The sequence below is a fragment of the Apodemus sylvaticus genome, chromosome 2, assembly GCF_947179515.1.
Source record: "Apodemus sylvaticus chromosome 2, mApoSyl1.1, whole genome shotgun sequence".
In the NCBI taxonomy this organism is placed as follows: domain Eukaryota; kingdom Metazoa; phylum Chordata; class Mammalia; order Rodentia; family Muridae; genus Apodemus; species Apodemus sylvaticus.
This window is the reverse complement of record NC_067473.1, coordinates 115,962,857-116,176,057: the sequence shown is the minus strand read 5'-3', so window position 1 is coordinate 116,176,057 and position 213,201 is coordinate 115,962,857. Positions and strand designations below refer to the sequence as shown.

Here is a 213,201-nt window from a genome sequence, read left to right as displayed (position 1 = left end):
CAGCAGGATTTTAGTTGCTCTGCCATAGGCGTGTGCTTGGGGTGCCCATCCCCACCTGAATTGTGTCAAGACTACTGTCACCTTGGCTCCAAAATGTATGTCCACATGGTGGAGGTGCAGAGGTCTTGATGGCTTCACTCAGGTTTAAGCTACCCTGTGTCTCTTGGTTCTCTCCCAATCTAAACAATTCATTTGTCAACTCAGACCAGACTCTTCTTCAGACCATACAAGCATGAGATGCCAGACAGACCATGGAGTGCAAGGTGGTGGCAAATCACACCTCTGAGTGAATTCACCATGAGTCATGTCTTTTGTTTCAGCCAAACTCTCTTCAGAGCCTGACCTCAAGTGTTGATTGTAGGCAGGCAGCCTGGTTTCTTTGAAGCAAGGTTGCTGTCCTTGCCCAGCTGCTTTGTGAACAGTTTGTACCATGGCCCCTGGGCCTTCTCTAGCTCAGAGGCTACACCTGCCTTTGGTGAAGTCTGCTGCCTTCTTTCTCTCTGTCCTGATTGATTCTCATGTATGGATGAAGTCATATAAACATACACACAGTACATGCATCCCACTAATTAAAAGGATATCTCGCCGGGCGGGGGTAGCGCACGCCTGTAATCCCAGCACTCTGGGAGGCAGAGGCAGGTGGATTTCTGAGTTGGAGGCCAGCCTGGTCTACAAAGTGAGTTCCAGGACAACCAGGGCTATACAGAGAAATGCTGTCTTGAAAAAACCAAATCCAAAAAACCAAAAAACCAAAAAAAAAAAAAAAAAAAAAAAAAAAAAAAAAAAAAAGGATATCTCCCTATTTCTTTTTTTTTTAATTCGGTATATTTTTTTATTTACATTTCAAATGATTTCCCCTTTTCTAGACCCCCACTCCCCGAAAGTCCCATCAGTCCCCTTCCCTCCCCCTGTTCTCCCACCCACCCCTTCCCACTTCCCTGTTCTGGTTTTGCCCTATACTGCTTCACTGAATCTTTCCAGAACAAAGGGCCACTCCTCCGTTCTTCTTGTACCTCATTTGATGTGTGGATTATGTTTTGGGTATTCCAGTTTTCTAGGTTAATATCCACTTACTAGTGAGTGCATACCATGATTGATCTTTTGAGACTGGGTTACCTCACTTAGTATGATGTTCTCCAGCTCCATCCATTTGCCTAAGAATTTCATGAATTCATTGTTTCTAATGGCTGAATAGTACTCCATTGTGTATATATACCACATTTTTTGCATCCATTCTTCTGTTAAGGGATACCTGGGTTCTTTCCAGCTTCTGGCTATTATAAATAGGGCTGCTATGAACATAGTGGAGCATGTATCCTTAGTACATGCTGGGGAATCCTCTGGGTATATGCCCAGGAGTAGTATAGCAGGATCTTCTGGAAGTGAGGTGCCCAGTTTTCTGTGGAACTGCCAGACTGATTTCCAGAGTGGTTGTACCAATTTGCAACCCACCAGCAGTGGAGGAGTGTTCCTCTTTCTTCACATCCTCACCAACACCTGCTGTCTCCTGAATTTTTAATCTTAGCCATTCTGACTAGTGTAAGGTGAAATCTCAGGGTTGTTTTGCTTTGCATTTCCCTAATGACTAATGAAGTTGAGCATTTTTTAAGATGTTTCTCCGACATCCAAAGTTCTTCAGGTGTAAATTCTCTGTTTAACTCTCTACCCCATTTTTAATAGGGTTATTTGGTTTTTCTGGAGTCTAACTTCTTGAGTTCTTTATATTTATTGGATATTAGCCCTCTATCTGATGTAGGGTTGGTGAAGATCTTTTCCCAATTTGTTGGTTGCCGATTTGTCCTTTTGATGGTGTCCTTTGCCTTAGAGAAACTTTGTAATTTTATGAGCATTTGTCAATTCTTGATCTTAGAGCATACGCTATTAGTGATCTGTTCAGAAACTTTCCCCCTGTACCGATGTCCTCAATGGTCTTCCCCAGTTTCTTTTCTATTAGCTTCAGAGTGTCTGGCTTTATGTAGAGGTCCTTGATCCATTTGGAGTTGAGCTTAGTACAAGGAGACAAGGATGGATCAATTCGAATTCTTCTGCATGCTGACCTCCAGTTGAACCAGCACCATTTGTTGAAAAGGCTATCTTTTTTCCATTGGATGTTTTCAGCCCCTTTGTTGAGGATCAAGTGGCCATAGATGTGTGGGTTCATTTCTGGATCTTCAATCCTGTTCCATTGATCTGCCTGCCTGTCACTGTACCAATACCATGCCGTTTTTAACACTATTGCTCTGTAGTATTGCTTGAGGTCAGGGATACTGATTCCCCCAGAATTTCTTTTGTTGTTGAGAATAGTTTTAGCTATCCTGGGTTTTTTGTTATTCCAGATGAATTTGAGAATTGCTCTTTCTAAATCTATGAAGAATTGAGTTGGGATTTTGATGGGTATTGCATTGAATCTGTATATTGCTTTTGGCAAAATGGCCATTTTAACTATATTAATCCTGCCGATCCATGAGCATAGGAGGGTTTTCCATTTTTGGGGGGTGTTCTTCCATTTCCTTCTTCAGAGTCTTGAAGTTCTTGTCATACAGATCTTTCACATGTTTGGTAAGAGTCACCCCAAGGTACTTTATACTGTTTGTGGCTATTGTGAAGGGGGTCATTTCCCTCATTTCTTTCTCAGCCTGCTTATCCTTTGAGTATAGGAAGGCTACTGATTTGCTTGAGTTGATTTTATAACCTGCCACTGTGCTGAAGTTGTTTATCAGCTGTAGGAGTTCTCTAGTGGAGTTTTTTGGGGTCACTTAGGTAGACTATCATATCATCTACAAATAATGATAGTTTGAATTCTTCCTTTCCAATTTGTATCCCTTTGACCTCCTTATGTTGTTTAATTGCCCGAGCTGGTACCTCAAGTACAATATTGAAAAGATAGGGAGAAAGGGGGCAGCCCTGTCTAGTTCCTGATTTTAGTGGGATTGCTTCAAGTTTCTCTCCATTTAGTTTGATGCTGGCTACCAGTTTGTTGTATATTGCTTTTACTATGTTTAAGTATGGGCCTTGAATTGCTGTTCTTTCCAAGAGTTTAAGCATGAAAGGATGCTGAATTTTGTCACATGCTTTTTCAGCATCCAATGAAATGACCATGTGGTTTTTTTCTTTGAGTTTGTATATGTAGTGGGTTGCATTGATGGATTTCCGTATATTGAACCAACCCTGCATCCCTGGGATAAAGCCTACTTGATCATGGTGGAACACATTTTTATGTGTTCTTGGATTCAGTTGGCAAGAATTTTATTGAGTATTTTTGCATCGATGTTCATAAGGGAAATTGGTCTGAAGTTCTCTTTCTTTGTTGGATCTTTGTGTGGTTTTGGTATCAGCGTAATATGGTGATATTGTGGCTTCGAAGAAGGAATTGGCTAGTGTTCCTTCTGTTTCTATTTTGTGGAATAGTTTGAAGAGTATTGGTGTTAGGTCTTCTTTGAAGGTCTGATAGAATTCTGCACTGAAACCATCTGGTCCTGTGCTTTTTTTGGTTGGAAGACTTTCTATGACCCCTTCTATTTCTTTAGGGGTTATGGGACTGTTTAGATGATCTATTTGGTCCTGATTTAATTTTGGTATTTGGTATCTGTCTAGGAAATTGTCCATTTCCTCCAGATTCTCCAGTTGTGTTGAATATAGGCTTTTGTAGTAGGATCTGATGATTTTTTTGGATTTCCTCAGTTTCTGTAGTTATATCCCCCCCTTTCATTTCTAATTTTGTTAATCTGGATACTTTCTCTGTGCCCTTTGGTCAGTCTGGCTAAGGGTTTATCTAGCTTGTTGATTTTCTCAAAGAACCAGCTCCTGGATTCGTTGATTCTTTGTATGGTTCTCTTTGTTTCCACTTGATTGATTTCAGCCCTGAGTTTGATGATTTCCTGTCTTCCACTCCTCCTGGGCGAATTGGCTTCTTTTTTTCCCAGGGCTTTCAGGTGTGTCGTTAAGCTGCTAGTGTATGCTCTCTCCATTTTCTTTTTGGAGACACACAGGGCTATGAGTTTTCCTCTTAGCACTGCTTTCATTGTGTCCCAAAGATTTGGGTATGTTGTGCCTTCATTTTCATTAAATTCTAAAAAGTCTCTGATTTCTTTCTTTATTTCTTCTTTGGCCAAGGTGTCATTGAGTAGAGTATTGTTCAGCCTCCATGTGTATGTGAGCGTTCTTTTTGTTGCTATTGAAAACCACTCTTACTCCATAGTGATCTGATAGGAGGGATTAGTTCGATATTCTTATATTTGTTGAGGTCTGTCTTGTGACCAATTATATGGTCGATTTTGGAGAAGGTACCATGAGGTGCCGAGAAAAAGGTATATTCTTTTGCTTTAGGGTGAAATGGTCTATAAATATCAGTCAAATCCAATTGGTCCAAAGCTTCAATTAGTTTTACTGTGTCCCTGTTTATTTTCTGTTTTCCTGATCGGTCCATTGAGGAGAGTGGAGTGTTGAAGTCCCCCACAATTATTGTGTTAGGTGCAATGTGTGCTTTGAGCTTAATAAAGTTTCTTTTACGAATGAGGGTGTCCTTGCATTTGGCACATAGATGTTCAGAATTGAAAGTTCTTCTTGGTGGATTTTTCCTTTGACCAGCAAGAAGTGTCCTTCTGTGTCTCTTTTGATGACTTGAGGTTGAAAGTCAATTTTATCTGATGTTAGAATGGCTACTCTGGCTCATTTCCCGAGACCATTGGCTTGTAAAATTGTCTTCCAACCTTTTACTCTAGGTAGTTTTTGTCTTTGACACTGAGGTGTGTCTCCTGTATGCAGCAAAATGTAGGGTCCTGTTTCCTTATCCAGTGTGTTAGTCTGTCTTTTTATTGCGGAGTTGAGTCGATTAATGTTAAGAGATATTAAGGAATAGTGATTATTACTTTCTGTCATTTTTGATGTTATTTTTATATTCGAGTGGTTATCTTCTTTTGGGTTTGATGAAGGAAGGTAACAATCTTGCTTTTTCCAGGGTGTAGTTTCCCTCCTTGTATTGGAGTTTTCCTCTTCTTATTCTTTGCAGAGCTGGGTTTCTGGAAAGATATTATATAAATTTGGTTTTGTCATGGAATATCTTTGTTTCTCCATCTATGGTGAATGAGAGTTTTGCTGGGTATAGTAGTCTTGGCTGACATTTGTGTTCTCTTAGAGTCTGCATGAGATCTGCCCAGGATCTTCTAGCTTTCATGGTCTCTGGTGAGAAGTCTGGTGTGATTCTGATAGGTCTTCCTTTATATGTTACTTGGCCTTTTTCTCTTACTGCCTTTAATATTCTTTCTTTGTTTAGTTCATTTGGGGTTTTGATTATTATATGATGGGAAGTATTTCGGCACAGGTTCAGTCTGTTTGGAGTTCTGTGGGCTTCTTGTATATTCATGGGCATCTCTCTCTTTAAGTTGGGAAAGTTTTCTTCCATAATTTTGTTGAAGATATTTGCTGGCCCTTTCAGATGTAAATCTTCACTCTCATCTATACTTATAATCCTTAGGTTTGGTCTTCTCATTGTATCCTGGATTTCCTGAATGTTCTGGGATACAAGCTTTTTGCATTTTGCATTTTCTTTGACTGTTGAGTCCATGGTTTCTATGGTATCTTCGGCATCTGAGATTTTTTCTTCCATCTCTTGTATTCTGTTGTTGATATTTTCATCTATGGCCCCTGATTTATTCTCAAAGTTTTCTATCTCCAAAGATGTCTCCCTTTGTGATTTCTTAGTTGTTTCTACTTCTGTTTTTAGATCCAGGATGGTTTTGCTCAGTTCCATCATTTGTTTGTTTGTGTTTTCCTTTAATTCTTTAAGAGATTTTTGTGTTTCCTCTTTCATGACTTCTGCCTGTTGACTCAAGTTCTCCTGCATTTCTTTAAGGTTTTTTTTTTTTTGCGTTTCTTCTTTATTGGCTTCTATCTCTTGAGCCTTATTCTCCTGAATTTCTTTAAGTGATTTTTGTGTTTCCATTATATGGGTTTCTAGCTTATTCATGTTCCCCTGTATTTCTTTAAGAGATTCATTTATGTCCTTTTTGTGTTCTTCTAGCAGCATCATGACCAGTGATTTTAAATCCAAATCTTGTTTCTCTGGTGTATTGGCATAACCAGGACTTGCTGATGTTGGAGAGTTTGGTTCAGACGCTGCCAAATTACCTAGATTTCTGTTAGTAGCATTCCTGTGTTTGCCCTTTGCCATTGTGTTCTCTGGCGTTAGTTGATCTTGTCTCTGGCTGGTCTTTGAGCCTCCTGTGAGGCTCTAGGGCTATTTCTGCAACACTGGATGGCTGGGTTTCCCTGTTACAGATTGCTGATGTGCTGTCCTCCTCTTGGGTGCCCTTGCAGTCCTAGTGTGCTTTGCCCCAGATTGTCTGTGAACCAGATGCTGCCAGTTTGCTCCTTCAGGGAGTGCTGATGGTGTATGCTGCCGGGACCTTTTCCGAGTGCTGATCACTCTGCTGGGCAGCCAAATTCCCAACCGGGTTGGTGCACACAAGGCTAGCCTAGCTGCTGAGACCCCGAGTCTAGGCAAAAGCCTGGCAGTCCAAGTTCCGAGCAAAGTTCCCCTCGGGCTATGACTGTTAATTGGGTCTGTCAGGTGGCCAGGATGGCAGTGTGCACACGCTCCCTGAAAGTGCCTGGAGAGTCTGCAGGGCTAACAACCTCCTGGCCGGGTTGGCACACAGATGGCCCACCGAGCAGCCCAGGTCTTGGGGGCAGTCCAAGGCCTGTCCGGCTTAGACAACTCCCTTCCCCACCCCATGTTAGCCTCGGGCTATGCCTGTTAGCCTGCTTTGCCTGCTAGAACTCCCTGGCTTCCTGTAGTCAAAATGGCGGCGTGCATGCCTGACTGACAACCTCCTGGCTGGGTTGGCACCCGGATGCACTCCCCCCCCCCAAACAGCCCTGGGCCTGGGTGCAGGCCAACGCCCGTCGGGCTTAGAACCCCTCGATGTTGGCCTCAGGTTATGTTTGTGTACCTCAGGCTGTTTGATCTCTCTGGTGTCCAAGAACCAAGATGGAGGCGAGACTCTCGTAACTGACTGGTGGGAGGCAGAGTTCTGAAGTGGCTTCTGTGCAGTGAAAGGCGCCGTAAATCCGACACTGCTTGCAGCCGGGCTGGCCAGCGATGGCCAGTGGTCATGGGCACAGGGCCTGCCTGGAACCTGTCACCTTGGTTCCACTGCTGATGGCCCTTCCTCTGGACCAGCCACTGCTGCTGTTGCAGCTGCTGCTGCCGCCCGATAATCCCTCTCTCTGTTTCTTTTAAGGGTCCATGCTTCATGCACTTGAAGCTCTCTCTTCCCTCCCTCCCACAGTTCTCCCCCATCCTCATGTTCCCTGCTCTATGTAGGACGTCATTCTTCTTAAATTATGAGCATATTATTCAAGCTGCTCCTTAGTCCTGCTCAGGGGAATCTCTGGTTCTTTCCTTTTGACTAGAGAAGAGGCATCACTGATGGCAAGAGGCTAACTAAGCTCTCTTAGAGCCTTGATCTAAAGTCCTCCCCAGAAACCATCACTGCATCTCATCTGCTCCAACATTCTCTGCTTTTATTATTATTTTTTTTCAAGTGTTGAAGGCTTCTCCCTGTCCTTCAAGTCACAAAACTCCTGAGAATCTTCTTCACTATGAGACTCCACCAAGGCTGCCTTCTCATGGTCCATCTCTTCCATGATGTAGCAGCATATATCATGATCCTGTGCTGCACCTGCCAATCCTGTCTCTGCGGGCCTATGTCTACTCCCTGGACCATGCCCAAAAGCTCCCCAACGTTGCCATGTGATGACTCCTGAGGAGCTTCTGTGACAGAAGCTTCTGCCCTCCTTGTGTGTCTCCTGAGAGGCCACTGACCCAGCCTACAGTATGCCCAAGTTAAGAGCAGCAAACAAGTGCTAGGTTACACATGTCATGACCCTGTGCAGGGCACCATGAGTAGAGACAGAGGGTCCTCACTGATGTGTAGGTCAGTACTGGGGGCAAAGAATGTCCATCTCCTCCATCTTACAAAGAAAGGTGCTCCTCTGCCACTCTTGCCTGGTTTGTTGGAGAACTTCCTCTGATAATGTGTGTGAAGAGTATGATGTCTTGGTTCTGAACGGCTGCCAAGTTCACTCCACTGCTCACTGTACAGCCTGTTGTCTACACCAAAGCACTGCAGGAGGTGAAAAGTATACATTCAGCAAAGCAGTTGCATCACCATGGTCACAGAGTGATATCATGAATGATGGTTCAGAGGGGAGAAAGGAAGTCAGGTTGGACCATCAGAATCCATTGGCCCAGGGCCAACCACAGCTTAGAGAGGAGGAGAAGCCCTGCTTGTCCAGAGCACAGGCCTCTGCCAAGAGGTATGTGACAATGTCAGTGACTAGGCTGGAAAGCAGAGGTGGCAAAGCACCCTGGGAGTGAGAGGTTATGATATGAAAGGGATGGAAAGGAAGGAGCAGCTTCTGTAGAGATGAGGCACCAAGGGCCAGCCAGAACCAGCTTCCCTCCAGGCTAATCCTGTGGTGATCCAGAGATAAATAAGGCTTCCCTCCCATGGCACATGTCAGCTCTTGACTCTTGGTTTATGATTGCCCAGGAGTCAGCCAATGAAGTGCCAGGCCAGGTCTGTGACCTAGAGATTCACCAGGCACTGGTAGGTTTTCCTGGATGTCATCAGAGACAAAGGCCATCCTGGACACTTGGATTTGTGGTACTAGGTGAGAGGACGGAGAGGTGAGACTTGGTTGTCTATAGGTCTGGAGTCCCACAACCTTCTTGAAGACCTGTGGGTGGAGAGTTTTTGCATTGGTCCTTTGCTTTAATGTAGACTGAATCTGTCCAGTTGCTGGAAAGAGGATTTGCTGACACTGCACCTGGAACACAGAAGTTTTCAGTGTCTGGACCCTGAAGAGGAAGCAGAAGATCTCAGAAGAGCACAACTTCCCACAGTGTGCCACCTCAGTGCCCAAAGGTCAGAGAACTTGTAACTGGGGAAGGAGGATCACAGGGAGGGCTCTACACACAGGTGCCTTTATTAAATCTACAAAGCCACCTAGAAATCAGGTGTTGTTGTGCCATGGGCTACAGGGGATGACACACAGGCTCAGAGAAGTCATAGGACATGTCCGGGGAACACACGGCTAGAAGAGGGAGGAAATGGGGTCATTAGGTGAGGATGACCTGACACTTCTCCCAGCACTACGGTCCTGCTTCCTCATGGGTGTCAACAGAGGCACACCTGTGAGTGCCCTCTCCTTGGCTTCTGAGAGTCTGGGAGGGAATTGGGGGCTGACCTGGCTTCCTCTATTTCCTGCAGGGCTCAGGGAAGCTGTGCAGGAAGGTCTGGATGTCCCTTGTGATCACTGATATTTGAGAGCTCAAAGTCTCCTCATGGCTCCTTATCACATTCGACAGTACCAGGAGAGGGACCACAAAAGGGTCCTGGAATTGTTCTCCAGGGGCATGAAGGAGCTTGTCCCTGCCGCCTTCTACCATATGCTGACACTGCCTCATTCTCTCCTGCTCTTACCCGGGGTGCCTGTGACCATGGTGCTGGTGTCTGGCTCCTGGCTCCTGGCTACAGTAAGCAGCTTGCTTCTTCTCCTTTGCCTGTGGCTCATTTTCTGGGTTTCCTGCAGAAATTTTGTGGCTAGAAATTTGCAGGCAGACCTGGCTGACATCACCAAGTCTTACCTAGATGTCCATGGCTCCTTCTGGGTGGCTGAGTCTGGAGAACAGGTAGTGGGCATGGTGGGTGCTTGTCCAGTCAAGGACCCTCCATTAGGGAGGAAGCAGCTGCAGCTCTTTCGCCTGTCTGTGTCATCACAGCACCGAGGACAGGGGATAGCGAAGGCACTGGTCAGAACTGTCCTCCAGTTTGCACAGGACCAGGGCTACAGTGATGTTGTCCTTGAGACTGGCAGTGTGCAGTATAGCGCTCTTGCTCTCTACCAGGCCATGGGCTTCCAGAAGACAGGCCAGTACTTCGTCAGCATAACCAAGAGGTTAATGGGTCTCTCTATCCTTCATTTCACCTACTCTCTCCCTTTTGCTTGGGGACCAGGGTATAGCGGGAAATATTTTTTAAAAAAAGGCCCCACCCCACAGTAGTGCTGGCTACAGTCTGACCCCAGATGTCTCACTTTCTCCATGTCTATACCCCTGTAGTGACCGCCGATCTCGAGGTTCTCTTGCTGGGGATTGTAACCTGGTAAAATCAAAATTCTAGAGGCTTGTGATTTATCAGTCAGATTTATATTATAAATGCTCAACCCACAACACGACCCCATGATGAACTCAAAACTCAGTTGAAGGAAATACAAGCTACACACCTAGATGGACAAATACACCCTGTTTATTATTTAATCATCTATCTAAAGAAATCTCCAAGATTTATGGCTCCCGTGAGGGTTTGGTTCGAACTCTGCTTCCTCTCTGATAGTTTTTTTCTTGTCTCCTCCTCTCAATCTCTTCTTTCCTCTGATATTTCCTGCTACACTAGGGATGTGATTTGTTTTTCTCTGTCTGGGAGGCTGCAGTTCACTGTGCTGTAGGAACAAGCCCTCCCTGGCAGTTTCCTGCTGCCAATCCTAAGGGCTCCCTTTCCATTCCTTTCAGGCAGCCATGCTGGTGGTCACCTGTGGGTGTTGGCTCCCTTCTGCCTTGTTAAGTGTCTCTCTTTCATCTTTCTAGTGCCATGATAAGATAGCACAAAACCCAACTGAGTCCACCCTGCACACCTGTCACTTAGAAGTCTGTTAGTTAGCAGTTTCTGCTAGGTGGTCTCAAGACCTCAAGGCATAGGATTTAGGATCTATGCAGAGAAGCTAAAGTGAATTCAGAACAAAGACTTTTCTGACACACTTAACTTGTTGATTACTGAAAAACCTAAGACTTGTGGCGAAGTGGAGCCTCCACTGGTGGAGACAGAGCAGTCATAGGTCAGGGTGGGCGCCCCACGAGAGCTGGAGCAAGGACGCTTAGGACTTACTCCTAAGTCAGCTTTGTGCACAGGGAGGAAGGAGACCTCTGTGATGCAGTGAGAGCAATTGTGAATGGCCTCTCCTGGGGGGAGTGACTCCCTGGCCTTGCTTTGGTCCCAGTCTTATGGAAAAGCAGAATTAAATGGATGCCAAAGATGAGACATTCTTGGGGATGCAAGAAGAAGATATAGGACCAGGAATTGTCATGAATATGTCTCTTTGGAAAAAAAACCCAGAACCAACTGGCACTTCCTTGGGTTGGACACCAGTGGACTTCCAGGGCTCCTTGTTTTCACCTGTAAAACATTAAAATGGCAATTCAGGAGTTGGAACGCGCACTGTAGAGTGGAAAAGCAGTCTCAGAACTAACGAGGTTGTTGGGTGTAGATTACCATGAGGCACACGCAGCCTTCCTGAATAGTTAAGCAAAGGCCCTGAGGGCGAACTAATCACAAATGTGGTTTCCACTCCTTTTGGTTCATGCTGAAACTGAAGAACTCCTCGCTGAGCACTTTACAGGCTTTGGTTTGAAAGCATGGAAGAATCAAGCAGAGACTGAGCCTGAAGAGCCTTGTGTGCTGGCTGAGTTTCTACTGCCAAGAGGCTCCATTCAGGATGCTGAGGGACAGTTGTTGACACAGTCCTGCTCCCTGCGCTGTGTTGTTACATGCTGGGAAGATGTACATCGTACTGCTATAGTGGCATTCTTCTGTTTGTACACACATACTTTCTGATCAAGACCTCCACAGGTGGGCATTCGCACTGATTATTCTAAGCCAGGACAAAGTTCTGTGACATGGAGGCCATAGGCCACAGTAAGGGAAAAATATTCTTGTTTTAGTTTTTATTAAACCAGTATAGTATGTCACCTCACCTTCAAAGCATTTGTGTTTATGCCCAATGACTGCTGTGCCAGCATCACTTGTAAAGGTAGCCTTTGCACAGTGGGAGGTGGCCACCCAGGAGACTCAGAACTTGTCCAGTTGCTGAGAACAGGTGACTGATCCTTTGAGATGTCCTGATATTGGGTTGTAAATGGAAGAAAATAGATGTACATGCCCCCTGCCCCAAGGCTTAGAAGAGTTATGGAAGAGGACACATGGAGATGTAAGCTCTAGAGTGGTGGACTCTCCTGTATCTGTTTCGTCTGAGTTGAAACATCCTCTGAGGGAGCTGACAGAGTCTTAGAACACTCAGGAGAGGGCACCTCTCTGAAGTCACTCAGGCAGTAAACATCTATCAGCAGGGAGAATCCTCTTAGGAAGCCAGTGTTGTAGATTTGGTGATTCATTAGCAATGCAGTGATATTGCTGCCTGGGTGACCTTGCTCCTAGAACTGATCCCTCACCTGTGTTCCTGTAGCTCCAATAAACTGTTTCATCAAACTTGACTTGAGTGGATTTGTGTTTAGTTGTTTGGTTGCTTGTTTGCTTGGGTCTGTCATAGTGCCTGGATGCTGTGAACAGATGTTCATGCACGTCTCCAGGAGAATTCAGACACAAAACACGGACACAGGCACAAAACCAATGGTCTTGCTCATTTCGTCCCTGGGAGGGAAGCCAAGTGACAGGAACAAAGAGGCCAAGCAAGGCCAGGGTGGACGACTGCCAGAGTGGGTAATCAGCATGTCCTTGGCCTCCGGAAAGCTCTGAGACCCCCACCTCCTCACTGGCATCTCTCTTGCTCAGGGACTTTGCTCCTGGACACAGCCTCAGAGCTGCATGGACCTCCTTGCCCAGCCCCTGCCCCTGCCCTTCCTCTACAGGCATGGCAGCAGCTCAGGGGCAGCAACGTTTGCCAGTAGCATCCAAACACGCCAGGCTAATACCCACTGACATCCTCCCACTCTCGGCTCCCCCTGCCATTATCATTAGGAGCTCAGCAAGTGTGCTTTCAGCTAAGGGGACAGGGTGACCTGTTGTCCTGTTGATATTCTGTCTGCCATGGAGAGTTATCTCTGTGCTCCATGGCTTGTGTTTCCCACAGGGGGACACCAGCTCCCATGTTGCCTGATGAATGGAAGAGGGGACATGGTGCTTTTCACACCCTCAAGGCTAATGCCAGCACTTAAATATCCACCCTAAACAGTGCCTTAAGCAGGCACCATGTAGCCATCTCAGAAGTCTCCAGTTGTCTTGAAGAATTCCACATAAGTCAGTAAGGCTTCCCCACCTCCTCCTGAGGGCTGCAGAGATGGAGCCCATGCTGTGCTGATGCTGCCTGGATCTGTGGATGGGATTGGCATCACTGAGTCCGAAGGGCTAATACAAGAAGGAAGCTTGGAAGTCTTCATGATAAATAGGAAATTGTGCTGGGAGCTCTGAGCCAAGGTGCTCAGATTTAACCTGAGAAAATGGAGGTGGCCAGAGTTTGGGGAGACACATATAGGAAGTCTGCTGGAAATGCTTGTGATTTGAGAAATATGGTTATGCACAACACTTTTTTTTGATGGAGCAATGGCTGCTCAGTCTTACCATGTAACCATAGGCTAATTTCATGTTGCATACCTTTTGTCCAAAAAACAAAGGAAGGAGAATTGTTTGCAAAGGAAACAACTCTAAGAGCTAGAATCTCCAAGACTAGTAGCACGAACTGTGGGTGGAGCTTTTGTAATCATGGAGTGACTGTGGCAAGAGCTAGTGGCGGTGCCACTTTGACTCCAACTCAACTAATGTGTTTTACTGTTGGTTTCCTCGAGGCCTGCTGGTGAGGGGGCACCTACAGCAGCAGAAGTGACTCGCAGACAGGCTTTGTAACAGGTTGGAGAGTGTCCTTTCCAAACCACTCTTGCCTAAACCCCTTCCAGACAGCTTGGCTGGTTTGTGCTTTCTCTGGGCTGTCTGTCTGGTCTTGCATCGTTGTTAGTTTGTAGTGAAGCATGGCTGGTCTAAGCATCGTCTTTGAAGCTTCATTGCTTATTCTAGGCTGGCAGGGCCTGCTGAATCTGTTCAGTGTCTGGGACTTCCTGAGGCTAATGCGAGTTGTTCACTTTCCTGCTTAAGGAGCTTCCCTGCCAGATGGAACGTTTCAATTTCAGAGGAAATTGTTACATGACACAGTTTGCCCATGGGTGTTTGCCTATATCTTTGTATGTACTCCATGGGTTTCTGGTACCATGGAGGTTAGCAGATGTCAGATCCTCTATAACTAGAGTTAAAGATGGTTAGGAGCCACCATGTGGGTGCTGGGAACTCAACCCAGGTCTTCTGAAAGAATAACACATCCTCTTAACCCCCAGCTATCTCTCCAACCCCAAGGAAGATTCTAATGATCATGGGGAGGGCTGCATAGAGTTAGTGAAACACATGTCTTTAACCTCAAATAAGCTACATAGAGTTAATGAAACAGATGTCCTTAACCTAAAATAGTAGATTCCACGAAGTTCTAGTTCAGCAGTCAGAACATGGAGACTCCTACCTTGCACCCACAGTCCCTGGCAGGTGGCCTGGCAGAGCTGCTCACTGCAGTGTGTGGCTTTGTTGATTATGTCTTGCTTTAGGGCATATATCCATGAACGCTTTCCTTCTGAGCCAACCAGCTTCCCATATTAATATTTTTGGTTAAAATGACTGGACTGATTCAGACAGTTTGTACAGCACACCTGCCTGGAATTGACTAAACAAACATTTTTTGGTTGATTGGTCATTTACAAAAGGTATCACACTTATTTACTTTGTGTGTGTGGCACCTGTGAAATAGTCTCCATGGGGTAGTTACTGACAACCAAGCTGATTGAGCAAGTTACAAGTGTTCTGTGCTTTTTTTTTTTTTAAATTGACAGCCAGACCAAAAGGAACTCACACCTCTGTAAAGCCTCTTGGTGCCCAAGCTCTGGCTTACAGTGAGACAAAACCATAATTACTTCAGTACTCGGGATGGAGAGGTACATTATGAGGGAGTTAGAACAGCTGAGTAATATCTGGTTCCTTTTCAAGGCTCCTTGTTATCTTTCAGACACTATTGAATACATTTGAACCACAGTTAACATCACAGTCCTTGAAACATTGCCAAGGCAGAGGTGGCTGTTGGAGGGTGACCAAGCAGATATAAAATAAAGTAGGACAGGCGGGCATTACCTCAGTCCTTTCGCCTGTGTGCCAAGGTGACCATGTACAGGCCAGAGAACATCTTGCTGATTGGCCTGGGTTGTATGTCTTACCACTCACTGCAGGGTGATGCAACTGATCCTCTCAGAGTCACCTGGGTTTAGTCCCTAGTGGTGCCAAGTGTTTTGCAACTGACTTTTCCGGGAGAGATATGTATTTTCACAAGCATCAGGACATCAACAATATACCAAAAAGAAAAAGGAAAAAAAAAAAGAAAGGGAAAAGAGAAAAGGGAAATCCTGGTAACACTGCGGTCTTAGTCAAGGCAACTCCTATAAAAGAAAGCACTTAATAGGGGACTTGCTTGCGGTGTCAGAGACTGCATTATCCTCATGTCGAGGAGCACGGTGGTATGCATGGAGCACGGTGGCATGCATGGAGCACGGTGGCATGCATGGAGCATGGTGGTATGCACAGCGCCAGAGCAGTACCTGGGAGCTGCATCCTGGTCCTCAGACAGAGACAAGGACTCCCATTGCATGAGCTTTTGAAACCTCAAAGTGCATCTCCAGTAACATACTTCCTCCAACAAGCATATGAGCCTTTCAGATAGGGCCACTCCCTGGTGACCAAGCATTCAAATCTGTCAACTTATGGGCGTCACTCTCATTCAAACCACCTCAAGTACCCTCAGGGTAAATAAGGGGGTTGGCTGGGGTTTCTTATAGGTGCCCACATCAGCACACATCAGCCACCTGCACCATTGGAAGTCCATGAACAGCAGACAGTTAGCTCTATCACAGTCCCCACCACCCCCAACAGCCACATGCTGCTCATTTAACCCCAGAGAGGGGCCTCACAGGCATCATTACATTTTGAGTTTCTAGAGTCATGTGAGCCTCCTTTCTCTTTAAGATATGGCTCAGTCTGGGGGACCCAGCTATACCGTGCACTGCTTCTCTATGAGACTTTAAATCCCAGGGAGAGTCAGGGACCTCTGCCATGCTCTGCTCCTCTGTTCATACACCCTAGAACCTCCCTAGGAAGCCCTGGCCTTGGTGCCTAAGAAGTGACAGCAGAACAGGACCTCCCTGAGTTACACCATCATCCTGAGGACCCACAGTTGAGAATAAAACTGGATCCACAGTTCACAAGGCAAAGGATGACTGGATATGGACAGAGAGATGACTGGTAAGGATAGAAAAACATTATTGTTTGCCATCTGGGCAAAATAGAGCCAAGATGAATAGATGCCACGGGGCATGTGAATGCCAAGGGTGTTATAGCTCTTAGAAGAGAAGCAAGGAAGTTTGGGTGGCCTGTGCAGGGCAGGTAGCTGAGGTCCCAGTCTCTTAATAGTGACAGCTACTGCAGCAGCTCCAGCACCAGCAGCAGAGGCAGTGGTAGTGAAAGACCCCCCAACTCAATGTTTTTAGACCTCTAAACAACTAGCCCAGCACAGAGTAACTTGTTTTCTGCTTTCAGCTTGAGAAAGATAGCCCACCCTGTTCTAGTTCCAATGTTTAACTATACAATGCCCGAAGGACATTTGCTCCAGATAATCTCTAGCCTTCCTTACTTCCTCATTCTGTGCTCCCCCATTCTGTTCATGTTTTGTCCTCCACCCCTTGCCTTGTGAATTGTGGCCTCCAACCCTTGTCTTGTGATTCTTCCCCTTTAAATACCCCTGACTTCAGTTGCACGGGGTCTTCAGTCCTCCACCCCTGCGTGGGGTACAGCTGTGGAGCCCAGAATTCTGGAATAAAGAAATTCTCGTGCTATTGCATCGAGACAGTTTCTCGAGAGTGATTTGGGTGTCGCCTTCCGGGGAGTGGGGTGCTGGGGCACCCTTGGTTTTTGGGGGTCTTACATTTTTTGGTGCATGGGCCAGGAAGTGTGATTTCCCTTCACACGCGAGAACCAACTCGGAGGTAAAGGGGATCCCCTCTGGAATGTGTGTGTGCCTGCTGATGTCTGTGTCCTGAATGTCTGTACTGCTCTGTTTTCTGTATCTGAGGAGATGCACGTTTTCGGTGAACAGCTGTCCTCTCGGGTTCGTGAGAACCAGAGGATCGTGGTGGGCAGACGTGCTCTGTACCACAGGCTGCGACCCAGGGAGACATTCCTGGGTATTTTGGGAGAACTCCAGAGACCCTGGAAGATAGATTCCTGTCTGAATTTCAGAGAGGGCATGGTAGTTCTACTGAATTGGAGAACTTATATGCCCTCCCAGCTGTCTAGTTTTCTGATCTGGTTCTGTTGGGTTTTGCTTGCAAGCTTTTGGGGTTCAGAGAGCCTGTCTGGTACTGGGCTCGACTAGCAACTGCTAGAGTTGAGACCACAGGGGTCTGGAGGAAGCTGGACCCTGAAAGAGCTAAATAAGGCTCTGTTCCATCTGTAAATCTGGTTTGTCTAGTTTCTGTAATGTGTGCAGGTATTCGTGGTGTCTGAAACTGGGCCCCCCTAGGGGCAAATTGTGTGATTTTCTTGCTCTGTGTTCTTGAATCTAGAGGCCTGACGGTGACAGGGTCAGGCTGTCTATGTGGTGTTGTTTTGTATTGTGTTTTGTGTTCTTGTACTTAGATGATATTATTTTGACTTTGACTGAAAAGCAACTGTGTGGCGCCAAAATCAGGTCACATGACTCAAGCGTGCCTCAAGCGCGTCAACTTAGAACAAAAGGAGAGACAAAAATACTTGGGCTCTGACGCCTCCTGAAAAGGAAAACAAGTCTTAACAAGATGCTCAATGTGGCAGGTGCAAGAATTTTTGGGTTTAAGTTGGTACAAATGGTTTATTTCTTTTATTTTAACTTGTTTAAATTGCTATGCTCGATGTGATGTTAAACTTTGTGGTTATATTGTTCCTCTGGGAGAGAGGTCAAAATAAGGGAGACCTCCAGAAGACTAGATTCTAAAATATTAAGTGAAAAAAATCTGTCTTTGTGATACTAAAATCTTTATAATTGTTATTAAGTTCAAGGCATAAGTTCTTATTTGATACAGGTTTTATTTTGATACAAAATCAAGGATTTCATTGTTACAAATACTAAACATTTGAAAGTACAGGATTTACACCCAGTTCTTTGTTATTATTACTGATCTGAGATGTTTAAACCTATGAGTTTAGGGCTAAATAGAAATATAAGGCTCTGAGTTTATTGTTAGGGTGTTTTCTAGGTTTTAATCAGAAATAGATGAAGATAGTTTAATAGACAACAGTCCACATTATTTTACATAGATAGTTGGTTTTCAAAAACATCAAAAATCCATGGTATATGATGTTTATGTCTTAAAAGCTATGTAAAGTTTTCTATATGTTTTCAGTTAATATTGGTCACTCTTAGATTTCTGATGGGGTTGAAGACTGTTAGTCTCACAGACAGCACAAGCTGTTTAATCTTGAGAAAGCTGATATAAATTTAAATAAATGATTTTCAGGTGACATAAAATTTAAAGCCAGGACATGAGTTAATCCTTACAATGTTAAGTCTTAAGTGTTAATTCTGACAGTCTTTTAAGATAATACAGATGAAAAGGGTTCTGTTTAATTGACAGGGATGATAAACTAGGTGTTATGTCTATCTTATACTTTATGATTTACAAAATGGTAATAATTATGCTCAATTGATATTTAGAGAGGACCTGAGACCACCAATCCTGATACCATGGTAACTCTCTCACTAAGGGTATATTTCCCACGAGACTAATTAATCTCTTTGAGACTGTTTTATTTGTAATACAGGAACCCAAAAAGATTACCCCTCAGACAAAAGGTAAGAGGCATCTGATAGACCAACATCAGACTCCATTGGCAGGTCCCGAGGGCATGGCAGCCCAGAAATTTGGCCAAGGTATGTGAGGTTGAGCAGGTACCAGATGAGTCACCTGCAGCTTTTCTAGAGCAGCTCATAGAGGCATTCTGCCAATATACATGCTATGACTCCAGGGGCTTGGAATATAAAGCTACTATGACAATGGTTCTTATAGACAGGGCTAGTAGAGATATCAGGAAAGAGCTTCAGAGGCTAGAGGGATTTGGTGCAGGTTGCTGAGAAGGTCTGTAGAAGGATTTAGTAGTGTAGGTTATTGTGAAAGTCTGTAGAGAGATTTAGTAGTTTGCTGAGTCAGGGAGACAGAGGAGGAGAAGAAACTGAGAAAAAGAAAGAAAATGACAGAGAAGGAAGGAAGTGACAGAGAATCCTGGATATAATAGTTAAAAAAAAAGCAGAAAAGGGAGACAGAAAAGGACCAATGTGCATACTATAAAGAAAGGCCACTGAGCCAGAGTGTGCCCTAAGAAATAGAAGCCGGGAGCAGGAATTCCCAGGTCTTGGGAAAAGTGATCCCCAAATGGCAAACCCAGGTGTTAGCCCTGGGTGAAGACAGTGACTAGGGGAGATGGGTTTTCTGACCACCTCCCCCAACCCAGGATAACTGTGAGAGTGAAAGAGAAACCCACTCAATTCTTGGTAGACACGGGGGCTCAACACTCGGTCTTCCAAGCCAATGGCGCTGTTTCCAAGAAAAGATCTTAGATCCAAGAAGCCCCTGGCACCAAAATGTATTCATGGACTACCGAAGAACAGCGGACCTAGGGATGGGATGGGTAGCCCATTCATTTAGGTTCACCCCAGATTGTTCCTACTCTCTGTTGGAATAAGACATACTCTCCAAAATGGGGAGGGGAGCAGATATGCTTCCTGCCCAATGGGCTGCAGCTAACTTGCCCAAAAAGAGAGACTGACCCCTGCTGAAAGTCGCTACAGACAGGAGTAGTTTTCTCCATGATGAACCGAGATAAACAGGTGTTGCTATGGTGGACGACACAAATGTCATCTGGGTAGAAGAATCTTTACCCCCTAGCATGTCAACGCAGAAAGTGGAGCTCGTTGCCCTCACCAAGGCCTTGGAACTTGGAACCAGCAATAAAATCAACATCCACACGGATAACAGGTATGCCTTTGCCACAAGCCATGTCCACAGGGATATATGCCAAGAGGACTGCTCACATCAGAGGAAACCAACAGGAAGTCTTGGACCTCTTAGATGTCCTAATGAAGTCAGCCACTGTGAGTATTCACTGCCCATGACTTGCAAAGGGAAAAGACTAAATGGGCAATAACTAGGCAGAGCAAGTGGCTCCAGGAATGGATATGCAGGAGCCTATACTGATTATGGGTCTGTAAGAGACACCCATTGGAAAATGGAACAGAATTAAGGAACAGCCTCACTTAAAAAGGACTGAGATTGCTAACCACCCTACCAGCTATTACCAAGAGAGGGTGCACACAAGAAGGGAAAACTATACTCCCCAGAAAGTAAGCCAAGGACTTACCAGGCCAAATGCACAGATGGACTCATTTAGGGGATTTAAAAAAAAAAACTGTCCTGGCAGTTAAGGGACCAGACGTATATATTTATGACTCAGGTTTTAGGCTAGAGAGATAATTAATAGAACAGTGTAAGATAGGCCAGCAAGTAAATGCTTATACAGTAAAGAGTAAACAGGGCAAAAGACCTAGAAGAGAACAGCCTAGAGTATATTAAGAGATTTTATAAAGCTACGGCAGGAGAATATGGTTATAAAATATCTTATAGCATTTATAGATACTTTTATCTAGATGAGTTGAAGCAGGAAACAGCTGCCAAGGTTAGAAGAAATTTTTCCAAGTTTCAGAGTGCCCAAGGTAATTGGATCAGACAATGGTTCTGTTTTTGTTTCTAAGGTAAGTCAGAAATTGACAGAGATATTGGGGACTAATTGGAAACATTATTGGATGTACTGTCCCCAGGGCTCAAGGCAGGTAGAGAGAATAAACAAAACCCCATGAGAGACCTTAACTAAATTGACCTTGGAGACTGGCTCAGGCTGGGTGGTGCCTCTCCCCTTGTTTCTGAAGAGCACCTACCATTTTAACCTGACCCCCCCTAGAGATCCTCTTTGATACCCCAACTCCTTTGGTGTCTACTGGGCCCTCCCAGGAGGTGTCCCACTATATATGATTTGCCTTAAATGCTCCAGGCATGCCAGAGACTCCTCACTGCTTCCAGATAGGTGACTGGATCTGTATAAGAAGACTTCAGGAACTGTTGCTGGAACCCTGATGAAAGAAACCCTCACCAAATTGACCACAGAGAATGGTGTTAATGATTAGATAGCTCTCCTACCCTTTTTGCTTCAGGCTTTTGTTCTCTAGGCTCAAGGCCCTCGAGTGGGTGAGACAGCAAGTGTGGAAGCATCTCCGGGAGGCCTACTTAAGAGAAAGAGACATGCAAGTTCCACATCTCTTCCAATTTGGAGATTCGGTCTATGTTAGACGCCACTGCGCAGAAAATCTTGAGTATCGGTGAAAAAGCCCTTATCTTGTACTCTTGACCACCCTACTTTCTGCTTTGATGAGACCCTTTGTAATTTTACTCCTTTTGCTTACAATTGGAACCTGTGTGACTAACTGGTTAATAGCTTTTATTAGGGAAACGTATTAGTGCTGTGCAGATTCTTATGCTATGCCAACAATATCAGAGATTAGGGCAGGACAATCCAGAATATATAGAATCAGAGATTTAATTCTATAGTTTTAAGATTAGAACTATTAACAAGAGAAGGAGTGGGGAATGAGAGACCCACCCCCCAACTCAATGTTTTTAGACCTCTAAACAACTAGCCCAGCACAGAGTAACTTGTTTTCTGCTTTCAGCTTGAGAAAGATAGCCCACCCTGTTCTAGTTCCAATGTTTAACTACACAATGCCCGAAGGACGTTTACTCCAGATAATCTCTAGCCTTCCTTACTTCCTCATTCTGTGCTCCCCCATTCCGTGCATGTTTTGTCCTCCACCCCTTGCCTTGTGAATTGTGGCCTCCAACCCTTGTCTTGTGATTTTTCCCCTTTAAATACCCCTGACTTCAGTTGCACGGGGTCCTCAGTCCTCTACCCCTGCGTGGGGTATGGCTGTAGAACCCAGAATTCTGGAATAAAGAGATCCTCATGCTATTGCATTGAGACAGTTTCTCGAGAGTGATTTGGGTGTCGCTTTCCGAGGCCTGGGGTGCTGGGGCACCCTCGGTTTTTGGGGGTCTTACAGTAGTAGTGGCAGTGGCAGCTGCAGCAGGTTCAAGGTCCAGTGATGAGTGCTTTGGGAGAAAGAACTCTTCCCCCAGTGTTACAGCTTAGTAAAAACAGCCACTCTAGAAGGTCCTCAGTGAAATAACTTGTGCACTTTACTCCATGTGTGTGGACAGGGACAAAATAAACGCTGAGGGGTGGGGTGGGATTTGGGGTTAGTTGTTTCCTATTGGCTCGGTTTGAGATGTTAGTGGTGCTTTATTTGCATGGGGAAGGGCACCAAGTGTTTTTTCTATGTATCCGACTGCACCTGCCCCTCTCAGTGGGGTGCTGTGGTTGCTTGTTCTAGAGCAGGTACAGAAATGGGTAAGAAGCAGCTCAACTCCTGCTGATCTCAAGTCTCTGAGACTCCCTGGGGTCTGAGTTACTCAACCTTACCTGTTCTGTCTGATGGCACTGTCCACTTGCCCCACACCTCCTCCTTATTTTTTTTATAAAGGAGAAGTGTCATTGGAGTAGCTGTCTCCTGTGTTGGGAACAGTTTGGTACTGAACTAAGACCTGAATAGTAGTGATCTTTGCAATGCTACTCATCTACTATTTTAGAAATTGGATAAGGCAGGGTTCCAAGACAAGCAGGGCTCCAATGGCTTGTATGGGGGCAAGAGGAGAAGCCAAGCTACCAAGGGGTCTGAGTACCATGGGGTCAGTATATGGGGAGCACGAGTTCCTGGAGATATCACTGGAGATCTTTGAGCTTATATGTCTTGTTCTACCAGCCCGGATTCATTGACATAGAAACAACATTTGTCCCCCAACATGTTACAGACCGAAGTCTGCCGTGGGAAAACTAGAATTCTTTGGTCCAGGAAGATACAGGTTTGGCGGGAATGACAAACTAACATGACCACAGAGGTGGTTTGAAATCTGAATGTATTTTTTGGGTATCTCTCAAAGTCCAGTCAAGTTAACATCTCAAATTAAGCATCACATACATCTGTAAAAGGCTAGCTAGGCTTTCTCCCACAACACAGGGTGTTTACCCAAAGTCCAGGGTGCATGCGGCTAAACTGCTTCTTCATCTTGGTCTTGATGTCGTGCCGGCCCGGGAACTGAAGAAGGAGGGTGCCAATGCCTAGCCTCCTGGTGAAAATGGCGGCATTGTAGAGCTTGTGAAACTGTCTGGCTCGCGCTGTCTTTCAAGAGTCCTTCTGCCTAGTCTGCTGGTTGCATTCTTCTCTGTGCCATGCCTGGGGGCACTGTAGGCCCTGAGCCTGGGGCCACCATAGGCCCCAGGTGATCAGCTCCGGTAGCAGCCTCTAGCCTCCAGCCAGGTAAAAGTAACTGGTTGCAGCTTTTTGGGCCAGCCTGGTAAATTAACCGACTGTTAGCCCTTAGGCCCAGCCTGAATGAACTAACTAACTTATTCCTCCTCCGAGTGCCTCTCTGAGTCTAAATTGAGTCTTAGTGAGTATTAAGTATAAACTGTATCCTGAATCACGCCGGGATAGCTAAGAAGGTTGTTTTTCTCAAGGACTCCCTGGGTGGGGCCTGTAACACAAAAAGTCAGTTCCTCATAAACTTCCCTTGCTATTCAGGTGGGCCTGAGATAGCCTGTCTGCAAGCAAAATCAAGAATTAAAGTGGAACTGGATTAACTTGTGGGGGAAGGTAGCTATGGAATGAGGTACCAACTCAAATGTAAATTCTTTCTACCTTGGCCAACATTCATTTGTATGGCAGGGACCTCGTAAGATTTTTCAGATGTAAATATCCTTAGTCTGGACCCATTGTTTGGAATACACCCACCCTGAAAGGCAATGACTAGAAAACCAAAAAAGAACTTGTGACTGGAATTTCTGGAATGCCTTTTCTACCATAATAACATAAATGGTTGGAGCAAAGCAAAGCAGAAATTTTTGGCTACAAGATGGATTCTTACATTTCTATATTTGCTTGGTTATACTATGTCTCAGCTATAAGGAAAGAGGAGAGTTTTTAGAATTGCCAAGTGAGATATTTCAGCTTTTGATTATATGGAGGGTTCTGCTCTTCCCAGGGGAGACATTTTTCCGCCTCTGTTTGTAAAAACACTTTTACAGGCTTTCCTGGGCAACTGCAGCACCAACAAAATGCAAATCCCTCCCTGTTCAGCAGTCAGTAAGCCCAGGGCCCTCTGGTTTTAGAGAACAACCCCTGCTAAGGAGGCTATCCAGCATTGAAGAGACTCAAGGCTGTCTGCAGTGGAAGCCATTGCCTGGTCCTGGAATCACTGCCCAGATGGTGTGTTTGGATGGGGGCTTCTCCAGCAGTTCCTGTTGCATTCAGTGATACAGTGAGTCCAGGGAGCAGTGGGATGAAGATTCCCCTTGCCTTTCAGTCTCCTCCCAGCGATAAGGAGGTTCTTGAGGTTCGTAGAGATAAACCCAGAGAACAATCATTATGGAGGTGCAGAAACCTTGAAAAGGGGGGCTAATGCAGGAACCAGTAGTGCCTTTGCACCAGAGAAGAGCAGGGGGTTAGCACATATTTGTTTGGTGATATAGCAGGAACATTTAGAATGGGGTCTCGAAGAGGGTCCTACAAGGCAAAGGGAGATCAAAGAGAGGAATGTCTTGTGCTTCTGTGTAGGTAAGGCTCCATGGGGTTCATGCAGGGAAATGTTAATGAAACATGTTAATAGAAACAGCTGTATTGGAGGGCTTGGGTGGGTGATTAAGGGAAGGACATGAGCTGCATATTGGATGTACTGTAGCCAGGAGAGGGAAGCTTGAAGTTCCTTCTGAGATTGATTTTCCTGCTAAAGAATATTAACATGGATAAAGACTGATTTGGAAGCAGAAACAATCTGTTGAGTGACCTGTAGGTTGGCTACAGTGTATTTGGCACAGCCATTAGACCCCTGGTAGAACAGATCCATGACTTCCTTTAGCCAACATTTGTCTCAGGGGTTGCTGATGGAAAGCTAAAAAGGAGTTCCAAAGTTGGTGAGCATGGTGCTGCCGTGGCTGGTGGATTCAGTTTTGCAACTCCAATATCAGCAACCTCCACATGTGGAGGCCTCTGGGAAGCCATCACCTGTGTTTCAGTAAGTAGAGATGGAATTGGGGTGTAGGGGGATCTTAATCCTGGTCCAACATCCTTCAAGTGGGCAATCATGTTTTTTTTTATGGTCCCTATGGTTTTGTTATGTCCCTTGTAGACCTCCCTAGAGAAGACTCTCCAGTGATTGTTGGGTGAGTGTTGGGAAGGCTAGAGAGAGGCTGGGCAGCCCCAGAGTTAGCATGAAGAAGGACAAAATCAGCCAAGAGAAGAGAGGGAAGGGGGCTCATGGAAGGCACATGGCCTGGGCAGCAGTCACCAGGTCATGAATGTTCCTCCAGGAGATCTTGTTGTTCCTTAGGGGTGGTGTCTCCTCTGTCTCCTTTGCCTCCTCTGTCCTTGACCTGTCAGGGAGAGGAGGGCAGTTTTCTTGGTTGGTAGGGTGGTGTCAGACATTTCTGGTGGGAACCCAGATAGGTCAAGCTGGTCCTGTGAGAAACACAAGCAAAACCCCTTCCAGTTGTAAGGAGGGAGTTTGGTCCCTTCCACATCCCATCCAAGGGATGGTGCCATCATATTAGGATAGGAGGGATTATTTCTGGTGTGTGCCAATGAAGGGAAATAGGAGGGTGTTTGGTGCTCTTGTAGTTGTTAAATATATTTAGGGTAGTCAGAGCTGTCTTAGTTGTACATTAATAAGGGGGTAGGTTAGGGAATGTGGGTTGTGGGAAAACTCTGCTAATTAGGCTCAAAGTCCACCATGACTGGACAGCCTCTGGACTCAGCACAATATGAAGACCCCCCTTCATTAGCAGGGCTTCTCCTTCTCTGACCTTGTCTAGGGGGTTCTAAGGCCCCACACTCTCCATTTAGGCTAATGTTGCCTAGCCTCAGTTAGTTTATAGGATCAATTTCTTTCCTCCTGACAAAACATGTTCAGCCAGCACCTGAGATTCCTGAAATGCTTCCCCATGCTAATGAGGCCTTCCAAGTACCCCCAGCCTCCAGTCAATGACCCTTGCTCATCCTGGATGTCCCTACCCCAGTCCCCCAAAACTTTATAAGCCTTAAATCAGCCTAAGAAAAGTTGATCTGCTGACTGACAGCTGGCCCCAGTGTAGTCTTTCACCATACATAGTCACCAGGACTTCCGAACCCTGTTTGACGTCTCTACTCCCACTGCCCTAACGGATTGTACTGGCCAACAATCCATGAGAGCTGAGAGACCCACAGTGGGTGACATCAATTCGTTATAGGGCGCTGGGTTTGAGATCTCGTGGGTTGGTGCCCCTTGTTTGTAAAGCTGACGGATGCACAAGAGGAATGTGTCTTTATTATCCTTTGGAGCTGAACAAGAGGGTTGTGGGGAAGTGAGCAGAAGCCCCTTGATATTTGTGTGTGTGGATAGAATTAGTCTGTTTGTTTGGCGGAGGCTGTGAATGCTCCAGTAGATGCAGTTTGATCACATTTCCCTTGGATATCGGACCTGGCAGAGGGCTGCAAGATCTGACATGCTGGATGTAGAGGGGAGAGGCTCTTTCCTGTAAAAGGGAGGAAACCTGTATGAGGAGAAGGGAAAGTGGGCTGGCATCTAATTTGACAAAGGATTTGGAACAAATGCCAGGGGAACAAATTGGCAGCATGTAGATTGTCTGAAAAGGGGTGAAAGGGCTATTGACTTACCATAGGGCTAATTAGACAGCGTGTGGTTCTTTATATTGGGAGTTAGTGATAGGGCAGCTCTTTGAATCCGGCCATGGGGGCCGGAGTTCATCCTCAGGGGAGTGGTATATTATCAGTGCAGCTTCCTCTTTCCCCATTGGTAAATATTGAGGGGCTCTAATCATGGGCTTTTTTTTAATTTTTAATTTTTATTTATTTATTTTTTTAAGAATCTAATGGCAACCATTGCAGCACAGGGAGTGTAGAAACTCATTTTTCATTAGGGTAATGGTTGTCAGTTTGTCCTGGGAATCCTAATCCACTGACAGCAAAGTGGGAGTGATTTTTTTTGTTGTTTTGTTTTGTTTTGTTTTGTTTTTTGAGTCAGGGTTTCTCTGTGTAGTCCTGGCTGTCCTGGAACTCACTCTGTAGACCAGGCTGGCCTCGAACTCAGAAATCCAGGCGTGTGCTACCACGCCCGGCTTGGGAGTGATTTTTAGATAGTCATTGACTATCAGAGTTGGAAAAGGGGAGGCAGGGACACCAGGTACATTTAGAATATACTACAAAGCTAGTATCTAGACACATGCTTGTAAAATTGTCCTCTTATCCCACCAAAATGGACACTGTACGTTAGAAATTCCACTGGGCATGTGTCCCTGCTAGCCAGGAATGTGTGCCTCACTGGGCCTCTGGGAGGCAGAAGCCCACATCCTTGTTAAAGTCTCCTTCTACCCATCCCACTTTCCGACCAGAGGAGAACAACAGTGTATCAGCTTCTCACTGGGCTGTCCATCCCGACTGCAGGGACAGAACACCTGCTATAGCCACTGCCCTTGAGCCAGCTCTGCACTGCTCAGCCCTTGCTGTGATGCTGGGATGGACTTAGTTTGGGGCTCTGCTGAGAGAAACCCAGAGGCCACCTACCCAGGACTCATCTCTTCCCAGCCCATCCAGGCCAAGGTCTTAGAGACACTCTCCTGACCAGTGTCTGAGCTGCCTGTGAGCCTGCAGGGCTCCCTCCCTCGGAGCCTTCTCAGGGCAGCCAGGTCTACCCTAGGCTAGACCCTCCGAACTTCTGAGCCACAACAGCCTTTTTCACTTTGCCAATAGATGACCTCAGAGACTGAGTGACAGTGGTGTGGAGTGGAGCACCACGGGGACAGGCAGGACGCACGCCCAGGACGTTCTAAAGCCAGCATGCTGTGACTAAGGGCCTGAACAGGATGAGTACAAGTTTGAAGTCATCAAGGCTGCCTGTCCTGGACAGGAAGGGAGGAAGGCTTGGGGAACCTGTCCTCAAGGAGGCCCCAGACAGAGCACCAGCTCACTCCCTATCCCGCCATCTTTCAAACTCTCCCAGGCCTCCCACCCCTTCCCCAGTGCCAAACCCTGGCTGTGGCAGTACAGAGGGCCAGCCTCTAGAGCAGAGGGCAGGAGGGAGGGAAAGTGCTGACCTGGGCACAAGGGCTGTGAAAGCATCTAGGACAGCCAGTTGTGATGCATCTAAATTCTGAAGGCCATGCTTCACTCTCTGGGGCGACTGAACAGAGTTGCAGCAAAGCCAGGACACACAGAACAACAAAGCCAGGGTGGCCATGAGCCAGCACAGCTCCTGGCCGCTGAGCAGACAGCTTGGGATAGGGTAAGGAGGAGGTGGGCAGCAGGGGAGCCACAGAGCCTGAGAGACACTGGGTCCTAAAATGCAGCTGGAGGCTGAGGGCCTGGGCTCTGGATGGAGGATGGGCTGTGCCGAAGCCACCTCCTCCATACTGGCCCAAAGCCCTGCTTGTCATTGCCAATCCAGGGGAGCAAGAGTGACCCTGGTTTACACAGCCCCTCCTCTGCCTTCTCCCTGCTGACTTCTTATCCAAGGAGGCAAACGTGTGTGACCGGCAAAAACGCATCTCTCTCTCTCTCTCTCTCTCTCTCTCTGTCTGTGTGTGTGTGTGTGTGTGTGTGTGTGTCTTTCTGACTCTCTGTCTGTCTCTCTCTCTCTCAGTGTGTGTGTGTGTGTCTGTCTGTCTGTCTGTCTCTCCTTTCTTCCCTCCTCTTTCAAATAAATTAAACTAGAAGTGAATGTGGGTGTGGTGGCTCATGTCTATAATCCCAGCACTTGATTGCTTTTCGGTTGCTACTTTAGGAAGTGGACTACCATAGCGCTGAAGGCCACTAGATAAAGCCATTGCCTCCTAGCCAAAAGAACGGTCATATGCCAGAATCTGCTATCTCAAGAGCTACCCCAGGGGCTGGAGAGATAGACGCATGCTTAAGAGTACTGGCTGCTCTTCCAGAGGAATCAGGGTCAATTCTAAGTCCCCACAAGGCACCTCACAACCCTCTGTAACTCTAGTTCTTGAAAATGTGATAGCTTCCCTGGCCTCTGTGGACTCAAATACACAGATATACATGAAGGCAAAGCCCCCATACACACACTAGTACTTAAAATAAAACAGTTTCTTTATAAGAGAATTCATCCAATTGTACCTGCTAATTACCTCTCCTCAGTATGATAGGTTCACCTTAATGCCCAGTGAAGAGATTAGAGGAATAATTAGAACCTTTCCTTCCCAGAATCCCTGGGCATGCAAGTCTCTACGGCAGCCATGAGGTTCCCTGGGTGTGCCCCTTTGTCTCTCTGTGGTTAAGTGCCTAAGATACTTTTGCTGGTAGTCTGGGTTTTCTTGCTCTTCCCATAAAGCCCGGGTTCTCAGCATGTGTTCTTGTCTGCCCTGTGGCTGGCCTCCATTCAGGGTCATTCACATGGCGTGTTCTCTTAAACTTCTAACTACAAAGCTATAATAAACTTGTCTCTCAAACTCTAAAATGTGGTTCATGCACTTGAGTCTTTAAATTTTCAGACAATTACCTTGCTAGAGCTGTTTTTTTTTCTAAGACCCTAATTCCCCAAGCTAAGAAAGTCTCTGTTGTTCTCAACACTACTACAGAATTCCTATATTGATTATGCTTAATCTGTAGGTTTGGGGGGAGGGGATCTTTTTTTTTTTTTTTTTGAGGCAGTCTCTTGCTACATAGCCCAGGCTGGCCTCAAACTTTCAATCTTCCCTTGTCTTGACCTCCTGAATACCCGAATTACAGGTGTTTTCCACCATGCTTTTTTTTTTTTTTTAAGTAAACAGAACGTGTGGGTTCCTCCCTCCCAGTATCTTGGGGCTAAAGACTAAACAGTGCACATAAGGCATGGAGCACAGGAAGCCTGCAAGAAAGCTGACAAGGTGCTGAGGCCGGGGACTTCCCTCCACACTCCTTACCACGTCCCAGTGCCACACTTCTCAGCCATGTGGGAGGTTGGTGTGAAGGAAAGGAGGTGAGCAGAATCTGTCACCAGCACTGTGCATCCGCAGAGCTTCCACCCACTGGTCCAGGTTTGGCCCCGGAGCCCTGGCTAATGTCGCTGTGTGGCCGGCTACTCGCCAGAGAAAAATGCTCAGCTCAGACATGTATTGAAGCCTATTAGAAAGTCTTTTCTTTTTTTTTCTTTTCTTTTTTTTTCTTTTCTTTTTTTCTTTTCTTCTTTTTTTCTTTCTTTCTTTCTTTTTTTTTTCCCGAGACAGGGTTTCTCTGTGTAACCCTGGCTGTCCTGAAACTCACTCTGTAGACCAGGCTGGCCTCGAACTCAGAAATCCCCCTGCCTCTGCCTCCCAGGTGCTGGGATTAAAGGTATGCGTCAATAGACAGTCTTTATTTGCCAGAGAGCAACTACACTGGGTGTTCGAGATCCCAGTGTAGCCCTGAGCCTTTCTCAGGATGAGCTTTTAAGCACAAAACAAACAAACAAACAAACAAACAAACAAAAACCCCCACACATTCTGGGTTAATATACTTTAGTTAACAAGAACAGTTAGTCAGAAGCGGAACTACAGAAGCTAAAAAAGGAAGGTTAGTGCACTTTGAGACTTTCCCAGAACTGTGTACTTTGGTGGATTTGGCCTTTAGTTTAGTTTTGGCAGGTAGTGTTGTCTCCATGCTGGGTTTGCAGCCTACGTGGAACCCTCTCGTAGTCAGTTGCACTAAGGTCGTGGGGCCCTGTGACATTCCCGACTGGTCTTAGTGAGGGAGTCAAATTATGAACTCATCCTGTTTTCAAGAGGGATGTAGTTGGTCCTAAGGACCCCCCAGTCAGTGTTGATAGTAGAATAGTTAGCCAGGAGCCAAGGGGACAGAGACTGGTATCAATTATTTGATTTATTATTTATGTCCTTCTTGGGGAGGGAGGCAGTTAGTCGAGACAAGTTTTTTGTTTTTTTGTTTTTGTTTTTCATTACTTTTGATCATAGTTGCTTGTTCTAACTTCCTACTGGATCTATCCATTTCAAAGCAAAGATAGGTTGACTGGCCTCTGCCAGTGGGAAGCTGAAGAATGCATCTTTCCAGTCCAAGACAGAGTACACCTGCTCTATCAAGTTTACTAGGATCCCAGGCAATTTGGACTACTGGACGGAGTTGGCTGAACTGGTTAGTTGAATAATTCCAGGATCTTGGTGATCACCCAGACCTGGGCGGTTGGTTCTTCTGAGAGAGGGTGAGACACCAAAACTTTGCTGGGTATCCCTAAGTCTGTGTCTTATCAGCAGATAAGGCGGTGGTGGCTCTCAGTTATGCAAAGCGTCCTGTCCCATCAGCCCTCTGTTGTTAAACACCCTTTAAGCTTCCTCCCAGCAGCTGGGCCCTACTTACACCTTTGGGTTTTTCTAACTCTTATAATGTGTTTTTAATATCTGGGGCAGCTGAGTGACAAAGAAAATCCTTTTAGTAGCTATCCTTTACAAAGGATTTAGTGAAAGTTATTTAAGCCTCCTTGTTTAGTTTTGGACACAGGGAAAATCTGTCTGGCAGGGACTCTCCTCCCTAGCCCAAAGGAGTTTGGTTTTGGTTTTGTTTTGTTTTTGTTTTTTCAGAGAATCCCTGAGCTTTCCAAAACTGGCCTCTCCCTGCATGAGTTCGAATGTTCTACTGCAGCCCCCTATGTCTTTCTGAGGCTGTCCTCCTGTTCATCACGCTCTGACTGGTGCTGGTTCTTGTCATTTCTGGCCTAAATGCACCTCAAGGTTGGTGCAGATTTCCCTCTGGCCTGTGTCATAATGGACAGGCCATAAGGCACACTGTTCCCACTCCTGTCTCCTTAGTCAATACTGAGTAAAGCGTCCCTTGCAAACAATAAACCCACTAAGTCTACAACACTGTGCGCAAATGAGACCTTTTAGCAATTTCAAAAAACAAACAAACAAACAAACAAACATATATCCTTTGAATTTGTTCTCAACTCAGCTATGTGTCAGGGTTCCTCTCGGAAGCCAGCACTGATTGAATTCCAGGACACATTGTTGGCCATGGGTTTCTGTAGCACACGGCCTACACAAGCAGGGAGACTTGCTTTGCCTAAACCATCCACAGGTCTCTATGCACAGCTCTCCTTCCAGCCTCAACTAACCTGTGTTCTGCGTGAACAGAGACAGATATTCACGGTTTCACACCACACTTGTCATTTAGCTTCTCAAGTAAAAGCATATCCACAGCCTCATGTACTCCTTGACTTGAGGCTAGGATGAGATACCTGTTAACCAGGTCTCTATCAGCCGCTCCATTTGGAGACCATCCTTCCCAAGGGCTGTGCCTTCATTCTGCCTCAGGAGCATCTATCTCTCCCTTTAGCCAGAGAACCTGCCCTCACTGCTCAGGAGACCAACCTCTTCTGTGCTGTTTCTCTGGGGATCTTTCTTCTAGTCTGGCTTGTTAGCATTGCCCCGCCCCCCTTGTTACAGCTGTGAGGGTATCCCACTTTTCCTTGGCCCAAAGCTCCTATGAAAGCCATTCTGAGTGAAGGTTCACTGTAGACTCCTCTCCACCTGTGCAGGGCGCCATTGGACAGCAGGACCTTCACAGGCCTGCAGGCCAGGGCTGGGGGTGGAGGAGGAAGGAGCCTTGTGTCTGTAGAGACAGCTCCTTGGAGAACAGTGTTTCTCCGAGTTATTCTTACCTGAAAGACAAACCCTCAGTTAACCCAGGGAGATGAATGAGCTGTCTTCCAGACTCTCAGCAGCCCCCAGAGTTCACAAGGCTGTCCCCTGTCCAGGGCCTGTCCTCTGGAAACCAGCATTTCTGGGACTGAAAAGTATGCACAACAGGTAAAGTCACATGATAGTTGGAGGTGCAGGGGGTACTGCAGATCAAAAGCATTCGTTTTCCTAGAACAATGGCCCAGGCAAGCTTCGACAGAGAGAAACCCTACCACAGAGGACTTTCCTGCTGAGCCAATGAACCTGGACTCTTGTCAAGGACATGTGAGCTTGGGATGAGTTGCACTGTTGCCTAGGTGTGCGCATGGGACCAGATTGTCCTCAGAGAGGGTCAAGTGTGCTGTGTGTGAGGCGGTGTGATGTGGATAGATCAGGAAGGAAGGTAGCAGCCTTCTCACGAGGTTAAGGACCCAAGGACCACCCCAGCCTACCTTCCCTCTCACATTATTAGCTCCATGGGGATCAGAAAGTTAACGGACACGTTCTTTTCTTCGCTGCCACATTCTAGCTCCTGGCCCTTGGTTTATGATCATCCAGGAAGCAGCCAGTGAGGTGCTAGACCAAGTTTTCTCCCCAGAGGTGGGGCAGGTCCAGGCAGGTTCTTCTGAATGTCCAATGTGCAGTGTTCTGAGATTCTCGGCTCTGTCCTCTCAGGTGAAAGAACAGAGAGGCACGGTTGGAGGGTTTCTGTGGGTCTGAAGTTCCTCCACCTTCCTGGGGACTCAGAGATAGGGTGCTTGGGTGTTGTATTCTGTTGTTATTGGGGACTGGTTCCTGGAAGAGAAATTTAGGGATGGATGGGGAAATGGTGAGAAGAGAAATGAGTCAAGACAACATTGTGCTGATCAAGACTGAAACTTTAATAAATGTTAGTTAATATATTATCTTGGGAAGAAACCCCTCCTCCCAGACTTCAAGGTGAAGTCTGAGAACCTGCTGGCTCCTTTCTCAGCAGGTTGCCTGCTGAGATCAGAGCACTTCAAGTCTAGCACATCCGGAATGCTTCTAGGTGAGGCTGCCCATGGTTTCCAGGTGAGAGCAGAAAACTGTGTTGTTCTATAAAGAACAAAGGCCAGGAATTTCACAGGCTGATAACTGATGATCAGAGCAGAGGCTGGAAAGCCCAGCTCAAATGCTGGAGAGAGGGGGGGAGGGACATTTCAGCTTGAGAGGGGGTTGTTTGGTTGGTTGGTTTCGGGTTTTTTTTTGTTTGTTTTATTTGTTTGGTTTTCACTAAATTAAACTTTCTAATCAGAGGGAAGAGACTTTTTGAAACTTTATTTGGAAACACAGGATTCTGTATGGACCCTAAAGAAGAAATATCTAGAAACCAGATTTCCTGCCACAGGTCGCCAACTCAAGGCACCAAAAGTTCTGAGAGCCTGTGACTGAGTGAGGAAAGCCACATAGAATGTGGGCCACCATATTAAATACAATTACCCAGCAAGCCACGTGTTGTTTACTGTGTTCTGCAGATGAGGACATAGAGGCTCAGAGAGGTCAGGTGGCATGACCAAGGTCACAAAGACGGAAATGAGGGAAAACTAGGGAAGTAGTCGGGTGTTAGTGACATCACATTTTCTTCCGATGAGCTGTCCGGTTCCTTCCTGGGTGACATTAGAAAACACACTCGAGCCAATTTTATATAGCTCCCAGAAGCCTGGAGCATGGAGAAGGGTCTCTGTGGACTCACATGGCTTTCTTTCTCCTCTCCAGGGCTTAGGGAAGGTGTGCTGGCAGGTCTGGGTGTCCCTTGTGGATGCAGATTTGAAACAGTCCTCTCCTCATGGCTCCTTATCACATCCGACAGGAGAGGGACCACAAACAGGTCCTGACTTGCTCTGTAAGGGCAGGGAGGAGCACATCCTCACGACCTCCCAGCACGCACTGATCCTTCTGCTTTTACTTGGGGTGCCCATTGCCCTGGTCCTGGTGTCTGGCTCCTGGTTGCTGCCCATTTCGTGAAGCATCTTGCTGCTCCTGTTACTGAGGCTCCTTGCTAGACAGCCCTTGAAGAAGCTTGTGGCCATGCATTTACACACAGCCCTAACCGACCGACATCACCCAGTCCTACCCATGTGAACCTGGCTCCTACTTTTTGGTGGTTGAACCTGAGGTCCAGGAGGTAGGCATGGCATCTGGTCTGCCAGCTAAGGATCCCTCATCACCGAGGAAGCAGCTGCTGCTCTTTTGTAATCACGCACAATTGTTAACTGCTAGGTGATGCCCAGAAGGGGACTCTTGGAACATTTTGGTTTTGAGAGTTTCAGTGTCTCTTTCACTCCTGCAAAGGAATGTTTCAATCTGGAGTAATTAATTATCCAGCATTCCCCACCCCTTCCTCTAGGTCTTACATCCACACAAGTGTGCAGTGTTCCCTAAGCCATGTACAGGGAAAGGTCGATGTCAGGAGTACAGACCAAGAGTCACACACACTTTTCCTAGCAATCTGGCTATGGGTCTCCACAGTAACACTGAGGGGAAAAAAGAAATCCCTCTTCACAACAGTGATTGACAGAAGCAGCATTGCTTGGGTATGAATGCGCATGCTTAGAAGACAGTTTGATAAACATGTGCATCAATGTCACAAAACAATAGAGTGGACTCTACTCCAAAGCCTATAGCCTCTCTTGCCACAGGATCTTACCAACTGACAGTAACTTACAGTACAGCACCAGGGCTCTCCCCTGGGAAACTGGCTTTACACTCAACCAGAAAGCAGTCAGCTGTACCCACAGCTGGACCCCTCCCTATCATACCCACAGGACTAGCCTGGCCTGGCACATGCTGACAACAAGACCATTTGCCACAATTCTCCCCCAGAATCTTGCACAGCCCTTTCCTGACACTGTAGATGTCAACCAGTGGGGAAGGAGTTTTCTCCCTAGCCTGATTTCTTCATGTCTTATATTTAAAAAAAGGCGCAACATCTTCATCATCAATAGGGATGAAAACTATCTAGTTTTAACAAGCAACCAGCAGCAGTGTTGATAGTGTGCATTGTGTGGAGACTCGCAGAGCTCCTGGCTTATATGGAGATGCCTTTGCTCTCACGCTGGATAATCATCCAACAACCGTATGTCGAGTGGGAGTGTCCTTTTCCACCCACGCCAGCACTTTGATTCAATTTTGTCTATCTCTCTCTCTCTCTCTTTTTCATCTAAAAATTGTTCTCATGCAATATATTTTAATCATGCTTTTTCTCTCCTCTAGCTCCTCCCAGACCCACCTGCCCCAATGCTCAACCAGCTTTCATGGTTTTTTTTTTGCCTGTGTGTATGGGGGTTGTCTGGTTTAGTTTTGATATTTTTTTGTCTTATTGTTTACTTGTTTTGATTTTTTTTCTTTTGGAGAAAGAGGGAGGAAGAGAGGGAGGAAGAGAGAGACATTATTCAAATTGTCTAAACTGCTGTGTTTACCATTCCTCCAGGTGCTTTTACAAATCTGTAATACACTCAAGTGAATCATTATAAAATTACATCTCTTATCAAGGGTCAATCAGATCTCTGAAGGGACACTTGTTCCTTCTAAGCAAGTTCCATCTGGTTGGAATTCAGCTTCTCAGAGGATACCAAAGAAAATGTCAGCATGATTTAATATCTCACCAAAAGATCCAAAGGAGCAACGTTGAAAACAATGGCCTGGATTTGGACCTTGCCATATGGGTGGAGCCTTCCATAATCTGCACTCATGAAAGCTGGTTATAGAAGAAAGGAAATAGGAAACTAATTGGTCCACAGAGCACGGGCTCTGATAATTTGAACTGATTGGCCTAAAAACTATGGAGTGATACAAATCGATGGGCTCTCACTTCTTGGGCTCTCTATGCTAAGGAATGATTGGTTTGTGATTCACGAGCTTTGTTGTAAACTTATAAAAGCTGTCCCAATCCTGTACTTGGGGTCCACAGTCCCTGCCATATCCCTGCCTGGTGTGGAACCCAGAGTCCTGGAATAAAAATCCTGTTGCTTATTGCATCAAAACCGTTTCTCGAGAGTGATATGGGTGTCGCCTTCCTAGGTGTGGGGTGCTGGGGTGCCCTCGGTTTTCTCGGGTCTTACCATACCACAACTCAGATACTTACAAAAAATTCATAACTTGGCAAAATTACAGTTATGAAGTAGCAACAAAAATAATTTCATTGTTGAGAGGGTCACCATAACATGAAGAACTGTATTAAAGGGTAGCAGCATTTGGAAGGATGAGAACCACTGTTCTAGAGGACTCAGTTATAGAATAGGTCATGGAATCTTGGACCCAGAAAGCCAGGCCTCTTTGTTTCTCAAAATTCCCTCAGAAGAGTGAGTCAACTAATCTAAGGGGATAATTTCTGCTGGAGGTCTTTGTGTCTGCTCCCAGTGGCCTGCAACCTTTCCTCCTCCTCTTCATGACCTCTGTTCTCATGACTTTGCAAATGCATTCTCTTTTTAAAAGAGTCATTGATTGTATTTTATGTGCATGAATGTTTTTGTCTGCATGAATTTCTGTGAACCACAATTCATGTCTGACCCTAGGAGGTCTGAAGAGGACACTGGATCCCCTGGAACTGGAAGTATGGATGATTGTAAGCCATCTGTGGGTGCTGGGAATCAAACCCAGGTACTCTGAAAGAACAATAGTGTTCTTAACCACTGAGGCATCTCTCCAGCCTCCCTGCATTTTCAGATGGGGATAGGGATGGATGGGTTCTAATGATGACTTGGGAGGTTGCTGCTATAAATATTTCAGTCTGCCTCCCAAGTGCTGGGACTAAAGGCATTCAGCACCACACCTGGCCAAGTAGGCCGAGTATTTCTAAATCTTAAGGTAAAGACAACATTGAAAGTGCTCTTCAGAGGCCAAATCTCATTATACTTGGAAACATGTTTATTTAAGTTGTTAAGTAGACCATGAAACCAAACTTGTAGCTTATACCCTAGAGTGGATGGACCTGTAGATGTTTTATGAGGATGGCTTCTACACTGATCCCAAGAGACTTACAGAAAAGGGTGATGGCCATGATGCTAAGCACACGTTTTAAACAGATTATGCAGAACTGCCTGAGTTCTTGTTCTTCCAGAAGAGCATAGCTCAGTCCCAAGAACCCAAGTGGTGGCTCACAACCACTTGCAGCTCTAGTTCCAGGGAGTCCAACATGTTCTTCTGGTCTCCAAAGGCACTGTGTACATACATACAGGTGGTGCACATGCATACATACATACATACACACACAGGTGGTGTTCTACATACATGGAAGTGGTATACCTACATACATACATACATACATATATACATACAGGTAGTGCACATACATACACACAGGCTACATACACATAATATAAAAACAAGTAAAATCTTTTAAAAATGTATTTCTACTTCATTTTTTGATATTTGCCAAGTACATATCTAACAGAAGGTAGCCGCATATTTTCTATGTGTGATGCTGATTATAATAATTAAGTAAATAGCAAAAAAAAAAAAATGCCTGCTAGCCAGACATGCCACTGTTACGCTCTCAAATCTTAAGACCATGAGTTGAGTTAGGATTAAAGAAAGTCGAATGTTAAAAAAAAAAAAAAAAAAGGCCACTGTGACATTTGAAATAAGGGGAAATGACACTGTATTAAAGCTAATCTAATGATAGAGGCTCAGCATAAAACTTTCCAAAAATCCTAACAGTATTTCTATTTCTTTTTAACTAGGAAAATAAGGATTATTTAGCAATGCTACATTTGACTAGTTAAACCAAGAACCACCATTGAGGCTTCCAGATTTGTCTTTAGGGTGCTATTTGGAAAACTCTCAGGTTTCATAGCAGAGGTGCCCGAGCTGTCATGTTTTCACACCAAGAGACCTTAAGATATGCATCACATCTCAGATATCTTTTCAAAGGAAGCTGATGTCTTAAACTTGGCCTCTGCTTGAACTGAATTATGCTAGTCACAATTGTGTCAGCAAAGGCTTCCTCTTGGCATGCCAGCAGCCTAGAAAAATACCCTATCCGGTCTTAAAGGGAACAATGAATCTGCACTATAAAGTTGGGGAGAGAGGGTCAGAGCCCTCAGCTTTAGGAGAGAAGCCCTTTGTGGAGATTTTAAAAAGCCCACGGTATTAATTTTCTAGGAGAGTATGAAGATAGAACTTTAATAGAAAATGCTTCTAAATCTTTTGTTGTTGTTGTCTTGTCTTGTTTTGTTTTGTTTTTCAAGACAGGGTTTCCCTGTGTAGCCCTGGATGTCTTAGAACTCACCCTGTAGACCAGGCTGTCTTTGAACTCAGAGATTCACATGCCTCTGCCTCCCAAGTGCTGGGACTAAAGGCATTCAGCACCACACCTGGCCAAGTAGGCAAAATATTTCTAAATCTTAAGGTAAAGACAACATTGAAAGTGCTCTTCAGAGGCCAAATCTCAATATACTTGGAAACATGTTAATAAAATCCACTATTCCTTCCTGCTTTAAAAATTTTTGTTTTGTTTTGTTTTGTTTTTTCGAGACAAGGTTTCTCTGTATAGTCCTGGCTGTCCTGGAACTCACTCTGTAGACCTGGCTGGCCTCGAACTCAGAAATCCGCCTGCCTCTGCCTCCCAAGTGGTGGGATTAAAGGCATGTGCCACCACTGCCCGGCTAAAAATTTTAATTTAAAAATTTTACCTGTATAAGTATTTTGCCTGAACACACACACACACACACACCACAGGCAGGCCTAGTGTCCCTGGAGATTAGAGAGTGCTTTGAATCTCTATAACTGGAGTTACAGATGATTTTAAGCAGCCATTTGGATGCTAGGAACCAATCCTGGGTCCTCTGCAAATGCAACAAATGCTGAGCCCTCTCTCCATCCTCCATTTTGAATTTTTATGTTGTAGCTTTTTTGTTAATTAGGCTTACTCTTTGAGGACTGCTAGCACATATATAATGCATTCTGATCATTCTTTCACACGTTTATGTCCATCCAGTTCCTACCAACCTCTCCTCCTCCCCACAAGTCCCTTCCCCACCATATCTCTTTTAGTCTATTTTGGGACCTGCTGAGTCCATTTGTGTTGTGTTGTGTGGTGTTGTATGTGTAGTGCATTCATTGCACATGCATATTCACGTGTGTGTTGGCATGGGCAGACACTGACATCACTAGGTGCCTTCCTCGGTCACTCTTCTCATGTGTGAAGGCAGACTCCCTCATCTGAATACACACTTGGCTGACTTAGGGATTCTAACTAGCTAGTTCCCTCTGGGGATCGCATCTCTGCCTCTCACATACCAGAATTACTGGTGCGCCATCATGCTCACGGGCCATTTATGTGGGTGCTTGGGTCTCGGAATGCCGTTCTTCATGCTGTTCCTAAAGACAAAAACTTTACCCAACTCCCTACTGAAGTGGAGATTTCTGGTCTCATGAATCAGTTGTGCCATGTGATGTTTTTCTGGAAACTGTCTAATGAGAGGGTGTTTTTGCTGAAGCAAACATGTGGGAGGATGTTTTCCTAAGAACAGACATGAGGCGTTTTTCTGGAAGCAGCCTGGAAAAGGGGCATGTGATGTTTTGGCAGAGCAGGCACGTTCAAAAGACATGAGATGTTTGGAAAGGGTGGAAACATCAGCCAGCAGTCAGTGGCTGACACTGCGTGGCATTGGTTCACCTGGCCACTCTTTGCTGGTCGTTGGGCTTGGCTGATGTTGGTCCTCACTGACAATGCTGTGTGGTATTGGTTCACGTTGCCAGTCTTCGATGATCATTTGTGGTGGCTTTGTAGAGAGAAACAATAGTTGTATGGAGAAATTGCTCCATACAACTATTTCTAAACAGGTCCACATTCTCTTTTGGCCTATTTACCTTTCAGTGCCTTCTTGCCAGTTCCAAGGACTTGGGCTGATTGACAGAGCTTCAAACTTTCTTCTAGATAGAACTGCCTTTGCTGATTTGTGAATGGTGTTTGCGAGTGGATCATGCTGCCACTATCGATTCATAGGAACTGAACTGCTGATCTCCTGACAGCAGAGATTGGATTTCTCCATACAACTATTTCTAAACAGGTCCACATTCTCTTTTGGCCTATTTACCTTTCCTTCTCACTCCCTCTGGTGGGTGGTGGGTGAGCAGGGCGGTTAAAGCATTTAAGTACACTTATTAAAATCGGTTTTGGAAATTATAAGCCTATAAAAGGATAGAAAATAATACAGCCTAACTCTAATGACCCCCAAGAAGTCAGAAGTTTAAAATGCTATCTCGCTTTGTTAGAAACTAGGTAAAAGGTCACATTCCAGAGCCCGCCCTTTGTTTAGACCTAGCAGAAAGGCCTTGAATAGGTGATCCTGGCCCCACAAGGTAACTGGAAATGGGCTAAGCTTATCTTGCTTCTGCAAACTGCTTACGCCATTACCCCTATGCAGGAGTTCACACAGCTATAGACATTCAAGAAAATAGGAAACTAATTGATCCACTGAGCACAGGCTCCAATAATTTAAACTGTTTGGCCTAAAAACTATGGAGTGGTACAAGTCAATTGGCTCGCATTTCGCGGGCTCTTTATGCTAAGAAATGATTGGTTTGTGATTCACGGGCTTTGTCATAAACTTATAAAAGCTGTCGCAATTGGCTTACATTTCGCGGGCTCTCCATGCTAAGAAATGATTGGTTTGTGATTCGCGGGCTTTGTCATAAACTTATAAAAGCTGTCACAACTCGGCACTCATGGTCCACATTCCTTTAGCCCTGTGCAGTGTACGGCTGTGGAACCCAGAATTCTGGAATAAAGAAATCCTCATGTTATTGCATCGAGACCATTTCTCGAGAATGATTTGGGTGTCGCCTTCCGGGGCGTGGGGTGCTGGGGCACCCTCGGTTTTGGGGGTCTTACATTTTTTGGTGCATTGGCCAGGAAGTGCGACTTTCCTTCACACGCGAGAACCAACTCGGAGGTAAAGAGGATCCCCTCTGGAATGTGTGTGTGCCTGCTGATGTCTGTGTCCTAAGTGTCTGTACTGCTCTGTTTTCTGTATCTGAGGAGACGCGTGTTTTCGGTGGAAAGCTGTCCTCTCGGGTTCGTGAGAACCAGAGGACTGTGGTGAGCAGACGTGCTCTGTACCACAGGCTGTGTCCCAGGGACACATTCCCAGGTATTTTGGGGGAACTCCAGAGACCCTGGAAGATTCCTGACTGTATGTCAGAGAGGACATGGTAGTTCTACTGAATTGGAGAACTTATATGCCCTCCTGGCAGTCTGGTTTTCTGATCTGGTTCTGTCTCAGTGGAGGCGAATACTTGTCAGTTTTGTGTATCTTTGCCTACAGTTTGTCCACTAGACGGGTGCCGCGGTTTGTTTTCTGTCTGTCTCACTGTGTGTCAAAGTCTGAGTCTATAAGCCTTTCTGAAAATTTTGGTTTTGCTTGCAAGCTTCTGGTGTGGTGCGTTTGACTGGCAGCTGCTAAAGTCAAGACTGTGAAGGTCTGGAAGAAGCTTTAGAGCCAGTAGAGAGCTGAATAAGGCTCTCCTCCATCTGTAAACAGCAAGTCAGTAATGGTGGAAGCCATGCTTTGCTGAAACCTGTTTTATCTGGTCCCTGCTATGTGTGCAGGGACACCTGGTGTCTGAAACTGGGCTCCTCTAGGGGCAAATTGTGTGATTTTCCTGGCTCTGTGTTCTTGAATCTAGAGGCCTGATGGTGGCAGGGTCAGGCTGTCTATGTGGTGTTGTTTTGTATTGTGTTTTGTGTTCTTGGACTTAGACTGACGATATTATTTTGACTTTGACTGAAAAGCAACTCTGTCTGTGGCACCAAAATCAGGTCACATGACTCAAACGCACCTCAAGTGTGCCAACTTAGAACAAAAGGAGAGACAAAATACTTGGGCTCTGACGCCCCCAAAAAGGAAAACAAGTGTTAACAAGACGCTCAATGTGGCAGGTTCAAGAATTTTGGGTTTAAGTTGGTACAAATGGTTTATTTCTTTTATTTTAACTTGTTTAAATTGTTATGCTCGATGTGATGTTAAACTTTGTGGTTATATTGTTCCTCTGGGAGAGAGGTCAAAATAAGGGAGACCTCCAGAAGACTAGATTCTAAAATATTAAGTGAAAAAGTCTGTCTTTGTGATACTAAAATCTTTATAATTGGTATTAAGTTCAAGGCATAAGTTTTTATTTGATACAGGGTTTATTTTGATAGAAAATCAAGGTTTTCATTGGTATAAATACTAAATTTAAAAGTACAGGATTTACACCCAGTTCTTTGTTATTATTACCGATATGGGATGTTTAAATCTATGAGTTTAGGGCTAAATAGAAATATAAGGCTCTGAGTTTATTGTTAGGGTGTTCTCTAGGTTTTAATCAGAAATAGCTGAAGATAGTTTAACAGACAACAGTCCACATTACTTTACATAGATAGTTGGTTTTCAAAAAATGTCAAAAATCTATGGTATATAATGTTTATGTCTTAAAAGCTATATAAAGCTTTCTATATATTTTTAGTTAATATTGGTCTCAGATTTCTGGTGGTATTGAAGACTGTTAGTCTCATAGACAGCCCAAGCCCAAGCTGTTTAATCCTGAAAATGCTGATAAATATTTAAATAAATGATTTTCAGGTGACATAAAATTTAAAGCCAGGACAATCCCTGGCTTTGGGCAGGAATCTGATGTTCGGGCATAATAGGGAAGTAGGTTACAGTAGGAATTTTTATCCTAGGGTGGAGCACAAAGAGAGTACTTGACATTGGTCTCCTGGCCTTTGTTGAGCATGGATTCCTTTGCTAGTCAGGATCCTGCCCCAGGATCCTGCTTCTGGAGAAGCTCAGAGTGAAGGTTAAGATCATTGTTCTTCCGGGTCTATGAATTCCTTAATTAAGCAGGTGACCCATCCAGCTGCCAGAGCAGTAGAGTCAAGAAAGGCCCGACGACTTATCCGGAACTCAGCCTGGGGTCTGGGGGGAAGGGCTTGCCCAAACTGTTAAAAGGTCTGACTGACATTAACGTTCCAGCAACCCAGTTCGTAGTAGTGGCAGGCAGCTATGGAATGCAACATTAAGTGTTAATTCTGACAGTCTTTTAAGATAATACAGATGAAAAGGGTTATGTTTAATTGACAGGGATGATAAACTAGGTGTTGTGTCTATCTTATAGTTTATAATTTACAAAATGGTAATAATTATGCTCAATTGATATTTAGAGAGGACCACAGAGTGGAGTAGGAGAGGACCGGGGACCACCTATCCTGATACCATAGTAGCTCTCTCACTAAGGGTATATTTCCCAAGAGACTAATCAATCTCTTTGAGACTGTTTTTTTTTTTTTTTTTTTTTTTTTTTTTTGTAATACAGGAAGCCAAAGGGATTACCCCCTCAGACAAAAGGTAAGAGGCACCTAAAAGACCAACACACCAGACTCCATTGGCAGGTCTCTGTACAGAGCCATATTGGGGCAGTCATGTAATTGGTCGGAGTTTGACTTTGGTCAAGGACAATCCCTGGCTTCGGGCAGGAATCTGCCATTAGGACATAATAGGGAAGTAGGTTAAAGCAGGAATTTTTATCCTTGGGTGTAGTGCTAAGAGTGTACTTGACTATGGTCAAGGTTAACTTCTCCCAGATAGCCAGGATCCTGCTCTACCTAGGGTGGAGTGCTAGAGGTAAAGGTAAAGGTCTAGGAATTCTTGAATTAAGCAGGTGACCCACCCAGCTGCCGGAGCAGTCAAGACGAGGACCTCCAAGAGAAGCTAGACAACTTCCACCAGAACTCAGCCTGGAGTCTGGGGGGAAGGGCTTGCCCAAACTGTTAAAAGGTCTGGCGCCATTAAAGTTTCTGGCCTCGATCAGTGAACATTGTCCTGGCCATTTTTCTTTTCGCACCTTCCCTATCCATCCCTCAGCTTCTGTTCCAGCTACCCACTTCGTAATAGCTGCAGGCAGCTATGGAATCCAACAGGTCTCGAGGGCATGGCAGCCCACAAATTTGGCCAAGGTATGTGAGGTTGAGCAGGTACCAGATGAGTCACCTACAGCTTTTCTAGGGCAGCTCATAGAGGCATTCTGCCAATATATATGCTATGAATCCAGGGGCTCGGAATATAAAGCTACTATGACAATGGATCTTATAGACAGGGCTAGTAGAAATATCAGGAAAAAGCTTCAGAGGATAGAGGGATTAGGTGCAGGTTGCTGAGAAGGTCTGTAGAAGGATTTAGTAGTGTAGGTTATTGAGAAGGTCTATAGAGAGATTTAGTACAGTTTGCAGAGACAGGGAGACAGAGGAGGAGAAGAAACGGAGAAAAAGAAAGAAAATGACAGAGAAGGAAGGAAGTGACAGAGAATCCTTGATATAATAGTTTAAAAAAGCAGAAAAGGGAGACAGAAAAGGACCAATGTGCACACTATAAAGAAAGAGGCCACTGAGCCAGAGTGTGCCCTAAGAAATAGAAGCCGGGAGCAGGAATTCCCAGGTCTTGGGAAAAGTGCCCCCAAATGGCAAACCCAGGTGTTAGCCCTGGGTGAAGACAGTGACTAGGGGAGATGGGTTTTCTGACCACCTCCCTCAACCCAGGATAAGTGAGAGTGAAAGAGAAACCCACTCAATTCTTGGTAGACACGGGGGCTCAACACTCGGTCTTCCAAGCCAATAGCGCTGTTTCCAAGAAAAGAACTTGGATCCAAGAAGCCCCTGGCATCAAAATGTATTCATGGACTACCGGAAGAACAGTGGACCTAGGGATGGGATGGGTAGCCCATTCAATTAGGGTTACCCCATGCTGTTCCTACTCTCTGTTGGAGTAAGACATACTCTCTAAAATGGGGAGGGGGCAGATATGCTTCCTGTCCAAGGGGCTGCAGTTTACTGGCCCAAAAAGAGAGACTGACCCCTGCTGAAAGTTGCTACAGACCGGAGCAGTTTTCTCCATGATGGAAGCATGTGCTGCTAAGGTGGACGGCACAAATGCCATCTGGGTAGAAGAAGAATCTTTACCCCCTGGCATGTTGACGCAGAAAGTGGAGCTTGTTGCCCTCACCAAGACCTTGAAACTTGGAACCAGCAAGAAAATCAGCATCCACACGGATAACAGGTATGCCTTTGCCAGAGCCCACGTCTACAGGGATATATGCCAAGAGGACTGCTCACATCAGAGGAAACCAACAGGAAATCTTGGACCTCTTAGATGTCCTAATGAAGCCAGCAACTGTGAGTATTCATTGCCCATGACTTGCAAAGGGAAAAGACTCAATGGGCAATAACCAGGCAGAGCAAGTGGCTCCAGGAATGGATATGCAGGAGCCTATACTGATTATGGGTCTGTAAGAGACACCCACTGGGAAATGGGACAGAATTAAGGAACAGCCTCATTTAAAAAGGACTGAGATTGCTAGCCACCCTACCAACTATTACCAATAGCAGGTGCATACAAGAAGGGAGAACTATACCCCCCAGAAAGTAAGCCAAAGACTCACTAGGCCAAATGCACAGATGGACTCATTTAGAGGATTAAAAACCTTGTCCTGGCAGTTAAGGGACCAAACGTATATATTTATGACTCAGGTTTTAGGGTAAAGAGATAATAGAACAGTGTAAGATATGCCAGCACGTAAATGCTTATGCACTAAGGAGTAAACAGGGCAAAAGACCTAGAAGAGAACAGTATTTTAAGAGATCTTATAAAAGCTATGGCAGGAGAATATGGTTATAAAATATCTTATAGCATTTATAGATACTTTTATCTAGATGAATTGAAGCAGGAAACAGCTGCCAAGGTTAGAAGAAATTTTTCCAAGTTTCAGAGTGCCCAAGATAATTAGATCAGACAATGGTTCTGTTTTTGTTTTTAAGGTAAGTCAGAAATTGTCAGAGATATTGGGGACTAATTGGAAACATTGGACATACTGTCCCCAGGGCTCAAGGCAGGTAGAGAGAATAAACAAAATGCTATGAGAGACCTTAACTAAATTGACCTTGGAGACTGGCTCAGGCTGGGTGGTGCCTCTCCCCTTGTTTCTGAACAGCCCCTACCATTTTAACCTGACCCCCCTAGAGATCCTCTTTGATACCCCAACTCCTTTGGTGTCCACAGGGCCCTCCTAGGAGTTGTCCCACAATATGAGATTTGCCTTAAATGTTCCAGGCATGCCAGAGACTCCTCACTGCTTCCAGATAGGTGACTGGATTTGTATAAGAAGGCTTCAGGAACTGTTGCTGGAACCCTGATGAAAGAAATCCTCACCAAATTGACCACAGAGACTGGTGTTAATGATTAGATAGCTCTCCTACCCTTTTTGCTTCAGGCTTTTGTTCTCTAGGCTCAAGGCCCTCGAGTGGGTGAGGCAGCAAAAGTGGAAGGCCTACTCAGGAGAAAGAAACTTGCAAGTCGTTTCCAAGTTGGAGGTTCTGTCTACATTAGACGCCACTGCGCAGAATACCTTGAGACTTGATGGAAAGGCCCTTATCCTGTACTCTTGACCACCCTGCTTTCTGCTTTGATGAGACCCTTTGTAATTTTACTCCTTTTGCTTACAATTGGAACCTGTGTGATTAACCGGTTAATAGTTTTTATTAGGGAACGAATAAGTGCTCTGCAGATTCTTATGCTATGCCAAAAATATCAGAGATTTAGGGCAGGACAATCCAGAATATATAGAGTCAGAGATTTAGCTCTTTAGTTCTAAGATTAGAACTATTAACAAGAGAAGAAGTGGGTAGTGAAAGCATAGAAAATAATACAACCTAACTCTAATGACCCCAAGAAGTCAGAAGTTTAAAATGCTATCTCGCTTTGTTAGAAACTAGTTAAAGGTCACATTCCAGAGCCCGCCCTTTGTTTAGAGCTAGCAGAAAGGCCTTGAATAGGTGATCCTGGCCCCACAAGGTAACTGGAAATGGGCTAAGCTTATCTTGCTTCTGTAAACTACTTACGCCATTATCCCTATACAGGAGTTCACGCAGCTATAGACATTCAAGAAAATAGGAAACTAATTGATCCACTGAGCACAGGCTCCAATAATTTAAACTGATTGGCCTAAAAACTGTGGAGTGGTACAAATCAATTGACTCGCATTTCGCAGGCTTTCCGTGCTAAGAAATGATTGGTTTGTGATTTGCGGGCTTTGTCATAAACTTATAAAAGCTGTCGCAATTTGGTACTCGTAGTCCACAGTCCTCTAGCCCTGCGCAGTGTATGTCTGTGGAACCCAGAATTCTGGAATAAAGAAACCCTTATGTTATTGCATCGAGACCGTTTCTTGTGAGTGATTTGGGTGTTGCCTTCCGGGGCATGGGGTGCTGGGGCATCCTCGGTTTTTGGGGTCTTACACTTACATTTATTTTGAATGGCCTTTACCAGGACTGTTGCTCAAATGGAGATGCTCAAATTCAGGTTCAAAGGTGTGGAAAAGGGATGTGAATACTTCTTAATTAGAAAGAGAAAGTAATTCACTTTGCCATTTCATAGCTCAAATGGATGGGAAAGGGACAGGAAAGGAAAAGGACAACAGAGAATTCAAACAGAGTTTTTAGGAGAGAGAGTGAATGAGAGACAAACACCACTTAATTGCCATTTGAGAGCAGGCGACTGTTAACTTAGCAGCTAAATCAGTGCCTTATATTAAGCATGACCAACCTACAAGTTTAATTTAACCTTTCATTTTAAAACTATTGCCTTTTTATTTTTAATTATAATTGTCTTTATTCTTGAGAATTTCAAACATGTATACAACGAAATATGATCCTATCCACCCCCTTTCCTTCCTCAAACGCTACACACAGCTCCTCAATAGGTCCTCCCCTGAACATCATATCTTTTACAAAACTCGTACCACGAGTGGTGGAGGAGCAGGAAAATAAAGCTGGATGCAGAAAGATTAGCTGCAGAAACTAAGTGCTGGAAACTGAGCGCTGCATGGCAGGAGCACATTTAAATACCGGGGCCACTGAAAACAAGCCCGGAAGCCACAGCTGTCACTTCTGCGTTTCCCATCGCCCTCAGATCCTTTAAAAACTCCAGCCAAGTAAACTAGTGGGGTGGCTTCTGGGTGGATGAAAACCTCCCGCATAGGCTCCCACCAGAACAAAAGAAGAAAGTTCTTTCCACATCTGCCACAGGACGAAATCAAGCCCCTCCATAGTCAGGGTGAGACGCTCATTTGCCTGGCTTTAGTTTCTGCATTATTAATGACAGAAAATTCCACGGCTGCACAAAAACAAAATGGTTAATTTTAACATTTTTCAATGGCAAGCACGTAAGCATGTGTTCACATGGGTAGGTGCATATACGAATGCAGATGCTTACGTGTGTGTGTGTGTGTGTGTGTGTGTGTGTGTGTGTGTGTGTGTGTGAGTGTGAGCGCACATGCGTGTGGAGGCTTTAATCTGACCTGTGTCTCCCTTAATCTTACCTTTATTTATTGAGGCGGCCAGGCTCACCCCGCCCCCTGCTGACATCTGCATTTCCACACCAGGGCTTCCTTACAGCTAATCCTTTCCTTGGAAGGATTAGCATCAGCTTCAGTGAGGAACCTTTGCCTGTTTTATTGCATTGGCAGTAGTCTCCAAACCCGTAAGGCCACATTCCCTTGAACTCTGGTCTTTGCCTTCACCATCTGTCTCATGCTTCCCTAGAAACCTTTCTACAAGTCCACTGACAGGCTCACCCACGATTCTAAGCTACCCCCTCATGTTTTCAGAACTTTTCCCCACTGATGGTGATGATGCACAACACCTAACCATTGCTTCTCTGAAGGAAGTTTTGATGGTGGAAGTCTCTACTGGCCTGCTGGAGTCCTATCTTGATCTTTCCTTTTAACTTGACTATTTTAGTCTTAATGATTATTCCTAGAATGGAAATAAAGGCAGCATTAAAGATATCATCCGAGGAAAATACAAAAGGAAACAAATCTTTCCAGGCTGGCATCCCAGGGCAGGAGCAGCAAGAAGGGCAGGTCGTCTTCTTAGGAAAGCGTGCCCTCAAGAGTTCAATGTGTCTTACTGCAACCGACTCCTCCCTCAGCCAGAAAGGAAGTTCTGGAGACCAACAGGAGGCTCCTTGGAGCCCGACAATGGCGTCGTCCCAGAGTCTAAATTTTGGAGTCTAAGGGTGGCAACTCCAGCTGCACAAGAACAAAGTGGCCTTCCCTTCACCCTCAGTGACGCTCTCTGGGACGCTCCCAGAGGCCAGGGAGAAAGTTCTACAGTCCCTAAGAAGGAGGCAAATGTGAAGACTGTCTCTCCCGTGCAGGAACTCTGGCACAAGAACTCTGATGCAAGAACTCTTCAAGGGCAGAGGAAGATTGCCAGCTCTTGAACCCAGACGCATACCTTTGTCTGCCTCGCATCGTGGCGATCAGATCCTTGAGATTGAGGCCTGTGTACCTGAAAGCTTCCTCCCTGACACCAGCTGCCATATTGCCTGAGGCCTGTGCAACCCACAAACGGATACAAGGTACCTTCAGTCCCCGGGGCAAGTCATATGATTTGAGTTTTTCTGGAAACATGAGGTCAGTTTCCAGGATGTTGTATTGGTGGAGCATCACCAAAGAGGTCCGGGACCCAATTACAGTCTAGTGTGGCCAGCCAGCTCTTCCTGAAGGGTGGAGAGAAGGGGCTGTGCCGGTGCAGGTGCCTGTACCCAGGCCTGGATGGGCAGACTGGGTGGTTGGGTCACACGTGAGTTAGGGAGTATCAGGAAGGTTCAGTGGTACCTCAGGTGTCTGAAGTCCACATGTCAAGTGGGAATTGTGCCAGAAAAGCTGAGATAAAACCTAGAATCCAGTGCGGACTGTGCTAAGAGTTTGCTGGTGCCTGGGGTTTATAAAGACAGGAACCAGGACGCCGCTGCCATGGGAACACAGGTTGACATCTATACTAGGAATGGTTAGCATTTGAGAAATGTTGGCTACCAAAACATTTTCAGGGCCAAATGCTGCAGAGTTTCATAGTGTAAAAGGTTAATTTCATGTTGTAGAGATTTCAGCAAGAAAAGCATTTACAAGGATCGAAAGTCACACACACACACACACACACACACACACAATGGAAGAGACCAAAGCTGTGTGTGCAGTGTTCTTAGGGCTCCAGTGGAAGGTGCCACTGTGACCCCCCCCAACTACACAAGTACAGAAGGGACTGAAAGCCCAAGTCGGTCATTAGAGGCAGGGCTAGATCTGACCCCTGATGGGTTCAGCTGTAAGGTCTGCATTGCCTCCACTTAAAGCTCCATGCTCAGCTTTTCTCTTGGCTCTGTAGAGCCTCAGGCATGACAGTTTAGGTCCTCAGCCTATAAAAGAGGAGATCCAAATAGGATTTCTTAGAAGGGCTCAGAATGGAGGTCTCCTTTCCCGCTCAGTTGACTACCTTATCTGTTCCACAATTCCAAGAGGGAAAAAAAAGACCCATTTGGGGTCAAAACCAGTTAAATATCAAATAGGCTCAGCCCTTTTAGTATTTACAGATCCTAATGATTTTATATGGAAAAGTGAACCTTAAAATTTGGCATAGCAATGTCACTAGAGATACGGAATCTTCCTAGAGTTAGGTAGGTCCGTGACCACCTGAAACTCCGAACTGTGAGTTCAGCACTCAGCAGCCTGGGTGGGGAGGCTTCTCTCAGCATCAGGAAAGCACAGGACCTTTGCACTCTCTCTGCTGTGCTCAGAAATCCCAAACTCCCGGAGGCAGGGAAGCCTGGTTGGCTGGCTTCTTCCAGATGGAGTCTGTCCCAGTCTGGAAGGAGTTTGTCTGGAAGCTTCCACTCTAGAAACTGAGGCCGAGGGCCATACTGCAAGGGCTGAGGACAGACAGACAGACAGGCAGGCACTGAAGCCCGCCCTCAGCCAGCATCTCTGTGAATATCCTCCACTCCACTGAACCATGCACAAGGACACCCATGTGTTGGTAAATTGCAGGACTGAGGCGTGGGTTATCCTCATCTACCTAGGCTCACTTCAGTCAGATCCTCCCCAGATGAATGAATCCGCAGAGAAAGCTGCTTGATCATATGGGACAGATCTGGAGGGTGTGTGCCCCAAAGCTAGTAACACTCACTGAAGACCAAAGGAGAACCACACCTTGCCAGAAGTCACCACAACCTTGTTCCGCCTCTGCCTGGTTCACTGTGCTGCTGATCTGTGATCCCTCTGGATTTGCATCTTGGTTGCCAAGAGAGGTTATGTAAGAATGTTATGTAAGCCTTCTTCTTTATCTGCACCAGCCACTGGATAGCAGGCCCTGTGCGGAAACACAAACACCATTGCAGGGCCCGGAGATTCCCCACTGAACTGGATTGTATTTGGAGAATCAGTCTTTGCTTGTGGTTCTGACTCTGTGAATAGGAGGGGAGTGCTCCTGGTTTAGTCCCCCTACAGATTCACACTGTGGACACTGCTGTCATTTTGAACTTGGGACAGGGTGGTCACGTGGTAAGAGTGAGAAAGGGGCCTGAGGAAGGGGTGCTAGGGCTCATGCATGGGACCCTTGGTGCAGAGGAGGGGTGAGGACTCTGTCGCCTCTAGCTCCGTGCCGTGTTGGAACTTCATACCTCCCAGGAAGGTAACTGGAGGTCAAGATAAAATTGGACTCCTACTAATTATTCATCCCCATAATCCTCAGGACAGGATGGGTATGGGGTGGGGTAGGACCCTGAATACTATAACTCTAGAACCTTAATATGCTTGCATACCTACTTTTTAAAAAATATATTATTTTTATGTGTATGAGTGCTCTGCCTGTATGTACATCTGTGCACCACGTGCATGAAGTGCCCATGAAGGCAAGAACTTAACCACTGAGCCATCTCTCCAGCCCTCCACCCCAAACCTACTTTTATATGGCTTATGTCTCCATTAGAGGAAGTCTCAGAGCCCATGCCCTCGCTCCTGCATGCACAGAAGTTCCACATCCCTATTTGGGTGCTTCTATCCTTTGCTACACAGTATTCTTCCCTTCCTTTGGGGTGCCAGGGTACCCCATTTGCCTTACATTTGCATCTCTATGTAGGTTTTCTTGGGTTCCCAGTGGTCTTTTATCTCTGTTAGAGTGCTTATATTATTGAATTAATGGTGACTTACAAACAACATTGAATTATGATGGTAGGCCTCCTGGGACCCTGGTGCTCCCACCCTTCCTCCCTGAGGACCTCTCTCTGTCCTGGAGCATGCACACTCTCTCCCAGGTCACCGGGAATGCTGTGGCCAGGAGGCCATCAATGTCTGCAGAGTAGCAGCTACCTGGGATCACAATGGCTTGAATCTCCAGCAACCTGGGTCCTTGGGACTGAACCTTTTTAAGATAACAAAGAACTGGCAAAAGCACACTTCCAACCCTCAGAAAATACAAGTGAACGTGAGACTCATCGGCTTCCTATCACTGGCACTGGAATGCTGAGGCAGAGGTGAACTTGGAAGCTCCAGCTTCGATTGTCTCAGGACGGCATTTGGTGGAAGAAAGTTCACCCTGTGCTCAGAACGGCAGGGAAGTCCACAGTCCAACCCACCTCCACGCATCCTGGGGATCTAGAGTTCTGGGCTTTGAGAAAACAGCAATGAACACTGTGCACAGAAAGACACAGAAAGCAGGGAAAACCCAAGCCTCTGCTCTGCTGCCTGACCTGGATTTTGGTCTTGTTTTGTTTCCCCTAATGAATTTTAATGTCCTTTAAGGCAAAGCACGCATGTGTACACACACAAACATACACACACACACACACACACACACACACACACACAGATTCATCAAATGTGATGATTTATACTCGAATGGTCCCCAGTTGGTGGAACACTTTTTTTTTTAAACTTTCATATCAAATATCTGAAGTCATTAACCCAGTCCACATTTTCAACTGAGCTGTGTGCCGACAGGAGTGGGGATGTGCGTGCGACACTCCACCTCTGAGCAACCCTTAGAGCTCATGCAGGTCCCTTCGTCCAGGTCTGTTGTGTGCTGGCCACAACACGATGGGTAGGTCAGTGAGAGCCTGTAGGTGAGAACGGGACAGCAGGCCCGCGAGGACCACTCACACCCATTGCCAAGGAGAGGCACGGCTCGGGGTACTCAGCACTGAGGCTCCTGTTCCGGAGCCCACAGACCTGGGTTCTTGCTTGTGACAAGTGAGGTCAAAGGGAGTGGCTTCAGTTCTAACTTCCTCCTAGCAGGTGCATGCAGACACCAGAGTGGGCACTGGGGAGGGCTAACTGTGACAGGCTGTAGGCTGGAAGGGCAAGGAGAGGAGCAGCACTTTCCCACCAGAGCAATGACCCTTGAGCCATCTCAGAGGCCCCTCCCTTCCAGGTTAATTCTATGGGGACCACAACCAGGTGGACTTTGGCTCCCTGCCTTGTCACAACCCAACTCCTTCACCCAGGGTCTATGATTATCAAACACCCAGGTGCTAGCCAATGAGACCTCTCCCCGGGCGAGCCCAGGGTCAGTTGCACTGTCCCGAGTTCCACCTAACGGTGTGTCTTGGGCTTCATGCAGGACCAAGTATCCTGGGCGAGAGATGGTATAACACAAAGGAGCCATGAAGAGCGGTGGCAGCCTACCACAGGAGGAAAATCTACCGCAGAGCTTGCTTCTCCATGGTAGTCCTGTGGACATCACAAAGCGAATGGACGAGAGCTCTGTCTGTCACATTCCAGCCCCTTGACCTCTGGTTTATGATTATCCAGGAGCCAGCCAATGAGGCACCAGCCCAAGTCTATTCCCCAGAGGTGGGGCAAGCCCTGGCAGGTTCTGGATGTCATCAGTGACTGAGGCCCTTCTGGACACTCAGCTGTAGTAGCAGCTAGGAGGACAGAGAGACAAGGTTGGTGTTTCTAGAGGGTTTAGAGTCCCACAGCCTTCCTGGGTGTTCAAGGGTAGGGTGCTTGGGGCTTGACCCTTGCATTTAGTGGGTTGAATCTTTCTAACCATGGCGAACAGATTACTGAAACTTGCTATGGGAAAATGGGATTCTGGTATGAAGAGGAAGCACAACTGGGAACTGCATCTTCCTTCCATGGGGTATCAACTCCATGTACCACAGATCGGGGAGCCTGTAACTGGGTAAGGAGAGAGGTGGAAAGAGGACTGTACACGCCTGTGCTGTAACAAGCTTGCAGTACTAAATCCCCCAAATCACCCCAGAAACCAGGTATTACACGACCCTGATCAGTCGATGAGCCAACACATTCTCCCAGTGTTGGCTTTCTGCTCCCTCCTGGGTAGCCATGGAAACATGGGAGGCTGGAGGCTGGGAGCTGGGTGGTGAGCAGAGGTTTAGAAGATGCTTCTTTTGTCTCCTATAGGGCTACGAGGCAGCAATACAAACAGACCTGGTGTCTCTCGTGGATGCTTAGATTTGAGACAAAATTTTCCCATGGCTTCTTTTCGCATTCGTCAATTCCAGGAGAGGGACTACAAGCAGGTCGTGGATATGTTCTCCAGGGGCATGGAAGAGCACATCCCCACTGCCTTCCGACACTTGCTGACACTGCCCCGGACTCTCCTGCTCTTAGCTGGGGTGCCCCTTGCCCTGGTCCTGGTGTCTGGATCCTGGCTGCTGGCTGTTGTATGCATCTTCTTTCTGCTCCTATTCTTGTGGTTCCTTTCCAGCAAGCCCTGGAAGAATTATGTGTCCTACTGTTTACATACAGACATGGCTGACATCACCAAGTCCTACCTGAGTGCTCGTGGCTCGGGTTTCTGGGTGGCTGAGTCTGGGGGGCAGGTGGTGGGCACGGTGGGTGCTCGGCCAGTCAAGGACCCTCCATTAGGGAGGAAACAGCTGCAGCTCTTCCGCCTGTCTGTGTCCTCACAGCACCGAGGACAGGGGATAGCGAAAGCACTGGTCAGAACTGTCCTCCAGTTTGCACGGGACCAGGGCTACACTGATGTTGTCCTTACGACCGGCCTTTTGCAGCACGGTGCTGTGGCTCTCTACTACAGCATGGGTTTCCAGAAGACAGGCGAATCCTTCATGGACTTTCTCACATGGCTTATGGATGTTTCTCTAATTCATTTCATATACCCACTCCCTTCTACGCAGAAATGTGAGTTGTGATCTTTCTCTGTGTATCTGTCAGCCTCTAGCTCACTGTGCTGTGGAACAAACAACCCCGATACTGTAGTAAATTACAAAACTGTCTGTGTTGTTTTCATTGCATTCCTGCCGGCTGGATGGTCAGTGGAGAACAAGGGCAAATGGGGTCCTCTGATGCCTTGCAAACAGCTTCTGTCAGAGGGGCAGCACTGGCCACTGGTGCCATGGCATAGTTTTCATGACCTGACTAACATGTGTAGTCCCTGCCGGCACTAGCTAGACTCAGGCGATGGGCCAGTGTGAGTCTCTGGAGGACATGTGGGTCCAGAAGGAGGATGTGGAATTGGAGACTATAATTTCACCTCTCCCACTTCTTGCAGCTGAAGCTGGACCCATCCTGCATCCTAAAGATCAGGTGCTCAAAAAGTGTAGGTGCCCCAGGCTTGATCATTCCATCCTACAAGCCTCCAATACATTGCCAGACTCCAGTACATTGTATGACATTTCATCTGTACCACGGCAGTGCTGTTAGTTGTTTAGGTGTCCAGGGTTCCCTCATATGATCACTTGGGACATTCAGGAAGCACCGGGGCTACTCTTCATCCTGTCATTTCATTCTGGTCAGAGATATCTCTTCTGAGGGATTTGATGGGTGACTCATCCTGCCAACCTTCCTTGTCACAGACCCATTTATCTTCTTGAAGTCCTTTTGCCAAGTCATGGAGTGCTTGCAAATCCAAGTAACTTATCACCGAGGACTATGGACCAAACTCTGGTCCATAGTCTGGGCCCTCACAGTGCTCTTTGCCTTTCACTGCCCTGCAACAAGCCTGTCCTCCCCTCCTGAGCACCATCCTTCCTTCAGGCCCGCTTCCCTGTGCTTATTGGACAACTCAGCCATCCAGATCTGCTCCCCGTCCATTCCATCCAGGCTATGTCCAAAGCAAGTGACTTATTGACTCTTGAAATCTGTGTCAGCTTCATACTCAACTGCAGGCCTCTCAAGATAGACTGATATCAGGGAGGTATAGGATTTGCCTTCCTGAGTCTCCCGCTCGCCTCATTCAGTAGGGTCAGGCCTTCCAAAACCAGCTCCAGAGACAGAGATGTGGGCGTGGCGAGATGGCTTAGTGGTTAAGAGCGATGACTATTCTTACACAGGATCTGGATTCAATGTCCAGTACCTAAATGGTGGCTTACAACCATTAACTCCAGTTCAGGGAATCTGGTGCTCCTTCCCCATGGGCACCAGGTATGGTCTAATGATCCCTGTCTTTTGAAATACATATGCAATAGCATGAAAAGGTTCTTAAACATTTAGGACACACACATTTAGGGCCCTGGATAGTGAAGATCAAACAGCAGCTATAGAGAAGGCCAGCAAGAAAATAAAGGCTTTCCTAGTGACATGATGGGAGACTTGGGTTCCTGAGGACAACACCTACAGCTCCAGTTCCCCGCTGCTGGGGACCCATCTGGGACTGGGCTTCTGCTTCTGAAGTGGAACTTTTCCTGTGGAGACATGAAGTAACATCCAGATATTGCAATGATAAAGAAGTGCTATCTGATGAGCCAATGTGCTTGTTGGCCTTTCTTAGAGCATCATGGGTACTCACAAAACTACATAACTAAAAGCTCACCCCAATATGGTGGTGACTCATGAGCATTGTGTCATCGCAAGAGTTCCTGTGTACCTTGCAGGCTACTGCATTGTGAAGGGTCTGTTCTCCTTGGCAATTGTCAATGGCTTATATAACATGAGAGATGGGCCTCTGACTCCGTAGGCCTTTTTTAGGATTTCATGATCCTCCCCTTTGCTTCCCCAAAGTAGGTGGGGTGGAGGGAAACTGTTCAAGACAAGTGTGACCATGAATGTCTCTGTCTCAAGGCAAGTACCAGCCTGGGTGCATTCATTCTCAAAAGTCCCGTGTTCAGAAATATGGGATCGGCATCCAAGATGTTATGTGAAGGAACTCCAGGGAGAGTTAAAGTCAGACTCTTACAATCGTGTTTCTGGCTGCTTGTTCTCTGAGGCTGAATCTACAGTCTAGAAGGTAGCACCAGCTCAGCTCTTCCAGGAAGGTGCAGAGGAGAGGTCTGGGCTATGGGAAACCTACACCCACGTCTGCATGTATAGATTTCATCACGAAGTAAGAAAAACATTTAGAGTAGTCTAAAACCTAATAAGAAGAAAAGAAAGAAAGAAAGGAAGGAAGGAAGGAAGGAAGGAAGAAAGAAAGAAAGAAAGAAAGAAAGAAAGAAAGAAAGAAAGAAAGAAAGAAAGAAAGAAAGAAAGAAAGAAAGAAAGAAAGGAAGAAAGGAAGGAAGAAAGGAAGGAAGAAAGGAAGGAAGAAAGAAAAAGAGAGAAACAAACAAAAAAAGTTTAAAGACCCGTGTGTCCAATGCTCTTAGGGATTGGAGGACAGTTATCGAGATCTAGTGGAAAGTGCCAGCCTTGGTGGTGGTGAGTGGAGACAGGTACAATCCTAAAACCTGTTGACAAGCCAGTCTAGCTGAATCAATGAGCTGCAGAGTCATTAAGAGACCCTATCTCAAAATTGATCAAGGAGTAACACCTGACATCTATCTGCGGCATATACATACATACACATGTGTTATGTGCATTGTACCTACATGCAGATGAGTATACACTATACACATACATAACAACAGAGTGTGTGTGTGAGAGAGAGAGTGAGAGAGAGAGAGAGAGAGAGTGTGTGTGTGTGTGTGTGTGAGAGAGAGAGAGAGAGAGAGAGAGAGAGAGAGAGTGTGTGTGTGTGTGAGAGAGAGAGATCCCAGGTGAGGGGCCTCTGTGTAGACCTTTTCTACCCTCCATAGTTTGTAGCCACGATAAGGATTGAGCAGTTCAGAGATGACTGAAGAATGATAATTAACCTCAGGAGCTGACTTTAACTGGTGTCTGAATAACCACTAAGGCAAGAAGGGGAGAGGCTGGATGTTATCCATTACCCAGCAGAGCTAAGCAGATGGCAGGGGCCCATTGGGGACACAATCAGGAAAAGGTAACAGTGTTTAGAGCCAAAGGCAGAGGCAGGCAGATTTCTGAGTTCAAGGCCAGCCTGGTCTACAGAGTGAGTTCCAGGACAGCCAGGGCTACACAGAGAAACCCTGTCTCAAAAAAACAAAACAAACAGATAAATAAATAAATAAATAAATAAATAAATAAATAAATAAATAAAAAATAGAGCCAAATGTTGTCCACTGGCCTAGGCTCTTAGCCTAGATCCGTCTCCGGCCCAGGACCTGTAGATGTCATAAACAGCAGAGCCTTTGCTGAGGCCAGGCCTGTGTTCCTTGTGGAGGTTCACATGTGTCCCTGGGGTCTATTGATCACTAGGAAGATGAAGAGGGAATGGACAGACTCTCATGCAGTTCAGCTAGGATCCGAGCACCACTTGATGAGGTGACTTTTTATGGTGTTCAAGACGCCTCGGCCCTGTCATTGTCTTAACCCTGTCTTGTTTGTGAATCAGGCTTGACTGAGTAAAAGTCTGTGTGAGGGAGGGGTAAGACATGAGATCCCACTCTTTGAGGCTTGTGAGAGGCTTCCTGATCAATGGCATTAGTTCTGGAATTCTCTATCATAGCCCCTTCTCCATCTTGTACCCAGATGAAAGTGACATATTCTGCCCCACCCCCCATGGTCATCTTCATCAGGTCCCAGGGGAAGACTCCAGACTCTTAGATGGCACCACAACTCCAATACAAAACAGTTTCTTCTAGCAGTTCAATCCCCTGTGTTTCTCTCTAACTTCTCCCCAAACCAAGGTCCATCCTGGGACATTCCCTTGTGTTATGTTGCCAGTCTTGTCTGGTACAGGAAGGAACAGGCCTTCTAGGTGGTCAGACCCAGCTTGTAGGTAGCTATCTGAAAGTAGATACGTAGATGCTTGAGAAGTCAGCACATGTACAGAACAGGCTTTGTTGACTTTAAGATAAATACATACCTCCAAGGAGAAGAGGAAACTTTTAATGGCTCTGGGAGCCAGGAGGAAAGGATGCTACAAAGCAAATTCAAGCAAAGAGCATAATGATACCCACGTATTGAAATCACATAACAAAATACAATTTTATATGCATTTAAAAACTTAAATAAAAAGACAACGTCCCAAGCAAAAAGAGAATAAATGAATGTTCTCTCTACCTTAAAAAAATAACAGAAATGTCCACTTCTTTGTTTTTCTTTTTGACTTACCCTGCTTCTGAGGTCAGTGTTCTTAGATTTCTTTGTCAGATGTCTAGGACTTCAGAGATGATGTTTATTATTCATCTTCTACTTCTGAAACAAGTATCCATGGTGTCAGTTTGCAAGGAAGAATGTTTTATTTTGGCTCACAGACTCAGCGCTCAGCCCGTGGTTATTCAGCCCTATCAGTTTTGCCTGTGGTAAGGAGACTTGTCCTGGTGAGGTACTTCTGGTTATAGTATGTTTTAAATATAAATAGAGGGCGGTTTGTTGCATCCTTAACAACTGCACCACGAAGGAGCCAGCAACTAGCTAGGAGTGTAAAATGGCTGATCTAAGGTAGCCAGAAAGTAGAAAGAGAAAGGAACAGATTAGAAACCTCAACTAACCTTCTAGAACCCACCTCCAATGACTGTCTCCCACCTCCTAAAGAATCTACAACCTCCCAACAGTGTCACCAGCTGGTGACAAACCCTTCAATAAAGGAACATTCCAGCTCTAAACTGTTATATAAGTCCAACACTAAGACTATGAATGAACTTTTCTTTTACTAATTACTGAAATAATTAGCTTGGTTAGTATATTTTAGAAATCCGCATGTTCATTTCCAGAAAAATCATGAATCTGAGGGAGTGGAGCTAGCTGAGATAGCTTAAGGTCCTGGATCATTCATACTGTCACCTTACCCAGGTGTCTTAGTGAAGGTGGACTGGCCGACACAAGCGAAGTCTAAAGAAGGCTGTCAGAGTGGTCACCAGACAGTCTCAGACTTCGTTGTACTCTGCATCTGAATGATGCCCCATCCATCCCCAAGACAGTGGACCTTGCCACGATGAGGAAAGAACTGGACAGGAAGGAGGCAAAGGAAGCGATAGGAAAATTCCTGGAAAGCTCTACCATTCCCAGAGAGCAAATGGATCTCTCCCTCTTTATTGGTTCATCCCTCTCTACTCACACTGTACAATTCCCATCTCTGCATCCACCTCTGGATAGAGGACAGACCCCACTTCTACCCTTGTCTAAGAGAACATGTCTCCTTTGTAGCCCTGAAAGGGTCAGCTCAGGAACTTTGGAAAAGTCATGGGACACTTGCCCCTCCCAGAAGGGAGAGGCTGATTTACATTCCTCAGACCACAGGGAGGTCCCTGCAGCGTGGGGAGGCCCAGAGTTACTCCTAGATCAGTGGCCGCCTACCTCATTCTCTAACAACCAATCAGTTTAAAGGTAACACTGTTCTGCCAATCACAGTGCGCCTAATGGCGGCTGCCCTGAGGACTGTATAAAAGCCCGCCTTGCAGGCTGTGTGTGGTCGTTCTCTCCCCATGTGCAGGGCCACCCCAGCATGCTGGATTAAATAAAATTCCTCTTTTTGCACCGATTCCCGTCTCCACGTGGTTCACTCAGGGGTCTCTGGTAAGTTAAGGCTCTACAGAGTCTTACAGCCCAGTCAATTCTCAGCTTTCCCAATGGCTCTACTATTCTGAAGGTGTAAAAGGACAGACACACGCAGGACAGACACACAGTGGTTGTCAAATGTCTAAAAGATAGAAAGAGTGTAACTTTTTAATCATAGATACCTAAAAAAAATTCAGTATGTAAAAAATTAACCCAGAAACTTGGCACAGGCACATCATCAACTTCACCAGCGATCTAGAATCTGGCTGAAGTTAGGCTGGCTCATGTCACCATAAACGTGAACTTTAGCACTCAGAAGCGTCTGAGCCTTGAGCACCCTTGAGCACCAAGTCTACTCCCACTCCCTGCTATGATCAGACATTTCAAACTCCCTAAAAGTGGTTTTGGGGGGCCCTGTTTCTTCCCACATCCACAGTCTTCATGTTCATTTCATAATCTTCAGGGCATGAAGTATTTCTCTCCTATCCAGAGGCAGATAAGCCTGCTCAGCCAGTTTCTTCCAGACAGGTTTATATCCTGGTTCAAGACTAGAGTCCGGGGTTTAGCTGGCAGTTTCCAAGCTCAGGACTAGACTGAGGACAGGCACTGAAGCCAGTTCCCATCTCAGTGTTATGAATGTCCTTACCCTGCTGAACTCTGCTAGGACACTCCAGTTACTCTGCATATGTTGTCAAAACCAAACCCGAATCACTTAAGTCCCAGCCAATGAATAAGTCAATAGAGAAATTCATTTGATTGTAAGGGAAATATATCAAGGTTGTGTACCCAAAAGCAAGAAATGCCAAAATTCCTACTAGAACCACCCTTACACAAAGGTCACCACAGCTTGTACAATGGACATCTCTGCCAGGTCACCTGCCCAGTGACTGACAGTTTAAGATGGGAGTGGTGCCACTGTGACTATTGATCCTTGAGCTGCTTTTTTAATCGCTGTGGTCAAGAGTTGCTGTGTCACTGTCTTATGTAATCTTCCCTGGGATCCTTAAACCCGCTTTTGCCTCATCCGTTGGAATGCTGACAGGGTCTCCCATGGCACACAGACAGGGCAGTAGTGCTCTGTAATTCTTCACTGATCTTTGCTCATCTGTTCTTTAAGACTTTAAAAATGTGTGTGTGTGGGGGGGGGGTGAATGTATGTATGTTTATATGCATGTACACATGCACTCTCTTGAAGCTGGAGTCACAGGTTGTTGTGGACCACCCAAGACAAAGGTTCAAGGAACTCATGTCCTCTGGAAGAATATGACTCCTGAAAGATTCTTTTCTACACATACAGGTACCTTCATTTATATTCCCTTAGTGTCATTTTTTCCAGTAATTCCAGATGTTTTCAAAAATTTTTATTATACTCAAACATTAGCACTAATGAAGAAACAGTTTTTACAGAGGATAGGCAAGACCTCTGAAGGTTCACTGCTGGCCCTTTCAAGAAAGCTTAACTTGGCCTAGTGATTCAGTGGTTAAAGAGACACCAAAAATAAATTAGCAATGTCTTGTAACAGTAAGGAAAGATTTGGTGGTAGTATGAATAAGAATGGTCCCAATAGACTCATTTGCATCCTTAACTACTGTGGAGTGGAATAGTTTGTGAAGGATAAGGAGGTATAGTCTTATTGGAGTAGGTATGGCCTTGTTCAAGGAGGTGTGTCACGGGGTGGGTGGGCTTCAAAAGCTTGTGACAGGCTCAGTCTGTCCCTGGTCCTACTGCCTGCAGATCAGGATGTAAAGCTCTCGGCTTCTGCTTCAGCACCATGACTGTCTGCTTCCCACTATGATGACCATGGACTAACCTTCTAAACCTTTAAGCAAGCACCTAATTAAATACTTTCTTTTTTACAAGAGTTGCCAGATTCGTGGTGTTTCTTAATAGTAATAGAACACTGACTCACACAGCCCCATGTTAGGAACACTGAAGTCTTTTTGCCCACAGGTCACTAGGAAAACCAGGAACATTAAACACACAGGAGCCTCTCCTCAATGGAGCAGATTAAACTGCCTGTTTACCTGCCCAGAAAGCTGAGAGTGGAGCTTGTTAACCACTTGGTGAACTTACTGCTATCTGTAGCACCAGACCTCACCCACTTTTTGCTATAGAGGCTGACCTCCCCAAGAATGTTTATCCCAGACTCTGTCCCTAGCTCCCAGTTTACAGAACCCATCCTTGGAGGAAATGTCACATGTACTTTATGGCTTGCTGATCTCTATGCGATCTTGGTCAGAGACTATGATAGAATCTGGTCTCTCTAGTTATAGAGCCCACCTCTCTGACCACATGTACTTTGTATAGGAGTTTCTAAGTAGTCACACCTTAAGTTTTATTGTGCACCTAGAATGGGACTGACTGTTGCCTGGAAACAGTTTTAAACAGTTTTAAAGATGCTGACAGTGATCTCTCTGGCACCAGGCTCCCTGAGTCTGATGCATGTTGGTAAAATCAGGCTGAGCTGGATTCACTCTCATCTCTTCTGGGTCCACTTCCCTGCCTGAACACCTGCATGATCAGAGAGGCAACGTGACATGTTCAGGGTCACTAAGCCACATTTGTCCATGCCTTGTGCTTCCATTCCTGCCTCCAGGTTCCTGTTCTCCTTTAAACCCTGCCTCGGTTTCCCTCAGGGATGGACTGTGAATGGAATATATAACCAAGATAAACCTTTTCCTGAACAAGATGGTTTTTGGTCATGGTGTTTATCACAGCAACAGAAATCAAACTAGGGCAAGGGGATCTTCACTTCCCAATGGTTGATACTGAATGCCTTCCAGAAGCTCACAGGAACAGCTTCTGGTGTTCTGTCAACCTCTCCCCTAAGCCCACTTGAGCCTGTCATCTGGATATGGCCACAATACTGATGAAAAGGACACCTGCAGCCCAGCAGGTGCCTCCCAACTATGGCTCAATTAGAACCTAATGATGAGATGGAGAAGCAGGAAGGCAGTCTCGGGGCTGCCAGGATCCATTTTTCTATGTACAGGTGCAGCTTGGGCAGGGGGAAAGGCCGAAGTGAAGGTTATCTTTTGGTTATGGGGAACCAGACCCTTACCCAGGATGTGTGAGCCAATAGTGAGTTCCACAGTCCTCCAGCTCATCCAGCAGATGTGCATAGGGAAGCACAGCACACCTCAGGAAGGCTCTGTGAGAGGTGTGTGTGCGGTGGTGGGATCAGGAAGAGAGGTGGCAATCTTTCTATGAGGGTTATCCCAAAGCCAGCTTCTCTTCCAGGTTAATCCTATGGCGATTGCAAATCAAGTGAACAAGGACTCTCTCTAGCATACTTCAGCACTTGACCTTTGGTTTATGATTACCCAGGAGCCAGCCAATGAGGTGCCAGGCTGAGGCTGTTCCCTAGTGCACAGGCATATTTTCTGTGGATGCCATTTGGAGGCTGAGGCTTTCTTGAACACTTTCAGCTCTATGGTACCAGGTGAGAGAATAGAGAGTCAAGGCTGGGAAGGGGGTCTCTTGTGGACCTTTAGTCTGACAACTTTCCTGGGGATTCAAAGGCAGGGTGTTTGGAGATGACTTTTGCCCTTTAGGCAGATTAAGTCATCCCAACAAGGTGGAAGAGGGTTTCCTGAAACTTGCTCATGGGAACATGGGATTCTGAACTGTCTATAGACCCTAAGGAAGAAACCAGCTGGGGACACCACACCCTCCTTCCACTGTGCCATGTTAAGGTATCAAAATTACCAGAGAACTAGTTTACTGGGTTAGGAGGGCAGAGGGAAAGGGCCAAATCATATCTCTGCGGCATACAGATCACCATAGTAAATCCTGAAAGCAACCTAAAAACCAGGTGTTATTTTCCATGTTCTATGATACATGCAGGATCAGAGAGGCAAAGTGACATGTTCAGGGTCACTTGGCTAGAACCCAGTGCTTTTTCTCAGTGGAATTCTGCATTCTCTTGAGTGATACAAGAAGACACACCCTTGAGCAAAGTTTACCCGGCTCCTGGGAGGTTGGGAGGAGGGTGGAGGGGGGCAGGGAACTCATGTGGCTTCCTTTATCTCCTGTAGGACTCAAGGAAGGTGAGAAGAAAGGTCTAGCTGTCCCCTGTGATTGCTGATATCTGAGACTCCCAAGTCTCCCCATGGCTCCTTATCAGATCCGGCAGTACAAGGAGAGGGACCACAAAGCGGTTGTGGACATGTTCTCCAGTGGCATGATGGAGCATGCGCCTGCCACCTTCCGCTACATGCTGCTGCTGCCCAAGACCCTCCTGCTTTTATCTGCAGTGCCTCTGACTACAGTCCTGACGTCTGGCTCCTGGCTGCTGGCTGTTGTGTCCGTCTTCTTTCTGCTCCTACTCCTGCGGCTCCTTGCCAGACAGCCCTTCAAGGAGTATGTGGCCCTGTGTTTGCAGACAGACATGGCTGACATCACCAAGTCTTACGTGAATAGACATGGCGCCTGCTTCTGGGTGGCTGAGTCTGGGGGGCAGGTGGTGGGCACAGTGGGTGGTCTTCCAGTCGATGATCCTCCATTGGGGAGGAAGCAGCTGCAGCTCTTTCACCTGTCTGTGTCATCACAGCACCGAGGACAGGGGATAGCGAAGGCACTGGTCAGAACTGTCCTCCAGTTTGCTCGGGACCAGGGCTACACTGATGTTGTCCTTGAGACCAGTATCATACAGCAAAGTGCTATAACCCTCTACGAGGCTATGGGATTTCAAAGGACAGGAAAATACTCAGAGGTCAGCATTATCAAATGGTTAATTACGTTTTCTGTAATTCATTTCACGTATCCTTTCCCCTGTGCCCAGAAACATGAACCATGATCTTATTTCTTACCACGTAGGTCAGGTTCCAATTACTGTACTGTAACAAATAATAAAAGCATATTTTTCATGCTCACAGGACTGCTATCTATTTGATAATGTTAGGGTGACAGAGTTGAGGCAATAAAGCACTGTTCCCACTAAAGTCACCTTCCTAAAGGTGGCAGGTTGATGGCTATTGATGAAGTGGAACTGGTTTTCATGACCTGAACAGGATGTGTAGCTTCTACTGGAATAGGCTAGACGCAATCCCGTAGACGAGTATCAAGAAGTGGAGGCCAAGCATGGAGTGTTCCCCCAGGTCTAGGAAGAGGCTGTGTGACAACAGAGTGTCCCAGACATACAGCTCTTGGGACTAAGGCTGGCACCAGTCTCTGTCCCAAGCAACAGAACTTAGGTGCCTTACGCTTAACCTTGTCATCCTGCAAGACTGAGGTGCATGCATGGGGGACCAGTCTTAGTCCTGCTGCCCGAGACACTGCTTCTCTTTCTTGCAGCTTCATGTATAGCAATGTACTATCATTTGGTGTCTTGTAGAGAGATTTTGGTTTCTTTAAAATCACAGAAATGTTATGGGAATATGTTTTTGTTTAAATCCCAGATGTGGGATGTGGGGCCACTTAGATTGTCCACAGCAGCTGACTATGATTTGCCTCGTGCTCTGGCAGGAGTGTGATTTTGCCATCTGTAAATACTTTCTGCAAATGTATGACATTTGAAATTCTGGAGATTCTTGGGAGGGTACATAAGTGCCAGAACCCCTAGAGGGGTTGCAGATGCTGCTGCTCCTTCTGCTGCTGTTAGTGGTTGGTGGTTGCAGGTTGAACATATCCCCACAATGAAGACCAAACTTGCCCAAGGAACTTGACACCTCTAAACTTTGGGAGGAGTCCCATAAATCTTGTAGATTTCTTAGGCGTTTCATGAGCCTTCCCTTATCTCTAGAAGAAAATATTTCAATCTGGAAGGAAAAGCCACACACTATTACATCCCTTCACACAGTAATTTCTCTCAGCTCACTCTTCCTTAATGTTTCTTGAGCCACGCATGGGGGTTGACATAGATGTCAACAATACAGCCTACAGCAGAAGATACACATTCTCTGTAGTATGACTGGTTATGAGTCTCTGCTGTAACCACTGACTACTACAAAAAAAAGAAAGAAAGAAAGAAAGAAAAAGAACTCTCCACAACCATGCGTAACAGCCTCAGAAGTCTATGGGTATGAGCTGGAATGTTTAGAAGTGACTTATAAACATTCAACATCCACTTAACAACAAGAAAATAACAATATCCTCCTTCCTGGAGCCTAAACACTGTATGGAACCTCAGAGTTGGCTCAGGACACCCCAAGACCAAGTTCTCAGCACAAGGGAGATTTATTTGCTCCAGGGGGACAAAAGGCAAGGAATAAGAGAGAAAGACAGGAGAGAGAGAGAGAGAGAAAGAGAGAGAGAGAGAGAGAGAGAGAGAGAGAGAGAGAGAGGACTGGGGAGAAGGAAGGGAACAAAGAAGAGGAAAGAAAAGGGGCGGGGGGAGGGGTAAGGGGTATCTATCCCAGTGGCGGGGAGAGAAGAGAACTGGACAGAAGACCATCTTTGGATGGAGAGGAAACAGACATGACCCATAGCAAATGGCAATTTATAAAGGTAAAAGGAGAAACCCTGTGTTAAGATGAGGTGTTTAAGTTAAATAGGTCTTATTAATTAGGTGAGCTAATGTGGGACTGTGGTGTGAGACGTGGTATGAGAGCAAGGCCACTCCGGAGACTCAATAGAACATTCTACAAGGGATGGAACCTGTGTGCTATGCTCCCAGACTGCTGACTCCTCAACTCCATAATCCTGTGGCCATCAGTCACATATGGCCATGCCCCAGACACCTAGCATTCTGGATGGACTCCACCCCTACAGTCACCTGGCTACACGCAGGCTTTCCCCACCCTTCAGTTACCTGGCTGTTGCCAGGTAACCCAACTTACTATAAAAGAAGGTTTCTTGACCCTCCTTGATCTCTTATCTCTCCCGCCCCTCTTATTTCTCTCTGTCCTCTCTTGACCCTCTCTCTGTCCCCCCTCTTTCTCCATCCTTTCCCCTCTTTCCATGGTGATGGCCTTCCCTCATCCCTCTTTTTTCTCTTTTCTCTTTATTTCTCTATCTCCTTTTTTCTTTCTACTCTACTAATAATAAAGCATTGAAACTATGAACTGTCTCTTCTTATCAAACCCCGCCACATAGAAGCATGGAGCAGCCTCAGCATTTCCAACCACCAGGGAAGGATCAAGCTGCCTCACAGCCAAGCAGCTTCTTCTACAGGTACCCAGGGCCATGCAAACAGCCCCGCCTTCTGGGCAAAAACCTCCGCACTAGCCAGGCAGTCTCGCGCTCTACAGATACTCAGATTCCCACACTCCTACCCCTGCACAGCGTGGTGTGCTGCCAGTGTTCCCCTATCCTCCTAGGCTCTGCCTGCCAGAGTTCTCCTATGTAGGACTGCCAGAGTCCCCGGTTCTTTTTTCCCCCCACAGCTGGCGCCCAATGTGGGGCTTTTGATTGCTGGACTTCAATACTTTGATAACTGGACCTTGGTAGTCAGCCTCAGAAGGAGGAACTGGTCAAATATGGGAATAGACCTTGGTGGCTAGTTTTAGGAATGTAATCTAATGGTTTTTAGCAAGGCAGAGGGAATTGGATAGAAGGGCAAGGCCTGCCAGAGCCATGCTTGACATGCTTGAGCTGGCCAGGGTCCCTTCAATGACTAATCCAGTCAAAGGTTTCAGCCTACTTCCTTTAAAAAAAAAGATTTATTTATTATTATATCTAAGTACACTGTAGTTGTCTTCAGACAACCAGAAGAGGGCATCATATCTCTTTATGGATGGTTGTGAGCCACCATGTGGTTGTTGGGATTTGAACTCAGGACCTTTAGAAGAACGGTCAGTGCTCTTAAAGGCTGAGCCATCTCTGCAGCCCAGTTTCAGCCTACTTATACTGCCAAAATGTGAGTTCTAGTTCTCTCTTGTGAAGTATGTCTTAAATACAATCAGAAAACAGTTGGTGGTACCCATAACAACTGTGGCACTATCACATTGTCTCAGTTAGGGTTACTATTGCTGTGACAAAATACCATGACCAAAAGCAACTGGAGGGGGAAAGAGTTTATTTTGCTTATTTATCATAGTCTATTGAGGGAAGCCAAGTCAGGAATTCAAGTGAAGCAGTGGGAACTGGGAGGCAGGGGCTGATGCAAAGGGTATGGAGGAGTGCTACTTACTGGCTTGCTCCTTATGGCTTGCTTAGCCTGCTTTCATCTAGATTCCAGGACCACCAGTCCAGGGATGGAACCATCCATAATGGGTTGGTCCCTCCTCCATCAATCACTAATTAAGAAAATGCTGCATAGGCTTGTCTGCCTGTATTCTGATCTTATGGATTTTCTCAACAGAGGTACCCTCCTCTCAGATGACTCTAGCTTGTGTCAAGTTGATATAACACTAGCCAGCGTACTTGTCATCAAGTCTATCTTGATTATTAGATTATAGAATTATTGTTAACAATTATCCTCCAACAGCCTGCATAGCAGTTTGGTTCTGGAAATGAAATCTAAAAAGGCTGGAGTTTTTAAGGTTTAGTCCCAGCCTTATTTTCCATGCTCTATAACAAAACCACCCAGTGTACCCAGCAGTAGTGGCTTGCCACCTAGTTCTGGCATGCCACCCAACAAACAGCAGTCACAATAGCTCATCTCTTTAAGATATTCTTAGATTATTTATTTTTATGGGATTGTTTTGCCTTCGTGTATATATGTGTAGTACATGTGCACCTGGTGTCTCAGCGGTCAGAAGAGGTTGTACTATTACAAAACCCAGGTCCTATGCAAGTACAATATATGTGGCAACCTAAGACCCTCATTGAGATGAATTTGTACCTCACTCTAAGTGATGCAATAAATTCCAATACCCCTAACATTTGTTAATGACTTTACTTTTGTGGATACTTTCCATTGCGCTATATACTGAGATGATATAGCCTGTACAAGGGAGAGGGTGTCAATTCAGCCTAGAGTGATTTGGGGTACATATATAGTTAGTCAAACTATGCCATATAAGTGAACTTTTAAAAAGAACTCTCTAATTACATAATTGGTTATATATATATGTCTAAAATCAGATGCATCATGGGAAGGACTGTACACAGTCTAGACAAGGTTATATAATTCCAAATTATCAATCAAATAGAAAACCACTGATTTTATGTTTAGCCCTTGATCTTGATGAATGTCAGCCATCAAAGCATTGTCAATGGACAATGTTACAAAGTTTTACACTGTGAAAATGTTAAATTACGTTTTATAGATTTAGCCTCTGTAAACAAGAAAATAATTTAGAAGAATATAAGTTCACATCCATGATCAATAAGATTAGAGAGAGCACACCACTCTGGGTGCAATATTTCTTAAGGATCCTGTGAGAGTGTCTAGGCCCACTGGGAGCTGCCACTTTGACCCCATCTGTAAAAACATGGGCAGAGAGATGAAGCTACACAGTAAGGCAGATGGAGGATTTGGACTGTTGTTTAATTATAACTTCTATATTTCATCCAACTGGGGCTTCACTGAGTAGAATTCAAACAAAGCTCCATCCACACCACTGAGGGCATTCAACACAGAAAGAGAAGTGAATGGGCGGGGCCTGGAGTGAATGGATTCTCCAGAGGGAGTTATGGAAGGGAGGGCTTGCTAGGAAGAGGGGTGGCATAGCTGTTGTAGCCCTGAGGATGCTCCCAGCCCTGTAGCACCTTCACAGGCAGGGCACACACTGCAGACTGACCTGAAGGCCGAGCCAATGGTCCAGAGCAAACATTTGTCCCAAGAGGGGACTCTGGGAAGACCTTCTATCCACTTACAGTGAAACCACACTGTGTTAGGCCCCAACTTTCTGTCATACTGAAGACAAAGCAATGCTCAGCTAGCTGGAGGACAACAGATGCCTAAGCAGCGGTTCCCACCTCCTGTCAGAACAGACACTGAAAGACTGAGGTGCTATTGTCCCTTGGCCAGAAACACTTCCCAGGAGTCTAATGGGAAGAAGGTTAGGGAAAGGTGACAATATTCAAAGCCCAAGTCCTGAGCCACCATGTAGGTTCTACAGATTGAACTGAAGACCTAGGAACAAGCAGTCAATGCCGTATTGGCTGAGCTGTTTCCTCAGCCACCAGCTCTGTCACCATCAATCTATACTGGATCTGGTATGGTCCCCAAAGATGGAGCTTCCTAGGAAGTGCTGCCTTGTAAAGTACTGCCACCTCCCAAGACCTTGTTTCAGTGCAGGAGTGTCCAGATCTAAACTGTAACAGGAGCCCAACACCAAGGCTCCAGGGGAAGTTTTTTCTTGTCACTACTGGAAATGAAAGAGCTTCTCTAGGGTCTTGTCTAAATCTACATGTTCATTTCTAGAATAATCAACCCCTGAGAAAATGAAACTCTCCGAGGGAACTTATACATTAGCAGATGTATAGATGTCATAAACTCAGGTTCTGTTTAGAACTAAAAAGGCTTCCAGGATGTCCAGCAGACATCTATAACTTCATTGTAAAGTACCTGCATTCTGATGACACCCCACCCACCCCAAGACACTTATCATTGCCATTATGAGAAAAAGAAAGAACTAAAGGGGGGACCGATGTGGCCTGTGAATTCTGGGAAAATCTCTACTTATCACCAAAAAGACATGAATTCCCATCTCTTCTCTAGTCTATTCCTCCCTTCACTTGCATTTTATACTCTCGATTGCAGATCACCAGTGGGTAGAGAAGTAGATTTGGGAGCACTTCTGCTCTTGGCCAAGAATGCAAGTCAACCTTGCTGCTCACCCAAGACTCAGCCATCTCATTGGACCCACAGTTTCAGGATGGAAAGAGAACCCATTTTTTGAATCAGAGCCAGAAATCAATCACATAGGACCAGTTTTTTTAGTATCACAGCTCTTGAGGAAAATTGCAACAAAGAAAATGAGCCCAGAAATTTGTCACAGACAAACCAGCAAGTTCCCTAGAGGTGTGGGCTCTTCCTGGAGTTAAGGGGCATGACCACCTGAAACTCCGAACTGTGAGTTCAGCACTCAGCAGCCTGGGTGGGGAGGCTGCTCTCAGCATCAGGAAAGCACAGGACCTTTGCACTCTCTCTGCTGTGCTCAGGAATCCCAAACTCCCGGAGGCAGGGAAGCCTGGTTGGCTGGCTTCTTCCAGATGGAGTCTGTCCCAGTCTGGAAGGAGTTTGTCTGGAAGCTTCCACTCTAGAAACTGAGGCCGAGGGCCATACTGCAAGGGCTGAGGACAGATAGACAGACAGGCAGGCACTGAAGCCCGTCCTCAGCCAGCATCTCTGTGAATATCCTCCACTCCACTGAACCATGCACAAGGACACCCATGTGTTGGTAAATTGCAGGACTGAGGCGGGGGTTATCCTCATCTACCCAGGCTCACTTCAGTCAGATCCTCCCCAGATGAATGAGTCCGCAGAGAAAGCTGCTTGGTCATATGGGACAGATCTGGAGGGTGTGTGCCCCAAAGCTAGTAACACTCACTGAAGACCAAAGGAGAACCACACCTTGCCAGAAGTCACCACAACCTTGTTCCGCCTCTGCCTGGTTCACTGTGGGAACGGTGCTGCTCTGGCTACTGATCCGTAATCCCTCTGGATTTGCATCTTGGTTGCCAAGAGAGGTTATGTAAGAATGTTGTGTAAGCCTTCTTCTTTATTTGCACCAGCCACTGGATAGCAGGCCCTGTGCGGAAACACGAACACCATTGCAGGGCCCGGAGATTCCCCACTGAACTGGATTGTATTTGGAGAATCAGTCTTTGCTTGTGGTTCTAACTCTGTGAATAGGAGGGGAGTGCTCCTGGTTTAGTCCACCACACACACACACACACACACACACAGACACACAGACACACAGACACACACACACACACACACACACACTAAGTGCTATAGACAAATACTGTCTTCGCCCTAGACAGAAAGCCGTGAGTTGAGAGCATAAGTGGGTCTCTTCCACGAGGACATTTTTACATAGAAGGGCATCTCCTACGTCTAGGGCCTGAGAAGACTCATGCAGCAGGGCAGGTTCATCAACACATGGCTGAGGAAGGGACAGAGGAGTCAGTGAAGACCTCCAGGAGCTGTTAATAAAGGAGCAAGTGCAGCCTGGGCAGGGAGAGGCCCACTGATGAAGGATCTTTCTCTTGAGACAGTAGGTGTATACTCCTGCTGTGACGAGGGGCCAAGGAGGAGGAGGGTCAGAATCCATGGGCTCAGCATAGCAGGGGAGCAGGAAGCAGAGGGGGCCTCAGAGAGGGGCAACATGCTAGGAGAGACCTAATGCACCTGGGAGAGGACAAGGAGGAGAGGTGCAGCCTTCCACCATGAGAGTCATGACCCCGAGACATCTCAAAGCCCGATTCCCTTCCAGGTTCATTCTGTGGAGGTCAAGAGGTCATGAAGTTGACTAGACATGAATGTCCCTCTTTGCTGCCCAGCTACTTGGCTCTGTGGTTTATAATTATCAAACATCCAGCTTCCAGCCAATGAGATTTCTACCAAGTCTGCCACCTCAATAAATGGCAGGTCACTGATTAGCTTCACTATCAGTCACAAGCACAGTACTAAGGCTGATCTAGACCCTTGGCTCCGAGCAGCTGGGTGAGTATGTTTAGGGGCAAGGTTGGAAGTGTGGGGGGTGTTTCCGCATTTGTCTTGTGTAGCAGGACCTTCTTGTTCATGTTTGCTCAAAAGTCTAAATGTTCAGAGTTGATGGGAAGTGGCTTTGCTGAAATTTTCCTTGGAAATTCTGGGTTTGCAATGTACACACTCCAGAGAAAGAGATCAAAGGGGCTGATCAAATGGACATAAAGGCACTATCTCAATGGACAGAGCACTATCTCAATGCTCCAAGAAATTTAAAGAGCCAGTCATGGGGCCAGGATGGTAGGAGAGAAGGGGTCTACCAGTGCTTCTAGGGGACTCTAGAAGGCAAGTATTTCTTTATCATGTTCTTCGGGTGAAGACACAGGTCCACAGAGATTAAGTGACATGCCCAATGCCATACTTCCAGACAGGCAGAGAAACTAACATTCCAACTAGTGTGTCTGGCATTATACTTTCTCTCTATGATGGTTTCCTCTTAGGTCACATGTGCATGTACACACACACACACACACACACACACACACACATTGAGCAGGTTAACAGCAAGCTGAGAACTTGGTTTGGGGACTTACAATGTTTCTTTTCTCTTCTGCAGACTTACAGGGAAACATAGAGTCAGAGGTAGCTGTGTCTTTGGCCTTTGAGATCTCAGACTCAGAAGTCTCCCATGACTCCTTATTGTATCCGAAAATACCAGGACAGCGACCACAGAAGTGTGGTGGATCTGTTCTGCAGAGGCATGGAGGAGCACATTCCTGCCACCTTCCGCCACATGCTGCTGCTGCCCCGCACCCTCCTGCTCTTACTCGGGGTCCCTCTTACTCTATTCTTGGCCTCAGGCTCCTGGAGTCTTGGTCTTCTCTCCATCCTTACCCTCTTTGTTACCCTGTGGCTCCTTGCAAAATACACTTGGGAAAAGTATGTGACTATGTGTTTGCACACAGATATGGCTGACATCACCAGAACCTACTTGAGTTCTCGTTCTTCCTGCTTCTGGATAGCTGAGTCTAGAGGTCAAATGGTAGGAATAGTGGCTGCTCTGCCAGTGAAGGACCCCCTCCTGCAGAAGAAGCAACTGCAGCTGTGTCACCTCTCTGTGTCCTCGGAGCACCGAAGAGAGGGCATAGGGAAAGCTATGGTCAGGACTGTCCTCCAGTTTGCACAGAAGCAGGGCTTCAGTGAAGTTGTCCTTACCACCAGCATGCTGCAGTACGCAGCCCTAGCTCTCTATCAGGGTATGGGCTTCCAGAAGACTGGAGAGACCTTCTACACCTATATCTCCCAACTAAGAAAATCTCCAATGATACACTTAAAGTATTGCCTCACTTCTCCTCTGGAAGGGGACCTGTGATCTCTCTCCTGTGGACATCAGTCAGGATCTGATTGCTTCTGTAATAGTAACAAGCAAATCCTACTACTTCAGGTACAAACCACTAACCCTCGCTCTCAATCACATCTGAATAAATGTGTTTGTGGGTGGGGTTGGGGCAATGTCTACTCTGTGTTATTCATGCTTTCTGAGGTATCTTTTAGCTAACACTACAGTCATGTATAAAAATTAATGCAAAATAATAAAATTTTACTTAGCTAGTGAATCTTTGGATCATCTACTGAGCTTGGCAGGACAGCTGTCAGGGTTTCGGGACACCTTCGGTTGGCTGAAGTGTACTACCTCACTCTAGCAGTCTGGCTCAGGCAGGGCTCCAAGGGTTTTGTAGAGTAACAAAACCAAAAGCATAAATAAGGAAATGAAAGCCTTTCCCAAACCCTGAAAGTGTTATATGCAGAACCAAGACTTGGGTGGAAACTCACCTACCTCTGTCGTAGGTGGACTGCAGTCACAGAACCAAGGGGCAGGCTACAGCCCCGTGACTAACCAGTCAGCAGCATGTTCAACTGCTTCTGCACAAGGTTAGGGGGGCGGGTAGGGGTGGGGCACAGGGTGATCTTAGAAATTGTTTACACCCGTTGGCAGCTGACTGGACTCAATTTTTTGGAGCAGCATGCATGTCTTGAGATAGGCTGGAGTGGTTTTGAGGACAAGACAAGCTACAGGATTAGTGAGGCTTCCATACATAACCCCTTGGAACCTTTGTTCTGTCAACATTGCCCTGGGATTCCTGATTTCCCTAAGTGCCTCTGGCCTGAATGTGCTCCTGTAAGCCTTGATGTCTTAGGGTTGTGACAACATCTTAATAGCAGTACAAATGATATCAAATGTCACCAACTTGTGTATTTTAAACTCCCAAGTATCTGACCATGTGCTCCTGTAAGTCTTGATGTCTTAGGGTTGTGACCCTAATTCTTAAATAGCAGTGCAAATGTTATCAAATGCCACCAACTTCTTTGGTGTTTGTATTTTAAAATAGTTAACTCCAAGCATCTGCATGCTTTTAATACCAGAAGGCAGAGGTGAGGCAGGAGGCTATCCATGAGTTCCAAAACCAGAGTCATCTACATAGCAAATTCTAAGCCAGCAAGAGCTACATAATGAAACCCTAACTTAATAATAATAATTTTAAAAAGTGGCTAACTTTAAAGTCTGTAAATGTTTTCTCCCAGTAGCTGGAAAATGAAAGAAGCCCATAGATCTGTCTAAAACTCTCTAGTTCACAAGTAGTTAAAAAAGAGCGAAGCTGTTGAGGGGGGCACAAGCATGCGTGCGAACACATGTGCTCTCTCTCTCTCTCTGTCTCTCTCTCTGTCTCTCTCTCTCTCGTGCAAGTTCAGATGTACATGTGTGCATGCGTGTGTGTGTGTGTGTGTGTGTGTGTGTGTGTGTGCTTGTGCAAATGTGCCAGAACTCAACCTCAGACATTTCTTGACACATTGCTTCTCACTGGCAGGACCTGGCTGGCCAGCCCGCCCCAGGATTCATTCTTGGTTCCCCATTGCTAGGATTACAAACACAAGTCCACACACCCAGACTTTTTTTAAATGTGGGTTCTGGAAATCTGAGGGCTTGGGGGGGCATCAAACTCAGATCACTTTACTGGCTCAGCTGCCCAAGCCCTGCTTGGAGTTCTAGGGGAGCTACTGTGTCACATAGCTGTGTCACACAGCCTCAGCAAAGTGGAATGTGCATTTCTAAACTTCAGCTCCACTGGTGCCGGAGGCTCTGGGGGGGGGGCGGGTCCTCTTGGCCAGTTTGACACCCTGCTTTGCAATGGAGAAACACATGATGTTTACCACTTGTCTTAGGAATGGAAAATCTTCAGGTATGAATGGGAGGGTTGCTTCTAACAGAATTGGGGTGGGCAGAAATTCAACCAAACCCATGAGTTTGAGGGATTCCACCAAATGGCAAAACATAGACTTATTTGTACAAAGATTAGTTTACATGGAAGGTAGGAGATTGATGGTTTCCCAAAGTGCACGAAGGAATACGGGCATAGACCAAGATAATTTTAGAGGTCAGTGATAGGTCCAGCAGAGAGAAACCCTGGAATGTGGCTTCCAGACCTCCTTCTCCTTCAGCTAATAAATAAATTTTTCAAAAAAATTATTTTTTGGTTTTGTTTTTTGAGACAGTGTTTCCCTGGCTGTCCTGGAACTCACCCTATAGACCAGGCTGGCCTCAAACTCAGAAACCCACCAGCCTCTGCCTCCCAAGTGCTGGGATTAAAGATATGTGCCACCGCTGCCCAGTCTAATATTTTCTTTTCTTTTCTTTTTCTTTTTTCTTTTTTTTTTCTTTTTGGTTTTTTGGATTTGGTTTTTTTGAGACAAGGTTTCTCTGTATAGCCCTGGCTGTCCTGGAACTCACTCTATAGACCAGGCTGGCCTCAAACTCAGAAATCCCCCTGCCTCTGCCTCCCAGAGTGCTGGGATTACAGGTGTGCGCCACCACCTCCCAGCCTAATATTTTCAATTCAAAGAATATAATTTTATTCTGACAATGGTAAACATGTAAAGACATTAATATTTCTGAGGATTTGTCACAGATTCCTAGCTATAGATGGAATATAACCAGCTGTGTCATGCCCCTGCCTCATGCTTCCCCTTGGCCACAGACTGTACCTTCATACTGTACAAAATGAAGCCTCTCTGAGTCAAAACATCTCCTGTTAGGTAATAGGCTATTGGTTAAAGTATAGCCTATTATTTTTCAATTTTGTTTTTGCTTTCTAGACACATTTATTCACCTGGGCACACACATATGCACACTGCCATCCTGACCTCCTTCAAACTTCCTGTTCCTGCCTGATTTCCTCTCTTCTCATTTTAAAAAGTTATGGTAAATGTGCACAATACACAATTTATTTTTTCACACTTTGGGGGTGGATTTCAAAACAGGGTTTAATCTGTGTAACCCCGCTGTTCTGGAACATGCTCTGTAGACCAAACTGGCCTTGAACTCACAGCGATCTGCTTGGCTCTGCCGGGATTAAAGGAGTATACAACCATCACCTGGCTTTATTTGCTTTTTATTTATATATGTATTCATTTTCTCTCGGTGTAAGAGAGAATATGGTAAATGTGTGCCTGTGTGGCAGTCAGAGAACAATTGGTGGGAATCAGTTCTCTCCTTCCACAGTTGTGGGTCAGGGGATCAAACTCATGCTGTCAGACTTGGCAGAACATGCCTTTACCTGCTAAGACATTTTTGTAAACTTTTTATTGATTCCTCATGAATTCCCCATCATGCATCCCAGTCCTACTATCGCCCCATTCCTTCATAACTGCCTTCTGCCTTGTAACCTCTCCACAAAAGAAAATAAGATAGAACTTTTAGAAAATCTTGTTATGGAAGCTGTGGAATGTCACAATGTGTCACACAGTTTAGCCCTTTGCCATACCTCTTTCCTTGCAAATGTTCATTGCAATAAGTCATTGAAGGCCTCTGTCTTGAGGCCTCTGGCTTTTGCTACACCATCATTACTGGATCCTCATGGGGAATCCTCTCAGATATCCTGTGTCATGGAGGTCCTATAGTTTTCAATCTGCAGTTCATAGATGAGGTAGATGTTGGTGAGCCAACTCAAAGCCCTCAGTCTGGGCCTAGGAGGCGGCTGAGTTGGCCAGCTTGCCAACTCTCCTTTGCCTACAGTACAAGAGGAAGCTCTCCAGTACCACCCAGGCTAGCTCACCCAATAGAGGGAAGGGTCAGCTTTCCTGTTCTCAAACACTGGGGACTGGCTAACTAGCACCTTTCCCACCAGAGCTAAGTCTAATGTGCTGCCCAGCAGAGGTGCAGGGCCAGCTCTCTAAGTGCTGCGGCCAGGGAGAGGCAGGGCCAGCTCTCCAGCTCTTGTGACCTTGGGGCCACCTCAGCCACTTGCCTGCTGCGGGCCACAAGGAACGAGTGGGAAGAGGTTTTTCCTTATCCACACCACTGCTACAACATTTTTAATTATGTAGCTTGGTATTACTAATTACATTCATCATGTAATACAATTATCCCACCGTCCTCTTTTCATCTGTGGGCATTGTGTAATAGATAACTCCAGTCCCTCCCCGCTCAGCCCTTGTTAACGCCTGCTTCCTGCTGCCTTTATGAATATGCCTTGTCTGTATCCCATGGGAGTGGAATCATAGGGTTCGTGCCCTTTTGTGTCTAAATTCTTTCACTTCACTTAGTGTAGTGTTTTTGAGGATCATATATGCTGTAGAAAAATTTCCTTATGGATTGTGTGTGTGTGTGTGTATGTGTGTGTGTCTTACTGGGGATTAAATATAGACACTGGTACATGCCTGGCACAGCTTTCCCGAACCTGGCTTAGACCAGGCTATCCCTCAACTCTGCTTCTGATTCTCAAACACGGGGATGAAAGTTGTGCACCACCATGCCTGGCTCTCTACTGTGATTTTTAACCTGTAGACAAGACAAGAATTTGGGCACTGGGGTTACAGCAAACAGTGCCCCAGCTTTTTATGTTTGTGCTGGAGTTAAACTTGGGTCTTCACACTATATGGCAAGAAGTTTCCTGAATGAGCCATCTACTAAGCTCTAGTTTTGATTAAATGAATGAGGCAATTTATTAATCCAGTATTTTTTGTTCTAATGGTTCTTGTTGGAGCTGCCGCCTGTCCAGATCTGTCTCTAAGGTGTTAGCTTGTGTCCCCTCATCTTGCTCCTTTCCCATTTTCAGCCCCTCCAGGACTTGGAGGACCTGGAAGGCCATACTCTTGGAGCCTCTGTTGAAGTGGCTGGGCCTGATACTGTTTCTCTGCGGGCCTCCGTAGATCTTGGTCATGGAACCAACCCCTGCACAACCATGGAGATGCAGGTGCCTACTGGGGAAGCCACTCATGAAGAGAACCAGCTCACATTATTGGGGCACTGTCTGGCCAGCTTGACTGTGTCCACCCTTTCAGCTTCCTGGACATGTTGAGGAAGGCTGACATAGCTCTGATGAGCTCCTGCTAGTTAACATCTTTTACCATAACTCCAGGCAGTCGCTCATTGCCCACCCCATCCTCTGGGCTCCCATAATGTGGCTATCAGGCAATGTTGAGGCCTGCCTGCCGCTCGTTCACAAATGGCTGCTGTTCAGGAGCACTTGGGGCCAGATAGCTTGGCCCATTCCCCTGTCCCCTCCACTCCAGCATGCACAGCATGGACCCAGAGTCCTCAATTTTTTTTTTTTAAAAAAGCACATATACCTATTGACGAGAAATGTCTGTGGGTTTGATACAGAACATTCCCTGCACTCAGTATAGGTACCTGCCCTTCTGTAAAGGCGTTCTGTGGCTTCTCAACAGAACCATGGCTTGTGTGCTGCCTGCTGATCAGCAAGGCTGAGAACAATGTCAAATGTCTGTATGCATGTGCACAGCTCCCACTCCCAGCCCCCACAGTGCAAGGAGTGCGATTTGGGGTATTAGTTATTATCTTATTTCTGTGATCAAACAGCTGATAAGAAGCAATATCAGGGTTTGTTTGGGCTCAAAATTTGAGGGTGCAGTCTATCATGTGGTGGAAGGAGGTTGGGTTTGGCTGACAGCAGAAGCATTTGCTGGCTGGCTGGCTGGTTACACAAGTCCACAGATAGGAAGCGGGGATGATGAGCCAGGGTGCTGAGGTCACTTCCTTTCTATTCAGCAGAAACTCCAGCCCATAGGATAATGTCTTCCATTTAGTGACTTTCCTCCTCATTTGAACTTCTCTGGAAATGTCTGTGAAGACATGCCCAAGGTATATCTCCTAGATTCCAAAGCCAGTCAAGTTTATAAGGACAATCAATGTTCTATTTAGTTTAAGCTGAGCTACATAGTAATATTAGTTTCTTATTCTTCCCCTTCACCATCACTCACCATCACTCCAAGTTTCCACTACTGTGAACAGACACCATGACCAAGGCAACTCTTAAAGGACAACATCTAATTGGGGCTGGTTTACAGGTTCAGAGGTTCAGTCCATTCTCATCATGACAGAAAGCATGTCAGCACACAGGCAGGCAAAGCTCTGGAGGAACTAAGAGTTCTACATCTTGTTTGGAAGTCAAACATAAGACTGGCTTCTAGGCAGCTATAAGGATCTTAAAGCCCACCCCCAAGGTGACACACTTCCTCCAACAAGGCCACACTTCCTAATAGTGCCACTCCCAGGGTCAAGCATGTTCAATCACCACACCCACTTCCTGAAGCCTCTGGCTTCTAATCTGGATTGATCCTTCTCTGGAACCCCTCCAGAATCTGAGCCAACCTATATGCCCTGCAAGACCCAGTAACAAGATAACGATGCTTGCCTTCATAGAACTCTTTAGTAGGCAATTCAGGAAGGAAGGAAAACAAAAAGCAACACCTCACCTCCCACCCTGTTGCAATAAGCTATTTCCAGTTGTTCTGAGTTTTGCTTGAAGCCTTCCTGTTAGGTGACAGCACTGATGTCCCCATCAGGGGTGATGGGGATGTTTCCAGTCTAGCCATGGTGCTCAGCCTCTATGTTCTGGAAGACAATGCAAACTCTACAGCACCTTCCACCATCTCAGTTAGCTCTCACACCATGACACTGTTTTTTCCATCTTGCTCCATCTGTCTTATAGCTGGCTTTGAATTTGGGGAGCAAAGGTGAGGGTGAATACTGTGATATGTTGAGCCAGGAACAAGAGGAATATGTTAACCTGACCATGTCCACTTTGAAACTTGGCCACAGGTCCTCTGCAAAAGAAAAATCTAGAAACCTCGGTTGAGCATGCCTAGTCTAGGAAGTGGCCCAGAACAGAGTGACTAGGCACCCTATGCAGATTTAATCCTAGAGCCTGAGGAGACAGCTTGGGCACCTTAGTTCTCTGAAAGTTAAGGAAGGAGCTCAAGGTTAGTGTGCCTCAGAGTAAGAACTGAGTATACATCCATGCTCCTTAGAAACATAATCCCTAACAATAGCAACAAAAAACACAAACATCACACACACACAAACCAGCCAAACAACATGGGTCAGACTTTGAAAAGACTTCTTTGGGGAGTGGTGGAGGTCAAGTTTCCTCAGACAAGGACAGTCCTCTTGTGGAGCTGCAAAGGGACAGAGCCTGTGGAGAGTACCCCCTGGAGATCAACACTATGTTGTAAAGCTATTTTCCCTGTGAGCTCCCTGCCCAACCCAGCCTAGCAAGTGTCCTGTGGTCACCTGGGAGATGGCTATCAGCAAAACACCACATAGCTCCTAGCAAGCAAAAATGCAGATACATTAATGATTCAGAATGGTCTAATTTCATAGCTGAACAAAACAATCATTTGAGACACAAATAGACTCCATAGAGTCTGGCATGATTTGATATGCCTGAAATCCCAGCATTTGGGAAGCTAGGGGCATAGCTGTTGACTCTGAAGCCAGCTTGAGCTACTTAATGACCACCCCCACCCCACGCCCCACTTTCCCTGGGTCCACATTAAGATTCTGTCCTCTTCACCTATATCCTTACTACAAACTGGAGGCCCTAGCAGCCACTGCAGGGCTGGGCTGAGCTCTATAAGGAGCAGACAGCAGGGAAGCAGCTCTAGAGCAAATACACAGTGAGTCAGACAGAGCAGCAGCAGCAGGGGAGCAGCCCCAGCCTGGGCTTCCAGCAAACTGAGAGGTATGGGTCCTGGTGAGCCTGGCAGAGCGCTGCCAGGGCAAGTGTAGGAGCAGAGAGGGAGCAGAACAGTCTGATGGCCTAGGGATGAAGCCTGAGGCGGGGACTCTTGCTTTGCCAAGTACATAGCATAGACGGATCTCTGCACAGTAGAGAAGTCATCTTGTGATCTGTGAGCAGAAGCGAGGTGCCAGCGCTGACAACTGTTCTCTAGTCCCGTTTCCATGCCCTCTGGTGCCAGACCTGAATGTTCAGGCAGAGCAGCGGAACAATCCAATGCTGAGCCCGAGAAACCATATTACTTCAATCTTGTCTACGTTGCCTTGCAAACTGAGGTTTGAGACAAGCATTGCTTTCTATTTCTATTCTGAATGGTAACCCACCAAGCACGAAGTCATAGTTTCTGAGCTGAAAAGGGTTTCAAAGTTCCCAATGTTCTCATTTTAGAGGTGACTGAAGGAGGCATCAATAAGAAAGACATCCTTCCTCTGCATCTTCTTCACAGCTTCCTAGAACAAGCACAAGTTTGCGCTGTACAACTTGACTACTCTAAGGGCACTGGGAATGGGACCTGTTTTCATGCCATCTGAGGAAATCTTCTGAGGTGGCCATTGGTCTGGCTACCCCTACCCCTGCAGGGGGCGGGAGCCGTCTGCTGAATTTACAACACCTTCCTTCCTCAGCATTGGACTTCAGCTGTGATTCCAAGTCCCAGGGAAAAAACTCTGTTCTGTGTGCAGGCACTGGATTAAGAGCGGTGTGGGAATCAGTTACCAACACTCCAGATGTTGCTCTATGTTGGGAAACTGCTTCATGTGAGATGACAAATGGCTTCAATTCCACAAAGAAAATGAGCGAGTGGAGGGAGACCTGATGAAGAGGGTGCGGCGGCATCTGGGAGACTCTGGTGATGTGCAGGGCCATTAACTAGACATTCCAGACAAGCCCAGTGAGCAGGAGCAGACCTGCGCATCCCAAGCCGTGATCCCATGCTGAGGCCACGCCCCTCCGTACAGCAGGGCAGACACTGCCCGGCTCCTGCTCCTCTCCAGAGAGGAAAGAAAAGATCTTTTGCTGCTTGCTTCACTATCAGCAGTGCCAATCAGCAGTGATTTATTTTCTAAAAGTATAAAAGCACATAACAAGCAGGGGCTCCTTCTCCTAGAACTCAAGAGTTCCATCATAAGGCATGGCCTGCGGGCAAGGCCTCAGTGGAGAAAGGGAGACCTAATTCCAAATTCCCAGCGACTCTGCCTCTGCCCCAGATCCCACAGGTACTAAGTTACACATAAATAGTGCTTTATTAAATCACACCCATTAAAATATAAATTAGCCTCTTTGGGCTCATAAAAAAAGTATTCCTAGGCTCTGAAGAAAGTAGTCACGTCAGTCCCAAGGCACTTTTCTCCCCAGGAGATGATTGGTCACTTTCTGTGGAAGAAAACACAGGAAGGAAGTCAGATGCAGACCCTGGTAGCTCATCAACCTCACCTCAGCACACTGTGAAGAGACTCAGACTATTTTCCCTAAATCTTGTGCTGCTCACCTACTGACAGTGGCAATTAGGAAAAGTGTTTTGGAAAACAACACCTATTCCTCCTCCATAGAAGCAGATAATCTAGAGTTCTGACAGCACCCAGCACAGCCAGAGCCTGTGTGCTGCTAACACGGCAAGCAGCCGTGTAGTCCCTGAGGTCTCCCCACAATGCCCAGGCTCCTGGGTGCTTCAGACAGTTTTCAACCTCACAGTCTGATCTGGTGTTCAGCTTCTGTCTTTCAGGTCCTCTAGAATGTAGTAATCAGCCTGGGAGAAAAACAAGAACTTGAGGGGAGGGGCAGGACCCCTCAAGCTGGTGGCCAGCGTGGCAGTCCTAGGAGGTTCTTGGTTCTCCCTAGCCTCACTCCCTGATGACTCTCTCACGTGGTCCAGTGTGTTTACCTAGTTCTAGAGGATTGACACAGGAGGTCAATCACCATTTGGAAATTATAAACTGTACTTTGTACAGTTCAGCTATGGGGGAGAAGCTGCCCGTGTGCAGTCAGGTGCAGTTGCAGACTCACGGAGAGCGGCTCCCAGGTACCTCTCACTTGAAGGCTAATCACAGCTGCCTCCTGCTGAAACCTCAGCACAGAGTCACACTGCTTCTCAAAAGCAAGCCAGACTATTTCTATTTCCCTCTGCTGATAAGCCTGACCACCCCTCCATGGACAGTGTCAACTCAACTCACCATTTTATAATGCTGAGCTCGCAGCCGGTAGGATTTATATTCTGATTTTCTCTTCTCCTCTTCTCTCTTCTTCTTCACTTCTGGAAGCTGCTCATAAATCCTTAGAAATGTCACAAGTAGAAAGACAGAAAGCAGTAAAGTTATCAGGCATGAAGGTTCGGATGGCTCTGCCCACACCTCTGGCTCTACGCTGTCTAGACATCCAGCCTTACATAAGGCCAGCCCCCACTGAGCAGCCATGGAGTCTAGCCTGGCGTGCACACAGTATCAAAGAGAGATGAACACAAACACACAACATCGACAACAGTGCTTATTTCCAGAAAGGTCTTCGGGTACACACATAAGTAAGGCCTTTGGGTGTACACAAAAGACCTTCAGATGCACACATAAGACCTTCAGGTGCACACATAAGACCTTCAGGTGCACACATAAGACCTTCGGATGCACACATAAGGCTTTCAGGTGCACACATAAGACCTTCAGATGCACACATAAGACCTTCAGGTGCACACATAAGACCTTCAGGTGCACACCTAAGACCTTCAGGTGCACACATAAGGCCTTCAGGTGCACACATAAGACCTTCGGGTGTACATATAAGGCCTTCAGGTGCACACATAAGACCTTCGGATGTACACATAAGACCTTCAGGTGCACACATAAGACCTTCAGGTGCACACATAAGGCCCTCAGGTGCACACATAAGACCTTCGGATGCACACATAAGGCTTTCAGGTGCACACATAAGACCTTCAGGTGTACACATAAGGACTTCAGGTGCACACATAAGACCTTCGGGTGTACATATAAGGCCTTCAAGTGCACACATAAGGCCTTCGGGTGTACATATAAGGCCTTCAGGTGCACACATAAGGCCTTCGGGTGTACATATAAGGCCTTCAGGTGCACACATAAGGCCTTCGGGTGTACATATAAGGCCTTCAGGTGTACACCCAGAGTGCCACAGCTGGGTCATGGTTTCATTTTCAGTTCTTCTTGGGGGAAAGGTTGTTTGTTTTTGAGGAATGTCATGCCAAGTCTACAGGGGCTGCGGCAGAGGCCCTCCCTCCCGCAGTGCAAGTCCTCTCTAGCATTTGCTGTCATTTGTTCCTTGAAGCTAGCCATTCTGACTACAGTGAGAGGAAATCTCAAAAAGAGCTTTGATTTGCATGTCCATGATGGCTAAAGATTGTGAACAAATTTTCAGATATTTATTGGCTATTTGAATTTCTTTTTTTGAGAGCTGCCTATTCAGCTTATTAGCTTATTTATCGGCTGGATGATTATTCTAGTTGATTTAATCTCTTTAGGGTCTCTATAGATTCTACATAATCCTCTGTGGGTGGTGGTGTGAAACACCCCCTTTGTCTCACTTGTATTAAGATATTTTATCACAGCAATAAGAAAATAACAGACAGATGCATAGCTGACAAAGACGGTCTTCCATTTGGAAGGCCACCTCTTTGCTCTGAAGTTTCTTTGCTATAAGGAACTTTCATTTCATGCAATTCCATGTTCTCGTCTTAGGACATATTGCTGTTACCTTGATGTATTTTGCCTCTAGCAGTTTCAGTTACTATTGTATTTCAAATACAGAAAATAAAGAAAGCACTAGATAGATGTGCCTGTAAAATACCATAGAGTTTAGAGAGAAGAAAATCTTATTCTGAGGAGAGGGCAGAGCCAGCATCAGCGAGGAGCTTAGGCTTGCGTTGGAAACGGAAACTGCCAGGAACAGAGAAAAAGAAGAGAGACGGGCATCCTCGCTGGGGACATGTGCAGAGCTGTGGTAGAGGCCAGGCAGGAAGCAGGTGAGGCAGCGAGGCTGTCACGAGCCGAGTGTCTTACACTAACATGAAAAGTTAAGCTTCGTCCTATGTAGGGTGCGTGTCCCTAACTTCAAGTTGAGAGGAACACAAACATGCATCTGAAAACTCCCGGCAGAAGACACTGCACAATGTAGTGGAAGTGCAGCAAAGCAGAGCATGTCTCGAGCAATGCTAACTGGCACGGGGACATGAGCACAACGTGATGGTGAGAGAAAGCAGGAGTCAGAGCTGGACACACAGTATAACCACCATTGCGGGTGAGGAGTGCGCGGTACCAATCGCTACAAATTCCACTCTGTCAACAAGGTGAGTGTTTGGAGGATGGAGGGGAGAATCTTGAGAAATATTTATTTTCTTCTTTCTATTCTTTTAAATATCTTCCAAAGATTTTTACAATTTTTAAAACACAAATCATTGAAAAGGAAGCAGTGCCAAGTGGCAGTGAGCAGCTCTAATCCCAGCTCTCCAGAAGCACTGGCAGAGACATGAGGACCTCAGTGAGTTCCAGGCCAACCTGGTCTCCAGAGCAAGTGCCAAGCTAGTCAAGGCTATCTATATCTAAGTATTCATTTGTCTGCCTCAAACAAACCATCATCGATTATAAAAAAAAATCCACCACTTGAGAAGCAACTCGCAACTCCATGACTCTTTTACTAAGCAAGGGCAGCTTCCAATCAGCCCCAGAAACCTGTAACATAGTTACTGAATGGTATTCTTACATTCGATGTATGCTTAATGAGTAGACAATGCTTATAATGGCATAAGATTCAAAGTCTTTATGAAAAACTGGTCTGAAGAAATGACTCAGCCTCAGTGGCTAAGAGCACTGGCAGCTCTTGCAGAGGACCCAGGTTCAATTCCTAACATCAATATGGTAGCTTACAAATGTCTGTAACTCCAGCCCCAGGAAATCCAACACCCGCTTTTGCCCCCTAAGGGCACTACATGCATGTGGTACATTTACATATATGCAGGCAAAGCACTCATACACACAAAAATAGAAATAAGTAAATCTTACAACAACAGAACAAAGCCCTGCTCTCTCATGCACCTGCACCCCAGCCACTCAGCCCTCGTTTCCTAAAGGTAAGCACTATGTGAGAAAACCTTGTGAGACTATTACCAGGTCTTTGCAATTGACAGAAATACTTTACACATGCACAGGTCCTCACAGCTATAAAAGCAAAGACATTTCTTTCTAAACACTACCAATGAGGCAGTGGACCGAAACTGAACATGCTTCTGAAACCCAAGTTCTTAAGCTAATGTCGTGGAGAGCAACCCACTATTCTTACTCTGTTAGAAAAATTCCTGGAAATGAGATTGCTAAGATAACTTATTTCAAAATATCTTGTAGTTTCATCCGGAAGTCTAATGCAGAGAAGTGCACCCTAGGTGGCCCCCTTCCCTCTGAACAGGAACCACGATCACTATCTTGTTTTCCCTTCCTTTCTTGTGCCGTGAGAAGCAACATCAAACCCAAGCTCACGTGCTTCCGATGGCACATGTTGGGAAGCAGAGCTCCTGAGTGCACGGGGCCTGGCCTATAGCTGCAGTCATTCCCATTCTCTCCGACTTACCGTCTGGTCCTCTGAATCATTTCCTTCTTCCCGATAGGCTTGTTCTTCTGGACAGCCAGGAGGACTAGCAAGAGAGGAGGCTTATTAGGGGATAAGTGGAAGGAGAGGTAGGGCTTAGCTGAGGAGTCGCTGGAGCCTGGGCTCTGGCCTGAGCTGGTGTACAGGAAAGTGACTGAGGACCAAAGACGAGGCCCATGTCTGCACTGCCTTAGGGGGACAGAGGCCATCGCCTAAATCTGCTATGGAGGGCACCCAACTGCTGACTGGAGGCTGACAGCTGTGGGCGGTGCTTTCCATCCTCACGGGTTCTTGTTATTTTACTGAGACTTGCCGCTCAGTGCAATGAGAGCACAAGAGACTGTGGCTGCAAACCCAGCTCTTTGACTAAGGGAAGTGTACCTAGGATGAGCTGTTCTCTCCCTGTGAAGTACGAGCATTAGCACACTACCTTCCTTAGAGAGTGCTGTGAGAACAGTGCTGGGCAGATGCAGTTAGGGCGCCACTACTCATTTCCTGCCACACCCTGAAACCAGAAATATGAGGCTAGTTCACAAGAGGCATCAGCTTAATGGCAGCTTGTCCTTTTAAAGAGATGCAGTAACAGGGCTAGCAGAACTGGCTTACGGGGGTCACAGGTGTGTGAGAAGCTAGCGTGGGCCAGTCTGCTAGCTAAGGAGACTCAAGTCTCAGCAAGCAAGCCACACCCAGCATCCTCACCTCTGCCTGGTACCCAGCAGTGCTCCTCACAGCCATAGCTGCTCTCAGCCAAGTGACATGAGGGTGTGCATACCTCTCCTAGGCAGAGGCCTCATAGTGTTGAACAGAGCCTCCCGCTCATTCTGGAACAGGTTCTGTAGCTTCCTCTCTTGGACTAGTAACTTCAGACGCTTTATCCGCTCCCCAGAGCGGGAGATGAAATCAGGTCTGTGAAGATGAAGTGATTCCTACAGGAGAGAAAGCCTTATATTAGTGACACAGCCTGTTTTCCAAGTGCCCAGAACAAACAAACAAACAAATAAAAAAATGCCCCAAACCAACACCTATCCCATAGGTTTGGGGAGCCTGAGGGGACGACACACCCAGGGAGATCAAAGGGAGCCCAGAAATGCCTTTAGAAAAAGCTGGGAACCAAAGTGGGGCTACCTGCTACTCCTCCAAATGTTGACGAGACAAGAGGTCAGTTCATTCCCTTCAAACAAATTCATCATTAAATATTTTCTTTAGCCACTGAGGGGGAAGCGCTGAGGGAGGAGCTCTTGGTTAACACTGCATGCTGACCCAAACCCGAGGCCTGCTACTGCACATGGGAGAGCCTGCACACAGAGCAGTGCTGCGACAGAACCCTTCCTTCTCCTGCCCGATGCCGGGGACAGAGGAGTGACTAAACCCCGGCATGCCAGCACACATCCCCACAGCACACACGGCTAGGCCAGCCTGTCTCTCTGTGCCCACCTGCAGGGTTGCTCTCACAAACGGCCGAAGAGAAACCTGGCCACTCGCCCTGCCCGGGCTTCCCAGGCTCTGTGCCTGCCGGTTTTGCTCCCTCAGTGGTTCCCTCCAGGGTTTGGTTTTGGTCACTGGTTCAAACCAGGAGATACCAGGTCTGTAAATCTTGGGCAGGTTTTCCTTCTTAGATCCAGACTTTCCATTTTCCACAGGAACAAACCATGAGATTCCTACAGGAAATATTTTCAGGAAGACACTTTTTTTAAATAACTGTACCCAATTACATCAAAGAAATGCAATATTGACTCGCGTGGGACTCATCTGTTGGGGGTAACAACCTTTTGGGTGCCCTTAAGTTGGTTTTAAGCACAGTAGACTCTCTACATAAAGTTCTAGTTACTTTCAAAAATATGCCAGTGTGGTGGCTGGTAGCAGGTGGCAGGTGGAGTCCACACAGCGCTGTCAACAGACTAGACACGGCTTTTGCTCTTTCCTGGCTACCTGGAGTTAGAAACTGACCTTCAGAGGGATTTGACTTGTTCTTCCTTAAGTTTTTGGACCGCACATAATTGGAAAGAAACTTTTTCTCTTTGGCTTTTTCTTCTGTCGAAGAAGTCACATCACTGTCCTCTTCCAATCTGGCCTCACTAGAACTGGGAGTTGGGAAAGTCACCCCAACATCCTGAGTGTATTTTTTGACACCAGTCACAATCTCCAAGTTACCTGAGGGGAAAGACAGATTATCTTGGAGCAGACTGGAAGCAAGGCTAACAGGCTTAATCAAGACAGTGAGCCCTTATTAATAACTCAAAATTATACTGCATGGTGGTGGAGAGAAGGGAGCAAAGGAGAGGAAGAGAGAGAAAAAGGCAGACAGATGCAGACAGAGCAAAGGAGAAGGATTAATTTCTAAGTGGGCTCAGCTATCAGACAGAAAGAAGAAACATGGATCCCTGGGTCAGGCGTTTGAGGTAGCAGGACAGTAAGTATGTCGGACCCAGCTGCCAATCACCCAGGAAGAGGAAGAAAGAGGTGACAGTGTTGAGTTCAAGACCTGAAGGGAGGAAAAGGACTGACTTGTGTAAAGTCTGAAACTCTCCAGCCCTGCTGTCCAGTTATTGTTCACAACGCAGGACCCCAGAAAACGTCCCATAAGCCACTCTCTTCCCTCTTTTGTTCTCACAAAATGCACAGTAGTAATCCGCACACTCTTCTGTACGTTGTTTTCTTTTAAACCATATGTGCTTGGGACCTTCCAGTATGGGTAAAATAAAATTTATGTTTGACCATGAGTATTTTGTCTTCATGTATGTCTGCATGACAAGTGTACTTGCAGAAACACTGGATTCCCCAGAACTGGAGTTACAGATGTGTGAGTATGTATGTGTCAGCGTGAACCGAGGCTCTCTGCAAGAGCCGCCAGTGCTCTCAACAATCTTCCCAGCTTGTAGAGAGAGCTTCCTCATTCTGTATAAAAGTTCTTTATAGGAAGCTACAATAATTAATTTCACCACAGATATTGATGGCTATCAACAGTGATTTTAATTTTCGACTATAATGAACCTACATTTACACTTAGAATTTTGCACATATTTAAGTATGTCTATTGGCCAAATTCTAAATGCTACCAACTCATTTCCTGACACTCTTGCCTTGAAACTTGCATTTTTTTCAATTAGTACATAAAAATTACATCTAAATATTCAGAGACTTTTCATCTTTGTATCCTTTAGCATAAGTGAAGTTACAAGTGTGTTGAAGAGGTACATCTATATCAATGTGAGATTTCAATTCAAGGGACTCACCAGCTTGCACACCCTTGTTCACCATGTGCACGTTTTTCTCATTGGAAAGAGTGGGGTCCAAGCTCAGCAAGCTACCAGCAGATGACATGGAGTCAGAAGAAGTTGTATGGTTTGCCACCTGGAGAAATGAGAAGAGGCTCTCTGAGTGCTCACAGGGCAAGCCAGCAACACAGCTCCAAGAAGCTTGTGAGCGATGTGACCATGTGTCTGTGACAGGGAGAGGGGGCTGTGATGGCAGGAGCCAAGCTACTGCAATATTGAGTTGGGAATTTCCCTCAGATCTGAGGAGACCAAAGAAGCTGGTAGCTAAACCTTAGCCTCAAACATCTCCAGAATGAAATTCTCAGCTGACAACTGTAGATAATACTGGAGTTAAAAGAAATGCTAACCTAAGCGATGAAGTCCAAAGCGGACCGACCCATCAAGCAGAGCAGATTCAGACACATACTATCAGATAGATACCAAAGAGCTACAGTGCACCATAAGGAATCCCAGATGGGTCATACGAAAGCAAACATAGGAAAGTCCCTAAAGCCCTTTTTAACTACATTCAGAGCAAGCAGATTGAGCTGAGGGATGGAAGCTGATACTGGTGGGTGAGAAAAAGTTCAAAATATAGCTGAGCAAATGCCCCATAAAACTGTTTAAAATAATAATAAATGGGTGCTAGTAGGCCACACCTTTAATCCTAGCACTTAGGAGGCAGACAGACGATTTGTGTGTGAGGCCAGCCTGGTCTACAGAGCAAGTTCCAGGACAGCCACAGCTGAGAGACAATCCTGTCTCAAACATGCAAACATCTGTAAGCAAGTTCACAAATATGGAGGTCAGAAGAGGGCGTCAGCATCTTCCTCCATCACTCTTAATCTATTCCCATGAGGCAAGGCTAGACTGCAAGCAGGGAAGCCCCAGCAACCCTGTCTCTGCTTCCCTCAGATCTGGCATCACAGGCATCTAAGGGATGCTCAGCTTGTTAGTAGGTGCGGGGACCTGGCATGATGGCACAGCAGGTGTCTTTTCCACTGAAACTTCCCCAGCCTGGGTGTTTCTTAAGCCTGCTCATCATAAAATGTCTGGGGGAAGGAGAACCCTATGAGGGGAAAAGACAGAATCTTTAGGGGAGAGGTTTAGTCACTGGCATTTCTTCTAAGTGCCAAATGACATTTTTATAAGCAAGTTTGATAGAACCATAGTGCAGACCAAGCAAGGTGTCTACTCCTTTGAACTGGTTAGACCTCAAAGCCACTGGGAAAGGGGAGCCACGATAAGGCATTTGAAAGCAGGAAACATTTTCATTTTCAGGAAATTAAGTATCATAAACTGGTAAGTTTAACACCACCGACAAATTTAAAACTAATCTCATCAATCTGCAGGCGTGTGAAAGTCAAAGGCTTGCAAGTATCCAAGCATGGTAAAGAAGACAAAACTGGCTGCCTCCCAGATTAGCTGTTTCCTGGCAGACATGGTCATTGAGTAGCAGCAGGTCTAGAATACTTGTATTTGAGGACTAGAGTCCGAAGGGTTGAAATGACACCCTGGCAGACCATGGTCAGTCCTCACGTACCTAGCATCGTTTTAAAACTCAAGGAGGCTGTGCCTGAGTGCACACCTTGTACTGCACACATCCCTGCAGAGCGCCTGTGTCTGGCTCGAGATCTGGCTGCAGCCATCCTTGCCTTTTTTGCACATCAATGTCTTGGAGTTTTGGAAAGCAGAATTTCTATATAATAAACACCCAGAGAGCCTGAGAGGCTGGAGAGCTCTTAAGAAACAGGAGTAAGGACCAAATCAAATGAAAGAACTATTTAGTATGGATAATTACATATATTAAAGGTCAGAGCACTGTAGAGACAGAATGGTAAGATATTTGATGTAAGAGAGGAAACAAAACAAAACCAAAGTCAGCTCCAGGCCTAGAATCCTAAGACCTGATCCAGTGCTAGGTCCTGCCTTTACTAATTATCTCTCAAGACACAAAGTTGTGTCTTTGTGTCAGTTACCTCACTTAAGATGGAACTGAAATTTTTACTCCTGAAATTATAGGAAGTGCAGAAAGAGGCTAAACACGCTGGCTTATACCTGTAATCCTAACACTTGGAGGCTGCAGGAGGAGGACTGCATACAGCCTGTCTGAGATAGCCTGAGCTATATGGTAAGGACCTGTTTCAATGAACAAAGACATACTTAGAACAAAAAAGTGTTCAAAAGATTTTTGAAGTAATTCAACAAAAAGAAATACTAGAAAAAAGACAAAATTTCAGCTCTTCATATTAAAATGAGAGGATCATGAGTTCAAGCCAACCTGGGAAACACATGAGGCACCATCTCAGAACAAACAAACAAACAAACAAACAAACAAACAAACAAACAAAGGTTTGCTGGTTGATGGTGGGCAATAAAACAGAATGAAAACACAACTAGTATAAAACTTTTAGAATGCTAAAATGTTTAAAAGCAAAAATGCACAAAGGGGCAGTACAGGCAAGACAAGTCTCTAAAGGAGAAATAAGCTCAGTAAATGGAGACACCTATGAAGTCAGAACTGCTAGGCGGCAAGTCTCCCCAATCTAATCTGCGGGTTCTCCATAAACCTAAAAATCCTAATGAACCTTCCCCCTAAAAATGTGTAAGATTCCAAGCTTCCATAAAAAGGCAAAGGATCATAAGTGCCAAGAATTATTAGGAAAGGAAAAAGAACAGATAAAAAGCATAATTCCTAATTACAAAATAAATTTAAAATGGTTAAGACACAGTATATATAAAAACTGGAGCTGACACATCAGTTAGCAGAGTTGAGAGATAAAGCACACTCAAGACTGTGGTCAGCTGGGATCCAGGATAAACCAATCTTCATATGCAAAAGGTGATGCTAGTCACCACATCACACACAAAACATGCACTCAACATGGATGCAGATCTAAATAATTACTAAACCCAGCAGATACGTCCAAACTTTTAGACACTGTTATCTGACATTGCAATCTACACAATGTCACACCTGCAGCTCTGAGATACATGCGGACTACAGGTCGAACATGCCGCACCAACTTTTAAAATGAAAACATAGGAAAAAAAATCTCAAGTCTAATACCAACAGCACAATCCACAAGGGGAAAACTGTTAACCCAAACTGCATTGCTCATCCTTTAACTTCAAGTTTCATCTTTAAAGTAAACAGAAGTGCCAGAATAGGAGACATTCTCAAGTTACACATCTTGTAAGACTTGTGACAAGAATACAGAGCTGATAAGGATAACACATGATACCCAAAAGGCTGAGAAGTGACCCCAAATACATAAAACTCTTATTAGCTGAGCAGGAAGACAGACGACCTAGTTTAAAAGTGGGCAAAACGGAGTATCCCTGCCAGCAAAGACAACACACACAGGGCTTCCCTATCCAGTCACCAGGAAGCCGGGGTTAAAACCATGGCAGTGTCTTCACATCATTTAGTATGGTCACACCAAAACCATGAATAATGACAAGTTTGGTAAGATGTGGGAACACTGGAATGCTCTACATACTGCACACAGGCTGTGGAGAGCACAGACACTTAGGAAAAAAAAAAAAAACACAGGCAAAAAGCCACAAACAACAGCAACAAAAAACCCAACCACAAACCCCACACACAAACAAACCCAAAAAGGGCTGGGAAGTAGCACCTTTAATCCCAGCACTTGGGAGCCAGAGGCAAGCAGACCTCTGAGTTCGAGGCCAGCCTGGTCTACAGAGTGAGTTCCAAGGCAGCCAGGGCTACACAGAGAAACCCTGTCTCAAAAAACCAATAAATGACTAAGTGAATGAATAAATGAATTAAAACAAACACACACACACACACACACACACAGAGGCAGTTTCTAAAAACATTTTTTTTTAAATTTAAAATGAAATGCTTGATTTTATAGACAAATGGTCATAGTTGTATTCCAACAATTAAAAACAATCTAAAGGCAGGTGTGTTAGCAAATGCCTTTGATCCCAACTCTTAGGAGGCAGAGGTAGGTGTATCTCTGTGAGTTTGACGCTAGTCTGGTCTACAGTCAGGGTTACACAGAGAGACCCCATTACAAAAAAGAAAAGAAAAAGAAAAAGAAAAACAAACAACAATCCAAATGTTCTAAATGTCCATTAACAGGCACAATGTGGTAAACTGGTAAATACTACTACTCAGCAGGAGGAGGAACTCCTAAAAGCTTATCACATGGGTAAACCTTGAAAACATCACACTGAAGCAAACAAGCCATTTGTAAAAGGTTGTTTCATCAGTGACTACATGAACTACAGAACGGACAGGATAAGGGTTCCGGAAGCTGAGAATAAGGAATAACTGTAAACAAAAGCAAGATAACTTTCTAGAGTGAATAGACATACTCTATGTGCTGAGGACTGCACCACTCACTTGAACTAGAAACTTAACACTGGCTGCCTCTACTGAGTTTGGTACCTAGGAACAGGAGTGGGAAGGACTCATCAAATACTCAAGCTACATCAGTTCTAATGTTTCACTAGGCTGTCCTACCAGCTCAGGAGAGACTCAACAGAAAGACTTGACGTGGTGAGCGTGGCAATGAAGATGTAATGAGCTTGATGATGTTAAGCTGTAAAAATGTCTTAGCCCTACAAATGTGGCAAACTGATTCTATCAGGTTTAGTTCAAAGACCCAAGTTTCAAAGTACAGTGTCCACAAATGTATCCCCAAGAAGGCTGCTGTATTTGGGAAAGGAAGTGGAAAGTTCTTCCTTACAGTATCCTGATTAGAATGGGTACCTAGAGAAAAAGCCCTTGTGAGCAGGGAGCTAAGAGAAAGCTAGACTTATTTCCCAAGTCAGAATTCACAAAGGGAATGATTTTTGCAACCTTAATAGTAAAAACCGTTGATACTTAGGGACTAAGACATATGCACTGGTCTCCCTTTAAGGGGACGGTGCAGAGGATCTGCTGAAGCAAAAGCTGGTGAGCCCTGCTTCAAGGAGGGTGTGAAAGCTGTGGATAGGACAAGGACTCCTGCATTTCCAGGGGCCAGCTGCAAATGCACAAAAGCCAGGGAAAGCTCCCATTTACAGCGTATTTTGTGATAAATTGCTATGAAAAGACATTCAAAACTATGGTCTAAAAGAGCCCTCCAACAAAATGTGCTTATATACAAATGATTGTGGTCCTTGTGATATGAAAAGACCTCTATGATGGTCAAAGTCAATGGGGACAAAACAAGAATACTAGGGATGTTGACAAACTGGAACATTCACACTGCGTATGGGCATGAAGTGGTAAGAGAACTTTTGAACAGGAATTTAGGATTGGAAGGAATTTTCCAAAGATCACACATGTCATGATGGCTCTTCCAAGCTTACTAACAAAAATAATGTTTATAGTTGAGACTGTTTCTAACATGTCACATAAAAAAAAAGTATTAAACGTTCTTAGAGGAATTTAATATTGAAAGATTGGTTTTTAAAAATACCCCTAAAAATAAACATATATATAAACATGTATATATAAAATACACACACACACACACATACACACACACATATATAGTGAGCACATGCTACGGCATGACATGAAAGCAGTAGGTGCGATGCAGCCTCACATCCTAGAGTAAAGCCCAAGTCAAGCAAGCTACGGTACAGAGAATACTGACTTCTACCCAGATTCCAAACTCATCCTGGAAAAACCTGTACTTGTGCCCAACAGGTTTTGGGGATCCACCACAGAATACATTTTTAAAAATTCTTTGACAGCTGCTGCTGGCAAGCTACAGAACACGTCCCCAAGCTACGGTACAGAGAATACTGACTTCTACCCAGATTCCAAACTCATCCTGGAAAAACCTGTACTTGTGCCCAACAGGTTTTGGGGATCCACCACAGAATACATTTTTAAAAATTCTTTGACAGCTGCTGCTGGCAAGCTACAGAACACGTCCCTTTGTCCATTGAAGGGCTACAAGCACCTTAGCAACCTCCAGGCATGTGTGGGTTGGCTGACTGTTTTCCAAAGTGGGGCTTCCACATAAAAGTTTTAGCATTTCCAAGTAACATGAAATCAGCTACCACAGTGCAAACTTTCTGTTGTACACCATCTTGGAAAAAGACATTTGCTGCTTCTCTTCAATGCTGGAAAGTAAACTCACCTGCTGGTGCCTGGTTCTACACAGGAAGAGGAAATACCAGTATTCAGTGTTTCTGGACTTTTGTAGTACCTTTTTAGTTAAAAAGTACTAGAGACCCATTTCCACATTTATTGATTAGACATCATTATGACCCAGAGAAGAACCCTTTAACTTCTGTGTTTATGGAGGCATGATCTCATGTAGCCCAGGCTGTGCTACATTTCTGACTGACCTGTGTCAGCCTCCCAAACGCTGGGGTTACAGGCATTTACCACTATGCTCTAGCTTCCTGAAACCTTCTTAAAGTTTAAAATTGCTTCTAATTTTTTTTTTTAATTTACCATACTAGCCTAAAACTAGCCAACTTAATTGGCAGGTGTGATGGTATATTCCAGCATGGGAGGTAGTGGCAGGAGAATCAGGAGTTCAAAGTCATCTTTGGGTACACAGCAAGTTTAAGGCCAGACTTGGCTATATGAGGCTGTGTTCATAGTAAGAAAATTACTCTGAATATAAAAATTAAGCTTGGAAGAGCATATTTGTTATAATGTAGGAAGTTTAGTATCAATGGCCTTCAATCAAATAGGCACCTGAGGTAAGGGAGAGGTTTTTCTGAGGAATGGATTAATGGTAAATATAACTACCCAAGCTTAAAATGCCAGAAATACTCTAGAGTAGCCAGTCAAAATCAGAGAAACTGTTACCAAACAGTTTCTTATCAAAAGGCTTTAGGAATGTCTAGCTCAACTGATAATTATGATTACAATGCATCTGTACAAAAATTAACCTTTGACATGCAATTCTTAGAGTAAGAAATTATGAAAAATGTCAGGTGTGTTGGTTCATATCTTTAAACCTAGCACTTGGGAGCCATAGGCAGTAGATCTCTGAAAATTTGAGGCCAGGCTAGTCTACATAGTGGGTTCCAGACAGTAAGGGCTATGTAGAAACATTCTATCCAAAAAAAAAAAAACAAAAAACAAAAAACCCCAAAACAATAGTGTGTGCATGTGTATAAAGTATCCCCAGAAGTTAAAATGTCATTTTGTACCTGAATAGGTTCTTGGTTTTGTTTGTTTGTTTGTTTTTTCTTGTACCCAGGTGAGGACTAAGAACAGATTTGGGGTGACATCAACATTCGAGCTATAGCTAAGACGGTTAACATGCTATAAAGGCCATTATGGTCAGGGTCAGGAAAGTTTCCCAGATACAGGAGGGCTGAGGAACAGAGGAAAAAAGTAAACTCTGAACTAAACTCCATCAACATGTGGGAGAAATCAGAAGGTTGAACCTTGCAGAGCAGGATAGTAGGAATTCCAGGTTTCCTGCCAAGTTGGAAACATTATAGTTAAAGTGGTTTTCCCTTGTCCTCCCTTAAACACCTTTGCCTCTGGCTCTAAATACCCACAGGGATCATGGTCACTCTCAGGGTTTAACTTTGCATCTTTATTTGACTCAGGACGACAGCTACACCTGTTAGGTTTACTTGGAGGCTCTGACTCAACTTTAGGATTAGTAAAGAAACTTCATACTTCAGTCAGAATTAATTTCCTCTTCAGATCTTTCCAGTTTGATTAGGTCTTCCATATTGCAATTGTTTTGAATTAAAATTCCAAAAGAGTCAAGCTATTCAATTACTAAGTCTTAATGATTGAGAGTCCAGTTTAAAAGGCCACCAGATTTTCTTAGGAACTTTATACTGCTTATTAAAAGTTATCTATTGACAACTGACTAGAAATACTTACACACAAAATAAATTGTAGCACTTTAACAGTTTGAATGGACTACTTCTCTACCTCTCCTTGTTTATAAAGTAGGGAATTTGTGTTTATAATCTTGAGGCTGGGAAGAGCCCCACAGGTACAGAACGGATAAAGAGTGTGTAACGGCGTAATCACAGTCCCACTAATGTCTGAAAATCAACAGAAATCCTCAGACAAAAAGGAAAAAAAGACATGAGAAATACAAATGGCAGATCTGAAATATTTTTAAAAGCACACTTCAGAGTATTGGCAGATATTAGAAAGCTGAGCCCTCCGCAAGCGCCTAGAGATAACACAGCACACGCTCTCAGACCTGCTGAGTGGGAACTTCAAAAACTTTCCAGAGGGAACATGTTTAGAGACAGAGAGTAGAGCATAGATTATAGACTTTTAATTTTCCAATTTAATTTTGATTAGATAACTAAGTAGGTTTTGTAATCTCTTGGTCAAATTTAATTTACATTTTGCTCAATCATCATTTAGATTTTAAAATATATCTGCATAAAACAATGCAAAACAATCTTTAAAAAGATCACCCACGTGATGCTTAAAAATACGCAGGCAAAACCACTCATGTACATTAAGAAACCTCTTTCGTCTGTGCTTGTGTCCCTATGTCACCAGTGTTGACACTCTTTCCTTCTGTGTAACAATGGTCAGAGAAGAACTGTTTTAAAGGATCCGCCCCTGATTGTATTAGTCAGTCCTGGGAATGGATTCCTATGGTGGACAGGCCCTTCTCAAAGATTTAGCCAAAACCTCTAAGTTGTTACACACCATTGCTACCTTGAAACTTAAGAAAATGTTTGAGTCTCACTTATTGCTGAGGCTATGGAGCACTCACAAAAAGGGACCTAGCAGGACCACACTCCAGAAGACCCATCAAGCAGCTCAAAGAGTCAGATGCAGTTATTTGCACCCAACCATGGACAGAAGCAGCTGACCTCTGTCACTGAATTAGAGAAGGCTGAAAGAAGCCAAGGAGAAGGGTGACCCTGTAGGAGGACCAGCAGTCTCAATTAAACTGGACCCCAGAGATCTCTCAAACATTGGACTATCAAACAGGCAGCATACACCAGATGATATGTGGCCCCCAACACATATACAGCAGAGGACTGCCCAGTCTGTGTTCATTCAGAGATGATGCACCTAACCCTTAAGAGACGGGAGGCCCCAGGGAGTTTAGAGGTCAGGTGGGGTGGGGGTTGGGGACATCCACGTGGAGACAGGGGGCCGGGGAAGAGGTACTGGATGTGGAACAGCTGGAGGGTGGACGTGGGTTGGGGTCGGGTTAAAATATGGAGTGTAAAAAAGTTAATTAAAAAACAAAAAGGAAAAGAGAAAATAAAGCAAATCTCTTAAAGGCCTCTTTCTTTTGACTTAGAAGGAGTGTACCAGTGTGCCATACTGGAGTTTGGAAATATGGCAGACACTTAAAGAGGCCACCTCCTGTAGCCAGTCAGGAACCCCATTGAAAATATAGGGACACCAACCTACTCATAAAACTTATCCCAAAATTTAACCTGTCTACAAAAAATGTAGGGGTAAGTATGGAGCTGAAACTGAGGGAATGACCAATCAATAACGGGCCCAACATGAGACCCAGTCCATGGGCAAGCACCAACCCCTGACACTACTACTACTACTCCTGTTATGCTTACAGACAGAAACCTAGTATGGCTGCCCTCTGAGAGGCACCATCCAGCATCTGACTCAGACAGATGCAGACACCCACACTGGAGGGCACTTAGGAACTCTCATGAAGAGCTAGGGGCACTGAAGGGGATACGAACTCCACAGGAAGACCAACAGAGTCAACTAACCTGGACTTTTGAGGGCTCTCAGAGACTTAACCATACAAAAAGCATACACAGGCTGGACCTAGGCACCCCATACATATGTAGCAGATGTGCAGCTTGGTCTTCCCATGTGGGTCCCCCAACAACTGGAGTGGGGACTATCCCTAAAGCTGTTGCCTGTCAGAGAAATATGTTCCCCTAACTGCTGCTTTGTCTGGCCCTAATGGGAGAAGATGTGCCTAGCCCTGCAGAGATTGGATGTCAGAGTGAGGGAATACCCAAGGTGGGGAGGCTCTACCCTCTCAGGGGATAAAGGGAGGAGGAGAGGGCATAGGAATGTAAAGTGGAAAAACAAAGAGGGACAAAGGGACCTGCGGCTTATGTGCTGGCCAGCTGGGCTGCGTGCTCGGCAGCTCATGTAAATGCTCATATACTCCACGAATATTTTGTGAGTAGACACCTGGGTTAAACAGATATACCTGTGACTGGATGTCAATAGATTCTAAGATTACGAACATGAAACACGAAACTGTGGTGTGCTTTTTATACCTACTGAAATGCATGTATGTGTACACACACACACCCATACTTTAAAAAACCCAAGTAACTCAAAATCTATTTCCAAAAAGCCTGTCATATAATCAAAATGAGAAAGGGCACACAGGGGAAATTTTTTAAAGGGAGGCCATGATTGAGAACACATTTAATTAAACCATCCTTAGCACTGAAGGGTTTTTTATTTTGTTTGTTTTTCAACCAGGCATAATAGTATATACCTATATTCCTAGAATTTGGGAGCCCGAGGCTGGAGGATTATGAGCTTGAGATCAGCTTTGGGTTACACAGTGAAATGTGTATATTAATATAGATGAAGATGATGAGAAAGGAAAAATGGAAATGGCCAGACACCGCCCAGTCCTTCTCAGCAGTTCTGAAAGGAGTCACGTATCAACTGTGGGGTGAGAGAACTTTCAGGCAGAATGTAAAAATTGACGAGACTTCGAAAGCCGCATTGTCTGCTCACCTGTCAAAGTCAAACTAAGTTTTGGTTGGGGTTGGGGAACTGGAGAGTTGGCTCGGTGGTTAAAGGCACTTTCTGGTTTTGTAGAGGATTGGGGTTTGATTTCCAGCACCTGCATGGTGGCTCACAACCATTTATAACTTTAGTTCCTGAAGATCTAATGTCCTCTTCTGACTTCCACGGGCATCAGGCAAGCTCCTGTGGTACACATACAGACATGCAAGCAAAACACTCACACACAATAAAACAAACACTCCCCCCCACAAGTTTTATGGTTTCTTTTAAGAAAATAAATCTGGCAAGGTTATCCAAATACTTGGTGGAGGACAATCATCTTTGCAACTAACTACTGATGTCAGGCCAGCTGGTTAGCCACATGCAAAGGAATAAAGCCGCACCCATACAATCTTTAAAAATAGCTAAAGCTAACGTAAACTAAACAAAACCCAAAGTTTTAGGCTCGCTAGAAGAAAACCAAGGAGTACTGTGTTCTGACTTCGGGCTGAGCCTTGCCATCAGACATGACGCTGAGGAGGGAGCACGTGTGGGTACAGAGCAGGGCTTTGCTAGTGCGGCCCTGCAAGTGAAGCCAACAGTCTGGAGAGCAAAGCAGTGAAGGGAAGAACAAGCACAGGCCTTCCACCTCAGCACTCGGTGCAGAGAGAGCTCTGAGTTTCATGCTAGCTAAACTGGTAGTGAGTGCCAGAGCAGCCAGGGCTACACAGATACTGTTTCAAGAAAAATAAAGGAAGTACATATTTTCAAATCATATACCCATTGAAAGATTTGCAGTCAGGCTTTGTAGGGGACTTACACAACTTGACTACAGAAATACTCCCAAAGGCAAGTGACATAAGTAAATTTAAGAGCCAGCTTTACTATATTTCCTGTTTTAAAACATTTCACTTTTCTGTACAATTTAAAAAACAAACACATATTGTCAGGTGTGGTGGCACAGTTCTATAATCCCAGGAAACAGGCAGTTTTCTTTGAGTTCAAAGACATATGAAATAAAATAAATAAATCTGTTTTTAAAAAGTAATACCTACTAGAAAACACAACATATAAAAACTGACTCAAGAAATAGACATCTTAGACTTATATTGAATCAGTTTTTTAAAAAAGGCCACCAAAGAAAAATATATGACTTACAGCAATTCAATTCTATCAAACACATAAAGAAGTAACATTAATCACAGCATTAATCCTATTACTCATTATCAAAACACAGCAAGGTGACAAACTCATTCCACAAGGCTGGTATCTGGACAGCAAAAGCAGCAAAGACATCACACACACACACACAAACTATACATCACAAAAATATAGATGCAAAAAGTCTTCTTCAAAAATCTAGCAAACTGAATCCTATGGCGCTTGAAAAGTACTGCATAACATGGCAAAATGGGAATTACACAAGGAATGCAAGACTGGCTCAACATGTGCTCATCAATTAATATATACCACATCAATAGAAAATGGAAAGAATGGGAAGTTGATGATCATTTCAATAGATGCCAAATTTGACTAATATCAAAACCTTTTTATAATAAAAATAAAATCCATACTAGCAAAAGGGAACTTCCTCAATATAACAAAAGTCACAAGAGAAAACCCACAGTAACATATTCTCAACTGTGAAAGACAAAGTATTCCTCCTGAGAACATGAACAAGGGTACCTGCTTTTACCATTCAACACTCTACTAGAAGTTCTCTATAAATCAGTTAGAAAAAGTAAAACCATTCAAATTGAAAAAGAGAAAGACTATCTCTATTTGCAGATGACAGGAAAGTCTATATGTTCTACAAGAAAATTAAGAGTTAACAAATCAATTCAGTAATGCTGTAAGGTACAAGATCAACATGTAAACATTAGCTATGTATCTCAACACCTACAAACAATCCAAAAATGAAATTAAAATATTTATACTTACAATAGCATTAGAAAGGATAAAATATTTACAAGTAGAGGCTCTAAAGGGACTCTGAGTGGTTAAAATAATCTTGAAAACAGTGCAGTTCTTGCTATCAAATATTATGATGAAGATATACTGAATCCAAACTGTGGTACTGGCATAAGGAAAACAAACCAATGAAACAGAACTGAGTATCCCAATGTGGACACACATACACACAATCAAGATTTCTAGCTGGGCGGTGGTGGCGCATGCCTGTAATCCCAGCACTTGGGAGGCAGAGGCAGGAGGATTTCTGAGTTCGAGGCCAGCCTGGTCTACAGAGTGAGTTCCAGGACAGCCAGGGCTACACAGAGAAACCCTGTCTTGAAGAAACCAAAAAAAGATTTCTAATGACAGTGCCAAGGAACAAATGGGAAAAACAGTCTAAACAAATGATCTTGCCAGAAGAAGAACAAAAGTGGGCCTTCTCTGTATACCATAAACAGACTGAATTCCCAAATATAGATGCTAGACTAAAAAGACAAGAATCTTATGACTTTAGATCTGGCAACAATTTCCTGGTTATGGCCCCAAAACATGGGTAACAGAAAATACATGCTGAACTATTAAATCTGCTATATGTCAAAGATACAATCAACAAAGTAACTGAGAGGCGGCCCACAGAATGGCAAGATATATTTTCAGATTATACATTTAGTAAGGGACTGCCATATAGAAAAGTCTAAAAAAAAAAAAGCAAACAAAATGTTCAATAGGCATGTAAATAAAAGCACAGTGAGAAACCACCTTACACTCAATAGTATAGCTAGTAGGTAACATTAAAAACAAAACAAAAAAAAACAAAAAATAAAAACAACAACCAAAAAAAACCCAAAACAAACAACAACAACAAAAAAAAAAAACAAAGATAAGCAGCCACAAAAAAAAGCAGTGTGAGGGCCACAGGCGCCCTCTGCAATCACTGCTGGCAGAAGCAAAAAGGACAGGCACTGTGGTCCTGCCAGTAGGTCAGTTTCTCAGTAAGAAACAGTAACCATAGGATTTGTTATTTCCACTCTAGGGTGTACCTCAAAGAACTGCATATGGGGATTCCAGGATCAGGCCCCGTTCACAATAGCTGAAGCATTGAAAGTGCCCAAGTGTCTATCATTGGACTTATAGATTTTTTAAAAACCAGTGTATTAGTGTATTGTATATACATACAACAGAGCATTACAAAACATGAAAAACCGAAGTATGTTTGTGCTTTGAAATAGATGAGTCTTGAAAAAAATGTAAAAAGGGTAGAACTGCAGCTTAATGATAGAGCGCATGCCTCAAAAGGAGTATGACCCGTGTTCAATCCCTGGGGGAAGGGGAGCCTGGCAAGAATCATATACTATACGGTTGTATGTATAGGAAATGACCAGAACAAACAAGTCCCCAGAGACAGAAGTAAAGTACTGACTCCCAAGGGATGGGGGAAGGGCAGAGTATAGATGATTTCTGTAAGTCCCAAATGTTACTTAATTGTTTAATTGGACAAAGAAAACCATCTGAACGCTGAAGCTGGGGCCTCAGCTTCCTGAATACTTGAATACAGTTACCTATGCACCAGGATGCTCACCTCAAAGTATAAACTTTGCATTATATGGTCACACATAAATCTTCAACCAGGATCCTTTCCCCTCTTTCCAGAATTATTTCCAGTTTTTTTATTACTTAAAAAACACTATTAATTAACACATGTAACCACTGTCATTTCATATCTACAAAAAGCTGAATTGTGAGAATACTGCTTATGAGAAACTTCATCTCCTATCCTCTTCCCTCTAAACTTGCGATCTCCATGCAGTCTTACTGACAAAATATTTTTGAGCACAAATTGCCAAAACTGGTATTTATTTATATATTATTTGACTTACCATATATCATAAAATACAAAAATAGAAAATTTCAATAAATATAAATTCTATTTCTCCTACTCCAATGGACAGAGCATCTCCCTGGAGAGCTTTTCTCTGATTTTACTTTGTGGGTTTGATTTTTTTTTTTGTTTGTTTTCCTTTTTTTTTTTTTTTTTTTTTAAAGACAGGTTTACACTAGGTAGCTGAGGCTAGCCTCAAACTCATGATCCCCTTTGCTTCAGGATTCTAAATGCTGAGGTAGCAGGTGCACCACCACATGCATGGCTCTAATTTTCTCTTGGGTACAGCATCTGCCTTTACCAATCCTGTTACCAATGTAATGTGACCCTAATAGGCTCTGACTCTTGTGCCATGTACCAAGGGCTCAGGCTTGTGACCCTGTAACATCTTCCTTATCAAGCCAGATGAGGAAACTTCACTTGGGTGTAGATGACTGAAATGACTAACAATTCTGCGATTCCAACTTGCTGTTGTAGCACACTGCTAAGTGATCACCCCTCCTCTTCTCGCAGTCTACCGCCACGCTCGAAGCTTATCTCTGCACCCATATCCACAGGTGTATCCAACCCTCTGGCTCAACTTGTCCTTCTAGCTCTTAGTTCTTCAGTTATGTACTAAATCATGCTGTAGCTGACCCTACTTTCCTTTACTAAAAAACAAAAACAAAAACAAAAACAAAAAAACCATATTGTATTATTTGAGTGTTTAAAAGCAATTCAAATACTTCTAAAAAGACAGGAGAAAATAATAAAAAACAAACACCATCCCCCCACCCCCACCCCAGGGCCAAACAATGGTCGTGCTAAGCTGGCAGCTCCCCGACCCAGGGGTGTCCTTTTACTTCACAGACCCTGACAACATCTACTGTAAAGCACGGCTTGGCAGGGGTGTGTTGGTGGAAAGAATGACAACAAACAATAGCACTGTGCTCCACTTTCTCACTCTTTTCCAGCTGGGAAGAAACGTTATATATAGTGAGGAAAGGGCAAATGGCTTTTTTTCCACCTGTTGTGAAGAGATTAACTAAAACGTCCTCCAAACAAGGCAGTCACATTGCCAGTTGGAATCTGTAGCCATGTACCTGGATGTGCCTCCTCCTGGTGTGCTCAGAAGTCATTTGGGGACAGGCTGTGCTCAATGCCCTCCTGTTGTGCTTGCATGGCCTCTCTAGGTATCTCCTCCGTTGCTGACTAGTGACACTACTGTATAATTTAATCCGTCTGGGTGACAAATACAGTCTGTCATGGCCAAAAGCCTGGATCAATCGGGCTGTGTCAATGGTGGATACGGAGCTGCTCCTGTCATTTAAGGGCATGTCCCTATCAGTTTGGGTCAATACATCTGAATCCACAGGAGAATCAGTGCTGGAACAAAGGTTGGGGCTCTCTGTGAGGAGCTCAGTGTCCTCTGAGGGTCTAGAATCCAAGGAGGTAGTGCTGACGTTATTACAATCTGGCTCTCTTCTCACGATGTACTTATCTAGTTTAATCCGCTCAATCTTAAACTGACTGGATTTCCCACCTTGATGAGGAGAAAACACCTTGCTTTTCCTGAAGTCACCTGCACTCTGAACCCTCTCTAGGCTCTTGCTCCGCTTCCTCTGCTGCTTGCCTTTCTGTGGCTGTTGCCTCCTCCCAGTCCACCCCCTGGCTCCATGTCGCCCCCTGCTATCATCCTGTGTACTTTCTGAGGCCTGGAGTGAATGTGTGATGGGATTCTGAAGCAGTTTAGCCAAGCGGTCAAGTCGCTCCACCAAGGACAGCTCCTTCTTATCACTGGCACCAGATGGTTTCTGTTGTTTCTGTCGCTCCTGGTACCTGTTCCAGAGGTCATTCAAACTCGCTGGGCACTCAGCTGTTAGCCCTGGGGTGACCTTCTGATCTGTTTTTTGGTCATTTGTTTGTCTTTTGCTTTTTGGGTCTCTAGCCTGATTCTGTATTTTCTCATTGTCTCCCAAATTCAAGTTGATGCTGAGGCTCTTAATTCTGGTGCAATCCATCTTGGTCTTGTCCAACTTGTCCAAACTTGGGCCAGGGGGAGGAAGGCAGCTGTGTCCTGAGTGATGGTGAAAGAAATCCTTCCATGAATGTTGCATGAAAACACTCCTTCCCAAAGGTTCATGGCAGAAATCTTGCTCATGAGGCAGGTGCACTGGATGATGGAAGTAAAACTTGGCTGATCTGAAGACAGAGTGAGTAGTGTTTTCAAATGCTGAATGACATTCAGATTCTGAAAAAAAATATTTGAAAGAACTTAGAAATGTACGTATTCCCTTTATAAAAACTGTTTTGTTTTTTCTTTAGACAGAGCATGTGCTTAATAATCAGACTGGCCTGAGCCAAAATATAAGGATTTGGATAAACTCCACTACTGTATGACAGACTTGGGACTGGACCTCAGCTCTGAAAGTGCTTGCCTAGCATGCACAAAGCCCTGGGTTCAATTCCTAACATGGTCTAAACTGCACTTATAACCCCGGCACTCAGAATATTAAGACAGAATGATCAGGATCCAGGTTACCCTCTTCTACACAACCAATTCAAGGCTAGCCTGGACTAATTACATGGTACATGGTACCCTATATCAAAAACGAAAAACAAGTGGTAAAGAGTACAGAAGCCATTGGACGTCTGTGAGTTCAAGGCCAGTTTGGTCTATACAGTAAGTTCTAGGACAGCCAAGAATACCTTGTCTCAAAAAAAAAAAAAAAAAAAAACAAAAGAAAAAAATATGGATTGAACTGTACCATCATGAGGCAGTGATGGCCTCCTGCACAGCCCCTTTAGTTCGCTACACTATAAGTAGTTGGTTGCTTATATATCCACCACCTAGTCTATTTAGGCTACTTTCTGTATGTGTTCTTTCCTTTAAAAATTGCTTCCTGCTAATAAGACTTCCATGGGTATTTCCAGCTTAAAATAAAAACAAACAAACAAAAACCCTTGAGATTTCACCATCAGCATTAAGTGGGTAGAGTGAAAAGGTTTATTTTAAATCCTCATTTTTGGGCAATCTCATTCCACATCAAAATATATATTGTTGAATACAATCTATATAAACATATATACATGTATATATATATATACACATGTGTGTATATATATTGTATGTATATACATGTATACATATAGATACATGTATACATACAATATAATTTACTAGGCTGAACGTGGTTCTCTGAACCGCATTAAAAGTTCATCCCTGTTTGCTGGACCATTCAAAATCATGGCATTCAAAAAACCCTTGTACTGGGCTCATTCCTCTCTTCCTCTTCACAATTAAGCTGCTAAAATAGAAAACATGTATTTCTCTGTTCTCTCTTTCCCAAACCATCCTCTGTCCAAATTACTCCTGAATTGAGCCACACCACTGAATTATAACAGCTGTGATGTGACCAATGGTCTCCTCACAGAGCCAACTCTATCTCTAGTATGCTCACGCCCTAAACTCCCTTTCAAAATACACATAGCTTTTGTCATTTTTTTTGTATTACTTCAGTGTCAATATCTACTCTCAGATTTATATTTCAAGCCACGCTTTCTCTCAGTAGCTCATATCTGTGTTTCATATGCATCACTTAGATGTCCTTAACTGAATTCTATTCTAGCCTTTACTATGAAAACCATAAAAATAATTAGCTAATAAAAGTAAGGTTTCAAGATAAAATGTGTTTACAATTTGAATTTTATGCACCTACAGTAAATAAACTGAAAATAACCATTTCTAGCACAAACATAAACATGTAACAAGGGATATCCAGCAAATACAGCTATGTGTATGTGTTCTGGTGGCTTGAAAGAGAATGTCCCCTGAAGGCTCAGGAATTTGAATATTTGGTCCTTAGGAGGAGGCACTATTTGGAAGGCTCAGAAGGTGAGGTCTTGCTAGATAAAGTTCATCCCCAGGCACAGGCTTTGAGGTTTCAAAGCCTTACATCATTCCCAGGTCACTCACTATGCTTCATGCTCGCACACTTGTAAGACTCACATCTTAGTTTGCTGCTCTAGTGGCTATACCTGCCTTCCCCACCAAGTGACCACACTTCCCCACCATGATGATGATGATGGCCTCCTATCCCTCTGAAACATACACACACACATACATACACACACACACACACACACACACACACACCATACATGTGTGTGTGTGTCTGTGTGTGTATACCATAAAACAAAGTTGAAGGTCTAACACATACTATATCAAACTTTACCACGAATCAACAGTATCAATCAAGACAGATTGGTACTATCACAAGGATCAAAGCATTAGATTAACCTTAATGGCTATTTTGCTTAGTGTATCTCCTTACAAAGTTTATCCATGTTATAGCACACTGATAATTTCCTCGTGAAGAGGGCACAATAATCATTTTTAAATATAATTCACATTTTCTTTTTTATTGTGTTGTTTGAGAGAAGGTCTAGTGATGTGTGCTGTAATGACCTTGAGTTGACTATGTAGATCACAGTGGCCTCTAGTTTGTAATCCTCCTGCTCTATCTTCAGAGTGCTTGGATTACAGGCATATACCACTCTGTGAAAGCTCTTCATTGACCAAGAATTCACTTTTGCCTTATCCAATTATCTGATGAATAGCTGGATCACTCCTACCTCTTGGTTATAATAAATAACTATGATAAACATGTGGGATGTTTGAGATCTTGCTTTAAATTCTTTTGAATATATGACCAAAGTGGGACTGTTACATTCATATGGTAATTCTTTGTTTTTGAGGGAATACATTGTTCTGCAGAACAACTATACCATTATACATTCTGTTGAGGTTTGGTCTGTAGCTGTGTGTTGTAATGCTTAAATTCTATAACCAAAGGGGCTAGGCCTATGAGTGAATTCTCATGTTTACAAGCCTTTGTTTTGCAACCCTTATTCCTTAATTTAAAACTATTGGTTAAATAAAATTGGTGTAGTGGCTATTCCTGACTAATACAATTGGCTACATCAAATTACTGGGAGGATTAGAGGTATGTGGGTTTTGAGTTTCCAGGGTGGGGTGGACAAGAGAGGAAGAGAAGAGAGACCACAAGGAGGGAGACAAGAAGTCACCATGAGAAGAGCAGTACCGTGACCACTGGCCAGAAGAAACAGCAAATACTTGGGGTACATCACTGGAGAGGGAGCCAGGCCAGCAATTGAAAAAGATTAGGGGTGACCTACCCCCAGAAACTGTCTAAGCCAAATAAAATAATCATAGTCTGAGGCTCATTTATTTCTACACTACTTGGGGATAAGCTTAAACTGGTTGTACAACATTCCTACCAGTGATGCATGAATTCCATATTTTTCCTAACAATATTCTTTTGGTAGCTTTTCTTAAATAGTGTGAGCTGTTAGTTCCCTATGGTTTTGAACCGCATTATTCTTACATTAGTTGAGTGTCATTTCATACTTTCTTGGGTCGTGTCTATTTTCTTTGGAGAACTCTATGTTTAACTCCTCATACACTTTTGGGGTTTTTTTGAGACAGGGTTTCTCTGTATAGCCCTGGCTGTCCTGGAACTCACTCTGTAGACCAGGCTTGCCTCAAACTCAGAAATCCACCTGTCTCTGCCTCCCAAGTACTAGGATTACGGAGGGCGCCACCACCACCCGGCTTTGTTGTTGTTGTTGTTGGTTGTTTTGTTTTGTTTTTTGTTTTTGTTTTCTCCTCATACACTTTTAAGTCAGGTTTGTTTTTGTTTTCAAGGAACACGTGTTCCTTATAAATTCTATGTTTAACTCTCAACAAATACTTTAGGAGTATTTCCCCAATTTTGCTGATAGCCTTGCTTCAGTTTCATTTGTCAGAATTATGACCATATACAATTTCCTGAAGCTTTTCTTTTATGCCTTCTACCAGTTTTAGGAATTCAGGTTTTGTTTTTATATCTCTAATTCTTTTTTATGTAAGTTTTATGTTACGATTTAACTTTATTCTTTTAATGTGGTTATCCAGTTTTTCTATACTGTGTTGAAAAGATTATCCTATCCCCACTGCATAGCAGTTATATCCTTAGTAAAAACTGATTTTATACATTGTATATGTGATCAGTTAATAGAAACTCTTCTCAGCAAACAGTGTTAGTAGAACTCTCTACTCTTTTGTCTTACATGGAAATTCTTATTTTCTAACAGGTAAAATTTGACATCTGACTAGTAATGGTTTATGTTCTGTAGGCTTTTCTCTTTTATCATAATATTAGGACCAAAAGCAATATAAATTGACTTAATTTGGCTTTTTACTGTCACATATAGATGTTTCCTTGTTTCTCAGTATTCTAGAGTAGCGTCAGGTATCCATAATTCAGAACTAAGACACAACACTGCACTTCTAGCATAAGCAGCTTTGGTACACGGGGTCCCTCAGTGTCTGGTGGAAGTGGTTTCTGGGCCTTTCACAGATGCCAATGGCTTTACATAACAGGGAGACACTTGTGTGAACCTGTGCACATGCATGTGCATCAGTACTTCTATACTTTAGTCACTGGATTGCTTTCAATACCAGAAACAAAGTAAATGCTCAGTCAATAGTCATTATCCTGTGCTATCTGTGAAAAGTAATGACAAAAAAAGAAATGATTAACATTTTTTTCAAAATGTTTTCTGCACAGAGTTGACTGAATTGAGTATGGAGACAGTATTGAAATGATATTATATTCATAAGTAAAAAAGAAAAGCATTTTATTTTCATCAGAATGAACCAGAATCACTGTATTACCTATCTCTAAGGAGCCTTCCTTCTGTTTAATGGATTTACCGTCTGGCAGATTTTCAGTTTTTCTGTCTTGTACAGTGATATCACTGGAACCTAAGAGAACAAAATGAATGCAGTAAATACATACAAGAAGTTGACCTCCCCCCAAAAAAATCTCTAATGATATAATATGTGAAAACCATTGTTAGTAGCACTGGAAAACATAAATATCTAAACCTAAATAAATAAATAAATAAATAAATATCTAAACCATTGTTCAGGAAAATGGGAAATGGAAATAAACAAGCACATTTACACAAACATGTCATCTAGAACTAAAGAATCAACATAAGGGGCTGAAGACACAGCTCAGTGGTTATAAGCACTTGCTGTTCTTGCAAAGAACCTGAGTTCGGTGTCTAGCCCATGTGGTGGCCTACATCTGTAACTCCAGTTCAAGGGTATCTGACATCCTCTTCTGACATCCACAGGCACAAGGTATTTAAGTGGTACACACACATAATATAGACAAAACATCCATACACATAAAATAAAATCAATTAAAAACATCTAATATATGTTTTAAAAGTTTTAAAAAAGAATCACCATGACAGACAAGATGAAGAGGTATTAAGTACTCTAATAAAAAAGAAATTCTAGCAAACACTACTATAGAAAATTCTAGACAACTGACTTGAGTCTCTCAAAATGGGAACATTTTGAAATGGAAATCAGAAATCACTGAAAGCAAAGGTGGCTGTATAACACAAGAGAGGAATCAGGAAAGCAACCAAACATCTACAGATTACAGCATCTAACGAGGAAAAGGGGAAACTAGAGCAGGCAAGGCTATTTTGAAGATGGTCCTAATGTTCCGGAAGACTGCTAAAAGACCTAAGATTTTATTCCCAAAGACAATGAAGACTAGAATACATCAGGAAACTAACATAATCAAAACAGTTTCAAGAACATTCATTTAGCAATAGTTAAAAAAAAAAAGTGGTATAATTTTGGAGTGTTTCCCAGAATACAAATCTAAAATCTTAAGAAAAAAAAATGACATGTAAAAAAAAGTGTTTTTGCTCTAAAATATATCTCTTATCTGTAGCTGTGGCATAACTACCACCTGTCCCCTAATACACACTTTCTTTTTCCTCTGCAATAACTGAGAATATTACCAGAATAAAGTCTCAACCTTCTTGGCAATACAACCTGATGTGATCACATAACTCAGGCCGGCCTCTACAGCGAAAACGGAATGTAATTTCTGAGAAGTTCCACTAAAGAAGAATAGGCCTTCCTCTTTCCCTAAAGTGAAGATCAGAAATGTCAACAATACAGGAAGAGAAGTGTTTCTTCTTTAAATCCTGTTATATTTTAGGGTGGTTTTTAATCAAAGCTGACACTAAAACACACTATTACAGGCAATTTCGGCATAATCCTATTGAAGTAAAATAAACACAATAGTTCTAAAGTAAATAAGATGAATTTCTAAAGAGTAAACAGTTTTAATACAATGGTTAAGACATAATTTAAAAAAAAAAATTATGTGGCTGGAGGCCTTGCTGCTGACAGAGACAACCAAGTAAGTTATCCAAGCCCCAAACTCCATCTTCTGGTCCACACCTCTAACTAATATCTCAGACACATGCAGCCACCAGGGACCATATTTGTATCCCTATGGCTGTATCCCTAGAGGCCTGCCCCCATGGGATAACCAGGAGCCTGCAGCTCTCAGGGTCTAGCAGCTCAGCTTGTAATCTCAAAGGCCTGCTGACACCAGGTACACCCGCTCTACCTGCAAACTCAGAGGCCTGCTGACATCAGGAACTACTAGCTCTATGTGCAACTCCAGAGTCCTACTTCCATGAGACTAAGAGGCCTGCCAACCCACAGGGACAACTAGATGGCTGAACAGTGAAAAAACACAATCAACAAAACACAGCAATATAGCATCACCAGAACCCAGCTATCCTACTATAGCAATCCTGAATATCCTAACACACCTTAATCAAAAGAAAATGATTTTTAATCTTATAGAGATATAGGCCTTTAAAGAAGAAATGACTCATTTAAAGAAATATAGGAAAATACAAATAGGCAGCATAAAGAAATATAGGAAACTACAATTAAACAGGTGAAGGAAATGAATAAAACTGTTCAAGAACTGAAAATGGAAATAGAAGCAAACAAAAACCAACAAACCAAACAAACAAAAGCAAAAACAAAACAACCTAAAACCAATCTGAGGCAATCCTAAAGATGGAAAACCTAGGAAAGAGAACATGAGCTATAGACACAAACATCACCGACAGAATACAAGAGATGGAAAAGAGAGTCCCAGGCATAGAAGATACAATAGAAGAAATTGATACACTGGCCACAGAAAATGCTAAAGCTAAACAGTTTCTAACACAAAACACCCTCAGGATAATTGGGACAAACCAAAGACTAATAGTAATAGAAGACTCCCAACTCAAAGGCCCAGAAAATACCTTCAATAAAAGAAGAACATTTTCCTAACCTAAAGAAAGAGATGTCTATAAACATACAAGAAGCTTACAGAAAATCAAATAAAGTGGACTAAAAATGAAAAACTTCCTGTCACATCATAACTGAAACAATAAATGTACAGAACAAACTAAGGATAGTAAAAGCTGCAGATAAAGTCCAAGTAGTAAATAAAGGCAGACCCATTAGAATTACACCAGACTTCTCAACAGAGACCTTAAAAGCCAGAAGAGAGCCTAGCAAATGTCTTATATCTGTAAAAGATCACAGATGTAAGCCAGGACTTCTATACCCAGCAAACTTTCAATCACCACAGATAGAGAAAAAGAGATATTCCATGAAAAAAACATTTAAATAATATCTTTCAACTAATCCAACCCTATAGAGGATACTAGAAGGAAAACTCCAAAACAAGGATTAACTACACCCAAGAAAACACAAAAATAGGTAATTCCATACCAGCAAAACCAAAATAAGAGAAACAACTTCTCCCAACATCATCAAAATAACAGAAATCATTGGTCATTAATATCTCTCAACATCAATGGACTCAATTCACCAATAAAAACACATAGGCTAACAGACTGAATGTGTAAACAGGATCCATCGTTCTGCTGCACACAAAACATCACAGCAAAAAAGATAGACATTACCTCAGAATAAAGGGCTAGGAAAACGTTTTCCAAGCAAATGGACTCAAGAAAACAAGCTGAAGTAGTCATTCTAATATCTAATAAAATAGACTTTCAACCAAAAGTAATCAAGAGATATGAAAGGACACATCATACTCAAAAGACAAAATCCCCCAATATGAACTTCTATGCCCCAATTTGTTAAAAGAAAGAAAGAAAGAAAGAAAGAAAGAAAGAAAGAAAGAAAGAAAGAAAGAAAGAAAGAAAGAAAGAAAGAAAGAAATTACTAAAGCTTAAATCACAAACCAAACCCCACACATGAATAATGAGAGACTTCAACAACCCATTCTCACCAATGGATGGGTCATTGAGACAGAAACTAAGCTGAGAAATAATGAAACAGAGATTATAAATCAAATGAACCTAACAGATTATCTACAGCACATTTCATCTAAACACAAAATATACATTCTTCTCAGCACCTCATGGAACCTTCTCCAAAACTGACCATATACTTGGTCTCAAAGCAGGTCTCAACAGATACAAGAAAAACAGAAATAACTCGTCATATCGCATCATAACACTGTGGATTAAAGCTGGATTTCTACAACAAAAGAAACAACAGAAAGCCATGAAAACTGAATAACTCACTATTCAATGAATACTGGGTCAAGGAATAAATGAAGAAAGAAATTAAAGACTTTCTAGAATACAATGAAATGAAGGCACAACATACCCAAACTTATGGGACACAATTAAAGCAGTGCTAAGAGGAAAGCTCATAGCACTAAGTGCCTCCATAAAGAAATTGGAGAGGTGCTGGAGAGGGCTCAATGGTTAAGAGCACTGACTGCTCTTCCAGAGGTCCTGAGTTCAATTCCCAGCAACCACATGATAGCTCACAACCATCTGTAATGAGATTTGACGCCCTCTTGTGGTGTGCCTGAAGACAGCTACAGTGTACTCATATACATTAAATAAATAAATAATTTTTTAAAAAAAAAAAAATGGAGATATCTCATCCGAGCAACTTAAAAGCACACCTGAAAGCTCTAACAACAAAAAGAGGCAAACACACCCAAATAGATCGCAGGAAATAAAAAAACTCAGGGCTGAAATCAATAAATTAGAAACAAAGGGAACAACACAAAGAATCAATGAAACCAGGAGCTGGTTCTTTGGAAAAAAAAAAAAAAAAATCAACAAGATAGACAAACTCTTAGCCAAACTAACTAAAAGAGACATAATCCAAATCAACAAAACCAGAAATGAAAGGGGGGAGGTGTGCATAACAGCAGAAAATCCAAAGAATCATTAGCTCTTACTTCAATAGCCAATTCTCCACAAAATTGGAAAATATAGATAGATACCACTTACCAAAGTTAAATCAAGATTAGATAAACAATTTAAATAGTCCATTAACCAATAAGGAAATATAAGCAGTCATTAAGTTTCCCAGTTCCCCTGCTCCCAAAAAAAGCCCAGAGCCAGACGGTTTTAGCACAGAATTCTACCAGACTTTCAAAGAGCTAATTCTATAAAATAGAAACATTGCCAAACTCATTCTATGAGACCACAGTCACCTTGATACATAAACCACACAAAGACTCAACAAAGAAAGGGAATTTCAGACCAATTCCCCTTATAAACATTGATGTAAAAATAATAAAATACTCCCAATCCTAATCCAAAAACACAAAGACAACATCCACTATGATCAAGTAGGCTTCATCCTAGGGATGCAGGGATGAATTTCCTTACTCATCAGGGAAATGCGAATCAAAACAACTCTGAAATTTCACCTTACATCTATCAGAATGGCTAAGATAAAAAAACTCATATGACAGCACATGCTGGCAACAATGTGGAGCAAGGGGACACTCCTACATTGCTGAAGGGAGTGCAAACTTGTACAACCACTCTTGAAATCAATTTGGCAGTTTCTCAGAAAAGTGGGAATACTTCTACTCCAAGTCCCAACTATATCACTTCTGGGCATATCCCCAAAAGATGCTCTACCATCCCACAAGGATACTTGCTCAACTACATTCACAGCAGCCTTATTCGTAATAGAAACGGGAAACAACCTAGATGTCCCTTAACTCAAGAATAGATTAAAAAAATAAATAAATAAAAATGGTTCATTTATACAATAGAATACTATTCAGCTAGTAGAAACAGGACATCATGAATTCCACAGACAAAGGACAGAACTAGAAAATATCATCCTCACTGAGGTAACACAGACCCAAAAGGACATGCATGGTATGTACTCACTAATAAGTGAACATTAGCCATAAAGTAAAGGATAACCACACAACAATCCACAGACCCAAAGAACACAAATAACAAGGAAGGTCCATGAGAGGGTATTTGAATCTTTCTCAGAAGGGGAAATAAAATAGATATCAGAGGTAGAGGGAAGGATCTGGGTGGGAAAAGCGTTGGGGAGGGACAGGAATCAGGTGTAGAGAGAGCAGGGGAGAACAGAAATCGGCAGTGGGCGGGGAGGAAGGCTTCTCTAAGATGTACCAAAGATCTGGGATAGGGAAGTCTCTGGATATCTATGGGGTAAGTCTACCCAAGACTCCTAACAGTGAGGACATGGATCCTGAAGTGGCCACTTCCAGTAGCTAGGCAGTACTCTCAGAGGAGAGATAAGAACAGAAACCCTCTCACAAAAACTTTGACCCAAAATGTGTCAGACCTAGATAAAAGGAATGGCCAACCAATGACTGGCACAAATTGAAACCTTCCCATGGGCAAGAACCAATCCCTGACACTAGTAATGATATTCTGTTATGTTTACAGGCAAAAGTCTTACTTCTACTAACTGTACCCTGAAAGGTTCTACCCAGCGGCCAATGGAAACAGATGCAGAGACCCATAGCTAAACATCAGATGGGAGTTTATAGAGTCTTGAGGCAGAGTTAGAAGAATTGAGGGCCCCAAAGAGGACAAGGACTCTACAGAAAGACCAACAGAGTCAACTAACCTGGACCCTTAGGGACTCCTAGAGACTGAATCACCAACCAGAGTGAGCACAGGCTGGACCTAGGACCACTTCAAATATGCAGCAGAAGTGTGGCTGGGTCTTCATGTGGGTCCCCAACAACTAAAGTGGCAACTGCCCCTCAATCTGTTGCCCGCCTGTGGATCCCATTTCCCGCCTGTGGATCCCATTCCCCTAGCTGGACCCCTTGACTAGGCTCAATGGGAGAGGATATGCTTAGTCCTGGTCTGCAGTGACATGGTGTGTGTGTGCATGTGTGCGTGTGTGCGTGTGCGTATGTGTGTGTATGTGTGTTTGAGAAACATTGGGGAAGGGCCTCTTATCAGAGAAGAGATGGGGAAAAGATCTGTGTGAGGGGGTACTAGGACAAGCGGGGAAGCTGATATTGGGATATAAGGTGAATAAATTAAATTAATGAAAAAAATTATATATCTCTATGTCAGAGACTACTTTAACTAGTTAAAATGTATAGCACAGTCTAATACACTTCTATTTATTTTTAAAATATTCTTTAAAATTTAAGTGTTAAAAAACTTCTGATAAAACAGGATCTTACAGGCATAGTCTAAACACGATAAGAGCATCAAAACAATGACTTGTAATTTGTATGCAAAGTAAGAAAAAAGGAGAAAATGAGGAAAAGTTTGTCTGCATTCAAAATGAGTCATATGGCAATAATTGACAAACTACATAAGCTGAAACACCAAAAATTAGGGGGAAATTTAATAGTGTATCAGATCAACTAATTTCTATAAATAAGGAAAAAAACAAAAATAATTACAAGAAAGATAGTTGTAGACAATCCTAAAAATATAATTGTCAGGATTTTGGTAGCCAAAACAAAAAATGAAAAGCAAAACCATAAACCCAAAACTTGCACTTATTTCATTTGGAGAGTGTCTTGTGATATTGAAATAAATTATTGGAAAAGGAAAAGACCCACTAAGCCAAATCCTGACAATAAAATTACTTTGATTATATTCAAAATTTCTCCAGAAATATCTTGAAGGGTTTTTAAAATGTCAACGTTATCCATGCCAAAGTCAACAAAAACATTCACTAGCAACCCTCAGAGCAGGGGGCAATGGGGACAGAGACTGGAGTGCGCACTGCTGCTTATGACCGCCAAGCATTCTAGGAGAACAGAAGATATCTGAGCCTAAACTATCTGCTTCAGCTACCTGCAAGGTCCTTCTCCAGGGATGACATTTCTTCAGGTCCTGCCATCTTGATCACAACTCTTCTACTGATGATCTCTTCTTGGTTTTCGTCTGAGACATTCTCACCCCAAGTTACAGGCATTTGAACTGGGGCCTCTGAATAAGAGAACCATTGATCCCAGAAAGATGATAATAAACAAAAGACAAGCAGCCCTCCTATCCACCCACCCCTCCCAAACACGCAGCCACCCCCAAGCCCTTTATAAATGAGAGAAAGAAAACCTCTTAGGTTCTGTTTTGGAAAACTCTAATATGAACCAGAAAGCTTGCCACATCTTTCTGGACAAATAAACACTTTAAAATATACCAAACAGTCTGATGCAACTACAAAAACATGAATCAAATTATGTTTTTCAAAATAAAAATACAGAATTTAAACTACTTGGAACCTATTTGGCCTTTGCAAAGCTTTAATTAACTGCAGGGCTAATTAATATATAATATAGTCAACAAAAATACTTATACCACCTAGATTTTATATACAGCATTCTCTTAATCTTATGTAGTTATAACTTTTAAACACAATACTTTGTTGTCTTTTCCCTACCTGGTTACTGTGTTTCTTAAAGAAATCAGATAGTTAATAGAGAATGAAACACACAACAATCAATCAACCTTGGCTTTATTTACTCATCAATTTCTTTTTTATTTTGTCCTTATTGCTATTACTTCAATCTCAATTTTTTTCTAACTTCATAACATTTTCCATATTTTAAACATACTAGGATGCTAACAAAGTATTGACAACTTGGCTTAAAAATAAAACAATATAGACATGGCTCCCTTAGTAGCAGCCTCTGTATTGTACTTTAGTTTGTCTTAATCTCCTTAGCACATTACATTAATATTAAAAATATTACTAATAATAATTTATACTAATAATTTATAATCTTATCTTAAATATCTAGTATATAAAATATGCAACACTGTATATGCCTTTAAGAGTATGCTTTCTCATATTTGATTGAGACTTAGCCATATTAATATGTGAGTTTAATATATGCAATATTCTTTTGTATTAATCCACCGATTCATCAACTGAACAACATATGGCTATTTCTTTGTATTTTTTTATACTGAAAAGCAGTAGTGTGAGAATTTCTGTAATATTTCCCATTGATATTACAAGCTGAAAGCACCTTTTTCTAAATCTATGTCTTGTTTTTTAATAGTTTATATTTTTTATGTGCCAAGTTTTTCATGTTAATAACTTCAACTTTATCCCCTTGGATCTAAATTTCATATGACTTGCTTAAATTCTGAACTGAGACTGGAGCTGTAGCTCAGTTGCTGGAGTGCTTGCCTAGTGACATGTATGAATAAATTCTTTGGCTTGATCTCCAGTACCACGTAAGTTGGGAATGGTGGCACATGCCTGTGATGCCTGCTGAAGGGGCAGAGTTGGAAGCAAGCATATCAGAAGGTGGGCAGTTATGCTTTAGCTGCATCGCAAGTTCAAAATCAGCTGAGGATATATGAAACCTTGTACCAATGAAAGGATGAAGTTCAGAATTATCCCATAGTCATAAGGATATGTAAACTTTGAAATTTTTCTCTTTTTATTGCATATGCTATCATACATTTTTGTTCAGTGTGCAGTCAGGATTTACCTGATTTTTCTTACATATGTTATAAATTTTCTAAGCACTACTGATGCTCATCTTCAAGCTTCAAGGATTGGCACACCATCTCTCTTAAATTTCCATATTCATAAACTTGTTTCTGGGCCATATTCTGCTATACTTTTTCAGTTTTAGAAAAAAAATTATTTTTAGAGATAATAACATTTTTCCCTTTCCTTTCCCTCTCACCAAACCCTCCTTGGTGGTTAGGTGGGTGGGTATGTATGTCTATTCCTAAATATATAAATACAACCTGCTTATTCTTACGTTACTTGTATGTATATGTTTTCAGGGCTTACCAGTTGGTATTGGATGACCAGTTGGTATAATCTTCCCTGGAGAAGACTATTTCTCTCGCTCTTAACACTCTGGTTGGCTGTAGTACTTTGTCTAAAGTTGAGGCCTTATAAGCTTTCCTTCTAAGCTCATAGGTCTATTTTTATTGTCTTTATTATACCCATAGGTAAGTATAGACTTCACTTCACATAAAGAAAACTTCTCTTTACAACAGAGACCATTACAGAAAACCACAACTGACCAAAATGCAGGCTTCTGTAGCTCAGTCCCAACTGATCCATCTACAACTCAACTCCTGCACCTGAGGCTCAGGGATCATTGCAGAGGAGAAGGTGGAAGGTTTGTAAGAGTCAGAGGATCAGGATGCTTGCTGTAAGATTCTATCTCCTAGAAATGGCAGACACTGCAGCCCTGAAGTCTTAGCAACATGGCTGCCTCCTACACATCTGTTTAATTCTTTACAAATAATATTTAACATATAGAATTCTGATGATTCGTACAGCAGGTTCTCTTATGAATCCAGAGATTAATGACAAATGACAAGTTAATTACTACTATCATTATAATTCTCTAATTATGTAGGGCTTCCTTAATAAATGTCAATGTAATTTAAGAATTTTCACTATGGCCGGGCAGTGGTGGTGCACGCCTTTAATTCCAGGCCTCGGGAGGCAGAGGCAGGTGGATTTCAGAGTTTGAGGCCAGCCTGGTCTACAGAGTGAGTTCCAGGACAGCCAGGGCTACACAGAGAAACCCTGTCTCAGAAACAAACAAACAAACAAACAAAGAAAAAAAAAGAAAAGAATTTTCACTATGATAGTCTTCTATGTACTTTAGGCTCATTTCTAATAACCTTGTTATATGCATATCTTTTTTAAAAGATTTTACTGTCTTACAAAATATTTACATAGAAATATAGGAATTATGTAGGAATTATCACTAATTATCAGACAATATGTGCATAGACTTCCCCAGGTCAAAATACAAAATATGAATAGAAGCCTACACAGTCCCCATTCTTCCTTCCTAATTTCTTGCACACTTATACAATCTGGGGGCTATAGAGGTAACTCTGAGGTTAAGAGTACTGGCTGCTCTTCTAGAGTTCCTGAGTTCAATTCCCAGCAACCATATGGTGACTCATAACCATCTATGATGAGATTTGGTGCCTTCTTTCGACATGCAGGCATACATACAGGGAGAACATAATAAATAAATAAATCTTAACAAAAACAGATTTATACAACCTGAAGAGGAAGCCAGGGTATATAATAGCCAATTTTAAATACAACAAATCCATCAGAGATGGCTGGACTTTGTATAAATGGATAATACAACATATGAGATTTCCTTTCTTCACTCACACTATGTTTGTAAGGTTTATTAATGCTGTTACCTATATTTTCTCAGTGCCAGTAAGATTTCAATAAAACTACAAATTATTTATTTTACTAAATAAATATTGGCCACTTGAGTGGTTTCTAGATTGAAACAAATAGGACTTGAAGAATATGAGTGGGATAAAGGTATAGTTCAGAGGTAGAGTGCATGTTTAAGCCTAATTTAGGCCCTAGATTCAGAACTCAGCAATACAGAGTCAAAGTACTAATTACTAGCAGTAAATGAGTTCTTTGTTTACACTTGTAACAGCACAGCAGTTTTCAGACATTCTAATGAGTATAGAAAGCTACTGCTATCTCAATATGTATTCCCAGATTGTCAACAAAGTGAAAATTTATATATAATTATTTGGTATTACCATAATCTTTTTGATAGATTAATTATCCAGTTTTTTTGCCCAGTTTCTATTGAGTTGGATGTGTTTGTCACACCATTTCTTTTGTACATTCAATCTTATATAGAATGCATAATTTCCACTTCCACTCTGTGATTTGCTTTTATTTTATTTTTATGGAATTTTTTACTCTGACATACCTTATTTAACAATAGAGCTCTATATGGTTGCTGGTTTTACTTTTTGTTTTGTTTTAGGAAGAAAAATCTAGTTTAATGAAACTTTTCCTTTTCTAAGATTAAGAAGGCACACTCCTCCATTTTTTTTTTTTTATAAAAGATTTAGCTGTCTGTTCACCTATTTAACTATTAACCTATGCTTCTATGTTTTGGTCTGGTGTTTTTTTATGAAGAGTATACTGCTAGAACTACTGGTTTTCCTGCAATTTTAACTATATTGCACTTTTAAAAAATGACTGTCCTCAATCTAGAGAAAACCTTACAGCTCAGCACTTTGAGCAGACAGGGTAGGTGTCTGAAGGAAGCAGGTGGGATCTGAGATGGACGGGGACTGAAGCACATAGGAGCATGGATGTCCTGATGTAGGAAACAGCCAGGGCTCTGCCCAAGGTGACTGTTATCATAGAGGAATGTGCGCTAAAAATAACCAGACATGCAGATTTTAACAAGCCCAAAACTGAATTTTCACAAGTTGGTACCAAAAAATATAATAAAATTTCAAACATCATATGAACTCTTAACTCCTTGTCAAATTCTGCCTAAAATTGCACTTTGCAATATCTGACAGAGAAGAGATAAATCCATAAAATTTTTGTTTGTTTGTTTCTGGTTTTTCAAGACAGGGTTTCTCTGTATAGCCTGGGCTGTCCTGGAACTCACTCTGTAGACCAGACTGGCCTGGAACTCAGAAATCCTCCAGCCTCTGCCTCCCAAGTGCTGGGATTAAAGGTGTGCCTGGCTAATCCATAAGAATTTTAATCAAGATTATCTGCTAGTTTGTGTTCAAAATAAGCTTGACTTAGTATTTCATTTCAACAGCTAAAATACATTTTATTTATGTTGAAAATGAAGTTTACAGTTTTCCAAACTCTTTGAAGCAATTTAGTATTCTAACATTTTACTGTCCTGTGTTACTTAATGTAGTGGTAAGGTTTGCTTATCAGATGTGACATGAATCACAGTTTCTCCTGTCAGTGTGTGTGTGTGTGTGTGTGTGTGTGTGTGTGTTGAAATACACTTTCAAAGTTTAATTCTTTCCTATCTTTGTCAGGTAAATTATTCCTTTCAGTTTTTTTTTTTCTCTTTTTATTTATGGTTCTGGGGATCGAACTCAGGGCCTCATTTTCTGACAAACCAGAAAACGGATAAATACAACAATATTCTCACTTCAAATACAAAGGTTCAAGAAACAAGTTTGAAAGCACGCCAGGTCACTCACCTGCACTCCCCTTCAGAAAGGGCTTTTCCCCCTTGGTCGCAGCCCTCCTGCTATAGATCCCTTCTTTATGCTTAATGTTTACAGTGGTGGAGAGGTCGTCGTCTCTTGTGCCTAGCACTTGAGGAGGAAAGTCTGGGGCAATAGCATCATTGGAGCCTACATAAAAATGAGAAAGTATTAAAATTAACACTAAATTAGGCTAAAGTCAAGACTCTTTCTTCCCTTAGAGCACTTCCATGAAAAGAGCACCATGACAAGAAATGTTACAGGTTAATTAGAAGGTGTAAATCAAACTGAAAATCAGAGGCAGTAGAATAAATGGTAAAATTACCAGACAAGGAAACAAATGACATAAGACATGACACAAAGAGTGGAACAGTGATAGTTCAGGGGACAACTGCCACTGAGGAAAGCTACTAAAAAAAAAATGATTAGGGGATGTCTTCTGGTAAACTATAAAGGCAAAAAGACATGTCAGATGGTACTATACAAACACACACAAGGCATGTATAGGAATAGCACACACTGTAGTCAGACTAGATAATCCGATACATTAAGAATATTTAAGCATAACAGCAACATAAGGAACCCTAATCCAATATCATAAATTTTACTGTACATGGAATGTAACAAAGATGAAGATTATTTTTTAGTCATGGAGTAATTAGTAAGCTTTGACTTAGGAAGATCTGTCCAATAATACAAAACACTGAACAAGAACTAGTCATGTGACTCAGAGATAAGCGTATATGCATATATGCACATAAATGCTGTATGAAGCCCTGAGTTCAATCCCCAGAGCCATGGTGATTTTCCCCAACCAGATGAAGTGTCAATCGGCCTGACTGGAGAACAGAATAAGTCACCTCTTTCATCCTTACAGGAAAGTAACATGCCAACCAATCTGCTTTCCAGGTTCTGACTCCTAGCTCTGTTCCAATTTATAAAAACCAACTATTCTGCCATATTCAGCAGAACAATTTTTCTAAGCAATGTTGTAGATTGTCTAATTGTGAATATTTAATAAGATTCTATTCAGCCTTCTAACTATATTTGTGTAAACTATGAACACTTTAAAGTAACCCAGAAGTCAATCTGTGGCTCAGACTTCTCATCAAAGCTACCTGGAACGCTGAGGCAAGAGGGTCAAAAGTTCAGACTGTTTGGCTACAGAACAAGTTCTACTACCACCTCAGGATTTGTTACTGTTTTGTGTTGTTTAGTAACTTCTGAACCAGGTGCAAAGACTACACTTGATTGTATATGGCCATTTAAGTTGCTACTGGATTGGTGTGGTAGTGAGCTAATACCTATATGAAGACTGCTTTAAACAACTGAAACCAGTAAGTCTTCAAGTCTTTGGCTCTATGCTTATTCTAAAGGGGCTTTAACACCTACACAGGCAGCTGTCAATTCAATTTTAGCCTTTTCTTTTCTTACACAAAGTCTCAAATAACTCATTTATAATGAATCAGAGGTTGGTTAAGGCATGAAAACCTCCATATTTGACTAAAAGATTTCATAATCAACCAGTCAGCACACGGTGTTTCTAAAAATAAAACTTGAATAATTTTTGCATAATACCTGAATGTGAGCTCTCAACAGTGGTGTCAGATCTGGAATCCAGATACGAAGGAACTGTTTTTAACAGTGGAACATAGTACATCTTCGAACTACCAGATGGCTTATATGGCAACAGCACAGGCTGGGCTGAGAAGGTAAGTATCAGAACTGTTAGTAAGAAAGCACTGACTCCAAATACACACCAAGTACCTTCACCTGCCAGGCAGTGCTCACATTTCATGAAATACATGAATGAACCAAACGTAAATTCACCTTTACTTTCAACAGAAGACAGAATTCTAGAGATGGGAAATACATGACATAGTTAATTCAAATATACAAGCAAGTTATCTGGTATTTTTAAAAGTTACAAGGTATATATCAAAGTTAAAAAGACACCAAAGTAAACACAAAGCAAAAAAGATAAGAACTATTCAAAGATCATCAGTTTGGGGGCTGAAGAGATGGTTCAGTGGTTAAGGGCACTGACTGCTCTTCCAGAGGCCAAGTTCAATTCCCAGCAACTACATGATGGCTCACAGCCATTTGTAATGGGATCCAATGCCTTCTTCTGGTGTGTCTGAAGACAGCAACTGTGTACTCATATATATATATATATATATATATATAATAATTCTTTTAAAACATCATCAGTTTGATATACTCTATCGATATTTTTCTTCTGTTTACATACTTATTATCAAAAAGTAAATAAAAGTTTCAATTCAGTTGTTTTATAATAATATTAATTTTATCCTATTCATACACAGAGAACTCTGATATAAATGTTGTTTACATTTTTTTTCAGTTAGGTCTCCCTTCTTGTGTTTTTGCCACCATCATGACAGCTACATAGTCTAGGCAAGACACAAATTGTCCCATAGCCTGAATCTCAGAAACAGGCACTTGGTGGCACACCTAAAATACTTTTTGCCACCCGGGGCCAAACTCCAACGGGCTCAAAAGTCTGAGATGTGAAGACAGATATTTGTTATTTTAAATTGCTGAAAATACATACACGCCTGTATGTGTGAATGTATGTATATGTATTTGGTAATGATACAGAGTGGTCTAGGTAGGACTGGGGCATGTTATGTATGTACATACACTTTGGCTGAGCCACATCATCACCATCCACTGGAGATTTTTTAATGTATGTGTGTATATGGTTATGTGTACATGTGTATGTTCTTGCTAACATCTGTCAGGGTCTACATGTGTTCACATTTCCATACAGCAGGATTAGTGGTCCACCTAAGTAACAAGTGGTTGTTTCATAAGCAAGAAATACTATGAACAATTAAAGCCATATTACTATGAACCAAATGCCAATAAATTCATCTGCCTGCCTTAAAAACAGTTCTTACATACTAACTGGACATAAAATTACTGGACAAAAAAATCAATCAGTCATAGCAGCATGAATTCCATATACTCTTATCAGCTATTTAAAATAAAGATGAAAATCCTATTCTTATCACAGGTATGCAAACAAAACTGGATATGGTAATATTGTAGCATAAGGCTGATAATAAACTTAGGTTTAATGATGAGAAAGACAATAACATTTTAAATATAATTACACATAAACTGATTTAATGCTGGTTTAAACTGATAAAACTCAGTTATATCCTCTTACCGTCTTTGCCATGAGAAGCTGTGATTTGCTGCGCTGAAGATGATGAGGCAAACTTGGATGGCTTTTGGGCCATGGGGTCTAGAATATCCTGTCCATGATCATCAGCATTAATAAAAATTTCAGATGAAAATGTAGTCTTTTCTGGACTTTCTGTAGTTATCTGAGTGATGGCATCAGATGATGATAACTTTCCAGAGGATGTAGTAAAGGGAACCTTACTCTGTTCTTGTGAACTAACAACAACAACAAAAGACAAAACAGCTCATATCTTTGGCAAGGAATATTTAAGTAATTAGGCAATTGTAAATATAGTGATCTCGCATGCTAACAACCTATTTCCATAGTAGCCTTCATTTTGTAAGATATGCAGTAAAAAGTGATCAAGCATATGTTTATTATTTATTCCAAAATCATTTAAACTTATAATACCTTTATGTAACTGCAGAAACAGTACTTCTTAGTTGAAACGAATACATTCTCATTTATTTATGTTTAATTAGACAATTACTATAAAACCATATTAAATGCCCAGATGACACAAAGATAAACATGAAACAAAGTATTCCCAAAAGGGAATCATAATGGTGGAACCATTTGAAGTTCTAAAGGGTGGGTCTGTGTGTGTATTTAATCAAGATTATTAAGAATTCATGCTTAAACAAAGTAAATGAATGACTGAATAAACAAATATCTAGGGAGAAAGGCTAATTTTGCTTATAAAGAGTTCCATAAAACATGTAAGCACCCCTCTCACCAAAGGTAAAGCTTAACTTCAACTCCTAACCCCCAAGTATAGGCTGGACTAGAGGCTAAATCTCAAGGAATACAACTTAAAAAGGGAGAAACCCACCTACCTAGTGATCGAAGATGACATCACAGTATATTTGTGGGTATAATTTCCCCTACCTGATGTGAGGGTAAATTTCACTTGTGGTATTCTTTCCTCAAATTTAAAGCTTCAGTCTAATCACAAAAAACAGCAATCAAACTGGAATGGAGGATCTATTAACAAATGCCTAGTATTCTTCAAAATTGCCAAGTCCATTTAAAAACAAGGAAGGAAAAATGATTGTCATATACTACAGAAGGCTAAAGAGCTACTTGCATTGTTATAGCAAAATCCACAGGCTGTGTGGTCTTTAAACAAAACTCACTGATTACCAGTCTGCAGGCACAGAAGGCCAATGAAGCAGTGACAGATTCTTTGTCTGGTGAGGACCTATTTACTGGTTCATAAATGTTGCCATGCTTACATGATGGGAGGGAAGCCTCTGGATAAAGGCACTAATCCTATTCATGAGGCACTCACTCTCACAACCTAAATACTTCTTTGAGGCCATAATCCATCATACTAGGGATTACATTTTAATATGCGACTTTGAAGTAACTAAGTATTTAAACCACCACATTCTGTTCCTGGTTCCCAAAATTCATGTCCTTGCATGCAAATATACTCATTCCATCCCAATAGTCTTAAGTCATTACAATAACAACTCCGGAGTGTCATCTAAGTACCATCTTCATTAGAAGCAGATTCAATGTATAACTTATATGCAGACAAACTGTTCTCCAACTGTGAACCAATGACATAAAATATGTCCTTCCAAAATACAACATGACAACCAGCATAGGGCAGTCTCATTCCAAAAGGGAAAGAGAGAAAAGGAAATCTCAGATCTTAAATCTCAATAGTCTTGAACAGAAGAAGCTCTGACCTCTAGTCTTTGTGACGGTTAGCCAATGCCTGTGAGGCTTCTCCCAATGGCCCTCCTCTCAGTGGCTCTCTAAACCACGTGACCACAATGTTCCTGTGTCTAGCACATACACGGGGCCCTAGAGCCACACCTGAGATGGTGAAGGAGTGCAGTGACAAGAGTATGGGACAGAAGATCTGTGGGACAGCACTGAGCAGTAAGCACAGAAGACGCACAAAAACCTGAAATGTCTCCTTTGAAATGATAAGCCCACGTCCCTGCACTCTGGGTTATCAGTGGGAAGGACACCAATAGTATCTGAGGACAGATCGGGCTGATCCATACTTATTTGGCCATACTACTTGTCTTCTCTACCAAACACACTTTCTCATTTTTATAGTACTAAATATTTTCCAATCAATAATCTCTACTTATTTTCATATTAAAAATTATTTCCTTCATTGCAGAAGAAGTGGTGGCCAAAATATAAGAGTTGGAAATGGGAGCAGTGCTCTGAAAGACTGCCTTTTGGACATAAAGGGGCCATTGCACTGAAAAACTCACAGCAGCTGTGGTACCTACCCAAGACACATACAGGTTCTCATGTGTCAATATTCCAGCACAAACAGAGAAGGGCCCGCTCCTTGATGAGAAGCTATTGGCAATTAATGGCTGCTGAATGTGGAAGAGTTAATTTTATTCAGGGTATAACCACTGCTAGTTAAGTTGCTAATGTAGGTCATTAATCACTAATTAGTAACTCTGTACACAGGCAAAATAGTAATAAAGCAAAATAAATTAACATTTTTAAAAACTTATTTTTCTTATTCTATTTTATAACCAACATCTAAGAAAAGCCAAGCTGTACCTCCAACACTTTTCTTAAGAGATTTCAGCCAAGTTCATCACTTACAAGTTCTCCCATCCAATGACACAACCATTATGTCATCTAATTTTCCTAATTTACATATTGTTTTAAAAAATCTAGAGTCTATGCATGAGAGAAAATTATGTATAATATTTGTGACTCTGCATCTGGCATGTTTCAAGCTTAGCTAATGATCTCTACCTCTACTCATTTTCCTGCAAAGGACTTAATTTCATTTTTCTTCCTGGCTGAATAGAACTCCATTGTTTATAGATAACATGTTTTCTTTATTCATTTATCTCCTGATGAATATCTAATCTGATCCTGTGACCTGACTATTGTAGACAGTGCAATAGTCAGCACAAATTTGCAGTTTTCTTCAGCAGATTACTCAGGTATATTGCCAGAACTGTTAGAGTTAGATCATATGGTATTACAGTTTGGGTTTGTGAGGAACTTCGCAGTACCTTCCACACCAGCTGTCCTAAGATTTATATTCCCACCACACTGTTCCTTTCCCGCTGCATCCTCGCCAGCAGTTGCATGATTTCTTCATATCAGCTACTCTGACTAGAGTGAAATGGAATCTCAGCCTAGTTCTGATTTGCATTTCCTGATGGATAAAGATATCAAGTATTTTTCCATGTATTTATAGAGCATTTGTATTTACTCTAGCGAATTGCTCATTTTTTCCATTTATTGATTAGGTGAGTAAAGTTTTGATACATATTTTTTTGAGTTCCTACTATTTCCCAGATAGTAGTCCCAGTAGGACAAATAGATGGAAAGATTTTCTCCCCATTCTATATGCTGTCTTTTCATTATGATTAATATTTCCTTTCTCTGCAGAAGCTTTTTAACTTGAAATGTAATCTGTCAACCCTTTCTAACCTCCTCAGCAACAGGAAGCCAAAGCCTGTGCACGCCAATATCTTGAAGTACTTCCTCTACACTTTCCTACAGGAGTTTTAAACGTTTTAAGCCTTATGTCCAGGCCTTAATTTTTAAACTGATTTTTGTGTAGAGTAAGAGGCCTGCTCTCTGCTTGCCATACCATTTTACCACATAAGGATGGAGACACCTACCCAGGTCCCCTGTACAAGACACTAATTTCATTCATGAGCAATCAATTTACGACCTGATAACACTTCCCAATGTTCCCACCTCCAATTATTATGTTAGGAAATAAGGTTCCACAAGCTTTTTTTTGAATCACAGAAGCATTCAGACCACAGAAGCAACTAAACAAAATATGAAATATTGGAAGGCTCCATATAAGAGAAAATGGCCATTGATAAAATACAGATAAAAACCAGGAATACTTAGCAACATACAAGTGCTGATTTCTTCATTTTGGCAAATATACTATGAAACTGGAGCATTAGAAAAAGGAGACATTGAGTGACTGCTAGAAGGAATTCTGTATGTATATTTTCTATAAATATAAAAATTTTCAAAAATAAATTTAGGTACTTCTGGTGGTGCTTTTCTGTAACTCCAAAAAAGATTAAAAAAAAATTTTTTTTAAAAGGAAAGGAAACATAGTGTGTTGCATTAGAATTAAATGAAGACTATATCAAAAACACAAAAAAACTTTTAAAGCTCTATCTCTGAACAACCATCCTATGAGTAAAATATGAATAAGCATTTTATATAGAAACAAAATAAGGTTATCAACTCAACATTGCTATTCAACATTTTAATAAACTGTTAATGATATGCAGAAAGTGTTAATGGGCAAAAAAATAGAAAAAAGGTAAATGAATTAAAAACGTAAATAAAGAGCCATTTCTTTGATACTGGATAATATCATGTACATAAACAATAAAAATACTATATAACCTCAGAACAAAACTGACTTTTTAAATTGCCAGATATAAGATCAAAAATACTTTAAAATCCATTAAAATTTTCCATATCAGAAAAGTTATACATTTAAAATATAGAAATATCATACATGATACTATAAAAGTACCAAATACCTAGTGAGTGTAATAAAAGATATGAGAACTCTATTAATATAGGAAGAAGGACAAGGATGGCCTTAAAAAGATCACAGGTTTTAATTGGTAGCTGGAGATCATTAATCCTACTAAAACAGGGAGAATTGGAGCCCCAATTGTTTTAGAACTAGCTCTGTAGACCAGGCTGGTCTCGAACTCAGAGTGATCTGCCTGCCTCTGCCTCTACCTCCTGAGTGCTGGGATTAAACATGTACACCACCACCCCTGACTTTATTTCTTTGAAAGTTATTTTTTTATAATTTTATTTTTTCTATTTTTTGTTTTATGTGCATTGGTGTCTTGCCTGCATGTATGTCTGAGTGCCAATGTCAGATCTTTAAGTTATAGGCCGGTATGAGCTGCCATGTTGGTGGTAAAAATTGAAACCCAGGTCCTGTGAAAGAGCAGTCAGTTCTCTTAAACGTTGAGCCATCTCATCTCTTTGAAAGTTTTGCTCTGTAACTTAATATATAGGCCAAGCTGCCTTGGAACTTATGACACCCCTTCTTTCTCCTTGGCCTTCCAGATGCTGGGAATTAGGGGCCTGAGCCACCACACTCAGCTTCTCAGGACTATTTTTATGCTTTCCTGTTACTCTGTGTTTATTTCAAATAAAAAGGAAAAGGCAAGGCAGCATCAATTGCCAGGGCTCATGGCACACACCAATAACCCCAATATGGACTACAGAGAAGATTCTATAAGAACAGAAAGGGGCCAGGGCCAAGGGTGGTACACATCTTTAATTCCAGCGTTTAGAAGGAGAGGCAGGCAGATTTCTGTGAGTTCAAAGCCTGACCCCCCCCCCCCAAAAAAAAAAAAACAGAGAGTGAGAGGAGAGGAAATTAAACATAAAAAATTGGTTTTCAATCATGGAACAAATTAAAACTATGCAACATGATATGATATAATGATGAGAATCTATATAATTTTCGCTGCATCAAGTAACTAACAGAAATGTAACCATAAAAAAAACTCAAAGAACATTTTACAAAATAATTGTTTTCTAAAATCTTAAAAAGTTTCAAGCTTATGAACATCAAGAAAGTACTAAATCTGGACACAGTAGAGTTCATCTTTAAATCTCAGAATTTGGGAGGCAGAGGAAGACAGACCTTTGTGTTCCAGGCCAGCCTGGTCTACACAGTGAGTTTCAGGATAGCCTGAGCAATATGAAGAGACCCAGTTTCAAAAACAAAACACAAGTAAAAACAAGAAACCACTGAAGAAACAACTTCAAAGGACTTTAAACACACAAACTAATATAACATGTAATTTTGAATTATTTCTTCTGCTGTAAAAGGCACTAGGAGAAGTAGAGAATCAGAATGACACTTGTAATGAATTTCAGTATCAGTTTCCTGACCTGGATGTTTTCATTGTAAAAAATCTTTTAGGAAATGAAAATGTGTTACATTAAGTGATGGGGCAGGTCACCAAATCCACAAAAGACTAAGTACAAAGAGAACTTACAACTTCCCCATAACAATTTTAACTCAAATGCACATACACATACACATACACATACTCTCTCTCTCTCTCTCTCTCTCTCTCTCTCTCTCTCTCTCTCTCTCTCAAGGGAAGGACAGAAATAAGAAAATCGTGTCTGAAAGTATGATTATATGTTACTATGCAATATGTTCCTATCATGTGTTGTCTAAAAAGCAGACAAATACAGCAAAGGGAAATAACACCAACAACTCAGGTGACCAGCTAAACTGGATTGTTCTCTATCCTGCACAATAACATCAGAACACACAATCTTTTCAACCATAAATTGGTCAAAATAAAACCATCACAAAGGAATTCTGAACATGGAAACAGAGTAAATGAAGTCCTTCTGAGTAACTGCCGTGGCTACAATGCAATTAAACATATAGCACCAGTCAATGGAACAAAGAAAAACCTGAAAACTACATTAAAAAACAAAACAACAACAACAAAAAAACTCTAAAAATGTAATAGAAAAGAATGCTAAAAATAAAAATATTATTATTTACTCTCAAGAAGGTAGCAGCCGGTTGCGGCGCACGCCTTTAATCCCAGCACTCTGGGAGGCAGAGGCAGGCAGATTTCTGAGTTCAAGGCCAGTCTGGTCTACAGAGTGAGTTCCAGGATAGCCAGGGCTATACAGAGAAAAACCTTGTCTTGGAAAAAAAAAAAAAAAAAAAGAAGGTAAAAAGCAAAATGAATTAAGATGCAAAATATAAGACAAAGAGTAGAAATTAATGAAAACCACTAAAGAGGCTTACCAAAACCCCTATTTTTAACCCTTAACAATAATGACCTTACAGAAAGATTATCAATTATCAGAAGAGGGGTGAGGGGAAGCTAATGTCACAATAGGTTATCACATGTCAACTTAGAAAAAAAATGTAAGAAGCATCTTTTTTCAACATACCAGAAAAACTGTATAGTCATATGCATTAAACAAATTGAACTAGTAATAAAAAACTACCCCATCCATGACAGTATCATTGGTGAATTCTACCAAACATATAAAACTAATTCCAGGGGCTGGAGAGATGGCTCCGCGGTTAAGAGCACTGACTGCTCTTCTGAAGGTCCTGAGTTAAAATCCCACAACCATCCGTAACAAGATCTGACAACCTCTTCTGGAGTGTCTGAAGACAGCTACAGTGTACTTACAGATAATAAATAGATAAATCTTTAAAATAAAATAAAATAAAACTAATTCCAAATCTTCAGACTACCAATACTTTCATAAAGAATTCCAATTCAATACTGCAAAACTACCCTTGAGTGAATGTTTCTCATGAGCACAGCTGTAAATATCTTTACATATCAGGCCATCATATTAGCATAGGCTTCCATGAATTAACGATGCAGACCACAATCTCTACAACACCCACAATAATAAAGACTTTCCCTCTGTTTCTGATGTTTGATCACCAATTTCTTTTTTATTTTATGACTTTCCCTCCTTTCCAACTTTGGTTCCTTGGTAGACAGGTTGGCAAGAAAGTCTATGCTTACCAGTAGGAAACTTAGGCCCTTCAGAGATGACTTAAGCTCTAGCTATTAGCTCAATCCATTTGATTTGCTTTGTGCATGCTAGTCCAGATCTGCTTATGGACAGATCTCCCTAAGATTTTTTTGTGTGAATGAAAAATTTCTTTTAATATTATCTTGGTGTGAAGAAAACAATGAGTATGAATCTATCTCGTTTCAACCATGAAAAAAGAATTAAAGATGTCTATAAAGGGATGAGAGAGAGAGTTCAGTGGTTAAAGCACCTATTGCTCTGCCAGAAGACCCAGATGAGGTTCACAGCACCTGCATGGTGGGTCATAAGCATCTCTAACTCCAGTTCTGAGGACCCAGCATCTTCTTCTGGCCTCTGTGTGCACTGTACATATATGGCATACATACATACATACATACATACATACATACATACATACATACATACATACATGACAAAACAAAAATAAAATTTTTAATTTAAAAAAATGTCTTTAAGACAATTAAAGGTCTAAAGACAGTTAAGTAGGTCAGCATTTGGATGTAAAATGCCCCAAGATGGTATGGTCCCTAGCCCTAGACAATGGCCACTGTTTTTAGAGGCTGTAGAACCTTTAGGAGGTGGTGCCTCCTGGTGGAAGTGGGTTGCTGGGGGCAAAAGTTAGCAACTGTAACCAGCCCTACTTCCAGCCCTAGTCTCTCTTCTCCCTGGTCTGCTGAGATGTAACAATCCCCCTCACATCATAATTCCTGCCACATCCATCACTGTGCCTTCCCCACCATAATGAGCAGCTATACACTACCAGCCCAGCCAAGAGAAGCCTCTATCCCTGATATTCTCTGTAAGAAGTATTGCTCCTTCTCCATTCATTTATTCCTCTTTTTAATTATTTACATCAGTATAGACTCTGTAATATCTTTCATACTTTGAGTTGTAATTTAATGCTTAAGTTACTCAGTTTCTGAGATCAGTGATTTCAGAATTTTGTCCCTGACTCCCACTCTAGCCAGAATCAGTCAGTTCTCTAAATAACTCTCTTTTCTTTTGTGTGGAGCATAGTATTTCAACTATTTACAAACCCTGATGTAAGCTCCAGATTTGTTCAGCTATTTCTGGATATCATTTCTTGTCACCCCTTAAGTTAATACAAATAATACCAATAGGTTAGACTGGTTGGCCAACAAGTCTCAAGGATCTCTCTCTGCAACCACAATGTTGGGATTACACACTATATGGTTACACATGCCCACCCTGATGTCTGACTTTTTCTAGGCCATGGGTACTAGAGATCAAACTCAGGTCTTCATGCTTTCAAGGCAAACTTTTCCAGCAGCACTGCCTCCTCCTAGACTACACACGCAAAAACATTTTCCCTCTAATTTTCAAGGTCTAAAACCCAGGAATTGAGTCTAAACAGTGTAAACATGAAGCTTAAATTTAATATATTCTCAATAAGCAGCATCTTTATTAGTTCATACTTATAATTTATTTTCTGGTTTATACTTTTATCTCAATTTTAAAGAAACTCAGCTCCAGCCATGCAGTGGTGGCGCATGCCTGTAATCCCAGCACTCTGGGAGGCAGAGGCAGGCAGATTTCTGAGTTCGAGGACAGCCTGATCTACAAAGTGAGTTCCAGGACAACCAAGGCTACACAGAGAGAGAGAGAGAGAGAGAGAGAGAGAGAGAGAGAGAGAGAGAGAGAGAGAGACTCAGCTCCAATAACTTGGCATTTAAACCTTGAAGGGAATAATGAATACTGTACACAAATCTGCTATACTTTTAATTTCTAAACATTAAAATAAAATCCATCATTTCCATCCTGGTGAGATGGCTGAGGGGTTAAGAGCACTCACTGACTGCTCTTCTGATGGTCCTGAGTTCAATCCCAGCAATCACATGGTGGCTCACAACCATCTATAATGAGATCTGAAGCCCTCTTCTGGGCTTCAGCTACAGTGTACATACGTATAATAAATAAATCTTTTTTTTTTAAATCCATCACTTCCTATGATTTATAATATTTAAGCCAGAAGTTGACAACTTCAATTTCTTACCCAAATCCTGTTCTTAATCACTTCAGATTTGTAAAGAACTTTTCAACTTCCCGATACTTTCCTTCTACAACATCTCACCAGAGTGTCAAAGATATTAAATTATTTGTCCAAAATTGTGGATGAAAGAGAAGTTAGTGTTCAAGAATGTGTAACACACCACTATGCAGGAAGTAAAATCCTTGCCTTGTTAAAATGAACTGCTACTGAGCAATTCTACCCACCATCACCACCACCAATGTTATCTGGCACAAAAAACAATGTCAGCATTTCGGTTTCCAAGTCAATTAAGGAATCAAGATGTCATCAAGACTAAATGGGATTGTGTATCAATGTCACTCATGCCCGTAGATTTTGAATAAACACTTCTTCCTCCTTCCCAAGCCCTGGGCTTTCCACTGTAGTAATCTACCTTCTCAACCACTTACATACAGGTAATTCTTTCTCATTAGCCATAAAAGACTTATGAAGGTAAAACTAAATCAGTGATGAATTATTACTAATATTAGGTCGAGTAAGACAAACCTAATTGACCTGTTCATGAATTCCTGTAACACGAGGTAAGGGAGGTTTCTCATCCAGGAACATGATAATCATACATAACTGCTGGGCTGGCTACAGTGCTTATGTGCCAGAATAACACACTCAATACCATAAGGTTATGGGGCTTTAAAAAAAAGCTCTTACAAATACAAAATGTAATAGAGAAATTATGAGCTAGAAAGGAAAGAGAAATACATACAAAGAGAGTATGCAAGCAGAAATATGGTTAATCTTGACTGTGAACTTGACTGGATTGAGAAATGACTGGATATATTTGAGGGTATTTGAAGAGTTAGTTAGATCATGACAACTCTGATCTAAGAATAGCTTAAATTAATGATGGATTCAAAATATAAACAGACTACTGGGAGATGATAGAACTGTTCAAGGTGGGAAACAGTTGGGAGAAATTAGATCACGGGGGGGGGGGGTGTATTTTCTTGGAGGCTTCTCTACCTCATCCTCTTGTAGCCATGATATGATTTTAAAGCAAGCAAACATCAGTTGACCTCTCTAAAACTATGATCAAAATAATCTCTCCACTTATGTTGCAACCTCCCACAATCTTCAGTGCATCTCCAATATAAAAATAAGTAGTAACCGTATCACGGGCTGACCAATGGTTCTTTTCAAAGTTTCTGATTTCTTACATCTGATGTCAAATCTTAACGAAAAGTTCTTCCCATGTTACTTCACATTTTATGTTTACATTACTTTCACATGTTCTCTTACTTACATACCTCTTTAGACCTCTACCAGACCAGTTAGTCAATCTCTTATAAAGAAATAATACTGCCCTCCCCCACCCCAAAGTCTTTCATTTTGTTTAACTATTTAAAATCCTTTGTTACAAATTTCATCAGTTTGCCTATTATCACAGCGACTCACCCATCTGCAGATACTGGAGTCCCTTCTGGTTTGGAATATTCTTCCAAATTTGAAATGTTCACTTGTGTTTGCCTTGAGGTTACTATCTGGCTATTCTGAGGAGGTTTGGTTTTCAAGTCCTGAAAAATAGTCTTACTATCTGGAAGAGAAGACTGTGCGACTTGCAAGTCCAGTGGAGATTTAGGTCCTAGAAAAACTAAAGATTCTTGATCCTGTGCTACTGGTTTACAGGTCAGTAATTTGGAGGTTGGTTCCAATGACCTTGAAGATACAATTCGTAGATCAGAGTTAAACTCACTATTAATCCTTGTTTTAGAAGCAGGATCCAATGAATGAAACCTTTCATCTAAGGTTCCACTATCCAACTTGGAGGAAGTCTTGGGACAAAGAGTTATACGAACACATGAAAGTGCTTTTCTATTTGAAGGTGGAGTAGGTGCAACAGTACAGTCAGGGGCTGACTGGGAGACCATAGGACTGACCTTGGCTTCAACATTTACCATATTAGAAAAGTATGATTGAGGTGTATGCTGAACCTCTTCTACCTCACAATCCTGAACTTGAGAAAGACAGTGTTGTTTTCTCATGTGGCCATCTACATCTGGAGGTTTGCACTGTTGCTGATCAGGAAAGTCAGGAGAAGGATCTGCAAGTATATAATCCTGGCACTGAGGAAAGAAAGAGTGATCTTCTCTTATTTCATGATCTACATGTGGGGCTTTGCTTTGCTCAGAGAGTTTTGGCTGTTCAAGAAAAATGCAAGCAATGTCTGGACAAGAGGTAGAAGGGCATTTTCTCATATGAAGATCTGTATGTGGGGTATGGCTTTCTTCAAAGAGCTCTTGTTCAAGAAAAATGCAAGAAGGAAGATCAGGAGTTATAGTTACATTCTTCTCTTTTATCTCTACTGTAGAAGTTAGTTTGTCCTGGCTAACAGTAGTATCCTTACCAGAAAACTGAGCTCCCTTGAAACTGCTGGCATTTGTACTGACACTGGGTTCAGAATGGCTGACTTTAAAACCTGATCCTTTTAAGAGTTTTCCTTTTTGATGAGAATGCTCAAAATCAACAGGTAATTTTTGCCTTTGCCTGCTACTGTCAGCTAAAATAGTCACTGGTCTATAACTATGCCTTTCAAGTGATGAATGGGAAGAGGCTTTCTGTTTAAGATCTCTAGAAATCTGTTCTTCGGGGATATGAGGCTTCAGCACCCCTAAAGATGGTCCAGGACACTGGCTACCTGCAGTAACACCAACCTTACAACCAGAGGAATCAGAAATGCACTTAGAGTGTTCGTGAGAAGAAAAAGTGATGGAAGTAGTGAACTGCTTCTTGGGTTCGGGGGGCAGTATTTGAGATGAGGAAGGAAAATCCATTTCTTTAGCTGGCACACAAGTAGGTCCTACTAATTCTGATGGCTGGGGATCCATGGACGCATGGAATGGCATTCCAACACCCTCGCTAATTTTGATGTCATCAGGTACAAGTTTTTGAAATGGGGGATGACTCTGTAACTGAAAGGAATTCCCTACTTTGAAACGGGGATTGCTCTGATCTATTGATCTGGAAAGGTTGATGTGCCTGCCTCTCCATGATGATGGGCTCCGATGTCCTCTAATCAAGTCTGAAGGTTCAAAAGATCGAAAAACACAACGGTGGCTGTCTGGTCGTGGTTGTTCAGCAGTAAGAGTCCTGAAACATCCTTTCTCGTGGCTCTCAATAATAATGTGACTACATACAGCTTCGGGCAAACATCCTATTCCTCGTGGACTCTGTAAGCCCTAGAAGATATAAATAGGTTCCCACTTAAAGTAATCCAATAGACTTATACTGATTAGTTTTATATTCAAGCTAAAAATGACCATGAGTGTTATCTAAGAGAGATCAAAGGAACTGCAGGAAAAAAATGAAAGTTTACAGAATAAAATGGTTCATGATAATTAAGAACACTTAGGAAACGCTTTTAAAATTGTTCTACTTGGGGCTGGAGAGATGGCTCAGTGATTAAGAGCACTGACTGCTCTTCCAGGACCCATGTTCAGTTCACAGCACTCACATCAGGCAAGTCACAACCAACTGTAAACTGAGCTCCAAGGACTCAATGCCTCTGGCCTCCAAGGGCAACTACATTCATGTCCACATTCCTACATGCAGACACACACATATAGACATACTTGAAAATAATAAAAATAGCCAGGTGTGGTGATGCATGCCTTTAATTCTAGCACTCAGGAGGCAGGGGCAGGTAGATCTCTGAGTTGGAAGCCAGCCTGGCCTATAGAGCAAGTTCCAGCTATGCAGAAAAATCCTGTCTTGAAAAATAATAATCTTATAAATAAAAAATAATAAATAATCTGTCTTAAAAAATAATAACAACTTTAGTAGCTTTATTTAAATAAATTATTATTATTCCTAAAAATGAACACATATACTCATATCAAACACATACCAAAAAAAAAAAATTCAAAACTCAGCAGTGGGACTGTGGGTAGCTCAGTGGTAAAGTACTTCCCTACCATATATAATAGGGTAAGTTTGATCCCCGGCATAACACACATATAAACTAACACAAAAATGTCAATAAACAAGATATAAATATGAGAAATAAGGATATTAAAAGAATGTTCAACATCAAAAAGGACATCCCTATGAATTATTTTTCAACTCAAATATTTCAGAAATTTGAAATAAAAAAGGCCAACACACAAAAAAATGCATGCTATATGACTTCATCTTATGACATTCATGAAATTACAAAATATAGAAATGGAGACCAGACTAGGGTTGACAATTGTTACAGAAGAGGTGGGAAGAGAGGTGTGTGGATATAGCTATTATATATATAAGGGCAGCCTTAGACAGTTTGTAAAGTATCAGTTTTCAGTATCCTGACTATAAAGCAAATGTCATAGCTGGGGAAGATCATTAAAATTTTGCAAGACATTGGCTCGCATAGTGGTACATGCCTTCAATCTCAGCACTTGAGACAGGTAGGCAGATCTCTTGTGAATTCAAGGACAAACTGGTCTACAAAGTAAATTCCAGGTCAAACAGACCCTGTTTCAAACTAAAAAAAAAAAAAAAACCTCTGTAGGACATGATCAATGAAGATACTGGATACAGCAGAACACATATCATCCTTATATATCTCCAGATCATTCCTTATAGCTGCATGTAATACTACAACTTACAGCGGTAGTTGGCTTAAAAAAAAAACAAAAACAAAAAAACCCCCACTTTAATTAAATTCAGAGTTGCCATTTTTTAATGAGCAGCTTCTGATTAGCCTGGAACCTCCTGATACATCACTGCCTTAATTTGAGAAATGCAAATTTCCTCCACTTTCAAAACTGGAAATCATTACATATTGGTATTCATCTAAAATGTATTTCTCTTTCTCAGTGGCCTACTTTATCCTGTGGCATCTTTCAAGTTTTCATAATGCGCAAATTCATAATGATCTTTCCATTTTAAAAACTCTTTGGACTATATGGAAGGCAAGATGACCCAGGAAGTAAAGAGACTTGCTGACACGCCTGACTGAGTTCATGGACCCCAGAACCGCCATGGTGAGAGAAAAGACTAGCATCTTGCAAGTTGTCCTCTGACCTTCACAGTCATGCTATGGCACCTTCCCTACAACATTAATATATGTAAAAATTTTTTCTAAATTCCTATTACTTTAGTACCTGTCAAACATTACTTTTAGACTACTCTTCCTAAAATCTTACAGTAAGCCAACATATTGACAGATGTTCAATGGTCTTCCTTTAAAAAGCTACTGTTAACAGCCAAAACATGGTATTTACATGTCCAATAGAGAGGATGGAGGAAAAAAAGTGGTATATGTACAAAATGGAATATTAGTCTCATAGAGAAGAAATACATCTGATTTTCTTTTTTATGTACATGAGTGTTTTATCTGCATGTATGTATGTGTACCACACATATGACTGGTGACTTTGGGGGCCAGAAGACAGTGTCAGATCCCCTGGAGCTGGAGTCATGGATGATTGTGAGCTACCATATGTATGCTGGGATCTGAATCCTGATACTCTCAAGGACAACAATTGCTCTTAACCACTGAGGCATTTCTCATGCTGATTCTATGTAAAAATTCAAAAGCATACTGAAGAGCAGAAAGCCAATACGTGTCAGGATTAGAAATAAAGGTAAGTCTAGGGGAAGAGATCTAAAACAAAGCCATTTGTCAGAGGTGGGGGATTGCTGGTTTGGTTTTTGAGATACAATCTTGCTAAGTACCCCAGGCTGGCCTTGAACTTGTGATCCTCTGGACTTAGCCTCCCAAATACTTGGATTAAAGTATATGCTACCATGTCCAGTTCAATGGTGTCTGTTAATATTCTATTTCTAGAGCTAAACAGGAAACAGGGGAATGATTTTTTTTTTTAAGATAAGTGCTTCCATTCAAGAAACAGTTCACTAAATTAAAAAAAAAGCACTATTAAAAAGAAAGCTACTTTTATATAAAACTACTTTAACTCTATTTTTAAACAGAGCATATACCCCTGAATCTGAGCTTCCATCTGAATTTTAAGATGTAAAGGAGAAGTTTAACCTCTCAATAATAAAAATGCATGGGCAAAACCTCAATTTGTTTTACTACTATGCTAATTTTTGAATGACTCAAAACTTGAAGAATTTAGTCCTTCAATCTTAACTTTTAGAGAATTAAGACTCTAACACTTTACCACAAGATTATCAGCAACTCATCTAGAGTCATCAGTAAGTCAGAGCTCTTGTTTCTATTGCTCTCTCTTTCACAGTTTCAGTTTTCACTTTTAGGTTTTATACCTCAGATACGTGAGTTGCTCTTCCATGAGCAAACAACTTTGCTTTTATCTCTTCCACTTTCCTCCTGTCATCTTCATTTAATTCTGAAATGGAGCATCCATAGTCACGTCCTAAATTAAACTTTAGATTCCAGGCTAGAGAGAAATCACAAAACAGTTGAGATTTAAAAACTGCAAGATGGCTAACTTTTCAATTACTATTCACTTACTATTAGTAAAGAAAACCAGCAATATCTGCCCCTTAATACACAACACAAAGCTGAGCATGTGGCTTAGGGTATGTGACACATTAGTTCATAAAAGGCCATTTCATTGAAGAGTCTGACCATCACCAAAGCAGGCTTTTCTATGTATTGTAATCCAGGGTATGGTGGTTTGAATATGCTTGGCCCTGGGTGTGTAACTCTTAGGAGGTGTGGCCTGATTGGAGGAAGTGTGTCATTGTGGGTGTAGGCTTTAAGGCCCTGCTAGCTGCCTGGAAGCCAGTCTTCCAGCAGCCTTCAGATGAAGATATAGAACTCTCAGCTCCTCCTGCATCGTGCCTGCTTGAATGCTGCTATGCTCCTGCCTTGATGACAATGGACGAAACCTCTGAACCTGTAAGTCAGCCCCAGTTAAATGTTGTCCTGATAAGAATTGCCTTGGTCATGGTGTCTGTTCATAGCAGTAAACCCCTAGTAAAACACAGGATAACCCTGAACTCATGAACTCTGTGCCTCAGCCTCCTAGTATAGAGATTACAATTATGTGTCACCATAAATAAAAGTCTGAATTTCTTTAAACCATCCTCTACAGATTTATCTCCAGAGAAGCCAATCTAAATATAGTATTTAAATCATTAATCTTAATTTTTCTTCTAATCAAAAAGTCTCTTTATCTCCCCATAGTACTTGCTATAGTTATTAACACCTCTATAATACCTAATACAATAATACAAGTAAAACTAGGGAGATTTTGACAGAATCCAAATGTACAAGGAACTGCACAGGCAGTTAACCTCAAGATTCCGAGCCAGTCCTTAACCACGTACAAGTTACTACCAGAAATACATTTCCTTATGTATTAAAGATTATTATGTCTCCTTTACAAAGATTCTATTAGAGAATAATGAGGCTAATAAATACCCTTTAGACTTAAACCAGACCTTTAGTACCAAAGTTTTAGTACTAAAGACCTGGTGTCTTTCCCCTTACTTTCGATCAACTCCAGAAACTTCATTAGAAAACTGAAAGAAAGCATACCTAGATTTAGAATACAAAACAACTTATGGAAGAACAAATTGGAGGCATATGTGTCCCCAAACAAGGATATTACAATAAGAGAATTAACTAAGGAAATCAAATTGTTGGCCAACTACTTTCTTACCATCCATCTAACATGTGAATCTTCTAAAACCAAAAACACTGACTAGCACTACTGATCATATGTCTCATTTACTGCAGTGTTCTTGTTTTCCAGATTGTGGATAGAAAATATGATTGTTCTACAGTTCTATAAGGAAATAAATTAGGAACTTCAAATGTCTCACTTTAAACTGCTAAGCTGTAATATTCACAAGCCTGAATGTGCCTATTTTGTCAATCAGTCCTTACCTTGGGCTCGAACCCGGTATTCCTCTTCCTCTGCATTTTTAAGTATCTGTTTGGCTTGATTCAGTGAGGACTCACACTGCAGAAGGTACTTCACATGTGCAGCCAAGGAATCTGCACTACCATAGCCATCTTCACTCTCTGACAACCCCTCAGCTTCTCGGCTATCTGTTATGCTTGTCTTGGGTGAAGTATATGGAAAGAAGTTTAGAAAAACATCAGAAACAGATTCCAAAGACTCTGGTAAATTATTGTCCCATGAGCAGCAACCATCACTTACATCACTACTCGAGTCACTCTTTATGATTGTCATCATAGGGATAATAATTTTATTCCCAATGCCTGTACTGCAGCCTTCAGGTTCAGACCTCATTACACGCCTGGCAGCTTTGTATTGTCTGAAAGTTTCATCAAATGCCACTTTAGCCGTGCCTTCTGCTTCCTGTAGAGGACTTCTAAAGGTAGCTGAACTAATAAATTCCCAATTTCCAACACCCCTCTGGTACTTAAGGTTCGTCTGTGTGCCAATGTCCTTCTGTACATATTCGATGTGTGGGACTTCTTCTACAAATGACTCCCTCTGGGTACAAACATCAGTTGTGGAGGGTTCATTGAAGCAAACCACCTTCTTTGATTGTATAAATGAAACATCATTAACATCTCTGAAAGGGACTAAGGGAGCAGAGAAATTGCATCGTTTCAGTGCCATATTTTCTGCTTCCATTAAGAGAGTCTGAATTTCTTTAAGAGTTTTGGAACCATGATCTATATCCTGGATTTCCTCACAGCCAATATTGGCAAAACCTAAAGATTCTGACTTACATATGATAACTCCATCATCAATTTGTGAATTTGAGGGCATACTATCCACACTGAGACAACAAGACTCAGAAGAATTCAAATTATCTATCAGCTCTTGGACATGTTCTGAGCCAAGATGGCACTTTTCACTGTGTGAATAAGTACCAGGAGAAACTGTAGGTAACCCAGAAATCTGGTCAGCTTGACCAAGACTGCCTGAAACCTTCAGATCAACTTCAGTTAAATGCCTATCTGGCAGCTTCTGTGGGTAAAATGAATCTGACTTCTCTCTGTATGAATAAGAACCAGACAGAAGTACTGGTAAAACTGTGTTTACAACAGTTGGTTCAGAGACAGTTGAAATCCTCGGAATATCTTCACTTTGATCTCTGTCTGGTAACTGTTTTTGAACGAAAATAACAGGTTTTACTTTTTGAGCACAGGAGCCATGAAAAGTTGTTGGGAATGGAATCTTTTGGTCATCTGGTTTGATCACAGTTGAAACTGCAGGATCCTCTCTATATAAACAGGACCTCTGAGTAACTGCTGGCAACTCAGCCGTCTGGTCATCCAGCAAATCCGAAGCTGAAATCTTGTGTTTCTCTTTGTGTGAGCAGGGACCAGATGAAACTGCAGGTTTCTTTTTCTGATCAGATAGCCCGGGAACAGTTGAAGCCTTCAAAAAATTTTCAGTTAGATGACGATCTGGTGAGGCCTTTTGATAATCACTGAGCTTTTGTTTATGGGAGTAGGAACTGGAAGGTCCTGCTGGTGTCCCAGGCGTCTGTGCTGCAAGCGCAGAATAATCTGACCCCTTCAGAGCCGCTCCTGTGAGATGGCCAGGAGGCAACTCCTGTGGAGACAAAGCAGGGGCCTCTCCCTGTGGAAAATAACTTAAAGGTTCTATTAGTTTCCCGACCTTCTGGACAACTGCTTCAGGATGAAAAGCACATGATGCATGCCCACCAGTATTTGGCAACTCCTGCTGATGAAAACCACTGGGTTTCTCTCTACTTGAGGAGGAGACTATTTGTGCCCCAGTCTTCTGATCAGCAGCGCCACAGACTACTGATTTCAAAAATACTTCAGTACGATCTGGTAACTTCTTCTGGCAAGAGACAGAAGAAGCTTCCTCAGAAACACCTAAAATTTGCAAAGCTTCTTCAGTAAAATCTGACAAATCCTTCTGGTAAGTACTAGGCTTCTCTCTGTGTAAGAGAGCAGAAGACACTACTGGTATTTCAGTTTTCTGTTCAGTGGATCCAACACTACCTAGAACTTTCAAAGTTTTTTCACTAAGATCTGGAAATTCTTGCTGGTAAGAAACAGTACGCCTCTCTATATATGATTGGGAAGTAGAAGGCACTGTTGGTATGCCAGTCTTCTGGTCAGTTGGTCCAGGAATAACTGAATCTTTGTGATCTTTAGTTAGGTGACTATCGGACAGAGGCTGCTGGTAGAAAATAATAGGCTTTACTCCAACAGAACAGGAAGCTGAATAGACTGGTAGCTCCCCAGTTTTCAGGTCAGCTGGTGCAGGAGAAGCTTCTTTAGGAAGATGACCATCTGGCAAGGCCTGATGGTAGAAAATAATGGACTTCTCTCCAACTGAGTAGGAACCTGATGGTCCTGTTGTTATATTAGTCTGTTCTGTTGATCCAGAAATCCTTGGAACTTTAAAAGACATTGCAGACACAGTATTACCTGGAAAGCCAGCTTGGTAAAAAATAATGGACTCTTCTCCAGGGAAGTAAGAACTAGGAGGTATTGTTGGTGCCCCAGTGTTCTGGTCAGGTGGTCCAGGAGCGACTAAAACATTCACAGGCTCTCCAGGCAAAGGACCACCTGACAGCGTCTGTTGGTAGAAAATCTGAGCCTTTTCTCTTTGTGAGAAGGAAGCAGAAGTTACTGTTGGTATAGCAATGTTCTGGTCAGCTGGCCAAGGAATAGCTGAAACTTGCAGATCCCCTTCAGACAGACCACCATCTGACAGGGCCTGTTGGTAGAAAATATTAGGCTTTTCTTTTTGTACAAAGGAAGTAGAAGACATTGTTGGTGTCACTGTTCTCTGGTGTACTGTTCCAGTTGTAACTGATATTTTCTGGGCCTCTTCAGTTAGGTGGCTGTCTGGAAACTTCTGCTGAGAAATATTGGGTCTCCCTTTATATGAGTAGAAAGCAGAGGTTAGAGCTGTTATTCCAGATAGCTCATCAGACGACTTACAAACAGAAGAAGTTTTGAAAACATCTTCAGGCAGATGACTACCTGGCAAGGTAGGCTGGTAGGGGGAAACAGGCTTCTCTGCGTGTGAAGAGGAAGTAGGGGGGGCTGTGGATACATCAGTCTTCTGGTCAGCTGGTCCTGGGATAAATGTTTTTGTAGGGTTTTTTGCTGAATAACTATCTGGGAACTCCTGCTGATAGAAAACACTGGGCATCTCACCATATGGGTGAGAAACCCCAGACTTCTGGCCTGCTGGTCCAGATTCAAATGCAACTTTTCTAGTGCCCATAGGTACATGACTGTCTGGCAACACTTGGTGGTAAATAATACCAGGCTTCGTTTTGTGTTGGTAGGTACTAGAGGACACTGTTGGAATGTCAGCCTTCTTGTCAGCAGATCCAGAATCAGTGGAAACTTTCATATCTTCAGGCAGGTTCTTTTCTCTATGAGAATAGGAAAGAGAGAATTCTGATGGTAGAGGAGTCTTCTGGTCACCTGGGCTGGGAATATTAAAACCTGGCACTACTTCTTCAGTCAGAAGACTGTCTGACAGTGTTTGCTGGTAAAAAGCTTTATTCTCAGCTGATCCAGAAACACCTGAAACATTTAGAGGCTCTTTGCCTTGATGACTGTGTGACAGAGGATGTTGATAGAAAATAGATTTCATTCCTTTAGAGTAAGAACTAGATTGTACTGGTAGCATCTCAGGCTTCTGACCAACTGGCCTAGGAGCAGGTGACACTTTTTGAATCTCTTCAGTAAGATGCCTATCTGGCAACTCTTCTTGATGAAAACTACCATGCTTTATTTTCTGTGAGTAAACAGAAGAGACTACTGCTGTTCCAATCTTCTGGTCAACAGATCCTGTGAGATAAAATTAAGCCATTCTAAGAAGGAAGTTTAAAGCCACACATACCTACATTTAAAAAGGCAGAGCTTTCAAATAAAGAACTTAGTCATGGAACCCAGGTCTAAAAAAATAAATATGAAGCAAATGTGTAATCAGTAGATAGAAATAAGGATCAGGGGAGCTGAAGAGATGGCTCAGCAGTTAATAGTACTGACTGCTCTTCTGAAGGTCCTGAGTTCAAATCCCAGCAACCACATAGTGGTTCACAACCATCTGTAGTGACATCTGACGCCCTCTTCTGGAGTGTCTGAAGACAGCTAGTGTACTTACATATAATAAATAAATAAATCTTTAGAAAGAGGAAGGAAGGAAGGAAGGAAGGAAGGAAGGAAGGAAGGAAGGAAGGAAGGAAGGAAGGAAGGAAGAAAGGAAGGAAGGAAGAAAGAAAGGAAGAAAGGTAGGTAGGTTGGTTCTGAACAAAAATTACTGAAATGGAAACACAAAGAACAGAAAAGTCAATGAAACAAAGAGAGGGTTACAAGACAGCCAGGGTTACACAGAGAAATCCTGTCTCAAAAAAACCCAAAAACCAAAACCCAAAACCAAAAAAAAAAAAAAAAAAAAAGATACCCAAATTAATACAATTAGCGATGAAAAAGGGATACGGTGCAACAGATAAAAATAAAATTCAGAGGATTATTAAAACATATCAATATGAAAACCCATATGCCAATAAGCTGGAAAATCATTTTTAAAAATGGATAAATTTCTAAGCTTATATTTCCTTTACGTTTTTATCACTATAAAGGGACACCATGACCAAAGCAACCTATAAAAGAAACCTTTGTTTTATTTTGGGTTTTTGGAGACAGGGTTTCTCTGTGTAGCCCTGGCTGTCCTGGAACTCACTCTGTAGACCAGGCTGGCCTTGAACTCAGAAATCCGCCTGCCTCTGCCTTCCAAGTGCTGGGATTAAAGGCATGCACCACACGCGCCGGCAGTGCCCTGATCTTTATGTTTTATATTGAGTATTTTAATCTATACCTAGGACTTAAGAGGGTGAGTCCATGACCATCAGGACATTGACAGGGAGCAGGTGGCAGGCAGGCAGGCAGGCAGGCGTGGCCCTAGAGCAGTAGCTAAATTCTTAACATCTTCAAATACAATCACTAGGCAGAGAGAGCGCTGACTGGAAATAGAATGGACTTTTCGAACCTAAAAGCCCACTCACTGCAACACACTACCTCCAACAAAGACACATCACTTAATTCCCATACAGGTCCACCAAATGAACAGTTCCACATATGAACTATAAAAATTAAACCAAGATATAAATAACTTAAAGATATCTACAACAAGCAATGAGTCTGAAGTAGTTTTTTAAAAAATTAAAAAATAAAAATTCACCTAAAAATGTCCAGGCCCAGATGGTGTCATGTCACTGCTGAATTTTATCAGACTTTTTTTTGCCCCTTTGGTTTTTCAGACAGGGTCTCTCTATGGAGCTCTGGCTGCCCTGCTCTATAGACCAGACCTGCCTCTCCCTCCCCAAACTGGGATTAATAAGATGGGCCCCCATAGGCTCATTTATTAGAATGCTTAAATTAGTCACTAAAGGGGTAGAACTTTTCGATAAGATTAGAAGGATCAGGAGGTGTGGCCTTGTTGGAGTGTGTCACTGAGGTGGGGTTTGAGTTCTTTTTTTTTTCTTTTTTCTTTTTTTTTTCCGGATTTTTTGGTTTTTTTTTTTTTTCGAGACAGGGTTTCTCTGTATAGCCCTGGCTGTCCTGGAGCTCACTCTGTAGACCAGGCTGGCCTCGAACTCAGAAATCCGCCTGCCTCTGCCTCCCACAGTGCTGGGATTACAGGCATGTGCCACCACCGCCCCGCGGGGTTTGAGTTTTCAAAAGTCCATGCCAGGCCCAGGTTCTCTCTCTGCTTGTGATCAGAATCTAAAAGTATTTCCTGCCATGCTCCAGGGACATCATGATGATAATGGACTCAGCCCCAGAAACTAAAAGCAAGGCCCCAGTTAAATGTTTTCTTTTGTAAGACTTACCCTTGTCACAGTGTCTCTTCACAGAGATAGAACAGTGACTAAGATACCAGTATATGATGTTGTACATTAGAGGTCAGACAACAACATTCAAAAGTCAGTTCTACCTTCACAGGAATCAAAGTTTGCACAGGAAGTGCCTTTTCCACTGAGCCAACTCTTTGGCTCTATACTAGAACCTTTTTTAAAAATTATTTATCTTTATGTATATGGGTGTTTTGTTTGAATATGTCTGTGCACCAAATGCATGCAGTACCTGCAGAGACCAAAGCAAGGTGTAAACTGGTGTGAATTGGTGTTGTAGATGTTATTAGCTGCCATGTGATGCTGGGAATCAAACTAAGATCCTCTAGAAGAATAGCCAGTTCTCTTTAAACATTAAGTCATCTCTCTGGCTCCGACCAGACCTTTAAAGAACTACTAATGGTCCCCAAACTATTCCATATAATAGGATAAAAAAGGAATACTACCAAATTCATTTTATGAAGTCAGTATTACTATGATACCAATGCTGGACAAGGACTCAAAAAAGAGAAAATAGATTAGTACACCAGAGAAACACAAATGCTTAAAATCTCAGTAAAATACTGCAAACTAAATTCAACAATACATTATAAGAATAACTTACCATGAATGACCAAGTTAGCTTAATTCCAAGAATGTAAAAGTGATTTGACATATAAAAGTCAATAAGCATAACATACAACATTAATAAACTTGGACAGAAATCACACAATCACATCATCAGAATAGAAATTACCATTGACAAAGTTCAACCCCCACTAAGATAAAAGCCCTGAGGAATTAGAAACAGAAGAAATATATTTTGATATAATAAAGGCTACATATAAGCCAAAATATTCCTAAATGGGAAATAATTGAAAATCTAAGAGTATCTACCTTCTCCACTCAGATTAAATATATTAATTGAAGCCTTATCTATAACAATAAGACAAGAAATACAAGATATGCAAATAGAAAAGGAAAAGAAATCAAAGCCTTACTGTTTGCAAGCAATAGGATCAAATGCTTAAGTAGGACTTAAGTGAGTTGATTCAACAGGTTAAGATTGCTTGCCATACAGGCCTGGTAACATGAGTTCAATTCCCAGAACTCATAATGGACAGAGAAGACCAACTCTCAAAAAATACCATCTGAAGTCCACACGCACTGAAGAGACAAAGACAACTAGATTAATAACCAGAACCCATCATCTGACCAGTCAGTCTTAGGGGAAAAATGTTTCTGAATATATTTTCTCCCAAAGCTCTAGTTTAGTGGTATCATCTATGTGAACACTTAAGGGGGCCTTTCTGGTGCAACATATAAGGCCTTAGAATGAATGTCTATTTTCACAAAGAAAGGAGGAAGAACACTTTACATGAAGGTGCTTGTAGATACAGCACTTGGCAAGGGCCTCTTAGAAACAAAAGATGCTAGCCACTGTACTGTGTTCATGTGGGCAGAGAGACAAGGGGTCACTCAAAGGTCCCTCCTTTGTCACTAAGAGTTCTTGTGACCCTTGAAAGGCGCTACTTCCTAATGCCATCACTCTGAAAGTAAGAATTTTAAGGAGAAAATTTCAAGGGATACAATCATTCTGACTATAATGAATCCCCATCATCTCAAAAAAAATTAATAACTGGAAGGCAAAAGTAATTGAGCTCAAGAGAAGTATGGATGCAAATAATCTTGCACAAAGGAGCCCAGAAGGTCATTCTGAGGAGGAAAGCAGTATTATTTGCTGAGGAAGATGGTGAGTAGTAGAGGCAGATTGAGAGTGGCCTACTGAAAACTTAGAACTTGCCAGGCATAGTAGTACTCACCTAATCTCAGCACTCAAGGCAGACCTTTGTGAGTTCAAGGCCAGCCTGGTCTACACATTGAGTTCTAGGACAGTCAGAGCTACATAGTGAGATCCTATCTGAAAAAAGAAAAGAGGAAAAAAAAGAAGGGGGAAAAAAGAAAAGAAAACTTAGAATTTATATTGAAGGGAAAACTAAATGGAAATGACTAAAAAGATTAGCAAGTAATTTTCAGAAGAATTGGAGAAATTGATCCTAGGATGATAGCCTAAGGAAGCTGATGGTATGGCTTAGCTCACACTCCAAAACCCCAAAATCAATTATGCCAACAGTATAACTCAGTCTAAGAGCAAAGGGGGGGGGGGGGGAGAAGACATCCTAAAGGCCAAGTAGCCTGGAGTTCTGTGTTCGAGGGCAGGTAAAAGGTGTCTCAGCAGGCCTTTTTGTTCAATCCAGGTCTCAACCAATTGGACAAATTCACAACGGTGAGACAGATTTTATTCAGTCCACTTATTCAAATCTCTTCCTCAGATATCCTTTCAGGTATGTGTAGAAATACTGCTTTACCTTTATCTGGTATGTTGGTTAATTTTTTTGTCAACTTAACACAAGCTACATTCATCTAAAAGAAGGAAACTTCAATTGAGAAAATGCCTCCCTAAAGTCAGCCTACAGGCAAGCTGTGGGGCATTTCTTGATTAATGATTGATGTGGGAAGAAAGAACACAGCACACTGTAGACCTGGTCAAGGACCAGGACTACCTGGGCAAGTAGTCCTGAGATATGTAAGAAAAACAAAAACAAAAACCCAGCAAGCCAGGAGGAGCAAGGTATTCCTCCAAGGTTCCTGTTTCCGTTCCTACCTCTAGTTGACTTTTCTCAGTTATCAAGTGTGACCAAGAGTTGTTTAGATGAAATAAACCCTTTCCTCTCCAGGTTGATTTTGCCCATGGTATCACAGCAATAATAAAAACACAAAATCGGACATCTGGGCATCCTTTGATCCATCCATCTGCTAGAAAGGCATGGTAAGACAATAATCATGACCTAGATATAAAGAGGATATTTAATGCCTCTATTTTCTACATACCTGTTGAATGTCTAAGAGTTGTTAGAAGAGTATCAGGAGAAACCCTCAACATCCTGAGATTGGAGGAATGATCTTCTGACTCACTGGCTGGTTCTTGAGGAACAAATGAAGACAATGAAGGTGGAAAAGCCTGGCCAGTGCCCGGATTAGAACAGTCTACCTATGAAATGAGAAATGAAAGGAAAAAGATTATATTAATTTGAAACGTAGGTCAGGTGGCGGCCGGTGGTGGTGCACGCTTTTAATCCCAGCACTTGGAAAGCAGAGGCAGGAGGACTTCTGAATTCAAGGCCAGCCTGGTCTACAGAGTTCCAGGACAGCCAGGGCTACACAGAGAAACCCTGTCTCGAAAAACAAACAAATAAACAAACAAACAAAAAACCAAAAAAATAAATAAATAAAATAATTGAAACTTAGTTGGCTAAAAAACAAACCTCATGAACACAAGAAGTTTAATAATTTTTTTTACTTAATATCATTTTATATGTATAAGTGTTTTGCCTGTATGTATATATACGTTATATATATGTATGTTAGTTAATTTAGAGAATATAGTTAGTTAGTGAGTTAAATTAGAGAATGTAGTTAACTAGTCAGTCAGTCAGTCAGTTAGGTAGAGAATATTGTTGGATTCCCTGGACTCAGAGTTACAGACTATTATGACCCATCATGTGGACAGTAGAAATAGAACCCAGGTCTTCTCTAAGAACAAGTTGGAGATGGAGAGATTTGCAGCAGCTAAGAGTACTGGCTGCTATTCCTGAGTTCAATTCCTAGCCACCGTATGGCAGCTGACAACTGTCTACCTCTAGTCCTTGAGAATCCAATGCCCTCTTGTAGTTTCCAAAGGTACTGCTACAAGTATGTGGCACACAGATACACATGCAAGCAAAACATTCACACACATAAAAATAAAAGCAAATCTTTTAAAAAGAACAACAATTGTTCTTCACTGATGACCCATCTCCCCAGCACAACACACTGAGGAGCTTTACCACGTACTTAGGATTCTATTCCTCCCAGGTGTGGTGGTATACTCCCCTTGAAATCTCAGAAGGAAGACAGCTTGAGACCAGTGGAAGCTAACAGTGAAACCTGGGCCAGTCTAGTAACAGAATGAGATGCATGTTCTCGAGCCATTTGAATTCATACACAGATCATATTTTGTTTGAATAAGATATCACTAATGGTTCTGTGGTTTATAATGCTGCCTTAGAGAACATCACATTATCAGTAACTGATGGCAGGCTGGAGAGATGGCTCAGCAGTTAAGAGCACTGACTGCTCTTCCTAAGGTCCTGAGTTCAAATCTCAGCAATCACATGATGGCTCCCAACTATCTGTAATGAGATCAGATGCCCTCTTCTGCTGTGTCTGAAGACAGCTACAGTGTACTTACATATAACAATAAATAAATAAATATAAACAATAAATAAATCTTTGCCGGGCAGTGGTGGTGCACACCTTTAATACCAGCACTTGGGAGGCAGAGGCAAGCTGATTTCTGAGTTCGAGGCCAGCCTGGTCTACAGAGTGAGTTCTAGGACAGCCAAGGCTACACAGAGAAACCCTGTCTCAAAATAAAAAAAAAAAAAAAAAAAAAAGTAACTGCTGGCACTAAAGCATAAATGCATATAAATCTCCACTAAGTTCATAAGACACTTAGGTAAACACATATTAAACTATTGACCTTATACAGAATTACTCTAGTTTTCAGGAAAGAATCCAAATATACACATAAACATGATTTTATTTTTTATTTGTTTACTTGTTTGTATGTTTGGAGCAGGATCTCATATAGCCCAGGCTGACCTCAAAATCCTCACTACATAGCAGGGGCTGGCTTTGAACTCCTGATCCTCCTGTATCCATATCTCATGTGTAAAGATTACAGGCATACATTACTTGTATTTTTTTCAGTTCTCAAGAAGTTGGCAGCCACAAGTAGGAATTAATATTCTACTTCTATTTCCAGAAGGGCTTTTCTAAGCCTATTAGCTCTCATCTGGGAAAATCCTATCCCTTTCAAAGAGAAATTTAGCAGTGTCAGGAAACATTTTTTTATTAGTAATAAATAGTGAGAACAAAATGGCTAAGACAGGAAGATGCTGGTACCTAGTGAGTAGTAACCAGAAATGCTAGAAAACAGACTAAAATACAGAGTGGTTCTCTAGATCAAAAAGATATAATCTGGGGCTGGTGAGATGGCTCAGCGGTTAAGAACACTAACTGTTCTTCCTAAGGTCCTGAGTTCAAATCCCAGCAACCACATGGTGGCTCACAACCATCTGTAAATGAAATCTGATGCCCTCTTCTGGTGTGTCTGAAGACAGCTACAGTGTACTTACATATAATAAATAAATAAATGTTTTAAAAAAAAAAAAGATATAATCCAAACTATAAATACTGAGAAGCCCAAAATTTTTAATTCAAGAATCTCATTCCTAAAAGTTTAGTTTCTTTTAAGTATAGCTTGTGGGAGGAAGGCAGAGTAGGAAGAAGAGAGAGCTAAAGTAGATATAGCAACCTATAGCTACAAGAGAGTGAATTACTTTTCTTCCACTATAAAGGAAGAAAAAAATTATAATTTTGACTTCAATACAAATGTACTATTAACACACCTTCAAACATAAAAGCTATTATAGCAGGTAATAAAGAATATACAGATAAATTCATGGCATGCTGGCTAAGTGAAGAGAAAATATCTTGAATTAAAAGGATAAGAAATATTTAATATATTAACAGATTTGAAGAACTATTTGAAAATGAGAAGAACCAGGAAGAAAATGCTCAGATTTATTTCCCATTTTTAAGTCTGTATGTGTGATGCCAGGTAATGAACCCAGGGCCTTGAGCATGCCAGGCAAATGCTCTATCACTAAACTAGGCCTTCAGCTCTTAACTTCCATTTTAAAAGATTGTTTATGTATTTATATGTATGCATGTTACAAATGAATGGATGTATATAGGTATGTTATGTATGGATGCAGAGGCCATAACAGGGTTGCTGGGTACTAGCTGGATTTGTGTGTCAACTTGACACAGGCCGGAGTTACCACAGAGAAAGGAGTTTCAGTTGGGGAAGTGACTCCATGAGATCCAGCTGTGGGGCATTTTTCTCAATTAGTGATCAAGTGGTGAGGGCCCCTTGTGGGTGGTACCACTTTTGGGCTGGTGCTCTTGGGTTCTATAAGAGAGCAGGCTGAGCAAGCCAGGGGAAACATGTCAGTAAGAAACATCCCTCATGGCCTCTGCATCAGGTCCTGACTTCCTTTTGTGATGAACAGCAATGCAGAAGTGTAAGCTAAATAAACCCTTTCGTCCCCAACTTGCTTCTTGGTCATGATGTTTGTGCAGGAATAAAAACCCTGACTAAGACACTTGGGAACTTTGGTTTGAAGTGGTTGTCAGTGACCTGATACTGGTGTTAGGAACTGAACTTGGGTCCTCTGGAAATTCCCATTTTTTAATTGCCAACAAAAAAAGAATAAAAGATGAATAAGAAACTTGGAAAATGCTAACATTTCTATAAAAAAGCAGTATCTACAGGATCAGCCTAATATAGGGGACATATGAGCTATTTTGATATATACAAGTTGAACTTGAGGTGAGCATAACGTTCATTTAAAAAAAAAAATCCTGTTGGGCAGTGGTGGCACATGCATTTAATCCCTGTACTCAGGAGACAAAGACAAGTGATTTCTGTGAGCTCCAGGACAGCCAAGAATACACAGAGAAAGCCTGTCTCAAAAAGAAAAGAAAACAAAACAAACAAACAAAAGTAAGATACAATAAAGGGCCTAACTTGGAAAAGATTACCATCCAGAAGCACAGTTGACAGCAATCTAGAGAAAACTAGACCTCTTGAGGAGAGAAGGTTAACAGGTAGATAGTAGGTAGTTCATACTCTAGCATTCAAGAACATAATAAAGTTTCCTATTAGTAATCTTTTTTTTTTTTTTTTTTTTGGTTTTTTTGAGACAGGGTTTCTCTGTGTAGCCCTGGCTGTCCTGGAACTCACTCTGTAAACCACGCTGGCCTTGAACTCAGAAATCCGCCAGCCTCTCAAGTGCTGAGATTAAAGGCGTGCGCTACCACCACCCAGCTCTTATTAGTATTTTTATGTAGTGAATTATGATCCTAGAAGTATTCATTGTAAACTATGGACCAAAATCCAAAATAATCCATACTATTCCAATCAGACAGGATGGACTAGTGAATTGCTGTGACCTATGAACCTCTTGGCACTGAATCCAAGCAGAGTATTAGCCATTATTTCTATTCCCACTCTCATCAGATTAAAAATTCAAACAATGTATACTTTAGAATACTGAAGAAAACAAATTAATCCCATGAAATTTTCTTACACAGTCAACAACCTATAAAGGGAAAACTCTCCATGTTATCTTTATGTTACTATATCAACTTCTAAGCCTGAACAAGGACACATCACAAGTGCAACCAGTTTGGTGATGACAGCATCACACAAAAAAGGGTGGGACTCAAGGAGGTCTAAAGATCTAAGCAAATGAAGCCTTCCTTATAAAGAATTGTGTCCCTAGAGTCACCACTTTTAGTACAGAAACAATCATGGCGGCATGAGCAGACAGGTGGGGGAATGTGTACAAGCTTATGCTGCTCATTTGAAAAGAGGCAGTTAGGCATTGTCAGAAAGACTGGCTAGTCTGGACTCTGCATTGAAGTATCCTTTCAAGGCAAACAACGATGCTTGGCATTTTCTTAAATGCCTTCAGTCAAAATTTTCAAAAACTTTGAGTGACTCTTGTTTTCACATTTTCCAAATATTCTTGCTAGCCCAACATGAAAAGGGTACCTCAAAATAAAAGCCTGGAGGGCTGAACACGGTGGGGTGCATGCCTTCAGTCCCAGCCAGGTCTATACAGCAAACTCTAGGACAGCGAGGACTATTTAGAGACCTTGTCTCAAAGAACTTTTTTTAAAAAAAAAAGAAAAGATAAAGGTAAAAAGCCTAGACTGAGCTGGGCGGTGGTGGCGCACACCTGTAATCCCAGCACTCTGGGAGGCAGAGGCAAGTGGATTTCTGAGTTCAAGGCCGGCCTGGTCTACAGAGTGAGTTCCAGGACAGCCAGGGCTACACAGAGAAACCCAGTCTCAAAAAAGAAAAAAAAAAAAAAAGTCTAGACTGCCAAAATATATTCTTTCCTAAGACACCAAAGAACCTGTGAAGTGTTACGGGCTATGAAACATGCTTTAAATGTCAACACTTGGTAGAGATCACATTCCTGGATATGAGAGGAAGACCACATTGTGAGTCAGAATTGGTATAAAAACGAATGAGCTCTTTACTTTCATTATGATTTTCTTTTCAACTAAAATATTCCTTTAGCTATCCATAAAAAATGTCGTGTAATTTATAGGCTTTTCAAAATGGCTTTCCTCAGATGATGGTTATGAAGTAGTAAGTAGTCAGAATAAGGAGCTGTCACAAAGATCATCTCTAAATCTGCAAGCTCCAAGTACTTACCAGTCAATCCTGGTAGGCCCCATGTCTGGGAAATAGTGAAAGGTAAAAACAAATACCATTTCCTGATTCAGTACTGGAAACGACTGCATTCTACAATGGTCACTTCATTTTATCTCACCTCTTTTTGCAATTCAGCAATTCTTTCACTGTGTGCACCAGCATTTTCATATAGGCTGGAGTACTTAGCATCACCACACAGAGTAAGGACACCAGATTCAGCCTTCCCCTGCAGGCTCTCTATTAAAAAAAAATAAAAGAAAAAGGGGGGGGGAGTCATGTTGTATATATATATATCCCAACTCAGCCCCCAAGGCCAAGGAATTTCACCTTGGCCTTCATCAGCGCCCAGCAATACCTCTTGGCTGACTACAATCAGTGATGCTTCATGAGTTAACGCAAAGTGCCACTTGCATCACATGCTGCCAAGCTTGCTAAAAAGCTGTTCCATACAGCAGCAGATTAGACCTTCAGTGGGGTCACCACAATTTACATCCTTACCCAAATTATAGTCTGAGGAATCTGCAAATTCTTCAAAGGTGTGCTGCTTTAAATCTTGTAAAACCCAAGATTCTGAAGTTGATATTTTCATTGCAAAACTAATGTCTGAAGATCCTACCTTCTCTGTAAGGTCAAGGTTGTTTATACCATATTGAAATGAAGGTAACTGTGTTTCCTCAAGACCAACAGCCTGGTTGTAAGCCTTTTCATTTAAAGATGGCTTAAGCTCTAGAATGACAGAAACGGGCTTATTGAGCATGTTCTGAGGAGCATTCATGGGTGATTTTAAATCTGGATACAGATAAAGGGAGCTAGTATCATCTTCTTTATACAACAGTTTTGAATCTGCTGGTTCAAACACCCCAGGAGTAGACTGGTATTTTAGATGCTGAAGCTTATTGATGAAAGAGATTTCATCCTTATAAGTTACTGGGGAAAGATCTAGTTTTAGGGGTTCTTTCTCTTCACTGTCATCTGCTAACAGTTCAGTGTTGTCAGTTTGGGTCTCACTTGTAAGACTCTCTTGATTGGAAGACTCAATTGAGGCAATAATTGCCTCAAAGGCTACATTTTCAGTAGCATCAACATTTTCCTCACCAAAAGTAGAAGTTGTCTTTTGGTTTCTTTCCTCTTGAAAATAGAGTTGCTCTGATGCATCCAAGTTGGATCTCACTGTCCAAAGAGGACAACCAGAAATACCCAGCTTAGAGATATCAAGTCCTCTGCAGAGCATATGTGCTTCTGCACCTTGCTTTTGACTAGCAGGGGCGGTAACAGTCCCAATACACTTTATATCTGGATACTTGGCATGCACCTGAGAAGATGCCCAAGTATTTCTAGCCTCCTTTTGTTTAAAAAAATGAGATAATTCTTTCTGCAGATCTTCATTTCCTTCAAAACCCTCCAAAGAATCATTCTTTTGACTCATCTCATCTTCTTCTGGAGTCCTTAAACAAACATTCTCAAGATGATTATCAGAAGTAAAGGGAGTCCCTTTTCCTCTTTTTAACAAGCACTTCAGAAATGAGTACATTTTATTAGGAAGAGAATTAATTTCACATGGGAAGGAAGCATGGTCCTTACTGGCTAAACGTGCTTCAGTCTGTTGTAAGGCTTCCTGTTTCCAATACTGATTATGTGGACAAGAAACACCAAAACTGTTGTTTCTTTTTGTAGCTATACTTTCATCACTAATATCAGATAAAGTTGAAGTGGAAACTTGGTCTTTATCAGCCAAGTTGCCTTCTGGCTGCTGAGTGTCCTTTTCTGTTGGCCATGACATATATGAATACAGGGCATCAAAATGATCCAGGTCATGTGGGCTTTTCAGTTCATCAGGAGCATTAGATGGTACAGTTTCTCCATTATTCTCTTGTTCAAACAAGAAAAGAGAGCGCTGAGACCCAAAAGTTGTGCTACCTGTGAGTGGATGCTGAGATATACTAAAGCAACTGTTAACCAAGTCTGAAGATGTTTCTGAGGTGGCCTGGATTAAAGCTTCACTAACTTCTGAAGGTCGAGCAAGCCATTCAGTATCTTCAGACTTATCAGGAATCCCTCTGAAAATATGAAGTTATAAAGAAATAATTAGCTCCTGATACCTTAATTTTTAAATACTAATACAAAACTACAAACCTGGTGTCACTAAAATCAGGCTTACTTGAAAGTGCATTTTTAAAAGTTCTAATCTTCAATCTTTAGCTAAAGATTAAACAAAGAAAATTTTGCAACCAGTAAGTAAGCTACCACCTGATATTGCCTCAGCATTCTAAGACAGAATCAATTTCAAAATTACCAAAAAAAAGTTTAAAAGCATGCCTTTTAATATGGTTTGCTATTTTAAATACATGCTACCTATTATGATCGGACCCTCATCTAACTTATATTCCTCACTTACTGGTCAGTTATTGCGCTTATAGATCTACTCCCAAAATACAGTATAGCTTAATCACTTTGATAAACTCAGAAGAACAAAGAACTTTGCAACCATGATCCTAAAGTAACATACAGCATAACGACGTGGGGGGGGGGGGGAAGGGGGGGTTCTAAATATCTAGAGTTTTGAGTTTAAGGTAGAGTTTTCTTTTGGTTTTAACAGAAAACAAAGCATTGGACAGTTCCAAGTATGTTTCTGAAGAATTACAGAATGTCCTTCCATTTTGATTGTTCTAAAAGACATCAATTTGAAATATTACAAAAATCTTACTTGATATTTACACAGTATAAAAAAGCTAACAAGACTAATTCAATAACAGCGGAGCAAACTCAAAGTGCAGACAAATTAATATCCTAGAAATAAATGCCCGCTTTCCTGCAGAGTGAAGGTAGGATGGAGGGTAAGGGACACCAGCAGCGTAGAGACTTAGAATAGAAAACTCAGGGACTGATAACCAAAGTATGCCTAAAGGCTACACAAAACCTACATGATTTCTAAATAAACTATAGTTACACGGTACATCTCTACATGTAAAAAATACTGCACCAATTTAAGATTCAAGAATATGCTAAGAGTACCTAACTAACCTCTACTCCCAATCCCTCTTTAGCCTGAAACCATTAATACTTACTATACTATATAAGTAATAGTAAACAACTTACTATAAGAGTAGAAAATTTAGAAGGCAAATAAATGAAATCACCCTACCTCAAAGGTGCAAATTCTAGTTCACTTGGTTGAAACAAGGAATCAGGCTCAACATCCTGGTCTTGTGTCAAACATGTCAGCAAAGGCAAATCAGGAGCAGCAAAGTTATCCTGTATCACTGAAAAGTTTCAGGTGTAAATGGGCTAAGCAATCGAAAAGTGCAGTGCTTAGCTTACTCACGCAATACTTAAAGCACCTTCTCCATCATTATAATAGTAATATAATAACAGCAGCAATCATCTATGGTACAGGAAAAGGTCTACACATTTAACATATAGTATTTCATTTAACCCATTCTTTAAAGAATAAGTACCATTCCTACCTTAAAGGTAAGGAAATTTATTTATAAAACTTATTAAGTCATCTCTTCATATATAAATAGGTTAAATGACAGCATTCTAATTTCTTTGCAAATTACTATACAATTTACATTAACAATTAACAATCATTAGCAATTAAAGCATGTCTTTTTACTAATTTTTATTCTGTGTGGGTGTTAAGTGGGTGAGTGAGTATATACTGATGATCAAATGGCAATCAGGAAACAACTTGCAATAATCATTTTCTCTCCTCCCATTGTGCGGGAGAATCAAACCTAAGTCATCAGGTTTGGCAGCAGGTGCCTTTGCCTGCTAAATCAGGAAATCCTATATATGAGCATATCAAAGGGTTAAGTAAGGGCTGGGGGGGGGGGGCCATGACACTGTAAGAGATGATGAGGCTCAAAATCATATTCAAAATAATATTGAAACAAGGCCTCCCTTTTAAATAAGTATTTGTTTTACAAAATGGCTTGTCAAGAAAATTATGTATGGTGTTACTATATAAGCAACAGGTGGCCAGTTCTAAATAAACAAACATTTCTTAAGTTTTCTGTTTAAGCTCTACCATAAGATGGTATCACAAACACAAATGTTCTTTGAAGTTCTGGCTCTGAAATGTATAAAATAGGTATATTACCTAAAGAGTTTGAACCTTAAAAAGAAAAAAGCACTAAGGTTTCCTAACAACTTAAGCAATTACTTTTTTGTTGTTAGTTTGGGGGTTGGGTTTTTTTTTTTTTTTTTTTTTTGGTTGTTTTTTTCAAGACAGGGTTTCTTTGTATAGTCCTGGCTGTCTTGGAATTCTCTATGTAGATCAGGGTGGCCTCAAACTCAGAGATCTGCCTCTCTCCTCTGCCTCTCCCTTCCAAGCGCTAAAAGGCATGTGCCACCATGCTCAGCCTAAATAATTCTTACTTCTTTAAATATATATAAAGTAGTATAAAATCCTTATTTCCTATAGCACTTATAAAATTACAAAACAAAAATTATTCATGTAAAACTTGATTTCTAAAATAGCAGCTTACAAAAATTGACTAGTGATGTGCTGCTAAACTAAACTGCTTTTTCAACCTGAGTCTAATGATTGCTACAGGACACTTTCCTCATTTCTTTTTTTTTTTTTTTAAAGTTTTTATTTATTTTATATATGTGAGTGTAATGTTGCGGTTGCTGTCTTCACACACCAGAAGAGGGCGTCAGATCCCATTACAGACGGTTATGAGCCACCGCGTGGTTGCTGGGATTTGAACTCAGGACCTCTGAAAGAGCAGTCAGTGCTCTTAACCACTGAGCCATCTCTCCAGCCCCACGCCTTTATTTTCATAGTTGTTTATTTAGTGTGAGTGTGGCCTGCACACCATGGTGAGCATGTGAAGGTCAGAGGACAGTTTGGCCACAGGACTCAGTTCTCGGCCCCCTGGCTGGCCGCGGGCCCAGGCGGTCAGTCTGTGAGGTGCCCAGGCGGTCAGTCTGTGAGGGGCCCAGGCGGTCAGTCTGTGAGGGGCCCAGGCGGTCAGTCTGTGAGGGGCCCAGGCGGTCAGTCTGTGAGGGGCCCAGGCGGTCAGTCTGTGAGGGGCCCAGGCGGTCAGTCTGTGAGGGGCCCAGGCGGTCAGTCTGTGAGGGGCCCAGGCGGTCAGTCTGTGAGGGGCCCAGGCGGTCAGTCTGTGAGGGGCCTAGGCGGTCAGTCTGTGAGGGGCCCAGGCGGTCAGTCTGTGAGGGGCCCAGGCGGTCAGTCTGTGAGGGGCCCAGGTGGTCAGTCTGTGAGGGGCCCAGGCGGTCAGTCTGTGAGGGGCCCAGGCGGTCAGTCTGTGAGGGGCCCAGGCGGTCAGTCTGTGAGGGGCCCAGGAGGTCAGTCTGTGAGGGGCCCAGGCGGTCAGTCTGTGAGGGGCCCAGGCGGTCAGTCTGTGAGGGGCCCAGGCGGTCAGTCTGTGAGGGGCCCAGGCGGTCAGTCTGTGAGGGGCCCAGGCGGTCAGTCTGTGAGGGGCCCAGGCGGTCAGTCTGTGAGGGGCCCAGGCGGTCAGTCTGTGAGGGGCCCAGGCGGTCAGTCTGTGAGGGGCCTAGGAGGTCAGTCTGTGAGGGGCCTAGGAGGTCAGTCTGTGAGGGGCCTAGGCGGTCAGTCTGTGAGGGGCCCAGGCGGTCAGTCTGTGAGGGGCCTAGGCGGTCAGTCTGTGAGGGGCCTAGGAGGTCAGTCTGTGAGGGGCCCAGGCGGTCAGTCTGTGAGGGGCCCAGGTGGTCAGTCTGTGAGGGGCCTAGGCGGTCAGTCTGTGAGGGACCCATCCTCACACTACAGCTTCTTGTTCTTGCTCAGCCTGTTTTGATATTCTGTTTGCGAAGCAGTCGCCAGCATTCTCGGGACTCCGGCTCTAGTTCCTCTAGCTTTTTGGGGGACCCAAGTCCATCTGGAACAGCCATGTGGGGTACTCGGAGTCTGGCTTCAGGGTCACATCCTGGCCTTCCTTGTAGATGTTGACCCCCGTGGCGTGTGTGGTGAGCTGAGAGGGGTCTGTGCACACCTCAGGGTCTTTCAGGGCCTCAGGGTCACGCCGCCCTTGCCGGCTGGCTTCTTGGCATATTCCCGGATAAAGAATTCTTCAGGTCTCCCAGGAACAGGGAGCGCCAGGGGATGCCAGCGGACCCACACCCGGGAAGCCCGGAGGAGACGGGCGGCCGCCAGGGCGCTCGCCGGCCGCTCACACGTGCATCCACTTTCTTGATTTCAACTCTGCCTACACTTGAGTACTGAGCTTTCCTCACCTTGGTGGCAGAGGCCCGCACTTGGGGCCCCAACACTCACTGCTCTGGACTGGCACACGTTAGTTACTCTCAAACTGTATAAAGCCGCTTTATCACAACGGCTTGTTGTATATCCTCAACAACAAGCAAAGAATCTGCTACACTTAGTAGGTATTTACGGAACTGGTTAAAAATATGAAATGGTTAGTAACTTTAAAAACATAATTCGTGAGTAAAGTCCTTTCTTGTCAAGCATGAAAACCTGAGTTCAATTCCGTAACTGTTGTAAAGCTGGGTGTGGTATTACACACTTGCAATCCCAGTGCTGAGAAGGCAAAAACAGGCAAATCATGGGTTTCCTGGCCAGCCAATAAGTCATATCAGCAAGTTTCAGGCCAGTAAGGGACAATGGCTTCTGGCAAACAAAACCTGCCTGTCCTCTAACACACATATTGAAATACACCCCACCACACACACACACACACACACACACACACAGAAAACTTAACATCAGAGAAGAGTTAATATGCCCATCCCATATTAACTCAATATGACTTAATCTTTTTTAAATCTTCAAAACAGATATTTTTAATCCTTCGAAGAATCAACAAAGTTTTTTTTAAAAGAAACTAGGGCTAACATCACAAAGGACTCTGGTAAGTACAAGAAATTATTTTCAATTAACTAGGTATACTGGACATTTAAAATGATCTGGTGATCTTTTTTAAAAATTAGTTATCTGAAAAAAAATTTAAAAAAATTAGTTATCTGATGCTGTGAAAAATAGCTCAATGGTTAAAGAACTGGCTGTTGCTCTTCCAGAGGAAGTTTGATTCCCGGCACCTACACGGTGACTTACAATCATTTGTAACTCCAATTCCAAGGGATTTGACACCCTCACTCAAGTAGTTCACAAACATACATGCAGGCAAAACACACATACACATAAAATAATATGAAAAATAATAAAATTAAAAATTAATTATCCCTAACCAGATTCCAGAATTTACAGAAATCTTTATTGTAAACATTGAGATATAACCAAAAAATCGTAAGTAATTAGCTTTAAGCACCATTTGAGCACCTCCTTAATTATTTAAAAATATCTGGCCAGACAGTGGTGGCGTTTGCCTTTAATCCCAGCACTTGGGAGGCAGAGGCAGGCGGATTTCTGAGTTCAGAGGCCAGCCTGGTCTGCAGATTGAGTTCCAGGACAGACAGGAATATACAGAGAAACCCAGTCTTGAAAAAAACAAAAAACAAGCCGGGCGGTGGCGGCGCACGCCTGTAATCCCAGCACTTGGGAGGCAGAGGCAGGTGGATTTCTGAGTTGGAGGCCAGCCTGGTCTACAGAGTGAGTTCCAGGACAGCCAGGGCTACACAGAGAAAGCCTGTCTCGAAAAAATAAATCCAACCCCCCCCCCCAAAAAAAAAAGAAAAAAGAAAAAAACAACAACAACAAAAAAAACTGAGTAGTGTTTGAGAGCTAAATCAGGTTACGTAGAAAAATGTATTTTTTAAAGGAGCAAGCTAGGATTGTTACTTTTCAAGCATGCTATGATATGTGTATAATTGATAGGAAGGCTGTACAGGTAAACTGGCAATGACTTCCTCATACTTGTTCTCAATTGTTTCCTCACATTTGGATAGATGCTGCCAGTGTAGGTCCCTCCATCACCCGACATATCAATGATATCTACCTAATACCATGATGATAGCATCCATTCGGGACAGAACAGGAGGAAAGGCATGTCCAGTGGCCATACGGCGACAGATCCAGTAGCTTTAAATGTCTGTCTACTGACAAGGAAGAACTGCAGCTATACAAGAAATTGCACTGTACAGAGTCTCATTCAATGCTGATGTCTATTATTGAATTTTCCTTGACATTTTGCTGTAACAGAACTTACTTTCAGTTGCTGGTATTTTAAAATGATCTTAATTAAGTTAAATGCAATATCCTATACTTAACATGTCCTCATTTTAACCTCTGCACTACAAGTTAGCAAGCATTTTTTGTCAAGGGTCAGAGCATAAATATTTTAGGCTTGTTGACAACATATGAACTGTCACATATACTTCTTTTCACAATCTTTTAAAAATTCAAATGGTGAGGACTATAGCTCAGCATTAAAATATTGGCCAAGCATGTGCAAAGCCTTAGGTTAAATCTAAAATCACAATAAAAGAAAAAACAAAAATGCATCCAGGCTGGGTAGTACACACATATATCCCAGCACTTGGGCAGTTGAAGCAGGGAGACATAGAATTCCCAGCATGATAGATTATGTCAAGACTTTCTGAGAACAGCTAAATTAAATACATATGTAAAATAAACATTCTTATAATTTGCACTCATAAAGAGTACAAATTTTAGACTATGAGCTACAGTTTGTAGACTTCTGCTCTTGTTTTGTAACTATAGAAATTTCCTCAGAGAAAAGGAAGTAGTGTTCATCTATATACCCTTGAATTAAAACACAATAGGCATTTAGATATGTTATACCACATAACACTGCACTAACATGCTGGCTTGCAAACATTAGCTTGTTTTGAAAAGAATATGCTCAACTGGGTCCTAGTCTTCTCTACAAAGCTCTATAAAACCATCGTTATGATTGAATACTTGATTTGAAAGTTACTTCAAGTTTATCTTTGGTAAAGAACCATGAAAGCCATTCTACACTAAAAGACAAGCAGTATGATCTCAATGAAATGACTCAATTTCATCTTGTTTTGTTCTCAAAGCTGAGGATAACAATGGCTTAGAATGAGTCGAATGAATAAGGTAAATTTACACAAACATATCCTTAGTTGAGAAACTACCTCCTTGCAGGGCGGTGGTGGTGCACGCCTATAATCCCAGCACTTGGGAGGCAGAGGCAGGCCGATTTCTGAGTTTGAGGCCAGCCTGGTCTACAGAGTGAGTTCCAGGGCTACACAGAGAAACCCTGTCTTGAACCCCCCTCCCAAGAAAGAAAAGAAAAGAGAAGAGAAGAGAAGAGAAGAGAAGAGAAGAGAAGAGAAGAGAAGAGAAGAGAAGAGAAGAGAAGAGAAGAGAAGAGAAGAGAAGAGAAGAGAAGAGAAGAGAAGAGAAGAGAAGAGAAACTACCTCCATCAGAATGCCCACAGGCAAGTCTGGGAGGATTTTCACAATTAATAATTGATATGAAAGGGCTGAGCCCACTGTGGGCTGCCTGCAGGTGGTTCTCCTTGTATAAAAAGCAGGCTGAGCAGCCCAATAAGGAAGGAGCGAGCATTCCACCATGGCTTCTTGAGTCCTTGCCTTGGCTTTTCTCAATGGACTGTGATCCAGGAAACATAAGCCAAATAAACTGTCCTCCCTAAGATACTTTTGTTCATGATAATTTATCACAACAAAAAGGAAATGAAGACATATAGACACTTATTTTATGTGAGGAAACAGGCTTCAATGATGATAGAATACCAATCAAAGATAAAATGTGCTTTTTCCAAGAGCAGCTGCACTATGGAAGACTAATGATAAATACCCATGAGAATGGAAGTGATCTCCTTTCAGTCTTCTATGAGCACTAATAAAATGGGAATCAACAGTGTAATTAATATGGCTGTCCCTGTCAGCTAGTGTGAAAAACTAAAACCAATCAATTCTTTGGAGTATAGCTCCACAGAGATCCCCAATTAAGATAAATTTAAGTTAGGAACAAGCTAACAAGTTACTGCCAGGCAAGGGTGTCTCTCACCTTTAATCCCAGCACTCAGGATGCAGAGGCAGGTAGAACCTCTGTGAGTTCTGGGACAGCCAAGGTTACAGAAAAACCCAGTCTCAAAAAAAAAAAAAAAAAAAAAGGGAAGCCAGGTGGTGGTGGTGCATGCCTGTAATCCCAGCACTCTGGGAGGCTGAGGCAGGCAGATTTCTGAGTTCGAGGCCAGCCTGGTCTACAGAGTGAGTTCCAGGACAGCCAGGGCTATACAGAGAAACCCTGTCTCAGAAAAAACAAATCCAAAAAACCAAAAAAAAAAAAAAAAAACGTAAAGGAAAGAAAGGAAAAATGAGCTATTACCTCTGGTTAAAGACAAAGAGGCCATTTAGGGCTAAGGAGAGAGTTTGATAGGTAAGAACACAAGCTGCCCTTCAAGAGAATCTGAGTTTGATTCCCAGCACCCATAATTCCAGTTCCAGGGACTCAGACGTTCTCTTCTGGCCTCCATGGGCACCAGGCACAAAAACAATGCACAGACATAACATGCAGGTAAAACACTCACACACATGAAATAAAATAAAACATTAAACTATATAGAGAAAGGCATTACCTAGCAATGGAGAACACAAGAGATCCAGCGTTGGTTCCTTTACTGGACACAGTGACTGAGCCGATTCACCTCCCTCCCGAGAGAACAGGTCTGTTCCTTCTGTTCCTTCTACTATGCCAATCCCAGTCTGCGACATACCCAAGGTCTGGGAAGAATCACTTTCTTGAGGAAGACAATGCCAAGACTCTGCTCTCTGAAAGGAAAATTTTAAAGGAAAGATGTTGGTCATTAACTGAGTCAACACAATACTACTGTCTACTCATACCTTATTCAACAACATTCTCACCTGAGTGGGAAAAAGTTGTTCCTTCTATAGTCCTTCTTGCTCCATTAACCTCCTTCTCATTCTCTTTCTTTCTTTTTTTTTTGTTTTTTGTTTTTTGTTTCTTTGTTTGTTTGTTTGGTTGGTTGGTTGGTTGTTTCGAAACAAGGTTTCTCTGGGTAGCTCTGGCTGTCCTAGAATTCACTCTGTAGACCAGGCTGGCCTCAAACTCAGAGATCCGCCTGCCTCTGCCTCTGCCTCCCAAGTGCTAGGATTAAAGGCGTGCCCCACCACTGCCCGGCTTCTCATTCTCTGCCAATCATTCCCATCTCCTAGTACCAGGCAATCACTGACATTTAAATGCTATATTTAAGTTTTCATTGTCAAATCATTACATTTGGTACTAAGTGACAAATCTATACTGTGGTAATTAAAGAACTGAACAGGTATTTCCAAACCTGCTACAGCAGCATTCCTTGGGCAAATGGCAACAGGTACTTCAGAAAATAATTTAGCATATTCTTATAAAGTTAAATATACCATTATATAATTTGACTGATCTACTCCTAGGTATTTACTCAAAAGAAAGTCATGTTTACTCAAAAAAAAAAAAAAAAAAAACCCTGAAAGGATATTATTTAATAATGAAAATTAAAGAGTTGATACATGCAACATAGGCCAATTTTAGAAAGAAAAAAATCAGATTTTAAAAGTCCACACACTATAATTTTGGAAAGGCATAGCTATAGAGCCACCAACTACAGGATGCTTGCTATAAGATCAGAGACTGGGGCTGGAAAGATGGCTCAGCGGTTAAGAGCACTGACTGCTCTTCCAGAGGTCCTGAGTTCAAATCCTAGCAACCACATGGTGGCTCACAACCATCCCTAATGAGATCTGACACCCTCTTCTGGAGTGTCTGAAGACAGCTACAGTGTACTTACATATAATAAATAATAAAAATAAATAAATCTTTTTTTTTTTTTGAGACAGGGTTTCTCTGTGTAGCCCTGGCTGTCCTGGAACTCACTCTGTAGACCAGGCTGGCCTCGAACTCAGAAATCCACCTGCCTCTGCCTCCCAAATGCTGGGATAACAGGCGTGCGCCACCACCACCCGGCTAAATCAATCTTAAAAAAAAAAAAAAATTAAAAAAAAAAAGATCAGGGAGTAGAGAAGGCAATGATTAAAACAGCATTCAGAGCCAGGCAGGGGTGGCACACTGGGTAATCCCAGCACTCTGGGAGGCAGAGACAGGCAGATTTCTGAGTTCGAGGCCAGCCTGGTCTACAGAGTGAGTTCCAAGACAGCCAGGTCTATACAGAGAAACCCTGTCTCAATAATAATAATAATAATAATAATCCAAAAACCCCAAAAAACAGCATTCAGAATCTTTTGTATATAATACCAAAGCTGTATGTCTCAACCATAGTGGTATGTGACTGTATCTTTCAAAGCTCATCTGACAAACTATATAGCTAAAACAGTTCACTTGACTACATTTCTTTATACGTCAATAAACTTAGCTGTTTAAAAATGGAAATAGATAGCTGGGTAGTGGTGGTACACACCTTTAATCCCAGCACTGGGGAGGCAGAGGCAGGTGGTGTTTGAAGGCAGTCTAGACTACAGAGCAAGTTCCAGGAAAACAAGGGCTATACAGAGAAACCCTGCCTCAAAAAAACCGGCCAAACAAAATAGAAATAGACACCTTTCCTCTTAAAATAAATGCATTGTCAAGTAATGAATTTGTAACTTTGACTGTTTTAACTTCTTGTATGCTGAGTAGCCCAAGACATAACGTACATATACAAAGCCCTTTACAATACTCTTGAAGAATGCAGACTATTGAGACCAAGAATGCAGGGATGAGCTTCTGTTCTACATAAAATTATGAGCACCATTAGGACAATGAAACATATTACATTTCTTGTGCTAATGGTAAAAAGAAAAAGAATTTGTCCCAGATTTACCTGATCCCCCTCGGGGCCCCACTGGAGTGCTGATTCCAACAGCATTGTACTGGAGTTGGGAAACTGGGCTCTAGAATTATCTTGATATGATGACTGCGGCCATGCATGGCAAGTCAGTGAAACAACCTGAAAATCAAAGCACACGTCAGCCACGTGGTGTAAGTAACAAAAGTAACCACGCACAGGACAGTGGTGGTGCACGCCTGTAATCCCAGCACTCTGTGAGGCAGAGGCAGGCGGATTTCTGAGTTCGAGGCCAGCCTGGTCTACAGAGTGAGTTCCAGGACAGCCAGGGCTATACAGAGAAACCCTGTCTCCAAAAAACCAAATCAAAAAAAAAAAAAAAAAAGTAACCATGCTAAAATACAACTTTTCTTTATAAAATGTTTTCATTCTGTTATAAAATGCTCTTCTCCAAGCATAACAGCATTGCCATCTTCATCAGAAGCAACTGTAACTTACCCACAAGAGACTCTCAATATGGAACCTACTGATCTTCCCTCACAGGAGGGTGTGGGAAAAGTCATTAATATAAGGCAGGCAAATATAGGAAATAGTTCAGTGGCTTGAGACCCCATTTAGTGTGACTATGTACACACACACCTGTAATAGTGTGCCTGACAGTCCATTCCTTCACCTGCGTGTACTCATGCCCCTCTCAAACAATGCACCTGGCAATCTCAGAACCCTCTACTCTCTACCTACACTAGGCAGAATGTATACTTCACTCTGAGCAATAATATAAACTTCTCTGTGTCTAACAATCAAATTTGGACTGTTTCTATTCAAATATAATGCCAATGTATCTGGACAGGTAGAAGAGAAAGGTGGATCTAGCCTGAACTGATTTGGGGTGCCTATACAGTAAGACAAACTTCATTGTTTCAGTGGTTGTTTTTGGAAAAATTCCTATTTATAATATTACGTACATATAATTGTACATGCACATGAATCAAATCAAATGCATTATGAGAAGGGACAAGTATCGCAGAAAAAAATACATGACCTAATCTATCTTACCAGCATTCATCTAAATACTCCACAGAACACCCGTAATAACTCAATCTTGTTAAATAAAAATCTTTTAGATAGAGCAGGTTATATTTAGGAAATGTGTATATATATATGTGTGTGTATATATACATATATATATATATGTGTGTGTGTGTATATATATACACACACACATATGCATGGAACAACTAATGAAAAGAGAGACCATGAATTTCAAAGAGCCCAAGGAGGGGTATATGGAAGGGTTTGGAGGGAAGAAAGGAAAGAGAGAAATTATGTGATTATAGTCTCAAAAAGAAAAAAAAATAAGCATACTAAACTGTCCTTGGTGTCCTAGAACTCACTCTGTAGACCAGTCTGGCTGGAACTCAGAGATCCTCCTGACTCTGCCTCCAGAGTGCTGGGATTAAAGACATTCCTCACCATCTATGGCCCAGCATATTTTACCTAATCTTTTAAATGTTGATACATATTACATCCTTTAAACAAGATAACTTGAAAATTGTTATGATATTTAGTGTGAGTCTCTCCTGACAAATCCCCACAGGGGTCTGAGAGTGTACTGTTCATAATGAACTCTGCCTCTCACTCATCTGCCCTAAAATTCTTTCTGTAGCCCAAGACCTCTGCTTCACCTGAGACCTGAGTGGAGCTCCTGGGAGGAGCTCCTCGGGCTGCTGAAAAGCAGCTCCTCTGTTGGTTAAAAGGTAATATGAAAACTGCTTTTAAAAAACCCAATTTCTTAAAAAAAATCAAATTCACGTTATCAATTTCTATGTAGAAGCAAAACAGTGAATCTACTACAAATTAACAAGAGATGTTGCAAAATTAATGACTTTTATATGCAAATCTGAGTTTATAAGAAATTAAGAAAAATCAGGAATGCTAAATAACAAACAGGAAATTAAAAATCAGAGTAGAAACTGTATAGGCAGCTAATTGGAGAGTGCTTGCCTAGTACACACAAAGTATATACTAGGTTCAACCTCCAGCACCACATAGACATCAAAGATGTGGTAATACAGTCCTATAATCCCAGTACTCAGGATGTGGGAAGAGTCAGAAGTTCAAAAACATCCTTGCCTAGTAAGTTTGAGGCTAGCCTGGGCAACATGATACCCTTCTGTAAATAAATAAGGTGGTGTGATAACTCATCAGGTAGAGGTACTTTCAGTTAGCGATCCATACCTTGTCCAATCCTGGCTCTCACACCACTTCATAGAAGGGAGCTGACTCCCATTGATTATCCTCCGATCCCCACAAATAGAGTATGCGCAGGTGAAGGCACATATATTCAGACAAACACCCAAAAGCAGCAGATTCAATAAAAATAGGGGCTGGAGAGTTGGCTTAGCTGCTGAGTGTTTGCTTGCTACCCTACTCCTCCAACAGACCTAAATTCAATTCCCAGCACCCACGGGCTGAAGGATGCTAACAGTCAACTGCGACTCCAGCTCCAGGAAATCCCACACATTCTGGCCTCCATGGTCACCTGCACACACAAAGAAGTTTTTAAAAGCTACTTCTTTAAAACATATCCAATAAGCTAAGGTAAACTAAAGTCAGCAAAATGATGTCAAAACAAATTAAAATAGCAGCAGAGGCAATGATTTTAAGTGCCTAGAAGCACTAGAAGGTTAGACAGGTAGCTGAGTCGGTAAAGTGCCTGCTTTGTGACCTGGGTTTAATTTCTATGAGCTACATTAAGAGACGGTAATAACTAAGGAGAGCTGATCTCTGGCCTCCATGTATCTGCATACCTGCATGCATATATGCATAAGCATGTATATACATATCACGCACGCGCACACGCACACACACACAAATCAGTTGCATTTCTTTATACAAGTAGCTATTAAAAGAAGTAATGGGGCTGGAGAGATGGCTCAGTGGTTAAGAGCACTGACTGCTCTTCCTGGAGGTCCTGAGTTCAATTCCCAGCAGCCACATGGTGGATCACACCCATAATGGGATCCAATGCCCTCATCTGATGTGTCTAAAGACAGCTACAGTGTACTCATATACATAAAATAAATAAAATCTTTTAAAAAAAAAAAGAAGTAATGAGAAAAGTAGCATGAATGGATGGATGGATGGAGATTTTATATATATATATATATATATACAGAGAGAGAGAGAGAGAGAGAGAGAGAGAGAGAGAGAGAGAGAGAGAGAGAGAGAGAGATCAACAGCCAGTAACCCCAGCACTTTATCAGAGGGAGTTCAAGGCCAGCCTGGGCTATAGCAAGTTCTGGACCCTAGCTCTCTCTCTCTCTCTCTCTCTCACACACACACACACACACACAAAAAGTCAGTTCATAAATAAATACTTAAGGACTTAAGAAGGTAAAAGATCTGTATCCTAAAGAATCTAAAATTCTAATGAAAGAAATTGAGAAAAAAAAAAAAAAAGCACCCTTAGCACACACCTTTAAATCCCAGGTAGAGGCCAGCCTGATCTAAGAATGTACAGTTGAGTTTCAGGCCAGCCAAGCCAAGCTATACAGTGAGACTCTCTCAAGAGAGGTAGAGGAGGGGAGAAGGGAAAAGTTGAGAGGGGGGAAAAGAAAAGGGCACAATCAACAGATAGCCAATGCTTGAGGATTAGAAATAATTAATGGTTAACATGGGCATATTGCCCAAAGCAATACACAAATTCAATACAATCTATCAAATTGCAATGGTATTCTTCAAAAAAGTTTAAAGCAATTCCCAACATTCATATGAAACTACAAGACCCAAAACAGTCTTGAGCAATTTTGAGAAAGAAAAAGCTAGGTGTCCTATTTCTTGACTTCAACTACACAAGAAAATAACTCAAAATGTCTTTTTTAAATAGTAAACACTGATGTTTAAACTATAAAAACAAGAAAACAAAGGGAAACGCTCTTTAATTCTGGTCTTGGCAATGCTTTTTTCTGTATCACACCACAAGCTCAGGGTACAAACTGAAAACATAGAATTCTATCAGACTAAACAGCTGCAGAGCAAAGGAAACAGCAAAATGATGCTCAGGGTTAGAGGACTTGCCTGACATGCATTCGAACTCAACTGGCTGACTTTACATGTCTACTTGACACAAACTAGACAGTAGCGAGGAAGGAGCCTCACCTGAGGAAACTCCAGATCTGGTTGTAAGGTATTTTCTCAATTAGTGATCGATGGGGAGGGCCCAGCCCATTATGGGTGGTGTCATCCCTGGGCTGGTGCTACTGGGTTCCATAAGAAAGCAGCCTGAGTAAGCCATGGGGAGTGAGCCAGTAAGCAGCACCCCTCCATGGCTTCTGCACCTGCTCCTTCCTCAAGGTTCCAACCTTGCTTGAGTTCCTGTACAGACTGACTTCTTTGGTGATGAACAGCAATGTGGAAATGTAAGCTAAATAAAACCTTGTCTCCCCAACTTGCTTTTTGGTCATTGTGTTTTGTCACAGCAAAGAAAGCATAACTAAGATAAACCCTTAAATCTATCCAACACGGGAGAGAGAAGATAAAAGAACAAAGTAACAGAGAGGAGGGGAAGTGATAGAAACGGAAGAAATGGGAGGGAATATTTGCAATATTTTCAAACTACAAGTCTAATGTTAAACACATTAGCCAAAAATAAAGAAGGGGGGAACACCTTTAATCCCAGCACTAGAGGGAAAAGCAAGAGGATTTCTGTGAATTCAAGGTCAGGCTGATCCACATAGTGAGTTCCAGGACACCCAGGACTCAGAGAGACCTAAACAAACAAACAAGTAAATAAATGAATAAATGAATAAATAGATAAGATAATAGGGACTAAAGAGATGGCTCCGTGGCTTAAAGCACTGGCTGCTCTTGCAGAGGACCTAGGGTTCAATGCTCAGCACTCACATGGAGGCTCACAACCATCTATAACTCCTGTTCCAGGGGATCTAACACCCTCTTCCTACTTCACAGGCACCATGCAAACAAGTGGTGCAGATATATATATAGCAGCAAACATAGTACATATTAAATAAATAAATCTAAAAATTGAATTAAAATAGATTTTAGATATATACATACACACACACATATATATATATACATATATATATATATATATAAATATAAATTCATACCGTTCACTAGGAGAAAAGCCACCTGACCGTAAAAACATAAAGGTCCCCAATAGTTTGTATCATACCTCCCTGCACTTGACTGATCTCAGCTTATCTTGGAAGCTAAGCAGGATTTGGCCTACTTATAACATTAGATAAGAAATTCTCAGATACATGCAAAGTCCTGAGTTTTTTCATTTAAAACCCAATATGAAACTGATAGCTGAAATAAATATTAAGCAAAAGCTCTAAATGGACATTTATGTAAAATTAATGTATGAATGACCAATAAAAACAAGAAAACCAGTTAAAATCTTTAGACACAGTGAACAAGAACTCTCCTACAACGCTAGCAAGAATGTAGAGTGGCAGAGCCCCACGGGAAGCCATCTGGTGGACCCTTAAAGGCTTAACTACAGAACACTAAATGTCAGGCAATTCCACTCCCAGATATATATTCAAGAGCAATGAACTCACATGGCCACACAATAACATGCATGTGTACGTTTAGAGCAACAGCATTTTAACAGCCTAAGACATGAAAACAAAGAACATTCCAAGAGCTGCTTCCTCAGATGAAAAGAACCCTCTACACTGGCAAATCAAGACAAAAACGAAACACACAAAACCAGGAATGAGAAACGAGTATTACCACATACATGCAAAACTTAAAAAACCTATATAGTATGGGCTGGAGAGATGGCTCAGCAGTTAAGAGCACTAATTGTTCTTCAAGAGGTCCTAAGTTCAATTCCCAGCAACCACACAGTGGCTTACAACCATCTGTAATGGGATCCGATACCCTCTTCTGGTGTGTCTGAAGACAGCTACAGTATTAACCAAAGGATAATAAAATCATAAATTATTAAAATTAACCTAAGAAACATGAGTCTATGTATACAGACCACACCTGAGAGGAAATCTGGAAACACCACAGTTTTGCTTCTAGTGTCACTCAAACATTAGAGAAACATTTCCGCACAAGTACACTGTTCTCCTGGACATAGCAAATATTCATTCCAGCACTTTTCATGCAAGTGGAATACCACAGACAAAACTAAAGGCTCAGACTATGTTTTCCTTCTAGGGAAAAAAAAATGACAACCTGTTATCAGAACAGATGCTGAACACTAGACAGAAACTGGGAGTAAAGGGAGGCGGGGCTGAAGGAAACATACAAGAATTTATAAGCTCGTGACTCATTTAAAAGTTGGAGACCAAGAATCTCTAGGGTCATTGCCCAAAACAATTCCCTTCAAAATGTAAGCTTCAAGGAGAGGTGTTTTAAATCATCTGAGCTGAAAGATGTGCAGGACCAGCAGGAACAAGAGCAGAGGCTCAGAATCACTCAATCCTCAACAGAGTTTTTAAGAAGATGTAGGAAGGAAAGAGGGAAGGAGCTGACTGTAAAGCCTGCATTCAATCCTCAGCCCCTGCTCTGGTATCGGGAAACAAGTAGATACCTGTGACTTGCTGCTGGGCCAGCCTAACCTTCCAACAAGCTCCAGGTTCAGATTCTGTCTCAAAAATTAAGATAGAAGGTGCGGTGCCACACACCTTTAATCCCAGCACCCTGGTGGCAAAGGTAGGTGGATATCTATAAACATCACTATGTAGACCAGCCCGGTCAAATCAAATAAGGTAGGAAGCAATCAAAGTGAAGTAGAACTTTGGCTTCAATATATACCTATACACACATTCATATGTGCACACAAACACTATACCACACACACACAAAACAAACATTGTTAGACAAAAGATGAACAATGAACACAGATTTAAAAACTGGGAAGGAGCCAGGCAGGTATAGTGGTACATGCTTTTAATCTTGGGAGGCAGATACAGGCCTCTGAATTCAAGGCTAGCCTGGTGTACATAGGGAGTTTCAGGACAATCAGGACTACATAGTGAGATCCTGTTCCCAGAAAAAGAAAAAAGAAAAAAACGGGAGGAAGAGGACTATAGCTCAGGGGCAGAGTTTGCCTTAATGCATCAAGATCAGGATTGGAAATCCCCAACTTCATAAAGCAAACAAACAAAAGGATGGATGCCTACACTTTCATATATTCTCTAATGTAAATTACTGATATAAGTAGGACTGAGTATGATGACCACATGTTTATTCCAGCACTTGGGAAGCAGAGGCAGTCAGATCTCAAAGAATCCAAGGCCAGCCTGATCAAAACAATTTTCTTGTATTAGGTATGGTAAGCATTAAATGGGCTAATTTAAGAATTCCTCCACTAGACCTAAAGAAATAAATTTCAGAGCAAGGCTATTTTGTTTTGGCCTCAAAGCAGGCTAGGCTTCAAAGCAAAGATCCTGCCTCCTTCAGAAAGAGCTAGCTCAACAGGCCCTGGCTGCATGCAGTCTGTCTCAGAGCATACTGAAATCACTGTCTCCACTCTTTAATGAGCACACTAGACCATCAGAAATTTGACCCCCAGTGACTCATACCTGCACTACACAGATAACCAGTCACAGAGAGAGAGAGAGAGAGAGAGGAGAGAGAGAGAGAGAGAGAGAGAGAGAGAGAGAGAGAGAGAGAGAGAGAGAGGCGCACAAGGAGTCTCACCAGACAAAACCTAAACAACTAGAGAGAGCACCAGTGTTCAACTTCAACAGTGCCAAAAAAGTTCCCCACTAAAGAACCTAAACTTTCTATTTCTGCCTTTTTTTTGTCTTGGAAATTCATTTACAGCATTATGTCACCAGTCTATCAACCCTGTTCCTGGCATGGCAAACATTTCTTGAAACAACCTACTTCTCCCTATTCTCATTGATTTTCCCATTCTAGGTAAACCACGCCATCTCTCAAGAGACCCACCTGCCTTTACCTATAAACCAGTGGTTCTCAACCTATGGGCCTCTACTCCTTGGGAGTTGCATATCAGATATCCTACATTTACATTAGGATTTATGACTGTAGTAGCAAAATTACAGCTATGAAGTGATTTTATGCCAGAGGGTCACCACAACATGAGGTTGGGAACCATTGCTCTGAATGCTGGAATTAAAAAGTGCACACCACCACACCCTGCTCACTTCCTTATTCTAAAAGCCCTTTTCCCCTACAGCGTCGCAATGGTCCTCTAATCAGTGTCCTACACTTATTCCGGCTGCTCTAATCTCCCCCCACCCCGACACACACCCTCACACCCAGCTAGCACAGCTAGATACAATACTAATTTTCTTGCTGAAATACAAATCTGATCACAAACAAACTTCTTTATAGACTTCCCAAAACTCCAGAGATAAAGCCTCAAAGTGCCGGATTTAACCCAGACTCAACCCACTGGCCTTCCATTTCTTGACAATGTCATGCTTTAAAGGATGTGCTCCAGCAGTCAATAGAATGTTTGCCTAGCTTTGCTTAAAGGCCCAGGTTCAATCCTAGTCCTACAAAAAAAATCAAAAGCCACTGTGAAAATGTCACAGTCTTGCTAACCAACAGTGCCTGGCCTCACCTAGCCTTTTTCAACCCTTGTTTAGCTAGCTTACAGTCATTCTTTATGCACGCATTTTTGTATGTACCAGTGTTACTTATGAGACCATGTGAATTGTACCTGCCTCCCTCTTTCAAATGGGAACACTAGGGAGGCAGCAGCTGAGCTCACCAAGAGTTCCTTAGCAGCAAGTACAAGGTGAGCACTTAAAGGAGGAGCTGAATGAATTAAGTACCCCAGCAAGCAAACATCACAGTCCATAATATCACTGTGATAATAGAACAGTTCTGTAACTGCTATGTCCAATGTGACAGTCACTAAGCATGACTATCAAGCACTTGAGAAGTGTACAGGACCAAAGAATTCCTAATTTTATTCATCCCCCTTCCTGAATACTAGGACTTGAAAACTCAAGTCCTTGCACACACTAGGCAAGACCTCTCTAAGCACTTAACTCCACCATCAGCCTTTCTAGTTTTACTTATTCCCAATTAGTATGTAAAGAGTCACATGTGGCCATACTGACCAACAACACAGTTCTTGAGGGTTAAAAAAGCATTAATAACACAGCTAGTTTACAAATGACCTTGGCAGGACCTCTGTAAACTTGGCTCTTCCTCCATGTGGTCTTAACTTGGTGGTCTTAACTTGGTGCTTTCTATTTTTCCAGACTAGAGCTGCCTCACAGGCCGCTTTCATTCCAAGTTCCTGCCACTGGCTAGGAACCTATTAATTGCTACAAATGCAGAGACAGACAACGGGCAGGAAGACACACAAAAGCAAAAGCAGAGTTCTTAACCAACAATAATTCCTAGTTGGGGGAGGGGACTTCTTGCACTTCAATAAAACTAAGGTGTTAAATACTAAACGTCTCTCCACTAGTTAGCTATTCCCTAGGCTCCCTGCCCCAGCTGCCACCTCCTGCCAAAGAAGCCTTTCTAACTGCACGCTCTGGGAGTACTGACTCCCAGCGCATCTGTCTTATCTGCCCTACTTTAAAAACAAAAAACGACAGCAAAATAAAAACAAAAACAAAGATCCACTGAGAGGTGCAAGTAACACCAGAGCTGTCACTGTCATGAAGAACCTGAGATTACAAAGAATCTGCCAGCCCTACAAGCAGAGTGTACACAGCCCATAGGCAAGGCGACCCGCAGCGCGTAGGTCCCGAGATCCTGGACCAATTTCATAAGACCAAGTATCTCTCCAGGCGCTTGGGCCTCAGCCCCGCTCCTCCCCACGGCCCCGCTCCTCCCCACGGCTCCGCTCCTCCCCACGGCCCCGCTCCTCCCCACGGCTCCGCTCCTCCCCCACCGCTGTAAGCGCCACTTCTCACCTCAGTCTTGCCTAGATGCTCCACGGGAGTGTACAGGTGCCGCGGGGACAGAGGCGGAGGGGGAGGCGGAGGTGTAGACGGGGGCGTACAGAAAGCTCCGCCAGGGCGGTCAGGGTGAGCCTGCAGCCAGGCTTTAGCCAGCTCGTCCTCCTCTTCGTCCGTGCTCTCCTGCAGCTGGGACTCGCTGTTAAAATCCAAGTCCACCTCGGGCCCCGCCTCTTCCAACTCTTCCAGTCTTCCACTCGCCGCCGAGGTCCGGGCTTCCTCGGTCGCCGCCGCTGATGCGTTCTCCATCTCTTCCCTCCCCTCCTCTTCCACCTCCTCCTCGTCCTCCTCCTCCAGCTCGTCAGGCCATGGCAGGTCCTCAGGCTCCATATTGGCCTCGCGCTCCAGGCGGCTGTGGAAGAGGAGGAGAGGGGGAGGGGCGAGGAAGGGAGGGGAAGCGAGTTGACTGGCGGTTGCGGCTGCGCGCAAGCGCACCTGCCTCCACTGACTCCCGCGGGGCGGAGCTGAGAAGCAGCGCGCGCGTTGCTAGGGACGCCCCGCGAGGAGCGCGGGAAAGCCACGGAAGAGGTAGGTCGCCACCGGCTACGTCCTTTTCCGTCACTAGACCTTGCTCATAGTACGGTATGCTCACAATAAACCTACACCGGGCTTTGGGGACGCTAGGGGCCCTGCACAATTTACCCATGGTGTTTTATCTCTTGCCCTGGAATAAACCAATAATAATCACATTCGCAAGTTACAATTTTAAGGTTAGTGCCCTAAGTGATAGTCTACCTAGCATTAGTGACTCTAAGGGGACAAGTGAATAATTAAGGAGAGGGGGGCGGAGGAAGTTGGGATCTGACTTTACCACACACGCAGTTGTGTGACAAGTGCCTATAAAATGAGGTTAGAAAACCACCCCTGGGGGCTGGAGAGAGGGCTCAATGGTTAAGAGCACCTACTGCTCTTCCAGAGGTCCTGAGTTCAATTCCCAGCAACTACATGGTGGCTCACAGCCATCTGTAATGGGGTCTGATGCCCTCTTCTGGTGTGTCTGAAGAGAGCAATGGTGATGTACTCATGCATAAAATAAATAAATTTTAAAAACAAAGAATCCCACCCCCACTCCAGGGCTGAAGAGATGACTCCACCAGTAAGGCATTCACAGCACAAACTTAAAGCCCAGAGTTATTGAGCGCACGCACAATAATATGAAGGCGGTGGTTGAGCCAGGTAGTACAGGCCTTTATTCTCAGCACACCAGAGGGAGAGGCAGGTAGATCTCTGAGTTCAAGGCAGCCTGGCCTACGTAGGGAGACATCCAGGGTGACATACACAGGCTGTCTCAAAAAAAAAAAAAAAAAAAAAGTCTTTAAAAGAGGGCAGGCAGCACTGCTTCCTGCATGACAGGCTTCCAGCAGCAAAGCTGAATCCCCTAAACCTGAACGTCTCACCAACTGTGAAAGAGCCATTTGTTCATATTGAAAGGGTCAGCTCAGGAACTTTGGAAAGGTCATGGGACACTTGCCCCTCCCAGAAGGGAGAAGCTAAATTACATTCCTCAGACCACAGGGAGGTCCCTGTGGCTACAGGGACGGCCTGAGTTATTCCAAGACCTTGTCCACCTAACATGTCATTCCCTAACAACCAATCAGTTTAAAGGTAACACTGTTCTGCCAATCACACTGGGCCTAATGGCGGCTGCCCTGAGGACTGTATAAAGGGCCACTGTGTGGGCTGCACAGTGGTCGTTCCTTCATGTGCAGGGCAACCCCAGCATGCTGGATTGAATAAAAAAATGTGCTTTTTGCATCGATTCCTGTCTCCACGTTGTTCACTCAGGGGGTCTCTCCGGTAAGTTAAGGCTCCCCTGAGTCTTACAGTATCTCTTAGAAAAAGCCACAACATTGTGCCTAGTGTCTAGAATAGTCTTTGGCATTTAAGGATCTGCTCAGTCCACGACCACTGCAAAAACAAGCGCTCTTAACCCATAAGCAATCTCTCCAGTTATAGTCTCCTCACTTCATTTGCTCATACTCTCTCTAGTTCCCTTTGGTAATCCAAATCCATTTCCTTGACCAATTAGAAAGCCCTTTCCTGTCCTAGTAATCCAAGTGCATGAAAAGTAAACCACCAAGCATCAACTTCCTGTTCATATGAACTCTTGTGTCCTTGTTGAAAACTAATTCAGTCCAGAGTCCCAGAGACAGACAATTCAAAGACAATGAAGCAAACATTTTGCATTGAAAAATTAACAACTCCTTTTACTCATTTGGTTCTCGGGTTCATGAATTCTGACTGTGGGAGACATTTCACTATCCCTGAAATGGTAACATTTCAGAAGTGGGAAGGTACCCATTTCCCTCCCCTGACTTCCCTGGTTATATCACATTTGGCTTAATAACAGTCTGAACAGCCTGAACATGACACTGGAAACTCACGGCGAGGAAGGTCATGAAAATACCTGCAATTTCTATAGGTTTCTTCTTTCTTAGTGTATTAGACAAAGTGAAAGAGGGCGTTATACAGAGATATACATGCGAAAGATAATAAAGAATTCAGATAAAAATTGGGTTACATGGTAATGGAAGCTAAAAAGTCCCACAACAAGCTGGGGACTCAGGGTTCTTGGTCAAAAGAATCTTATATATAACTTAAAATCCGAAGCATGGGCTCAAGAATCTGATGCAATCCCAAGATTAAGATTCAAAAGCAAGGACATAAATAAACACAAATAGGGTGGTGGTAGCCATGGTGGTGGTGGTGGTGGTGGTGGTGGTGATGGTGGTGGTGGTGGTGGTGGTGGTAGCCATGGTGGTGGTGGTGGTGGTGGTGGTGGTGGTGGCGGCGATGATGATGATGATGATGATGATGATGGCATACGCCTTTAATCCCAGCATGCAGGAGGCAGTACCTCTCTGAGTTCGAGGCCAACCTGGTGTATAGGGTGAATTCCAGGATAACCATTACTACATAGAGAAACTCTGTCTCAAAAAACAAACAACAAAAACAAACAAACCAAAAAATAAAAGAATCTGGGCTCCACAAAAGATAGTTTTACCCAGGCTCCCAGCTGATTGGATGATGCCAGCCTACACAGAGAAAAGATCTTTCTCACACTGTCCACGTGGTATTCTCCAGAAAGACTCCCTTAACCTCAGACAGTGGTGCATGACTTTAATTGCAGCACTTTGAAGCAGACGTAGGCAGATCTCTGAGTTTAAGGCCAGTCTGTTTTCTACATAGGAAATTCCAAGCCAACCAGGTCTACATAGACTGTCTCAGAAAACAAACCAAAACTCCCTTTAGTTTATCATTGTAGCAGCAAAGGGAATTACTACTGTATTTCCATTAAGCCCTTTCTGCCACAATAGACAGTTTTAAGGTCGGGGAGCAATGTGTATTTTTCTGGATATCTCTAATTCAGCGATAGAAGTAAAAAACTAGGGAAATCGTCAGAAGATGTATTTGAAGGTCCATTGGGCCACGGTGAAAAGAATGCCAAGGGCTAGGGAAGTGGTTCAGTGGGTAAAGAGCTTGACACGCACTCCCCAAGACTTGAGTCTCCACATCCCTGTACAAGCCAGGTGTGCTAGCAAGTGCCTGTAGTCCTAGAGCTGGCAAAGAGGAGACAGAAGCACCAAATTCAATGGGACATCTTCTCTTAAGAAATCAGATAGAGAGGGTGGAAAGATGGCTCAGCTTTTGCAGAGGGTCCGGTTTCTAGCACCTACACACTGGCTCACAATTACCTGTAACTCCAGTTCCAGGGGATGTGATGCCTTCCTTTGATCTCCATGGGCACCAGGCACATGTGCACATACGTACATGCAGGCAGAACATTCATACCCATAAAAACTGAATATAAATAAAAGAGAAAATTAAGGCAAAGACTGAGGAAGACACCTGATGTTGACCTATGGACATTTGCATATACTTATACACACATCTACACACACTTGAACACACACACACAGTATCAACCCAAGAAGAATGGCCACGCTTTCCTAAGACCCAGCACTATGATGTCCCATCATGAACTCAGGGTCCGCAGGTAGATCAACTTTGGTTTAGAGCCAGACACAACTCCTGGGAGGTCTGCTTATTTCTCTTTTGCCAGGTTCTGTTACCATGGTGAGTAGGTATGTACCCTTTGGGAAAGACAGAGAATTAGAGTTGCTATGTGTTTCTGGGTGACATCATGGTACCTGATCACTTTCATTCAAAGCCCTGACTCAGAATTTTTTGTTATGTTATCAGAAGTCAGGACTCTTCACATACTTAAAAGGGCCTCCTCTTCCTTGTCTTCCTCCTCCTTTTTCTGGTTTTTAAGATTTAAGTAGAGCCGGGCATGGTGGCGCACGCCTTTAATCCCAGCACTTGGGAGGCAGAGGCAGGCGGATTTCTGAGTTCGAGGCCAGCCTGGTCTACAGAGTGAGTTCCAGGACAGCCAGGACTACATAGAGAAACCCTGCCTCGGAAAAACCAAAAAAAGAAAAAAAGGAAAAAAAAAAGATTTAAGTAGAACCTCAGTGCATTGTCCTTTTGGCTCTCCATGCCAACAGGAACCACACCAAGGTTTTCTGAGTCTCAACTTTTTTGACTACCACTTCAGCCACAAAGCCATCAGGTAGTCAGGCCCGCCTTCTCTGTAGTTAAGAACCACTTTGTGGTCTCTGTTTCTTATGATATCATCAGCTCTACAGCAAATCCAAATAGCACATTTCAATAGAAGACTACCATGAGTTCACATTTTCTTCCAATTCAGAGTTTTTAGATTTATTTTTATTCTATGTGTATGAATACTTTATATGTATGTCTGTGCACCATTCATGCACCTGGTGCCCAAGGAGTTCAGAAGATGGCATCTGATCTCCTGGGACTTAAGTTACAGACCTCTGTGACCCACCATATATAGGTGCTGGGAACCAAACCCAGGTCTCTGAAAGAACAGTAAGTGTCCTTAACTGCCAAGTCATCTTTCCAGCCCCTATTCCAGATTTCTAAACCCAGATAAAAGGTTCAGAGAACCTTCCCAGGTAAGATTTTTAGGCAAGGAGTAAGGGATGCATATGTATCAGATTAAAAAAAGTTCCAGAACACTTGTCTCTGGGTTTCTCTATTTCGCACTATGGTGTATTTCTGGTACGTATTTTGATTTCTCAACTACACCTTGCATCAGCTACCTTTCCCACTACAGCCAAGCAGCCAGACCCTCTAAAATTGAATAAATTGAAGGCAGTCTAAAAGTGTGTTGCTGGCACTAGAGACCTGGCTCAGCTGCTGACAACATTTTCTGCTCTTGCAGAGAACCCAAGTTCAGTTCCTAGTGCAACTGTGAGCAACTCACGGCCACCTGTTACTCCAGGACGCCTGCCTTCACAAACATATACTCAGGCGTGCATACATCCAAATAGAATAGAAATAAATAAGCATGTATAAACTACTTTTTAAAAAGCATGTGACTAATTTTTGGGACTCTATATCCACATATATTATCCATATCTGTTGAAACAAATTAGCAAGGAAAAAAAAACCTCACACTTCATTCGATAAATAGGATTTGACTTCATAATTGGTCCCTTGGGAGATGAGACAATTTGGCTCTAGTCGAAGATTGTTATATAATGAGAGGAAGTGAAGAGGCATGGCCTAAGGATTAGCATCCACTTGCCAGCAAACCACAGAGGAAAGGAAGAAAGGGGATTCCAACTACCCAAGAACAGTTAACATCAGATAGGGTGGGGGCAGAGAGGGCTTCTGCTTGCAAGAAAGAATCAGTGACATTTCAAGGTGTCCTCTGATATTAAATATATTGTTGCAGATTTGTTTTGTTTTGTTTTGTTTTTCGAGACAGGGTTTCTCTGTGTAGCCCTGACTGTCCTGGAACTCACTCTGAAGACCAGGATGGCCTCGAACTCAGAAATCCACCTGCCTCTGGCTCTGCCTCCCAGAGTGCTGGGTTTAAAGGTGTGAGCCACTACCGCCAGCTTATTGCTGCAGACTTAACTGTACCTCTGCTGAATAACCAACCTCACCTTCCCCTTTCATGAAATACTGTAGTCACAGCTTGTCTTGGTTATTTATTTATTTATTTATGGCTTTTTCCAGACAGGGTTTCTCTATGTAGCCCTGGCTGTCCTGGAACTCACTTTGTAGACCAGGCTGGCCTGGAACTCAGAAATCCACCTGCCTCTGCCTCCCAAGTGCTGGGATTAAAGGCATGTGCCCCCTCCGCCCGGCTATTTATTTTAACCAACAGATTTTATTTGAGCTATATTCATGAAAACATATTTAGTATAGAGCAAGCCCTGTCTTTTTGTTTGTTAGTTGGTTGACTTTTGGTTTGTTTTTAAGATAGGGTCTTACTATTTGCTCCGGGCTGACTTGGAACTCACTATGTAGACCAGGCTGGTCCTCAAGTCACAGAGATTCAGCTGCCTCTGGCTTCTGGGTGCAGGGATTAAGGCTTGCACAACCACACCTAGCTAGCACAATCTTCGTTTTTAGGACTTATTTTTATGTTCCTTCCCCGTGTGTGTGTGTGTGTGTGTGTGTGTGTGTGTGTTTTAGCTTGCATGTATGTCGGCAGCATATGCACTCAGCGCCCTCAGAGACTAGAAGAGGGCATCAGATCACCTGAGACTAGAAGTTACAGATGTTCTGAGCCCCAGTGCGAGTGCTAGGAATCAAATGCAGGTCCTCCACAAGAGCAGAAAGCACTTTTAACCATTGCGTTATCTCTCTGTCTCCTAAAATGCCATCTTTTGTGTATGTGTGTGAGCACGCTTACATGTATACATGCATGTGGTAGGCATGGGTGTAGTGTGTGTGTGTACACATATGGTAAGGAAAAGTTGATTGTGGTGTCATCCTCAATTGCTCTCTATCTTTTTGTGCTTTGTTTTGTTTGAGTTTAGTTTGGTTTGCTTTACTAAAACAGGGATTCTCTGTGTGTTCACTGCCCTGGTACCCAGAGATCCACCTGCTTCTCCTTCTGGAGTGCTGGAATTAAAGGCATACATTGCCCCACCTGGCTCACCACCTTATTTTTGTTTAAAGTGGTCAGGGAAGCCAGAACAGGGTACTGAATCCTCTGGAGTTGCTCAGGTGATTATGAGCAGCTGAGAATCAGACTCTGGTCCTCTGAGAGAAAAAAGCATCATTAGCTGCTAAGCCACCTCTCCAGCCCCTTTATCTCAGTGTTTTTAATTTAGTCAGGGTCTCCAACTGAGCACCCTAATTTGGCTGATGAGCATGCCAAGGGATCCTCCAGTCTCCACCTCCCTTGTATCATCATTACAAACACATTCTGTTGCACTTGGCTTTTTACTAGGTTTAGCGAAACAAACTCAGGTTCTCTTGTGTGCACAGCAAACATTCTCCCAGCCCCTAAAATACTACCTTAAAAATTTTGGAACAACTTGGGGTTATAGTGTAGCCAAAAGAAACACCTATCTTTACGTAAGATCCCACCCAAAAACCCATAGCTATCATTACCTTTTTCCAACTTGTATAAGGCTAAGGACAAGACTGTGAAAAGGAAGGTCATCACAGCCACCACTCCTCCTAAAAAGCAGTACTTTTGCCACATGATAGCATGGCTGCTTGCCAGGAGGCCAAGCAATGACCAGGTAGGGACAAGGAGAAAAGGAGTCAGCCAGGGAGAGGTGAGTCAGGCAGGGGGTGTCAGAGGAATTTTGTATCCTGACTGACTGGCAGTCTGCGTGCCTCTTTATTTATATAGAACTCAGTAGGCAGGTATAGATTCATGTTGTTCCAGAACAACATGACAGCAATCGCATCATTTGGATCAGTTTTGCTGGATCTTTGTCCAGCAGTCATCCCGGCTTTATGACTTTTGCTGTTTCCATTAGATATGGCCGGGCCAGCTACTGGTCACAAGGCTCATGTGGTTTGGCTGAGTCCTGGGCAGGTGTATAACCCAAGCCTGGGATTCAGCTTTTTACACAGCCCATTCTCTCTTCTATAGGAAGGCATGCTCGACGAAGGCTGCAGTGGACGTGCAATGACTCAATCATTCCCACAACAATCAGAAACACAAGTGGTGACATTTAGGAGTATCCCATAAAAATAAAGTCCCTCTTGTGTGTAAAAATATAATCAAGGAATCAATTACTGATGCAGACTTTTTTAACAAAGGGAAGGCCAACACTAAAAAACATGGTTGAATTTAGCATAGCCTAGAGGGATTTCCACATGTTATTAAAAAGAAGGACAGTCCATATAGTGTCTTAGAGGGATTTCTTTGCAATGTTGCTAAGTAGAGCAAGGTGAGGAAAAATGTCCTAAGTGGAGTTATCTTTTTTTACTAACAGAAACTTTTACACACCTAATTCTTATATGCATATATGATTATGTGAACACAGAGAAAAATAGACACCAGGTTTAGAGCATGTGTTAACTGAGCAGTGCACATTTATGTATACAGGAGACAGGAGAGAAGGGAGGAGGTACAGAAAGACAGGAGAAGAACTGCCAAGCATTGGCAATTACATAACAATCCTGGAAAGCGGCAGTGGTATCCGCAGTCTAATTTCTCAGTAGCTACAAATATCCCAATAAAAAAACAGCAAAACCACTAGATATCAAAATAAAAAACACAAAGTATTTATGACTTAGGAGTGCCAGAGTCAGAAAATAAAGATACAAGAAGCTCAGTTCAGTTTGGACTTCAGAACCAGAACTGTAATCCTAACACTTGGGAGGTAGAGACTGGAGAGTCAGAAGTTTGAGGTCATCTCCAGCTATGTGCCATCTTGCCTCAAAACAAACAAACAAACAAACATATAAATGAACAAAACAATTTTAGAGGCAGGACAGTATAAGCAAATAGAAAAACTAGATGTAAATTGGGGAAGGGGAAGGGTGGTGGCAGAGAATCCCAGGAAGCAAGCAAACCACATGCTTCAACACTACACAAACACAACAGAAGAGGGCGCTCTGTGAAGGGCTTTCCTGAGCCACGACCTGGGTTAGGGCTTTCAGGTTTTTTGTTTTGTTTTTGGTGGGGATTTTTTGTTTGTTTTTGTTGTTGTTGATTTTTTGTTTGGTTTAGTTTGGCATTTTTGATTGTTTTTGTTTTGATTGATTGACATAATAATCATAATTTTTGTTTTGTTTTGTTTTGTTTTGTTTTGTTTTGAGACAGGGTTTCTCTGTAGCCCTGGCTGTCCTGAAACTCACTCTGTAGACCAGACTGGCCTCTCCGCCTGCCTCTGCCTCCCAAGTACTAGGATTAAAGACATGCACCACCATTGCCTGGCATAATCATAAATTTTAGTGTAGTAAAATCTTATGTTTTGGCCCATGTAAAATTGTTTAAAAATCAGAACAAGTGATATAGCCATCACCTTAAGCATTTTTAGATGATTATTTTATTTATGCATGTGATTATTTTGCCTGCATGAGTATATATGTGCCTAGTGCCCTCAGAGATCAAAAAAAGGCATAGATTCCTAGAACTGGAGTCACACACACATCATTGTGAGCAATCACGTGGATATTGGGAACCAAATCCAGGCCCCCTGCAAGAGCAACAAGTGCTCTGAACTACTGCATCATCCCTTCAGCCCTGCCATTACCTGAATGGCTTGTCATCTCTAGTGAGAATGTTCAAAATCCCATCTCCTTTGAAAGACTGCTCTGCCATTCTGTGCACACGCCCTGCTGTATAGAACTTACTCCTTCCCATCTAACACAGAAAGGCTGAACTGGAAAGAGTGCAGGAGTGGGTTAAAGGGGCAGCTAATTCCCAAGAAAAATTTCTGAACAGGAAAAAAAATAAAGTAAAGAAGAAATGCAAAATGACAGGAAGAGCACCATCAGAATGGCTCCCCTGGAAGAGGGCTTACTGTGCAAGCCTATGACCTGAGCTCAATCCCTGAGACCCACAGGCCAAGCCTAATGACCTGAGCTCAATCCCTGAGACCCACAGGCCAATCCTAATGACCTGAGTTCAATCCCTGCGACCCACAGGCCAAGTCTAATGACCTGAGCTCAATCCCTGTGACCCACAGGCCAAGCCTAATGACTAGAGCTCAATCCCTGAGACCCACAGGCCAAGCCTAATGACCTGAGCTCAATCCCTGAGACCCACGGGCCAAGCCTAATGACCTGAGCTCAATCCCTGAGACCCACAGGCCAAGCCTAATGACCTGAGCTCAATCCCTGAGACCCACGGGCCAAGCCTAATGACCTGAGCTCAATCCCTGAGACCCACGGGCCAAGCCTAATGACCTGAGCTCAATCCCTGAGACCCACGGGCCAAGCCTAATGACCTGAGCTCAATCCCTGCGACCCACAGGCCAAGCCTAATGACCTGAGATCAATCCCTGAGACCCACGGGCCAAGCCTAATGACCTGAGCTCAATCCCTGAGACCCACGGGCCAATCTTCATCTATCTCTTTACCCTATTCCTATCCTCTTCCAGGAACCACTGTGCAACTTGTGTAACTTCTGCTTCTATAGGGAGGGGGAGGAGAGAGAGACAGAAACAGAGAGTAGGTCAGAGGTCTGCATTGGACGCTGGTCCTCATGTGCCTTCTACCATTTGTTTGCTTGTTTTGGCCAATACTGGAGATCTAACTTAAGACCTCATGCATGCGAGCACTCCACTACCAAACCCTAGTCCCAACCTCTTCCTCTTCCTCTTCCTCTTCCTCTTCTTCTTCCTCCTCCTTTTGTTTTAGACAAATCTCTCATTGGCCTGAACTTCACTAATAGGCCAGGCTGTCTCTACTGATCATTGCAAAATACCGCACTATGGCTGGGATTATATACACAGACCACACACAGTCTTGGCTTTTTAGTAGGTTATGGGAATCTCAACCCAGATCCTAAACTTGTGGCTAGTGCCTTACAGACTTGCCAACTGAATCTTCTCTCTAATCCCCCTTTTTAAGACTCTACATGTGGGTGAATTCCTTTAGCATTTGTCTCTAAGTGGCTGGCTTATTTTATTAACACGATGTTCTCCCAGTCCATCCACACTGTCACATTTTTGGAGGTCCAGAAAACTAATTTCACCAAAAATTAAAAATAAAAAACAAAACACTGCCAGAATCAAGTCCCACACAAAATTATTATAAGAAAAAAAGAAAGACTGTAGAATTACATCCCCAAGCAACAAAAGCAAGCCAAATAAAAGTGTGCCCACAAAATAGTTGAAAAATGTGCCCTGCTATTTCAAGATAAGCCAGAAGACATTAAGAGAATAAAATAACCAGAATAGAACTCAGAAATTGGGTGACAGAACTCAAGAAAGGATAAAAATCAAAAGGAAAAATGTCACTTTGCAAATGAAAAAGACTGAAAACAGGTATAAGGGGACAGACAGCTAATTTCTGAAAAGAAATGTCTAGAAAGCAAAAATGAGAAAAAAATTAAGAAGAAATTGAGAATCACAAAAAGAGACCAATGAAATGGCTCAGCAGGGAAAGGGCTTGCAGCAAAAGCCTGATAACCTGAGTTCAATCCCTGGGACCCACAAAAAAGTAGAAAAGAAAGCAGCCCACAACATTGTCCTCTGACCTCCACACTTGTGCCATGGAATATGCATATGTAATAACAATGGGTTTGTAAAAATTTCAAATGACAAAATGAAGGAGGAAGGTGGTCACACAAGGCAAAGCTGTAGAATAGATGCTGACTGCTGTCAGGCGTGCTGGTGCGGACCTCCCGCCTTCTCAGGAGGCTGAGGCAGGAAGATAATGAGAACTAAAGCCAGCCTGAGCTACACAATGAACTCCAAGCCACTTGGGATATATAGCCATACCCTACCTCAAACAAACAAACAAACAAACAAACAAAGCAAACAAGCAGAAACTTAACTTTCCTGAAAATTTAAAAAAGATTTGGAGGTGTCTATGTGTGGTGGTTTGAATAGGTATGGCCCTGATACCTAATAATGGCACTATTAGGAGATGTGGCCTTTTTAGAGTAGGCATGGCCCTGTTGGAGGAAGTGTGTCACTGTGGGGGCTGGCTTTGAGGTCTCCTACACTCAAGCTACAGCCAGAGTGGAACACAATTCCCTTCTGCTGGTTTTGAATCGAGATGTAAAACTCTCCGCTCCTTCACCAGCACTGTAAATGTCTGCACGGTGCCATGTTTCTCTCCAGAACAATAATGAACTAAATCTCTCAAACTGTAAGCCAACCCCAAATTAAATTCTTTTTGTTACATGGTCATAATGTCTCTTCACAGCAGTAACTCTTTTTATGTATTTGCTTGCTTACCTTTTGTTTTTTTTGTTTTTGTTTTTTCGAGACAGGGTTTCTCTGTGTAGCCCTGGCTGTCCTAGAACTCACTCTGTAGACCAGGCTGGCCTCGAACTCAGAAATCCACCTGCCTCTGCCTCCTAAGTGCTGGGATTAAAGGCGTGCGCTACCACAACCCGGAGCAATAAAACTTTTAACTAAGCCACTATATAAAGAGAGAACTAAATACATGAAGTTACTCACCCCAATATGTCCTAATGTTACTGGACTTTAAGGAAAAATAAAAAATAAATCCCTGGGCACCTAGAGGATTTATATATGTATGTATGTATGCATGTATGCATGTATTTTGTGGTGGTAGGGCACATGTGTCAAGGCATACATGGTGAAGCAAGAGGACAACTTGCTGGAGTCAGTTCTCTTCTGCTCTGTTGTTCTCAGAGACCAAACTCCGGTCATCAGACTTGGCAGAGGTGCATTTACTCATGGAACCATTTATATGACCCTCATTTGACTTTTTTTTAAAATAAATTAATTTATTTTATATATATTGTTGAGCTTGTATGAACATGCACCACAGTTATGCAGTGCCCAGAGAGGCCAGAAGAGGGCATCGGGAACTGGGGTTACTGACAGGTGTGAATTGCCCTGCAGGTGCAGGAAATCAAACCTAGGTCCTCTGGAAGAGCAGCAAATGTTCTTAACTGCTGAGCCATCTCTCCATCCTCTCCCTGCTCCCTATGTGACTTTTAAGAAACTTAAAACTAAAATATCAGGGTGGTCGAGTGTCTAAGGCAACAGAATCTGCTCTCAGGTGTTTCCAAGAAATAACAGGGAAGCTTCGCCCACTATGCCTCAATAATATGGCTACCTAGACAGACCTGAGCGAGTACAAAACCAACAGAAATGCTACTGGACAAAGAACCACAGACACCAGAGGGATACAAAGAATAGAGACTCCATCTACTCCAGGGACAAGTCTACTGGTTATCCAATCCCAAGCAGTCAGCCCTGAAATCATATACATACAAGTAGCACTAATTTTATTTTTTAAGTTAAAATCTTAAAAAATAAAATCAGATTTTCGTCAGACGTTTTTGCAATACTTTAAGCTAGGAGGAAAAAAGGGGAAGGAGGAGCGCGCCTAAGGGAAAGGCGAAAATACAGGTTTTACATCCAACAGGTTTCACTTTTAAGTATAAGGACAGAGTCTGTTGCCTGCATATAAGAAAGCAGTAGTATTTTCATGAGCCTTTTCTAAGAAACCAATCCCAAGAAGAGCCTCAGGCGGTAAAACTGGCTGCAGAGACTTACGTGCGAGGCCTGGTGATAGTCGCCCACTGCACCCTTCCCTGTAAAGTCACAGCGAGGCCCAGGCTGTACTGTATCCACTACGGCTGTGTGCACTGACAATATGTACTATGGTTTTTTGTTTGTTTTTTGAGGCAAGGTTTCACTATACAGTTCTGGCTGACCTGGAACTCACTATGAAGTCCAGACTGACCCTGAACTCTCAAAGAAATCAGTCTCCAGTACCAGGTGAGCTACTGTCACCAAGCCTAATAAGCTGGCTCAATCCCCAGGACTACACGGTGGAAGGAGCTCCTGCCGGTTGTCCTCTGACACAGCACACCACGGCATGTGCCGCTCGACACCCACCATGCCCCCATGCACAAATAAATGTTTTAAAAATAGTTGAATTGTTTTAGACATTACCTTTTTGTTGGTCATTGGCCTGAAGTTCACAGGTCAGGCTAGGCTGTCTGGCCAGGGAGCACCAGAGATCTCCTGTCTCTAACTCCCGCTATTCACACCACAAGCCAGTTTTTACCCAGTGCTGAAAATGAAACTCAGGTCCTCATGCTTACAGGGCAAGCATGTCACCAACTAAGCCCTCTCTTCAGCCCCTATAACATATACATTTTAATGGGCAAGATTAAACTATAGGGTAAAGATGCACAATTGAGTGAAAAAAAAACATAAGAAAAATGCAAAAAAAAAAGAAAGAAAGAGAAAGAAAGAAAGAAAGAAAGAAAGAAAGAAAGAAAGAAAGAAAGAAAGAAAGAAAGAAAGAAAAGAAAAGAAAGAAACAAGAAAATTGCAAGGAAGCAAGAGGTTAATAGGATAACATTTATTTTTGGAAAGAGGGATGGCAGGAGCTTGGAGCTTGGTTACCCTGAGGGGCTTCCAGCCTGCCTGGCAGTTTCATTGTTTCAACTGGACAGAGTTCATCTTTTTTTTTTTTTTTTTTTTTTTGGTTTTTGGTTTTTGGTTTATGGTATTTTTCGAGACAGGGTTTCTCTGTGTATCACTGGCTGTCCTAGAACTCACTTTGTAGACCAGGCTGGCCTCAAACTCAGAAATCCACCTGCCTCTGCCTCCCAAGTGCTGGGATTAAAGGCATCAGAACACCACCGCCCGGCCTGATTTTATCTTTAAATAATTCATTAAGGCAAGCATTTGCTTGTCTGCTGCTATGCTATGGTATCTCACTGTACCGTAATTGTTGTTCTTTGAGGCAGGCCCTATCTTTTTAAGTTTTTTATTAGTTATTAATTTTATGTGTGACTGTTTTGCTAGCATGTTTGTATTGTGCCATGTGTGTGCTTGGTGCCCATGGAAATCAGAGTTATGGATGCTTGTGAGTGTATGGGAGCTGGGAGTTGGACCTGAGTCCATTTCAAGAGCAGCAAGTGCTCTTGATACCTGAGCCATCTCTCTAGCCCCCAAAAGGATCTATCTTGTCCAGGCTGTCCTTGAACTCCTGCCTCTTGCCTCAGCCTTTCAGATGTTGGAATTATAGCTGCAAGTCATCACACCTATCTAAAAATCCACTGACTCTGCATTTAATTCATTTAGGTAGAAATACCATATTTACTACTAGTATGCTGCCTTACTTAGAGGGTTTCATTGTTGTGAGGAGACACCATGCCCATGGCAACTCTTATAAAGTAAGACATTTCACTGGGGCTGGCTTACAGTTTCAGAAGTTCAGTCCATTAGCACCATGGTGAGAAGCATGGCAGCATCCAGGCAGACATGTTGAAGAAGGAGCTGAGAGTTCTACATCTTGAGCCAAAGGCATCCAAAAAGAGACTTGCTTACACAGGCAGCCAGGAAGAGGTTCTCTCTTCCACGCTGGCGGACCTTGAGCATAGGAGCCCTCAAAGCCCGCCTACACAGTGATGCACTTTTTCCAACAAGACCACACCTATTCCAACAAGAACACACCTCCTAATAGTGCCAGTTCCTATGGGCCAAGCATATTCAATCCACCATATATAATATACTAATATAATATATATTAATATATACTTCTAGTGTTACAGATTCACTGTGCACAGCATGTGGTTCTAGGTTCCATCCCTGGGACTGAAGAAGATACAGTGAGACAGACCCGAAGCGCCCAGGTGATTGCAGCATGCCGCCTGGAATGGAGAGCAGCATCTAAGTACAGCCTTTTACTGTTCCTGATATCTGCACATGACTACTGTGGAAATCAGCATAAAGCGGCTGCCATGCAATTGCTGAAATGATTCACTTGCAAGGAGAAATGGTTTGCTCTGACTCAGTTTTAAAGATTCTCATCTAAGATCAGACAAATCTGCTCTGAGTCTAGGGATGTTGGATGGTGTCCTGGATAGTTTAGCTGTCAACTTGACACACCCAGGAAGAAGGAATCTTAACTGAAAATTGCCTCATTCAGATTGGCCTGTAGGTATCTCTGTGGGACATTTTCTTGATTGCTACCTGATGCAGGAGGGCCCAGTCCCTGTGGGTGGTGCCATCCATAGGTAGGTGGGCTTGGGTTATAAAGAAAGATAAACTGACTTAGGAGCAAACCAGCAAGTGGCCTTCCTCTTTTTTTTTTTTTTTTGTTGTTGTTTTTGTTGTTGTTGTTTTTATTTTTTGAGACAGGGTTTCTTCCTGGCTGTCCTGGAACTCACTCTGTATACCAGGCTGGCCTCAAACTCAGAAATCCGCCTGCCTCTGCCTCCCAAGTGCTGGGATTAAAGGCATGCGCCACCACTGCCTGGCTAAATAGTTCTTTAAAAAAAAAAAAAAGATTATTTATTATTATATGTGAGTACACTGTAGCTGTCTTCAGATGCACCAGAAGAGGGCATCAAATCTCTTTACGGATGGTTGTGAGCCACCATGTAGGTGCTGAGATTTGAACTCAGGACCTTTGGAAGAACAGTGCTCTTACCCACTGAGCCATCTCTCCAGTCAAGTAAGTTACTTTTGGCCACAATTGTATCAAGTAACAGAAAACAACTTAGGAAGGTGGTAAGGACAGGGAGCATGTCATAGAGAAAACCACTCAGCTCATAAAGTAGAGATCAAAAAAAGAAGAGACCAAGGTCTCACAATCCCTTTGAAGTGGCCCAAGGGCTCCCTCCAGGCTCCCTTCTAGCTGTTTTGCAGTGCCTGCCAATAGTACCACTCTAGGGACACTGCCCTTTACACAGAGACCTTAAACTAAAGCAGCCGCTAATCCAGCTACAGACCTAGGATGTATATGTGTTACATGTTTTTTCTGCCCAACATTAAGACTGAACAGGTTGGTTTTCTTTTTCTTTTTCTTTTTTTTTTTTTTTTTTTTTTTTTTTTGGTTTTTTGAGACAGGGTTTCTCTGTATATCCCTGGCTATCCTGGAACTCACTTTGTAGACCAGGCCTCGAACTCAGAGATCCACCTGCCTCTGCCTCCCAAGTGCTGAGATTAACAGGTTGGTTTTCAAAGTCAGCATTTCAGAGACTGATCATCTGAGTGAAGAGAAGCCATCTCAGGAACTGGCACTGTAGCTCAGACTTGAGGGCTTGCCTAGCATGTGTGAAGCCCTGGGTTTTCCCCCAGCTCTGCATAAACGGAGCAGGCTGGCTCACATCCAAGTCAGCACTTGATAGGAGAAGGCAGGAGGATTGGGAGCTAAGGGTCATCCTAGATTGCATCAAGAATTAGAGGCCAGTCTGGGCTCCATGAGGCCGGTCTCAAACAAACAAACAAAAAAAATCAAATTGTAGGGTTTCATCATACAAAACTTTTGGACAGTTGCATATGTGGGCTCTCTACATCAAACTCCTCCCAAGGCTCAGGGATCACTGCAGAAGAGATGATGGAAAGATAAAAAGAGCCCAGAGGCGGTGGATGAATATGAGGAAATGGTATTTTCCAGATACAGTGGGGCAGCTGCACAAATGAACTCACAGCAGTTGTGACTTCATGCCCAAGACCACACTCAAGCCAGGAAAATTCCATCATGGGGGGGGGGGGGATGCATGAATTCTCTCCTCCACCCGAGGAGCTATCGGCAGGTGACAGCTTCTAGGAGAGAAGAGTCAGTTTTCTTTTTATTTAACTTAAAAACTATGTATATAGGTATTTCATCTTTGTATATTGTCTGTTCTGTATACCACATGCATGCCTGGTATCCTCAGAGGCCAGAAGAGGGCACTGGATCCCCTGCAATTGGAGTTCCAGATGGTTGTGAGGCATCTTGTGGGTGTTAGGAACTGAACCCAGGTCCTCTGGAAAAGCAGCAAGTGCCCTTGATACCTGAGCCTTCTCTCCAGCCCTGAGAGGCAATTTTCTTTAAGGGTGCAGCTCCTGGTGGGCTAATTATGCTCCGGTGGAGGGCAACACATCCGAGAGTATATGGATACCACAAATTGAATATGAGGAGTTTAAAAAAAAGAAACCAAAGAGGACACAAAGTTGGGTTGGTAGGGAAGAGGAGTGGATCTAGGAGGAGTGGGGTCAGGGAGCAAATATGATCAAACACATTGTATCAAACATCTAATAAAAAACACATCAAACAAAATGAACAAAAAGCTTTAAATAATTTCAGGGACTAGAGAGATGGCTTGGTAGTAATTAAGAACACTAGGTGTTCTTCCAGGGGACCTGGGTTCAATTCCCAGCATCCACATAGCAGCTCGAAACTGTCTCTTGCATTCTTCTGGCCTCTATGAGTACCAGGCACACACAGACATTTGTATGAAAACACTCATACAAATAAAACAAAAATTAAAATAAGTTTAGAAATAAAAATAATTGCATATATAATATAGTAGCCTGCATGTACATGAAAAGTCTGCGTGTGTACAGATGTCATTCAGGGTCACGTGTAAGAGAACTCTTCATAGATGATTCCGTGAGAAAGTGAAGGATTAGTCTGTACAGAGGGACATGGGCAGATCATAACACTCAGACTCAACACAATGAGAAGCTGTTACCACTGCTAAGCCTGTAACATGAAAGACAAGCAGTGTGGTACTAGCACCACAGAAGACCTGAAGCCATAAAGGAGCCCTTTAGCAGGATCTGTAGTTAAGAGAGGGGTCTCTCACAGGAACCATTTATTTCTACAGCTCTCTGGAAGAATACACCACTGTACTTTGATCCATTTTATGGGTGATGGACACAGAGTTATTTTCAGATTTTCTTTCTTTCTCCCTCCACCCCCCCCCCTTTTTTTTTTTTTTTTTGGTTTTGTTGTTGATAGGGCCTCACTATGTAGCCCAGGCTAGGATGAAATTTGCTGTGTAGAGCAGGTTAACCTCAACTCACAGAGGTCTACCTGCTTCTGTCCCACGAGATTTCTGGGATTAAAAGTGTCTTCCACATAAAACTGGCTTCAGATTTATTTCTTAAAAATTAATGTTGAGCTGGGCAGTGGTCGTCCATGCCTTTAATCCCAGCACTTCCGAGGAAGAGGCAGGCAGATCTCTGTAAGTTCAAGACCAGCCTAGTCTATAAAGCAAGTTCCAGTAAACCAAGCTATAATAAACAAACCCTGCCTCAAAAAGAATAATATTGCTAAGAATATTCTTATATAAATGTTGATATATCTATGCATAAATTTCTATTGGGTATATAGATAAGATTAGATTTCTAAGTCAAAGAGTATATGAACCTTTAACATGTAGTAGTAAACTGTTTTCCTTTTTTTTTTTTTTTTTAGGATTTATTTAGTTTATGTATGCGAGTACATTGTAGCTGTCTTCAAACACACCAGATGAGGGCATCAGCTCTCATGGTGGTTGTGAGCCACCATGTGGTTGCTGGTAATTGAACTCAGGACCTCTGGAAGAGCAGTCACTGCTCTTAACCACTGAGCCATCTCTCCAGCCCACAAACTGTTTTTCGAAGTATGTATTAGCCTTACATTCTGCTAACAGTCTCAAGGATTCCTTTTCCTCTGCCTTAGTTACTGTTCTATTACTATAAAGAGACATCATGACCAAGGCAACCTATAAAAGAAGGCATTCGGTATAGAGTAAGGAGTAGAGGGAACAGATCTTCCTAGGAGAGGGAAATAGAATAGATAGTTATGGATAGAGGGTGGAACAGAAAAATAAAGTGGGAAAGGGGAGAGGAGATGGGACAAGGGAAGGAACACGGGGAAACACAGATAAAAGTAAGGGCCATTTGAGTGGTAGTCTGAAAACCTAATGCAGTAGAATCTTCCTAAAATATAAACATATACGAAGGATATCTAAGTGAAATCACCAAATAGTATGGGAGTCAGAGCCCCAACTGCCACCTCTTGTCATCAAATGAAGCTTCCAGTACCAGAACTGGGTTGCTTCTGAGTTTTTGGCTAAAGGGGTCACATTTATAGTTCGATTTCCCAAACAACCCAGACTGTTGCCAAGACTATTGATAGCTCTCTACAAACTGATGACAAATCTCCATTACTGAAGATAATAAGTACACAACTCCTTGATCATGAAGAAGTCAAGTCAGTGCCTACATAGAGGCTTCACCCCTACATGCTAGTAGGGGAAGGTACAGGAAGGTATTCAGCAAGTTCAAAGGAGAAATAGGAACACCAACCCAAATACAAACTCTTTGATCTACAATGGTGTCCTGCCTGTAATATAAGCTAGTGCAAATGGTGGCACAAATTCTGTGGGAGTGACCAACCAATATCTGATAATACCTAAGGTCCACCCCACAAGATGGAGCCCATGGCACTGCTTGGGTGATCAAGAGCCTGACTAAATAGCCCAGGGACCTAGGATAAAACCAAATAATACTATTCTTTTTTTAAAAAAGCAATAAAATGACTCCTAATGGGCTGTCCTCTGAGAGGCCCCACCTCCCAGCAGACTCAGATAGAAGCATATACCCACAGCCAAACAGTAGATGGAGCATGGGAACTCTTATGAAAGAATAGGAGGAAGGTCTGGGGCCCCAAAGGGAGAGGAACTCCACAGAAAGACAAGTCACCTAATCTGAACCCTTGGGGCTCTCAGAGTCTAAACCACCAACCAAAGAACATACATGGGATGGATGGACCTCGGCCTTCCCACTCGTATGTAACAGATGTGCAGCTTGGCCTTCATGTGGGTCCAGAAAAACTGGAGCAGGGGCTGTCCCAAAAGCTGTTGCCTGCATGCAGGATATATTTCTTGTAGCTGGGCTGTCTGGTCTGGCCTCAGTGGGAGAGAAAGCGCCTAGCCTTGCAGAGACTAGAACTGCCAGGGTCGGGGGATACCCAGGAGGGTCCTCACCCACTCAGAAAGAAGGGAGGGGAAATGGGAAAAGGATTGTGGGAGGGGATGACCAGGAGGGGGGGCAGTGAGCAGCATGTAAAATGAATAAGCAAAAACACTAATTAATTAAAAAAATATCCTGTGAAAATGAGAGTTTTTCTTCTATTCAAAATCTTGGTCTTATTTTTCAGCTTCTACTGTTTTGTCTGGATTCACATGCATTAATCTTCAGTAATATTTTACCGTTGATTTTAAACAAAATTCTTGAAAATAAAGTGATTAAAATATGCTATGCTATGAAAAAAGACCCCTAATGACATTCTATAATGCCATAGACAAGGGCCTTGCTCAGCCACCATCAGAGAAGGAATAAATACAGAGACCCACATCAGTCCAGATGCAGAGTGAGAGAGACACACTGGAACACTCAGCCCTAAATAGGATGTCTCCATCAAATCCCTTCCCTCAGGGCTCAGGAAACCTCAAAGCAGAGGAGGCCGAAAGTGTAGGAGCCAGAGGGGAGGGAGGACACCAAGAAAACAAGGCCTCTAAATCACCACAGCCGACGCGCATATGACCAAGGGACATCACACACACACACACACACACACACACACTGAGCAGAATGCACAGCAGTCTCACAATGCATGGGTCTTCACCACAAGGGGCCCCAGAGCCTAAAGAAGTGGGCATGCGTCCCCATCCCTAACCCAGAAGCAATCTCCAGTTGATAACCACTTGCAATGAAAACTTAAGTTTCTTCCAAGAGAGTTTGAATGGAGAAACAAACTACACTTAGGGGAGGCTGCATGCCCAGCAGAAGATGGCCAACAGAAAACTAACTCAGTGGCATCTTTGGAAAATCCTTGCCTGACATTGTTGTATCAGGGATATCCCCTTCTTTTTGTAGACCAGGCTGACCTCAAACGCAAAGATCCACCTGCCTCTGCCTCACGAGTGCTGGAATTAAAGGCACTTGTCACTGGCTTTTAACTTTTATCTTGTTGTTTTTTTTTTATTTGTATATTTAATCTTACATATTTTTTCTCATCTCTTTTTACCCTACAGGTCCTTGTGTATATATTATGGCTTCTAGTTTAATGTTTTTATATGATTCCTGGATGTGCAAATAAGCAGATCTCTCTTTCTTACACCTTCTCTTGGGTTCTTTCCCTTCTCTTTGTTGGTTTATTTGTTTGTTTGTTTTGGCCAATTCAGATGTGCTAGTTTCTGTTTTAACTTATCATATTTTTATTTTTTATTGTATTATTATCCCTTAGAAGCCTGTTTATTTCTGAATAGAGACTCAAAGCAGGTGGGAGGGGAGATGGAGAGGAACTGGGAGGAGTATAGGAAGGGATAAACCATGATCCGGATGGGATGTATATGTGAGGGGGGAAATCTATTTTTAATAAAAGAGGGGGAAAGGCTGGAGACTTCCTTACAGTTTCAGAGGTTCATTCATGATCTTCATGGTGGGAGCATGGCAGCAGGCAAGCAGGCATGGCAGAAGAGCAGTAGTGAGGAACTTATAGCCAATCCTCAAGAGGCGGAGGTAGAAGCTGGGCCTGGAATGGGTCTTGAAACCTCAGTGCCCATCCACAGTGACACAACTCCTCCAATGAGGCCTCGGAATCCTTCCTAAACTGTCCTGACATCCAAATGCAATGAACCTATGCGCCATTGTCATTACAAAACCACAGCCTCCTTAGCCTTATCAGCGCTTGCTGGTGAGGAAAAACAAGTAGGGAAGGCTGCACTAGAGAGATGGCTCAGCCTGGCACCCGCGTGGCAGCTCACACCCTCTGTAACTCCAGTTAGGGAGGATCCAGTGCCTCTTTTGGCCTCCAGGGGCACTGCACATAAGAGGTGCAGACATGCATTCAGGCAAAATACCCACACACAAAATAATAAAGTTTAACAAACAAAGTGGAAGAACTATACAATCATTACCGCTCAACATCCCTGGGTTGGGAAGATGGCTCATGTGGCATCTGTTAGTGGCAATGTTACTTTTATTCTCCTGCAGTAATGATTGTCTCATAGGTTTACTACCTCTGTTAACATAGGCCTAGTTCCTGAATGTTTTCAGCCTCCATATAATCTGATCTAGGCCTAAAATGTTTTCAGCCTCTGAGACTTGCTGCTGAATAAGCTCACCCTTCCTTGTTCTTTCTGAACTCTGGCTGGCTGATTCAACTCAGCTGTTCTGCTCAAACTCCTCTCCAGGCTAACTGATTCAATACTGGCGTCTCTCAGCCTCTGGATTGCTCTGCTTGGCCTCTAGCAATCTGTTCTAAGTTTTGGGCTCCTTCTTAGTCTCTTGCTCATTCTGCCTTTACCTGTGTCTAGCTTGTTCTCTCTTCAATCTCTCTCTGTAAAACTCTCCTGGTAAAACGGCCTCCTCCCTCTCTCTGCTGCTCTACCCTCCCTCTCAACTCTACGGCACTGCTCTCCACAAACTCTACTGTATTCCTATGGTGAACTCTCTTCTCCTGTAAAGTCCGTGTCTCTCCCTTAGGTAGTTTCCCTTTCCTCTCTGTTCCTGTGAGAGTTAAGCATATCCAAGTCTATCAGATCTTACTCTGGTTTGTTACTTTTTCTGCCACTCAAACATCACTTTCAAACATGGGTGCTTCTTTCTAAAAAAATATCTTTACCTTCATTGTTTGGGATTAAAAGTGTGTACTAAAGGCATGTGGGTATTCCAGCCAGAGGGATTAAATGTGTGTGCTAAGGGCTGAGCCACACCCTAACTAGAAACAGATTCAAATATCCTGAAACACATTAGTATCAAGTTCAACTCCCAGGACACACATGAAAGCTGGGCACATTGGTGCATACCTGTAATCTTAGGGTTTCACTGGCCAGTCAATCAAGTTGAATCAGTGAGTTCCAGGCTGAAGAAAAGACCCATCTTAGGTTTCTACTGCTGGGATAAAACACCATGACCAAAAGCAACCCGGGGAAGAAAAGGTTCATTTCATCTTTCACTTCCAAGTTTCAGTTTATTACTTAGTAGAGTTAGAGGGGGAACTCACGTAAGGCAGGAACTGAAGCCGCTCAGTCGGCTTTCTTATACAGGTCAGGACCACCTGCCCTGAGGTGGCACCATCGCCTCTCCTCCATGGGCTAGGCCACCACAGAATCATTAACCAGCTGAACTCTCTGCAGACCTGCCTACAGGCAATCCTAATGAGGCCTTGTCACAACTGAGGTTTGCCCTCCTAGGTGACTCTACCTTGTGTCTACCAGGTTAACATAACAAAACACAACAAAAACCAGGATAGAGCCTATTTCAAAACAGAAGATGGGGTGGGCCAAGGTGCTTGCTGCTGAGCCTGAAGACCCGAGTGCAGTCCCCGGGAACCACATGGTAGAAGGAGAAAACTAAGACCTGCCAGGGGTCTGCTGACCTCCGTATGCGTGCTATGGCACACACAAGCATACACAAATAGATAAATACAATAAAAAGGTAAAATTTTTTAAAGTGAAAAGCAGTTGAAGAAAACACTCAACATTGGTCTCTGGCCTCCACATGCTACCCCATGTACACACAGATATCAATATTTTTTTTTAAATCAAAGTATAGTTATTGAGCTAAGTGTGGTGGTGTAGTCTCATCACTTGGGAGTCTTAGGCATGAGGTTAAGCGGTTCAAGCTCTTGGCTGTATAGTGAGTTCAAGTATAACTTGGGCAGTACGAATCTGTCTCACTATAAAGATTGAGGCAGCCAGGAGTGGTGCCACACACCTTTGATCCCATCTCTTGGGAGGCAGAGGCAGGCAGATTTCTGAGTTTGAGGCCAGCCTGGAGAAACCCTGTCTTGAAAAACCAAAAAACAAAAACAAAAAAAAAAAAAAGGAAAAGAAAAAGAAAAAAATTAATGAAGAAAGAGTCCAAAAGCAGCCTCACACATAGATGGATACTTAATGAATTGGTGGCAAAGCCCCTACAATCTTCTCAGCAAACAGTTCTGAATATACCTACCCCCAAATGAGACCTGCCCCTACCTCATGTCTTACCTAATAGTCAATTCCAGGTAGATGCAAGGTCTAGATGTGAAAGGTAAAATAACAGGGTTAGAGATATAATAGATATGGTGGTTTGAGTTAAGTTTGGGCCCCCATAGACTCATGTGTTTGAATGCTTGGCCCATGAATTGTGTGTTGGGGTGTGGCCTTGTTAGAAGAAGTGTGTCACTGTGAGGGTGGGCTTTGAGGTCCCTATGCTTAGGCTACACTGAGTGCAGATGAGACCCTCCTCCTGGCTGCCTGTGGAAGACAGTCTCCTCCTGGCTTCCTTTGGATCAAGGTGTAGAACCCTTGGCTCCTGCGGCACTAACTGTGCCTGCCTGGATGCTGCCATGCTTCTCTCCATGATGATAATGAACTGAGCCTCTGAAACTGTAAGCCAGCCCCAATCAAATGTTCTTTATAAGAGTTGCAATGATCTTGGTGTTTCTTCACAGCAATATAACCCAAACTAGGACAATAGATAATAAAGAGATATGTAACTCATATAATAACAGAGTTTTGCTTGAGACCTTGCCTTACATACAAAATCAAGTTAGGGACTGAACAGATAACTCTAAGTTTCAGAGCATATACTGCTCTTCCAAAGGACCTGAATTTGGTTCCCAACACCCATGTCAGTCAAGCAACAGTCTAACTCTAGTCACAGAGGATATGACAACCTCTTCTGGACTCAGAGGCCACTGCACTCATGAGCAAACACCCACATACATGCATACATAAAAATAAATCTTAACCTTTTTAAAAATCAGGTTATAATACACTATATTCAATGCAAGTACATTTGTTAGAATAAATGTATGTAGTGTGTGTTCAGAGAGTTGAAATTAACTTAAAGGATTTGCTGCAAAATATTAATAATGGTTGTCTCTGTGAAGTGTGATTACAAGGTTCATGGGGTTTTTTTCTATTCTGAATTATTTGATTTTTTTTCTACAATAAACATGTTCTCCTTGTTCTGAAAAAAAAAGTTTAAAAAAAGAAACTCTATTCAAGCCTTGTTGGTGCTCCATTAAACACTCTCTCTGCATTCTCTAATTCTATCAAAGCAACCTTTCATTCTCCCCGTGGCCTCTGCAGCAGATAGAACTGCAGAATCAATTCACCCTGTAAAAGCATTGGGCTAAATTCTGAAATGGCCCAGGCCTCAGCTTGCCTGTGGTGTGATCTCCTTTCTCACATCTGATCTCTCTGTGCTCCATATTCCCTCCCAGTGGCTCAACCGAGCTCAGATTCAATACCATCCTGTCTCTCAGTAATTTTCTCCAGCATTCAAAGAAAGAGACTTAACCAGAAATTCAGACATAGAGCACAAGAGGTAACTTACTGTTCTGCTTTCATTTCAGTCATGACAAATACCCTGGAAAAAAGCATCATAAGGGAAGAGAATGCTTATCTGGCCAACAGTTACAGGCCATGGCCCGTTCTTTCGGGGGAAGTCAAGGCAAAAAGTCAAGTTGCTATATAATCACATCCATAGTCAAGGGCAAAGAGAATGAGCGTGTGGGAACTTGGTTTGCTTGCTCTCTCACAGCTGCTTTTCTCCCCTCTTTTGTTGTTCAGGCCTCTCTGTCTAGGGAATAGTGCCACTTAAAACGAGCTGGGTCTTCCTATACCAATTAACAGTTATGACGATTCCCCCACAGACCTGCCCCAAGAACAATGTCACTCAGGTATTTTCTCACTAGGATCCTTTTCTCTAGCAGAGCATGTGGCACGTGCCTTTAACTTGGTGGGCTGAGGAAGATGTATCTGTCAGTTTAAGACAAATCTGATCTACACAGAGAGTTCCATGCCAGCCAGGGATACAGAGTGAGTCCCTGTAACAAAAGGAAGAGGGGAGAGGGGGGAGGGAGGGGGAAGGGAAAGAGAAGAAGAACAAGAAGAGGAGGAGGAGGAGGGAGGGAGGGAGGGAGGGAGGGAGGGAGGGAGGAAGGAAGGAAGGAAGGAAGGAAGGAAGGAAGGAAGGAAGGAAGGAAGGAAGGAAGAAAAGAGAAGAAAGAAAGAAACGTTCCGAGGCCAGCATTGGAGCAGGTGCACAATTCGCCAGAGTGCAGCCTCCAGGTGCAAAATCCTGCACCCTGGTGACCCCAGTGAAGAGTGGTTAAGATATGGGAATGGATGAGGGAAGGTGACATTCTGTGGTCCCAAGAGAAAAGTGGCAGAAAGAGAGGTTACTAATGCCTCTCGGCCCTACTCTGTCTAGAAGACTGGCCGGCCCTTTTCTTGCTGGAAGCAGGTGCTACGATGGACTGCACAGGGTCACAGAATTTCCTAGAGGCTTCAACTGGGATCTCCACCAAGCAGGGCTGCCGTCCATGTGAGACTCACCTGAGCAATAGCTTAGGCTCACTCTCCTCTCCCACCCTCTGCCCTCCTCTCCTCCCTGGACCAGATGGGGCCACCATCTATAGGACAGGCTAGGACACACACATGGTTAAAGAGAAGCCCCTAACTCAGCACACACACTCCCCCACCCCCCACACAAATGCCCCAGAGTAACTTGTGTACTGACATCATGGGAGGCAAAGACAGACTGATGGGATAGGCAGGGCCTGCTCCTCTAGGACTTGGCTGGTGCTGTTTTCAGACAAAGCATATGTTGCTGCCCAATATGTTGGGCATATGTTGGACCCCCCCCACCAACCCCAATAGATTCAACTGCTATTCAGCATGCTGAGTCACTATGCTGTTGTGGAGTCAGTGCTCCTGTCCCTCCTTAGTGACTGGAAATCCCTGCTGTGATTTTGTGGGACAGGTCCAGGTGACAGCTTCCCATCTAAAGTCATTGGTAGAACTTCTGTGGGATCTTTTGCCAAAATCCCAAGGCAAAATCCAAGGGTCCAAGGCCATTTCCATCAGGTTCCCAGTTTCCTTTTTCTTTTCTTTCTTTTTTTTTTTTTTTTTTTTTTTTTTTTTTTTTTTTTGGTTTTTGGTGACAGGGTTTCTCTGTGTAGCCCTGGCTGTCCTGGAACTCACTCTGTAGATCAGGCTGGCCTTGAACTCAGAAATCTGCCTGCCTCTGCCTCCCAAGTGCTGGGATCACAGGCGCACACCACCACGCCCAGCCAAGAACTTTTTTTTAAAAACCTATCTCCCAACATGCTTCCAAAGGCCATGTTCCATCTTTCCTGGATCACTACAGTGAAGTATTACAGCTGTACAGTTTCCCAATCTGGCCTTGGCTTGCTCAGATAAAACTGTCATGTATTTTGTAAGGCATGGATTCTATATTGTAAGGTCCTATGCAAATGAAAAACATTAATGAAATTGTAAATTTTATTGTTTTAACATGTATGCATGCTTAGTGAGGTTTACATTTTGAAATAAAATGTATGATTCATAAAAAGAAAGAACGAGAAGGAAGAAAGGAAGGAAAGAAGGAAGACGTTGTTCAAGGTTATATTCTGCTACTTGGCAAGTTGGGTTATACTTAGCAGCCTGGGTTATATAGTGGGTTCTGGGCCAACTTTAACTACATGAGACACTGTTAAAAAAAAAAAAAAAGACAAACAAAAATGTGATTTGTTGAAACACCCACGGTGTTTTTGGGAAGAAGTGCATAACTAACTGCCTTACCTTTGAACTCTGACTTTGAAGAGCAAGTGAAGTAGTCATCCCATTTTTAGAAACCATACTGACAAAGAGAGGGCCCTGTAGACGTTAGACTTGAACAGTAAGAGGTTCGAGGGCCCTGAGTCAGTGAAGGGGATGGTTCCACCCCAGTTCCCACCACATCCTCCCTCCCCACACACTCTGGAGCTGAGAGGCAGTCAGGCAACTGCACTATTTAAATTGCACTTCTTTCTCATTTTCATCGCCACCCCACCCCCACCCCCGACTATACATCCAAATTTAAATTAGTTAAAAACATGAATTATGTGATTCGACTATTTTAGGAATGAGAGAATGAATGTTAAATAATTGGAGGCTGTGGTCTGTGTGAGTCATGAGCATTGAGGATTTCAAAGGTTTAAAAGGTCAATGAGGTCAAGGGGCACAGATCTGAATAGATGACATCATCTATCAATACTCTGCCTCCAAAAATCTCCTCTGCCCACCACCCTTCCTCCCAGTTTCAATTCCAATGCTCTACTCTAGACATTTTTTTTTAATTGAGATCCCTAATCTGCTGGCTCTATCCTTACTGACTTCTGTACCCACACTTCTTCCAAGTAGCAAACTCATTCACAAGAAACATTCATTTTGTTGAGACAGGATCTCCCATATAGCCCCAGTTCCCTGGAATTCACTATGTAGACCAGGCTGGCCATATACCGGACCAATCTGGTATTAAAGGTTTATGCTACTATGTGCATTACTTTCTTTTGAGACAGGATCTTACCATGTAGTCCAGGGTGGCCTCAATTTTGTAGTCTTCCTGCCTTTACCTTCCAAGTGCAGAAATTGTTTATTTATTCATTTATTTTTGAGACAGTATCTCACATAGGCTGGACTGGCCTTAAATTCCTGATCTCCTTACCTCCACTTCTGAAGTGCTGAGATTACAGGTCATCCATCATACTTGGTGTATGTAGTACGGGGAATCAAACTCTGGGCTTTGTACACACTAGGCAAGTACTCTATCAACCGAACACACCCCCAGTCCCTCACCTTGATTTTCTGACCCTGTCTTCTTCTGCTTACAGCTGCCAGGTCATGTTCAGCTCTATCTCTGCAGTCAAGGTGTTGAAAACTATTGTTTATCCTGGTTCTTCCCATTGTTCCCTACCTTGCTACATGGACTTGTTCATTTTAAATTCTAAGTACACACTGAACAAGACTGAAGAAGTGCCTGATGGCCCTGTGGCTCTGTACTGAAGTGGAGATGTCCTGGAGACATCTGCTGTAAGGTGCTTCCTGTCTCCTCAAGCCTTCAGTGCCATTCCTGCCCCTGTCTCTCAGCTGAAGACCTTGTGTCATGTGTTGCTAATCGCACAAGGAAGGTTGTCACCTTTTCATCACCTCTTCTGCCACCTCCTCCCATGTCTCTCCATCTGGTGACATCTGTCCTCTAGCAATAGACAGATCCCTAAGACTCCCTAAGGACTCTCCCCCTGAGATTTAATCCTCCCTCCTTTTATGGTCTTGTAGCTGCAACTATTGGCTTGTTACCTTCTATCATCAGTCTCCATTCTGAACAGCTTCCGCTGGGGAAAACCAGGCCTCGTAATCCTCCAAATCCCTCATCTTAAACAAAACAAAACAAAACAAAACAAAAAAACCCTCACTGAGTGATGACAGTGGTGTGTTTCTGTAATCCCAGCACTCCGAAGGCAAAGGCAGGTCTGTGAGTTTGAGGCCAGCTGGTCTGTAAAACAAGTTCCAGTATAGCCAAGGCTATACAGAGAAACCTTGTCTTGAAAAACGCACAAAAAAAATTTTTTTTA

The 213,201-nt window shown here is 42.8% G+C and overlaps 5 protein-coding genes across 14 annotated transcripts; 4 read left to right on the top strand and 1 right to left on the bottom strand.

The window, feature by feature from the left end:
* The first annotated feature begins 8,838 nt into the window (after positions 1–8,838).
* LOC127678043 (N-acetyltransferase family 8 member 2) lies at positions 8,839–10,069 on the top strand. Its single transcript, XM_052172875.1, has 2 exons — positions 8,839–8,930; positions 9,276–10,069. The coding sequence occupies exon 2, from the start codon at positions 9,350–9,352 to the stop codon at positions 10,067–10,069; it is 720 nt and encodes a 239-aa protein (XP_052028835.1). The 5' UTR covers positions 8,839–8,930; positions 9,276–9,349.
* Positions 10,070–50,101: 40,032 nt separating this feature from the next.
* Positions 50,102–66,221, top strand: LOC127678867 (probable N-acetyltransferase CML5). 2 transcript variants are annotated; one of them, XM_052174176.1, is made up of 2 exons: positions 50,102–50,188; positions 65,406–66,221. In XM_052174176.1, the coding sequence occupies exon 2, from the start codon at positions 65,480–65,482 to the stop codon at positions 66,164–66,166; it is 687 nt and encodes a 228-aa protein (XP_052030136.1). In that variant the 5' UTR covers positions 50,102–50,188; positions 65,406–65,479; the 3' UTR covers positions 66,167–66,221. The 2 variants fall into 2 exon arrangements, with proteins under 2 accessions (XP_052030136.1, XP_052030137.1); XM_052174177.1 differs by lacking the exon at positions 50,102–50,188 and adding an exon at positions 64,637–64,810.
* On the top strand, positions 50,104–55,867 carry LOC127678868 (N-acetyltransferase 8). Of its 4 annotated transcripts, XM_052174180.1 has the most exons (4): positions 50,104–50,188; positions 54,220–54,547; positions 54,664–54,786; positions 55,029–55,867. In XM_052174180.1, the coding sequence occupies exon 4, from the start codon at positions 55,100–55,102 to the stop codon at positions 55,781–55,783; it is 684 nt and encodes a 227-aa protein (XP_052030140.1). In that variant the 5' UTR covers positions 50,104–50,188; positions 54,220–54,547; positions 54,664–54,786; positions 55,029–55,099; the 3' UTR covers positions 55,784–55,867. The 4 variants fall into 4 exon arrangements, with proteins under 4 accessions (XP_052030140.1, XP_052030138.1, XP_052030141.1 ...); XM_052174178.1 differs by lacking the exon at positions 54,664–54,786; XM_052174179.1 differs by lacking the exon at positions 54,664–54,786 and having other exon boundaries at positions 50,119–50,188; positions 54,411–54,547.
* An 8,277-nt stretch (positions 66,222–74,498) lies between the features above and the next one.
* Positions 74,499–75,227, top strand: LOC127677519 (N-acetyltransferase family 8 member 7). Its single transcript, XM_052172593.1, has one exon. It carries the CDS (start codon positions 74,544–74,546, stop codon positions 75,225–75,227), a length of 684 nt encoding a protein of 227 aa, XP_052028553.1. The 5' UTR covers positions 74,499–74,543.
* An 8,757-nt stretch (positions 75,228–83,984) lies between these two features.
* Alms1 (ALMS1 centrosome and basal body associated protein) lies at positions 83,985–183,483 on the bottom strand. Of its 6 annotated transcripts, XM_052174171.1 has the most exons (24): positions 183,043–183,483; positions 173,183–173,308; positions 170,948–171,140; positions 163,596–163,713; positions 160,952–162,510; positions 160,572–160,690; positions 154,948–155,107; positions 146,403–150,010; positions 146,126–146,303; positions 144,535–144,668; positions 139,720–141,500; positions 128,688–128,920; positions 127,070–127,195; positions 125,486–125,641; positions 120,335–120,469; positions 113,022–113,111; positions 107,386–108,533; positions 91,782–91,899; positions 90,496–90,699; positions 89,983–90,206; positions 89,321–89,474; positions 88,531–88,594; positions 85,122–85,221; positions 83,985–84,324 (listed from the first exon to the last, which is right to left on the bottom strand). In XM_052174171.1, exons 1-24 carry the CDS (start codon positions 183,415–183,417, stop codon positions 84,280–84,282), a joined length of 11,148 nt encoding a protein of 3,715 aa, XP_052030131.1. In that variant the 5' UTR covers positions 183,418–183,483; the 3' UTR covers positions 83,985–84,279. The 6 variants fall into 6 exon arrangements, with proteins under 6 accessions (XP_052030131.1, XP_052030130.1, XP_052030133.1 ...); XM_052174170.1 differs by having other exon boundaries at positions 146,126–150,010; XM_052174173.1 differs by having other exon boundaries at positions 146,126–150,010; positions 161,549–162,510.
* Positions 183,484–213,201: the final 29,718 nt, after the last annotated feature.

What these genes read in the sequence shown, in the direction of transcription:
- LOC127678043 (XM_052172875.1), top strand. Translation starts at nt 9,350, where the DNA reads ATGGCTCCTTATCACATTCGACAGTACCAGGAGAGGGACCACAAAAGG.
- LOC127678868 (XM_052174181.1), top strand. Translation starts at nt 55,100, where the DNA reads ATGGCTTCTTTTCGCATTCGTCAATTCCAGGAGAGGGACTACAAGCAG.
- LOC127678867 (XM_052174176.1), top strand. Translation starts at nt 65,480, where the DNA reads ATGGCTCCTTATCAGATCCGGCAGTACAAGGAGAGGGACCACAAAGCG.
- LOC127677519 (XM_052172593.1), top strand. Translation starts at nt 74,544, where the DNA reads ATGACTCCTTATTGTATCCGAAAATACCAGGACAGCGACCACAGAAGT.
- Alms1 (XM_052174170.1), bottom strand. Translation starts at nt 183,417, where the DNA reads ATGGAGCCTGAGGACCTGCCATGGCCTGACGAGCTGGAGGAGGAGGAC. An exon ending in GGGGCCCCGAGGGGGATCAG is followed by an intron (nt 171,141 to 173,182) that starts GTAAATCTGGGA and finishes TTTTCCTTTCAG; the next exon opens with AGAGCAGAGTCTTGGCATTG. An exon ending in CAAGTCAAATCCCTCTGAAG is followed by an intron (nt 90,207 to 90,495) that starts GTCAGTTTCTAA and finishes TATTTCCTGTAG; the next exon opens with GAATCTCATGGTTTGTTCCT.